The sequence below is a fragment of the Abrus precatorius genome, unplaced genomic scaffold (assembly GCF_003935025.1).
Source record: "Abrus precatorius isolate BTA unplaced genomic scaffold, Abrus_2018 Scaffold4, whole genome shotgun sequence".
NCBI classification, from domain to species: Eukaryota; Viridiplantae; Streptophyta; class Magnoliopsida; order Fabales; family Fabaceae; genus Abrus; species Abrus precatorius.
Genome location: NW_020874384.1, coordinates 9,085,091 through 9,340,185, shown reverse-complemented (window position 1 = coordinate 9,340,185; position 255,095 = coordinate 9,085,091). Strand labels below are relative to the sequence as shown.

Sequence of the window (255,095 nt, the reverse complement as noted above, 5' to 3'; positions counted from 1 at the left end):
AAAATATTCATGTAACCGTGCTCTATGAGTACAAAATAAATACTTGTAATATAACGATAAAATAGAGCTCTCCTTACCTCGAAGACAAGTTCACAGAAAGATATTGAAAATGATCGAAGGTCAACTATGGAAGTTCTCCTGAATAACAAGAGATATCTATAAGAAACAAAAATAGGAAAAACAATCAGAGAAAATCAAGTTTAATTCGAAAAAACTTACTTGAAGTTATTTAGATTCAACATACAAGCTTGGATTTGAAGAGAAATTAGAGTTTCTGGGGCTTTAATCTAGGAAAAAGGAAGAGAGAATTCAGAGAAAACTGAGAGAGGGACGTGAGTTTTGAATGAAATGAAATTTTTATGCTGAAAATTTCTTAAATACCCCTCAGCCCTGTGCGCTCTCGCTTGAGCGAGGAACAGCTCGCTTGATCGACAACATCTTGCCTAAGCGAGATATGCAAACAGTGGTTTTGCCTACTATTTTTTGATATGCTTGCTTGAGCAAGCTTCATCACGCTTGAGCGAGATAACGTCCAAAGAACACGGTTTTTCTCTTGTGAGTCCTCGCCTAAGCGAAATCACTCTCACCTAAACGAGGTGACAGTTGAGCTGTATTTATCCTATTTCGCTTGAGCGAGAAGCATCTTACTTGAGCGGGATAGCCCTGCAACTTTGTATTCCTGCACGCTCAATCTCGCTTGGGCAAAATTTACCTCGCCTGAGCGAGATCTCCTGCACCAGGACCTTCCAAAAATCCTCTATACTTTCTTCTAAATGCACTCTAATACTACTTAATATTAAACAAAACATAAATTACCGAAACATGAAAAAAGGATATTACAACAATCATCCTAAGATGAACAATATAGAAGGTGAAAGAGATCACATAGCCATATTGCAAATTATTGAAAAAAGGGTGTATTAGTCAAGGTAATGTATTTAGATGTATAAAAAAAAATCTGAAAGTATATTTTAATTCCAAATTTGATATTAAAGAATTTAATACAACGTAAATTAAATCTAAATCTCTTACGACTTTTTCGTCAAACAAAGTTGATGTAAATCACATATCAAAATTGCAAAACATTGTATAAAAAATATAGAGAAGTAAATTTAAGCAATCAAATGCTTGGTAATTTTAATTTATTAAAGTTAGAAACATAATTTAAAATTTTAAATATAAAATTTATTATATTTAATGAAAGGATAAATATTTTAAAAAATTATATTCAAATTGAATAGTAAAGATTATTATTTAATTAAGAGAAAATAAAATATCATTTGATAAGTTTGTATTGCTGATACTTAAGGTAACGTTGGTACATACAAGTTTTAACAATTTACAATGCTTAAAGATAGATCCTTACACAATAACATTACAAATAGCTACATTCAAGTAATTCTTAGCTTAATTTAATGAATTAATTGATGATTTGATAATTAAAGAATAATGTCTAAACAACTATATTTTGATTAGTTAAAAAGATTTAGTTATTTAATCAATTAAAATAAAATTATATTAGATTTTATTACATAAAGCTAAGGCAACGTAGGTACACATCGGCTTTATCAATTTATAACATGTAATGATAGAGAAATTACATAATAATATTATAAATTGATGCAAAATAGTATTATTTATTTATTTATTTAAAATAAATTAAAATTGTAATTCACTAACCATGAACTAAGAGAATGTCAAACATGAATATAAAATCAAATTATATCAATATTATGAAATTATATAATATAATAAAAGATAATAATGCCTAAAAAAATAGCATAAATAAATAATTAGAATATAAACAATGAGATAACTTAAAAAATATGATGAAACTAAATATAATAAGATTGAAAGAGCAAAAATTTATATTGTGTACATATTTAATCATCTCTTCTTATTATTATTATTATTATTATTATTATTATTATTATTATTATTATTATTATTATTATTGCTTAGAAAAAATTAATAAATGTAATTAGGAGAACTAAATTTAAAAATAAGAAGTAAAATATTTTTATTTAAGATAATCTAAAATAAATAAAATAATATATGGGTAAAAATAACAAAAATAACTAGGTGAAAATTATAGAATTAGAACAAAGACAAAAATAAAAAAAGATAGGCCCATGTAGGTGAAAATAATAATAAAATTATAAATAAATAATAAATAAGCTTAAGCAGCCAAAATAATAATACAATTATAGAATTAGAACAAAGACAAAAATAAAAAAAAAGACTTAAGAGAAAAAAAAAAAAAGCTTAAGCAGCCAAACAGTAGACATGCCAGACGACCTTAGAAAAAGATAGACCCATGTAGGTGAAAATAAATAAATAATAAACAAAAAAAAAAAAGATAGGTCCAAATAAGTCAAAAATAACAACGAAAAAGGAAAAAAAAACAAATAGGCCCAGATAGCAAAATAAAAATAAAATTATGTGAAGTGACTTAAATGATAAATAAAAGTGCAAGAATGTAGAGATATGCAACACACTTTTTCATCGAGTCAAATTAAACTTAATAAAATAATATTAAATAATAATTATTATTATTTTGAAGAAAGATAGAAAATGTGATTTATAATCTTTCTTGAGTTTCTTGCTTATATTCATTTCTAAGTGTAAGTTTCAAAAAGTAAATTGGAAAGATATGTAGCATACTTTAAGAATATAACAATCAAGGTGATAGAGCGGTTTAAGCAGTGGTTAACATTGTGGTGTCTCTTTTCTTTTAATTTTTGCTTTCTTCTTCTTTTTTTTCTTTTTTTCTTTTTTCTTTTTTTGTATTGTGTTTTCTCCCATTGTTTTTCTTCTTTCTCTTTGTTGTCTAGATCTTTAAAGCTCTCTCCTAAAATTTTTTCCTCTCTTTATTATTTCAAATCTTTTTCTAATAAAAATTTTGCTCGTCTCTTAAAATGTTTATGCTCCCCCTCTAAAAATTTTTGTTGCTTCGTCTTGGATATTTATTTATCTATTTATATTGGTCTCATTTTTTTATTTTTAGAGTTTTATAAGAAGCTAAATTTTTAAATTTTTTTCTCATTGATGCTAAAAGTTGGTTCTTGGTGCTAATTTTGGGTTTACAAGTGCATGTTTTCCATTTCTAGGAGTTAAGTTGATTTCCTAATATTTTTTCTCTCTTTTTTTTTGGTTAAAATATCTTTATTTTTATTATTATTATTTTTAAAATTTGGGAGCACCTTCTCCTAGGAGACCAAAATTGGTGTTCACAAGTGGTAATACATTGTCTAGAGCTACACTAAGTTTTGAATAAGCCTAGGGTGATTTTATGGTCCTCCCTTTCATTGTAAAAGTAGTAGAATTGTAAAAGTAAAGTTGTTGTACAAACAAATTTCAAAAGAATTAAGACCTTTGATTATATAGTATGTTAGATCGATGGCTAGGATTGAAACTGAAAAAGAAGAAAACCAAATAAGTAACATAATTCTATTTAGTCATAAAGGGTTAAAAAGTAAATTGCAAGCTTATATATATGTGGACGGTTGATGAATGAGTAATACGAGTTCTTGTTTCATAGGTAGAGATTCCTTCCAAGCATGGGAGTGTTAATATTGATTATGACATCCTAGAAAATTAACAACCGACATTATTAATCTTGTCATATTTATTGTGCACCATCGGAGAAAATGAAACGTCGTTAGAGAAGATAGAAATTGGAGAAGAAATGGTATGGATAATGCTTATTGATTTGTACTTTGTATGACACCCTAACTCGTTGCGTCATTTTTGTTCTAATTGTGATCATCAATGATTATAATGATAATGAATGGCAAATGATATAATGTAAAAAGCAATGTTTTATGTTGTTAATTGTACATCAAATTTGACCCACAACTGTTGTAGAAAGTGTAGACATATTTAAAAAATACATTGATGTACGTAGAAAGAAGTGAAGTATAACAAGTAATTTTATAAGTCAGTTTTGTGAGTAACCGATGTAAAAAGGTAAAATGAAAAATATAAAACATTATTTGTACATCAGATGTCTCATGAAACCGATGTAGTTAGTAATGACAAATTGTATTTTAAATTCTAAAGTTTGAAGTGGACATAACATTTATTGTTAAAATCAGATTAATACAAACGAACAAGAGGTGAATATGAGGAAGAACTATCGAATGGTAGCATTTGTTAACCGAAAAAGGAAGGAGATTAGGAGGAGGAAGAGGAAGAGGTTGGCCAAGGCAAGTCGAATAATACCCATTGTTAGTCTAAGTTAAAATGGATGTTAGTGGAAATGATGATGTAAACAAAGAGGTTTTTGTGTATGATTTGTGTGTTTAATTGAAAGTTGTTGAATTTGATTCGCATGAAGTAACATCCATACTAATTTTGATTTGTTACAAGTTTTTGTTGATGAATGCAATGTTGAAGAGAAAATTGCAACTTTAGATGAAGTCGATATGCAGAATGATGGGTACAAATATTTGTTTGATTTATCTAAAAGTCAGATGAAGAATATGAAATTTTTTAGTGTAAATGAAGGTTACAAATTTTATAATGAACATAGCAAAATGAATAGGTTTAGTGTGACGAAAAACAAACACGATAAAAATAAGAATGAAGATATTGTGTGGCAGTAATTTGTGTGTTCAAGCTAAGGTTTCTGACGACAAACCAAAGTTTGCTAAATCGACTTAGGGACCACAAAGCAATGACTAGATTTGGTTGTAAGGCTAAGTTGAAGATATGAAAAGATGTAGATAGAGAGTGTTGGATAGTTTCATAATTTTTTGATGATCATAATCATCAGTTAGTTGATGCCAATTATTATGGAATGTTAAGGTCACATTGAAAAATGGATGATGCTGATATTGAACAAATGTGAAGAATGAGGAAAAGTGGTATTCCAACATTGAAAATATATAACTTATTTGTTAACCAGAGAGGAATTTATGAGATGATTGGATTTTGTAAAAAAGATATGTACAATTAGATTGAGAAAGATAGAAAAGGAGAGGATAGGGATGTCAAAGAGGCAAAAAAAATTCTTATTAGAATTGCAGTTTAAGGATTCGAAGTTGTATTAGGGTCATAAGGTAGATTGTAAAGGAAGGTTGTTGCATCTTTTTTGTTGTGATGGTATCAATCAAATTGATTATGCAATATTTGGAGATGTTGTTGCTTTTGATGTTAATGATAGACGATGCCGAGTCGCTATCACAACAACTAAGTTTTCTAAAGGTTTTGTAGTATAAAGCCAAACCTAGATCGATTCATGGAGATACATTTTCAGTCAAATTCAATTTTAGGTTTTGTTTTAAAGAATACAAATAAGGTTTTTTGGGGTTTTAAAAATTGTAAATTAATTAAATTAAATTACAGACAGAATTAAAGTGAGTAAAAATGAATTAAGAAACATCAATCCACAGAATATCAATTGCGTGTAACTTCGACTATCACAGTATCTCAAGATTTAAAATCCGCGTTTGAACAATCACCCAATACAATTAATAATTCAATCGAATACCCTAATTGAATAGAGTTACGAATTAAATCAAATAATTATTTAACATAATCTGCATTAATTATCAAACCAAAGCATCAATCAAGTCCTAATTTGAATTTTAACAATAGAAAAGTTAATTATGATCACAATACATAATTCTGAGATTAGAGAGAAAAGAGAACAAACTCAGAACAATTTAGCGCAGAACTTAAGTCGAAATTATAACATTTGGATTTCACGGATTGAATGAGAGGTTTAACCTTCCATCAAAATGCTTACCACATGCAAGAATGAGAAAAGAACGAGGGAGTTCCAGATAAAGTAAAAACAAAGATTCATATTTCAGTCAAGTCTCAAAATCTCAAAGTATGTAATCACTTCCCCCAAAATTCTAAACTTTATTAGTCTATTTATATATTTTGATTAGGGTAAATTAAGTGACCAAAATGCGGGCCTCAATAATATCTAAAACCCCAAATATAATTATTAAATAACAATGATCCAAATGCAATTTCGCAACAATATTTAACAAATCTGTCTCAACTTTAAAAAATCATAAAAAATCAAAAATAACTTCAAATTCAGCAATCCATGTATGTATTTTGAAGCTCTGGATGTTTAAAATCCAATGCAACTGAATTTAGCTAAAAATAATATTTGTAAAAAAAGTTATGGCGAAAAGAGTAGTTAGAAGTTAGAATAACTGAAAATACGAAATTAAAGCATTTATTTGTAACAAGCTCAATCTATTCAAATAACTAGAAAATGATAAAAACTTTAAAAATAAAGAATATGAAAAGTTTATTAATCAAAATAAAACTATAAATGTAAACCTAAAATATGTCACATCAAATTCTTCCACACTTAAGATTTTTCCCCATAGGGGACCTAAAACAAATTAGGCTATGTACAAAGCCCATCAAGTTCAAATATCATGGCTAGAATGGGAATCAATCCTCACACTTCAAATTGACAAATGAACTTATCAAATTAAGTGAATGAACTATAAGAGATAGAACCCTCACACGATATACTCTCAATGACTCAAGTGTACAAGGTAAAGTGTGTCACTCAAAATGCACAATATGAAGCATGATCATCCATAAGCTTGCCCATTGCTTACTTCTCTACTAGAATTCACACATACACACAAAAATCAAGAGGACTTTTCTAGGTTATAAAGGGGCATAGTGAAGGTGAAAAAATTACAAAGGTAATCAAGCTAAAACTAAAAAAGATATAAGAACAATGGAGAATGAATCCAAAGAAAGTAAGCATGAAAGTAAATCCCCTAAACAAAGATATAAAGTAATACAATCCAAAAACACTCCTCTTTTTCTTTTGAGTAGCTGATTTTTCTTTTCTCTTGAATTTTGTAAAGTATTCACCCCCACACATATTTCTATGATCATTTCCAAAATAATTTCATAGTTTTTATATCCCTTAAGGTTGGGTTATTTTATTGTTTTACACCTTTGGCTTGAAATGAGCTAAGATCATAAGAAATAGGACAATTAGGCTCAAAGGGATTAAACAATAGAAATAATGCAAGGTTGGTTTTTTGGTTAGTAGTTTGCAAGAAAGAAATGATGTCTCTATCATTTTAATGTAAGCATATGGAAATATAGTCTCAAAAAGGCTCAAGGCAAGTTCTAGTGTCATACAACCATGAGTGCAATCATACAATGTAGGAAAGTAAAATGACATGATATTATATCACAAATAATCAAACACACAAGATATCAAAGTTCACTTATCAAACCGAAGAATGATTCAATTAATTCATCAAAGCCATGAAATAATAACTTAATTAGACTATGTACACACCAAAAATATAGTACTCCCCCCACTTGAAATTAACATTGTCCTCGATGAAAAACACAATAAGCATAAGGACAATTCAAACAATCTAATAAGTGAGAGAGAGGTAAGAAAACTCCATATAAATCGGGGTAGGTGGCCAATTCAAAAGTGGCCTCCTCTTGTTTATGTTCCTCCAAGCCTATGAAAAACCTTGAGCCGATGCCCATTCACCTTAAAGCTCCTTTGCGATCTCATATCCTGAAGTTCAATAACATAATAAGGAAAAACATTAATAATAAGAAATGGACTATCCCACCTAGATCTCAATTTACTGGGCATCAACTTAAGCCTACAATTATATAAAAAAACTTTTTCACTAATGTGGAACTCTTTACGCCCTATTAGCTTATCATGAAAAGCCTTGGTACGCTCTTTATAGATGTTGGAGTTCTCATATGCTTCTCTACAAATCTCCTCCAACTCTTGTAATTGAAGCTTTTTATGCGAGCCAACTGCCTCTATATCTAGGTTACATTGTTTGATTGTCCAGAATGCCTTATGCCCCATTTTTACTAGTAGATGACATGCCTTGCCAAAAACAACCCAATAAAGAGACATTCCTATAGGTGTTTTGTAGGCGGTTCTGTAAGCCCACATAGCTTCCTCCAAGCATAGACTTCAATCCTTTCTGTTGAGTTGGACAACCTTCCAAGAATTGCTTTATTTTTTGATTGGATATCTTCGCTTGTCCGTTAGTCTGAGGGTAGTATGGTGTGGAAACTATATGCATAACCCCACACTTCCAAAGTAAGGTAGCCATTGTACGATTGCAAAAGTGTGATCCTTGGTCACTAATTAATACTCTTGGAAATCCAAACCTGCAAAAAATATGTAACTTCACAAAATCTACAACAACAGGAGAATCATCAGTACGAGTGACTTTTGCCTTCACCCACTTGGAGACATAGTCCACAGCTAACAAAGGTATAGCTAAATGAAACAGGAAAGAGAATCATAAAATTTATACCCCATACATCAAATACCTCACAGAAAAGGAGTGGTAGTTGGGGCATTTCATTCTAGCACGAGATGTTCCCAGTCCTTTGACATTGCTCGCGTGTCTTATATAAGTCATGTGCATCCCATAACATGTTAGGCCAATATAATCTAGAATCTAAAATCTTCCAGGCTGTACGTTGAGGTCCAAAATGTCCACCGCAAGTCAAGGAATGGCAAAATCTAAGTACAGACTGGAACTCAAGTTCGAGCACACATCGTTTGATAATCTTGTCACTGCACATCTTCCACAAGTATGGATCATTCCAAATGTAGTATTTGGAATCACTCTTTAGCTTGGCAGCCTAAGCTTTGGAAAAGTATATAGAAATCTCCGTAGCAGCTAAATAATTCACCAAGTCTGCATACCAAGGATCATGCCCTCCAATGTGGTAAAGCTGCTCATCTGGAAAAGTGTCTTTAATAGGGAGATCCTCTAGTGGCTGAATTATGCTCAAATGGTCTATCACTAAGTTTTCTGCACCACTTCTATCTCTGATCTCAATGTCAAACTCTTGTAGAAGAAGCATCCAGCGAATTAGTCTCAGTGTAGAATCTGACTTCTTATGTAAGTACTTCAAAGTTGCATGATCAAAGAAAAAATTACTTTAAAGCCAAGTAAATATGAACAAAATTTATCTAAAGCAAAAACAATAGCTAAAAGTTCTTTTTCTGTAGTGGTGTAGTTTGCTTGTGTTTTATCTAATAACCGAGAAGCATAGGCTATGACATGGGGATGCTTCTCCACCTTTTGACCAAGGACAGAACCAACTGCAAAGTTTGAAGCATCACACATAAGCTCAAACAAAATCTCTCAATCCGGAGGCTGAATGATATGAGTACAAGTGAGGCGCCTTTTTAGTTCATCAAACTGGTTCTTTGTGACTATTATGCCAGTCTTCTTGTATACAACATGGATCAGACTTACACACTCGCTATCAAAGATAGGATATATCATGCCAGCAACTAACAATTTGCTAACTTTTTTCTTCACCACCTCAAACAAGGTGGGATTCAGCCTTCTCTGGGGCTGTCTCACAGGCTTTACATCTTCATCTATTAGAATTCTATGCATACATGTGGAGAGACTAATCCCTAGAATGTTTGCTAAGTTCTACCCAATTACTTGCTTGTGGGCTACTAAAGTTTGCAACAACTTCCCTTCTTGTGCAGCATCCAAATTTGTTGAAATGATCACTGGCAGCTTGTTATCAGCCTCAAAAAATGCATACTTCAAATGCTTGAGCAGAAGCTTTAGTTTGAGTGTAGTTGGCTGCATAATAAAGGAAAGTGTCCTGGTGAAAAAGTCTAATTCTGCAGCATGTATCTGAGCAGGTTCAGGAGTATGTGTACTTATCGTAATCAAGTTAGAACTTCTCAAACCTACTCCTGCATCACATGAAATATCATCAGCTATTAAATATGCATATATTTCAGTACAAACTTTACACAAATCTTTTATAGTGCATGTACAACTAGAAATATCAGAAAAATTAGTACAAAATTTCTCATTTAAAACACCAATAATGTCTATATGAAATGCACTATGCAGTTCTTAACAGCAATGAAGGGTAAGTGTCTTAATTGAGTAATTATTGATGGTGATATTTTAATGAGGAATACCATAAAAAAAGTGTTTCCAAATGTTCATCATCGATTACGTGGGTGGCATTTAATGAGGAATGTGATATCAAATGTTCGTAATGAAAGTTTTAGTAAATTGTTTAAGGGACTATAACTAAGTAGTTGATAGAGAATTCTAGTTATTTGGACACTTAGAAGGATTTACAATCTAAATACTCACTTATTTTTCTTGAATACACTTAGTCATATTTTTTTAGATTTTATTATCATAGAAATCTGTACCTTTTAAATTATTAATTTTTTAGGTCAGCATAATTTATTAACATACTTTCTTTGCTTATATTCGTTAACAATTGGGATAATTAAGGAAGTAAATCTTAGTAACAGTCCCTAAGAATATGACACTAGATACTTTTTTTTTTTTTTGTAATATTACTCTGACAATGGGTGCATTTGCACAATAATCGATTTTTACATATCAATAAAGCAAATGGGTAAAGAGAGTTTGTATGAGTATTAGGAGAGATTCAAGAAGATTTGTGCAAGCTGTTTACATCATCAAATTAATGAGCAGCTTCTTATCCAGTACTTCTATGAGGGTCTTGTATCCATGGATAGGCAGATGATTGATGCAGCCAGCGGAGGAGCTTTGGTAGATAAAACTCCTATTGCAACAAGGTAATTAATTGAGAATATGGCTTTTAATAATCAACAGTTTAGTACTAGAAGTAATCCAGTGACCTTAACTAGAGGAGTTTATAAGATGGAAAATACTCATGTTGCTGATCATAGAAAACTAGAGAACAAGCTAGATGATTTGGCTTTTTTGATCAAACAGTTGGCGTTGTCACAAAAGACTGCAAGGTTGTGTGAGATCTATACTTCACCTGAACACCTCACTGATTCCTATCCTACATTGCATGAGCCTGCAAGTTGAATGAATCATTCGAACCTGAGATGGGAGAATTTTACAAAGCAGTAGCAATATCAACCTCTACCACAAATTGCTGCACCTTTCAAGAGTAAGCCTTCCTTGGAAGAATTGATGAGGGAAATGGTAGTTAATTATATTAATTTCCAGCAAAGAATAGAAGCAACTATTCAAAACCTAGAAAATCAGATTGGATAGTTGCCTTTCACTTTGAATCATTTGCAATCTCAAAGTTCTGGTAATCTATCTAAACAAACAGTAGTCAATCTAGAGAATGTTAGTGCCATCACCTTGAGATCAGGAAAGACCATTCAAGGCTCTCAAGAGCAGCAACCAACAAATGAAGATCTTAATGCTACAATTCCAGGAAGTGATTGCAGCAAAAATAGCAGTTCAACAAGCGCAGATTTTGCTTCCACTCCACATGCTACTTCTACTAATGCAGTAGAAAATTTTGAGCAAATTGTCTCTCATCCATTTCATTCAATTTTCCATATTGATTTATTAAATAATTTAGTGGATGATAATCTGACCGAGTTTTCAGATTATATTGATTATCCTAACTTAGCCAATTATTCTGATTCCTTTACTTGTGATGCATGTACTGATTCTGCAAAATGTAGTTTTTGTGTTGAAATTGATACATATGTGTATGGTGATTTTGATGCAGCTATTGCAGATTCTGAGAAACTAAATCATGATGCACTATCACCTTTAAAAAATTCAAAATATACTAACTTGATTATAACAATTACCTATAAATCTGATTTTATTGAAGTGCAAGTTGCAAATTCAGTTCTATAGAGCATGCTCCTACATCAGAGTTGAAATATTTTTTTGAGCACTTAAAGTATGAAAATTACATCATTGTATATCCAAGAGAGCAGTCAAAGTACAGCAGCAGGACATAATATTTTGCATATCAAGACAATGAAGAGCATGAAGAGAAGCTTATTGAGTTTATGAAGTAGCTAGAAGTCCCTCTACATTTATTTCTTTTAAGTTATCAATTAAATGAAGAGCTAAAAATTTTTTAGAAAAATGAGGAATATCTAAAGATAGAGCTGAAACCATTACCATTAAAAGTATTTCCTAAAGCTGAAGATCATCAGGCGTCAATCTAGTGATGTTAAAAGAGTGTTTTGTGAGAGGTAACTCACATTCTTTTCCTTTCATTTCTTTTCAATTTCTAATTTTCTATTACATTTTTTTGCAATTTTTTTTTTTTTGCATAATCTGAGTTTCTAGTTATAGGTAATCACTTTTGGCATTGAAAGCCTACCTTTGCTCAAGTTCAATTCTTTCTACCTTGATGAGGGAGTTTTTCTTCCTTACTCTTTACTGCTTTGTCTTCTCTTTGCTATTATAGAATTAATTTCATTGAGGACAATGTGTGATTTAAGTGTGGGGGAGGTACTTTTAGTTTAAGAAATTTTGCTTCTGTATGTTACATTTGATTATGCATACTTTCTAAAGGATTTCCTTGTTTGAAAGATAATTTGTGAGCGAAAACTTAATTTTCATCATCGTTAGTTAGAGGTTTCAAAGTTTGATTGGTTTGTTTTTTACATTTGAGTATATTAAGTTTTGCATAAAAATTAGATTATGGATCATTTTTTACAGTGTCCTTGGTGAGGTTTTGAGCCTAATTAAGATTAGATTATTGTATCTCACCACTTCTTTCTTGTGTTATTCATTCATGATTGGAAGACACTCTAGAACTTGACTTAACTTTTTTGAATTTATTAGTTCATTTGTTTGCATTAATGTGATTAAGGCCATCTTTGTCTTTGAAACTACTAGCCACATTAGCCTACCTTGTACATTATCCATTGCTAGCCTTTTTGAGCCTTTATTACTCCCTTATCTTGGTTATTATTAGAACATTATAAGCCAAAAAAGTGAAAAACCATGACTACCTTAGCCTTAGAGACTAAAGAAGCTTTAGAATTGTCTTAGGAATAGGTTTTGAAATAAGTGTGGGAATGTTTTTCTAATTGAGTTCTCATTGTTGTTACACTTTGTTTTCCAAATTGCAAAAATGTTATGTAGTAGAAAATTCTGCAGCAAAAGAAAAAAGCATAAGAAAATTATGCAGAAAACAAAAAAATTCTATAGTAGAAAAAAAAATTATGTAGCAAAAAAATTTATGCAGAAAAATGTTGTAGCAAAAGTGTTATGAAGAAAAGTTTCATGCAGAAAAATATGACAAAAAATAAAATAGGACTTATTCATAGTTTGTGGAATTCTTCCTCTTGCTTGTTTAAGCTTGTTCCTCATTGCTACTTTAGGTTCTTTGGTTTTTAGTCTAAAAATCCATATAGTTTCATCCTCCAGCACCTAAGCCTCATTACAACCTTAATAAAGTCCTTTTGATCTCTGTTTGCATTTGTTCTAAGTGAAGGAATTTAGAGGTTTGTCAAGCCTATAGTAATGCCTGCACTCATGATATGCTTTTTGAGTGTAAACACAAACTTAAACACTTGAGAATTAGAGTGATTTTATCCTTGTAAGATTTCTGTCATTTTTTGTCCATGATTTGGTTTGATTGTGATTCCTATTTTCTTTTATGTTTTGAAATGAATTTTTTATTGCTTTATTTCCTTTACACTTTGGATGTTAGGTTCTATTTTTCTCTTGCTCATGTTGGTACTTTATAGAATCCATTGGAAGGTGTGCATTGTCATGTATGTAACTCTCTTTCTAGGTAATTTTCTTTTCAGAATTTTACTTTTGCTTGGAAGTGCAAAAGCTTAAGTGTGGGGGAGTGATAAGCAATATTTTAAGCCCATGTTTTGAGCTTTTTCTTGGAGTCAATAGATTTTTAATTGTGCTTTAGTAGAAAAATCTCCTTAATTTCACTACTTTGACTATTCTGACCTTTGTTTATTATTCTGTAGTATCTATTCCTAAGGTCAAACTTTTGACAAGATTTCTATTTCAATGGATAGTTGATTGATAGAGTTTTAATTTGATATAACATTTGTGAATTTTGGATTTCAAGCTTGGAAGTTATAAGCATTTAAAGTTGAGGCTGAATTATTATCAAAAAGTGATTACTTTTGGTGCAGAAAGGAAACACTCCATAGCCTGTTTTTGAAGAATATAGCTGCGCGTGGTCACTCTCAGGATTGATAGCGAGTGTTCCAGAACCATTTCCAGGGAGCTTGATGCGCATTATCACTTTCAATGTTCGTAGTGATATATTTTTATCAGAATGCGATTTGTCCAAGTTTTATAACATATATTTTTTATCATAATTTTTAATTGATATAAGACATCTTAACACATATAACCTACATGTAGGGATGGAAACAGGCTATGTAACATAATTATTAGGCCTGAACCTGGCCTGTTACCTGTTAAAGGTCTTAGTTTAGGCCTGGCCTGACCTGTTTAAGTGGTCTGTCTTGACCTGAAGCCTGTTAAAAAAACCTGTTATAAAAAAAATTAATATTAATAAAAATATAAATATTTTATTATCAAATTAGTTTATACATTTTTTTAATTTCTATCTATGTTATTAATAATTATTAAATAATTATAATAATATTTATATAATTTTATAAATAATTTTTAAAATATTATTTAAGTATTAATTATAAATATTTTATATTAATAAAATTTATATTTGTATTTTTTCTAATTTATTTTTTAAAAATTATATAAATAGTAAATATTTTAGTTTTATTTTATAAACATATTTTGTTTATTTAAAGACATCTTATATTCAACAAATAAAATTATAGCAAACACATAAAATTGATAAAAAAAAATTAACATTCACATAATTTATTTAATCAATTAAAATAAAATTATTATGTTTTAAAAAATAAATAAATTTAAACTTAATACAATATATATATATATATATATATATAATGACAATAATAATAACTATTTAATTAAAATATAATTAAAAAATATTTAATTTTATTTATTTCATTAATTTGTTATCTTAAATTAACAAATAAACATAAATTAACTACATTATAACATTAATATAATATAGAAAATATTACTAATACAATAAATTAAAACATATACTTATATATTACATATAAATTGATAAATTAACTAATAATTTAATTAAAATACGTGTAAGTTACAAAAATATATATTATTATATAATTTATTTATAATTCTATTATTTATATTATTTGTTATATGGTCTGATTATATATATATATATATATATATATATTATAATAAATTTTTTATTTTATTTTCTTATCATTTTTATAAACTTTTTCTTTCAAATAAAATATAATTTAAATTTAAGTAATTTCTATTTATTATAAATATAAAAAATTATAACATAATATATTAATATAATAATTAAATATTAATAAAAATAAAATTAAAAACATGAAAAATTTATTAAAAGAATATTAATATTTTATTTTTAAATTTTAATTCATTTAGTTTTGATCATATCTTATTCTTCTTCAGCTTGTTTAAATATAACAAATATAATAATTTATGATTAAATAAATTTATTTTTAAAACACATGTAATCGTGTATAAATATTTTTAATTTTGAATATAATATAGTTTTTATTTATTATAAATAAAAAATTATAACATAATATATTAATATAATAATTAAATAATAATAATAATAAAATTAATAAGATAAAAAATAAATTAATATAATAATATTATTATTTTTTAAATATTATTTTCTTTAATTTCGATTTCGTTTTAATCTTATTTGAAGACTTTGCTGCTCTTCAGCTTATTCAAACAAATATAATAATATATCATATATTTATATTCAAAGTAACTATAGATAATAATAAAACAAGAATAAAAAATAAGTGCGATAGCAGTTTCGACTCAGAGGTATGTGGTTGTGCTATGTTTGTGATTTGTTGTGATGTAATGAATACAATCAATGAAATTTTTTATTATAAATTTTATACTAATAAAGTTACTTAAGAAAAGATAAAAAAATAAAGTAAAATTTGTATAATATTAAAAATTTATAATGATTGTTGTTATTGGATAATATTAATAAAAATATAATTATTTTATTATTAAATTAGTTTACATATATTCAAATTTTTATTTATGTTATTGATAATTATTAAATAATTGTAATAATTTTTATATAATTTTATAAATAATTTTTAGAATATTACTTAAGCATTAATTATAAATATTTTCATATTATAAAATTTTATATTTTTATTTTTCTCAATTTAATTTTATAAAATTATTAAGCTCTTCAGCTTGTTCAAACAAATATAATAATTTACCTTATATTTCTATTCAAAGTAACTATAGATAATAATAAAACAAGAATAAAAAATAAGTGCGATAACAGCTTTGTCTCAAAGGTATGTAGTTGTGTTAGGTTTGTGATTTGTTGTGATATAATGAATACAATCAATAAAAATTTTTATTATAAATTTTATACCAATAAAATTGCTTAAGAAAAGATAAAAAATAAATTAAATATTGTATAATATTACAAATTTATAATGATTGTTGTTATTGGATAATATTAATAAAAGTATAATTATTTTATAATCAAATTATTTTACATATATTCAAATTTTTATTTGTATTATTGATAATTATTAAATAATTGTAATAATTTTTATAAAATTTTATAAATAATTTTTAAAATATTATTTTAAGAATTAATTATAAATATTTTCATATTATAAAATTTTATATTTTTATTTTTCTCAATTTAATTTTATAAAATTACTAAATTATTAAATATTTTAATTATTTTTTATGATTATTATATTTTTTTATATAAAGACATATTATATTCAATAAATAAAATCACAGTAAATACATAAAATTAATAACAAAAAATAACACTTACAAAATTTATTGAATCAGATAAAAAAATTATTATATTTTAAAAAATAAATAAATATCGTCATTATAAAAATTGTAGATAAAAAATATTTATATTATAAAATTTATAGATGCAGAAAAATAAGATATGAGCATAGGAAGAATTATTAAAATTTATATTTAAATTAAAATAAATTATTTCTAAATTTTATCTTAATTAAAAAATATGTGATAAAACTTAATATAAAAATTTAAACTTAATGTACTATATATATAAAAAATGATAATAATAATAATAACTATTAAATTAAAAAAATTAATTACAAAATATTTAATTTTATTTATTTCATTACTTTGTTATTTTAAATTAAGAAATAAATGTAAAATTAGTTACACTATAACATTAATGTAATATAAAAAATATTATTGATACAATAAATTAAAACACATACTTATATATTACATAAAAATTGATAAATTAACTAATAATTTAATTAAAATACGTAGAAGTTACAAAAATATATAATATTATATAATTTATTTATAATTATATTATTTATATCATTTGCTACATGGTCTTATTATATATATATATATATATATATATATATATATAATCATAAATTTTTTATTTTATTTTGTTATAATTTTTTTTATAAATTTTTATTTTTAAATAAAATATATAATTCAGATTTAAGCAATTTCTATTTTTTATAAATAAAAGAAATTATAACATAATATATTAATATAATAATTAAATAATTAAATTAATAATAATAAAATTAAGAGTATAAAAAATATGTTAATATGATTTTATTATTTTATTTTTAACTTTTATTTCGTTTAATTTTTATTACATCTTATTCTTGTTTGAAGACTTAATTATTCTTTAAATTGTTTGAATATAATAAATATAATAATTTATTATTAAATAAATTTATTATTTAAAAAGTGTAATCATGTATAAATATTTTTAATTTTTAATAGAATATAATTTCTATTTATTATAATTATAAATAAATAAAATTATAACATAATTTATTAACTTAATAATAACAGAATTAAGAATATAAAAAATATATTATTAAATAACTTTATTATTTAAATATTTTTTGACAGCTCTATTTTTAAATTATAATATATATATATATATATATATATATATATATATATATATAGGCCGGCCTGTTAGGCTTAACAGACTTTATAAATAGCTTAAGTCTGACTTATTTACTTAAACAAACTTTAAAAAAAGTCTTAGCCTAGTTTGTTTATTAAAAAGGTCAGGTTAGGCTTAAACCAGGTCAAGCCACAGGGCCCTGTCCTGTTTCCATCCCTACCTACATGTGTTAAATTTAGTTTATCTTAAATTTTGAATCAAAGTTTTTTTTCTTAATTTTTTATTTTATTCCAATTTTCAATAACATTTTTTTGGATCATAAAATAATTTATTACAATGAATACAATGACCTGTACCTATAAAAGAAATTTATTACTATAAAACAAACTCATCCAATTAATTTGTATTGCGAATTCTCTCGTCTCCTTAATGAAATTATTGATTTCTAAAATTATTGATTTGATCGAATCTCATCATGTTGTTAATTTATTAACTAATACAAACAATTTGTCGGTAGATTGATCCATGAAAATATGGAACCATTCTTACCCTACTTGATTTTTGAATCTTATTTTGAAGGACATTGGTAGCATACCTCATATTATTGCCCTTGCCTCAAAGGCATTAAAGATATTTTGTTTACAATCATATGATTTTCTTATCTTGGCTTAAAAGAAAAGAAAGTAGGAAAGAAATTGTTCATCCGAGAGTGACTTAGTTTGCTAATACTTTTATTACATTAAAAAGTTTATATTACAAGCATGATTTGCAAGTTTTGGGTGTGAAAAAACACTTTACTAGCCACATGTTAGTAAGGACAATGATAGAAAAAGTTGTATCAGATATAATTTTAGATAGGAATGATTGTTTGATTGTGTCAAAACCTGTAACTCTCCTAATTTGATTACTAAGAATTCTAGATGTTAATGAAAACCCTTTTTTAGATTATCTATACGAACGAATGCATAGGGGGAAAAATGCAATCAATGAGATGTTTAATTAAAAATAAGAAGCATTTGTATAAGCCTTATATATGCCTTATATATAAATCATTAAGGTCAGCGGGATAGACACTTAAAACATAATTTTCATGCAACAACTTATTTTTTAAATTTGTCTTTTTGTTTTGATTAAAATTTAAGTGAATCAAATAGAATAGTGCAAGCACTTCTTAATAGATTTGAGATAAATATTTTTTATACCAACCTGACAAAAGTCATTCATGAAATACAAGTATATCATAAATGACGAAGCAATTTTAGTTGAGGATGTGCTTATAAAGTAGCCAAGATAATATGGTTTGGTAAGTTCAAATTTATAATATTATTATGCATATTTTCTACTATATACCAAAAGATATAATGCTTTTTCATTATTTGTTGTAGACCGATGATGGTTATTATATGTGGATAGCACTTCAATTTTACAAAAGCTTGTAATATGCCTTTGATGATCGCTCAGATTGCATAAAGATTTATCGCCAATCTTCATCAAAATATGCAAAAAAATCTATGTAGTCTAGGATGCAAGTCTAGGTTGCCTCTAATGACTTTGGTTGAAAATGTGCATTAAACTAGTTACAAACATTCACTATGAAAGCAATTAAAAATAATAATAATTTTGTTTGATTTTAAGATTCAATGTAAAAAGCAATCAATGAAATTATCAAATTCAATCAATAAGATGTAGCAATCCTTAGTTCACTCACGTAATTCTATCCATATTCCTCTCAACATTTAACACTCTTCCTCTTCCTTTGAATTAAGTTAATTCAACAAGAGAGAATCAACCTTAAAATCTCATACGAATTTAAGCAAATTCAATAGACTCCAACCCCTTTTTTCAAGATTACGTAACCTCAGAAATTAACTCAGAATTAAGCAACCAAAATTAAGAATATCATAAAAATGAATTAGGGTTAATTAAGCAATGTTCCCCTTATTTAACTATTAATTCAATTTAGAGGATTAGGGAAAAAATTCATGAAGAAAAAGGAATTGTATTAATATTCATAACCCATGAATTCAAGAATTCAAGTGAACTCACTAAGGATTACAAAAGATTTAGCCCTCCATAAGGATGAAAACAACGAGAATTCAATGACATGAATGTAAAATCAAAGAAAAGTAAAGAGAAAATGTGAATCAAACTCTAGGTTGGGTCCTTGGCTGTCACCTAAGACTAACCTAAGTTCTTCAAGTGTTCTCAAAATAGAAAAAATCTAAAAGTGTAAAAAGCTCCCTCACCCTAATTTCCAAAAATTCATTTATAGTGAAGTGGTCGTCGTCCATAAAAGTTACTATGAAAATGATAGTAGCTACGCGCAGCCTTCCAGTCTTGTCATTCATCTCTGGAGTTGTTACTATGGCAGGTAATAGTGGTTACGTGCGCTACGTGTAGCTACTTGGATTTAGCTTGTTATAGTGTTCATTATCACTTCTGAAAGTGACCACTTTCAACTCAAATTTTCTCGAAGGCTAAAAATCCATGGAATAAGTCTAAAAATTCTTGCATAATTATTCAAATGATTAAAATTGCAAATTATATATATATGTAAATTAATCAAAAATTAAGAAACCTATGATAATTGACCTAAATATAATTTTTATCTTATTTACACTTTTTAAGTTTGCTTTTTCTATTAAAGAACACTAAAAAGACTAGTAAAAATTTAAAAAAAATATGAATTCATCAGTCTTTTTAGCCAAACATTTTCCTTTTTAGGGTGTGAAAGAAATTGAAATTTGTTTGAACTTATTTGTATAAAGAGAAGAAATAGACTTGAACATCAAAGATTAAATGATAATATTTATGTTACTTATAATTTGCATTTAAAAAATAGGTATACATTGTTAATTATAAATTACTTCAACTTTAAAATATCATTTTTTAGCAAAATTGTATGATTATTATGGTTTATTTTAGGTTGGAATACAATAAGGGAGTTTATGATCTATTGATTATGAATCTATTGATAAAGTTAATTTTTTTGGATCATTGAAGAAAAGTCATTTTCTCAATTTAATAATATTGAAGAGATTGATAATATTATTTGTTAAGAAAATGCAATTTCACTTGTTAGTGAACTATTAAATAATGAAAGTTAATATTTAATTATGTTTATATATTTTATTTTATAAATTATTATATACCTGAATTTTAATTTTTTTATTTGTTTGTTGCTTAATTAAGTAAAAAAAAATCAAAACTATAAAATAACCAATATTAGAATTAAATGATTTTTTTTAAACTTTGATAGCAATGAAAGCAATAAAGGAACAAGTGAAGAAACTATGATAGATTTAATATTAATAACTGTTATAATATTTATTACTTTAATTTATATTTTAGAGTAACGATATTGTAGTACTCTGTTTAACATATAAATCAAATCAAATATAACATATGTAAGTTAAAGTATATATATATATATATATATATATATATATATATATATATATTATTAATTTAATCATTAAATCTTAAATCATTATCTTAACTGATTTAATAAATGTCATATTCTAATAACTATATTTTGTATTATAATGATTTCAATCACATTTTTTTAATGTTTTAATTTTTTTTTATAACTATTAATGACTTCTATTATATATATATATATATAAAAAGAGAGAGGGTTGAGATCAAATAACACTGGTGTAAATTATACTTACTCGTATATTATTAATAATTTAATAAAGAAATATTTTTATTAATCTAATTATTAAATTATAATTTTATATTACTTAAATTATTTGTGTTAAATTTTATTTAAATTAAACATTTATAAGATTGTTATCAAAGAGTCTTTAATTTTATAAATTTTAATAATATATTATGTTAATTTTAATATATATATATATATATATATATAAAAGATATCAAATAATTTTAAATTCATCTTAAATTTTCATATATAACATGTGATTAAAATTTTTAATCTAACAGTTAATTTTATGACTAAATTATCTAATAATATTAAATGGTGTAAAAGTTTAGTATAACTTAAATCAGTATAATTTAATATCTATATTTATATTTATATATGGAAAGGATTTTCTTATACTAGATCTGAGCCTTTCATTTAATCTTGCCTCTATATATATATATATATAACATCATGCTAAAAGTACTTAGTTTATCTTTTCTAAAACTTCTATTTTGTATCTTAAAATTAATTAGAGAAAAAAAAAATGTCATGTCTTAAACTCTTATACTCAATCTGAACTTTTTATTTAATTCACATCTAACATATTATAATTATTACTTCACTGACTATTAGATATAAATTAAATGAAATATTCGAATCGAGTGTAAGAATTTTTAAATTTACACTAGTGGAAGAAAATCATTCTTCTATATATATAACATCATGCTAAAAGTATTTAGTTCCTTTTTTCTAAATCTCTATTTTGTATCTTAAAATTCACTAGAGAAAAAAAGTAAAATGTCATGTCCTAATTTTTTTTAAAAAGTAATACTTAAAATAAATTATTACAACAATCTTTTAGTTAATTTTTAAAATATAAGTGCAAAAAAAAACTAATTATAGTAAGAATTCAATCACTATTTAAAGAAAAAAAATGTTAACTAATATTTTAAAATTATTTATTAAAATAAAATAAAAATATTTTTTTATTAATGACAATATAAACAATTTCAAATTTTCAATATATTTCAATATAATTTTTAATAAAAAAAATTAATAAAAGAACACCCCTTTAAAAAAAGTCAGAGCCCTAACCGTACACGGCTACAGTTTCATGGAGACAAAATTGATTTGTAAAATTAAGAAGCCAGTTCTCAGCTAACTAAAACAAAAAGAAGCATAAAAACCAAACCTAAAGTGTTACTGTTATCCACTGCACTCTTTATCTCATCTCACAGTCCACAGTTCCGATGGAGGATATCATCTCCTCCCATTCCTTATGGCCTATGCGGTGATTATTTCTTTTTCTTATTTCAATGCTTCTCTATCTTATTCTGTTTTACACGTTTCGTTAGAAACTTCATAACATTTATCGGACTTAGGGTTAGCACCACGTTATTCAACAAATTTTACTTTGATTAATTAGGTTCGTTTATGGTTAGATCTTAATTTCATTACCGATGAATCGTTTTATCTGAATGTCACATGATTGTGATTTCCTTTTTCGTATGCTTCTGTTCAACACTGCTTGCTCTTTGATGCATATCTTATAGCTTGATGCTAACTATTTTCCCAGCTTCGCGGTATTACTTTTACTTTTACATACGATTTCTCGGCAATTCTTCTTGATAACAGAAACCTATTAGAGAGAATGAGATCATCCACTGATGAAGTGATCGATTGTGCAGTGGAGCTACATCCACTGCACATTGCTTAATATAGTGTGCTATTCTGTTTAGAAGATTAGAGTGAAGTTGTCTTGGCTATTGTTTTAAGGGGAAAAAAGTTACATTAATTACAACAAAGCCTTTTTAATTTATATAGATTCTTTATGCCTATGTTGCTGTGGTAACACTGTCTAAGTTGATATTGGATTTCTTTTGTTTTTTTTTTCTTTTTAAAATTTCAAACATTAGTTTACCTGTGTCTCATATCTGCAAGTTTTAGAAAAATTGTTCTCTGGGACTTGAACTTCCCTGATGATTCAGGGATTGATAATGGAATCTCAGAAAACCTTTTTGAAGCCTGAATATTTGGAACAATGTCATTTTTCATAATGAAGCTTCATGGCTGGTATGTGTCATTTGGTTTTATATGTGTGTTTTAAACTTTGCCAGTTTAGTGAGTGGATTACATTGGATTGGCTCTGGCTTGTATATACTCATAACTGTATTCTTTCATTATCTTTAATCTGTGTAGTTAATTGTATTCATATATATCTTGCCTCAATATTCTTGTCATAGCCTTATACACTAAGGAATATAAAATTCATTTAAGTCACCTGGCATTTCACTTTATGCTACTATTTGCTCTATTAGATGTATATTAATGCAGCCTATTGGTCATGAATGTCCTGCTTTGCCAGAAAAGAAACTATATATTTCTCTTTGCTTAGTGTTTTCCTCTTCTAAACTTTTGTGCATAGACATAGTTTCGTTTTCTATTATTCTGGGTTGCTGGAGATATTTTCTTATCAGAAAGTCTTTTGGCATCTTCAGGCCAATCCTCCACAATTGCATTCTAATCTTTAAGTACTCGCACCCTTGGCAAGCTGAAGTCGTCTCAGTTGCTGCATATTATTTCACATATCTTGTGTCAAGCTTGATATTTAATTGTTAATTGACTAGATGTTGCATCCCTTTCAATGGATGACATCAAATTTAAGGAGAACATGCTAGCAGCCAAATTGATCAATGGAGTAGCAAGTGAATCATCCTCATCTAAATGAGCATGGAAGGTGAGTGAGTCACTCCATAAAAGTAAATGTATGACAACTTGAAACTGGAGGTTAGTTTGACCTTGACCTATTTTTAAAGTGTTGTTAGTTGGAGTCACACCATGGAAGGTGATTTATTAGTTGGGAGTTACCAGCTGCCACAATAATCGTCGCAACCTTAGTTTTTCTAGTTGTGGCGCTTGAATCAAATTATTGAGCCCCCACAGGTGCAAAATTACACTAGCTTGGGAAGCTATCGGCTGCCTTTCAAATTCAGAGATAGAAACATTCCGTCATTATCCAATCCAAGGAGCAGAAAATCTACTTCTATTGTTTGGCGATGGCTGGGAATCGGAGCAAGTACAAGTGAACCATCAACCGCACGCACAAGAATGGAAAGAAAATGATCGTACTGTCATCTTAGAAGTAAGTTGAATTTGAATTTAAAACTAATAATTCGAATCATGATTCTATTATTTCATTTTAGTTTCGAAAGAATTGATTAACATGGCATAAGCTACATACAATTGAAATGTATAAGATAATTTTCATGGACCAAGTTGCTTATGAATGCATGAAGCAAGATCGAGCAAATAATAAAGCGGTCACTGTCGATTCATTTTTCTTTGAGCTCGATAAAATCAAGTTATATTGACAAGAGAGCGCAAGCTGTCAAAAACAGGCCTCTAAACAATTGACAACTTCTGGCCCCAGCTGGCATGACATAAAAACCTAGCCGAAGACAAATAAAAGCTATACAGACATAAATACAAAAGCTGTACACTCAACGTACACCAAAATTCACAGATATGTTACAAGCAACTGCTGCACTTGCACAGTCCGTTGCCACTGCTTCATCCCTGCAAGATGTGTTCAAATTACAAGTCTTGTAAGCCTCGTCACCAGAGTCTGGCAGTTTTTTGGTCTCCTCACGGTAAGAGTGGACGCATCTCTCACACACAAACTTCGAAGGCATGCCATCAGAATTCTTAATTCCAGCGCATCTGGTATGCTGCCAAATGCCGCAAGTATCACACGCTAACATTTTTTCTCCATCATCATCCTTAGCCCCGCAAGTGCAATCAACCTTCCATGCCTCTGTTCCTCGTTCCATTCGGAACCGGCTTAGCCCATTTTTGGCTGGGCATTTACCTTGAATTTGGATTGATCCACTAGTTCCAAGCAGAAACTTGACGGTGAGCGAATCACTGATTGACCCATAACCCAGGAGTTCCTCAGCTTGAAACCTTTTATACATTGCATATACCTCTTGAAAAGCACTAGTGACTTCGCTCTTGAGGTCAGCAACGGTGGCATTCAAAGGCAACACAATCAGCTCTGGCGGTGGGGATGGATCATCTTTAGGCTGATCAGAAAGCTCCACATGACACCACAGCCTAATGACTGATGGCTGTTCTACGGCTACTTCATCTGGCTTGTAATCCTTCATAAACTGCTTACAGTCAAGGAGCTTCCTGGCCGAATTAGCCACCCTTTTCCTCATAACCCTAGGTCTGTAGCTCAACATTTTGTCGGGGTGAATAATTGAATCAAATAAGAATTTCAAATCGGAGACCACTTGCTCTTCTGATGGATAACATGAATTTGCACGAACTCCATTAGTCGACGGTCCCAACCTGTAGTTATGGATATAAAACATAATAAGCATTAGTTGTGCAAGTACAGAAGCAATTGATAAAAGTCACGTCTTCAATACTACCTGAATTCGATTGCACTGGAAATGGGATTGCATCGTGAACAAACTACCATTCCATCGGCAGCGGATTTTCCTTGCAAGTTCTTAAGACAGTAGTCCAGAAGCTCTGGAGATGCAACACTCCTGCACACCGCACCCTTGAGGGCACGCCTTGTAACCCATTTGGCCTCATCGCGGGCATCAGATGCAAGCAATACCTTGATCAAAGCCTGCTGCACATCTTCAACTTCCTTTCCCGTCCAAGCACACAATAAAGTGGTGCTGCTGTATTCATGCTGTTTAGAAGTACCTGTGGGAGTGGTCGTGGGCTTACGACATTCGTAAACCAACGTCAACAAAAAGCCGAACAGATCTTCAATTGTTAGAAGTTCAGTATCTGCCAAAGACTGATAAAGAGAAATGACACACTGCAAGCGGCTTCGTGGTCCCCGTCCATGGAATGAAAATGAAGACAAGGGCATGCTCGACAGGGTATTCACTGCTTCCTTGTACGCATCTTGGGTAAGGGCATAGCTGCCTGTTCCAAATTCATAACCCCAATTGCCATACCACGAATGTCCGTTGGTGACTGCATGAAGCAACCGATATTCCAGCCCAAATTTCTTGGACAAATCCATCACGCTAACCTTCCTGCTCAAGTATACATCACAATTTGCTTAAAAACAAAACAGAGGACAAGCTCATCTTTTATCAAAATGTGAAAAAGATGAATGATTCATACCTAACAGAAATCGCAGCACATAGCCTATCCCAGAAACCCATGATAACAGATCCTGAGAGAAGCTTCGAGCCACCTTCTCTTCCATTAAGGGTAAGCAGGTGTCCGTAACCATTGGCGTGGACAACACCATGCAGAAGATGGGTGTTATCTTCTATTTGAAGATACACCCAATCCTCAAGGTCATCCACGGTGATAACAAAGTTACACGATCTACACCTGCCAGGATGTCGAATAATCCAAACCATAATGTATTTAATTTGAATTAAAAAAATCAACAACGGTAAAAGTTTTAATGGAAAATAGAATAAAAACAGCGAACCTTTACCTTGTTTCAGATAATTGGAGGAGATTTCCACATCGTGAACAAGGTCTTTGATATGCTTCGATAGCGTTACTTGCAGCCCTTATTATGAAATGGTACCGCTTTCGACACACAGGATGTGAACTCCATCCTTTATTTATTTTTTTCCAACAAAAAAGTCGAGTATTAGAACGCATCCATATCCCCCAAACCCCTCACTCACGTAAAAATGCTTAATATCCACCCATTTTCACACACACCCACTTAATAATAATAATAATAATAATACAAAAATTTTAGGAAAGACATTATAATGGTCAGTATTAATTTTTAACCAAATTTTAGAGTGCGGGAGAAAATATCTGATGTAGCAGATTGCTTATATTACTAGTCTATAATTCATGACTTAGTGAATTGGCTCACGAATTAATTTTTACAGAGAAAGTTAAACAGAGATTAAAATAGAGAATTCAAAGTAAAATTTTGTTCCTCCGTGATTTTTGTGTCCAAAATTCATTTCAGCCAAACAGAATGCGTGGCTCTACATGGACCGAGTTGCAGACTCGGCGATTGAACTCACCAACGACTCGGCACTGGTCGCAGTAAACAGAAGTACGAGAACGAGTTACGTCCTCCTCGACAATGTCAAGAGTGACCATCGCCGGCGAGAGATCGGGCCCGTGGACGATGTCTCCAACACGGAACAAGATCTGCCACGTCATGAAGGATGGAAAGAGCGAAGGAGGGAAAGTGATGCGCGCGTGGTCGGAGAGGAAGCGCTGAACGGAGTTCCGGAAAGGTCCGTCGGAGGAGGCGTCACCAGCGACGGGGAAAGTGAGAAAATCATAGAGATCAGCTGTGACTCTCCTCTTCATCCTCTTGGCGGGTCTCTCGTTGACCACCATGGTCTGTTTTGCCGGGTTATAAAAACGACGTCGAATCAATTGGGGGGGAAAATAGATCTAATATAGTGTAGAGATAAAGGAGTGAGTGTTTGTTTGTAGAAGCAAAAGCAGAACTGAGACAGAGGAGACGACGGCGTTGTTGTTTAGGGTGGAGTAGAAGGCGCTAGTTGCTAGGGTTAGTTGGACTGTTTTTTGTATATATCCACTTTTGGCGATGGCATTATTGTCATTCAATCACCTTTCTAATGGCGGTTCTCTCTCAACTGCCTTTTTAATTTCCTTACCTTTTTCATTTTTTCCCCTTTTTTCCAATTATTCTTTCATCCTTGCACCAGCTCTCTTCCCTTTTTTTACTTTCTCTCTGGTTCTAAATTAAATAAATGAAGAGGTGCCTCTATGTACTGTAGAGATCATATAAATAAATACTTAGCAACCTGTTCAGTCTCTGAATTGTGATTTTATCTGATATCAATTTCATAAATTTTAAATTTAACAAATTATGGATCATAAACTTATTAAAAGATATTTATTGTCATTATCATTTTGAAAATTATTATTACAAATAAACAGAAATATTAAATGTATATAAAAATTAAATTGTTTTATCCCCTAATATCTGATTAAATATTTGACGTTTATTGTCATGTTATAATTAACATTTATAAAAATTAATTAAAATATTAAATAAATTTTGATGAAAAATTAAATGTGGTGCTGTCATTTACATTACATGAATTTCAAAGGTAACAGATAATTTAATAATTTAATGAATAATGACTCAAATCGAATATAATTCTTAGTCTAAGTTGTATGCATTTAATTTTTTTAAATAAAGCTTCAGTGTGAGATTTTTATATAACAAAAACCCTTACTAATTGATTTTGCCGTGAGTGTTTTTTATTTGAATAATATTATTTTTCGAATACAAATATTTGTGTAATTGAATTAGTAGCACATGAACATGCAAAGTAGGAAAAACTACGTAATTACAATTTAAATTTTAACTGTTATTACTGATGTGAATACCAATTGCTGTCATTACTCTGATTGATTAGCCACGGGATCTGTACAAAACGAGAAATAAATATAGCCCAATCTTATAAAAGAAAATAATAATCTATATAAAATAAATGTTAGTTTTACAAATAATACACAGTAATTAAATCAAATTATCTCCCTACTTGAGTATAACTCAATAAAAACTATTGTTAATATGGTTTATCTATTTTGTGAAAATTTATACAATTAAACTTTATTAAGTATATATTATTAACTAATTTTTTAATAGTTAATTTTCATTTTTTCTTTTTATTTATTATTTTTCCATTAAATTTTTTTTAATTAGTGTAATAAAAGGGAAATGTGAGGGAACAAGGCCAAACTGATGTCCCTATCCAATAGTAACTTTCTTGGAAAAAGTTGAATTGTATTAAAGAAAAGGAAGAAGACCAAAGGCATGAGCGGGGCCCACATTGAACTCCAAACAAGAAACGTAGATAACTAAATTATAAATAATAATAGTATTTTAATTATACAACTATATTTATTTATTGTTACACAGTGGGTACGTGTAATGATAGTAAAATAAACAATTCCCAAGCAGTGGCGGGTGACGATAGAATTGGGAAGGCGGTTCTCCTTGCCTTTTTATAATTTCAATGGGCGCGTCTTATCAATTTTTTGAATTTTCATTTTTTCACTCAAAACCATACACATATTTTTTTTATGTATATAGATATACCAGGCCTAACGTTACATAATTTCATTTCATAAAAATAATTAAATAAATTTGTTACAAATATTATAAAAAGTATAACTTTTTAAAATATCAAATTGAAATGATGACATTCTAAAAGAAATTAAATGACATTCACCAATTAATTCACTTAGTGTATTTAACATTATAATTAAGTTTTGAACAAATCAGCATTTAAATTTAAAATTATTTTTCCTCCTTTTATTATTAAAAAAAATTACAAAAAATTATAAGCATATTGAAAGTTAAAAAAAATTTCACATTCATGTGACAAAAATAAAATCTCAATAGGAAGATTTCAAAATATTGAAAGAGTGTAATCTAATTTTTTTAATCTACTTTGTTAGATATAGGAGTTTTAAATAGAAAGTCTCACTATGAATTAAGATACTATACAACTCTAAAATGTTAAAGTTCATATTTTTATTCTCTTCCATGTAAGCTGTCATTCACTCAACGATACTTTTTAGACTTTATATTCTTTATATGTGGATGTCATAGCTCTTTACTATAGCTCATTTAGTGTCACAATTTCCTCTATAATGCATTTTTGTGTGACCATGGTTGCTAGCTCTTGCTTATAAGACATTACAAAGAGCTTAACTTGAAGTGATTAGCAAGTATAAATTAATTTGGAATTACCCATGTAAAACCTCTCCAATACCTTCTTAATATATTTTTGCTGTGATATTCACAATTTATCATACTTTCTATCTCGAATAATTCTCATTTTGAGAATTTGCTTTTGTGAGTCCCAAAACTTTCATTATAAAGGAATTATTCACCTTGACTTTTTCAATCTTGTTCATGTTATGACCAATAATCAGCATGTCATCCACATAAAGTAAGTGAATTAAAAAAAAAAACTCTTCTGCCCAACACACTCAACTATATATATATATATATATATATATATATATATTCTAAATCTAATGTAAAAAAATAAAAAAAGACAAGGTTAACAAATAAAAAACAAAGTTACATAATTAAATAATATATTTAGCATTACATTACATATTACTTGTTGTCCATTACTTTGTATTAGCATATGACACTTTAAATCTAAACTTTAAAGCGTGATCATTAGAGGGTGCCAATGGTAAAATAAAATAAAAATGATTTGTTAAAAACTAATTAATAACATAAATTATCCCAAAAATAATGTAAAAAAATTAATAACAATTAGAGTTAATGAAGTTAAAATGCCTTATAAAATTAATGACAAAATGCATTTTTTTTAAAAAAATTAGGTTTATACTTGTATTTTTTAATTTTTTTTCAAAGTTAAAGAATGAAATGTCTTAAAGTTAGAGAATTTTGTACATAATGAATTTCAAATACAAAACTTTAAATAAATTGATCACAAATACCTCTAACACACCACTGAAATTTTATACCGTTGCGGTAACCCTTCAAATTATTTTCTAACTTTTTAGATGAAAAACAAATTTGGAAAGAAGAGAATATGGAAAAAAAAATATCAATGTATTCAGTTACAGTATATTAAGTAAGCATGATATATGCACAAAATTACAAGTCATAAATGTTAAAACCTTTGTCCTATAGATTTCCACAATCATAGCGGGAATGCCAATCTGGATCTTTAAACAGAAAGGACAAGATTATAAGGATGATCGATTTGACTATGAATGATCGAGCATCAAGCTTCTTCCCAATGAGGAAACTATGTAAAGAGAGCCACAAGAGTCTCATCCTTCTTTCTTTGACATATTGATCGAGTGCTTCCTCTATTGCTTTTTTCTCTCTTTGATCTGATCTATAAGGATTGTGCATCTTTTGGGCCAGGCTTCTAGCAAGAACAATTGCATCTTCTATTGAGGCTGAGCCACCCTGTGCAATGAATGGGCCTGTTGCATGCATTGCATCACCAGCAATTGTTAGTGTATCTTTCCTGAAGTTGTTAAGAATCAAGTCCCATGGTGGGCGATACTTCAAGTCAGTGAGATGCAAGTGGTTCAACTCGCAATTTTCTATCATGTCCATTGCCCCTACTGGGAAACCATTCATTGATTCCATTAATGATTGTCTAATAAGAACTGGGTCCTTTGAAATCATTGAATCTGCTTTTGTAGGTTCAAACAAAATTAGTTCTTATGTATATATCTCTAAATAAAGGAGAGGATCTCTTAAAGAGAAATCATACAATGTACATTGATAATTAAAATTAAATATTGGATAAGTTCCATGATTACTTTTAAAAATTACTTATATATTTTGATTATTCACATTAAAATTTTATTAAAAAATGTATTATTTAATATGTGGGTTATACAGTGAGAGTTAATTACTAATGACCTTGAGAAGTTCCAAATCTTGTGACAAACCAATAAACGCGTTTATCAGTCATTGGGATTCTTCCGAGTTGGACATGACCTCTGTTCATCATGGCAAACTCACTAGCAAATTGATGACCTTTTGGATAATCTGTGATGCCTCGTGCAACAGATGTAGAGAATAGCAAGAGCTTTGCTCGGTGTAACCCAAATACATTTGCAATGGCAGAATTCACACCATCACATCCAATAACAACCTGATACAGATAAACATGCAGCGTGAGTGAGTAATTGTAGCATTGCATTCCATCCATTTATTTGTTATTAAATTGTTTTTAACAAGCATTTTCAACTCCCAAATTAATGGCTATGTGGACATGTTTTTACAAGAAATAACGTAGAAAAGACACGAGTATACCTTGGCTTGAATGATACTACCATTGCTAAGAAGAAGTTGTGGATACCGTGTTAAAGGATCAAATTCAATGGAAAGCACTTGACAGCGGGTACGTATAGTTCCCTCTGGCAAACTATTGGCCATGGCTTTGATTAGATCAGTACGTTTTATACAACGAAACTCTAAATCAATCCTGTTTATTAGCAAAAACTGTGAGATATATATTTCACTCACACGAATTCTTTTTATATAGAAAAGTGCTATGCAACTCACCCAAATGGTATTTCTTTTGCCTGTGTCTCACTCAGAAATACTAATCTTCCCCTGAAAATGTGAACTCTGTTATTATCAGCTATATGAGATAATGATGCTCTTGATATTTAAGCGTTGTAAAATTAGATTTTTAATCAGGGAGATAACAAAAATGGTTTGTTTTTTTTTTCACAAATAGCTTTTACAAAGACAATAACCAAACTTTAAGTAATATATTTAAGACAACTATTTATCAGCAATACGTAACTTTGTTAGTATTTACACTACCAACTTTCTTCCTCTATCTGTGTTCAATATTTATCATATGTAACATGTAATCTGAAAGTAATAAGAGAAAAAATCAGTAGCGATAATACTCTTTCGTACCAGAAATGATGAAAATATAAATGGTAATATGTTTCATTTCCTCACTTCAACAAAATATTATCGATTTGTAATAAACTCATTTAATTCTCCTTTGGATTAGATTAAAATACAACATAGAAAGATGTTACCCTCGTATTGGAATGGCAGTTTGTCTAAGAGTTGAGCCAACACCGAGTTCATCAAGTGCACGCCAGCCATTTGCATGCACTATTATAGCTGCTCCTGTGGCTCGCAAATCCTCTGATCTTTCTAACACCAAACTTCTAATTCTCTTCCTGCGAGGAAGTTCATGCAAATGGAATTATTTCATATGATTTGAAAAAAACTAAAGCATACATCAAGTCACGATTCATATTGTAAATCATTAAACTATTTTTCGAATTGTAAACTTCAGAAATATAAGGAAAAATAATTTAAAATATAGCTTTAAGTGATGGACATTGTTTGATATAATAACTTTAAACTAGGAATTGATAAAATAAACTAAATAGCGTGCATAGAATAAGCAAATTATGATGCATGCAAAACTTTTATTTTTAAAAAAATTGAATAGACAATAGTGGAATAATCAAATAAGGAACATTCTTTGCTTCTCCAAATTCCTTTCCATTAAAGAAATTCAGCTTATGTAACCTTTTTTAAGATTTGGTAAAAAAATATATAAAAAAAAAAGATTCATTGTTAAATTAAATGATTCATAAAGGAGGTACAAATCGCATCAATTCATTAGTTGTTGAAAATTCAAAATCATCTCTGATTCATCACAGGGTATAAACCGAACATATTGAATCATGTGATTTAAATTGCAAATCATAAGATTTTCACAACTATCAACAAAGTGATGCGTGGAAGAAGGAAACTAGAGAATTTGAAATGCATAATCAACGAAAAAGGAGATAAAACCTGTGAAGGGCAAGGGCTGTTGCGAGGCCGCATATACCTCCTCCCACGATCACAATATCGGCATCCACAGTTCTCTCCATCTTCTTGGCCTCTTCTAGTTAAGAGGTTGAGATAGATTTTTCAAGACAATATGTTTATATGTAGTTACTTTTATAGCACCAAATCTTAAACTTGCAAATGTATCTCGTATTTGTTAACTAAGAATAATATAATTGTCGTAATTATTTAAATTAAAACAGACCAATAACCAGACTTTTCTTAAAAAATATAAAGAAGAAAGAAAGAAGAGAGATCAACAACCGGCGGCAGCATTGTACTTTGCATGATCGTGTTCATGAAACAATAAAAAAGATGTTTTCATTTTTTAATCGATGAATAGTTATATAATTTTTAATTATTATGAAAGTCAATAATTTTCACTAATGTAACAATTCATGATTAGAGGAGTTTAAAATTTTTTACAGTATTAATGCATTTTAATTAAATTATGTTATTCATATATCAATTTCATTAAAGAATATGACAATACATTATAAAACTCTTGTGCAAAACCTTTTATAATCACAGTATACTTCAATTAAAAGCTCACCAAAAATCAAAAAAATCAACTGAATTCATTACATTATATGCATACCCCATCGGACAAAATGACAATGGGCCATTAGTATGTTAATTAATAATTACTTTATAGTACAAAACTTAATTGTATCAACTGTCGCACTTGAATGATAACTACAAATAATTGCGTTAATTCTTTAATCAATTTGATCTCAACAACCAGCAGTGTTCTTTGCGTGCATATTGTTGGACAAATGGAAAATTAAAAAAAAAAGGTTGTTTTCAACCATGTCCATAAACTTCAAAAAGCATTTTATACATTTTGTTAAATTAATAGTTATAATTTTTAATATTTTAAAAATTAAAAGATATTTATTCTTGTTAAGATGAATCTCTAACTCCTATTATCGATTATATTTAATATAAGATTAACGATAATTATTATTTTATATATAAATGATATATAGTATCATCTTAATCTTTAAGGCATTATAAAACTTATTTAAAAAAAAATTATCTTTTAATTACTTTTAGAGTATAATTGACATCAAGTTTAATTATATTTGATATTTATATTATTTTTTTATGAATTCCTATTAAATTTGATTTGCATCACTTAATGTAGAAGCAAATATTGATATGATACTTTAAGAATAAATGTAAGTTAAAAAAAATCTCAAAATAGTTTACAATAAATTTAAATTAACTTTTTATAAAACTTCATTTATCTTCTCCAAAAAATTTAAATGTATAAACTAATTATATATTCTTAATTCATTTTATTTTATTTTCTTATAAACAATATGACAAGACATCTATCTAACTCTTAAAATATAAATATTTTAAAAAGTTATAATTCGTTAAGATCAAACTTAGATACTTATATCACTTAATAACTTATAATATAAAATTATTAAAAAGTGAAGTGTCCAAATTTAACCCTCCAACTTAATATAAGAATCATGAACTCACAATAAGAAAGTTCGTTATATTGTATTTGAAAAATAATGATGCTAGCACTCGTTTTGTTGGCAAAAGGTTCTGCCGCGATTCACCAAAAGTGAACATGATATTTGTCGCTGCACCACTTTCAATTCTCAAAAATAAAGGGAAACTGTTGATATATTCTGAACCACTTTCTTTCTCTATGATTCGCATTTATATATATTTACAGAAATTCCATTCCGCCAAGGAAACATCTACCACCACAAATTATACAATTTCAAATTGCATGCTCAATATAACTATCAGTATCAAACCTCTAATCAAAAGGATCAATTCGTGGATCATGTTCGCTTGCCATGGCCATTCCAGTGCAAAGACACGTAGGACACATAACCTGCAATTAGAATTGAGCACAATTACAAAATAATTCTCAAAAACCACTGTTCCTGTGGACCTAACACGTAAACGAACATGTACCCAATTAGTCTAGGTGTATGTTTGTATGGACATTTGCAAACTTATTTTGAACGATCTTAATTTTGTAAAATTGATTTTGGTTTGAAGTGTTTAACTGAAATGATTTAGGTTTAGAAACTTTAATCTAAAACAAGTCTGTATTAAAACTTAATATAAAATCTTCACTCAACACCAAAGCTACTCATGACTTGCTTCAGGTCTAATGAGTATACATATATCAGGTCTAGACAGCATGTAAAAGGTTACACATGTTATTGTTGTTGGCAATAATTTAAATGTTTCTGAAATGAAAAGCAACAAGCTTTAGTTAAGTAGATTATGAAGGTTCTCTAATAGAATTAATGCAAAGCTAACAGACAATGAAGTTTATACTTCTAAATGACCAACCTTGCCAGATCCAGAGCAATTTGAGCATCTCTCAGTTTTTGGCGGTGATAGAGGCTGATGATCTCCACCATTGAGTGTGGATACTGGTTCAATCAAAACAAGTGATCCTGTGCTTGAACAGCGAGCACATGCAAGATATCCTGAGAGAGCAAAAGTATAAAACGTATGTCAATTTTCTTGCATTAAGCTTCAACAGATAAATCATTAAAATCTCCATTGGCTGACAAAATGCCAAACCCAAACCATGGAGAGTGATAATCTACAAACATTTCCTGGACTCTACACTGTGTTTAACGAGGATGTGAGCTATGTATTCTATGCTAATAAATCTCTGCAACCATGCTATTGCAGAAAGTAGAGGTGTTCCACTTTGACGCTTTACACTGTGAACAACAGATCACAAAGAATCCGAAAGTATAAGGAGATCCAATACTGTGAAGAAAGAAGGATTATTGTGAACAGGGTTTGGTATGATACAAGAACCTGTCCAATCTTCATTTTATTCCGTGACTTATATTTCCCTTTCTAATTGAAACATACATACAGTTTTTTTCCTCTGCCTCCTCCTTTGCAAGCAGAAAGTGGTAAGAATGTGCAATAAGAAAGGGGAAAGGATGCTAAAGGAAGAATGACAAAATCCTTCAGTTCCACCATTTAGAAATTTGACTCCTAAAATGCAGATAAAAGAAGAGGTTTTGAAGTCTTACCAGTACCAAGACAATACTTGCATCTTTTCTGCTCCTGCTGCTTTACATTGTTTATCTCAACAACCATTAATGCTGAAATTACCCCAACTGCTCCTCCAGAAAATGATGCCACTATGGGATCAACCTGACTAGAATATCCAACAGAATTTGGTTAAGATAGAAAATAATACATAAAATGCACTGATATTCATTTTAGCAGCAATGAACTGACATGAATCAAATATTTGTATAAAGACAAATAGCATGCAGCTTCAATTAATAAAACTTCTGTATTATCAGATTTTGGGACTATAGACTATTTCCATTGCTCCTGAGAAGAATAAAGAGGCAACATCAGACCAGGAAACGTGAACTACCTCAACTGCATTGGCAGGTGGACACTTTTAATAAAATCTGCATAAGATGTACCCCCTAGTCCAAGCTTAAGCTCCAACTGAGAAATCAAACAAAAATGAGAGGAGTTGAAAAACTGAAAGTTGATAAGGTAATGGAATTTATATTTACTAAAATCCACAAAAGATGCATAAAGATAGGAAATGTGTAAATCAAATCTCCGTTCCCTTTAATATTAAGCATAACTTTCATTTTGGCACGTTAGAATGATATGCCTGGCATAGTCTTTATTTCAGTCACCTACGTTATGTTAGCAGTAACAAGTTTTGTTGTTCAGTTATCCGTTATTTATACCACAGCCTTCTACAGCTGTACTCAGTTAGAGATTTAGTTATGTGCTTTAGGTATCCTGTACTCCAGTATAAGTGTATACAATCCACTCTCTGCACCAGAGAGAATAATTTGTAATCCTCTCGTTATTAGAATAGATTGTATTCAGATTCTCTATGAGATTTTCTCTCACTCTCTCTTCTCACCTTATCATTTTCTAATAGCGCACATGGTAATAACTCTTTATAACTAAGCATGATACATTAGAAGGAAAATATAAAATAAAGTAAAAAATGAAGTACCCAATTTGCAGTACTTTCTATGCACAGTATTATGAGTGAGAATAATATAATTAAGGATAGATATTGCTTTTGAGTTTAAGTAATTAAAAAAATGCGCCAACATAAATACTTGGGTCAGCTTATTTACTGAACTATTCAGAATAATTAGTGAATATTACAGTTTATGTCTCAGGTCTTCCCTCTCTTTCTCTTTGAGAAGTCTCTTATTTTTCAATAATGATTGACATTCTTCTTCTTTTTTTCTCTTATCAATGAGAAGTGGAGTTGAAGATGTAATAGTACAATTCTTGCACCAGCACAAAAGGGTTAGATTCACACTAAGGATGGTGTTTCATAAAATAAAAGTAAACATAGTCAATTCCTTCCAACTTATTTAATCCAAAGAAAATTGCAAAGGGAACAAACAACAAAGAAATTTCCTTGCTCTAATTTCAAATTTGTGAGCATATGCAAGCTTGAAAACACAGAAATAGTTGCCCAAAAAACTTACACTGGGTGCAAGGAGACCACCAAAAAGAATTATCCCAGCAATTAGAGAAAAACATGTTGCATAATACTGCTTGAGGTTTGCTGAAGTCTGCAAATAATATATGTATTAATTACCATTGGCCAAATTCTTCCAATGAAATGTAAATTTTTCATGCTCATCAAGAACAATGACAACAAATCACTTTGACATGTTATTAAATGCATAATTGATATGATTCAATTACGTCTAACTCCAAGAAACTTACCAAAGGGGGCAAGAATGGAATGAATGATGGGAAGTTAGGAAGTTCATTCTCTTGCTCTTCTTTCAAAATTCCAAGTTCAGCACTCTTGATCCTTTGTTGTATCCTGAGCCTACGAACCTATAAAAATAAGAGAACACTGAGCATGAGGAAAGGGCTTCCCAGAGAGTAAAACGCATAATGGCACTTCAAATTTTGAACAGATTATTTGCATAAAAAATTTGGAAAGTTGATGAAGAAAAAATATTATTTCAACATACTTTTAATGCAGGAAAATAGAAGCATAGCCAATAAGATCACCTCAATATCTTTTATATAGAGCAGAGTAGTTATAAGCAATAAAATATCCAACTGAAGAACACGTTATCCTATAATGTTTCTCAACATAAGACCTCATTTTCAAATGAAAGGATCCTAGAAAAAGCAACAGTATATAAGATATCTATTCTGACAAAGAAAGTTTAAGTCAGTCAAATCACTAAAGACGTCAAGATTCAGAAACACTATACAAATAAAAAGAAAAAGCATCCTATGCTTTCATATTTCAAATTTCCAATAAACCTTCCTTCAATATTAAACGCATTTTTTATGAATTCTAGAACCTTCATCGTTTACTTATTACTTACAGCTATTTGATAAATCAGAGCTCATACAAAACATCATTTTCGTCACGTCACTTAAATATGTTATACACCATCTGATGTGCTACTTAAATCACCTGTCATTTGGCTTCTCCAATAACACCAACCATTATAGATAGAGCTCCTATATGGTTTAGTTGTAGGGGGGAAGATAGCTGATTCCCGTATTGTTATGAATATGAGGACACACCAAAATTGCAGTTTGTTAACCAGGTGCAATAATTCTCTTGCGTTCTTAAAATCATTTTCGCACCTTAATAATCTACCTCAGATATGAAATGTAAACTATTACAGGAAGCCCCACTGATTCCTCAAAATGTGCAGTGACATCCAAATCGAGGAGTTATTTTCAATTCTTTGTGTAAACCTATTACATACTAGTTTTAGTGCCAAAAGCTAGAGCACGAGTATCAGATGCAATTGAGTGTTTCTTTTTAACTTTTTGAAGCAATAATGAATTATTTTTATCGAGAAAATTTGAAAAATAAGTGATTATTTCCTGAAGCACTTGCACGAAAAATTGACCACGACAAATTCATTAGAGCATCGTATGCGGCATTAGCAACATATTTCATTCGACCCATGTATAAAGGCGGTGCATTACTAATCAAGCAGTGTTTGGTAAAATGTAGTAATAGCATAACAAAATGTGATTTGCGACCTCTTCCATATGCAAAAAGATTTTGTTCCTCCGACTTCGAATATTATCCTGAATTTCCTGAAGCTCCATTTTCGCAAAATCTTGTACTGTTTCGGGGCCTTCTATGATGCAAAATCTGCGGTTAAAAGAATAAGAGCAAATCAGTCCCAAAAAAGGAACTAATCAAACAGACTCGTTTAGGGGTAGAGAAAACAAAAAGGAGAATAGAATACCGACCCAGTAGCAGCGTTTTTGTCGGCAGCAGCATCAGAGTCAATAGAGGGTGCAAAAGAAGACTCAGATTCTTGGGCCATCAAGCGCCATCTTGGCCTGTTTACATTTACATGCACCAATCTGTTGTTGCTGTTGTAACTGTGGCCCTTCCAATTCCAACGGGAATCGTACAAATTTATTGAGTAAGAGAGCCCGGCGAGTCGACCCAAACACAGCATCCTCCCAATTCAGGCGAACTTGAAATGATACATAGACAGCACACAGCACTGTCCACTAATGATTAAGAAAAGGGTTGTGGGTTGGGCACTAATCGGAAAGTGGAGTCGGCAATTTGGGAGGAGTTTCGTTTTCACAAATTAATAATATCATACTTGAAAAACCGTATTTTTAGTGGAGTGGATACCGTCCTTTCCCCAAACTCTCTGGATTCCATCCTCGCTAAATCCAAATTCCAACAAAAACAATAAATTTACATATTGACAACGAAAATCAATAAAATAAAACTGGAGAATGGAGTAAATTTTTTATTTATTAAAATAATAACAATGGGGTGGCATTTAGTATTTCGCATATGTTGGTGGGAATCATTTTAATTTTAGTCGGTGGTTGTCGAGGACTGAATTTTAATTGCATTTTGCTATAAAGCTCCAACAGAAGAAATTAATATACTTTTGTGATTTGTCTATTTTTTATTAGATGTTAAGAATTATCTTTTTTTATAAATCTTTAGTACTTATTTATTTGACCTATTTTTAAATGCGTTTTTAAGTGAGACATACAAAATTCTTTTTAAATACATACTTTTGCAGATAAATTAATCTTAGTTGAGACATTTTTAAAAATATTAATTCTAAACATGAGCTTTTGGAAGAAAAGTTTAAAGTTTTTAGCTTTAATGGGAATAAGTAAAGCATATGTAATATAACTTTAGCAAAAGGTAAGATGATGATAGTGTTAACATTTTAGGTATTAAAATTAAAAATGATATCGCATAAGTTTTTAACTTTGATTATAATTGAATTTATGAAATATCGTAGACATAAATGAATATGTCACGCATGAAAATAAGTTAAATAATTAAAATAAATATAATTATTAAGATTTATTTATAATTGTAAAATATTCATTAAATTTAACATTTATTTTTTTTTAAATTACTCTTTTCGTCATTTAACTTTAAGGTAAAATTTACTTTCATTTGTCTAACTTTTTTTTTATTTTAATCTTTTAACTTTTACAAAAGTTTCAAATAGATCTTTCTCAGTTAAAATTTTTTGTCATTTTGTGTCACTTGTATTATGCAACATTGTTCATTGTCTTCTTCCTCATATCACCTACTTCTGTATTTTGACTCTCAAATTCTCTTTAAAATCAATTTCTTGCAATAAAAATATTAATTCATTGCTCTTTGAACTGATCCGTATAAAACAAGCATGTTTTGTACTCACCTCGAATGGTAGCTGTTGATATGTTCTAATAATTCTGGTAATTCACGACCATATTCTTAGAATCATTCTCCCAAATACTGCAACCCTAAAGAAGACAATGCAAAGTTTTGTGTTTTCTAGTGCTAATGACCTCAAAAATAGGCACATAGTGATGGGACATGATGACTCTCTCACTTTCACTATAAATCATAAGGTGCTTTATGTTTTTGCTATGACAGACATATTAACGGAGAGATAGAAAATATGTATTTAGAAAGTTGATTTGTTTATGATATGAGATTTAGGGGTAGGTGCTTGGTGTTAGTGGCAAGAAAATGAAGTTTTGAGTATAAGAAGATGAAGATGAAAGAGAAAAGGAAGAAGAAAAGTCATCAAAAACTAATAAAAGATTTGAGGAAGAAGACGATAAATAGTAACACATAATATAAAATGACAAAACTTTTTAACAGAATTAGGTCTTTAATGAAAAAGAACCTGTTTAAAATTTTTTAAAGGTTAGAAGTCTAAAATGAATTAAAAAATATTTAGAGGACGAAAGTGAATTTTACCCTAAAATTAAAGAATGAAAAAAGTAATTTTACTTTTTTTTTTATAAAAAAAGAAAGAAATATAATTTTTTTATTGTGGTTATTAATTGGACAAGTAAAAATATTAGTTTAAAGTTTAATAATTAAATCATGGTTAAATTGATAATAATTAAATAATATTATATATATGTTTATAATATTCATAATTTTACGTCACACAACCTATAAAACAATTTTGGTATACTTATATTTAATATAGCATAACTTAAGAGAAATTTCTCTATTGTGTGACCAAGAGTTATTACGATTTTTAAATACAAATTTTGAATTATAAGAATTATTTGGTAAAATTTAGAGGAGATTCTAAGGTATCTACCAAAATCCCAAGACCCAGATCCTTAAACTTTTTAATGAATGGATGACCTTATAAGTACAATTGAGATTAGAAGAATCCACAAAAAGGAATTTGACAACAACATAAACAATAAAACACAGTAGATTACTAACTAGAAGCTTCGACAATGTCAGTTGATCGCGAGGATCCTTCTGGATGCTCTTGGGGAGTTTCAGGCATCATACATGTTGGAAATGATTCCACCTAATAGCAGCGTGTCGGGACATAAGAGCAGACACGAGGGCAGAGGTGGTGCATTGTAGAGGAGAAGGGTTGTGAGGGAGCAGCATCGCAAATGTGACCTTTCAAAAAATTTTAAGGTCATTTTGAGGGGAAAGAAAAAGGAACCAAATGACCAAATAGAACTACCAATTTTAGTGGTTTTTTTGGTTCTTCATAGATTCAAACGATTTTTGAACTACCTAGCTTCTCACCTAATCCAAAAATGGGAGATTTAGAGGAAAGATAAATTTTGTAACTATTTAATCGTTTTAACTATATACCAGCACATTTTTTTTATTTTATCTCTCATTTTATTGTGAAGCAAATGAAGTATATCTCCTTTTCATTAAAATATTTTTCTTCCCCTCTGTTAACTTTTCTCTCATTCCTTCGTTTGAATTAAATTGTGCATGTGAGAAATAATGTTATAAAAAATAAATGTATTTGAAAAAAAAAATACTGAAATCACATCTATTAAAAAGAATAAAAAAAATTAATTATAGTGATTTGACATATACAAATAAACTCATTAGAGAAATTAATTAACTCAGTTAATGAAATAATTTTGAATATCATAAAAAGAGAGTGAAGAGTCACTGTTAAAACATTATAAAAAAATTATAATAAATAATATTTTGAAGAATTATATTTGATTGATGGAGTCACATTTGTGATTTATTCAACCGACATTATTTGATAAACTAAAATTTTGTTATTTCTATTTTCATTTTAAAAATAAAGTATTTTATTAGATTTATTTATTTATAAAATTTTACTTTGTTTTTGTAAAGCAAAATAATTACAAAGATTGTATTTTAAAAAAATTAACTATAAAGAACTAAAATTCATATAAACTTCTAAATCTCATACTTTAAATTATAATATCTTGTTGTCTAGCCTCACATGAATCGATTATTTACTATCCTGTATACCCCATCACAAATAAGTATCATATAGACCTTTTGTCTATTTCAAGCTAAAGTGAGTAAGCAATTAAATGGTGTATGAGCGAATTAACGTGTTTAAATTGTTATATATATTTTAAAAAATTAACGATTAAAGTATTATATCTTTATTTAATAATATCAAATTTTATATATTTATAATTTAATCTTCTATTAAAATTTATAAAATTACTCTTTAGACCTTTAAAATTTGTTACTTAAAATCTTTATAGATTTTTTTAAAATTTAAGTGATAATTTTAAGAAATATAATTTTACATGTACTAATATAATTTCAATTTATAATAAAAAATAATTATTGAATTAATAGAATATTAAATATTATTTTAAATTTTTAGAGTTCTTTATAAATTCTTATATATGCAGTTTATAATTTTTAGAATTAAAAATTTTAAATTTACTCTTATAATTTCAATTAATTATAAAAATTAAATTTTGTATTGATAGATTGTTCAATATCATCTTAAATTTTCTACTGCTTTCCTTATTACTATACACTAGCTGTAGCACAGTATCAGTAAAATTTACATAAGCCATTTTAACTTTATTTAAGCAAAATTACAAAAAAAAAATTTATTTAATGAATGTCACCTAAGCGATAATTATTAGCTTAAATAAAATTTACCTAACTTAAATAAGTTGTACAAATAGATAAATCTTACAATTTTAGTTTAACTAAAAAATAATAGCTTAAACAGAATTTGATAAAATTTTGTATGACAATTATTATATAAAATTTAATTTAAGTGAACATTGTATGACTTAAAAAAAATTTATATATAATATTTTTCTTATTTTTTCAGAATTTAACTACATAATTTTAGTTATCATTTCTTATTCTGATTTAACTAAGTTATTTGTCAATAAAAAAAATTAAAATAAATATATAACATTTTTAAATTTAATTATTTTTATCTATTAAAAGTATGATAATATAGAGAGTATGTAATTATTTATATTATTAGATTTAGAAAACATATTTACATATAATAAGAGAAATATTATAGAGAAAATAAAGAATAATTAAAGTAAAATAAACAAAAATTAAACAAAACATCTACAACATTATACCAAAAATTATTTAATTTCGTTTAATTTTTTAAACTTTTAATTTTAAATTTCAATTATAGTCAAAGAATTGATTAAACTAATTGTTGAAAACATAAAAAAATACTTTAGAAAATAAAATGAAAAAAAGTGAATTTAAAAGAACAGAATTAATAAAAATATTTTTTAAATATTTAATATTTTAAAATTCTTAACTTACATATTAAAAAATAAATTTCGTAACTTTTAAAATCTATTATCATATTATTTTACTAATTTTTTTAGTATATAATTCACTTCCTCACTTTAATCATCGCTCTTTCATTCTTATGATTTTTTTAATATTTTAAAACTTTATAAAATAAATATTAAATAAAATTAAAATAATATTTGTAATACACTCTTATTAATTAGTTTAAATTTATTAAAAATTAAAAATAAGAGAAAAATGTATTAATTTAAAAATAAGATTAATTATTTTTATATTTTTAAATAAATTTTAACTCAGAAAAATATAAAATATTTAATAATTACAAAATTATAACACGAAGAGGATTTATAATTATTCCTTTCATGTTTGAATTTTATATAAAAAGATTTGACTTCCGAACTGAAACCAAACCCCTTGAAAACCAAAACCCTAGAATAGAGAAAGACTAAGCAGAAGCAGAAAATTGAAATGGGATTAGAAGTGAGAGAGATAAGCGGAGAGCCAGTCCTTGACAGCGAGAATGGAGAAGAGTTGATGCGTGTGCTACACGGAGTAGACATAGTGCTTGGTAATCTTCCTCGCGAGTCCCATGGCACGCTCTATATCACTACCAAGTACCCTCTCCTTTCCCCATTTCTATTCTTCTTCTGCTATTCGTTCCTTCTGTTCTCACTTTGTTCTTTCAGGCAAGTCATATGGGTAGGCGATGCAGACAAGACTAAAGGATATGCCGTTGATTTTTTATCTATCTCTCTCCATGCTGTCTCTAGAGACCCTGATGCCTACCCTGTTCCTTGTTTATATACCCAGGCACGTTATTCTCTGTTTTGCTTATTTCTTTCTCTTTCCCTTTCATCATTCTCATTCGTTCCGTTTCTTCCTGTAGATTGATACGGAAGCAGATGAGGATCATGATTCCGACAACTCTGATTCGGAATTCAATCATGTACAACAGGATTTATCCAGCATTAGAGAGATGAGGCTTGTTCCTACTGATCCTGCTCAATGTATTTTTTTTTTCTTATCTTCACCACTGTTTGCATTATGCTTGTTTTTGTTACTTCCAGTTTTGTTTATGTGTCACCTTATTGTTTTCCAGTGGACACTCTCTTTGAAATATTTTGTGAGGGTGCAGAGCTTAATCCTGAACCAAATGATGGTGAGTGTTATTTCTTTTTCCCCTCACTGATACCCTTTTCCACACCCTGTTTTTTTCTTTTTCCTGAGTTTTGTTGTTCTCTTAGAGGAAGGAGAAGAACATGATTGGGTTTTCGGCACTGATCAGATGGAAGATGAAGAAGCAGGTATATCTGCGACATTGAACTTGTTTCCTCACATTCATAGCCTTATTCTTATTGTTTTGTTCCACAAACTGTATCATTGTTAAATTAAACCTATTGTCATTTTTATTTTTTTGGTACCCAGAGGAGGAAGGTTACATCCCTCACAATCCAGGCAACTCTATTGGTCACTCAAATGGAGATCATGACATAGCTCGTACGGTGCTTGAGGTAGTGTTCTTCCTTGCAATTCTCTATCTACTTCTGTTTGTGCAGTTTGACACTCTGATGTGTAGTTTAAGTTTCGGTTACTCTGAGAGACCCTGTCCCTTACCATTGCTTTGTACATGTGGATCTTTTCGCTGCTTTATTTCTCTAAATTATTTTTGTGTGCTCTATTTTCGTTTTGGTTGTTTTTTCATTTTATCGATATGCTGTTGAGCTAGAAATGTGTTTTTTTTTTTTGGAAGGGGGGGGGGGGCGCAAGGAAAAGTAGAAGTAGGGAACAAATGTGTAAGTTATTAAGATGCTAGTCACAAATAAAAAACAAGGTAGCTAGGTATCTTCCTCAGGCTTTATTCTAATTGTTAGTGACGGTGTCTTATGCTCGTGTTAATGTAAATGTATTGGAAGTTCTTCAACTTCATTTTTGTTTTCCACTTTCTATAAGAATTTTGTACTTCTCATTTGTGACACTTCAGAGTGACATGGAGGCCATAGGTTCAACTGTAAGCAGTTTCTTGCTGCAAAAAGAATTTGTTTGGATATGATCAAGTTTATGATAATTTCAATATGTTCTGATGGAACATATCATATGCATACTTTTTTTTTTATTGCATTTATTTTTAAACTCTCAATTTCAAGTTTTATGGTAATAAGATAACAAACTGGAATATTATTCTGAGTTAATAAATATATATTTACTGAAAATGATAACAATTTAAAAGCAGTGTATTAACAGGTTGAAGCATATTTTATATTTATACAATATTTTTATCAATGGTTGTTGTTGATGTGAACATTCTTGATGCATTAATGCTTGTACAGACAATGCACAGTACCCCAAACCTTATCTATTCTTGTGACTTGTGAAGTTTGAATGAATTCTTGCCTGGAATTCAATTATTTTGTGCTCATTTGGAGTTGTGCTTTTTTGGGGGTGGGGGGAGCCGATTGGTTTTAGATTGTAGATCAGCTCCGTGCCACCCTTGTACACTGTAAATTAATGGCTCTAGATCAGTAGATCACCTATCTATCACCCTTATTCTTTCTATAGGTGTCACCTTTAGAAGTTGTTTTCCAGTTTGTATTATTTGTTTTCTCTATGCTCCCTTGTTAATACTCAGTTTAATTTATTGCAGCTTCAAATCAATGACCAACGATTTGAGGATGCAGAAGAGATTGAGGATGATGGAGATGGCACCCATCGTTGAGTGCTTGTGTTTTCTTCAAAATTGCATCCTCTAGTGTTTTGCATTAGTCATATCAACTGTATGTTATGTAGTTCAGTTCTATATATGTAAAACTTATTACGAAACATCTGACCAGGGGCTTAGAGTTAAAACATTTTTCTCTTTTTTCTGTAATAGAAGCCAATTAAATACTGATTTTAAAGCTGTAATATCTCTTTATAGAGAAGAAATATAAACCTTGTTCGGATAATCTATGGAAAATTTATTTGCAAATAATTAGTTTGTGTTTTTACCATTAACTTTAGAAATATAAACAAAAACTGTCAGAATAAATTGAGACTACAGGGGATATCTTGTGACTTGGTGATGATAGATTCAAAATTCATGATATAATCTACTACATAGGAGACATGTCATGTAGGGGCACTTGTTTCATGAGAAATGATAATAATAATTTTTGGATTAGAATCAATTACACATTAGTTTTAACTAAAACAAGAATCACAGTACATTGCATCTAACAGAGAACATAATCACTTCTTTCTCCCTTGTTATACACCTTGCCCCCTTGTTATGTGCTTATTGGTTTGCGAAGTTGGTTTAGCCAGTATTTTGATTCATAAGCAATTCCCATTTTCATATTTTGTTTTGCTCTTATTGTCGTTCCCAATAAGACAATTTTCGAATACCTGTATTTTACACATTGGGTTTTACTTTGTCATTTTATAAATGAAATAAACAATGCTGGCAATAGTGAAAGAAATGGCGGTGATGTCCTTTAACCGTTCTCCCTCTTAAGATTCTACATCTCTTCTAACCTCATCTTCTTTGACTCCTCAATGGCCCGACAACTCTTGCTTCATCATTGACCTCTCTTGCGTAAACAAGGTATTATGCTCACTTGTTGGTAAGAGAGGGGAGAAACAAGTGATCATATTCTATGCTATATGAAATTGGGGTCATGTGAATTAAAATGATCCTAGTCGGATTAAAATTGAATCAGGAAATTGAATTAAAATTGATTTCAATCGAATATTCCTAAACCACTTTAAATTGAATTGAAGTTTTAGGTTTTTTACTACAACAAAAGGCATAAATAAATCATAAAAATGCAATAAATATAATAAAAATAAAAGTAATAAATATAACTTACCTTAAATGGTAATATATTATTAATAAAGGTTTTGTTAACTTTTATCTTTAAAGTTGAGTTTAAATATTTATAAATAATTTTTTTAATAAAAAATATGTATTTATTATATTAAATTTATAAAATTATAATGAATATTTTTTAAATAAAATTTTGGTATTTATGGATATTTAAACTCATTTCCAGGAACAAAACCATATTAATAATCATATTTATCATAATACATACAAAATAAGTTTAAATTATGATTTATTAGTAACAATAATATTAAAATGGTAAATAATTGATTTTAAATTTTGATAAAATAATTGATAATTTTAAAATAAAATAAACTAAATTTTAATAATAAATGGCCCTTTTTATCCGTTAGTAATAAAATTTTCATCTTAAAGAGTGCAATATTTTTTGGCGGCCCATTTCTTGGGGTGACGAAAAACTATAAGAAGAATGATATAAACCCTGCTTTCGTCGTCCCCAAACTACACAGCGGCATTTTGCTTCCAGCTTCCAATTCTCAATACCGAAGGTATCTATCAATCAATCATTTTCATCGTCACCCCCCATTCTTCCTCAAATTCTCTATTCCTTCTTATTCCCTTTGTATTGTTAATTTTGTCTGCAGCGGGGACCGTAATTGCTTTGACGAAACAATGCAATACGCAGCAATGAAACCCACTAAGCCTGGTTTGGAGGAGTCTCAGGAGCAGATCCATAAGATTAGGATCACTCTTTCCTCTAAGAACGTCAAAAATCTCGAAAAGGGTATCTAACTCTACTCTTTTCTATCATTCAATACTCATCTTTTCTCCTTCTTCACCCTAATCGTAGCTTTTAATTATTTTAAACCTTTTTATTATTATATTTTCTTACTGATAGTTTGTGCCGACCTGATTCGTGGTGCCAAGGACAAGCATCTCAGGGTCAAGGGACCTGTTAGGATGCCCACCAAAGTTCTTCACATCACCACCAGGAAATCCCCATGCGGTGAAGGTAATTTTAGTTTAAATTGGCTCTTGTATGTGATTTACTTACATGCTAGATCCTAGTCAGAAATATAGTTTCGTAATTTTATTTTGACATTTGATGTATTCTCTGTATTTCTATAAATTAAAAGTTATTTAGTGAGTGCACATTGTGGCTATTTTGCTCTTATGTCTTTCCATCTATACTTTTATGTTTTAAATTTGGTTGCACCTTTATTTTAGTGACAATATTCGATTGTTTCTTGGTGATTTTAGATATATGTCATTAGACTTAACCCTCGTTTTGGAGATTTTAGATATATGTCATTAGACTAAATCCTATTTTAGTCTCTCAGATAATTAGCATCTAGCATTTTAGTATTAAAATTGTCACGTTAATACTTGACTTTTATTTTTGTTGAGCATTTTAGTCTCTAAATTCAGACACGGTAATAGAATGTTGTAAATGACATGTGGGAAGACTTAGTTGGCATATCCGGTCGTTTTATATAGTTTCTCTTTTCTCTCATGTAGAACTCTAAATTTTCTCCAAATCCTAAGTTGGCATCCAAAAGGGCTTCACCCTCAAAGAGTTCACAATCTTCAATCATCTGATAGACACGCTCCTTTTGAGCTTCGACTGAGATATCAATCTTGGTCCATTTATAGAGTTATGTGTCATAGCATTCATCAATCACAAATTTCCACAACCCCTTCACTTTAAATGGTTGTTCTGCTTCAATCACAAGCATCTTTCCAAATGCATACTTGTGGGCCAAATCCATCTGCTGAAGAAATCCATTAACCTTGTTCAATGTCACAAAGGAAACAGTGTTCTCATCATTGTATTTATATAATCACAGAACCAGAGAGCGTATCCCTCAGGATCATGCATGTCCCCAGGGTCATAATAACAATACCTTTAATTGCAACCTGTTTGAAGTTGGTTTTAGTGTTTGAGTAGATTCTTTTCCAATCATCCAATATCATCGTACTTGGAGGGAGAAGATCAAGAGGATTCTTGAGTTTGGGCTTGGGTGCCTATTCATGAGAGAAATTAGGGTTTTTGGGCAAGAAAAGGAGAAACTATGTAAAACGATACACCAACTCAATCTTCTCACTGTTACTGTCTGCTAACAATGTTGGAGTTTAGGGACTAAAATGCTTAATGAATATGGAAGTCAGAGACTAATTTAAATATGCTTAATAAAGTGATATTTTAAATATTTTTTAGAGACTAAAATATTCTATCCTAATTATCTAAGGGACCAAAATGAGGGTTTAATCTATGTTATTGAGGTAACCAACATGCTTATAATATAATAACAATGTTGTTTTGTTTTAGTCTTAGGTATTGTAATTGTCCTGATCTATTCAAGGGCTAGGTGTATTTTGGATTGTTTTCTTCATTTGGATTTAATTGTAACCTGCCTTGTCTTCATATTCTGCTTCTTGTTTTAGGCACCAACACATGGGACACGTTTGAGCTGCGCGTGCACAAGAGAGTCATTGATCTCTACAGTTCCCCCGATGTGGTTAAGCAGATTACTTCAATCACAATTGAACCTGGTGTGGAGGTTGAGGTGACCATTGCAGATGCTTGATTTTGGCCCATATTTTTTTAATTGTGCATGCTAGTTTATTTTGTAATTTATCCTCTGGCTTGGAATATGTGGGTCCCGGTCCAATACAACTAGGGTTAATGTATTTCCTTTTGCAGTTTAAAATTTTGAAGTTGATTATTCTGGTAGGGGTATTCACCTGTGATTATCTTTTCCTTTATGTTTGTTGACATTGATGAATACCATGAGAAATGTCATGCTCAATGCGTTTTAAAATCTCTCCTTAAGTATTTTTAGTTTTGGATAGAAATTGTACATCTCCTTTTTGTTGTATTTGTCGCAAATGTAATGCTCAAGTTGAATCTAGTATTACTAATAAAAAAAAGACACAAGAACAGGCAAAATGTTATTGGCAGTTGCTGTGTAGCTAAAACCTGATAACTATTTAATAATTGTTGCTTTTAGCAAATAAATGGTTAGTAATTTGCCTGCTGCTGAATAATGATCTTACCTATGTAATTTCTGTAATTTAATGCGCAACAAATGTATTACCGATTAATATTATCATTTAAATTGTATATTATGCGATTATATTGGTGCGAGTAATATACTTTTTAACATGTTTTTAATCTTTTATTATTATTTTAAAATTTATTAAAAGAATAGTTCTTATTTCAGTTAACAATTTTTTATATAGATTTTTAATAATTTTGTGTTTATGTATTAAGTTGTATTTGTGTTGAGTTAAAGCCAGTCTTTTATAGCTCTAAAAAAGTTAAAACATGACCCTAGATTTGAATAAATCCAAATGAGAAATAATAGGAGTACTGTGCTGTTTTCTTCTTTTTTTTGAAAAAGTAATTAAGTTATTTAAATTGGGTTTAAGTAATAGGAGACTCATTCAAAGCATTGGTATGTTGCATTTTAAGCATAGCAGGTCCTATTTTGTAAGCTTAATATTGTACAATGTTTTATATATATAAACTCTGAATGTATATGTAATACAATAAGTTGAGCAAATTACAAATATGTATGGCGTTAGGTTTAAGTGGCTTGAAGATTAGTCTGGACTAGTCTATAATCAAAACAAGTTCATTAAATGAAATATTATTTTACTTGTATTTTGGTTAATGAATATTATCTTGCTTGAAGGACAAATGGGTTTATGTCAACTTGTCTCAAAATAGGGTGGGGAGCTGCTTGAGAAAATATTAACACAAGGATTAGCTTACTGCTTTGACATAAACAAAATAAAATTAGGTTACTATAAAATAAAATTAGGTTAATAATTCATAAATGCACAGCCATCAAATTTAGGAATCTTACAGTGATCAGTTAAAGAAAATAGATTGTTTTATTATTATTTTTTTTAATTTGTACAATGTTGCACAGGATAAAAAAATTATATATAACAAATTTTGATTAAAAATTATAGAATTCAATACAATTTAACACATTAACAATATTAAATGCCATAAAGTTTAATGTATATAACTTGGTATCTTGTATAATAACGAGTAAAATAAATATATATTTTAAGCTGCAATAAATGCTTATTGAAAAGTATTGAAGAAAGGTAAATAAATGAATCAAGAATAGAATTTGAGAGCTAAATATTTGGAGTGGAATATAACGTTTAGAAGAGTGTCATTATTCATAGTTCAGTTATAAAAAGCTATTCATCTTCATTTAGATGTTCCATGAAGCAATTTTGGATTCCTGTGTTTGGTTCTTTTTCCGCAAATTAAACATTTTTCTTTCAAGCCAAACACCAGTACAGGATTCTTGAAATAAGATAGAACCGCATGCACTCAAGTAATTAAGGAAATAGTCAGATAAACTTCATATGCATTAGCTAGATAAGTTTATGGATTAACTGCTTTTTCCAGGCATAAAGCTATTGGAACCTTGCATCTGTTCTTCAGCTATGCTAAACTTTTTAAAAGTATCCATCATATAAATTTTAGGTTAACTCTTCCGACCATTATTCAGATTATTCACAAAATATATTCAAATTTTTAATAATAAATGTGAGATAAGATATAAAACATCTTAGAAATTAAAAAAACACTTAACCCACAATTTTATAAATCAGATTGTTGTTAAAATCAATCAATAGTTACTGTATTGACATAATTAAAAAATCATTAAAATATTATAAAATCTCAAACAATATTGACAAACTTGTGTTTTATAACGTATAATTAATTATTAATTATATATTGTATTTTAAGATTGATGTAATCCAAAGAGTTAAAAAAAAGTTAAATAAGATGAAAAATATACAAACTACATAAAAAAAATATAGTTTACAAAATCAAGCATTCCATAAACTTGCTCAATGAATATACACTTTTATATCATTGACTATGCATATTTATTTATAAAGCACATTCGGTTAAAGTTTACTATAAAATCACGTTAAACTAAATGTTGAGGTAAAAATAATAATTTATAAACTTAGAATGAATTTACTTTTAAGTGAATTTGATGTCAAAATCAATACTCCATATATTAAAAATTCAAAAAGTTTAACCTCTAAAAGTTACTTTAAAAAATAAAAATTGTCCAAGTTTTGTAACATATATTTTGACGAGATTCTTAATCAATATAAGACATTTTAATCTGTGTAACGCACTAATAATTTATTACCATGAATACCATTAATTTCAAAGTTTTTTTCCAATTTTTCAAATGTTGAATTCCATTGATTTGGACCCATAAAAATGATTTATTACTATGAATACCATTAATTTTTACCCATTAAAGAAATTTATTACCGCAAAACAAATTCACCCCATTAATTTGTATTAACAATTCTCTCATCCCATTTACGAGAAAAGTTAAAATGGACATTCTTACATATATTTATCTACTTCTATGTAGGCACACACTCATCCTTTCTAGTATAAATAAGCACACCACACTAGAAATATTAGTTAATCATATTTTCTACCATGGCTTCCCTCAGTATCATCATGCAAGTTTTGGTTGCCACTTTCTTTATGTTTATTTCACGTTGTTCATGTAACAAACTATTAGAAGATGCTAAAAATACTGCCTCATTCAATGTAATGGACTACGGTGCTGTTGGAGATAGCTTCACAGATGATTCTCAAGTAAACTATTGTTAAACTTTTTTGTTATTTACTTTTGTATAGAATTGAATAAATTTTATTTTATTTATTTGACTACGAATACTATATTAACTTATCTAATTTCACTATCAAATTTTGCTTCTTGTTACATTTGTATGTGCGGGATGATCATATGCTATACAAGGCTTTTCTGACAGCTTGGAGTAATGTTTGTGGGATGAAAAATGGTGCTCCAACCCTTGAGGTGCCACCCGGGAAAACTTTCAAGTTGAATCCTCTAAAATTTAGTGGCCCCTGCAATTCCTCTCCGATTCATTTTCAGGTAAAACTGTACACGTCTGCATATATGATGAATAGAGATGCAAAAAATACTATCCTCATGCAATTTCTCTTCTGTATATTGAGGATCAACAGGTGAGGCGCATAGATTCAAGGGATAATACTTTCCAATGGTTCTAACTTTTTTTAAATTTCTAATGTACTACAATACATACAGTGACAAAACTTAGCTCACCAATTTATTTAATCCAACAGTTCATGCATAGTATAATTTCGTCCGTAATAGTAGGCAAAAGGATACAAGTTAATAGCATGTTTGGATTTGTATCAAATATGTGATTTAATATGATTTTATTAGCTTGGAAACGTACACTCAACTTATATTCCGGCAGTTTATAAAAATTATCTTAAAACCAAACATTATCAGTGAATACTAATAGATCAATTTATCGTCACACAACTTTTCTCTTAATATTATATAAGCAGGAGTCATTTGATATATGCATTTTCATTGCTAATATATTTGATTTAATTGATATATTTATTTTCATTGCTAATAATCTTTGATTTAATTGATATAAAAGCTTGAAGGAAATATTGTTGCACCAAATAGCACCGAAGCATGGAAGGACAAGGACCCTAGCAGATGGATTGAAATTTCCAACGTGGATGGCCTTCAAATCGATGGAGGTGGACAAATCGACGGCTGGGGTTCTGTTTGGTGGAAAGATTGTAACGTGGGTTTTTTTTTTTCATTGTATTTTTGCATTTAAAAGTCAGAATCTTGGATCATAACTTGAATTTTTAATTTGTATATATATTTATTTTCAGGTGACAAGCTGCCTAAGACCAACTGTAAGATATATATTTACACACGTCTCTTTCTCTTATGCCTGCATGCAATTAGAAAACAGCACACGTGCACTTGGCAGATAGCTTTCTAATTGAGTAAAAGCAGATGAGGGAATTATACTTATTTAGTTCATGATCTTGATCAACCTCAATTCAGCCGAGCACTATATGAAGAACAAAGAACATAAAATATGAATGAGAATCTCTCTTTAAACATCTGTTCTCTTAAGATTTTGTTAAACTCATTCTTTAGAACCAAATTCAAGCATTTAAAAGTAAAAATATATATTATTAAAAAATAACCCATTGATCATATTAAAAGTATAATTAATACTTTTTTTAATAAAAATTGACTATTATTAATTGTTTATTATTAAGATTTTTATTTTTTTAAATACTTTTCAGATTAATCATAATTCAATGCCGTGGCTTTTATTTCTTTGGAAAAAGGGGGAAAAGTGCTACGTCTACAATTTTTGTGGTATATAATGGGCAGGAATTTTTCAGCATAAATCATTTATTTTATTATGCAGGCCCTGCATATTCACAACTGCAACAAACTGCAACTAAAAGGGACTCGTCATCTCAATAGTGCAAGAAATCATATATCCATAAATTATTGCAATTACACAACGCTATTCAATCTCACTATCACTGCACCTAAAGATAGCCCAAACACTGATGGAATTGACATTGCTCAATCAAGCTACACTCTAATCCAGAATTCAATCATTTCAACTGGTAAGAGTCATTGAAAATTAATATGCACACTCATTCTTGACATTCAAGGCCGTATAGTAATGACAATATGTGCCAGTTCATATATTATTCGAAAGCTTTTATTTCCGCAGGTGATGACTGCATTGCCATAAACAATGGTACAACAAATATTAACATTACTGGCGTAACTTGTGGACCAGGTCATGGTATAAGGTATAAAAGCATTATCATCGTGAAAAACTGAGTCAATTGATGGAATTTCTCAATGGTAAAATCTGTCTCATTCTCTCTTTCTTGTGGCTGTATTCAGTGTAGGAAGCCTTGGAGGAAAAGGAGCTTATGATATAGTGGAACAAGTATACGTAAACAATTGCAGTTTCAACGGAGCAGAAAATGGGATGAGAATAAAGACATGGCCGGTACACATCTAAATTGTTTTGAAGATAAAAATTATATACATATTTTTCTGCAAATTTGGGTTTTAAAGTCATATATCTACTCTCACTTATAAATAGTATATCGTTAATTCAGGAATTAATTCCATTTTCACTTCCTGCAGGGTGGATCCGGGTATGCAAGAAACATCACGTTCAAACAAATCATACTTACAAATACCAATAATCCTATAATTATTGACCAGAATTATGAAGATTTAATGAATAAAGACGAAAATCAGGTTACACTTGCTTGTGTCATGGACTCAATAGGCAATATTGCTACTTTGGAATAGGGAGATATTTTAATGTGTATATTTGGAATATGATCACACAGGTGTCAGCAGTTAAAATTAGTGGCGTGAATTTTCGGGATGTCAATGGAACTTCTGGTAGTGAGATTGCCATTACTTTGAATTGCAGCCAGAGCGTATGGTGCACTGACATCTTCATGGATACAATTAACATAACCTCAACTTCATCAGGATCAAACGTTCATGCCTCCTGCCACAATGCTCGTGGAGTCGCTTCTTCTACTTCACCAGATGTTCCTTGCTTGTCCTAGTTACCTTTGTTTTTTTCTTTCATCAACATTTAGGAGTCCATCCAGCTTGACCTTAGCCATCAAACAGCTTCATTGTAATTAACTAGACGATTATTAAGGTTTTTATAACTTTACTTGAAAGATGTTTTAAAATAAACTTAAATCAAATATCTTTGTATTTGTATGTATATATTTTCATATATTACCTTTTCTACATCTTTAAAGTTATTTTAAAAACTTTGAATGAACGACCCCGTACTTAACTTGCTGCACATAAAGTTCAGCTCGTGTTAAATTTTAATATGAGAACTTTTCAACTGTAAAACATTTTAAAGATAAATCTATTAAAAGAATAATTTATATTTTTTTATATATTAATTAATTTTAACTTGAGCAAGAAGTTATATTTATTTTATTTTGTTTTTTATAACCACTTATTAAATAATTGTTTTATTTTTTCAAATTTTTTGGACGACATTTTTTTTTTGTCACCAATATTAAGCTCATCAAGAAATAAGAATGAATTGGCCCAAACGGAACGATTTAGCCCAACCCATGATCCGATCCCTAATCAAGTGCTCATAAATTCTCACATTTGTGTGGTTTCAAACTATCCAATATTCTCTTTTTGCAGTATTTTCATGTGAGTAACTGCAACTGTGCAACACCTTTATTTCATAGAAATTGTATATTAGTAAAAAATATTTTAATAATTTTCCACAACATAAAAATTTTATTCTCCCTGTGTATGCTTGTTTTCTTGCCACCCACAACATAAAATGTGCTTTTTGACAATCTAAAGGTGAAAACTACCAATGGAAAAAATCGTTTACAGCCTTATTCCTTTCGGCTTATGTTCAAATGCACTTTTTTTATAGAAGGATGTCATTCACGAGTAACTGCAAGAAAGTAAAGAGTGTTGTGGAGCTGTTGGAGGCGTAATGTTAGGGTGGGAACAGTAGAGCCCTTGGAAAAATCTCATAGCTTGAACCCATTGTAAAATTGGGATTTCACTAAGATAATGGCTAAAAAAAATCGATAACTACAATGAGGAAATGAAAACAATTGATCTCCCATAATTTTCTAATGATTAAGTATATCACTCGTTTAGAATCATCTTGTGCCATATTAGTACTTAATCACTGTACCAGCTACTTGTTTGTTAATATAAATGGACCAGCTTGAATATGTTCACATTTACATACAGATTTTCGTGCTAAAAATCCTTTAAAAATAAGTTTAATAATTGGACTAGTTTGTGAGTCCGTTCTCAAATCAAAATGACTATTGCTTAGTTTACTTGGAAAATACACACTGAAGTTTAAAAAAAATAATTTTTTGGTATGCTAATTAGTTAACCAATTAATGCACAAGTCCACAGGCCCCAACACATTGAATTCCACAGATTATACGAGTAAAAGTGTGCATAGAATATCAATAAAATAGATCAAAATAGAATTTTGTTCGTTGAAGCCCTTGCAAGTGATTATAAGTTATGTGGACTAGTCTTTGTGTCACGACTCACGGTCCATGCATCTACCTCTACCTGTATTAACATATAACACGGCATATTCAATATTTAATGAAAGATTAGATAATATTTTAATTACTGTTATAAGAAAGTGTACAATCTATTTATTAGACACACTGAATAATAGTGCCATATGTATGTGAGTGTGCGAGGAAAATAGACACCATCTATAATTACACTATTTTTCTGAAGATTAGATTTATGCAAATGTAATATAAATATATGGAGCCCTCAAGTCTCAACTTTTCGTGGTAAGAAAGTGCACAATTTACGGGTTTGCATTAAATGCAGAACCTCTTGAATTTCGTGCCTATTCTCATTATTGTCAAATTCTTTTTGCCTTTATATTTTTCGAAAGGGTCAATATTCATCATATTTATGAATTTCTCACAGCCAGAAAGGAAAAAAGCCTGCAGGTAAGTAAGAGCAAAGATAAGTTTCCTTTGAAACCTTATCCTATTCCCAAAAGCTACGTTGAAGTAAATTCATACCAAGTGGAAGCTTTGAGTTTCATTACATGATTGGGGAATATGAAAAAAGGCCTGGCCACTCACTTTCTTGCCAGAGTCTTCTTGAAACCATTAGACGCAGTAAACATCTACTTACATGTCATTTTTGTTATTTATGATTACGCTTCCCAGTTGCAGGAGTATATCAGAGTGAAATATAACCAATTTTCCTTCTTTCCACAGAAGCATAATAAAAGCACTTATACTAATAATTGAACTGTGGTCTATCCCCTTGAAACATTTTAGTATCTACAACTTTCTTCTTCTTTTTTCACTATTTATGATAACCTTTTTGGCTCAAAACTATTTGTTACATTTGAGCATGCTAAATTACATCCTCCTGCCACCATATCAGTCAAACTATCTGTTAATTCACTATCAAAAACTTTATTCCACCTTGATACTCCACTTTGTGAGGATGCTTAAAAATCCCCTCCAATTAGAAGTCCATGCCTCCAGTCTTACTAGATCTGTATAACAAGATCAGTATTTCAATTATTAATTCATCAGCACTTCAGCAGATAACAACAATCACATGTAACCCCATGCAATCAGTAGAATTGACTTGGTCCCCTTATCAGATTTTGCAATCATAAGCACTCAAGATATTCAGCAACCCAAGGCATAAAATACAATCTCCAGCTCAGAACTAATCAATTCCGTCAGGAGATTAATATGCAATGCCAAAGCAGTTTGTCAAATATGCTTAAGCAAAATCAATTTTGGTCGGAATGTGAAATGCATTCACACACAGGTTGAACTTAACAAGGTTAAACAAATAAAATGACTTCAAATACATAAAATGACCTAAAATCATTCACTAGCAGACTGAACCAGATAACATGAAGAATTTTGGTGGAGTTCCTTCGGTATAGAGAGATGAGTTTGAACTTTGATAATGCACCATCTTTGATATTCTTCCGTGCACATACAAACTCCTAAATTAGTTTGGTCGTTCGCCTACACAATAATTCGAATCTGATTATTTGTACCACAAGATTTGCATAGTCAGGGAAAAAATCTTCAAAATCATGTTTAGTTGACTCAACTTATTTTATGAACCTTGATTAATATTACAGTTCAGTGATTAAAAAAACATATTATTATATCAAGAAGCTGAAAAACTGATAGTAAGTCCATAAAAATAAGAGAATATGCCGTCTTTTTTAGACTTTCTGACTTTGTTTGCCTCTTATCAATTTTTTAAGCTCGAAACTAATGCACCATGGTTTGTTTTTCTTAACCATTTTGTGCACCTGTTCAGTATTGAATTTGGCATAATGTTCAAACTGTTTTTTCAGATAAGTTTTTCAATGTATGTGATTTTGACCCTTAATCCAGAATTAGGACAAACCAGGTTTCTCTGGTTCAGGTGCCTTGAAAAGTCTATAATGATTAATGAATTATAAATGCATCCAGGGTTTCTCCAGACCATCCAGCATTGACAAATTTACTTTTCATCAATATTCGTTATTGTTTATAAAATTTTCTGTGACATCTTGGTTTATCACTTGTGCTGAAATTATACATTTTACTCTTTCTGGACTTCTTTTTCATGTTATCTATACCTTTTCTCGGGAGGGTGATTTGTGAGAAGATGGTAAGAAACTGGGGAGTAGTTGAAAAATTTCTAGCCTTGTAAGAGAACAACATCTGCCTTTGCCTATTGCTTTTATTTTATATTACTTTGGGAGGAGGTGGGAATAGCCTAGTCTATTGAGTTTATTTATTGCCTACGAAACATATTCTTCTGGTTTCATGAAGCTGAAGATGAGTTGAGCCAGCACAATGCGAAGAAACTTATTGATACAAGTCAAAAGGGATTGCGAATTCCCAAGCACTTTCCGTATTTCCACGTTGAATTTGGTCTAAACAAGGGTTTTGTCCATGTTATTGATGATGAAAAGCAATTCAAGAGCAGCCATGGCTTGAATGTAATAAGAGGCATGCTACATTTGGCAGCGGAGGACATGTATAGGCGTCGACGGTATGAGGCAGTGGAGGTACAAAAGCAAGCAGTTGCTAGCTTTTCCAAAGAGTGGGATCTTTTTGGTTGGACAAAACAGCTTCATGGAACATCTTAACGATACATTTTACAGATTAGGCCACTTTGACTTCCCGTGAATTATGATGTTAAATATAGGATAACCTCGCTCATGATCTGTGGCATGCTACAAGTTAATATTCGTTTACTGGAAGAAATGAGTTTTATATGGTAACACCCTCCTTTCAAGAAAAAAAAAACGAAGTGAAACAATATTCACTCATTTCATGTAAAAGGTTTGAGCTCACCGATCAGTTATCACACCCCTGCTCCTTCCATTCATTACAAGAATGGGTGGTAGCTTTCATTTCCTATCAGGTGCAGTGGCTTAATAGTTGGCCAAGAATTTCTGATAATAGGAGTGATTAACATGGATTGCGAGGTATATCACACTCCGGGGAAGATATCCAACAACAAGAATCCCTTTTTCTCTATTTATTGAAAAATGAATAATTGCTATTTATCAATAAAATGCTTGTTTTGAAATCAATTAAATTATGTTTAAAAAGATTTGGAACTATATTCGGGCGGTACAACATTCATGAAATGTTTAGAGTATGCCTCTATGTTTATATAACGCTTCATTTTCCTTTCTTTGAACTAGATCGAAGAGTGCTTGCTATTAAAAGCACTCTCATCTAATGAAGGAAAATAAAATATGCCTTACTATGCAACAGAGCTTACTATACCCTTCACCCCAAACAAGCCAATATTACAATGAAATATGCCAAACAAATTCTTCTGTACAAGTGATTAAAATATTTATTTAAAATAGAAGAAAATTGAATCCATGACCTAACTCATACGTTTTATTTTTTATTTTTTAGATCGTATTTTAACAGCAACAACAGATAATAAATGTCACCAGTTATGCATGCAAGTTTCAAACAATTGGAGCAATTGATGTTTAGGCAACATATCAAGTACTAATATGTTCTAAGTTTCTTCTTTTTTATGCATGACTTTACTCAGTATATGATACTTAAATCACACAATTACACTCACTCACAAATTATCACACTACAAAATGTCTACTTTGTGGAACTTACGTGAACAAAGATGGTATTAATGAAAACACCTAACATGAATATAAGCCTTTCCTTCGGGAGGAACAATATAATTACCACTATCTTGACCGTTACGCAGATTCTGCAAACGTATGTGTCATGCACAAGTTACAACATATGAAATAATACTGCTATTTCAGGCAGCCAAGACTTCATGCAAATAAGGAAAATCCTCCTGCAGCAGGCACCGCTTTGTGTCAAGATAAGATAGTTCTAAGTTGTAGCCTAATTCGTCTCTGACCTTGCCAGGAACACAAGTAACTAATTGACATCTGGTTTCTTCAAGTTCAAACAATTATCTGATGCTTGCCTAAACAGATCCTGAACCTGATTTAATTCCTTCTCTGACATCAAGAACAGAGTGTTAGGCAGTGACATACTTTCTTAACATCCTACAGTCCATAAAAGCATAAATAATTTATAATTTTAAAATTTTTGCATTTTCAGTACGAACAGTAAGTGAACGCACAATACAACTCCCGTTACTTTTAGGAACTTGGTTTCAATATGAATCCATACAGAGCCAGTCACAGATGAATGTCAGCCGTTACCAAATTACTACAGCTGTACAGGCCTACAAAATTGCTTAATACATGAACAAACCCCTTTGGTATTTTCCGATGTTTTTATCAAATTAAACACAATGTTGATATTTGCTACACATGAAAATAATGCACCAGGACATCTTTTTCAAAGTACTGATCCAAGAACTTAACAAAATTTATTTTAGCAATTTAACCCGGATTTACCCTTTCATGTGTTGTAAAGAGAAATCAAGATAGAAGTTCAGACTTCAGAGATAAACAGGAATCTGCACACAGACCTGCAGCTTCCAATTGCTTCTGAAGTTCTTGGCCTACTGCATCATTTTCAGCCTGAAAGGTAGATCCAGAAACAATGTAAAATCATAAACACTATTTGTTACAATTAGACTACTCATTATTAACTACACCAGTCAATCACATATAAAGAATAGTCGGTGAGCTCTAATTTCCATACTTGTAGTTCAGCAATCCTCTTAAGCTGTGCTTCTTCACCTGACTCAGATATTGGAAGCGCTGCAACCAAAGCATCAAACTGCAGAAGAAACCACAGATATATTTTCAATGGGCCACTCATGAGCGAACTAATAAAATTATTAGTTCAATATAGAAGACATAAGGCATGATACATAATGAGGTACAAGTGTGACAAAACAGTAAATATATAGGCTAGACTAATTGTTTAACTTGGTTATATGCATATGGTCAATATTGGTTTAAAATTTCTAAACTGGCACCGTGCATGTTATCCTCTAAAAGAACCATGCAACTGGAATACTGGATACAACACCTTGTTTATTTACAATTGTTAAGATTGGTCATAGAGAAGAAAGATGAGAGAATATGACAGAAAGAATGAAAGAATTCTGTTGTTCTGTGAAAAAACCAAGGTGCTGAATCACCTTCCAAGGGTTCCCCATTTTCAACTGAATTACTCAAAACGTAATAAGCATTAGCACTTCACCACATTTGAGCAGTATTCTTTAAGATATATGAATTCTATATTTCCATATTTGAAACTTCTTAGAAAGTTTCTAAACATATTTATCTTTGATATATTTTCTTATACTTGCTGGGCTGCTAACGATTTTATACTTCATTTTAACAATCCTTAGAATATAATTTTATTTTGCAATATATGTCTAGTGTGTTGTGTTCTTTGAGGCATGGATTGGCTTCATAGTCTGGTAGTAACAAACTACAACCTCTCATCACCGGCGTAAGATAGAACAACTCAGTATCATATACTATACACCTTTTCACTTTTAACTAAAATGCCACATACCTGCTTAGCAGCCTTCACCAAAGCAGCACTCATCTGCTTTGGCTGTTCAGAAAAATTTGCCCCATCCTCCGTTGGATGCGCGGGTGGTTCAGGATAATTTGGCGATAGCCTATTAGGAGGGGCATCCCTTTGCAATGTACCAAGAGTATTAAAAGCTAAATGCGCTGTCAAGTTAACCTGTTCTTGTAACTGAGAGATTATATCCATTACAAGAGCAACTTTCCCAAGGAAATTTTGACCCGCTAAAATTTAACTGCTCATGTATAAGAAACACAAAGGTTATCTGTATGTATATATATGCACGCACGCACGCACAAGTATACATATTCAAAATTGCATTGGCTTTAAAATTCGATTTCAGCATTCAAGAATCAACAAACAATCTTTACAATACATTCTGGAACTCAAATCTAAACTCACGCAGTTATGAGAATGAAGAAACACCAAAGCAGCCTCTTGCGAACAAAACCCCCTGCAATAAAAACAAAAGAAAGTAAAGTATAGCCCAGATAAAATTAATTGAATTTATCATGCTCGAGAAGTAGGTAACAATCACACAAAACCATGCTTTACATGTAGCCCTAAGTGGAAAATACCTCCACTACTATTTCACACAACAAAAACCCAAATACAAGATCCTGGATGATATATATTATAATAAATAAACACAATACATAGCCTCCGCTTTTATTCGGATGTAAATTAAAACAGAAAAAGTTCACTTTCATAGTTCCGGTATTGAAATCGAGAGGTGGTAATAAAACGAAAAGAAGAAAAAAATATTATTTACCAGACTCTTCAGCAAAGCGAGCGAAAAAGAATCTAAACGAATCGAATCGAGGAGAGAAGAAGAAACAATGTTTGGTGGTACAAGTTGAACGAAGAAACAGAAAAAGAGGACGAAAATAATGAATGTGTTAACAGTGGAAAAGAAAACGAAGAATTGTGGAGAAGACCTTACTGTGGAGCAAAAGGGTTGGGATCTTCTCCCAGAAACTGTTCCCCAATTCCAGAGACTGGGCTCTTTATCATCCACCATCTACAAGTCCGTTTCTTCAATTTTAACTGAGTTTTATAATTTATAAATGTTTAGTTAATTTTTTTGAAAATGGACAGCATAAAATTTCTGTTAAAAATTACCCTTTGTTACGCATTTCTCTCTTCACAAAACTACGTTTTTCAATAAAAAGATGCTCACACCTCTATATCTAAACAAATAGCACCTACGAGGTTTGTTTTCTTATAATTTCTACTTGGGACCACTTAAAGTTAGCATTCAATGAGACTGTGAAATACGCAATTTATAACACGGTAACTAATCATTTTTATAATCCATTCTTTTGTTCCTTCAATCACTTGTTAAGCATTTATCAAATTCAAAATATATTTGACCATATAAACGTTTTTATAAGAATATTGAATAGTCACAAGTAAACGATTTTTGAGAGATAAAATTATGAATATAAAAAGTCCATTTTTTATAATGAAAACAATTAAAATGAAGTTGTTAATAATAAATTACTAAAAAAATAGGTAAATAATAGGTAATACGCAATTTATAACACTTTGGTAACTAATATTTTTATAATCTATTTTTTTTTCTTTCAATCACTTATTAATAATTATGTTTTTTTACGAGCTCAAAGTTTCATTATTCTTTCTTTCATTTTAAATTAAGTAATATTTTAGTAAAAGAATTGGATCTGGCTGAAAAGGGTCCTCCATTTCAAAAAAAAATAATAATATATATATATATATATTATAAAAATATTTTTTTAATCAATATTGTAAAGACATACATTTTTCAGTATTGTAAAACAAAAAAATAACAAATACCATGTGTAGTGAATCAAGAAGGCACTAAAATTTAAGAAGAAAGTAAACAACACCAAGAGATGTGATATTCATGCATATTTAGATGCACATTAAAATACTACAAATGACTTTATTTCGTCCTAATGTAATTTCATTAAAAAAAACGATGTTTAAAGAAAATTCAGCACTCTGTTAGAAGTATAAAGAAGATTGAAGATCTGAAATGCATTTTAAAAGTTTTGATAACTAACTTATCATATATCAAAATTCTTTAAATAAATATTAAAATAATAAGAATACCGTGGTCTAAAACTTGAAGGGACCCCCATTATATGGCCTAAAGAACTATATGAAAACTTTTTTTAAAACTATGATGGACAATTTCACATGTTTATTATAGTTAGAAAAATGTCAGTTATTTTTATTATTTATATAAGAAATAGCGAAAATATCTTTTTTATTCTTAATTTTTATATTGGTTTTTAAAAATAAGAAAAAAATAAAAAAACATTTTGTAATTAAAAAAATTTGAAACCTATCGTTGGTGACATCTCTTTTTCATATAAGATTTCAACATTTCATAAAAAAAATACGGAATTAAAAAAAATAATTCCCATTATTAAAAGATGTATCTCTTCATATGTATTAAGGAGACAAAATAAAAATGTAAAAATGTAAAAATCAAATGCCAAAAATTATACAAAAGTAAAATAATATCTAGGAGTATTCAGAAATTAATTTAATTCTATGTAAGTCAAAAAAATAATCAAAAAGTAAAATAAAATAAAAATAATTTTTTTTATCAAATTAGATCATTTTGTTATTGATTTGTTTATTATTTTATATTATCTTTTTTATTTTATTTATTAAAATATTATAACTAAAAACTTAAATCTAACTTTTAGCAAAATAAAATAAAATAATCTAACTCGAATTACTTTTAATTTTGAATCAGAATTAAATTTGGATTCATTCAAACGATAAAAACTTAATAAAATTAAAAACAGAAATATGGAGCATTTTATTGGTTTCAAGAAAAAAGAAATGATAATATTTATTGAATGGAAAGGGGGCGTTTCTGTCTTTCCGAAGAAACGGCTAACGATCTTTCTAACTACTTCCTCGTTGCGTCAAATAGTGAACGCCCCTTTGAAGTATCCATTTCCCGCCAAATCTCGAGCTTCATCAATGGCGTCCACGCTCGCGCTCCTCCTCCTTCTCTCGCTCTTCTTCTCTCTCTGCTTCGCTCTTCCGCACGAAGCCATATTCGACGCCGCCGACATTCTGTCCGATTCAAGCTTCGTTTCCATGGCACTCACACTCGAAATCGTCGCCGAAAACCTTTTCGAACAATCCCCTTCCGCCACCGTCTTCGCTACCTCCGACTCCGCATTCAAGAAATCCAGTCAGCCATCCCTCGACCTCCACCGCTTCAACTTGGGGCCGCTTCCTCTTCCGCCAGCGAGTCTCCGGCTTCTCCCCGCCGGCGCCAGGATCCCGACTATGCTCCCCAGGCAGTCTCTAACCGTCACGACGTCACCTTCCGAGCACGTAGCATCTCTCAACAACATCAAACTCACGGAATCGCCCATTTACGACGATGGTTTTCTGCTAGTCTACGGAACCGAGAGGTTCTTCGACCCTAGTTTTCAGTTCAATAACCAAAGACCTAATCCGGATTCGAATTCGAATTCCTCGTGTTCGGGGAAGAACCACACTCATAAGTTCCTCCGATTCCGTCGACCAAGCCATTGAAACCCTAAGATCCAGGGGATACTCTACCATGGCTTCCTTTCTGGGAATGCAACTGTCCGGCGTGGCGGAGCAGAGTGGAATAACGGTGTTTGCTCCGGCGGATGAAACGGTGGCGAACCGCATCGGCGATTTCAGTGAGTATCCATCGTTCTTCCGTCGGCATGTGGTGCCGTGCAGGCTTCTGTGGAACGATCTGGTGGATTTGGGCGATGGTTTGGAGCTGCGCACTTTCTTGGAGGGCTTCGCCATCAATATCACAAGATCTGACGGCGTTTTGATTCTAAATGGAGTTCCGGTTTTCTTCCCGGACGTGTTCTTCAATGACAAGGTTGTCGTTCATGGCGTCAGGGATGTTCTGGCTGCGCATGACGACACCCTTCGCGTTGACGTGGAAAGAATTGTGTTTGACCCTTCTGAACTTTGAGACTCTGGCTGTGGCAATGGCATTTGTAGCGTAAATTTCAGTTATTTGGTTGTTCTTGTAGACGGAGATTTCATTTTCCATTAATGTCATGTAAAAATTAAAGAGGGTTCTTATTAAGTCATGATTTTCAATTGTCTGCATTTAAATTCTAAAGCTATAAACAAAATAAAATTGCTTTTTCTATATATGGACAAAATGTATATAATACACTGCTTTGGCTATTCTCATCGAACACAAGATGAAGCTTCGCTCCACCTTTGTTTCTTCCCATAATATAGGGTACAGAAAAACAATAGTAGTCTACTTTATCAAATTTTCTATTATACAATCTATACTTCACTATCTGCATTTGACAAGGATAAATATGTGCGGTTTTGGTTATTCTTAAATATGTTTATATTTTCTGGTAAGGATAACTTCTCAAACGCTTCCTCCCTTCGGGGCGGTTTGCATAGAGGATCCAGAGAACAAGACAGAGCAGAACACCAACTGAAACGAGGCCAAGTCCTACATTGATAATCTTAAGGTAATGGTTCAATGGAGGACAGTAACTCAAAGTGATTCTTGTGAATGCATCCCTGACAAAATTGCAATTCTGAAGGCTACGTAAAGGTGGAGTATAATGTTCCAATGCATAGCTTTCGTTCACCGCAGCCACTAACTGTAAGTAAATCTCAGGGGTCACCCTGCCAACTCTGGTGCAAATACCAGATTCAGATACCTCACATTCGTAGTTCTTCCACACCTGAATAGTTTAAACAACAGATTTTTAATGAGATTCTGTGTTATATAGTTGGCAGAAAACACTGGAACATAATACAAAAGATTTAGAACAATTGAAGAGCATAATTTAGAGAGAATTATTTTCATCTGATTTCCTCCTGGCAAAAAATCACAATAGTCACAAGTTATATAAAATATTTTCAGGTATAGGCTATGCTATGGTCATTTGGTATAATACACGTCAAGTCGTCAACCATCTATTTACAGAAATACTAATATCATTGCCCATCAATCAAATGATTTGATATACAGATAGTTCATTGTAGTCTAATCTTGCCACTTTCAGCATTCAACTGAGAATCCAAAACTTAAAAGAGTTAACATTTCTCTGTCACAAACACATACATGAGTTCTTGGTTGGAGGGGAGGGAGGAGAGGAAGGGAAAGAAAGCTAACAAAAGCCAACAAGTGGCAGAGCTCAATAATCAAGTCAAGTGATGAAAAAATTACCATTGAAGCATTGGCAGAAGAAACTTCTTGGGCCATAAATTGGCGCTCTTGAAACTGAGTATCAAAGGGGTAGCACAAAGATGGCATTGAAGGCCCAGACTGATTGTAGTAGTCAAAACTACCTTTTGTTGCATTTATGTTTGCAGTGTTATAGATGAACCGATTGACAACACTTGCAATATTGGTGACCACTTGTTTACTTTGAAAAAGTGTTTTGTTTGTGGTTCTCTGATCAACACATGGAAGGACATTACTAAGAGCAGATTCAATGTGTGGATTTGCTACCCATTCTCCCATGGCCATACAGGTGTCAGAAATTGCACAGTAATAGAAATAATTTACTCATCAGGTTTAGATGATAATGTTAGCTTTTAACAGACAGAAATCTCCATAACATAAAGATAATTGGATTTCATTTGGATATCATCAGTTCCGGTTGCATTTTGTGATGGAATAAGTTACAATTTTGAATTGAAGAAGGCAAAGGAGAGGGGGAGGGGGGATCCGATGCAATGAATGCAGAACACTTTTCCAAGGGTAAATAAATGAATGCCTAAAGGGAGCCAAGAAAGTGAATAGTTCTTGCTAATCTATTAAACTGCGATCTCTTAGATACAATGGCTTACTTATTAAGGATCATGAATACTCCACAAAGAATGAATGTGGTTGCAACCAGTAACCATCCAGTGATAACAAATCTGCAAAACGTTTTAAAATCAGATAAAAGAACATAACAAGAATCCTCCAGCTATGATCAACACACAAGCAAATAGTTCTGGAATGTAACTCACATGAGGATTGCATGTTGATATCCAAGGACAGACAGGAATGCAAAAATACAAGTCAGTTATAACCAAAAAATTAGCTCAATTTATTCAAGATGTTATGATCAACACATACGGAGTCCAATTAGAACCACAAGAAGCATCACTGCTGCCACAACATACAGAGCTAGACGCCTACAAAATGTGCACAGTTTAGTGTTATAGGGGGGAGAGAATAATAAATTCTAGAATGAGGGGTTCTCAGTTTTATGATCACATACCCATCGTTGAATACTCCTCGAATTTTAACTGAATTTTCATTTGTCTTCTCAGAAGGTGTATCTGCTGCAGTATTTAGATCCACGTTCAGCTTGTCAATACCATCCATGACATCAGACGGAAGAAGCATCTGAGTGACATCGATAGTTTTTGCGAGGAGAGGTACTAAGTGACATTTCTTAGAGTCTGCACTATATAATCTGACTGATTGACAAAATAATGGAGGGTATCCAAAGCTTCATCATGGAACTTATCCTGCCCAACAGAAAGGAGGATACATCCAGTCCTGTGTGATTAAGGAAACGAGGCATGTTAGTAACCACGTTTGAAATTTTGACATATAAAACTTGGAGCTAACTCCGAGCATTATACAGAAATTTCACGTGTATAGTGCAAAAACTAATTCTCAAAATTCCACAGCTATTGAATGACATTATTACCAAAATAAAGATTGATCTTTATTCCCTGAAAACTTCTATGTCTATAAACATCCATGACATTAGCTATTTATAATTTTTAATTGAAAATACAGAAGAATATTTGGTAACCAACCACAAAAGATTATTAAAGAACAAACTTTCTGTATCTAAGATAAATAGGAAGAAAAACAAGGAGAATTGTAAGGAAATAATGCATCCCACAAAGAAGTTAAACAAGGGAAACATTAAAATAACAGAGTCTTACGCTGCAGCAACAGTGAACAATACAAGCAGTATAAGACAAATCCTTTGTGAACGATTCGATCCTTTGTCCTTGATGTTAATGCCCCATCCACGGCATAGATGAACAGCAAGCGCCAAGCCGAACGAGGTAAACCATAGGACAGCAAGAATAAAACTAGCCGCACCAGTGAACCCAACTGACTGCAAATAATGGTTAATTGAACTGAGAAAAAGAATAATCTTCTGAAGGTGGAACAACAAAGTAACTAAGCAATAGACTCCAAACTTCAACAAAATATAATTTCAAGGAGAACAAAAAACAAAGGAAATGGAATGAAAATTAGACTTCAAGACAGAAGACAGATTAGGTATAGATGTAATCCGCAGCTGTTAAGTAAACAGAGAGGGCCAATGGGCAATGCCCATCAGGACTTCAATGTGCAAAAGCTAAAAGGTGGTAAATAGGCACATAGTAATGGTGCATTATGGATAAATAACTTAATTAAGAGCTTATCCAATAACTTCTTATTACATGAGAAATTCATAAAATAGAAACTACCTTGTGTCTAGCCTGCCTCCATTTCACCTACATTATTCATCTAAATGTTTAGTGGTAGCCATGTCCAGGAACATCCCGTGCTCCACAACTCCAGCAAGTTGCAAAATGGCATCATTGGCAACCTTCAAATCCCCAATACTCTTCTTGAAATACAAATCGACAATATAGTTCCCATTATCCGTGAGAAAAGGTTCGTCCTTTTCCCCAAAAGTCCTGAGCTTTGCAACACATCCAGATTCCTCAAACAGCTTCTGCAACTTATCAGCAGTGAACTTCCAACAAAACTGTATAACCTCAACAGGCATAGCCAAACCACTGCCCCCCAAAAAGTTCACCAGGTTTGACTCGTCCACGATCACCCCGAACTTCTTACACGCACCCTCCACCATCTTTTCCCTCAAGAGGGAGACACCACGAACCTTCACCAGGTTCAAAAAAGGGTCAACCTCATCGGCACCGTCAATGGCAAGATCAACGACAGGGTGGGAATCGAGATCCGACAAGGGAATCCCAAGCGACAGGGCCTGTTCTTCTGTCCTCTTTGAGGTGGGTACTCCTATGATGTCCTTGAGCTTGCCCTGTCGGAGAAGAGCGCCGATTCGGTCGAAGGCGTGCTTGGCCGTGGAGCCGGTTCCAAGGCCGAGGACCATGCCGGATTCAACGTACTCGACGGCTTTGTAGGCGGCGATCTTCTTCAAATCGTCTTGGGTGAGAATCAGAGAGGGAAAAGAAGGAAGGAGAATACCAGCTTCCATGGCTGCTTTCTCCGAATCAATGAAATGGGGGAAGGGAATTGCCATGTCGGGTCCTCGGAAACCCGGAAAAGAAGGGATTGAAATCAAACCAAGGCAGAGGCTTTCATGGAAATTGGGAAAATCAGAGAGAATGGGAATATTGGAGGGGGGAGAGAGAGAGATTGAAGGTGTCGTTTAAACATGTGGTGGTGAATGAAGACAAGAGAAGAGAAGAGAGGATGGGGTTAAAGTGAAGGAGTAACGAGGAGAAAAGAGATGAAGGCGGGGGTGGGGGTTGTTTGGTTTTGGGGCTATTTATAGGGAAAGGTGGTCGAGAACAACCACCTCGTTTCAAATACTGCTTTTCGTTTTGAAGGAACCAAGATGTGTTTCGCGCGGTTTAGGGAAAGAGAGAGAGAGACATTCCTTCCACCTAGGAACGCAGTCATGCAGCTACCCAGTTTTTTTCATAACAAATAAAACCGTTCTATTATTTTATTTCTAAAGTCAAATTATTTAGGTCAAGTGGATCTATTTCTTGTATTATGATACTATAATATCAAAGTATTCTAAATTTATTAGTTATCTTTTTATATTGACATATCCTTAACTTTCATTTTTTTTTTCAATTCTAAATTTCAGTCACTTGTATTCTCAGTGTTTTATACAGTATTCAAATTTCTTTGAAACTATTTTTTATTAGGTAGATCAAATTCTATTTTTCAAAATTTTGTTTTGAATTTATATTATCTTTAGTTAAACATTCTTTCATATATTGAAATAATATTTTGAAAATTATTTATATTTTTACTTGTCTTTCAAAGTATTTGTGTACAAGAAAAAAAAAAGGTATTTGTGTACATATGCAAGATAGTTATAATATCAATGTCTTGAAAAAAAAAACTAAACAAAATTAAAATTAACCAGTTTTGTGTGTGTGCTGTCAATCTTTCCACATTTAATTTATATCATTTTCAATTAACTATCAATGCTCCTAAAAATCAAACGTTTCTTTTATATTTTGACAACTTCCTATTGGCACTTAGGATTGTGAAGTATATGTATATATTTAGTTTATATTATTTAAAAAACATATAAACGTTCATTTTTATTATTTTTTAGGATTAGACAATTATTTCTCTTAAAAAATTTATAAACAAGTTATATATTTTTTATTTTTAAATATAAAACAAATTTTTCACTTGATTCACGTGTTCAATAAATAATATAATTATAATTTAAAATTTATTTTTATTTTTATTTTTATCTTTAATTAATATCTTCGAATTGATAATTACACTTGTTTTCGTGTATACATTATTATCATAAATTTTACAGTAAAAATATCTTTAAAAATAAGTACTTTAATTATTTTTTATGACTTAACTGTATTTTACGAAATTTACTTTCTTGTTGTTCATAATGATTGGAATAGTTTTGAGTTGAATATCGTATTTAGAAATAATGATTAGATTCAAATTATCGAAAAAAAAAACATAACAAAAAAAAAAGTTATGGACAGGTAAAATTTGGTAGATATGACAAGAAAATGTAATATAATGGTTTATTTTATTTTATTCAGCGTGCATCAAATAAAATAAAAATTTATCTTAATCTTTTATAGTTTTTTATTTCAATGTTTATTTAACTAACTTCATATAATAAATCTATTAAACTTGCTAGTTCTTATATCACAGTGAAAATTTCATCCTTTATAATTTTTTTTAAAAAATCAAACATAATAAAATAAGATATTGTTATATTGTATCTAATTTATTATTTTAATACATGTTAACAATAAAAAAACAATACATCATATTTTTATCTTATTTAATTATCATAGTTTATTGTTGTTTTCATCTTATTATATCAACGACAAGAGCTCTAAAAGAGTTAAGATTCAGGCACTGGTATTCATATGTTGTTTTATTCATTAAATGTAAAATGAAATTAATGTTATGCAAATTATTATCTATCATTAGTTATACTATTTTAAAGGGTACAATGCAAATCACTATATATAATAAAAATTATCCAAATATTATAATGAAAATACGCTTATGTATTTTTATTTTACAAATCACTGTATATAACCGAATCAAGAACAATATATATTATTTTTACATGTACTGAAGTGCTCAAACATTTAACTTATAATTTTACAAACTAGTCATTCGTAAATTTATAATATCAACTTTATCATTATTATTTAATTATTCTAATCGTAGATTTGTGTTGAATTCATAGAAACTTGTTTTTAAAAATTATTTTTGACTTTATCCTTTGGATACCCTAATTTACTCTTTGTTGTTGCAATTATCAGTGATGCAGTGGTAAACAAGGCGTGAGGCTTGCTTTTGCTATATATATGCCGTTTGTTTCTATTAGTTTAGAATAATTTCTTTTTGTTAATGATCGGGTAATATATTTTTTATAAGATTAAAAAGTATTTTATAATAACACTTAAAGAAAAAACTATTCTCAACAACATAAAAAAAAAAAAAAACCAAACACGTTTTAGTCCTTCTTGTTGTGTGAATTTTTTTATTACATTGTTATTTTAAAAAATGCTTAAAATGAAAAGATATCTTAAAAATAAGTTCCTATCGATGTAAATTAAATATCGTAATAAAAAACTATATGTAACTTGTTTTTTAAGTTAGTGAAAAAAAAAGACTAATGTTTATGTCGTTGAATTTCACAATTGTTTCCAAATTAAATTGCACGACAAAAATGTGTTTGAAAAACTGTTTGAATCTTCAAGTCAATTTTACAGAAGAATTGAATTTAAGAACAGTTTTATTTTTTCTGTTAATAAGAACTAACTCTATGAGAAATTTATAAAGAATAAATCAGCATTTCAGAACGTAATTATTTTATCACCTAAATAGAATTATATTTACACATAAATTAATTCTGATAATATCACCTAAATATGTGCAGCATATTATTGCATTCAACTATGATTCATAAGCACTTTCAACATCCATTTAGCATCTTTTGTATCTCTTTTTTCTTATCATATCACTTCGTTTGTCGTATTTATCAATTATTTATTTTGATATAGACACTTTCATAGACGTCTGCGAAACATTTTGCTGTTTCTTATAATATTTGATATAATTATATTTATTTAAACTCAAACTCAAAATTACAAATTAAATTCAAATAAGTCACTCACTCAATAGACGATTTATTTATTTATTTTTTTGAGGTCAGTGATGCTGCTGAATTCATTAAGGGCTTTTGTATCACGTGGGCTCATGCTCTCCAATGTAAGGATGACAATGAGTAGGATATGGGTAGGGTACTATAGTACTTATTTTCATACCTGCATTTTAAAAAAATACTCGTACCCAGCTTCATATCTGCGTGGGTACGAACATTGATTCCTGTACCTGTACCCTCTAGGTATCCGCATACCCATCTTGTACCTATTACTCGCGCTTATTTGAGAAAAAATATGTTTATTTAACTTCACATAAGTAGTATAATAATATAAAAATTCAATAAGTATTTTCCAAACAAGGTATAAATATAGATAAAAAATAAATATTCAAAGATCACAAATACTAAATATCTCTTAATATCACAATTTTCTAAACTAAAATTATTAGAAATAATAAAAGAAATTAAACACACAAATTATTTGTTAGCAATGACCCTATCTTGTGTGAGATCTAATCGTACGGCAACAACAGAGTTACAACGAGATAAATTTGCACAATTAGTAACCTTTTAAGTGGAATTACTTGGTGACCTTTTATGGCAACTAACTCTGATGAATAATGTTTTATAGTTACTAAGTTTTAATGAGACAAATATTGAGAATGAGAGTAGAGTTAAGACAGAGAAATTCAAGTACCAAATGACAATAAAAAGTGGATATATAAAATATTTTTTTAACTTTTGAAGCTGAAATTGTAAAAAAAATAACGGATTTATTTAAAATAATATATATATATATATATATATATATTAATACAAGTATTTTTAATTCATGTACTATAAGAAAGTATTTTGTTAAATATACAAATTTTTGAAAAATTATTTTAATAAATTAAATATTTATAATGTATATAAATTTTAAAAGAAAGAATTTAAATAAAAGATAAATGGTCACAATAAAATTTTATAATAAAGAAATATACATGTATATAAAAAATATATGTTTTTATCCGAAGAAAAATTAACAAATAAGAATTAATAATATTTTTTTTTATATTTTATATCTTTTCAAACACTTTTTTGGTAAATCAAATGGTAAGAATAATATTATTTAGATTTAATGCACATGTTGTATAAGAAAATATTATTTTAAATTAAAATATAAAAAATAAAATTTAAATATTATCAATAAATAATAAGTCTACAGTAATAATAGGTGATTATAAAATTTATAAAATATTTATAATATATTTATTATTTATCATTCACTTTATGATTTAAATATCAATATGATTTTATTAACAAAAATATTTGTGTGAAAAATAATTTATATGCGTATCATATATAAATAATATTTTTTTAAAAAGTCAATCTCATATCAATTGTGTAATAATTAAATTGTATTAGCTTAATTAAACAATATAAAGTAGTAACTGAATCATTCTATTAAAAATATAACATAAAATACATTTTTTGGTTTACTTTATTATTAAATATATTTTTATATTAATATTATATAAATTTATATAAATAATATAATAATACAAAAATTTAATACATAATTGTAGAATAAAATTTATATATATATGCAGGTATGGGGCAGGGTGGATACATAGATACCCATACCCGCACCCATCCCCATTAAAATTTGTAGGTATTTACTCATACCTATACCCATACCCATGTAACGGGTAAATATCCTACCCGTTGTGGGTAAATTTTGCGGGTGCCCATTAGATCCTTTACCTATTGTCATCCCTACTCCAATGGAAGCCAGCTTTGGGCCTCAAAATTGGGCTTCAATTAAGAACATCCTTGTTTTTAAATACACATATTATTAGTTTTTAAAAAGATAAAACTCTTTTAAAAATTAAAGACAAACATATTTAGAATTAGATTCTTGGCTCACAATAAAAGATTGAAAGTAATTAAGCCTTTAATATTATGAGAACGAATACAATGAGTCATTTGGTTATTAGATTGAGTTGAGTTTTAACATTAACAATCCACAACTCAACTTGTACTTAATTGAGTTTGAATATTTTTATCCCAACTTTATCTATTTACTCGATCTAATCTACTAATTTTTAATTAGATTGAGTTGTGTAGATTAGGGTCATTGGCCCTAATAATACTTTTGTAATTTCTTTTCACAATTCCAAAAATTTGTTTGAAAATGCTATTTATATAAAAATTTGTATAATTTTTTTATAACTTAAAAAAATAGGAAGATAAAAAATGATAAATGGATGAACATTATGTTATTATAAAAATGACAAATTTATGGTATAATGAGAAACACAAAAGAGAGGAGTTATAATGAGAAATGATAGGAGATAAGGATACATATGGATAGTATAGAGAGATACCATGAGTGTGAAAAAATGGAAGTAATTTTAAAAATTTAGAAAAAATAAGGGTGACAAATGTTTTTCTTTGATTGTGCAATATTAATAAGAATAAAAACATCACAGGTCTCATACTTATTTACTAACCTATACTTTTGACCATATTTTTGCTAAAAGGGGCCACGTTGGTATACGTTGTATCTGTATTGCTATAGCTAACTAGTAACTATATTATACTAAGAAAGATCTCAAGGGATCATAGGATAATGAATGATTGAAACAAGGACTCGAACATTTTAAAAGTGGCAATAAAATGAAATCATAATATTAATGAACATTATGTGGACATGAAATTGTTATGGAATTTATGTCATTTATGAATTGATTGGTGTGTTACTCATTTATGTATTAGTGAAATTTATTGTTTAATCATGTTTAGTAGTGAGACAAGATGCTCATCCTTACTAAATCTTTCAGGAAAGTAAAATGACCACTCACGAGAGGCTATTTGACTGGTTAGTTAGTAGTATATTAAACTACGTATTTAGGGAATGACAATGTATATGTTATTGTAAATTTGTTATTAACAGTAATAATAATGAATTAGGAGATATTTTTACCTTAGAAATGTCGATGAGGGTATAATATTCCTTTTGATTATCCTGTAAATAATAGGATTCACCACACTCTTTATGTGTGTGTGTGTGTATATATATATATATATATATATAGAGAGAGAGAGAGAGAGATGATAGTCAAAACCCTATTAGCTACAAATTTTGTATACATCTTCCATGATCATGACTACTTTGGAAGACCAACTCAGTTCATCTTGACGAGGCTGATACGAGTGATCTTGACGAGGATGAGGATCTAACCCAAAAGAGTTAGCTGAGATGGAGGGTTGGTTTAGAGACAATGACTCGAATCTCCTTAATATTTTGGTGTGAAAACAAATAACTCATTAGGACTTGAATTATCTTATTTCTCTCGTAAATTGTATACATGAGTCCTAATATATTTTTGAAATTATGATTTGTAATTATCAACTCTTGTAATTAATGAAAGCATATATATGTATATTTTATTTCAATCTTGACGTAAATTTATTTATAAGTTGTAACGAAATTATACATATTCATCTTTTATCATTTTGAATACTTGTACATTTTATAAATTGAATAACAAGGATAAAAGTTTTAAATTTTGTAAAACTTTACACTATAGGTATAAGTAAACTTATTTTATTTTCTCTCTTCAACATAAATTATTTCATAATTTATATAAATAAAATAAAGACGTTACATATGATGTATTTTAATTTAACTTATAATTTCATATGTAAATTTTTATTAGATATTTATTATTTAATATATTATAAATAATTTATTATTTATGATTTTAATTTATATTTATTTTATTTAAAAAGACAGTTGTTATAACAGCAACATTAATTTTAAGGAATGATAATTAATATCATTAATAATAATAAATTTGAGTAATAATATATGAAATATTAATTTAAAGTAATTATTGATTAAATATTTAAAAAATTGTTATAAGAATATTATTTAAAGTAATTTTTAATAGTGATGAATAAATTAATCATTATTTTTAGAATAATAATGACTAATAATTATATCAAATATTATATATATTATTGGCAAATTTTTATCATAATAAATATTTTATTTTAGAATATTGTCACAAATATAATAATAATTTAATTATTAATAATGATAGAATCTCTACATTTATATTTATAAAATTTATTTTCTTACATTATATAAAATGTTAAACAATAAAAATTAAATGTTTTTAATTTAAATTTTATAAACATAGATTAGTTAAACAAAATCAAGTTAGTAGATATTCATTTTAATTTAAAAATAATACTAAAAAGAAATCGTGGAGCTATTAAAAGTAATCTAGTTAACAAAAATAATTCTTTGACATTTAAATTATTTTTTGTACAATTCTACTGTATATGTACTCAAACTTAGAATTAATAATTAAGATAGAATAATTTTATATTAATTGATTTACATGATCAATTATAATAAAAAAATATGTTAAAGAAAAAAAATGAATTAAATTATAAATTAATTAAATTAAAAAATTAAATGTTTGAGGTGAAAAAAAAAACTCACATACAACATTGTTAGAAAAGAAAACAAAATCATAAGTCATTTTATCAACCTTCAAGTAGGTTTTTAAAATTACTATTAAAAATAAATATTTTAAAAATAATTTTTTTTCATCATATCTAGTATTATATATATATATATATATATATATATTATAATTAATACTAATTTTAAAAATTATATTTTATCATTATAGTATATAAAAATTAATTTTCATATTTTATTATAAATAAATACACTTTAAATTTTTAACAAGAAATAATTTATCATTAATCATGTCACTATTGATGACTTGACTTATTAAATAAAACAATCAAACTTAAACTTTTAAACAAATTTAGGTTTATTAAGTTTACTTCTAGTTATTTTAGTTTAACATCCTCGATCTCTTTATTTTAACTATTCACGTTTGATTTCTTTAATTTTTCAAATGTTGAAATTAAGTTTACATCAAAATTAAGATTTTAATTATATTTTATATATTTTTCTTTACTTATTTAATTAATAAAATTTTATACCTCTAATATATTTTTATTAATTATTAGATAAGTTGTAAGATACAAAAATTTAATTTAAAAAATTGAAGAGAGAAAATATTAATAATTAATATTAAAAAAAATTAAAGTTAAACACACGTTAAAATATAGAAACTAAAAAAATAATGAAGTTAAAAATTTATTTTTAAAATTTCAAGTATTAATTTTATATACATTAATAATAAACTTAAAACAAAAAATAAAAATATATATGTAATATATGTCATTAATAAATTATTAATAATTTGCACAAAAATTAAAAATGATTAATGTTTTTATTTTTATTATATTATTACTTAGATATTTTAATATATCACTTACTAATTATCTTTTATCTAAAAAAATATTAATCATTAAAAAATTATAAAAAAAAAGAAGAATAAAAAATTTAACAAAATAAATCATCATATTTTTATAATAAATTTGTACACAAATTTTTTTTATCTTTTTATCCTATCACCAATAATTTTTGTTACCTGTCCAAATTGTAACAAAAATTATACAAAATTATTAAAAAATTATAAAACCGTTTGAAGAGAATCGATGCATGAAGCACAGGTTCAAGCTTCTCAAACTGCTTTGGAAATGGCAAAGTTACTTAACATCCGACTGATTATTAAGAACATGGCTCAAATCTCCATAAAATAAGAAGTTCACGTTAATTCTTGTTTGTTTTGTATTGGTGGTTAATGTTCCATATTTAATATCCTCGTGATTAACCAGAACATCCCATAAAACAAGAAGTTCACGTTAATCCTCCATTATTTGTTTTGCATAGGTGGTTAACAGTCCATACTTAACATCGTGGTGATTAAAAAAAACATGGCTCAAATCCTTATAAAACAAGAAGTTCACATTAATCGTCCATTATTTGTTTTGTATTGGTTGTTCAAGCTGTTCAAGCTGTGTTTTGGAAACTGCAAAGCTCATACTTAACATTCTGCAACTTAATGTGATTAATAAGAACATTGTTCAAATTTCTGTAAAACAAAAAGTTCTCAATATTTCATGTACAACCCTGAATGTCACTCACCACCCTGCATTTCTCCAAGATATCCCATATCGTCTCCATCTTCCACTCTTCCAATGTATCTCTGTAACTATTTACATCATATCCTTTTCCATCTCATACTCTTTCGAGTATATTCACATGTTCACATATGTCATTTTTCATGTTCACACATTATTTTTCATTATATTTCTACATAATTTTTATCATATACATCAAACTATGCCATATTTACAATACACATCATTTTTAAGTGAACCACGATATATTCAAACATGAAGCATCCATCTCTTTGTATATTTCATATCACAAAATCATAAAATCATATCAACCATCCTCAATATACCTTATCATGCACTATTTGAACATAATAACACATTTTCACCATGTGTTCATCATAAAATCACATAAACAACCAATTATTCTCACTTTTCACCGATTATTTTTCATAAAACAAGGATTATTCCTCATATAATCACATATATGACAAGATTTATGAGAATACAAGTAATAACCATAATAAAATGATAAAGTAGAGCCTCCTTACCTCAAAACAGAACTTTTACAAATATTTAAGTTTAGAACGAAGTTTTTTCTAAGAACACCATGAACATCTATAAGAAAAAGAAGAAGAGGAGAAACGAATGGTAAATCTAACTTCAAACTTAGAAAAACTTACTTGAAATCCGTTAGAACGAACGTAGAATCACAGATCTGAAGAGAAAAAGCTGTCAAGAGAGCCGAACTCATCCATGTCATCCTCAGTGGCATGCCCATCTATGTGGGAGATGTTATCAAAAACTTCATCATAGGAATCTTAAACATCAAGAGGGACTCACTTACCTTCCCATCCATCATCACCATGCTCTGCCAGGATGCCAGAGTAGACATTGATGAAAATGTTAAGAGGACAGGTCAAACAAATAGCACTAAGGCAGGAAGCACTGCATGTCGGTCATAAATCAATGTTGAACCTCCTGGAAATCATGATGTTTAACCTAGGAAAGAAGTTAGGCATGACATCAGAACAGATTTATGAAGTCCCTACATTCACTGCACCTTTCCTCAGGCAGCAGGTAACCAGGACCTACCTCTTTTTACAGCCACTACCTCTGCACCTGCAGCTGAAAAAGATAGCAGTTCTAGTTCTCCAAAAGAGGATGAGGATAATGAGGATGCCAATGACAACCTTTCATCCTCCAGCTCAAATGAATACATCATTTAGCTTCACTTTTCCTTATGTCATTTACTTTTCTGCTATTTCTACTTTATTTCCCTGTATATATTAACCACTATTTCTCTGTAATTATCGTACTTTACCGCTCTTACTTTCATCTTCCCCTTTATTTTCCTGCATTATCTCCATGAACAATATTTGACGCTTTCATATATAGCATTCCCAGTTTAGTTTCTATTATGTTACTCTGTGCTGAATCCACTATGCGTCTTTGTGCAGAGAATGCCCTTAGTCTCATCAAGAGAAGAGCATGAATTTGATCTCTAAGTGTGAATCTGTCATTTATGAAAGGGAGTGATCTCTTTGCCTCTATTTCATATATTTTCAATTTGAAATTCCTGCATAGTTAACTACAAAAATACAAAAATATTTTATTATTTTTTCCCTTCTTAAGTGAGTTCAATTTTGTAATTCTAATTTTATGTTCTGATTGCACTTCCCATTAAACTCATGATCATTTTATTTTTTAGAAATAATTGTCATTCTCACCATATTGAACATATTTCTTGTAAGGTGAATTGTACTCACATGTTGCCAAGCAATTATCACCTTTTACCATGGTAGAAAATCGAACCTCCAATTTCTTTTCTGTGTGTACTTTACATGTATTTTTATATTCATCTTCTAGAACTTACCCTGCTTTTTAATTGAATATGCGTTATGCAATATTTCATCTAGATGATTGAGGCCTTCTTTGCACACACCCACATGCCCTAGAACACCCTTGTACCTAATTTTTCTCGTTCCACATTTCCTTCTTTTACCAAACTTAGTCTACAAAAGTAATTTTTTCACCTTATGAGAGGTATTTCTTTTGATTTGCATCAAGAGTGAATGCAAGAAACTAAGTTTTGGGTGCTGATCATGACTGTAGTTGCTCGAGGACAAGCAAAATCTTAAGTTTGGGGTAGTGGACATTATACATGTTAATAATACATGTCAAAAAAATTTTACTTGAATTTGAAGAAGAGAATGATTGCCAAAGTCTATAAAAAATGATGATAAAAGAATGAAAAAAGAAAGAAAGAAAAATATACAGCAAGGGCCTGGAGTTGAAAAAAATCCCACATAAGGCAAAATAATGAAAAACATGGTAAAGGAATGCTTGAACCTCTTAAATTGCATCATTTAATGCATTCGATTCTAGTTGTTGTGTTCATTCATTCAAAAGAACCCCTTTCTCTTGAAAACCCACTTGAGCTTTTGACCCTCCTTGATCAAAGTTGGACTTAACCTAACTCCATTTATGACCAACAAAGTCTTCTTGATATGTGATTCATTGTATCAAGGTAAAGGAGATTGAGAATATGGGCAAGCATATAGTAGGATAAGGCAAAATGCATGAATTGAGGGAAACACTTAGCCTAAAATATTGATGAGTGAAGAGTGAAACATAATCCTGTGAGATAGATAATTTCTTTGCATTATGTGAATTGCATGAAATCTTGTTGAATTTTTGTTTCAGTTTAGTGGGACTTTGCATGAAAAGTAATTGATATGAGTGTGATTTCTTTGTTGAATGAATCCATGATTTTGAAAATGTTGGAAGTGCCAATTAGAGTCTAAGATTGGAATGAAAAATTTTGAGGAAAATTTTTGGATAAATCCAACCCTTTACATTCAATTTTCTTAAGTTTTGATTTGTTTGAGGACAAGTAAAAGTTTAAGTTTGAGGTTGTGATGAATCCATAATTTATAGATATTTTATTTAGCTTTTTATAGATTTTTAATAGAAAAATAGACTTAGAAATTATAAATAGTATAAAAATCTCATTTAGGTCAAATATTATAGCTTTCTTAATTTTTACCTTATTTACACTAATTTTTGTGAATATATTTTACAATTTTGATCATTTGAATAATTGTGTAGGAAATTCCATGGATTTTTTGCTCTTGGAAAAATATGAAGTGAGAGTAATCACTCTTAAGTACCATAGTAATCACTCTAGAGAGACAATTCCAAAGGACTGGTCAGAGTAACTACTATCAAAAGTAATAGTGTTCACTCTCGTGAGTGCTAGTAAACACTCCAGGAAGCCTCAGGTTGAAGGACCTTGCGCGTGATCACTCTTATAAGTGAAAGCGATCACTCTAGTGAAGCCCAGACTAGAGTACTCCGCGCGTGTTCACTCTTATAAGTGAGAGTAACTACGCGCGTCCAAAGTGACTACTGTTATACATGAGAGTAATTACTACAAAAAAGAGGAAATATGAGGAATGTTGCGCGTGTTTACTCTTTCAAACAAGAGTGATCACTATGAAGTAGTGTCAGACTTAGATATATAGATTTTTGAGAATTAGGTTTAAGAGCTTTTTACACTTTTAGATTTTTCATTTTGGGAACACTTGTAGAGCTTAGGTCAGCCTTAGGTGACAGCCAAGGATCCAACCTAGGGTTTGATTCACATTTTCTCTCTACTTTCTTTGGATTTTTACATTTATGTCATTGAATTCTCATTATTGTCATCTTGTATTTGTGAAACTCATCCTTATGGAGGGATAAATCTTTTGTAGTCCTTAGTGAATTCACTTGGATTCTTGAATTCCTAGGTTATGAATGTTAATACAATTCCTTTCTTTCATGATTTTTTTTTTCAATCTTTTGAATTGAATTAATGGTTGAATGAGCGAGACATTGCATAATTAACCCCGATTCATTTTTAAGTAGATTTTAAACTTAGGTTGCTTAATTTTGAGTTTATTTCTAAGGTTGCGTAATCTTGATAAGAGAGATTGGAGTCCATTAAATTTGCTTAAATTCATATGGAGTTTTAAGATTAATTCTCACTTGTTGAATTAACCTAATTCAAAGGAAAAGGAAGAGTATTAAATGTTGAGAAGAATAAGGATAGAATCACGTAAATGAACTAAGTATTGCTAAATCTTATTGATTAAATTTAACAATTTTATTGATTGCTTTTTATATTGAATCTGAAAATCAAATAAACCTCCAATTATTTAATTGCTTTTATATTGAATGTTTGTAACATGTTTAATGCACATTTTCAACAAAAGTCATCGGAGACAATCTAAATTTGCATCCTAGACTACACAAATTTTTTTGCAGACTTTGATGAGGATTGGCGACAAATCTTTATGCAAATATTTCGTTCATCAAAATTTTCCACAACTGAATAAAGAAACTTCAAGAAAGTGATATTAAGGTTAGTTAAATTAAAGTTTTGTTTTTTTATTTTTTTTATTATGAGTTTTAATTATATTTAGTTAAAAAATGTAAAATTTTATATTGGTTGTTATATGAAATTTAAATTTTTTTAATTGGTAGTTAAAATAAAATCGTATTAATATGATAGAAATTTGATTAAGGAAGAAAATAATAATATATAAACAATGTCAAGAACATTTTTTTTACGTATGAATGTAGTAACTTATTATGTATAAATGATTAAAAATTTGTAGATGTTATTTAAAAATTACAAAATTATGGGAACAAATGTAAAAAGATGTAAAATAATTTAATAAAGATATTAAATTTTTTTATAATTTAAAATGTTATAAAAAAAAATATGATATGAGTAAAAAATTATAAACTATATAAATATGATTTCGGCATATAAGGTTATTAATTTCTAATAAAATTTATGGACATTTATATTTGTGTTTTAAATATGAAATAAATATAGTGTTAAAAAAATAAACTATGGTTATAGTTACGTTGGTGAAATGCATAAATGATTTAAATAATTAAATAATGCATATAAAGTTGTTGTGTAATTTATGTTCATATCTAAAAATAACTATACTAATTTTGTTATGTTAAAATTAAAGAAAAAATTTAAAATATCGATTAATGTAGTATTAGTTAATCTTGTATGGTATGGTTTTAATTTATAATTTAATTAAAATAAATTATTATAATTTAATTTGTTGTTAAAAAATTGTACTTATTAAAAAAACTGTTAAATATGTAAAAATAAATATAGTTAAAAAATAATTTAGTTTTATATAAAATAAAGAGTATAAATTATTAAATACATAGTATTTTTGAAAATAGGAAAATGTAAATGAATTTAAAAAATCATGCCATGAAATTTTTTTAATGATCTGTTATGTTTCTAATTTGATGTTGTATGCTTACAAAATACAATTTTGTCATTATATGTTTGGTGTTAAATTTATATAATTTAGAATAAAATTGTTAATTTTGATTGATTTACTTTGTTGTATGTGGATTTAATTTTTTTTATGTAGGGTGACTGATTTTGTGATAATAATATATTAGAATGATTGAATATTCTCAAGTAACAAAGGTGTTATCTTTAAAGAAAATAATAAAATGATTAAAATTGAACATGAAATAAGTTTTGAGACATTGAAAGGAAAGATTCATAAAAAATTGGAATTGTCTACTAATCAGGTTATAATAAATTGATTTTATGATTTTTAGCAAACTCAATTATTAGACAATACTGATGTGACATATTTTAGTTTTATATTTATAGTTTTATTTTAATAAATAAACACTTTTAATATGCTTTGTTTTTAGAGTTTTTACCATTTTCTATTTATTGGAATAAATTGGGTCTGTTACAAATAAATGTTTTAATTTCATATTTTTTGATAATTCTAATCTTTGACTACTTTTTTGGGCATAACTTTTTCTATAAATATCATTTTTGGCTGATTTCAATTGTATTGGATTTTACACATCCAAGGCTTCAAAATGCATATATGGATCACAGGATTTGGAGTTGATTTCAATTTTTTTATAATTTTTTTGAATTTGAGGTAGATTTGTTGAATATCATTGTAAGATTGCATTTGGATCCTTTGTTATTAGATAATTGTTTTTGGACTTGTAGTTATAATTAAGGCCCGAGTTTTGGCCATTTATTTTACCTAATCAAAACTTCTAAATAGACTAATAAGGTTCTGATTTAGGGTATGTGATAAAAATGCTTTAAAATTTTGAAACTTGGCTGAAATAAAAATCTTTGTTTTTACTTTCTCTCAAATTCTCTTGTTCTCTTCTCATTCTCGCGTAAGTTAAGTGCTTTGATGAAAGGCTAAACCTAACATTGAATCCACGAAATCTAAACGTTGTAATTCTGATTTGAGTTCTGAGTCGAATCGCTCTAATTTTGCTCTCTTTTTCTCTAACCTCAAATTTGTATATTACAATCGTGATTAACTTTTTTGTTGTTAGAATTTAAATTAGGATTCAATTGATATTCTAATTTATACTTAATTCAGATTAGGTTAAGTGATAATTTGATTTAATTTGTAATCTAGTTCAATTAGGTTATTCGATTGAATTCGATAAACATTCAAACGCGGATTAAAATCTTTAGATACTATAATAATCGTAGTTACACATTTTTGGTATTTTGTGAATTGATATTTCTTAATTTATTTTTACTCAATTTTAATTTGTTCATAATTTAATTTGATTAATTTGCAATTTTCAAAACCCCAAAAACCTTATTTACGTTTTTTTAAAGAAAACCTAAAATTGAATTTGATTGAAAATGTATCTCTATAAATCGACGTAGGTTTTTCTCTATACTAAAAATATTTTAAAAAGAACTTTGTTGTTTTGAACGTGTAATAAGTTTTGAGACATTGAAAGGAAAGATTCATAAAAAAATTGAAATTGTCTACTAATCAAGTCATATCTAAATTGATTTTATGATTTTTAGTAGACCCAATTGGTAACAATACACAGTTATGGATATATGTGATGATGAAGGTATTGTAGTATGTTAAGTGCTTTTTTACAACAAAATCAGAGGAGTACAATTGAAGTATATGCAGATATTACGTCTAGTGAAAGTTATTATATTCGATCAGAAGATGTAGACTTAAATGCTTCATTTTTACATGACAATACTTGTAACGATGATGAACCTCCATTTGGATTAGGTATAGTAATGTTTTTTGTTTGATGAAAATAGATATTTAATTTGTTATAAGTATCTTTACATAACAACAGATTTTATGGTTATGTAGAAAGTGAATACAAGGATGAGGATGTTGATGACAATGAAAATGAAAATGAATGTGAATTTTCAACAGATAGTTCATCTGATACTAATGTAGACGGTGAATTTAATTCGATATTGAATAGTCATGAAAATGCACAACATGGAGGTATTATATAATGTATAATATAATTTATATATTTCATAAATAAAGTATATTAACTTGATTTGGTTTTAATGCAAGCATGATTGATACTCATTTTTGGAATTCAAGTCCGCATTATATTTATATTAATTAGAAACATGCTAATCAAGAAAAGGAAATTTTAGATGTTCATATAGATGAAGCATGGAGGGAGGGTGATGCATTATATGTTGGGCAAGTGTTTGAGTCTAAAGATAATGTAAAAATGGCTATTAAATATTTTACAATGAAAACACATCAAAGTTATTTTGTGGTGGAATCAAAACTAACAAAGTTGCATGTAAAGTGTCCAAAATCATACAAGTGGACATCCCTAGAGAGTTAGAGCAACATTGGGCAAAAATTACAACAAGTGAAAATCACAAGATGTAGTGGAACACATACATGTGTTAATCCAATTATGTCTCTAGACCATAAAAAATTTGATTCAAACTTCATTTGCTATTGTGTTCCTGGTAAGTTTTACTAAACTAATTGTCGTTTCTTGATTAAATATTGTTATTGAATTTGATATTGTTAATTGTAGGTGTGGTAAAAGAACAATCGTCGGTGCCAATCACATTAATTCAAGAAAGAATTAATAGTCAATTTGGTTATCAAGTTTCTTACAAGAAAGCATGGAAGGCAAAACAAAAAGCCATTGTAATAGTTTTTGGTGATTGGGATGAATCATATGCTACATTAAAAAAGCCATTGTAATAGTTTTTGGTGATTGGAATGAATCATATGCTACATTGCCCAGATAGTTGGAGTACATGCAATTACATGCTCCTAGTTTTGTTTATAAGATTGAAACCAACAATTGTGTAAAGGGTCACCAAGTTGATAATAGATATAAAGTATTTCATCAGTTATTTTGGTCATTCAGACGATAAGTTCTTTCAAATTTTGCAAACCTTTAATATAGGTTGATGGTACATTTTTGTATGGTAAGTACTGATAAACTTTATTGATTTCTACTAGTCAAGATGGAAATAATTGTATGCTTCCAACTGCATTTGCAACTGTAGAAGGAGAAACTTTGTCAACATGGAAATGATTCTTGGCTCTTGCGCTTTGAATTAATGTAAGTGGGTAAGAATTACAATGGCTACCAGAAGAGACGTAGGTAAGAATTACAACGTTTAGATTTTGCGGATTCAACGACAGGTTTAGCATTCCATCAAAGCACTTAACGATAAGAATTACAAAATTAGTTTCTCCTTCACAAGGTATGCTCTTGCGCTTTGAACTATATTTTGGGTGCAATTCTTCTTCTCTATTTTGCTATATTCATGAATCTGAGTGTTTACCTATCTATTCTCTCCATTCTCACTTGTTTTAAAAATTTTCATAGAGTCTTGTACTTTTCATTTGGGGCATTCATTTGTCTCTGTTTTTTTTTTAGCATTCAGTTGCATTTTTTTTTGTTTTAAAATATATATGATGTGCATCATTCATCGTAGTAGGCTATTTTACCCATTCATATATTTTATTATTATTTTTGTTTCTTGTCTTCTTTCTTCATGGATGCGTTTAGTAATAAATTCATAAATTTGTGTGTTTTGTACCCATGTTCACTGCACCTTCTTCGTGCATGAAGTTTGAATATGAATTTGTCTTATCTTTATGTTATTACCCCAGATTTTCATGAAATTGTGCCTGGTGTATGGTACCTCTAAGTGTTTGTGTCTCTGTTCTTTATGCTTTCATTTGTTCTGCAATTTTCATAAAGTTTTGTGTTTTTAATTGGGCATTCAATTACATTTTGGTACTTGCTCTGCAATGTGAATTATTGTTTGCACGAACAACTTTTACTGTTCATTACAAGAATGCTACTTTACTCATTTATTATTATTATTTTATTAGTTCTCTTTGCATTTTTGTCCTTTTCGATCGATGCGCTCAATAAATTCAAAGATCTGGTAGATTTTGCAATCGTTGTTCATTACACATTTTTTCTGGTTCTCTATTCAAAGCATTTTAATGCACTTTGGGATATAATTCATTTTACTGTACATTTTGCTGTTGTGTTTGTTGTGCAAATTTCTGGAAAAAAATTTTGTGGTGCTCCATTCTTATACAGTGTGCAAATTGACTGAAATATTTTGTCCATTCTCAATTTTGGGTGTCAATGGCATTCTTTGTTAAGCAAAAGTTAGGTACTGTGAATTGCAATTTAATTGTCAATATTCTTGTATGCAATTGATTAGTTGCTTTGTTTCACATGGTCAGACTTGCATAGATTGGGTCTCTGTCAAGTGTCCATTTCATGATTATTATATTTTGAGAATGAGGCTAAGCACTGTTGAGTCAAACATGGCCCAAAATTTTGGTGTACACCTTGTTATTGCATTTGGAACGAAAGCAATTTATGAAATTCCTCTTTCTTGACTTGTGCTTTGAATTTATTCTAAATTTTTGTTTGAGTGCAGTTCTCTCAATATTTCTCATTGTTATTAATTTTTGATGTTGTGCTTTACCTTGCCTTGCGAATTTTACATTAGCTTATGCAGTGCTATCAACTTTTTTTTTTTTTTAGTCTTGAATGTTCAAAATTTTGGTTTGTACATAGTGAACATATGCAATCTTTATTCCTTTTACTTTACAAAATTTTATTGATTAAATCTGAACATACTCCTTTGGTCTTCAAATTTGATTCATGCTTGCTGCATTCATTGAATGAACTCTCACTGAACTTGAGAATATAAGCACCTTTGTTATTGATATGATAACTTCATATTGGGATATTTTTCAGTGCTATATTTTTTAATTCTGTGTTGAATGCTTTCTTATGTATTGCATCAATTTTTTTGGCTGAATATGGTGTGCACAGTAATCGTGTTTCATCGCTTTACTGCTTTCATAGTTGAATTCTCATCTAAATTCTTTCATCTACTACATATTTAGTCACATTAAGCATTAATATTCTTTCTTAATGTCAATGGATAATTCCTTTGAGTCAGCCACTATTTTTTCTGTAAACTGAATTGGATGAAATTGATTTTTTTCACACTCATACTTTTACTTGGGTAGTGAACTGCTACTGGTTCCACATGTTTTAAATTGAATTTCTCTGTGGGTTTTGACCAGCTCTAACACACACTTGACGTTACACTAGTTTTCTATATATCGTGGTTTGACAGATATTATGTAATTGAGATATTTTTTGAACTTTTTGGCAAGAGGAGAAGAAAAAATATAGCTAACCGACCCAAGAGAGCCAGAGTGGACCTCTATGATTTTGAGATTGAAGAAACATTACATGAAGGTCCTTTCCACAGCCCTTTCCACGAGGAACATCATAACTCTAACATTAAACTGCGTAAGATTATAGAGGATCATGGTTTCAAGCTAGAAAAATGAGAAGTGGGCCCCATCCAAATTACTATTTAGGTGCGTAACTGGGATTATTTCTGTGGATTAATCGGATAAGGATTTCAATCTTTGGTCCGAGAGTTCTACACCAATGGAAGAGCATACCCTTCAGCTATGAATAACCTTTCCCCATATCACACTGTTGTTGGAGGAATAAAGGTGTCCTTTACATCAGAGGTCATAAACTGGGTGCTACAAATCAAATGCACTATTGTCGGACCACCCAATGATGAATACACTGCTCTCCCAAAGCAAGAACCTGATTATGAAGCCATCATTCGAATCCTATGTAAGCTTGGATCAGAATGGAGGACCACTAGGTGGCCCAGAACCTCGCAGCCTGCCGGTAGATGACTTGCTGCCTATACCTCGAGCTTGGTTTCAGTTTATGATAGGCTCCTTGACCCATGTCCTTCACGATACAACAATGCTCCTATGCCGTGCACAGCTCTTGTACTGTATAGTCATGGGAAAAGAAATTAATGTGTTAATCCATCAAGAAATAAGACAAATTATGGATGATAATCAGAAATCTCTGGTCGTCCCATTCTTGATCAGTCTTTTATGCCAGAATACCAATGTCCCAATGGATCCAAATGATGTCCCAGTCAACAAATTCAAATGGATCACATCTTTTAATATCACAAGTTTTGCTAAGCAATCCCACCACCGTTCAGACAGAGCAGTTTCGACCCCCGCCCCAGCAGTATTTTCATCCAGCACTTTAAACAACAAGCAACAAATGAATCTGGTCCTCACCAATTTATCCTAGCTGCAATAGTCCTTAGATCTCTCCAAGAAAGTACAAGATCGGCATTCGAAGACTACATCGCAGCAGTTGCAGCTTATAATGAAGGGAATGGTCAAATTTGAAGCAAAAATTGATAAAATTGCACAAGACTTACAAGTGCTAGATGATGAAGACGAAGGACCCTCTTGCAGCAACTTGCTCAGCATGATGATAGCCGAAGTGGATCCAGTCACAGTCCTTGATGAAGATGAAGAAACTCCTTGACTTCCTGTTTTTCTTTTCTTGTTTCATGTCTGCTGTTTTATTTTATTTTACTATGATGTACTTTGTTGGCTACTTTCTTTTGTGTGGGCACATGGGTGCCCATTTGACACTATTAACTGTTTCCATTATGCAATTTCAACTGTTACAATTCCTTCTATCTTGTGCAGTTATTTTCAGCGAGTAAGAGAGGAAAGCTCCACACCTCCATTGGCTCTGACCACTCAGGGGAGTCCTTTTTTGCATTTTTCTTTTTCTTTACTGCCACTTATGTACTTATTTTACAATAAGAATTTTCCAATGTAATTAACTTGTAGTTATATTTGTAAACTCCACTGAATTCAGTAAATGCCTCTTTCACTCTTGCACAGTTCACACAGTTAAAAACATCACAAGCAAAATTTGCACATTGCCGAACATCATGTTGAATTAAATTCCATAAATTTTCTGTGTTAGCAATTAAGCCTATTTGTCATTTTTGTGAGCATGCTTGTTGTGATTGTTATTTTTCTTTGCAAGATTTGTCAATTTTCTGCTTTATCTTAAATTGCTTTCATGTTATAAGGTGATTGAGGCTATTTTTTGTTGAACATTCATTTAACTATATTGCCTACCCTTCTTTATCCCTTGTTGAACCCTTTGAGCCTAATTACTTTCTTTCTTGCATAATTTCACCCTTAGCCATATAGAAAAACCAGTTTTTCCTCCTTATATCTTAGAAAGTATGAGCTTCATTTTGGATAACTTAAAAATTCTAAGTTTGAGGTTGTATTATTGATTGCTTGAGGACAAGCATTGTTTTCAAGTTTGGGGTGGTGTATATACCTGAAAAGTAATCAGCTATTATTATTGAAAAGAAGCAAACTCAATTTCTAAAAAAAAAAAATTCAAAAAGAGAAACTTGGGTCTATATTATTGAAAGGGAGAAAATTGAATTACTCAAGGAGGAAGTACACACAAGTATCCACATTCTTAGATATTTTAAGTTATCCCTCATACTTTCTTTGATATAGGGAATAGCTAGCAACCAAAATATTTTCTCACCTGAACCCTGACCATGTTTTAACCCTTATGAAGTCCTCTTGATTATAACTAATTGCATGAATAGATTTGAGCTAGAAATTTGCCAAATCTAGAGCAAAGAGCTAAACACAAGCTGATACATTGAGAGAATGGAGTGAAAATAGATATCCTGATAGGGAGTTTAATTCAATCTTTGGTGTTAAGAAAATTGATGCATGCTTGTGATTTTCAAAAATTTATTTTGCTGTTGCAACAGAGAAAAAGGGAGCAATTTGCTATAATTCAAAATTTCTGTTCATGTGAAAAAGAAAAGAATTTGCTTGAGGATAAGTAAACAATTAAGTTTGGGGTTGTGATGAGTCAGTAACTTATCTAGAAAATTAAAGGTTTTTAAGCATATTTCATTGAATTTAAATTATAAGTTAATGCAATTAATTGAGAAATTCAATGGAATTTTGTATTTGCTGATAAATTCATGAATCACTCATATTCTAATGGCTGGCAATTTTATTTTGAAGGGATTAGAAAGAAATTTTGCAATTGGACTTAAAGACCAAAAGATGAGTGCTGCAGGACTGATTTGTAGGGACACGATGTTGACTGATGTATATAAAAGTGAAATTTTTTTGAAAAGGCGGCATCTTTATCTTTCCTTTTTTAGAACATTCTGGAGCACGGTTTTCTAGGTTTTCATATAGTTTTACGTAGAATAGGGTAACTAGGACAAATTCCTTACATCTTGGTAGAAGGATTCTCATGGGAACTTGGATTTCCTTTCCATCTTCTCTGAATTTGTAATAGAACAGTAATTATTTTATTTTATCATTTTACTGTAAGCTTTTCTATGACTATGAATTTCGTTTCTGTAATATATCTCAGTTTTAATTCATTTCTTTTCCTAATGTCTAGCTAAATTTCCATGGGTTGAGTGAGGATGAACCTATACCTTCACCCTTTGCAATGAACTAACATTGAATATAGCTCAAGACACCTTCTTTCTCTAACATATTAATTTTGAACTTAATGCTTCATTGTTTTACGTGAATGGAGTTGATGAAAAGGGGTTTATTGTTGGGATGTAATAAATTTTCTTGGATAGGGATTAATTTGCTCATTATGAATTATCTAGGAATAAAAATTTATGATGATGTGGTCAATGGGTTTAATTCTTAATGCTGAATGTTGTTAGTTGTATCTAAGGAATTAGGAACTAATTTCATTTTAGAACCAATTACCAAGGAATTTGAGTTGTGTATTTTAGAAAATCTGATCATTAGAGAAGTTGTGTTTTGACTTATAAATAAATTTGTATGCAAAGGGAAAGGAATAAGGGATTTCGAACTCAACCTGTCTTTTAATTGTGTTTAGACCCACTTCCAGTAAATTAGACCTTTACATTCTGCAATTATTTTATTATTCCACTTTTAGTCTCACTGTTTCTGTTTAATATTCCGGCACACTTTCAATTCTGTTTTTAACAATTCTGCACTTAGTAATTTTACATTCTGTTCATATTCTATTTTTGGTAATCCAACTAGTGCTATTCTTGTGGGTTGGTACTTAGCATTAATCCCTGTGGACGATAATCTTTTGTTACTTTAACGATTTGGTGCACACTCCAAAAAGTTCTATCAGCTCTCGTTCATCTTCATGTCACAACCAATTTATCAATTTATGACGATGAAGGAAGGCGTTATGAACATATGACAACCAATTTATCAAAGGCATTTAACAAAATATTTAAAAGAGCGAGCCTATTCACTTTGTAAAGACAACAACATGGTCTCGCTTAATATGCGCAACTCATCGAATGTGAATGATTGTTGGCCATCAGTAGCCAAGTAATATGCCCTCTCATGTGCATCTCCCTACATTTTTAAGCAGATGTAAATGAGTTACATAAAATGTAATTATTTAAAAACATTTGTCATATTGTTTAGATTATTGCAAGGGACATGTAGACAAATATATACCAGAAGTGAAAAAACTATTGCATCTCTCGTCATCTAACGTCTAGTATGAGTGATATATCACCACATGTACTCCGAATTAGAACTCAATAATTCAATTTGAGGGTCATTGTAAAAACTCAATCATTACGCCTCTCCTAAGACGTGGAAACTTATCATTCCAATTATCTCCCATCTTCCCTCAAAGTGTGATGTCATGTTATGCATTATGTTGGTTTAGAGTACGAAGAATATGTTGCACCATTCCAAACCGACGCATTACACAATCCAGTTGATGCCACTCACATATCTGACTGCAAATAAGGGGCACCATTAACCTCCAAATGTTCATCCCTTGCAAGCATATGGGGGCAATGATTCAAGTAACTCCTAACTATAAGGTTGCCACACAATTTGAAAATTAAAAACTAAAAATAATTAAATAACATCAATTTGAATATATATTTCATGAATAAAGCGTTTAAAATTAAAGAATACCTCATCACGTTTAAAACGATCAAGTTTATATCTATAATATGTAATATCCTTCTTCTCCTTTTTGGGCACCTTACTAAGCACGTAAACAATAACAAAGTAAATATAAATACATTAAATTATATATAATAATTTATAAAATTAGAAAATTGGTTCAATTGCATACCTAGCACCATATGGAAGATCATGCCGCAAATGTGGAGGATTAGGAGGAGCCAAACATGGGAACTTATCCCACGCCCACATAACCAGCAATGAAGTCAAACCTCTAATAGTAACTCTGACAATATTTGTCACCATGCATAATTCTCTATATAAGAAACTAAGAGTTGCTCCTCCCAACTATACTACCTTGTGATAGTGAAGTCCTTAAGTAAAGGCAAGTATCTAACAATGACTCAGCTGCTAGAGTAATATGCTAACATAAACCCTCTAATCAATATTATAATATATGTCCTAACAAATCTCGTCAATTGAACCTCGTTTTGATTATGTATAGCAATGTCAGTGAAATATTGGTCTAACCAACTAACTTTTAAGTTGCTCCCCACAAAAGTCTCTGGTGGTGACCTAACACCTGGACTATCCTCAACTATCTGTGGTTGATTACCTCTAGTAGCTGTACATACTAGAAACCCATCACCTCAAAAACCTATTTGTATGGCTATATCTTGAAGCATTATGGTGCACTCTCTTGGCGGCATATGAAACGTGCGTATCTCAAGCCTTCATCTTTCAACCAATGCGATGATCAAATGTCTATCCAATGGAAAGTTGACAAGTTGTGCCACTCCAGTCAAGCCAGGTAGAATCTCCACTAAAACACCGTTTAGGCCGCTGTTATAAGCTGACACTTCCTAACCTTCATCATGAGATACTCTCGATCATCCTAATTTTGTTTAGATACATGTATACTTTAAAAACGCAACAATAGTGGATCATCTGGCCCTAGATTAATCACTAGACCTTATGAAGAAGATGAAGCTATCTAATAATTTAAAATAAATTTTTAGTATTATTAATATTAGTAATCATGACAATAAATTAGTTAATTAATATTTAAATGATTTAAATATACAACTACAAATTTACTTAATCAAGTTACATAATGATATATAAATATGCATAATCATATCTATAATAAAAAATAATATTACAATTACATATTCATACCCAATATTACTTTAATTTCATCTTTCTACAAAATATAAATTTATTAACATTACAAAACTAGTTACTACAAATTAGCATTTTTGTTCAAGTTTGCATAATAAATTGTGTTCATAAATTGTAAAGATAATAAGTATGTCTATTATTTGTTACACTTCTAATAATACACTTTTAATATTATATAACGGATATTTAAAATTTATTATATATTTAGTTATATATATGGATGATATATTGAGGCTGCTGCTTTAAAGGATCCAGGTCTCAATGTTGCAGAGGAGGTTCAGAAGATAGTCAATTTGCTTGACAAGGTGGACAGTCTTTTGAAGGTAACGGAATGAAAATTCCTTTAGCCATGTAGTGGTAATTTATGCTAATAATTTGTTGAAGCATTATTCATAGGATTTTTCTATAGCTTGACATTCTAGCATGGAGAATTCTTTTCATGATAGAAACTGGTAACTTCAAGAAACATTACAGTCTATTCTTTCCTCTCCCCAAGTACCAGCAAGGTTTTTAAAAAGGTTGTTGTCAACTTCCTAGAGGCTGCTGGTTTATATATAATTTATTATGTACAGGGACATGTAAGAGCTAAGCGAATGGCAGTTTTGACATCACCACTGGTTCCTGTTAATGTAAGCACTTTTCTGAGCTATACATTTCCATTGATAGTCCATTTTTAATTTTATGGAGCTTGTGCCTTTACATCTTTATTTCTCACTAATATACTGACTTGATTCATGTCTACCTTCAGGTGCAAGTGAAATCGTCATACAGAGGAGTTACCGTAGATATTCTGTCAGAGGGTCTGAATAGAGCTCTTGCAGTGGAGGGGAAGAAGGTGTTTTTCTTTGTTAAGACTGAGAGTGTCGCTCCCTTGTAAGTCCTCTACTTCTGAAAAGTATTTTTCACTAGTTATACATTTTTCCTCTTTTGAATAGTTCTGTTCCTTTAACTTCACCAAAGAACGTTTAAAATAAAAGGTTAAGTTAAAATTTTAGCCCTTATAGTTTTCATTTATTTTCACTTTAGTCCCTTACACCCTTTTATTGCTCAGGGGAAGCATTGATTGACAGGAAATTATTCTATAATTGTACAAGAATGATTAAACGTTACTTTATTAATGTTAACATTAGTGAACAGTGATAATTTTTGTGCACATATTTGATATTTATCATTGCATTCTGATTCCTATCCTTTTCTTACTGATTCTTGCATATCATACTCTTTTTTGGCAGGATGCTTTTTGATGGCGGATCAATGACAATTCTAAAATGCAATTTTGTTGTTTTCCTATATTGCTGTTGTTGATTATGGGTCAGATGGCAGGGATGTTCAATTCTATTTCTTAGACAAACTTGTCTGAGCATTAGAGGTAATCGATTCTTTACTTCATTCCTGTAGGTCTTATTGTGCAACCTACATTAATTTGTGTGATACGGGCCCATTAATGAATCTAAGGAGTGGGTCAAGAGGGGTGTGTGTGTATATACAAGAAGGGGGAAGGCGACAAATGTGTGAGCGGTTCAGTTGTTATAGAAGGTAGAGAGAGAAAAGAGAGAGTTATGGAAGAATATGATTAGTGGAGACATTTCAATGCCTAGAGTGAGAGTTATGGATGTGGAAATTTATGATCTTTTGTGCATTCTTGGGTCCTCTGAAAATTAATAAATTATAATAGTGTAATTATGATCAAATTATTGAGATTAGTCAATTTATAACCAAGCTTTTAAAATATAGAGCTCAAACTAAAATCAAAGTAAATTATAGGGACCAAAGGTGTATTTGTACCAATTGTGTTGACTCTGACAACGTGTTTATAGTTTCACGATCACGATCTGTGTTTGAGGAATCTGGTTGTGTTGCAAAGCTCAGGACTTCTGGGGAAAAGGACGAACCTTTTCTCACGGATAATGTGAACTATATTGTCGATTTGTATTTCAAGAAGAGTATTGGGGATTTGAAGGCTGCCAGTGATGCCGTTTTGCAACTTGCTGGAGTTGTGGAGCATGGGATGTTCCTGGACATGGCTACCACTATTATTGTTATAGCTTTTATTTCGTCACAATTCCAGAATGTACAATCTAGAAACTCCAAACTTCAAAGAAAAATAGAATGTTTTCCCTGTTATTACTAGTTTTATGATAGCACTCAACATAGGTTGTAATTTTTCCATGTCAAAATAATGACCAATATTTGAATAAATATTATTTCAACACCACCATACTATGTCGCCATAAAGATTTAATTTCTAATTTTATCTATGTAATAACTACTTTTAACATTGATTTTTATGTTTTAAATATGTATAAAATCTTAGATAAAAAACAGATAATAGATTTTATAAGCGTGAAACAAGAGGTTATAATTTATAAGTTGACGACTACAATAATTTCACATAAAACTGGAGATTACATGAAAAACAAAACAAAATAAAACAGAACAGGCCTTCAGCCAAACGTGAAAACAAGAGGACGCATGACACTAATTTTATGACTTAAATTCGTACATTGAATTAAAATAAAATGGAAGAAGAACTTCACCCCAAACATGTGAAAACAAGAGTGATGCATATGAATCCAACTCATCATGCAGCAAAAAGTACTTGCATCATGTGAACTCAAAGCCGCCTAAACTAGACAATAGAAAAGTCAAAAAAATTGGATCGAGATATGATTGTTGTCCCCATTCAATGACACAAGCCTAACCATTCTTGTGCGCCCATCTCTGAGCGAGTGCATGCAAATCAGAAGTTTTCCCAATAGACTGCTGATTATGTCACTTGCCTACTGATACTGATATCAACAATCTCCTAATCCTATTTCATACATGTCTATCATCTATAGTATGTTAAGGTGATAAAATGATTAGTCAGATTTTCACGACCTTACCAATGCTGTGAATGATAGGGAAAAAAAACACGGATAATAATGTGTTTTCTTTTGTTTGGTTGAAGAGAAAAAGGTAAGAAAAGTTGACTTTCAAAAATAAAAATTTAAATTCTACTCTCTTATCTTTTTTTCTTCAATTTGAATTTCAAAATATTTCCTCTCCCCCCATGTGAACATCGTTATTGTTTTTAATTAGATCAAATTCACGTGTAGTCCAATGAAATATCCAAGGCATATCCAGTTTCAAAATAAAAAAGGAGCAAGGAAACAATTAATAAATTTCAGTCATTAACCAAACAAGATGAAAAAAAAGAAGAAGAGAATTTCAGAATATTATTGCTTGTTTAGAAAGTGTCTTAATGATAAAAATAGAAAAAATAGATGTCCAACAAGGATATGTTGAATTCAACTTGATTGACTAAACGGGTCTTCCGAGCCCAAGAATACAAAAGTGCATTAGAAGTGAGGATATACAATAGTTGGCAGATCGTATTTAAAAAATAAATTTAAAACATGTGAAATTCGATTAAAGGATGGGAAAAATAAATTTATTACTTTCAGTGATAGATTATTTTAGCGGGATTTTTACAAAAATAATATTAAAAAAATAAAGATTTACCTGTTTAGACCTGCACCTAATTTATTTACATGGATAGACTGGTTTACTGTACACGTTCGGAATTCGGTTCCCGCGAAACGGAATTCTAAGATAAGTTTAATTTTTTTTATATTTTTATATAATAAAAAAATATTATTTAAATTATATTTATATATTTCTATTTTATTAAAATGAATATTTATAAATATTTTCTTAATTATATAATAAAATAAATTTTATTATTTGAATTATATTTATATTTTTATATTATGTGAAAATAAATAAAAATAATAAATAATATTTATTTTACATATTTACTAGAACATTTTCAGAAACTCAAAAAACATATGAACTTTCCATTTAAATTCCACTAATATCTATGTTGTCAAATTCGAATAATATCAAGAAGACAAATAAATCATTTGAAATAAGGGGTCTTAAAACCCAAAATTTAATGGATTAACAGTGGTAATAATCAATTATCACATATAAAACAACCGTCAACAGGAAAATTAATTATGAAAAGCTGTTCGAAGGAGGTGAAGTAGGATGCGAAACTACTGGTGCTGAAATACCAAAATGATTAAAAAGAGCAGCAAAGTTTGCCTCAACTGTGGACTCCAACCTAGCCAACCGGATAATGCAATCTCTGTGACTGCTCCTCAAGGTCTGCTAGGATGCAATAATTTGCTGCAGCTGATGTTGTACGGAGCTTGGAGTCTCATCAGGTGCAGGGGACTCACCAAGGTGATTATCATTTGCATCATCTTGTACAACAGCAAGTGGTGGTTTAAAGTGCATGGCTTTCATTGTGTCTTGCAAAATAGGCACCATGTTATTAACCAGTGTTAAATTCGATACAGTGTGCAGAATTCCTAAACCCTTAGCCAAACGAGTGACATATGGTCCAGCACAAATGCAACATACACGATCATCATTGGCTTGAGAAAATAAAAACTTTGTCAGACAAATACCAAGATGAATTGGAATCTTCTCAATCATGCTACGCAAGAACTCTAAATCCTTCGTACCCACAACTTCAAAACTGTGACCTCTCCCTGATATAATGTGAGCTAACAATGCATGCACAAACCTCCAAGCTGGTTTTTTCAAAGTGGAAGCCTTGGACCGAGCGGGATTCCAAACTTTATCATCAGCACTAATCTTCTTCCAAAAATCATTACTAGAACAACCCAAAAGAGGAATATGGGACAATCCTTGGTACTCCTCAGTGAGCACAAATTCAGAGCTACATAGCCCCATACGAACTGAAAATTCAAAATAACTCATTTTATACATCTGCTGCATCATACGAAACTGAATAAAGTCTTTAGAATCCCAACCAGAAAATTTCTTTAGAACAACCAAAGTGGTGAGGAATTCTAAGGTTAGCCCTCTATAGGTAGGTTCAACAATGGCAAACAAGTTCTCCCAATTCCCACATCCAACTAATTCTGTCACCTCCTCAAGCAGATTATATTCACGCAGAACATCCTAATCAATGAACTTGCTCTGACCCCAATCCTGATTAATCAGTTTATCATACCTGGTGAGGTGAGCAGGGGCGGTGAAGGTTAGCAGTTGGGATGGGGAAATTCGCGAAGGGGGCTCATGCTGGCGACGAGGTCTCTTTCTCACAGCCTGCTTGTCCTTCCTTGGGGCTCTTGAGGATGACCCATCTGTCATTGTTGATGCAGAGAAAGGAGAAGAAGAATAAGTACACGGTCCTGTACATCTTTTAGGCTTCGAGGGTTTTTACAAAAATAATATTAAAAAATTACCCAAATAAACCTCACCCCTTCTATTTACGGGAATGAACTCATTTACTGTATAAACGTATACCCTTTCAAAATTCGGTTCACTGTATGAACTCATTTTTTATATTTTTATGCAATAAAAAAAATACTCAGGTAACCCTTTCAAGACATTATTGAGCGTATTTGCTATTGATTTATATACTGTACTGGATAAAGATCAACTGGGTCCCACTTGTAGGAAAAGGAAACCGAGTACCTATTCGGCATAATAGGCCGGATACCCCTCGTCAGGATTAAAAGGTAATTAACCCAATTAAGAGTAATAATCAAAATATTATTTAAATTAGGAAAATGGGCCAAAGTATAAATGCTGACTCAACAGGCCCATCAGCCCAATACAATGCCTATAAAAGGAAGGTAGGAAATACAGTAAGTGGTTGACTTCTCATTATTAAATAGCATTTATTGCTCAGAACCGAATTCTGACTTCAGCATCAGAGTGCCTTTTGCAGGTACCCTTCCACATCAGCATCAGTTAGAGAAACGTCAGCACGTCAAAGCAGAGACTTGAAGACCCGTGTTATCCTGACAGGAACATTTTGGCGCCCACCGTGGGGCAGAATTAGCCTCATTTTTCAAAATTAAACATGGTACTAACGAGAAGCCAGCAGGAAGGAACCTCTCAGCAACAAATGGAGGGTGTCACACCAGAGGAACCGATACCTGAAGTACTGATGCAAGGAGGAACAGATGAGAGTATTTTAGTTGTACTAAGGCAGCTTAAGGCAGAAATGACAGAAATGAAGAAGGAGGGAGAGAAGGATGCATTGGAGCTTTCGGCTCTAAGAAGGGAAAATGCTAACCTAAAAGAAGAGATAAGGACACACATCCCCTCCCAAACTACACCCATCATCTGGGATCAGGAGGAGTCCTCGGCGTTGCAAGAAAAGTCAAAACAAGTTTATCAATCGGTAGCCAAAAATGACCGAGATGATCTAGTGAACAGAAGCCCATTCGTTCACCATATTCTGGAAGTTAAGCTGCCTAATAATTGGAGAGGATTGGCAATAGACAAGTATGATGGTACATCTGATCCTGGAGAACATCTGGATGTCTTTATAACCCAAGTCGGTCTGTACACAGAAAACAATGCTTTATGGTGTAGAATTTTTCCCACTTCACTTCGAGGACCTGCACTCAGTTGGTTCACCCAACTCCTCCCTTTATCCATCGACTCTTTTGCAACTCTCACAAGACGTTTCAACTTGCAGTTTGCCACAAGCCGACCTCATCCCTTAACATCCCTGGCCCTAGTCAATATTCGCCAAGAAAAGGGAGAACCACTTAGAACGTTCATGGAACGCTTTGGCAAAGTGACTCTTTCAATCCAAAACTTGGAACCAGCAGTGGCTATGCACCACCTCACAACAGCCTTAAAGCCAGGACCTTTTGTTAATAACATCTACACAAAAAAAAATCCCGTGGACCTAGACAAGTTAAGGAGTCGGGCTGCAAAGTATATGCAGATGGAAGAATTATCCGAATACCGAAACCAGGTACGAATAGACCAGGGGTCCAATTTAAAAAATACAGACAGGAGAGAAGCTTTCAAGGTTAGGCAGGGAAACGAGAGAAGAAATGAACTTGAAAGGCCACCCCGGGGACCTAAGTATTCTTTCTACACTATGCTCAACACTAACCAGTCCAGAGTACTTGATCAGGCATTGGCCATAGAAATATTAAGAATGCCTAGACGCGCCAACACTCCTCCTTGGGCAGATAAAAGTAAGTCTTGCCAATACCATCAAAACAGGGGTAACACTACCAAAGAGTGCAGCGCGCTGAAAGACAAAATTGAAGAATTAATCAAGTAAGGACATTTAAAAGATTTTGTACAGACAAATTCCATGGGACAACCTAACAGAGAAAGAGACCGTTACCCTGAACCACCAAAGAGGTCTGACGACAAAAAATTTGAACGACACAAGAACAGGTCCAGGGAACCCCCAACTAGAAGATATGATGAGCGAGAGAAGTATCCCAAAAGGGTCATTAACACCATAGTTGGAGGGTTTGTCGGTGGAGGACCTACCTATTCGGCCAGAAAGAGGCATCTCAGACATGTTCGTTCTGTTAATAATGTTTCATTGGGCAGCAGAATGGCAGATGGGTCATCCTCAAGAGCCCCAAGGAAGGACAAGCAGGCTGTGAGAAAGAGACCTCGTCGCCAGCATGAGCCCCTTTCGCGAATTTCCCCATCCCAACTGCTAACCTTCACCGCCCCTGCTCACCTCACCAAGTATGATAAACTGATTAATCGAGATTGGGGTCAGAGCATGTTCATTGATTGGGATGTTCTGCGTGAATATAATCTGCTTGAGGAGGTGACAGAATTAGTTAGATGTGGGAATTGGGAGAACTTGTTTGCCATTGTTAAACCTACCTATAGAGAGCTAACCTTAAAATTCCTCACCACTTTGATTGTTCTGAAGAAATTTTCTGGTTAGGATTCTAAAGACTCTATTCAATTTCGTATGATGCATCAGATGTATAAAATGAGTTATTTTGAATTTTCAGTTCGTATGGGGCTATATAGCTCTGAATTTGTACTCAATGAGGAGTACCAGGGATTGTCCCATATTCCTCTTTTGGGTTGTTCTAGTAATGATTTTTGGAAGAAGATTAGTACTAATGATAAAGTTTGGAATCCTGCCCAGTCCAAGGCTTCCACTTTGAAAAAACTAGCTTGGAGGTTTGTGCATGCATTGTTAGCTCACACTATATTAGGGAGAGGTCACAGTTTTGGAGTTGTGGGTACAAAGGATTTAGAGTTCTTGCGTAGCATGATTGAGAAGATTCCAATTCATCTTGGTATTTGCCTGACAAAGTTTTTATTTTCTCAAGCCAATGATGATCGTGTGGGTTGTATTTGTGCTGGACCATATGTCACTCGTTTGGCTAAGGGTTTAGGAATTCTGCACATTGTATCTAATTTAACACTGGTTAATAACATGGTGCCTATTTTGCAAGACACAATGAAAGCCATGCACTTTAAACCACCACTTGCTGTTGTACAAGATGATGCAAATGATAATCACCTTGGTGAGTCCCCTACACCTGATGAGACTCCAAGCTCTGTACAACATTAGCTGCAGCAAATTATTGCATCCCAGCAGACCTTGAGGAGCAGTCACAGAGATTGCGTTATCCGGTTGGCTAGGTTGGAGTCCACAATTAAGGCAAACTTTGCTGCTCTTTTTAATAATTTTGGTATTTCAGCACCAGCAGTTCCGCATCCTACTTCACCTCCTTCGAACAGCTTTTCATAGTTAATTTTCCCGTTGACAGTTGTTTTATATGTGATAATTGATTATTACCAGTGTTAATCCATTAAATTCTAGGTTTTAAGACCCCTTATTTCAAACGATTTATTTGTCTTCTTGATATTATTCGAATTTGACAACATAGATATTAGTCGAATTTAAATGGAAGGTTCATATGTTTTTTGGATTTCTGAAAATGTTCGAGTAAATATATAAAATAAATATTATTTATTATTTTTATTTATTTTCACATAATATAAAAATATAAATATAATTCAAATAATAAAATTTATTTTATTATATAATTAAAAAAATATTTATAAATATTCATTTTAATAAAATAGAAATATATAAATATAATTTAAATAATTTTTTTTATTATATAAAAATATAAAAATAATTGAAAAAAAAATTAAACTTACCTTAGAATTTGATTCCCCGGAACTGAATTCCGAACGTGTAAAGCAAACCGGTCTACCCATATAAATAAATTAGGTGAAGTCTAAAAAGGTAAATTTTTATTTTTTTAATATTATTTTTGTAAAAATCTCTATTTTAGCTCTAGTAACATTATTAAGAACAAAATAATGAAAATATAAACGGATAATCAATACTTTGGAAGCATCATCAACCATCGCTGTCCCAGAGAAAAGATGAGTAAAATAATTCATTTAAGTTTGCACGATGTCTTTTCACCTCAATTGACACACATTCATAAATCATAATAAGACGAAACAATACTTCAAATTCCCAGTTGGTTCCCATAAAGCAGAACACCCAAATTAAACAGATTATAACTTCTCAAGGGTCGTGTGTTCCAAACAACATTTGAAAAACAAATAAATAAAGAATATAATTGAAGTAGCCCTTAAATTATTGATCAACCTATATGTTCAAACCTAGACCTAAAATTGTACAGTTCCTAAACCACCGATGACAATTGTAAATCAGGGGAAATGAATACGTAGACGATCTATGTACAGGACTTACTTTCACTCAGTTGAGTGGTTTCAATTCACGAAGAAGAGAAAAGCAGGAACAATTTGCAAAATCAAACAAACAGAAAAAGAAAAAGAAAAAAGTAATTGAATCGAGTCTACCTTACCAGGCACTAGCAGCACTTTTCTCCGAAGAGGGAGAATAATAATCCATATACCAATCAACAAATGTCTTCAAACCCGTTTCCAAATCAGTGGCGGGCTTGTAGCCGATCTCCTTCCTGGCCAAGCTAATATTGGCATGCGTAAAAACGACGTCGCCGTTTGCAGGTATGGGCAACAGTTTCTTCTTAGAAGGCACCTTGAGCAACTTCTCGAGAATGCTGACAAGCTTGGCGACGGGGACGGGCGAAGTGTTGCCCAGATTGTAAACGCGTAACTGGGCGGGCCCATTCTTCTTGCCCCCACTCCCAGTACTCTTCTTAGCAGTGTCCAAAGCCCCCAAGCAACCCTTCACAATATCATCAATGTAAGTGAAGTCCCTGGCCACGGAACCACCGTGAGGACCCTCGAAGATACCTATCTGTTTCCCTTTCAATATATCTTTAGTGAAGAAGAAATACGCCATATCGGGCCGGCCCCAAGGCCCATAAACGGTGAAGAAGCGCAACCCAGTAATGGAAAGTCCATAAATATGGTTATAAGTGTGCGCAATTTCCTCGCCGGCCTTCTTGGTCGCAGCATACAGGCTGGCCGGCTTGTCCGTCCGGTCCCGCTCCGAGAACGGCACCTTCGAATTGAGGCCGTAAACGGAACTCGAGGAGGCCCACACGATAGCGGGTTGAGGGTTCGCCGACTTGCAGGCCTCGAAAACGCTCACGAGGCCCGCAATGTTGCTGTGAATGTAAGAGGAAGGGTTCTTCATCGCGTAGCGTACCCCAGCCTGGGCCGCCAGGTGCATCACGTGCGTGAATTTCACTAATTTGAAGAGAGACCTCATGAGAGCGCCGTCGTTTATGTCTCCCTCCACCACGAAGACGCCGTGACGCGCGAGAAGCTGCGTCCGTGCACGCTTCAGGGAGGGGTCGTAGTAGCGGTTGTAGTTGTCAATGCCCACGACGCCGTCTCCCCGGAGTTTGAGAGCAATGGAGACGTGGGTCCCAACAAAACCGGCTGCACCGGTGACGAGGACCGTTAGGGGTTTGGATTTAGAGGGAGGACGAGGGGTGGCAGATTCGCGAACGGATGTCTCCCAGTGAGCTCCGCCGCGGAGGGATCGCCGGGAATGGGAATGGGAAGCGGACGACGGAGGAGATCCCAACAATAGCAGGACGATCAAGCTTAGCAACATGAGCGACCAGAAGAGGAGCTTGGTGATCGACAGTGGCAACCGCGTTCGATGAATGCTCATTGGTTTATGGAATCCGTAATAGAGAGAGAAAAAGGGGATGCATAAAATGGTGGTGTCGGTTGCTTCTTTTTCAGTTGAATTATGTGCCGTGAGAAGGGAAAACAAATAAGTGTTTGTGTTAATTTTCACCTGGTCGCTGCGTGTGTAAATTGTGTTGTTTTAGGTAAATTGTTGTAGGTTGGGCACTTATCCATTTATCCAAAGTGAGGGACAGGAGAGCGCGTCTTGAAAACTAGGATAAAATAAAAACGAGGTTTGAAAACGAGAGAGAGAGAGAGAGAGAGAGAGAGAGATTGTAATGGGATGAAGCAAAAACAAAAATGAGGAAGTGCCGTTTTGGGATGCGGGCGATCTAGCTAAGCTAGGATAGGATTGATTGATTGTTGCATATTGTAAATTGGCCTTTGATTCCCTTTCGTTTCGGTTTGTATTTATGTGCAAAACCCACAGCATCATTTTCATCTCAATTCAATCAAATTCTATTTTAAATTTTCGTCCTCACATGACAATTCAAAATGAGGATTTTTATAAAACATGAATTATGAGTTCGCGGACTCTACACCTCAAGTTTGAACTCTTCGGATTGAGAGTTAGTTTAAAAAAGAAAATTAAGATTTATTTGATATTTGATATTTGCTTTTTCTTTAGAACTTATAAAGAAGAGAAAGCAATTTTATAAATCTTTCAAAATTTTTTAATTTATGTTTTTAAATTCTACTTACTGATTTGGAGGATTTTAGATTTTTATTAACTCTCCTCTTTTACTTTTAAAACTTTTTTTTTTAATTCCCAAACATTTGAATTTTTACCAACATTATCAATTGGAAACTTTCGAGTATTTTTTATTAGTATTAAAAAACTCCATCTAATTTTAATTAATTAATTAAAGTATAATATTATAAATGCATTAATAAATGGTTAAAATATTAAAAGTCATATTTAAATAGTATACAGTGTGTTTTTTTAACTGATGCCGAATGAAAAAAATGCCCCTTTAGATGATTGGAAGAGTGAAGAGTAGGGAGATGTTAAGATTGGAGGACAGGAGGCATTTGAAATATTCAATGATGGGTACAAATGTTACATTCCAATAAAAGAATTGAACAAAAACTCGAGAGGGATTTACATATACCGTATCTGAAGTTAATTTTTAAATATTCTAACCATTAAATTAGTTTTTTAATATTTAAAATAGGCATTAGTTTAACTACTTAACATTTATCCTCGGACATTATTTTGATACTAAAATTAATGGTAACTATATATTTGAAAAAAAATAAAAAATAAAAACAGGTATATCCAATATTGAAAATAATTATGTGTTTCCAATCAATTCAATAGAGTTCTTAGGGGCAAAGTCTTGACTGTAATATCAGACCCCAAACCTTTTAAAAAATTAATTCTTAAACAAATAAATATCAGTAGTTTTAGTTTTTGTGCTAAAAAAAATGCTAAGGCGATGTTAGATAAAAATACCTAAATAGTTAACTTTTAGTTGAAATTTGTAAAATTAACTTACTAGATTAAAAATATTTGACAATTTTAACAATCAAACTAGACGATAAATATAAGATGACATAAAATATGTTTGTAAAAAATTTTATTGATCAAAACTTAAGTATAATATCATAGGTAGTGCTGATGTTGTACTTCAGAGTTAATATTTTGTTTCAATAATGTGTGCCAATTTTTAATTTTAGTGTGTTGACCCTTAACGTCATTTTTTATTATATAGATTACTGTGATGAAACTTTTATTCTGATCGAAAAATAACACTAATAATATTCATGATTCTGTACTTATATTTTGTAATTTTTATATTTTTTAGAAAAAATATATTTTCGATAATGATAAATATTTTAAAAACTTAACCATGTAAACTGTGTAATTTCAAATAAATAATATAATATTGAAAGACTACTTTTAAATAAGCCATGTAACATTAAGAAAGACAATAAATGGCTTGAACGAAATAAACGGCTCAAATGAAATCTGCGACTTGGACACCCTTCAAAAACGGCTTGAACGAAAAGTTTCAACTTTGCTTGGGCACTTAGTCATGGGTACACAATTGAAAAGCCGCAAAGCAAAGGTTCCAAATTTGCTTTAGTTTAGGGCTGAGTATACAAAAGTGTGGTACATTTGATTTGAGATTTTTGTTCAACATGGGCCACGTGTTAAAGAAGCCCAAAATATTTCATCAGAAATCCTTGTAGGAAAAGAAAACTAAACACGACCAAACCTTGCAGTATATAGTTCAAGTGGTGACAATACGAGGAAACGCAAGTCAATAAATACATTATTTTATCATTTTTATACTATTTTTAAAATAAAAATAATGTTTATATAGAATATAAAATTTATATAAAAGAATAGGATATAGAATAATACTTTTAAGTCATTAAAAAAAAATACTTATATATTCATGAAAATAATAAAATGTATTTCTAAAAAGAAATAATATGGTAAAAATTAAAAAATAATAATAATAATAAATAGTTAAATATTATATTTATTAATATATAAATTTAAAATAATAAGTAAAGCATTAATTTTATAAATAAAATTATATATATACACGCATAATTGAGTTTACGATTGATTTTTAATATGGAATTCAATCCAATAAAAAAATTTATAATTTTTTTATTTTTAGTAAATTTATTTTTGATTAATTAATTTAGTTATTGCGATTTGTATTGGATTGGATCGGTTGATGAATAGTTCTACTAAAAAGTGATATGGAATTTGGTGTTTAAATGCACATTGTTTCTTATATATAGAAATAAAACCGGATACAACAGTATAGGACTTAAACGCTCGTAGGCCTCTTCTGTTCTAATTGGAATGGTTTAAAGTGATGTGTATAACTATAGAGAAATAAACTGCAGAAATATCAGATATTATTTATGATGTATCAGTGTCATCCATCTATTCCAGTTTCCAAATAAAACTGGAATTATGAGTGTGTCAATATGTGAGCCAGCGGCATGGTCCGTGATGTATCTACGCTTGAATTAGACAATGCAATAACAATATTGTGAATTTGAACTTGGAAACGAATGAAATGGAAATTGTGTATCCAATACGGCTAGTTTTGAATGTACATCATTTTTTCCTGTCAGTTGCCAATGAACCAATTAGCAATTTCGTGATGGAAAAGAGATACCACATTTGTCAGTTCAAATAATTGTTTCGCAAAAAGAACGTCTGAATGAGTATCCAGTACAAAATACTCGAAGAAAGATTTAAGATAAGATGACCACATTGTACTCATTGTAAGCTTTTTTTAGTGAAAAACCCCGACATATCTCGTGTCCTGAGATCAAAGTAGACGAGAACGCACCATTTTCACTTTACCGTAGAGATGTATTGAACGATAATTGGAGAGTGCAGCTGGAAATCTTGACGTTATCTTGCGTGGAGCTTGATTTGTTGCTATGTTCAGTGGTGTTGCCTTGAGGCAAAGGAGGAGTGCTCTGGTTCTCTTTATGGGTCGACAGTGCCAACCTTTGGGGGTGCCTTCAGGGATATCTCGTTTTAAGGATTTGTTCAGAACCTTAATTAAAACGATTATCATTTTTTTAAAATTTTGTTGAAAATCGTAAAACGACAATTATTTTATTTTGAAAGGAATAAAGCGTACAGCTACAAGGTGTTGATTTATCCTCTACTTTATAGATAAAACTCGAAATACTAGTGATATATTTGTGGGGAAATTAACCTGCTTATTGAACTCACCAGGACCATCTATAGAGTAACGACACGGATTGAATACTTCTCTCGGACACCGATTGGGTTATCCATTCATCCTTAACAACCTCGCAAGAATATCCTATTATCTGCATTATAGATATAAAAAATGAGTATCTGAAATTCGAGCCTTTCGGCATAGAAGTGGTACTTATCGGATAAATGGTAGTGAATTTGCAGATTTGTGAAGCTTTACCTGACAATTCATGTAAATTAAAAACAGAGCAAGAGACAAAGCACAAAGCACCGCTATATAATGTATCCTAAAAGACTGGGTGAGTTCAGATAATGCTGGAAGGAATTCATATTTTGTAACTGGTCAGGTAAACAAACTAAGAGCTGATGTGAAGGGTTTCTGACATTCTCCTTCAACCGACCTACACCGTTGCAATAACTTTTCTGTATTGGGATGCCAACTTGAAATTGAAATACAAGTACGTTATCTTATCTGGAGAAATAAAGCAAAACTACTTCCCGAGCCCATCTTCCTTTTTCTTGTTTTCCTCTCAATCTTCAACCTTCACTTTAATCATAATAAAAATTTACCCAGCCTACTTTTCATAAATTTCGCCGCCAACTATTTTGAATAATTTAAATTATTTTTCTTCAAAAATGGGGAATACAGGAAAAGGAAAGCATTTAAAAGCTGAACGAGTTTGTGGTTATTTAAAAATGAAAACATAAAACATCTTAATCACATTAAATAATTTAAAACGAATAGTATTAACGAAAGGGTTGAGTAATGTGGATTAAAGGAAAAAGAGTAAAAGAGGAAAGCAGAAAGGACAGGGAGAGTTATCGACGTGGATGGGAGCATGGATCATCCAACAGGGCAACAGCCAATAGGTGGATCGGACCACAACGCTGTGCGGTCCCCATTTTTCAATTTTTCGAACTCAAACAAAACAGCACGTAGTATATAGTAAGGGTGTTATTTCCTTCAAATTCCCAACATGCCCCTACACTTCATTTTCCCGCGCAAAAGAAGAGGAATTCTCAATTCAGATGACGACAACCACCATCATCATCAATGTAAATGATGCCCTCTCCTCTCTCACTCCCTTGGGCCCCACGCCCCCCTTCACTTTAAGAATCTAACTGTCCTCCATTACCCGCAAATCAATGTCACCAAAAATACAAACTCATGTCTCTCTTTTTTTTTTTTTTTTTCTTTTCTCAGTACATTTTGCCAAATAAATATATATATCATCGCATTCTTAAATTTCATATTGATTTAGTAATTACCGGCAAGTAATTTCGCTAATATGCGCCCTTAAAGTTAATTAGTTCACACTGTTCTTTTACAGATTTCTCCCAATAAATAAATAAATAATTGAAAAGTTTTTGTGTGTATAAAGAAGCTTCACCCACTGATACACCACGATTTGTACTTGGGAGCTCTCAGCTCACTAGCCCCAGCTACTCCCTCACCCCATCCCTCACAAGCCAAAATGTACCAGGGCTGCTACGCCCCGTCGCCGCCGTTCACGGCGCTTTTCTCCTTCACCCTCGTCCTCCTCTCCTTCCTCCTGGCCCTGGGTCCGGTTTCCGGATGGAGGCCATGGCCTCAGAACAACAAAATGAACGTCACCGATTACGCCTTCAGGGACTCCAAGAAATACGAGGGCTCATCGGAGTTCGTTAAACTGAGGTACCACATGGGACCGGTCCTCACCACCAACATCACCGTCCACACCATCTGGTACGGAAGGTGGGAGAAGAACCAGAAGAAGATAATCCGCGAGTTCATCAACTCAATCTCGGCCGCGGGCGCCCCGCACCCCTCCGTGGCCGGGTGGTGGAGAACGGTCCAGCTCTACACGGACCAAACCGGTGCGAACATTTCAAAATCAGTTCGGCTCGGGGAAGAGAAGAACGACCGGTTCTATTCCCACGGGAAATCTTTGACCCGTTTATCAATACAGTCGGTGATTAAGAGCGCCATCACAGCGAGAACTCGGCCATTGCCGATCAACCCGAAGAGTGGGCTTTATCTGTTGCTGACCGCAGATGACGTGTACGTTCAGGATTTCTGCACGTCAGTGTGTGGGTTCCACTACTTCACGTTTCCGTCACTGGTTGGGTACACGCTGCCATATGCTTGGGTGGGTAACTCCGCTAAGTTCTGCCCCGGGCAGTGTGCTTACCCTTTTGCAGTGCCCGCATATATCCCCAACCGGAAACCCTTTAAGTCACCAAACGGTGACGTTGGGGTGGACGGCATGATCAGTGTTATTGGACACGAGATGGCTGAGCTGGCCACGAACCCGTTGGCGAATGCTTGGTATGCAGGTCAGGACCCGTCTTTCCCGGTAGAGATTGCGGATCTGTGTGAGGGTATTTACGGGACTGGCGGCGGTGGCTCCTACACCGGTCAGGTTTTGGACGCTCGTGATGGTGCCACGTATAACATGAATGGTATAAGACGGAGGTTCCTGATTCAGTGGGTGTGGAGCCATGTTCTCAATTACTGTACTGGTCCTAATGCTCTTGATCACTGAATGTAGAATGGGATATTTCTTCTTTTTTTCGTTTTCTTTTTCTTTTTTCCTTTTATGGTTACCTTTGTTTTGGGCTTTTGGTCTTGTGGGCTTGTGGTACTGTGGGAGTCTGGTAATTTTGTTAAGGTAGTTAAGTTTGTTCATTAATGCAAATAATGTAATTTTAATGTTATATCATACTAATATAATTATAAACTTGTTTCTTGAGCCTGTGTTATGGAGGGATTTAGGGTTTGTGAATGAGATTGGTGGAAGAGTGGGAATTAAAGGGAGTAGGTGCTAACAATAATAATGGAATTGAATAGGATTAGGTGTATTTTTGTTCATTTTCTGGAAGGAAGCAGAACGGCGGAAATGAATATTGAATAGGAATTGCTAGATGCTAGTGTGATTGAATGCGAGGGACACTAGCAAGCTTTCGTTGATGTTGCTGTTGCACCCCACTGTCCGAGTCCTTCAAAAACCTACCGAGCTCCTTCTGTCACTTGAAACAAAATAACTGAAATACCAATCATACAATTAGCACACCTATCGGGTAGGGTCTCGCCGCTTGCTATACACTCATCTCATATATTATCGGGACAAATCTTAATATATTTTTAGTTACTAGCTAAATTTTACTAAAAATATATGTTAATTTTACTTATTATTATTAGCATTCTTTCCTCTGTTATAATTTGTACTCCTTTAAACACTTTGAATAATCGTGAAATTTAATTATTTATAAAATGATTATATAATTTTGTTGTCTCAAATAAATAAAAAATGATCTTGTACGACTGACTGCGGAATGACATGTTTATGCCCCATAGATACATGTAGAATTCTTTTCTCATAGTATTAACTCGTTAACCTGCTAATGTGACCCCAATCCTGTCTTGTCTTTGAGTAAATTGTCATTAAATTTGCCTTTCGAATCTTTAAAGTAAAATCGTGTGTCGTGGAGAACTTACATTGGAATCATCAATCATGCTTTACTTACTTTAATTAATTAATCCTTTTGGAGAAAATTAAAGGCATCAATTATTGATATTTATGTAATCCTATTTGACTGTTTACTGATTCATTTCGGCCTAAATTGGTCATTTATTTGCGTACCATATTTGCTCGATTTGGAAGGACACTATTTCATTTCCATACATATTAACAACTTTTTGGTCTAGTTGAAAGCAGTATAGGTAGTATCCCTTCTAACTTCTAAGAATTATCGCAGGACAATTCTTCGTGGAAGACTCTACCAGGAGAGGCTCTAAATGGGATTGTTGGTGATCTAGATTTTTTATTAATTTTAAAGCCCCAACCAAGAGCCCAGGTATTCTCTCTACATCAATAAATAATTAATAATAATAAAATTTTATTAAAAAGTGAAGTATTTATTATATTTTTATAATTTTAATATAATAATTATATTTTTTTCATACTAATTTTTTATTTATAAATGTTTAAATTCAACACTAAAAGTTTAAGTTAATAAAATTTTTATTTTTATTAAATATTTATTGCATACATGTATATTCAAAGTTGATATCAATAACGGTAATAATTACAGGAAAAAATAAGAGTAGAATACCCAAATCCGTTTAATGATAATTCGCAATCAAGAAGCCAATGATGTAGTGGATGATCTAGACTATATAAGAACTTTTTTTTGTAGTTGCAAATACATACTATAAGTTAAGCCATCGTGATTTATGTCTCTACCTATCCTTAAATTAAGCAAAAGATTCCGTTCATGGATCCTGCGCATAAGAACTTCCAAATGTTATTATTCCTTGAAATATATTAGAAGCCGAAATGCTGATTCTCACCCGCTCCCTCAAATACATTGTGCGTACCAAAGTTTATATAATCATGAGGGGTGGGGGTTAATAAGATAAAACAGGTTATATAATAAATAAATTAATCATAAAATATTATCTAAACAATAGAATTTGAAAAATAAAGCTATCGTAATCTAATGACATCTGGACTACAAGCCAATTTAATAATCTAAAGTACAACAGGAACTTCAGTTATCTATTACTCCTGTTTATCCTTAAATTGAGGAAAGATTCTTTTTTTTTAATAAGAGATAAATAAATAACTTACTAAGAGTAATAAAAAAAAGTTATACATTATGTTTAACAAATAATTATATATCATAAATTGATCAAAACAGCAATATGATTTAAAAAATAAAAAAAGCATTTGTAATTGTACCATCGATCTGCAAGAATTCTCCCAAGCTCATAATCTAAAAACATTTCGAACACAAAGCCAAATTTATGTAGAGTACTATAAGAACTTCAGTCATCTATTATTCCTGGTTATCCTTAAATTGGGGAAAGATTCCAATGATTATTATTTCGTTGGGTATCTTTTATAAGAAATCAAAAAATCATAACAGCAATTAAAAAATAATTATATATCCTAAATTTATATTATTTTAACAATATGCATAATATTAAATGACTAGATTATCTATACTAAATTATCATTTTGTATTTTGAAAATTTACTGAATAAAAATATATTTATTTAAAATAAAGATTCTGTCCTTTCTAAAACTTTCTATCCTAACAATTCTGTGATTATTTTATATAAAAAATAATTTGAGAAAATAATAATTCTGAGCTGACGCAAGCATATTAAAATGCATTGAAATACATTTGAAAGAAAAAAAATTGTAGTTGGTCCATTAATCATTTTACGGAAACATAACTAATCGACCCGATTTCAATTGTTTACTCATCTGAATACTGGCTTTAATATTTTTACGTTGGATAAAGATAATTCGAAATAGGCACATAAATGCTGAATAATGTGTAAATTTTGAACGTTCATACCACCTCTTTATTATCGTATTTCAATATTGATGCCAACATATCGGAAATTATAATGTTACCCAGTAGATCGAACATCTAAGAGGAAAATTAACAGTAGCAGAACACGTGAATTTGTACTTAATGGAGTAGCATAGAAGTAGATTTTGATTTTCCAATACCGATACTCTACATACGAAATATGAAAATATCTTAGTCCTCTTAAATATAATCCATATTATGATGATAAAGGCTTTCTCTGTACCCATTTTTATGTTGCAATTCCATACACAATCCATTCAGTAAATGCTTTACGCCTATGTTTGTGATAGATATTTCAGTAGAATTTGAACGAAATGAGGAAAAAGAAAGAACTACTCAAACATAAGCGTACCTCGGCAGATATTTATGCAAGGGGTCTATAGAAGCATGATAGATTGGCATAGATGTACGTATAAATGTGCCTGGAAACCCACAAAAAGCAACAAATGATGAGGCGTGAGCGGGGTCCCCAGGGCCCTACGCTCTGCCTCTTTCTCAAATATTTTTAAGATAACTTTATGGGGATTTGTGAGGCAAGGCTTATGATGTACTCCTTTTCTTTTTTGAAAATCGATCTTGAAAATGCTTTTGGGGATCTCTTTTTCTTAAAAGTGGGCCACGTTTTGTTCTGTACTAAACACGAAAAGCACCCCAGTTGCTCCTTAGAAACCCAACCAGAAAACGAAAAGAGAACCGGTTGCACCTTGGTTTTACCCTGCGATCTCGGTCAGATGACCAATTCCATTTGAATTTGCGTTTTGTAACACAGGAATGCAATTCACCCTTTTCCCCAAAAAGATTTATTAACTTTAATTTTTAGAGTTGAGTTGAAGCACACATTAATTAATTTTTGACAGATTAAATATAACTAGAATGCCGAAGAAAATAATTATCATTATTTTTCAACTAGTTTTTTTCTTTTTTTAACTTTTCGGTGACATGACTCCATGTCATTATTTGCGCTAGTTTCAACACCACCTTGATGAAATGGTTCGTCTTCGTTGCTTAGTTTGAAAAGATTCATAATAAATTTTGATGAAAATAAAATAAGGTTTGATCACCTGAGACATTGTTGAAAACAAACTTTTAGGTTATTATTCAGTTGATTGACTACAAGTGGGTAAGAAAAAAAAGGTGAGTGGCTTGGCGACGAGTGCATTAAATATCGCGGTTGACCCAAAAGTAAGTAAATTTATGAGCCCATTGCTCATCAATTAACGCATTTTCCGGAAACCCAGCTGGATTTCACTTTGGCATTTGACCCCAATCTGAAACAACATATAGACTACGATGGAGTAGGTGGTAGGATGCGACACTGTTTGACATGCCTAACAAATCAATGAATCATGACCTTTCCCAATACATCTTAAATATTTTTTAACATCTTTTATTTCTTAATTATGTTTTAATAGATATTATCAGAATATAAGTCTTTTTTATTAAATTTATATAAATTATAATTAAAAATAAATTATGTATTTAAAACATGTATTGCAGTTTTTTATTAAAGAATACTGAGGAGGGATGTGAATGATTTTTATTAACGTTGGCTATTCCTACAAATTATCTATGATAAGTTAAATATTTAAATGTAAATAAATATTTATAAATAAAACTACTATAAAATCTACGTTTATTTATAGGAATGGAGATATAATTTTAGTTTGGAAAGCGTTGAGATTAAAGTGTCATACGATTTAAAAAGAAACATAGAGTTTACTATTATACTATTTTATATTTATTTAATATTGTATTTATATATAAAGTTAGTATAAAAAAAAGTTGTACTTATAAAGTGAATTGTGAACTTATATCATTAATAGCGGGATCACAATTTTTCTACTAATAAAATATACAATCATCATGTATATTTTTAAAAACTTCGGGATAGCAATAGCATACCTATGCTACCTTTGCCCTTTCTTTTTTATACCTAGCGTTATTTGGTTTAATGAATATTTTTTATGTCATAATAATATTTATGTCTTTTTAGTTAATGAAAAAACAATGAAAAAGATAATATTTCAATTAAATTATAATGTATATGAATATAGAAATTTAGGTAAGGGTACCTTCTTAGTATTGGAAAAGAGTTGCGACTCTTTCGAAAAAAAACATTATCAATTATTAAATATACATGTCAAATTTAACATGAAATACATATTTAAGATTTTTTTATTTTTAGTATTTAGACTTGTAGTCTTCTTATTATAGACTACAAATTAAAACAAAGTTAAAAAAATTGCGAACCACCTATGGTGAGAAGTTATTTTATTATATGGTTACAAAGTTTATTTGTTTCTAGTAATAAGAAAACACTTCAAATATCAAAATGAATAAAATGACCCCGCTCCCCCCTTTTCCTGAAGAAGTAGAATAATTACGAAGTTAGTAATTATGTATATGGTTTTGTTATTTAGTTAGTTAGGATTGGCCACTTTTGATATTCTTCACTTAAATCCGAGTGTTGTTGAAATATCTTAATACACAATCATTTAGATTTATCAAGTTGAAGGGAGCGGTAATTGGAAAAGTGGCGGTAGCGGCGCCTGATTGTTCTTCATCTTTGACCTTAATGTTCCTTTCATACATATAATAATACTCAACTAGCAAGCTACTTAGTCCATACTTTCTGGACTGTCACTTTGTTGCTATTATTAGTATTAGGTAACTGCACTTTAGCTCTGTTTAAGAAATTATAACATTACTTTTTTGCTAACCTTTTTATGATTTTTAATACACTATTTACAAGCTTTTAATAAAAATACGAAATAAAATATTATATACTAAAACATGAAATTTTAAAAATATATAAAAATACGAGAATTTAAATATTATTAAAGGTGATTTTAAAAAAATAAAAATAATTCAAAATTTGTGAATGACTGTTTTTTAATAAAATCAGTTAATTTCTTAGAATTTAAATATCTTTTTTTATAATCTTTTAAACTAATTTATTTTATTCAAATTTTTTTATTAAATTATATTTTTTTTAATTTTTTAAAAATTATATTTTGATATATAATAGTTTTAAATTCATATTTAAATTAATTTGTTGCATTTAGTTCAACGACCATTTTCAGCTATTAGGTTAAAAAGGATTCATTTTATCATTTTATCATATGGAATTTTAACTCTAACTTTTTAAAATATGCAACATAATGTCTAATATTTTTAAAAGTTTATGAAAAAAAAATTCGTTATTCAAATATTTAATTTTACTATTTTTTTATATAAATATATTTCTAAATCTCTAATCTTTTCCTTCTTCCTCTTATTGATACTTTTAGGAATATTTTTATATAAGTAACAGAAAATTTATATTTTTTAATTAAAATAATTTTTTTACACTTTTAAAAATACAAAGGATTCCAGTATGTATTTTTAAAAGTTAAATTATATACTGAATATGACAAAATATACGTGGGTAGAATGGACTTTAGCCTTACATTAATTATGAAAAGGAAAAAAAATATATATAATAAGTGGTATATATCCTGATACTTTACCAGATAAGCTAAAATAAAATCTTAAGCTCCGCTGGTATACCCTGTTATTCACGCCTAGGCATACATAACAAGTTCTAATAATTGAAAATCTTGTTTTGAATATTTGAATTTTGTTAACAAATGTGCTAAATATATTAGTTATAAAAATAATAAATAAAAAATTCTTATTATTAATCACATTAAAATAAAATAAATTTTATAAAAATGAGTATATTTTCACATTTTTTAACAATTTTTTTTAATTTTAATTTCGTATTCCGTACTTTAAGTATACTTATTATCAATTTTCTTAATATGTATTCGACATTTTTAAATTTTATTATATTTGTACATATTCCATTTTAAAAATTATGTCAAAAGTTAAAAATACTGAGACATTCACAATACAAATGTGTCAATATGTGATTATTTAACTCAATTTAAGCTTCATTTGGTCTAACCAGAAATGAATGCTTCATGTTAGACTTACATAATAGTAGTAAATATTCATTTTACGTTTATATTAATTGGATCGGACTAGTCTCAACTTAATCACAAAATTTTTCGAATCAATTGAATTAACAATGTACAAAATTAATTTAGATCTAAATTTTAAATTTTATATTTTAACAAGTTCAATCAAATAAATTCAATTAAACCTAAATGATTGGCACCGTGATTTAAGTTATTATTACGTTTATATCTGTTTGAATTGAGTCACAAATTGTGAAGATTAATTTTGAATCTTTTAAACTTAGAATGTTTCATAATTTTTAACTTTAAAAAAACTAGCTCATATGAACTAGCTTTAATTACGTGTCCTTACATAAAAAAAATACAACACACGTAACACAACCAACATGAGAATTCTAAGTAATTGAGTAGATATAAGAAGAAAGAAATGATATGTATAAAATTTAATGCATACTTTTTTTCTCTACAAGCACCAGTAACTTACCATTTTGTTGATTAACGTTGTATTCATCATTTTATAGTTAGAATATATTTTAATGATTTGTGTAAAATTTATTTAATTTAGTCGTTATTAAAAAAAAAAGTTTAGGAATATATCTTTAGACATATTTAAAAAAAATATTTACTCTTGAATGAATTTTATCCGAGTATTATTAAATATAAAGTAGAACCTGACTGAATGATATTAACAATGTTATATCTTTTTTTACTATTTTAGTTTACAGATCCTTTTACCTATAAATAAGATTTTATGTGTTTTTAAAAATATTAATTAAATTTTCTCTCTTTAAAAGACTTGTGTCACTCTTACGTGAGGAGGATGATTTACAGGTCAAAATAGTAGAAGGATATGATATTTCTATTAAAACAGTATTTAAACCATTTTTTGAAAACCGATATATTTACACATCTTTTTACGTAAAGAAGCGATTAAAAGAAAAGGAAATTGGTAGCGCATGCATGTTGTAGGTCTTTTGCTCCAGAATTTGCTTCTCTTGGAGCTTAGCCAAGAATTTGGTTTTCCGAAGTTGCAGAAAAATATTTAATACCCGTGCTGTCCCAGCTAGCACCAAAACGACCCTGTCGTCTCACTCCCCATGGCTCCATAACAAAGAAGCCGCTTAACATTATGGGCCACATTTAATTTCATTGATGGGGACAACACCCCACTAGCTACTAGTTATTACAGCATAAATACAATGACAACATATTTTGGAAATCCAAGTTTTTCTTTTCTTTACTTTTTTTTATTAAACAATCATTGTCATGATTAAATATACGAATTCTTGATCGCTTTACAATTATTCCAAATGGCTCCAAATCTAATTAAAACGAGGGGGGTCGTGTTAGTTATTAGGATAATAACAAATAATTACGTTAAAAGCATATACAAAATCACAGAAGAATATATTGCCTTTTTTTAAAAATAAGGTATTGGTTAGTATTTACCTTGAAATAAATAGCCTGACTTGGCCAGTTGTAATGCTTAATGTAATTCACATGCATGATATTGATAGGTTTTGAGGGAGAAAGGTAGACATTGGAATCAATTTTATGCACCAAATATGATTGTTGGGTGGTAAATACAAGAAATTTTGAATGATTTAGAAAAGAACGTGGGAGAAGTATGTAAATATCTATCTGTGAATAATACAAGGTAATTAACCTCGTGAATCACATAGCCATGAAGTCATTAGATGGAATAGGTTAAAGAGGGAGGGTACGCTTTTTTGATTGATTTCATTTGATAGATATTCATTATGAAATGGTACATATCACCGGTGAGGTTAAAAGAATGTGGGACCTGTGGAAACTGTGGTTGTAATTAGTATCACCCACCTAAAGTTAGAGACATGAAGAGAGAGTTACTGCGAATATTTTGGCGTGAGTTGGGGAGGAGAAGGAAGAGAGCAATAATTAGAATGGGGATGGGAAGATATGGTTCTTCTGAAACTTCACAGGTATTTGATAGATGGATGGATGGATACACTCTTTAAGTTTTAATGGAATTTGGCATTTCATACATCTGAGCCAGCTGCTATTAAAGCCACCTTAAGACTTGGTGGTCCTCTGTACTGAAGGAAAATACCAATGATCCTACCTCATTACATTTCCTTTTCTTCATATTCTTCCTTTCACAAAGACCTTCAGTACAACCTTTAATTAATTTGAATTTTATTTTGATGGGATTTGTAAAATTTTTCATTTAAAATTTGTTTAAATAATTAATTCATATTATAAATTGATAATAATATCATCACAATAAGTTGAAAGAATTTTATCTTGAAAAGTATCCCAAAGAAACTTGTTAAAATAAGTTTTTTACTATATTTATTAAAATAAATTTCAAAATATAAAAACCATGAACCAATTTCATAAACTTAAATATTATTATGTTATGTAAAATATTATCAATAAAAAAATATTACCAATATATAATTATTTAAAAATATTAAAAATTGGTTAATTATTTCATAAATTTTTCTCAAGGAAAAAAAGTTTACTGGTGTAAAATATAAGGAGAGAGATGAGTAATTTTTAAAATTAAAATTACAAAGAAAAGAATATGAATAAAGCATTTGATGTTAACTTTAAATGTACAGAATGATATAGATATTTCTTTTCAATCATACCCTTACTTTTGTTTAGTTTTATAATTATTTTACAGCATGTCATAAAATCAAATGGTAAGTTGTTGAAAATCATAAGGATTAATCTTGTATAATATAAATGTATTTATATTTTTTTAATATTTAATTTAATTTGTAGATAAAAGTTGTTATTAAAATTTTTATTATTTTATATAAATTTTTAGATTCTTTATGAATATTTATATTTTAAAAATTATTATTATTATTGTATATATATATAAAATTTTAAATTATTTATAAATATATTTGTTTATATAAAATTTATAATAATTAATATATTATTCTAAATAAATTATATTTTAAATATTGAAATTTTATTAAATTTTTATTATAATATATTTATATATAATTATATAATTAAATAAAATAATTTTTTTAAAATCTAAAATTTTAAATAATTTTATCATATATTATATGTATTTTTTAAAATAAAATACTTGTGCATTCCACGTACTATTAATTAGTTTAACTAAAATATATTGATAATTTATAAAAAATTCTTATATTAATAAAAATAATTAATTTAAAAATCTTATATATATTATTATTTTAAGATCACATACTTTTTATTGGAAGATATATATTTTTTCTAATTATGTATAGGTAGCAAAATTTTCTTTTTCATTATTTAATATAATTGTAATCATTGAGATTAATAATATATTTATCTATATATTTTAAATATTTTAATAAATAGTTGATAAATAAAAATAATTGTTTTAATTTTTCATATTATCCATACTGGACGGATTTATGCCGTGACTTGTGGGCAGCTGCCCCCACAAGGTGATATTACATTTATAAGGTGATTATAATCACACAAGTTATTTGAATGTCTAATCTTATTATTTGTTGTCCACAAAATTTAAAATTTATAAAGCTATTTATGTATCTATAGAAGAGAAGAGAAATTTTTGTATGAGACACGATTTAACATTAAATATAAATATTTATTTTAGTATAATTTTAATTATAATCTTTCACTTTGTATAAGATTAACCTTTTATATTAAATTTTTTAAAATAATAATAATAATAATAATAATATATGAACAAAGTTAATTACATGTTGAATGATTAAGGAAGAGACGTATAAAGGGTGCATTATCCAGATACTAAACAAGGACTCCGTATTTGATGAGGACCACACGAATCTTCCCTTACCTACTGGCCGGACGAAAGAGCCTGCATCTCATCGGAGTATAATGGTCTGCCAATGTGTCCTCTGTCCTACTTAGCTTTAGCCACTCAATTTGCAGCTCAGTTTTATCTTTTTTCTTTTTTCTTTTTAATTATTTGATATAGAAATATAAAAAACAATATATAATTTCTTCTAAATGTAATATTCAAAATTAGTTAAACTATACTGATACCTTATAATTTAATTTCAACACATTTATTTTTCAATGTTTTTATTTTAAAATTAATTTTGTGTTATATGACATTAATTTATTTTTTAATCCAAAATTAAAGTAAATTTATTGGGAACAAAAGAAAAAATCAGAAAAAATAAACATTATTTAAACAGACAAAATTACGAAATTATTAGTTCAAAAAGAAAAAGTACTCAAAAAATTATTATAAATATATAATTGGTACAGTTTAATTTAATTTTAATAAAAAAATTAAAGAAGCATAAAATAAAATGATTTTTTTATTTTAAATTTAATCTATTTTTAAAATTTCACATCAATTTAGAGGTTGATAAATATTAATAATATATTTTTTATTATTGGTTAAAGTTTATTAAAAATTAAAAAATGATAAAAATATTAATTTAAGAATAAAAAACAATGAAATGCATTTAATTTGTATAATTTTTAAGTTTTAATATAAAATATATATTACAAATAATATGTACGGAAATGTGTGGATAGGTTTGAAAATTCATTACACACTAACTGCATCTACAATAAGAGGGCAGTTTACTTGATATGAAATTATAATAAAACGTTATTAATACTAAGTTAATAAATCATCTCGAGTTTGACTCACTTTTAATATACATGTATAATACCCAGATAGTTGTTAATAACTGTCGAATCTATCATGCATAAGTAGTGGATAATATTTTCATCAATATTTAACAATTCATATTATAAATCGATGTATACAGTTTTTTTTTTAATATAAATGCTTTTATAAATATTTTATTAAGTCAAGCATTTTCTATTACATAAAATGTTTTATTTATTTCAAATGTTATGGCTTAAATTTAGTTCAAACCAATTTAAATTTGAATTGAATTTTAATGTTTGATAATAAAATTAAAAATATTTAAATAAAACAATAGCATTAAATTATAGTAAGAAATTAGTTTATAATTATATAACATCGTATTATGTTATGTTACTAATTCTAATTTAAACCATTTTAATAATATATACTATTTATATAAAATAAAAGCAGGGACCAAATAACACGTTTAAGTTACACCGCTAATAACTTGATATAGAATCTACAAAATATTTGTAGATAAATTCTATGGTACCTTTAACAATTTTTTCAGTATTATATAAATTTTTTTAATTTAATACTTAAATATATAAATTATATAATAATATATTTTTTATAATTTATCACAAGTTTTTTTTATTGGTATAATTTTTTGAAGTTGTCATCCATATAAAAATTTGGAGGCATCACAGTACATACCTTAGTATATAAAAAGTTTCGTCTAAATTGAAGAATTAAGGAAAATAAAAAAATGTAATTTTAAAGGTACATATTTAATTGAAGGGAATTTTGTGTCACAGTAAAAAAATAACACTTAAATAAAAGAACTATATTTCTAAAAGATTATAATAACTTTAAAAATAAAAAAAATAAAGTATAACACTGGAAAAGCAGGATAAATTAAAACTAAGCTTTGTAATTAATGATTAAATAATGAATTTACTATGATTAAAATATTAGAATAAGATATTAAAATTTAGATAAAAAAATATTTTTAATTTGAGCATAACAATGTCATTACATTACCTAATTTTTATAATGAAAGAAACTTACAAAAATAAGAAGAAGAAAAAAACACTTAAAACAACAACTTTTTCAAGACAAATTCTAATAACTAAGGAAGAAATTGAATTAAAGCAGTATATTAGTGTTTGACGAGGAAACCCACATGAGAATGTTCAAAATCCATATAGCAGCAGGATAGAAAGTAAGTTTCATAGCTAAAAAGTGAATAAAATACAATGTAGACTGTTCAAAAATCCCTGTTACTTGGCCCATACATTGGCATGTGGCATTGTTGCTAAGGATCCAAATTTGATTCTTATTGGACTTTCCACAGTTCACATAGCCTTGTTGTCACATTTTTTGTTCTGATAACAGAGTAGAATAGAATGAAATTGAAGCGAAGAATGATTCAGACTCTGCCACTCATAGTTTTACTCTCGAGGGCATCGGGTTATTTTATATTTTACCTGTCATATTATTTCTGCTCTGTGGTTTTCTCATTCTGCAAATATTTATACACTCCATATCCAACCCCTCCAGCAACAAACAAGAAAACTGTAGGGGTAAACGATGGGTAGAGATACTTGACAAAAAATGTGTCCCACTGTTCTGGTAGGAAGCCTGCAAGAACAGATTAAGAAGTCAGCCACAATATTATAGATATAAAAAAATAGATACTAATTTCCAACTACAAAATATTACAGTTCCTTATATTTTATTATATGAAATAAATGTCATAGAAAGAGGTTTGGTATACTGTATTTAAATTCACATATATCCAGCTTCAAACTTTAGCAACAGACAAAAGCTTTGAGCATCTTAGTCATGGAAATTTCTCAACTTTGTATTTCTGAGAGTTTTGGGACAGATTTAGGAAGGGGTGATACAAAACAGTAGTAAAGAAATAAGAGGAGGTGTTGTAAAATTTTGAAGGGTGTGTGGATGTAATGGGGTAGGGATCCTAGGTCAATGCGGTTTAGCAATGAATAGATAGAACTCTAATGGCCTCCATATTGAGATGATGTGTGGAATTTGGAAATCTCATGATGCCTTGACCACAGATTCTATGCCTTAGTTCTATAAATAGTAAGGTAAAGAAGTTACAGGTATTGATTAAAAATTGTATTGTTAAGATTTACATAACTCCATGATTAGGGTCAATAGGGAAGGGATATAGACTCTACTTTTGTGCAAGTCATTTCATTTCATGGCTTGCGATGCCTCGAGAATATTTCATCCCAAAGCCTGCTAAGTGGCATATTGGGTCAGAATTCAAGAAGGCTTTGTCAATTGTCATGGCTTGGCATCGTCTTCTTATCCTAATTTTGTCTATGATCCCACAGGACCAAAGTTAAGAAGATTGGGGTTTTGGGTGAGTTGAGTTTCCTATGTGGGTTCGTGAGCATGTCTTTGCATTGCACTGATTTTAATGCCGCGGGATTTCCTAATGAAAAGTTAGTATGAGGTAGAGTCACAGGCCACTGCCACTGCTGGGTTGAGTATGCTTGAAAAAGCAACTATTATTGTGGGAGATACGCTAATAATAATAATATACATTTTTTAACACATTTTTTTATTAGTTAATATCGATTAAAAATTTAAAAAAATGTCAACGCTACACTTAATTTAACTAGTCTTGTTATTAATTTTAATTAATACGAAGAACATGTTAAAAAAAGAGTACTAACATTTAAAAATAACACGAGAGTGAAAACCTACCGGATGCTGCAAGACCAATGCCCTGGACGAGAATAACGACGCCGAAACCGAGCCACGCAAGAAGAAAAGCACTTTCATTCTTGCTCTGCTCCTTATCTTGACCAACTTGTTGCTCCGAAACAAATGCGGGTTTTTCAAGTGGTGTTCTCCGAATTATGGAGGCCCTTTCTCTCTGCCCCTTCTGTTTCTGTTTTTGTTTTCTTTTACTGTTTGCAGGAACTGTATCCGACGACCCAAACCCCACCCCGGGCTTTGGGGAAGCAGAATCATCGGGTGAGGATTCAGAAGGCTTTTGGGATCTGATAGTGATAGTGAGTTTGGGTTGGAGTTGGATGGGAGAGAATAAGAGCACACTGTGTCGCACCGATGAGAGGAATTGCGTTTGCAGCACCATTCTCAACTGTGGCTGCAGCTCCACCACATCCTTCGTTTCCGATAAAGTCACTTCTTTTCTTAAAATTTATCTGTACATTATTTACACATGTACAAGTAACTACCAAATTTGTGTCACTGTCCCCTTGTGTTTTGGTGCACATGCTGTCTGTATTATTAAAATTCTCAGATTGTGTTATCATTTTTCTACAAAGCAATTCGTTATATTTTATAAATACTGTTATTATGCAAGTTATCTAGAATTGGATTGGTAAAACATTTAATATCATGTCTATATATCGGGGTCTTAAAACGTTTGTGCAGTCTTTTAAGTTAGTTGATATTTTCTTTTTTCTTAAAATTATTTGTTGACAAACATAATTAATTTTTGAGAAAAAATATGAAAAATTTAATTGGTTGAATGGAGTAATTCAAGATCTACAGTCTATTTGTTATTTTAGAACGAGATAAGTATAATTTTTTATAAATATTTTTAAAATTTTATTTTAAAGTAAGACAATATCTCAAAATTTTTACCCATTAAATAAAGTTAATCAAATGTGAGACTCGCCAAAACTTTAAAAACTCTTTAAAAGGAATTTATTTTTATTATTTAAATTAACTCATTTAAAAATAATATAATTTTAATTCTTCTAAAGGCGTGGTCTCTATAGAAAATATCAATAATTAAGTAGCTAATGGTTTTTTGTTTTTGATCGCCAAGAAGCAAATGGCCGGTATTATAAAAGAATTTGTTGGGCCCTCCTTAGGCGGTAGTATGGTTACTACTTTCCACGCAATAGTTTGGGCTTGGGCTTTCAGTTCCGCAGTCAACCTGTTGAACTCGTTACCGCTCCTCCTTCTATTTTCTTTTCTTCTTCTTCCCTTCCCATGAAATCAACCTAAACGACGACTGCGTTTTCAGCACCCAAAAGCTCTGTACCTTCTTTCTCAACAATGGTAACCTCTTTTCTTAATTCCATTTCCTTTCTTTTTATTCCCTCTTTCATTCGCTTACTCCGATTTTCTCCTTTTCGTATTTTAAATTTAGCTTAGATCGTTGCGAAATTCACAGTACAAATTCCATAATTCACCCTGTGGTTGCGTAAATTTGCGTAGAAAAACCGTAATGTTATTTCGATATTTTGATTTTCGAAAGTTTGGACGAGGATTCAGCTCATGTTATCGTGATCTATAATTTATGAGTGTTATTGTTTTGTTGGTTAAGGTACCGTGTTAGTGGTCTGGGGAATGGGGAGTACTTCTAATTTTTTTTGAATGTTGTTGAATGATTCTGACCTCAACTAATTCGTTTTTCCCGATTTCACAGGTTCTTCTACAGCTAGATCCATTTCTCAATGAGCTCACCAGCATGTTTGAACGCAGCACTGAGAAGGGCTCTGTTTGGGTTACTCTTAAAAGATGTGGGTGTTAATTTGGTCTTCGTGGTTAGGTTGGGTAAAATTTCTTCTTGTGTTTATATTTCTGGAAACTGATCTTTGTTTATGTGCCCCTTGTTGTGCCTCTTTTAGCATCTTTGAAATCTAAAGTGCAAAGGAATAAAATGGTGACTGCTGGTGAAGCAATTGAGTATAGATGCCTTATACGTGCCACTGATGGCAAAAAGACAATTTCTACTTCAGTACGTATCTTAGATATATATTTTGAGTTTGCTATTTTGAAGCTTGCTTTTAATAACATTTTGCTATTCATTGTTTACGGTGTACATATGTCAGGGGTTATCTTCTGATTGGTTAGGTGTTTAGTTCCTAGTCTGATTCCAATGTGCAATTTTTCTATTCTATCTGTAAACTGTAATGGTTAAGAGCTCTTGAATAGAGTAGAGTAATCAAAGGGGAATAAGTGAAAGGGAAAGAATTGAAAACATGCGAGTTGGGTATAGTCATTTGACCTTTTTCTTCCTCCACATTTTCTTTTAGTGACCTTGTTACCTTTATAAGTTACCTTGTCTGATATTATGAATCTATGGGTTGTTTTCCAAATTCTGAAAATAGGGTAGGTAGTTAAAATTTGTGTGGTTTCGAAATCTTGTATGTTTGGTAGTTACTCAAATTTGAAAATCCAGTTCCTATTTGATTGCATTTAACGTCAAAACGAGTTCAAATGTTTCATCTAACAAAATTATGGCTTCAAAGTAATCAACGTATATAAATAACGGTATCCATGTTTCGATCCTCTTTTCATAAACTAATTCTTCAAAATGGATTCACCAAGATACTAAACAATATTTGATGGTAAACTAGTTCTAAAATATATTTTAGACAACATAGATTTATTAAGACCAATTCTATTGTGTACAAGTTTATGAAACTGCAATTAACTTAAGTATTATGTCTCAATTTGTCCAACACCTCCTATCAATCTTTCATGTGTCGGTTCTTTTGAAGATTGCCTGATCTTTGGTTTTTATTATTGGATTGGACAATACAGTTGGAGGTTTAATTATATGGGGGTGGAGGGGATTTCCCCAACTGTGAAACTCTTCTATTCATTGTAGTACAGCTTGCTTGTGCAGTAAACTTTGCAGTTCGCTCAGGTTGTGAAATGTGTTCCCTATTTCGTTCAGATTTCTTACTGTTAGATCTTTTGGTTGTTTGTGCTAAACTCTAAGGGTCACTTACTTTTGGCACTTCTCATGAATGAATCACCCTGTCTGCCCTAGCTGATATTCTACATGGTTGAGGTCATAAAAATTTAATTAATGGAGTTCATTCATGCAAGCTTCCAGATGTATGATTAAGAACGAGTTGCTCTGTAAAATATCAGTGACTTAGTATTACTTTTCATACACTATCAGGATTACTAGTTTTTAGTATTTCAAAACTTATTCTGTCTAAATGAGTACTTTTTGTTAGTATAATTTTTGTAGAAAATTTTGAAGTGGATGTTACCTGAGTTCTCTGAGAACCTTTTGGCTATTTTAGCTTTCGACTTACTTCTGAGTTCATATAAGTTGTTTCTGCTTCTAATAATTTATATTACTGGGTTTTATTCGAAAGGTTGGACCAAAGGATCACCAGCGCTTTCAAGCTTCTTATGCAACTATATTAAAGGCACACATGACTGCACTAAAGAAGAGAGAAAGGAAGGACAAGAAGAAGCCTGCAGAGGCCGATAAAAGAGAAGGGAGTTCAAAGAGACCAAAGAAGTCTTGAAGTAATCTGGTTTTGCTACCTGATCTTCTGCACAAATTTCATTTTCTGTTGACTCTTTTTGTCTGAAGAATGCTAGACCCCTCATTTTTTTTGTTTTCATTAGCAAAGTGAGAAGGGAGAGGAAAGGTGAAAAAAGAAGACAAAAACGATAATTAAAGAATTCTTGCATTTTAAAGCAAGATTAAGGCGTGCAATTTGTCACTTTCATGCCTTTCTTTAGATGAATGTTCATTCAAGTGGCAATCTGTGAAAATTTTCTCGGTTCCCTTGGAGGTTATAAATTGAATTTCGTGGATATTTTATCTTCCTCAATTTACTTATTTCGTGTTAATCATCGGGCCCCTAAAATATTACTGAATTATTTGGTTTATTATTTGTTGCTTCATAGGTGGTGTATAGTTCATCGCTAAAATAGAATGGCACTCTTACGCGAATCATTCTTTTTTGTTAGATGCACTACTTATTGCAATTGCGTCATCTTGCTGCTTTTATTGTGTATCATCCAACGAAGTAGCTACATTAACATTGGCAAGTCTTACAACGCAGTGGATGACCCAACTTGGTAAATTAGGCTTGTGTTTTTGTTAGATGACTCATGATGCCCAACTTGCCGGGCAATCGGGTGATGTTTTTGGTCCACCCAGGTGTTTGTTTTATGATCAAAATCCAAAAGGTCGAGACTGCTGGGTAAGCCCAGAAATTAAAAGAAGGGTTAGCATTTCTGTTGTATTTTGCGACAGCACTGCTATTTTTTAACCCAAAAAACAAGGCACTGCAATTGTAGAAATCCAAGTGCTAATGTTAAAATGGAATGTTAGTTTACTTCCATGCTATAAAACTTGAATTTCAGAGCCGTGACTCTCAAGTTGGTCCGAAGCAAATTTGTAACTCATGTAGTAACAACTCCGGATATAAATGAATGGACTTATCTGTGAAGTATTTGAACTTGACTTGATAAATATTCAACTAAATGTGTTTATTTAATTAAGTAAATTCAAATTTAAAATTAGTCTTGGTTATTTAAAAGAGTTAAGTTTAAGCTTTCAAAGCTTGAACATTAATAATTTATGAATAGTTTATATGTGTGTGTCTATATATATATATATATATATATATATGTATTTACATAATTAGGATTTATTTAGTATATTTATTAAAATTTATATTTTCTTTTTATTATAATTGTGTGCATGTATTATTTATCTAATTTTACTTTATAAGAATTGCATTTTAAACGAGTGAATATAATTTTTTAAAAAGAAATATATTATTTTTATAATATTTTTAATTTTAAGTCATCTTTATGCAGATAAAATTATATTTTATTTTATCTTTTTAGCATAAAAACATTCATAAAGATTAAATTAATAAAAGATATTAAAATTTATTAAAAAATTATAAACAAGCTAATGAGGGAATTCAAGCTTCAAAGTTATTAATTAAGTCAAGTTCAAGCTTAAAATTTGATTCATGTAAATAATTGAATCAAGTTTGAACAATTTTTTTATTAGTGAAACATGAGTTTTAAATATTTGATTTGATTTATTTACACCTAAGTAACAATAATGAAAAAAAAAAGAAAAGAACTTATGTGCTTCCAATTATTTGCAATAATTTTGAGATTGATTGAAAGTGTAAGTATATATAAGCTTTTTAAAAACATTGATGCAACATTAGTGTTATGAACCGAACCTCACCAGCCAATTTGACTAGTGAACTGACTTGATAATTGATCTAGGTTGCTTATTAGAACATTTTTACATGATAATTGATGTGAATTGGCATTAAACTCGCTTTTAACCGGTCTCAAATTTTGCAATTGAATCAGTTTTGAATTTTTTATGTAAACATTATAGTAAAAATTGAACATATAGCTCCTTGAATATTTCAAGTATCAGTAATTAAATGACAATGAGTATATTTTGAATAGAGCATTATAATATCTGTATTTATGATTACAGATTTTTGAATTCTTTGTACTCAAAAACTCATTTGTGTGAGTGAAAAAATTAATCCCCGTATTTTTATTCATTGAATACCTATATACTGTATTTTGACCCATTAGCCATATTTTAGTTAATTTGAATGTTTAATATTAAACAAAAATGATTAACTTAATTTAAAAAGATTCAAATTTTAATTATAAAATATAATAAGTATAGGGTGGGTATGGTATGGATTTAGTTCGCATCCATAGCAAAAATTACATTACAAACGCAAAATCAATTATATTACTAATTATTTTATTTATCAGAAATCTATACATGTATATTTCACCCAAAAAAATTCTATACATGTATATGTATATGATTCAATTAATTCGATCAATGATTTATTGGTTAAACTAATGATCCAATAATTTAGTGCCTCAGCCGAGTGTCTAATCACTGCAATGTATGGTTGGTTTATGCTTATGACAATAGTGTGTACGTATATGGAGGTTTTGTGTTTGGTTCACTCTATTCCAACTCGAGTTCGATAAGATAAGATCCAAAAATTTGAAATTTTATGGTTATTTACGTATAAAACCTTTGGGAGTAGGGACTAGGTAATTTGGATGCGTGTGTGAAAATAGAAGACTTGTGACATGGGAGACGTTGGATCCTTATTCCCACACAAGACACGTAATATTGAATACACTTAGTTCGCGGGAAGCACGTTGATAATGCTTTTCATTCTTTAACGAACTGGGTTTCCTTTCCTTAACTGAAAATCCCGCTTCGTTGTCTCCATTTTCTCGCTTCCATTCCCGCGAGTTTCTCATCCTCTCTCTCTCTCTCTCGATTGATCCTTTCTTGATTCAAACCTCTCTCTCTTCACTCTCTCACACTCACCATGCCATGAAGAAAGAATCCCAAACTCACCATCCATGACGTCCACCCCTACGCCGTCGCATTCTTCGCTGAGATCAGACAACGGAGATCCCTCTCCGGGAACGCCGTCGGCTTTCGGCGGCAGAACTAAGCTCCAGAAAATACCTCCAATTCCAATTCGACGGACTAAGGCATCAACAAACGAAGGCCATGAGGAGAAGGAGGAAGAGGAATGCCATTCTTCCCTCTTGGTCGCGTCGTCTTTAGGGCTGAATCACATTCGCACGCGCTCGTCGTCTTCGCCTCTTCGCTATTCATCCTCGGTTGGCTCTCCTTCGTTCTTGACACAGGATCCCATCACTATCAATGACGCAAGACATGGATCCAAACCTTCCCATACCAAAGACCTAGGTCTACATTTCTTTTACTGCTTCGTCCAGTTTTAGGTTTTCTAATGTGAAAAACTAAATTTAATTATTGGTAATTTATGATTTCCTATATTATTGCTGATATAATTGATATCGTTGTTCTTCTTTGTGGGAAAAAAGCTCATTGGAATCATTCCAAATCGCTGAGAACTCATTCGCAGCTCATTCCTGTGCTAGAGGTGTGATATTATGTGTATTTTTTTACCTAGTTTGTTATTTTTTTTATTTGATAATAACTTTTTCGTGATGGTGTGTGTACTGAATAGTTGGAGAAATGTAGGTAGCTCAGGTTCATTGCATGTGTTTTGTACAGGGTCATCATGCAGCTTTCGCCAAAGAAATGCAGTCCCCTCGTTTTCAGGAAATCCTGCGACTTACGAGTGGCCGCAAAAAGAGACACCCTGATATTAAAAGCTTTTCCCATGAACTCAACTCCAAAGGAGTTAGACCATTTCCAATTTGGAAACATCGTGCCTTTGGGCACGTGGAGGTACTCTTTCTTTAGCTTCTTAAAGTTTTGCATCACTGTTCATTATTTTTAAAAACACACAAATTTCTTGAACACTTGTTTTCTCCCAAAATCAAATATTGCAGGAAGTCATGGCGGAAATTCGAGCTAAGTTTGAAAAATTAAAGGAAGAAGTTGACTCTGACTTGGGTGGTTTTGCTGGAGATTTGGTGGGAATTCTTGAAAAAAATTCAGGACGTGACGAATGGAAAGAGAGGTTGGAGGATCTGTTGGTCGTTGCTCAACAATGTGCAAAGATGTCAGCTACTGAGTTTTGGATCAAATGTGAATCTATTGTTCAAAATCTAGATGACAAACGCCAAGAATTACCAGTGGGGATTCTTAAGCAAGTTCATACGCGTCTACTATTTATTCTCACTCGGTGCACTCGACTAGTGCAATTCCAGAAGGAAAGTGGATATGAACAAGATCACATTCTGGGTCTTCACCAACTCAGCGATCTTGGGGTATATTCTGAGCAAATTTTGAAGGCTGCACAGCAGAATTCTATTCCACCTGGTAGACTTGAGGTGGCTGAGAAGCAGTTAAAAAAGTCACATGGAAAAGAGCAAGACAAACTGATAACAAAACAAAAAGTTGACCAACATGTACGTGGTGTGACTGACAGTGTGGAGGTTGCTACAGCCAAAAGTGTTGAATCTACTCCTGGCAGCTATAGGATGTCTTCTTGGAGAAAGCTTCCATCTGCTGCTGAGAAAAAGCGAAGAGGTCAAGATGCAGTAGATTCCCCATCCAAAGGTGAGCTGGATCGCTTGGAAGCCAAAGAAGAAAATGCTGAAAATTTGGATTTCCTGTCATGTCATCCTGAACCTTCACAGTCATCGTCAAGAGCACGAAAGGTTTCTTGGGGATTCTGGGGAGATCAGCAAAATCTAACATACGAGGATTCAATGATCTGCAGGATTTGTGAGGTTGAAATACCGATTGTACATGTGGAGGAGCATTCTCGAATATGCACCATTGCTGATAGATGTGATCTGAAAGGCTTAACTGTAAATGAACGGCTTGAAAGAGTTTCTGAAACCATTGAAAGAATACTGGAATCCTGGACACCAAAAAGTACACCAAAAAGCACTGATACTCATGGAGAAAGCTTTGAGGTTGTTACAGTGTCAACATCAAATGTACATGAAGAGTTAAATGATTTATCTCTAGAAAGAAATAACCTGACTTGTAGATGCTCTGACGACATGCTTGACTCTACTCAACCCGACAGTACTTTTGTTATGGATGATCTGCACCTTTCACATGAAATATCATGTCCAGCACGCATATCCTTGAAACCTGACCATTGCACAAAGGTATCATCAGCTGGAAGCTTGACACCGAGATCACCACTGGTAACACCACGAACTAGTCAGATAGAAATGTTACTAAGTGGACGAAGAACATTATCTGAACTGGAGAGTTCGGACCAGGTACCCCTACCACTAGTTGTTACTTCATGCACATTATTATGTGCAGAAAAACATTACATTAGATGAAGAGATGTTATCAACTTGTATACATTATAATCTTATGAAATTTTGTCATATTTGCTTCAGATATTTTTGTTTTGTTTTTTTGGGAATTTTTATGATGATATCTAAACTGTCAAATGACAGATAAACAAGCTGGTTGAAATAGCTCGTGCCGTTGCAAATGTGAACAACTGTGACTACAGTGCTCTGGAGTATATGCTTGATCGCTTAGAAGACCTGAAATACGCTATTCAAGACAGAAAAGTAGATGCACTTATTGTGGAGACTTTTGGACGACGAATAGAGAAACTTTTGCAGTGAGCACTTGTAACTTTTCTGCTGTGTTCGAGTACAGCCATGTATTTTTTGTGATTTCAGAAGTATTTATAAGATTTTCCCAGATTTTCTCTAGAACCACTGTTATTGACAGTAAACCAAAAACTTTTGTAATTTATTTTCTTATACTGGCGTAATGCTTAAAACATTAACTTGAATCTGCAACTTCATTTTGCAGGGAGAAATATATATCTCTTTGTGGGCAGATAGAAGATGAAAAGGTAGACTCATCAAATAGCATGGCTGATGAAGAGAGTTCAGTGGAAGATGATGCAGTTCGTAGCCTTCGTGCTAGCCCAATTAATGCTTTTGCTAAGGACCGGATCTCTATCGAAGACTTTGAAATAATAAAACCAATAAGCAGGGGTGCATTTGGACGAGTTTTTCTTGCCCGAAAAAGAGCAACTGGTGATTTATTTGCTATGAAGGTCAGCTTTGCTACCACCTGAAACAATTTCTATGTAGAAAGAAACTTCAAAAAAAAGTTGAGATAAATTCAGGTGAAGAATTCTGCTGTTAAAAGCTGTACTTAGTAATAGCATGTGTACTTAAGTTGTAAAACTGTACAAGCATTCTTCTGTTCAGCAATGCCAATTGACTATTGATGGCAACAGCAACCACTAGAGAGTGTTCTTGCCAAATTAGCCAATTGAGTAATTAGAATGGGTTATAACCATTGATTGATATTTTTTAGGTTCTGAGAAAGGCAGACATGATCCGTAAAAATGCAGTTCAAAGCATTTTGGCAGAGCGAGACATCCTTATATCTGTTCGAAACCCTTTTGTGGTAAGCAGGACTTACAATGTACCGTCCATTTGTGAAGTTGTTGCATATTGATACACTAGCCTAATTTTCATGTAACTTTGATGAACAGGTCCGATTTTTCTACTCTTTCACATGTTGGGAAAATCTTTATCTTGTTATGGAGTATTTGAATGGTGGGGATCTTTATTCTCTGTTGAGAAATCTAGGTTGCTTAGATGAAGATATGGCTCGTGTATATATTGCAGAAGTTGTAAGCATATTAGCCTTTGTATTTTGTTAGTTTTTCACCTGCATACTTGCAAGTTCTCGCCACATCTATGTTTCTGTTCTTTATCTCTTTTTTACTTTTTCTTTTTTCTTGATTGCTATACAGGTTCTTGCCTTGGAGTATTTGCATTCCTTGAATGTGATTCACAGAGACTTGAAGCCAGATAATTTGTTGATAGGTCAGGATGGTCATATTAAGGTCAGCGTTATGGATTCAGATCACCTGTCCTGCCCTTTTCCTTATCCTCCAATTTAAAGTTGACACTTCAACCCAACATTTCTCTCTCTCTCTCTCTCTCTCTTCTAAATGGAAGCATTCTCTCTTAGTTGTTGAAATTTTTACCCATTTATATGGAGTGAAGTCTCTTCATTGTCCCTTCATATTGCAATTTTACCTGAAAGCAAAACTTTAAAGATTCATTTTATTAAGCTCTTAACGATGTGAACAAATTAGTTCATAAATTTGGTATTTATGTGTGCATAACTTTTATTGAAACATCTGCTTTTTAAACTTTAGTCCTTCCTGGAATTTTTTATCTTTTATTATTTTGGAAATTGGAGTGGCCTGGATTAGTAGGATTAAGAATAGACATTGATTAATCGTAAAAGCTAACTAGTTTGGACATCGGGGGTGGCTCAACAACAGGACTAAAGTTGGCTTTGATATCTTATTTAAAATTCAAATGAACTGAGCCTAATTCATCTATCAAAAATAGCTTTGGAGAGATAATGTTCACCTCCCTTGCACCCAAAATGAGTCATGCCGTTCACAAGAATGGATGTTTGCCAGTGGCCTAATGTTAGGACTGAGGTAGACATTGATATTTGAACACAATTTAAATGCTAGCTTACTGGGAGAGGGTTGTTCAAGTCAGTATATATCCAGCTAACATGGGATGTTACAACGTGCCCCCTCATTATTTGGGCTTATAACATACTATTTCGGTTGAATTGAATGAGTAACAAGTTTATAGGCATTGACTTCACTCTTCAAGGGTTATGCTCTGGCCCGTGGGTTAATTAGGAAAGTTAATTTTTTTAGTATCTTTATTCTCGACGCTGTTTCAATCAAACTGCTGCTATGTATTTCTACTAATTATCATAACTCTTCGTACAATCCTACAATGGAAGTATTATTTGTCAGTTCTAATTGTTTAATCCCTGTTATTACAGTTAACAGATTTTGGGCTCTCTAAGGTTGGTCTTATCAACAGCACAGATGATTTATCAGCGCCATCATTTTCCACCAATTGTTTCCTAGGAGATGATGAACCAAAACCTCGACATTCTTCAAAAAGGGAAGACCGTCAAAAACAGTCAGTAGTTGGCACCCCGGATTATTTGGCACCTGAGATACTTCTTGGCATGGGACATGGTTTGCAGTTTATCCGCTGATTAAATAGTACATCTTATGAAAATAAAAATAAAAATTTTAGTTAATAATTTAAGATATATATTTTATTTATTTTTTCTTTTAAAATCTTTTTGTTTGATTTAATTTCTTATACACCATATCTCTACTTGTAGGTGCAACTGCAGATTGGTGGTCCGTGGGTGTCATACTTTATGAGCTTCTTGTGGGTATTCCACCATTTAATGCCGAACATCCACAGGTAGGTTTTTGTGGTACGATTAATAAACATACAAATAGTTTCAACATCCATTTATTATTTTGTTATTCGTTAATAAAATTCTGTTGCGTGTGTTTTTGTTGACCAAGTCTTGTATATAGTTACGATAATATTATTAACAAAATATATGGATGACAGCATTCTCTTCTCTTCTCATTTTCTTTTGCTTTCCGATCATATTTTCCTTCTGTTTAATGCTCTTTATATATTATGTTTTTGTGGATTTTTAATTTCATTAAATATATTATTAAGATGTCCCAAATTTAGGGTTAGAATAGTTCTCCTCGTGTCAGCTAGTTTTTGAGAGTGACTTAAGCCCAAATTTCTTAATATGGTATCGAAGTCTATTCAATTTGAATACTAAACATTGTACATATATTTAGTCTTGCAAATTTCACGCACCAAATGTTCAGGGAGAGGTGTGTTAAAATGTCCCACATTAACATTGACTAAGGATAATCCTCCTCCTATGATCTAGTTTATGGGAGTGGGTTAAGCCCAAGTTTTTTTAATAATATCTCTATGGATTTGTTGAAATCTAAAGTGATCAATAAATTTTTATTATTTGGAAATATGGATGAATATCTGAACACTATTGTGTGAGTGTTTGTTTTGCAGCAAATATTTGATAACATAATTAACAGAGACATACAATGGCCCAAGATTCCTGAGGAGATAAGCTTTGAAGCATATGATTTGATGAATAAGTAAGCATCCTTATCGAAGTAGAGGTGCATTTTAATATTTGCCTCATCAAATACCTGCTCGAGGCATCAAAATCTTAGGGAAACTTGATATATAGAGCAAAAAGATTTTGAAAAGTTATTGGTACTTGCTGGTGCTACTGGTGTATGCTCTGAAAGATTATCAACATAGTAAACGGTGTGTAAATTAATTGTTTTTAAGAGTTTAGCACGTCCACTGTGAAAAAGTTAGTTTTTATGATCTTTTTCTTGGGTATGATGGAGAATTTAAGTGGCTTTCAAAATTTACATAATCTGTCAGGATGAGCAAGATCAATTTGAGCGAACATGCTAATATCAAATAGGATAAACAGTTTTTTCTTATGTTTTTCACTTTTGTGAAACCTCTAAATGATTTTATGTGAATTATGCAATTGGTTGGTAAAAGTTCCGCTTTTAACTTGAATATTAAGATTCCTGTCATGTTGGTTATGGCTGACAGTGTATTCTCTTTTAGATTATTGAACGATAATCCATTCCAAAGATTAGGTGCAACAGGAGCGACTGAAGTGAGTTATTTATTGCTTAGTACTTGCAAACTGTGGTATTTGACAAAAGGTAACAGTAAATATACTTTTTCTGGCAGGTTAAACGCCACCCTTTCTTCAAGGATATTAATTGGGATACCCTAGCAAGGCAGAAGGTTCATTTTAATTTTACTAGATCTTTGATATGTTTGTTCCATATCTTTTGATTTGTCACCTGGAATCTACCTCGATTTTCTGCAGGCTATGTTCATACCAATGGCTGAAGCTCTTGATACAAGTTATTTTATGAGCCGGTACATTTGGAATCCAGAGGATGAACAATGTGCTGGAGGTAGTGATTTTGATGACATTACTGAGACATGCAGCAGTGGTTCAGGCAGCGATTTATTAGATGAAGATGTAAGAATACTACCCATGCACTATAAACTACCTTAAGCTTTTTAGGTGTCATACTACTTACGTCCAGGGATTCCTTGATTTTTAAGTAGCTGACAGTTTCTGTTTAAACATAAAATATTAAAGTATGAATTTTCATTGCATTTAAACTACAAACCAATATTATGCCAAACCAAATAAAAGATTACATACAAAAGAATCAGTTAGCCTGTAAGCCACAAGTCTGTCCACATCACTTGCTATTTTTCCTTTTAAAATAAATTTCTAATTTGGCGAGAAACAATTTTGTCTGATTGTTTTTCTAACAGCCTTGTTTGACCATGATTTTTTTCTGACATATACTTGTGAAGCAGGGTGATGAATGTGGTAGTTTAGCGGACTTCAGCGGTCCAGCTCTTGAAGTGCAGTACTCTTTTAGTAATTTCTCTTTTAAGGTAATACCTGGCATGTCTGATCTTCTCTTTTGTCAATATAATTTGTCACAAATTCATCAACAACATTGCATTTTTTTTCGTATTAAATAGTTGATTAGTTGATTACTCTGCAATACACTTAACCGTTGTAATGTATGAATACATTATGATATGGCTGCCATTATATTTATGTTGTAAGTCAAAATTTATATTTTATCATTGATTTTTACATAACCAATCCACTTGTAAATACAGAGATTCCCCGGAAATGATAACATATTAATATCACACTATAATTTTACAATGTATTGTAGAATCAGTCCACTTTGTTATCCTAAATTGGTCCGCATATTATGTGAAGAAGAAAATGCCTCTTCTGTCCTTTTTCATTCCCCTGCCCTTCATAGTTACTATCCTCACTTTGTTACTGCTAGAAATATAAGGCTTTACCAGTGGATGCTGATTTTGATGGTTAGGAAAAGGAGGTTATTCCTCATTTGCTTTCTTGAATTCAAATTTGCCTGGGAGTAGGGGAAGTGAAAATGCTTATTAATTAGCCAGGTTAAGTATTGAAACTGGTCTAAGCAGGAGAGTGACAGACAATCTCTTTACAAAAATCATATATGTTTCATTCTTAATTTAATATTTTCTGTTTTTATTGCTAAAATAAATATTAATAATATATTAATTAAAAATTATTGAAAACTATAAAAGTATGCTGAGTTTTATTTTTTACTTTTAATTAATAGTTCTTTTTCATAATTTTTAACAAATTTTATTCAACAACCTAAAAAATATTAGAGGAAGTGCTTTAAAAGTACTTTTGGCGGCAAATACTACAATAATGATACCTTTGTCCATTTCCATGCGGACTAAAGAAAGTTCTTTTTTAATTTTTATTACAGAACCTGTCTCAACTAGCATCTATCAATTATGATCTGGTGATTAGGAACTCCAAGGAATCGCCCAATGACTCCAAACCATCTATTTCATGACATTGCTAGAGGGTTCTAAGCTTCTCCAAGCGATTATATATATAAATTCACCAAGGATAAGGCTCAAATAGGTGGATTTCCAGAAGAAAAAAGCAAAGGCATGTTTAATGCTGACACTACAGTCGTGTAACCACTGTATTCATATCGTTTTAGATGCAATGTGATATGGCCCGATAGTTCATTTTCCATTTTTTTTGTCGCCTTTTATTTTAAAATGCCAATTATCCATTCGTTCATTTATTCTAGGATGCGATAGATCGAGACTGTTAGTACTGTTTATCTTTACTCGCGTGCTTTTTGAAACTCTGGCTTTATTAATATTTTTAAAGAAAAAAAATGGAACAATTTTTACGTTTTACAAAAATTCAACAGAGACAGCTATTTCTTGCATAGCACAGTGCCTTTTATCCTTCACCTAAGCTGAGTCTTCATTGTAGAAAGTGCATCTTTTTATGTGTACGTTTTAGATAGATTTTGATTTCTTGTACGCACATAAATATTGTGGTGGGAAACTAGATGAAGGCTATTTTTTCATGTCTCCTCTAATATTGAAAGATTTGAAATTAAGGGAAAATATTTACATTTCTACAGTGTGATGACTGAATTATTTTACTAAGCAAATGTGGCAGAGACCAAAACTTTGGTGGGTTTTCATTTATTTACATTTAGGGTCAAACTTTGGTTGTTTTGAAAGTGTAGTATTTGCACTATATCCAAATCCATTTGTTGAAGAATGATTTTAACACTGGTCAACGGGTTAATTTCAAGAATTTCAGTCCAATTCAACAATGCTGTAGTTGTTCCACTAAAAATAATGAAGTTGTTTCCAAAATTTTTCGTTCTCTTTTTCTAGTACTATTATTTTCGTCTGCTTTATTTTTATTCTTTTCTGTTTCACCAACAACTGATAAAACCATGAGTTGGTTGACGATTGCAATTTGCAAGAGATTTTTCATCTACCGAGAAAGAAAGTCACTGAATCAGCTCTGCAGTTGGTTAAAAGTCAGTACAGTTGAGTTACTTAACAAGTTGTTAGTAAAAGTTAGTTGATAGCTAAGATACGGTTAGATAGCAGCCATATGAAGCTGTTGTATGTGCATGGCCTTGGCTGTGCCTGTTCCATAAATTGATGTTTTATCAGCTTCTTGTTCATTCAACCCAATCACAGTACTTCTCTTTTCTATAGAACTCCTTTGCTTTACTCTTAGTTCTATAATACGGGGTCACATCAAACAAAATGCCGAATATATTCATAGAATTATAAATAAGAGTATATTGGAGCACAGCCCGTCTTCGTAACTTCTAACAAAGGGAAAATTAGCCCTAAAAGGGGAATTAATCAATTTGGAAATCAATTTCTTTCTACCTACCGCCCGAGTGCGCACACTTGCGGTAGATTCACGAAGAAGCAGTTAATCAACCATGATAATCCCAACATTCTTTCCTGAAATAAGAATTTTACATGAAACAGAGCTGGTTTCTTTTCTTTTGGTTCATCCTCTTCTTCTCCCCAAAATAAATGTGTGGAGTTATTTTATTCATGGAAGAGGTCCAGTAGGCTGGCAATGTTTATATTTTTTTGCAATGATCAAAGAGTCATTTGTTGGTAAGTTGAAGGTGTAAGTAATTGTGTTAATACTAAAACCTATCAATTAGCTCTGCCAGCGAGGGAGCTGCTGTCACTGACATCTTCAACACAAAGCACGTCCTTCATGCACGACTTCTCTGCGACGGAGGTGGGTATACGATTATTTAAAATTTAAATATTAGGAAATGCGAAACAATTTTCATTTTATTTTTAATTATTTTTTTTTTAAATTGTAAGGAGCGAAGGTGGGTTTCCCATTATTCCCACGCCTCTCGGGCATGTGGCATATGGCATGTGGCAGTACACTGCACGCTTACAATGCACCGTTTGTTTTGTTTGACGTGAAATTGCAACTGAAATTGTTTCGAGAAAGCCAAAGCCCTCAGATAGAACGAAACAGAAATGTTGAGACGCGCAACCGCTACTTTGAAATCATCCCTTTTCACACGCTTCCTGGTAACATCTTCTTCTTTCTCCCTCTCTTTCTTTCAATCTTTCGATCTTCTCACATTCTCCATTCCAGGAACCTTCTAACGCTTCGCTTTATCAAAGATTTACCACCAGATTGGGATCCTCCTTCCACTTCCAGGTAGTATCAACACTTCTCCTTCTTATATACTCTCTCTAACTGCGTCTTAGATTATCATCTCTTCTAGGGTTCAAACTTTTATACTCTTCATGTTTATTGTTCCGTTCTGAGTCGGTGGATACACTTTTTATTTTGGTATCTTCGTTCACTCTCTGCTCTTTTGGTATTTGCAACGTATACAACCACGAGTTTGTCCATGTATTTCTAACTTTAAATTGGTGATTTGCGCTGAAAATCTTATGTATTCTTTGGGATCACTTCTTCTCTTTGTTCATTTCACTCATCTCAATTTACGAGTCTCAACGATTCATTCTTTATATAACCCGAGGTTACTGGCTTTGAATATTGTTGTCTCAACTATGGCACTTAATGATCTCCTTGTTTCTTCGTTCCCTTTGATGCAGGGAAAGGATGGAATTTGCCCTAAACATACAGCTCCGTTTATAACTTTTGTTTTAGGTAATGATCATGCTTTTGTTATATTGTTGCCAAAGACTCTGTAGGTCTTATGCCGTCAAAATTGTGAAAATATAATTGGTAAACACTAATTTTGTGAATGCCTCGAAGTGAAAGTGCGAGTTCCGTGCTGCTCTCTTCCTGCACATCTCGTGTTTCTATGTTCACAAGTAACGGTAAATATATGGATGGGTCATCTTCATATTTAACGTTGGAAGGTACACAGCTGAAATTGATAAGCCCCTCATTATATGATTATAAGGAATGACCGCAACCTGCCATAGGAGCTAAGCTTATGCTTGTTGATTGTGTAATTGAATTTTACTCTTGTGAAATGAAGGATATTAAAATGTTGGGTTTTGTCTAAGGATAAGAAACTAGTAATAGTAAAATTTTATTAGAAAGAGAAGTATTTATTATATTTTTATAACTTCAATACAATAACTGTATACTTTTTTTATAAAAAATTTCTATTTATGGATACTTAAACTCAGTCTTAAGGTTGAGGTTAACAAAACCTTCAAATGTTTAAACGAGGATAGTTAATGTTGGAGCTGAGACATCTGGGATGCTTAGATGTTTTTCAATTATTTCTCTCTATTATCCTGATAAGCTTATTAATGATATTAATGATGATTTAATAAACAGATAAAATGTATTTAGTGGAAAGAAGGTGCCTAAAGTTATTAATGATGCTATCCATGATTTTTATTTGATTTGCGTTGAATAAGTGAAAATTAAAATTGTTCTTGCGCTCTTAGGAGGCCCTGGTAGTGGAAAAGGTACACAATGTGAAAAAATTGTTGCAACCTATGGATTTAAGCATCTGAGTGCTGGAGATCTTTTGAGAAGGGAGATGGTTTCTGAGAGTGAATTTGGGTGATGTTGTCTTATCCTAATTATTTATTTATTTCTTCTGTGCATCTGTGAGATTTTAACAATAAAAACACCAAAACAGCTCAATGATTCTGAATACAATTAGAGAAGGAAGAATTGTTCCATCAGAAGTGACTGTCAAATTGATTCTAAGAGAGATGGAATCTAGTGACAATAATAAGTTTCTTATTGATGGTTTCCCTAGAAGCGAGGAGAACCGCATAGCTTTCGAACAAATTGTAAGTTTAACTTTGAACCTCTTTTTACTTAAATTTGAGTTGAAGGAAGTCATGTCCCCCCTCTCTGGGCCTTATTTCTTTGATGAATTAATATAGTATTAGTTTTTCTAATGTGAACCCAAAGACACACAATAAAAAATCAATAAATAGTAGACTTTTATAGGAAATTATAGCATTTAATCTATTAATTTTGTGATTTCTGATAAAAATTTACCATACATAGGTTCTTATTGTGAGTCTTTGGGCACACGTTAGAAAAAAACAATATAGTATTGAGTTATTTCTATGTTAGTACCTGTTTTTCTATGTATTTAATTTAATATGAATTTGCCACATATCCTCTGGATTGTACACCTTTGCAAATGACAATATCTATAGATGAACAAAGCAAATTGTCATGGCAGAAAACTGTTTTTGAGGGTATTAAAACAAATGAATAATTTCATGTAAATTCTTTCTTTCATTCTTCAGCTAAATAAATGCACTCTTCATTATGTAGATTGAAGCAGAACCAAATATGGTACTTTTCTTTGATTGCCCTGAAGAAGAGATGGTGAAACGGGTGCTGAGCCGTAATCAGGTTCTCATTGAATTCTTGGAGATTTAATTACAGCTTCTGATAAAAACTTCTGTATGATATATGCTACACGTTTTATTGCAGGGTCGAATTGATGATAACATAGATACAATCAAGAAACGTCTTAAAGTATTTGAGGCACTAAATCTTCCTGTGATTGATTATTATGCTAAGAAAGGGAAACTTTATAGGGTAATTACATTTAGTTTCAATTTCAATTTAATTTGGGTAACTGGCCTTCTTTAGAGAATTAAATGTTGACAACTTCCAAAAGCTGCAATTATTTTTGTTTACCTTGGTTAGAGATTTTTTATTTACTTACCTTCAAAATGTAATGCTACTAATTCTACCAAGTGGCAAAATTCACAAGCTAGTCTTTGTGGTTTGGACGTTAAAATGCCTTGGGATTCAATTGTATGTTCATTGTACTCAATATGTAGATGTGATATATATGCAATGAAATTATTTTAAATAAAATTCAGCTTCTGGTAAAGGTAATTTATGCCTCTTTAGTGTTTAATCCTGTAAGCTACATGAATTATATCTTAATTATATGACAAGTTAATTTCTGCAGATCAATGCAGTGGGAACAGTAGATGAAATATTTGAGCAAGTTCGTCCAGTTTTTGAGGCATGTGAGGTATATATGTATTTCTTGTTATTTCTATAACGTTAGTTACAAATGCTTGAGGCACGATGCTCCATACACAATCAATTGCCTCTTTGTGGTCATGCTTACTGACAGTTCTTAATTGGTAACTGGATTTGATGCCATTTACTAGGTGCATAAATGGCCACAGCCGTTGACACGTGTTTTATTAACCATGAATCTAGTTGATTGAGTTTTAACATTTTAAGTGGGTGAGAAAATGAAACTGCGAAACACTGAATTTGTTGGGTAGATGTAATTCTGAATTTTATGTCCAATGCCCTGGCTTTCCTCCCTCTCTTTATGTGGATTAAAATAATATATTGTGTTATTTAATATCTCTAATGACTTGCATCCTTCCATGCAGCACGATGCTAAGTGAAAGCTTTTTGAATGGGTTGCGAGCATTGTAAAGTTGGCTGAAGTTTGGATTTAGTGGGGACACGATTTATTTCCCAGATGATTATACAAGATCTGATCCAAATTCCTGGCTGTTTTTCTTTGGAATTTGGTATTTCTCTAAAACTCATCCACCGAAGTATTTCAAATTGAGATTTCCATGTCCAACATTCACGGGAGATGGCTCTCGTTTCCTTTTTACTTTCCAACTGATAATGCTCAGCTTGCAATAAACAGCTAATGCCCCCGAGAGAATGGCTAAAGGTGGACCTAAAACTGTCTCTAACAACAAAGGAAAAGGAATTTCTTATCATGCGCTGAATATAATATACGATTCAGTATATGTTTTATAATTTCTTTTACAATAAATTGAATTCTATGTCAGTCCAACCTTTTAGAGGTGTTGGACTTGTATTATCGCCACAGATTTTGCCAGCAAGTTGGTCTCTTGCTAACTGTGTTTCAAAGCATGTTTAAAACCCTATTAATCTGGATTCAACATAAAAATTATAATTAGTAGCGTTATACTTAACGTGAATCCTTCATTTTTATTGTCCATGAATTCCTCATCATTTTAACGTGAAACTAAAACACACATTAAGCCAATAAGACACAATGGGAGAGATGAACACTTTGAGGTGCTGGGCTTGCTTTAGACTTTTATTTATTTCCCATTTCTCGTTATCAGCTTGTCACACCTTCCAACATCGGTGCGACATGGAATGGAGAGCAGGCAAAACTTGGGAGATTAGATTCTTCCATTCGGCGACTTGATGAGGTCGTTGCTGCATGGAAAGCCTTTCTTTCAATCTTGCCAGCAAGCATTCATCGAATTGGAGATCTTGTTGCCCAATATAGTCTTACCCATGACGAGATTATTTTTTACATTTTGTTTAGACTTAAATTCATTTTTGGCTTTCCAGTTATGCAATTTGTGTCCTCTTATTTTCAATTATGTCGTTTTGATCCTTTCCGTTACATTTGCATTTGAAGTTTAACACGATACAATTATGTTAGTAACCTTAAGTTGAGCTAACAAGTAATATGTATACTTTTCAAATATAATTAAACTAAAGAAATGAGAGAATGTATTTTTTTCAACTAATCGAAATTCTAATAGAAGTAAACAAGACAGAAATACAACTTCTGTGTATTGCATGTGACCTTTCTTTACACTAGTAATTTAATTATAAAGAATTTATACAACTTGTTAACTCGTGTTAAGGTTATTGACATCATATTCAGTTAAATTTTAGACAAAGATGTAACAAAAAGGTTAAATTGTTGAATTTAAAACAATTTAAGAACTAAAATTGCACAATTGAAAATAAAATGAATAAAATCAGAGAGTTCGAAAAGCCGAAAGTGTAGTTAAGGTGTTTTTTAGTACAATGATGACATCTAAGGTTTGAATCAATGATTCCAAGTTAATTACTCAAGTCCCTTACCTCTAGTTCAATCATATTGGCAAATGTCAAAATTTGACAGGCTCATACGGACAAACATTTGTTAAAAATACAAGACGGGGAATCATAAATATTTAGTTAAATTGAACAATACTTAGTAAAAAATGTATATATATCCAAATGCCTCAGTTCCTGTCCAAGAAATTAGAATGATAGCCACGCTAAACTTCCCTCCAAATCGTATGAGTTTGTGCTCCGGAAAGAAGAGCACCAACAAAAACAAAAGTAGGAAACATAGTCGGTGGGGAACCAAAGAAAGAAGAAACGCTCTTTCTTTCCCAAAACCCAAATCAACCCCACTCCTCATCCGTCACCGACCTCGTACTCAAACAAAATTCGAAGCACTCGAACAAGTGGTCAAAGATCTTGAAGCCTCTGTCGAGAAGGGCATCAGAATTGACCCTGAAATCTATGCTTCTTTGTTGGAAACATGCTACCACTTGGAAGCCATTCATCACGGTATCCGAGTCCACCGCCTTATCCCATCATCGCTCTTGCATAGAAATGTCGGCATCTCCTCGAAGCTTCTGAGGTTGTATGCCTCGTGTGGGTATATGGACGAGGCCCACGACCTGTTTGATCAAATGGCTAAGAGGGACACATCTGCTTTTCCCTGGAATTCACTTATCTCAGGATATGCCCAAGTGGGCTTCTATGATGATGCCATTGCTCTCTACTTCCAGATGGTGGAAGAGGGTGTTGAACCTGACCTGTTCACCTTTCCCCGTGTTCTCAAAGCTTGTGCGGGAATTGGGTCTGTTCAAGTGGGGGAAGAGGTGCATCGCCATGTGGTTCGTTCTGGCTTTGCCAATGATGGGTTTGTTCTCAATGCTCTTGTTGACATGTATTCTAAGTGTGGTGACATTGTAAAGGCTCGAAAGATCTTCAACAAGATGCCTCATAGAGACTCCGTTTCATGGAATTCAATGCTTGTAGCTTATGTTCATCACGGCCTAGAGGTCGAGACAATGAACATTTTCCGCTTCATGCATTTGGCCGGGTATAAACCTGACTCTATTACCATATCCACCATTCTTACAGGTGTGTCATCACTGTATCTTGGGGTTCAAATTCATGGATGGGTAATCCGGCAGGGACTTGAATGGAACTTGTCCATTGCTAATTCCTTAATCATGATGTACTCCAATCATGGCAGGTTGGATAAGGCATGTTGGATATTCAATCTAATGCCAGAGAGGGATGTTGTTTCGTGGAATTCGATAATATCTGCTTATTGCAAACACCGGGAAGCCCTTGCTTATTTTGAGCGAATGAAGGAAGCTGGTGTGGAGCCTGATAAAATAACATTTGTTTCATTGTTGTCAGCTTGTGCCTATTCAGGTTTGGTGAAGGATGGAGAGAGATTGTTTGCTTTGATGTGTGAAAAATATGAAATAAAACCAATTATGGAACATTATGGTTGTATGGTTAACCTTTATGGAAGAGCTGGACTGATTAAAAAGGCTTATAGCATCATAGTCGAGGGAATGGATTCTGAGGTTGCTGGTCCAACTCTGTGGGGTGCCTTGTTGTATGCATGCTCTTTGCATGGAGATGTAGCTATAGGGGAGATTGCTGCAAGCAAGCTTTTTGATTTAGAGCCTGACAATGAACAAAATTTTGTACTTCTTATGAGGATCTATGAAAATGCAGGCAGATTGGATGACATGGAGAGAGTTAGAATGATGCTGGTTGACAGAGGATTGGATTATTAGACAGCTATACATCCAAAGACTTGCCACACAAGGGAACCAGATATGCTTGATGCATGATTCATTCAGTTTCCAGTTTGTACCACAAATGTGGTTACCATATGGATTCTTTGACGTACAGCATCAGCACATAGCTTCGGAAAATATTTTTTTCACGAAATCTATCTTCACATTACATGCAACTACTACGTTCGGTACTTTGCCGGCTAGAACAGGAGATTAAAAAGAAGAGTCCTTTCATTCATAGCGGCTGATTTTGTATTGTCTGTGAAATTAATGATTTCCAACACCTCAAATACAAAATTATTTGACATTTTCTGTTATTGAGTCAAGGAATTACTTAAGACATGCTTAAACGTAACATCAAACAAAACTGTGTTGAATGTTGATAAACTAACACTTCATCCAATAAAACTGATTCTTGCAGCAACCTGCACATGCAGCAGCCAGTGTGATGTTTGTTAGAAGGGGTGAGATAGGAGATGTACATAGTGATATTTTATCAGGCTCTGCACCACCTTTCTTGTGATGAAAATGGAGATCCTAAATTCATGGCCAAGTTGTATTATAGTTAATTGGAAGTTGTCAAATAATAAAAAAATGTAACTGAAGTCTGAAAAGGCGCATGTGGCCGCAAAGTTTCACACGCCCTTCCCTCAACTCGTCCGTACGCCAAATAAATAGTCCTACTCGCATTTAAGCAACTTATTGCTTTTTCTCTATGTACAACTATACCGTGATCAATTTCTTTCTTTTTTTATTCTTTGTTTTGAAGCCAAGTACCTTTTACCCCTTTTCTATTGTAAGACTTAAGAAAGTATTCAAACGGGGCAGCACAAAACGGTTGGAGTAATGTGGGGACTAAAGCAAACATCGATTTTGTCAACTTCTTATATGCACTTATGGCTTATTTTAGAGCCAAATAAACACAGATTTCGGTGTGTTACAGGGTTTCTTTTGGATTTTGATGCTGCGTAAGGCTGAAGGGATTGTGGCAAGACTTCGAATTTCTTGCCTAATGTCATTTGTCTCCTCCTATTTATTTCATTAATAGAAGTGCAGAATGGGGCTTTCGTAATCAAATAATGGAAAATGATTGTTATACATTGCATTGATGTATACATAGTGAGAGATAGGAAGAGAAAATAGAGACATAAAAGATATGACGTGTAATGTGATAGAAGAGAGTTAAAGAGAAAAATAAGGTCGGAAAGAGTTGGATGACTATAGTAAATAAAAATAAAAACTCTAAGCAATTGTCTAATCAGATTTTGAAGCAATAAGCTCTAATGTGAAACCTAAAATGGCAACGAAATCAAAGAAGGGAATAAAAAGTGTGCAGATTATGCACTGGATGATTCCTGTTCATATTTCATAATCAACTCTATAAATCGTGCAAGATGGGATGGAACATGCCACGTGCTTATTTCTTAGTACTGACTAAATACACATGCTTTCGTGTCGATAAAGGAAATCAAGATGGCGTTGCGTCTACTATAACATCAAAGCTTAGAGAACATTGGGTGAGCACATGATTAAGAAACTCCCACTTTAAGCCACTAGGGTGCATGGAACATTGAAATATGTAACTGCCGGGCACCGGAATCAAGAAAAGAACCAAAATGACAATCATGGGAAAGATATTGTTGACACTGTTATTATTGTCATCAATTTTCTCAATAGCTTCATCAAGAACAAGAAGATCTTCCAGCAACAACATAGATTGGTGGTGCAACCAAACCCCACACCCCGAGCCATGCAAATATTACATGAAACAAAGCCACTACCATCACACGCTTAAACACAAATCCGAATTCCGTGCATATCTAATTCACTTGGCCTTGGAGAGAGCACTCGTCATGCAAAATCAAGCACGTGATTTCGGGCAAAAACGCGTCACCAAGAAGCAGAAACATGTATACCGCGATTGTTTGAAGCTGTATGAGAACACTGTGTTTCATCTAAATCGTACCCTCCAAGGCCTACACGTTAAGAGGAGCTGTTCCCCGTTTGATGCACAAACGTGGCTTAGCACTGCTCGCACAAACCTCGAAACCTGTCTAAACGGAGCGTTAGAACTTGGCGTTCGAGATTTCATCGCTTCAACTTGCACTGAGAGAAGCAACGTGACGGAGATCATAAGCAATAGCTTATTCGTGAACTGGGCTTTCCTGAAACACGAAACGTTTCATTACACAGAAGATAGGGAAGGTGAGTTTCCGAGTTGGTTTTCTGTTCATGAGAGGAAGCTCTTGCAGTCTTCTTCAATAAGGGCACATCTTGTGGTAGCCAAAGATGGTTCTGGCCATTTCAAAAGTGTTCAAGCTGCTATTAATGCGGCATCGAGAAGAAGGTTGAAGACGAGGTTCATTATCCACGTAAAGAGAGGAGTTTATAGGGAGAACATTGAAGTTGACAAGACCAACGACAATATCATGTTGGTTGGTGATGGCATGAGATATACCATAATAACAAGTGCCAGGAGCGTTCAAGATGGCTTTACCACCTACAGTTCCGCTACAGCAGGTACCGGTTTTTGAGGCTTTTCTTATTGGAATATTTAAGGATTCTTTCTTTTTTCTGTCATTTATTTGTTGAATTTGAGGCTTTTCTTATTGGAATATTTAAGGATTCTATTAAAAAGAGGTAAACGAATAATGCTGTGCTTTTGTAACTTTTTTACGAAAAAGAATACGTTGAATTTGTATATAAGTAAACGATGCCTTTGGTATATATTGCATAAATGTATAGTGAATCAGTGATGCGTGTAAGTTTTGGTATATATTGCATAGATTGATTCCCTAAGGTCTAAGAATTAGTTGAATAGTGGTAAATTTCTTCCCATGAAAGAAATAATCTGATGAATTGAAAAATTTCAGGAATCGATGGTCTTCACTTCATTGCACGTGACATTACCTTCAGAAACACGGCCGGTTCTCTTAAGGGTCAAGCAGTGGCACTTCGATCAGCCTCTGACCTCTCCGTTTTTTACCGTTGTGCCATCGAGGGCTACCAAGACACACTCATGGTTCATGCACAGCGACAATTTTACAGAGGATGTTACATCTATGGCACCGTTGACTTCATCTTTGGTAACGCAGCTGTTGTTTTTCAAAACTGTGTGATTCTCGTTAGAAGGCCTTTGAATGGCCAAGCAAACATGATCACGGCCCAAGGTAGAGATGACCCATTTCAAAACACTGGAATTTCAATCCACAATTCTCAAATAAGGGCTGCCCCAGATCTCAAGCCCGTTGTTGCCAACTTCAACACCTTTTTGGGCCGCCCATGGCAACGTTACTCAAGAGTTGTGGTCATGAAATCGTTCTTGGATAGCTTGGTGAGCCCAATGGGCTGGTCTCCTTGGGGGGATACTTCTTTTGCTCTCAACACGCTCTATTATGGAGAGTATAAGAACTTTGGGCCTGGTTCATCCACAAGAAACAGGGTCCGTTGGGCCGGTTTTCATTCTATAACCAGCCCAGCCGAGGCCTCACAGTTCACCGTTGGTACCCTCCTTGCTGGACGCACATGGTTGCCTGCAACTGGTGTGCCTTTCACTTCGGGCCTTTAATCACTGTCTTATATGCTACGCTCAATGAAGTTGATGATATTCAATTGGTTGGAATTAAGTTATATTGTTGTTTGTGTCTACAAACACCACAATATTCTTTTGTACATTTTTCCAAGAGAAAAAAAATAATAAATTATCAGTCTATCCTTTTACTCATTGTTGATCTAAAGGGTACATTTCATTTGCTTGAATTCTAAAGCACCATCCACACAAGATATGTCAGAAAAGCTTATTAATGAAAAAATATAAAGATAACTGAAAATGGTTCAAGCTTTAAAACTGATTACTTAATTGATTGTTCTCATGATTAGCCATATATTATGCCAATGAACATAATTTTGTACTTCTTATGAGGATTTATGAAAATATAGGCAGATGATCACAGGGGACATGGAGAGAGTATAGAAATAGAACGATGCAGGTTGACAGAGGATTGGATTATTAGACAGCTATACATTCAAAGAATTAACACCACACGTACAAACCACGCGTGTCTTTTGCTGAGTCACCAAATATGCTTGATGCATGATCCATTCAATTTTCAGTTTGTCCCACAAATGTGATTACCAAAAGAATTCTTTGATGTAGAGCACCAGCACATAACTTGCTAGATCAATTTCAAACTTCGGCATTGTCTTCCTTCATCTCATGTAGCATTTACACACATGAATTTTTTCCTTAAAATATGCAGGGTCTTTAAAACTTGTCCTTTACATTCAAATTTTTAAATGGTAATCCTTAAAATTAAAACTTTTTAATTATTTTAGTTATTATCGTTATAATAACAAAATAATAATCTGTCACATTAAAATCTTCTAAATCTACAACTTTTTTCATCCCTTACTCTCCCTCAAATTTTTGGTTTCGCTTGCGTTCAAAGACCAATTGGTATCATTGCTGTTGAATAGCTCCCGCCTAGAGTCAATGTCCATGGCCATCAAAAAAATTAAAAGTGCTATAAGCAACAAAAGCTTAGACAAAGAAGCAGCAATGCATGTCACTCTAAATGATGTTGTGGCTAAAGACAAATAAGTGTGGATGTAGTGTTGTAGTGAAGAAGGAAAAGGTTTAGTTGGTAACAAATCTAGATCTTGGGAGATTAAGGAGACAAATAAGTGTCCAAGGAAGATAAACAAGCATATAAAGAAGAAGAAAAGAAGTGAAAAGAATGTTAAAAGCTTAAAAATTTCAACTTAAAGATAAAAATGATTTTTTTAGAGATCATAAAATAATATTATTTTGTATTGACAGTGAACTTCAACCTATTATGTAACATAACAAATAATCTTTTATTATCATATTTTATCATTATTTTACAAGAAGATCAACAATAACTAAAATGATTGACAACTTTTAATCTTGGAGACTAACATTTAAATATTTTAAATAAAAAACTAATTTGAACATCATTACATATTTTAGAGATTAAAGCCATGATTTATTAAAAAAAACTTCAATAAGTTTTCCTATGAAATTTACTTAGACAAACTAAAAAAGCTCTATAATAATAATAATAAAATAGTCTCTTTTAAATACTTCCTATATTATGCATTAACTCTTATGAATGCACTAAAATGTTATCTAATGGCTCTTTATTTTTTTAAGTATGTCTATCCTGTGGCAAAAATATATTGGGCTCTACAACCATTAATTTATTACGATATTCTTGCAATCTATACATTATGTCTTTATTCGAATAGAAAGAAGTACGGAGTAGAAAATCTAAAGAGTCAAAGAAGGCTTGTTAAAGCAATTTCACTGGTTGGATTAAAAAATTAAGGGGAAAAAATGATGTATAACTCATGTTAAAATATTTTCTCGTTGACTGTATACAGGGGAATTTCTTTTTTTTATTATTTTCTCTTCTGTACCCGAACAACTTCAAAGAGTCACTTAGTACCACATGTTTCCTCCAATTGCAGATGAGGCTATCCCCGCTTTATATTAGTTTAATTGCTTCCTTCTATAGAATAATAAGATCAGCCATTAGTTTATTAAGTAATTACTTAAGTGCATGCACCAAAATGCGTATTAAGCGAGTGCATGAGATGTGAAAATAGTTAATATGTAAGCACAATTTAATTTACAATACCCTTAGTATATATAGCCTACGGAACAACGAGCACAAGCACAAGTAAATCCCTATAAGGGAAAAATTACGTACAGTTGTCACATATATAAAAGAAACATTGAAAGAGTATCCTTCACTTAATTAGTAGTAAAGCCTGTTGACAAAAGCCAAGGCATTGCTATTCATCCAAGCAACATTAGCAACACTAGGTTTGATCTTCTTCTGAAGTGAAGGACGCACTTTCATTTCATCAAACTCATCGGTGCATGTAGACTCATCCGTTATGGCAGCACTCATCCATGTCTTAATGGTATCCCATTGAAATTTCTCATCACTAGTAGTGGTACCATTCAAATGAGCCAAGCCATCAACAGATTGCTTAAGTAGATCCAACGTTTCATCGATATTCTCTCTGCAATCTGCAATGACCGACGTTTCACCACGTGTTAGCTTCCCTGTGGAATTGGATAGCTTTTTCAATGTGCTATATGCACTTTTGGCTGCTTTTAGAGCCACATTAACGGACAGTTTGGTGAGTGTTAAAGGGTTATTTTTTACTTTTGATGCGTAAGGGGAGAGAGACTTGTAGCAAACATCAGGGTAAGTGGTTGAATTGCACTCATCTTTTATGAACATTTTGTAGGCTTTGAGGGAATTGGTGGTGGTTGAGGAGCTGGATGTGGATGCTGCATGGATAAGGGTTGAGATGAACAGAAGGGTTAGAAGTATTCTTAAGAGATTATGGGAAGACATTGAACTTCCAACTTGGTTTTGCAATGCCATTTGTCTTTTTTCTATTGCATTGGTTGAAGTGCACAACGGGGCTTTTATAAGCGAAAAAAAAATGTCTAGCCTGTATTTGAAGTAGTAAGCGATAATGTGAAAGCTTAAATGGCAAAGAAATCGGCGAGGGAAATAAAAAATGGTGAGCATATATTAGATAAATCAACTCTGTTCATAAGCAACTCTCTAAACCGTGCAAGATGGAATGGCACATGCACATGCCACATGCCTATTTCGTAGTACTGTCTAAATACACATGGTTTCGTATCGATAAATTAAATCAAGATCGCGTCTCGTCGACTATATAACATCGAAGATTAAGGGAAAAATGAGTCAGCACGTGATTTAAAAATTGACTTTTGAAACAATAATAAGCTAACGCAATTTCGAATGCATTACACTATATAAATTAGACGTTGATAGAGTTGGATTGAATTAAAAATAAACTTGTCCGAATAATTAAGTTAGATTTGCATCAGTCAACAAATTAATTTAACTTGAGATGAATTTAATCAAACTCAGATTATAGGATCATAATTCTCTCTCTTTACCCTCTAACCAGACAATATCACGTTGTGCAAAATTTTAAAATGCTTCGTCTCTTAATTGAAACTCAATGTTTCATTTGTTTCTCATTTTCTCTTGATGGGTCAAAACAGTCATTTCCATTTTGCGCTTTAGTCATTGCACCAGCAGGAAAGATTTGTATTAAGAATTTTTTTAAAAAAATCATTCTCTGTCTTACCGATTGTAGCCTTTTAAATTTACATACAATGAGAAAATGTTAGAAATATAATAATGGTTTAACTCATGACTAACAAGCTGAACAAATAACAGTTACACTAAATAAGATAATTAATTCTGTTTAACTTCCCCTCTCAAACTAGTGGTACTTTAATTATAGTTTGTCTTTCAATTAAGTGAACTTAGTATAAGTCAAAGTTTGGTCAAGTCATCAACTATTTGATCAGAACTAGGAACACATGTTATTATAATTTTATTACTTCTTGATCTCTAATGTAGTGAATATTAAACTTCTATGTGTCTGGACCTTGAATGATATATTGGATTTGATGTTAAATCTTTAGCATTGAGATTATCACAGTGTAAGACTGGTGCTGTTGGAACTGTAATTTTAAGTGCATGTAACAAAGATCTAATCTATGCCACTTCAGCTGCAAGCTCCGTAAGCAACCTATACTTATATTCAATACTCGATCTAGATACAACTATCTATTTCTTTGAAGACCAACTTATCAAGCTTTCTCCAAGAAACACACATTGTCGTGCAGTTGATTTTCTTCATCTACATTTGTGATCCAGTCTGCATTTGAAAAGCCTAAAACATTGAAATTTGCAGAAGATTTAATATGAAGACACTACTCCATAGTTCCTTTTAGATACCTAAGAATATGTTTACCATATTGCCAATGAAGATTTGTCGGTGCTTGCATATACTAACTGAGTTTACTGAGGATATATCTAGTCTTGTATTTGTTAGATACTGTAATGCTTTAATTAATCTCCTAAAGCTTGTGAGATTTTTCATTTACATATCAATAGATCTGCTTACTATATATGTCACTAAATCATATGATTAAAAAAGGACAATAGATAAAATTCAATTTTAGTTTCTCTAATTTGATTTCAATTACACTTTTAACTATTTTCTTAATTTATAGTTCTTATATATTTTTCATGCATTTCATTAGTTAACTCATCTGTATGTGTATAATTTATTTATTTATACAAATAAAAAAATTATTAAAAAAATTATGATTATTAAAAACTCAACCGGATCTACTCTTTCTTTGACGAATTTGAGGAGTTCTATTGAGTTTTTACGTTTTCATTTTGAAGACTCATATAATACGATTACTACAGGGATAAGTCCAATCCAGAGTATGAACCATAAAAAAAATACTAATTAAACTTATGTGTACTTACATTACTTTTGTCTCATGCAAAATATTAATATTAAAAAAGTAATTAATTATATTCTTTTTTATTAATTGCTGACTTTATTAACCAAAATATTTTTTTATATTTCTCTCTTTAATTAGCAAACAAATAATTTACTAATTCATTAAGTAAAATAAAAAATAAATTACCATGTTAAGTGTAGGGATTTGTAACAGTATTGTGTAGCGTCTCTACCTTTATATATTTTAAATTGTTAAGATCTTATACCAACATTACCTTAGGTCTCATGCATTATCAATGTACTTAATGATATTTTATTTTATTTTTTCTTTTTCAGATTTCTAAATTTGATAAATAAAATAACAAAACATTTGATTACTTAATTTTATTTTTTTATTTTATTATACAAATCTCTGCAACATCGATGTGTAATTTACGTTATCTTCGATTATCCAATAAATTATAAGGAATTTACGTATAACTTACGTTATCTTAAATTCTTTTTCAATATGAATATTCAAATTTAAATATAAATTCAAACTTTTTCATTTGCAAATAAAAATATTTTTTATTATTTAAATTATTTTTAACAATTTACAGTATAGTTGTGTGATCTTTCTTCGCTTTTTATATTGTTTATCATAAGATGCATGCATAATTGCATTATCTTGTATCCTAAATATTATAATATTATAAAAATAATTTTAATCTCAAAATAAAATTATTTTACTAAATTTAATTTTAATCAACCAACTTCAGAATTTATGTGATATAACTATAAGACTTTGAGTTTCTCATTGCACATGAAGATACATAGGAGTGAAAATCAGATCAGTCGAGTCAAAATAATTTTTAAAATAATTTTTCTCTTTCAGAATATACTAATTAATATTTCAATAAATAAATTTTCTTCCTTTAAAAATAAAATAGCAACACTTATCGTTTAGGTCCACAAGTTGTTTTTCTTGGATTTTTCGGTGTCAGTATTTGAAATTTCTTGGTTCATTGTATTCCTAATTCAGAGAGGAGTTTATCAAAATTCTTTCAGCCAAAATGGCCAAGAGCTAGTATTTTTAAAAATTCAGAAACAACCATGCACTTATTGTAGAAAATAAAAAAACTTCATATTTTTAAAATTAAGTGTAACGGATTCAAACAAAGTCCAAATCACAATTCGTAAATTTTGTTAGAAAGCTAAGTTCCTAAGGATCAAAATTAGCTTTTAAAAATTTAGTTTTAATGCACAGGAAAGTGCAGAAAAATCAAACATTAGTGTTGTTCATGTAGGTTTATCAACTTTGCACCATTTTTGTAATTCATCTCATAAAGTATTAAAACAAAGTCCAAAATTAACATAAAAATATACGTTAGAAAGCTATTTTCATATAGTTTATGAAAATAAAATTTTTAGGTTAAAACAACTCTGTACAAAGGGCGTAAAAAGTATTTCTTTATACTGTTTCTGCAAAAATAAAACGTAAAAACAAAGGTGCTCATGTATTTCATGCGTTTGAAAGGGCAAATGATGTTGGATTTAAGCTCAAGATATGTCGTTGAAAAGATAATTTTATTAATTATGTAACTCGGCTGAAGACAGGAAGAATGTGCTGGAGGGTGGCTCAATTTTGATAGTATAGGGACAAGAATGCAGAAAGAAAATAATCGCCTTGATGCAGTCTCAGTAATTTCTTAGTGAAAAGTTTGGTAGCTTGAATTATGGTGATGAGATGGACGTGCATTGAATAAAGGAAGCTAAGAGCTTTCAAATCATGAAACTAAATGTAGAGTGACAGGAAGATGTATGTTTATGTATTTTGAGGACTTTAATGGAAGATATTAGTGGAGGGATGCATGAAGAGTTGTTAACTATTATGATAAGGGGTTTTGGAAGTTTTGGTTCATAAAAGTTGGGCAGCCCTTTGTGATACCTTTCTTTTTGTAGAATTAAGGTGCAACAAGGAATTCCTTCTGGACTAATTTTGTAAGTAATCGAATAGAATAAGGTTCCAATTGAATGAAGGGGATGCAGTCAGGTATTGCTTATAAGTGGAAGAAGGTAGTTATAAATTTTAATTTGGTCATACAGTATAATAAAATGCGTATATATGTGATTAGATATCCAAACTAACACCATAAAAATGAAGATGACAAGGAAAATAACTAATTAGATAAAAATTATAATATTTTGAGCAGAAATAACCAAGCACATATATTAAAAGACGCTGGTTAATTCAGGGTAATAATAATAATAATAACAATAATAATATTAAAAATTTGAATTTTTTCTAGAGGAGTCAAGATAGAAATTTTGGGGTAATAAAAATTTTCTCACGCATCTCTTAGATAGAGTTTAAATCAACACATGTACTAAAAGATATTTGCTGAATTAAAATATGAATTTTTAATTTTTTTAAAATTGTAATAAATAAATAAAAATTCTAATAAGTCTTTAAATACTTCCTATATACTTAGAAAGATCAAGCTCATAAAACTAAGGGTTCATAGATACCACTAATTTGTAACACCCCTAAACATGGACTTTAATAGTTTATTTGAGCGCCTCACACCTCCATACGAGGTACATATAATATCTTTAAGTTTGCTTAGATAGGTAAACTACATGCAGTGGATAAGAGAGTTAACATGCAAAACGTATTTTTATTTTATAAAACATCTCGACATTTCTGCATAATCATTTAATACGAAGTAGTATTTTGGTATGTAAAAATCGATTACTGGGTAAGTGCACCCATTATCAGAGTAATATTGCAAAAAATAGAGTATCAAGTGTCATATCCACACTAAGAATTACTTCTTTGATTAACCAATTGTTAATGAATATAAGCAAGAGATTATGTTGATAAAATTGCTGAACTAAGAAAATAACAAATTAAAAGGAACAAATTTCTATGAAAATAAAACTTAGAAAAGTATGACTAAGTGTATTCAAGAGAAATAAGTGAGTATCTAAATTGTAAATCCTCCTAAATGTCCAAATAACTAGAATTATCCTTCAACTACTTAGTTTTACTCCCTTGTTGCTGCAGGAATTCCTGAAATAAACCGCTACCTTTCTCAAGGATAATGGTTCCTAACCTTCGTTTGATTAATCATAATTTCTTTGTTAATTAATTCGCTTAGGTTGCATTAAGTTCATTATGAATTCTATAATTAGGGTTATTCCTAATACAGAAAACTTATGTCTTTCTATCTCTAGAAATACATTTAAGTCCTTTTAATTGAGCAATGGTAAATTCATTCAGGATTTTTACTCAAAATCAAACAAGAAAATAAGATAGGAGACAATTAATACTACTCAATTAAATCCAAGAGAAGAGAACATGAAATAACATTAAGAAGAATTGCAGAAGGTTTGGTCAAATAGGATTCATTACGTCTAGATACTCAAAGAAAAATTAAAACCTAAACATGTTGAAACTACAATTACAAAAGAAAGAAATTAAAGAGCTTGATTCCCTTCTCCAGCTGTCACTGACTCTTTCTTTCCAAAAGAATAGCGTCCCCTAGGTTTCTGTATCAAATTTTCTTTTATATCAGTGATCCCATAGCTTATCTTGTCGCAGAAGTTTAATTCTGACATAAGTTAAAAGTACACGCCCCATGTACACGGCCATGTACTTTGGCCGTGTACATCTTTGGTCTCTAAAAATTACTCTTCACAACTTTTCTGGGAAGTGCACACTCATCTACACAGCCATGTACTTTGATCGTATACATCTTTGGTTTGGATGATGTACTTCAATTGATGCGACCAGCTAGATACACACCCATATACATGGACGTGTACTTACCCGTGTATATCTCTGGTTCTGATTTTGTGCTTGATTGATGCAACCAATGAGTTACACACTCAGATACATAGCCATGTACTTGCTCGTGTATATCTCTGGTTCTATTTTTTGCTTCAATTCCCACTATCCTTTAAAGCTTTCATTTCTTGATCCTTTTCTTTTCTGAAATATGAACAAAATGGACTTAATAATAAATTTTCTCAATAAATAACTCAAAAATCTCAATTATCATTCATAAATTACATTATAAGATCAAGTGTGGAATGACTTTATCATATTCATTTAGATGTAGATAAAACGACTAATACTTATGGTATACAAAGTTCATCTCAAAATAGTTAATAATTCTGTTTAGTGTGGAATGAATTATTTCGCACACATTTGCCTTTTGAATAGTCATGCACACTTTTGGAGTTTCACTCCCTTGATCACAAACACAAGTGGTTGACCAAATTTAAGATTTCACATCATTTCATCAACTATTTAGAACCATATATATAGAGAATTGGCAAGTACTTATACCTGTGCCTCAATGCACTTTCTCTAAGCATTTCAAGCTCACTAGCTTAATCTCTTTTCTTGAATTCCAACAATTACCCAACTAGAGTTACACTACTCATTTATTTTCAAAATAAAGAAAACAAAATTTTCACAAAGGTTTACTTTTAATCATTATATTCAATTATTGAACTCAAGATCGAACCTAAAATTATGACCAAACTCCTTAGAGCATGTATACTTACATACCAATTTACTCTCAGCGTATCATCACACATGTTCCCACCCTCAAAGGACTCAAGTTCACAAATGGTGCCCACTCAACCTGCATATGCCTATATGCATACTTTTAGTGCTTTACACAATCAACGCATGTGCCCAACCATATATTTTCAAAGAGCACAACACACAAGATATCCTATTCAAATACAACAGGTATATTACTCATATTGGACATTTCAATAAAGCATTTCATTTAATTGATATTTGGTTTTCGACAAACTTTGAGTAAATAGTTCACTTAAAATAATTCATAATTTTCACAAAATAACATTTACTCATACATCAAGTGTAAAATAATTCTCAACCAAAGATCGAGATTCGTCAAAATTAAAATATACTCACAATTATATTTTAAAACATCAAAAGTTCCAAGTAAATATTAAAAAATGTCAACATGTAATTTAAACACCACATGTCTCCTAATACATGTGTTCTAGACCTCAGGGTTTAGAGATAACTGTAACACCCTCATTTTATAATTTATTTTTATTACAATTAATGTTAGTTATTTGTGCATGTTATTTAAAATTAGAAGTGTTTAATTGATGTGAATTATAAGATATCTTGCTGTAGCGAAAATGAGGCGGTGAAAATGAAACATTCTGGAGCCCTTTCGCTGTAGCGAGGATGCTCTCGCTGTTGCTAGAATAACAGACAACCAAGGAAAAAAAACTTCTGATTTTTTCGCTGTAGCGAGAAAGTCGCAAGTTTGAGAGATATTTAAAGAACTCTCGTCTTAAAATTTTTATTTTCAACCAAATCATATATCTCTCTCCATCCTCTTCGTTCTCTCCCTCTCCTTTCTCAGAGAAAACCTCCAATAACTCTTGATCTCTTTCAGATTTGAGCTCGAACATTCGTTCTTCTCGGATCTAAGTAAGTTTCTCAGAGCTCAGATCTCTATTTTATCCATTTTCTTCGGTTCTCTTCTTATGTTAAGATCTTTACCTCGAAATACTTAGGAAAATTTATCTTTCATAATATCTCTCCGTGGATATTGTGGAATCTCTCCATAGATCACTCAAAGAACTAGTTGGGAGGAACAGTTACCAGGTAAGGGGAGTATTTCTGAGCTTTAAGTTTGTATATACGTATTTAACGACCCTAGAAAGATGTGAATAACCTATTTTAGTAAAAACCTATGATTTTATGATGAAAGGATATTTTGGGTAAAAGAAAGACTTTGAGTTCTTTAAAGGAAATGAAATCGGATTCTTAGAGAATGTATATGGATTAAGTAATAGAAAATATATAATAATGAACTCTACGTTAGGAGACTACCTTGAGATGGTACGAGTTTGGTTGAGTCCGAAGGTGTCCGACCTTCGGCACATTGTATTGCATGTATGGTGTGACATTGTGTGGTAGTCTCTGTGATAAGTTTGATGTATTGTATTGGTTGCGTGATATGACTTTGTATGACCACTTTATATGCTGAATTGCTATGATGCAATAAGTGTAGGTATAAAGTGATGACTGAAATGTATGCAATATAAGTAGAATTATAGAAATGAATGAAGTGTTGAATGAAAGTGAAAACATGTGATGTATGAATATGAAATGAGAATATGATTGAGAAAGAATATAAGACATGATTATAATGCATGAATCCACGCAAATTGTAAAGTAAGAACGAAATATGATTGTTGTTAGTGTGACCTGTTTGGTACTCCAGATGGAGATTTCTGTGAAGTGTTTGATATGAATGTGTATATGTATACGTATGTGAATAATAGGCTTGCTAACATACGTCTGATCTATTCATTTAAATTAGAAATGATGAGTAGAGATAGATTAGTTGAAGTTACCGCTATAACTCTGGCAAATGTAGCTCAAGTGTTAGAACCCTTAGTGTATGATCAGAATACAGAAGTAGTTAAAAGTCACGGATTACCAACGTTTATGAAACATTGTCTTCCAAAGTTTGAAGAAGAGTTTGACCTGGAAGGAGCTTGGAAATGGATTGCGGATGTGGAACGAGTTTTCAATACAATGGGCTGTCGAGAAGAACATAAAGTTGACTATGCTATGTTTATGCTAATTAGAAAGGCGGGGAATTGGTGGAAAGTCACAAGCGACACGTTACCAAAAGAAGGTGGATTCATGACTTGGGATACGTTTAAGACAAGTTTCTTAGAGAATCATTTCCCAAGAGATCTGAAGAAACAAGAGGAGAAGGAATTCCTTAGATTAAAGCAAGGAGAAAGGTCAGTTAAAAAGTATGTCATAAAATTTCATGAGCTGATGATGTATTGGATCTATTTTCAGCAAGAAAATGATGATTGAGATTGGTGTAAATAGTTTGAAAATGGACTAAGGAGTGACGTTCGTAAAATAGTCAGTATCTTCCAACTAACGGATTTACCAACATTAATAAGTAAGTGTATAATGTTGGAAGATAGTTGGAAAGAGGAGTTAATAAATGATGAAACTGAAAAGTTACTCGAACAAGGAAAGAAGTTTATTAGATTTTAGCAAGAATCTTACTCGAATATCACTAAACAATGGGCAAGGAGAAAGACACCTTATAGTAGCAATACCAAGAATTCCAAGAACTCTCGTAATAAGGTTAGATGTTTTAGATGTAAAGGATCCCACAGAGTACAATATTGCCCACAACCACCTACTAAATATATTTATTGTGGAAGGATGGGGCATACGGAAGATGTGTGTTGGCACGCCTCTCAAAGAAGTGGAAGCATTGGTAAAATGAAGAAATCTACATCTAAAAATAAAGATCCATTAGATTCAATAAAGTATTTTAGATGTGGAGGACCGCATCGGATGAGGAGTTGTACACAAACACCTACAACCTGCAACCATTGTGGAAAGACAAGACATTCCATGGATGTTTGCTGATTTGCATCACGAAAAAATGAAGGTACAAGCGGAGACAACCAACCAGTGTTTAAAAGTCAATTGTCCTCTCAGCTCAAGAAAAGAAAAGCTACAACTATAGAAAATCTCGATTAATGGGGTAAGATACAGAACGAATGGTGTTGTTACATCAAGAGGAGTAGGAATGTGTAATGTAGTCACCACATATATAGCGACCTTATTAGAATCCTATTATTTTGTTGTAACTTTGAATTCTATATATAAACTCCTTCATGGCATAAGAACTTTTGTCTTGTCTGTAACTTGTGGCCATGCATTATCCTTGTAATTATCCTCACCAATAAACCGATTGACTTTGAAACTCCTGCTCAGTTATTCTACATACTTTTAGAATCCTTATTGCTAATTTGGATCGCTTGTACTTTCTATTAAATCGTCAGGTAAAGAATGGATCAGTTTCATTCAATCATGTCTTTTGGTATAAGGATAAATCTTACACTCTGAACACTTATGTATTACTAGTTTGTAAAACTTCTATTGAGAGTTATTCCAAGGGAATATATGAAAGATCGGAATATTTGTAACCTGTTTCTTCTTGAAGATGAAATTCTTCGGAATGGGAATATTCGGATATAAGAGAAGTTTCTAAGATTGTTTTAGAAAAAGTGATGGAGTTATTGTATAAGTATAAATTCAGATTCGTTATGGATTTGATGATGAGATTTAGGCTGATGTTGATCACATAATATCATACTTCAACTATAAAAGCATTCGAGGGAGAAGACATGAGGGACGCATTCTTATGGGAATGATTAATGGTAGTAATGTTCAACATTGGAGTTGCCTCAACTCTTCAGTTAGAATGAATGGAAATATGTCATATCACTTTTTACTGATGAATTGGTCAAAATGTGTTCCAGTAAGGGAATGACATGAATTGAAGTCTCTGTGAAAAAGAAGCTGTCAACATAAACGTTGACTTTGAACTTTACTGGTGTAGAAGAGGAAACTTAAGGCGAACAAGAACTGTTGAGAAGTCATTAAGTATGTTCTGGGTAAACAAGACAACATGAGGAAAACTACTAATGTATAGTTGGAATTCAGCAATAACTAAGTTTGTATCAAGGCATGAGAGGCCTGCACAAGTGAGTTTTGCAAAGTAAGCAGCGTCAATATAGGGTTAGTCTATAACCTCTCCATGAATTCTTGCACCTTAGGATTGAGTGTTGCGATTCACTTCCATCATGGGTGCTGCATTGATAGAAGAAATGATGGAAATCAGAATTATCTCATATAGTAGAATGTAAGTTAGCTATAGGGATTACATTGGAACTAGTTTAAGGTTGACTGTGCCATATAGTGTCACTAATGGAGTTAATTGTGATGAGGAGATCGTGGTAGAAAGTGTCTGTGAAAGTAAGTATAACTTAATGAGAAGTACTTGTAGTTTATTGATAAAGAAGAGGATTATATCATGAGGATGTTTGCAAATCATCATCAACTTTATAGAGTAACTGCTGCTCTAGAAATTTTCTTGATAGATGACATCACTAGTGGAGTTGGCCTAATGAGAATATGATTGAGAAAGAATATGAGGCGTGATTATGATGCATGAGTCAACGCAACTTGAAACGGAGTAATTATAATATAAATTATAGCACATTGAAAGGGTGTGTTATCATATATATTGTAATCCATGAATTTATATAAATTGTGTCTCATGAATCATAACATGCAGATTGATATAAAGAATGTGAAATGAGAAATGTTGATAATGAGAAAGAGAATGAGTATAGATAGTACAACGATACACTGGGGGTATAGAGTTAAGGAGAAGATTTCAGAAATCTTAGAAAAATGAGGATGGTGAATGTTACCAATGAAAATGGTGCACAATAAATTATTGAAAATAAAAATTCACATGCCACACCTTCATCTCCCGATGAAGCTCCTGAATATACCTTTGCTAAAAGGAGCCGGGGCAGCACACGTGTATCCGTGATGTTGCAGTCAACCAGTAGCTATCTATGCTAGAAGTTCTCAAGGGATCTCAAGGGCAATTATGATGAAAAGTGTTATAGATGGGATATGATATAGAATATGTATGATTATTATATATATATATATATATATATATATATATATATATATATCGTAGCAGATCGATTTATGTTGTTATTATACGTGTGTTGTAGTACATCGACGAGTGTCATTGGGATATATGTATTGTGATATATGAATTGAAATGATATGACACATGTATAATAACATACAGGTCAACATATAAATGTGTGTATGATGAGTGAATTGTGGTATATGCTCTAATTGATGATTGTATGATCGTATGTATTTGGATGTGATGAATGTAAATATGGATTGTACCTTGTTAATAATGAATCAGAATAGGATATTAGATTATAACTCTAATTTCTAGTAATTAATTTATATTAAAAGAAACTTAGTGGGGCGGGAAGCACTCACCCTTATTGATTATTTTCAGGTAATGAAAGAGAAGAAACAAAGATGGTTGATCCGTTCTAGGGTCATACTCGGCAGGGATTATAGGAAAGAAACTGCTCAAATAAATTTGATTTAATGTAATAAAATCACTTATGTATTTTATTTATTAACAGTGGAAATCTTCTAAGGAGAAATATTGTAAATTCGTAAAGTTTATTAATTCGTATTTTCATATTGTACCATTTATTTCAAATATACAAGTTTTTATCAATTTTTCCTAATCATGTTTTAACAATATAAGTTATAAATGTAAATTATTTATATATTAAAAGAAGGATGTTACGACAACCCTCTTTGATTTATTTCCTTTCTTACTGTTTACTTGAAATACCTTCTCCCCCTTACCTTGGTGAGTGAGGTAGTTCGCAGGCTCTTTTACCTGGACTTTCTAGTGTTAGAATTTGTGATTTCTTGATTCGTTGCGTTCCTAGTTTAAAGAGGAGTCCCAAAATAAAAAATTTTTAGATTTGCACAATGTTTGTAAAATTAAGTGTAACGGATTCAAACGAAACCCAAATCTCTTAATTAAGTGTAAAATTAAGAGATAACTTCTAGGGTACTTTTGTATCTTTCTTGATTTCCTATCATTGGTCCGACACATGAAGGTGGAATTGCCACCTATGTTTTGCATGCAAGGGTATTATGATCATTTTGCCAAATTTCAGCTTGGCAGGACTTGAACCTAAGTCCTTTAAGGGCAAGAGAAAGGACTAACCTATCCACCACTATACCACCTTTGTTGGTGTGTAAGAAATTTGGAAATTAATTATACTTAAAGGATTATAAATAATTCAAAGTATTAGAAAATCTAATCTTTCAAAAATAAATCAAATATATATTTGAAGACGAATTATTTTAACGAAATAAATACTTTTATCTCAAAACTTCTTTAACCAAAATCTTGAAATTTTGTAAAATACACTGATTACTTTTGAAATAGATAAAATTGTACTAACACACATGAGCATAGAGAGAGTAAAATCAGGATGTTACAGTTTAGGGGTGGAATAAATATCTTTCAAAATTAAAATAAATTTATGCAATTAATATAAGGTAAGTGTTATTTAACAGACTTTGTAGGGTGCTAATATTTTTTCTACACATAAACAACTCTCAAACTCATTTTTTGTTTTAAAGATTATATTATTTTCAAAGTTTTTTTTTTCAAGATTTTCTTAAAATAAACTTTGGTGATAACTTCTTTGATTTCTCAGAAAATATTTTTTATTAATAAAAGATATTTTTCTTAAAATATTTTTACCGTACTATTGTGACCTATGATTGTGACAACTATATTTAGCCTTCAACTATCTCTCACTATAGTTGATATAAAACAAAATATTTAATAAATTAAGATGCAAAGAGAGAGCTAAAGTTTTTTATAGAAAAAATAAATTAAAACTTTTGCTTAGTTTAATTTCTTCTCATTTGCTTTCTATATGTAGATAAATTATTTAAAGAAATGAAAAAATGTTAAGAGAAGGCTTCCTACATCCTTCTTGAGAATGGGATAATGATTTCAATTAAAAAAAAAATAACAGTGTGAAAGAAAGATGATTGAAGAAATGTTTTCATTAATCATATATGAGACTTAAATATACATTCATATTTCTATAATTATGCTGCTAAATTAATATAATTACATAGTAATTAATCATATAAAATCTATTATAATAATACAAAAAATATATTATAATAATAAATCAAATTATGCTCCTTAATATTATGATGTTGAGATCATCAAATATGTTATTTTTTTAACTCCTCTCTTCAAACGAGCGGGTGATAGAACCATACCAAGTTTCTCTATGAGCTAGGTTAATCTTGAATGGGTTGATGCCTTATTTAAACAATATATTCTTTGATCAGAAGATGAAACATAGGCAATGTTAACTTGGTTTTCCAAAACTTGATCTCATGATTTAGCATGAATTATAGGATTAGAAGCTAGTGCCCTTGCATTCAAATTGTTACACCATAGAATTGGTTTCCTTGGTATAGGAAAATTTATTTTTTGTAGTAATGATATAATCCATTTCACTTTAATAGCTAACTCAACAAAGGCTTTATACTCATATTCAATGTTTGACTGTAACACAACTTTTTGCTTCTTTGATGACCAAGTAATAAGTGACTCTCCAAGATAAACATAATGCATAGCCATTGACTTTGTGTCATTTGAAGTGACCTAATTTGCGTTAGAGAATCCTACCACATCGAGATCACATGATGGTTTTATATATAGACAATGATTTGTTGTTCCACAAAGATACCTTAAGATTCTCTTAATAAATTGCCCATGATCTATAGTGGGAGCACTCATAAATTGACTCAACTTATTTACTTGGTATGCAATATCTGGTCTAATATTAGTTAGATATTGAAAGACACTAATAATTTTCCTAAAAATAGTGAGATTCTTTATTGACTGCCCTTTATTAGTGAAAGTTTGGGGTGAGCAAGAAACATTGACCCGACTAAAACTAGCTTATCCAAAGCAATAAAATACTATGTTGAGTAGGTTAGATTGGCTATCAGGTTATTTGATAATAAAAATAAGTTTAAAGTAATTAAATTTGGTTGAACATGGGTTGAAAAAAATTCATGTTGTCGGTATCCAATTTGACTAACAATGGAACATTTCAATTCTCACATTGTGTCTCATCTTTATTTGCTTATGTTATTTACAGCCACTGCAATGTTGCACCTCTTTCACTTTCACATCTAATCACTTACATCTCTAAGAAAGACCAAAGCATATATTTTCACAAAATCATTTTTTACATTTTTATATTTTTTTCTTAAGTTTTAACCCAAATGACACTATGGAAATGTCGCACCCACATCCATCAATGGTAACTTCATGACATGATGTTGTTGTGTTTCTTAACAAGATAAATGGATGAAGTGATCTAATGGTGATTTTAGGGGCATAAATGATGGTTTGATTAATTGAGTTGTGGCTACAACAAGCGAACTATTAGGTAGTGCCATGGTGAGGAAATACACACAATGGTGGAAGATGTAATGATAAGACTCAAAACTATATCAACCAACCATACCAACCCATAAATATGATTTAAAATTTTTGAACCCGCAACCAATCAGTGTCTAGACCTAGTGAAAGTTTTTCCTGTGACCATTAGTATTGTATAGGTAAAAGCTTGATCTAACTTGAATTTCTTTAAGATATCTCTAATGTATTTACCTTGGTTAAGATATATGCCCTTAAGTCACAGTGAACTTTGACTCTAAGGAAGTAGTGAAACTTTCCAAGGTCTTTTAAAGCAAAAACTACATTAAGCTACATAATAAAATCCTTCAGAAAATTTGAATTACTCTTTGTCACAATTATATCACCTACATAAATTAAAAGAAAGATAATGTAATTTTGGTTTTTAAGGAAAAAGAGAGGTAAGTCACTCTTTGTGTTATGAAATCTCTAGTCTAGTAAACCCATTTTAAGTCTATCATATCATGCTCTTGGTGCCTATTGGAGTCCATATATTGCCTTGGCAAGCTTGCAAACATGATGAGACTTGTTAGGATCAACAAATCACTCTAGATAGTGCATAAACATTGTTTCCTTTAAGTAACCATTAAGAAAGACATTATTAATGTCTAGTTGTTGTATATCTCAATTGAAATTAACAACAATTTTTAGAATGATCCTCATAATGCTACATTTGAACACAAAACTAAAGATTTCTTCAAAATCTAAACCAACAGTTTATTGGTATCCTTTAGTAACCAATCTTGCCTTCTTTCTTTCCACTACTCCATCCATTATAAATTTAGTTTTTAAGACCTATTGAGTCAATGATATTTTCTTCTTCTTGATAAGGAACCAAGGTCCAAGTTCCATTAGAAATTAATGCCTTGAACTTTGAATTCATTACCTCTTTCCACTTGGGCCTGTCGAGAGCTTCTTATGTTGTTTCTGGTTTTTTCTCATCTTCTTGCTTCTTAACTGTTCCAATGTAAGAAAGTTTGAGTTTATGAGCCTTGCTTATGTTGCACATTGTGTGAGTGTTTGCAGCTGCAATTGGATTGACATCTATTGTTGTGTGTTGGCTCTTACAATGCTTGTTCCTTGTGTGTTTCCTTCAACTTTTGTCTTAATTAATGTGTTTGTTGATTTTGCTTCAATTTGTTGATCATAGATTACGTTTGAGCTCTCAACATGGCCTTGTGAGCTGTTTATGATACTAACTTCCATTATGTTTTGAGTTGTGGTGTAAATTGTCTAAAATGGTTGTTCTATAACTATCTGATTTAGGTTCTTAATTAGTGTTACTTGTAGAGACAAAGGAATAAAAAAAATGAAGCAATTTTAGTACATGTTTCTACTTATTTTTTTGTGTTAAGGAAGGTCTCATATAAGAAAAATTTATTCTCGTTAAAATTATATATTTGAAGATAAATATCTTTCCATGTAAGTTTATGCACTTAAATCTTTTGTGAGAGTTTCTATATCAAAGAAAAACACATTTTATAGTATAAAATTCCAACTTATGTTTATTGTATGGCTTAAGATATGCATAACAAGTGCAACAAAAGGCCTTAAATTGTTGTAGCTTGTTTCCTTGTTAAATAGAAGTGAATAGAGACTTTTGTTCTGAATTGGCGGTGTAGGCAATCTATTTATTAGGAACATAGAGGTGGAAAATGCTTCCCACCAAAAGTGTAGTGGCATCTTGGCTTGTGCCAACAAAGTCAAATCAAGTTCAACAACATATTTATGTTTCCTTTTAACTTTATCATTTTGTTATAAGTATAAGGATTGGAAATCTCAATTTAAAACCTAATTTAAGATTTTTTTTAAACACTTAAATTCACCTCCACCATCACATTGAACATCTTTGAACTTTCTATTGAATTGATTTTCAATTAGCCTTTTGAAATGAACAAAAGCTTGTATAGTTTCAAATTTTTATTTCAAAAGATACAACCAAGTGAAACAACTAAATTGTCAATAAATAAGACATGATATTTGAAAACAGAACAAGATTTTATTGTTGTAGGACCCCAAATATCAATGTGAATTAACCCAAGAGGTTCCTGAGCATGAGACAGAAGACTTGAAAGGTAAAAAAATGTGATTTTTCAAATTGGCAAGCCTTATTAAAATTAAAATTATCATTCTTAAAAATTTTTACATTACAACTCTTTAAGACACAATTTAGATCTTTCTTGTTGGGATAGTGAAGTCTCTTATGCCAATTTTCCTTGATTGAAATGTAGGTTGAGAATTAACACTAGAGCTTATACAAATCATTATTAATTTTTCCTTCTAGTAGAATTTGACTTATTCCCTTGTTCTTCACAAAATAATTATTAGCTTTAAATTTAATTGTAGTATCATTATCAAAAGTTTGGAGACACTCAATAAGTTCTTAGTAATTTTCGACACATAAAAGACATCGTGCACATTAAGTGATCTTTTATAAGTGTCTAAGGTTGCACTATTGGAGGCTTGTATCTTTAATCTCTCATTGTTACTAATAACTAAAGATGTTATACCATTATGTTATGAAACTACTTCAAATTGAGTAAGATAATTGGAAAGATGATTAATAGTTTTATGTCACAATTGTGCGGTTGCAACAGTACGGCAAAAACATGTTTAAGAAAAACATCTTTTAGGAAAAAATGTTTTCTAAAAAATAAGAGGAGTCGCCACCAAAGTTTATTAAAGAAAATCTTGGAAAAATATTGAAAAATAGTTTGTAAAATCAAAATGAGTTCGGAAGTCATTTATGTGTAGAAAATGTATTAGTATCCTACAACGTCCGTTTAAATAACAGTTACCTTCAATTAATTGTGTAAATTTATTTTAATTTTAAAAATATTTATTTAACTCGAAAACAGTAAATATTGCTATCTTAATTTATAAAAATTAAATTTATTTATTGAAATATTGTTTGGTTTCTTAGCAAAGAAAAAAATTATTTTAAAAATTGTTTTAACTCGATGAGTCTGATTCTCGCTCTTATGTATCCCGAGATGCAATGGAGAACTCAAATTCACGTAGTTTTACCTAAAAATTTTGAAGTTGGTTGATTAGAATTAAATTTAATAAAAGAAAGTTTAATTTGAGATCAAAATTATTTTCATAAGATTATAATATTTAGGATAAAAGATAAAGCGGTTATACATGTATCCTACAAGAAATAACACAAAAGGTGAAGGAAAATCATACAACTATATTGTAAATCATTAAAAAAATATTTTTATTTGTAAATGAAATATTTGAATTTTATATTTAAATTATGATTCACGTTGAAAGAAAATTTAAGATAGCGTAAGATATACATAAATATCTTACAATTTATTGGACAATCGAAAACAATGTAAACCATATATCGATGTTGCAAAAATTTGTATAATAAAATAAATAAATAATTGGTTATTTAATTTATCAAAGTTATAAATATGACTTAAGAAAATTTAAAATATAAAATTAATTCAATTTAATGAAATAAATAAATATACTTGAATTGATTAAAGAAAATATTTATTTAATAAAAGGATTAAAACTTCATTTGATAAATTTATATTGCATAGGACTTAAGGTAACATTGGTATACAAAAAAGTCTCAATGATTTATAATGTATAAAAGTAGAGACACTTCACAATAACACTATAAATCATTACATTAATATGATGAAAATGTTTTAATTTAATTAAATAAATAAATTATTTTTTTTACAGTAGAAAATAGAGAAATTTTTTTAATTAGATGATTCATTTTAGTTAAATAAAAATAATCATGGAATTGATTAATTTTAGAAGTTAGATTTAATTTTTATATAATTTGATGGTGTAAAAAACCTAAGATAACGTTGGTACACGTAGGTTTTGACAATTTATAACGCATAAAAGTAGAATTGCTACACTTAGCATTATGAATTATTGCATTAATAAAATAATTTTGATGTAAATTAATTGATTAATAAAATAGTAATTATAGGAAAATACATATTAATTTATTATTATGATAATAATCTAATTAATTAAAAATAACATATAATATATTAAAATTAAATAAAGTCTAGGTAATGTCGATACACATAGATTTCATCAATTTATAACACATGACAGTAGAGAAACTACACGTTAATGTTATAAATCAATGCAAATATTTATTATTTATTCATTTATCATAAAATGAATTTAAAGTGTAATTTATATCTATAAAACAATAAAAATGAAAATATAAATATAAAATTAAATTACATTCTAAATTTGCACAAAATAGTAAAAGGGAATAATGCTAAAAAATAAAGCCAAAAATAAATAAATGAAATTGATACAAGCAAAAAATCTAAGAATTATTGTGTAAAGTTTATAGATACGAATAAAGTTTTAGAATTATTCTCTTTTACTCTACTTATTTTTCATTATTTTTAGTGAGAAAGAGATAAATTTTATAACTAAAAATAAAAGTCAGATATAATAAAAATAAATATTAATGATGTATTTTGCTAAAAAATAGTTAAGAATAGATAAATAAATAAGTAGATAAAAAAAATTAAATAATAAAAATGAAGTTTAACTCTAAAAAAAAGAAACTTTTTTTAACTTTAAAATTATCATATTTTGCTTGATCTGTAAATGAGCTACGTAAGCTCGAAGGTTTTAAAAAAATAAAATAAAAATAATAAATAAATAATAATGATTAAAAAAATAGAAATAATAAATAAATAATAATAATTAAAAAAATGGAATTCCTAAATTGTGAAGGCAAGAATGCTACTAAAATTACGCTGATTTACTATTTAATCACGTAGCATTCTCATTTCATATGTATAATAGTAAAAGTATTAATATATTATACATATGAAAATGAAAAAGCTGAAACATTGATTTAAGATCTTTGGCACTTCATTTTTATCAAATCATTTAGATCTTTTCTTTCTTTTATTTTAATAATAAAATAACACATTAAAAGATAAATAAATAAGAAATTAAAAAAAACTTAGTTAACTAAATACTCTCTACTTTACATTACTTGTTTAACAGAATTCAAAACATAGTGCAGAGCAATATCTATACCTTAAAAAGTTAAGGAACATTTCATATTTGAGGGATAATAAAGGATGATGGGTCTCTACTCTTTTCTTTTCTTTTGGTATTTTTTTTATATTCTAGTTCTTCATTTTTTTTTGCTTAATTCTCTTTTTTTTTTCTCAGTTTTTCTTTAAAAAATGCTTTTTTGATTTTTTGTCTCCCTCTCAAAACTTGTTCTCTCCTCTTCAAAATTTTTATTAGCTTCCTTTCTCAAAAAAAAAAAAAAAAACTCTTCTTTTGAATTTCTTACTTGAGTTTTTATATCCGTCTTCAATCTCACATTTTAAAGTTTCATAAAATATTAAATGTTTGAGTTTTTTATTTATTTATAAAATCAATTTTAAAATTGGAGTATAAGTCTGCCTATTACAGGGCTTCTATTTTAAGGAACTAGTCTCTCTCTTCTTTTTTTGTTTTAAATTTTTTTTCCATTTTATGTAAAATAATTTTATTTTATATATATATATATATATATATATATATATAATTTTATTTTTTTAATTTGGAGGCAATTCCCTGGATGGAAAAAATTGTTTTCACACTCTACTATCCAAGTACCATTCAGGATCCCTGGTTGAATGGGTGATGCTAAGAAGGCGTTATGTTTTTCTTACTTTTCATAAAAAGGTTAGCCTATATATGATTTCACAAACCTATAAAAACAATGAATGATAATGTGACCAGCCATATACTTGACGTATTTATTCTATCTTCAGACATCCTTGTCTTTTACTACCTCTTAAACTTTTATGATAGTTTCCTTTTCAGCTTTCACAGAGGGAATTAATTTTCTTTGTGATATGTCCTGATATGCTAGGTTTGAGAAGTTATTTAGTTGTTCAAGTAAGTTTTCAAATACTAGAAGTTGTGCCTATTAATCAACCAAAGTCAAATTATTTTTAATGGATAATTGCACCACTATGGAATTGTAGTCAACATCCAAGCTTGCAACAGTTTGAATGATCATATCAGTAGTAGAAATTGGACTTCCAGCAAGTTGAGATTGTCAACTAGTGATTTCATTTTAATATAGTATTCCTCCATTTTGATTAACATTTTCGTCATGTTGTGAGACTCATTTTTGAGTAATGTAACTCGAGATTTTGTGGGAGGCCCAATTAGACTTTAAGCATCTTCTCAAAGTTCTTTAGATGTGTCATAGTGTAGGAGTCGAGTAGCAACATCTTCTATCATGAAATTAAATAACTAACCTAATAGTTGTTAATCATTAGTTATCCATTATTCAAAGCCAAAATTTGATGTTTTATTTCCTCCTTCAATGATAAACTGCAAATGACAATCCTTTGTTCCTAAAGATATAACCATAAAGCTTGCTTTCTTTGATTAAAGAAAGCATGGAGTATTTTCATAGTAGATAGTTATTTCTATTCAACTTAACATAACAAAGGAGGTGAGGATATTTTTGGTAACAAATTATTGCTTTCAGAGCTTAACTCTTTGATGCCAAGTTAGAAAAAAATTAACAAAGAGAGTGAGAGAAAGATGACTGAAGAGATATTTTTTCATTGAATATGAGACTTAGATATACATACAGATTCTTATAAATGTATAGCAATTAATTATAGCTATGCTACTAAATTACTATAATTATATAGCAATTAATCGTATAAAATTTACTATAATAATACAACAAATCTATTATAATACTAAATTAAATTATGCTCTTTAATATTAGGATGTTGAGGTCATCAAATTTGTTATTCTTTAACTATTTATACCGCAATAATATTTAATCTGAATGTAAGTGCTATCAATGTGCCAAACAAAAATAATTAGGTGATGTGGTGGACAAACTTCTTAAGAGTGACAAGTTGATTATGTAGAATTGATCACAAATGATTGTAGTTTGTATAAATAACAAAATTTATGTTAAAATTAGTATAAAGGAAACTTAGAGATGTTTTGACCCAAAAAAAGAGAAATAAAGTTAAATGAAGCAGTTAGTTTGAGTTAAAATAATAAAATAAATAAAAGTTAAATGAAACAGTTGAGTTAAATTAAGAGACTAGAATTACGATAATAAATTTTTTTATATATCTAGGTCATAATTCTAAATTACTTATTAGATAAGTAAGTTATTCAAGTTTGTAGCTCAATAAATTATTTTTACTATTAAATTATAGACTTACGTTCAAAATCTTAAAATGGTACGAGAATTCAAATCCAATACAAACTTAATTACTCTCTTATTTAAGGTATTTTAGATAAGTAAGTTAGTTAAACTTGTAGTCTAATTACTAAATCTCATTATTAAATTGTTGAGTCTACTTCTAAAATCTTAATATGATATCAGAGTTCAGATAAAAAAATTGAAAGACTGATAAATAAAATAAAATAAAATAACTAAAATAGAGACCTAAATTTAAGGCATAAGTAGAAGTCCAATTACTCGGTAAAACTTAAATTTAAAGTAGAAGTCCAATTACTCTCTTGAATTACTAAGCTCACTTTCAAAATCTTAACATTTATATCATGCATTTTTAATAGCAGGTGAGTTTTAAATAGCACAAATTGTGTGAACACGAGATTACCCTCCTAGTAAGAAAAACTAAATGATTTTGATATCAAATTGGACCATTTTGTTCCATCTCTCCGTGTCTCTGTAGCTATCTTTTTATACCTATTTATTTATAATTAAATTTCATGCATAATATGCATGCAATTATAATATAAGTAATATTTTATCATTATTCATAATTTATTAATGATAATATTTATAAATAGATTATTTTAACTTACTTAAAAATTACATATATTGATATATATATATATATATATATATATATATATATATATATATATATATATATATATATATTCGTTGTTCTTTTCGAATTAGTTGCGAGTGGTTTGCCTACTTACCCTGCATTATTAATATTTATTTATATGACAGCAACTTCAAGATCTTTATATAAACACAGCCACTTCACTTAATAACAATTATACAAGTGATCCACCTAAAGGAAAAAAACAATATAAGTGCTTAATTCGCAGCACAAGAATCTGTCCACCCGCTAGCTGGCATGAGACATTAACACTAGCAGTGACATAAATCTCAACTAATTGCTACATATTTACAGTATTCATTTCCCTCACATTTAATTGGGTTGAACACCGACACGATATGCTGTCTTGAAGAGAATCTAAACAAGCTCAAGAAACTGATCACATACCTTGAGACAAGAATATGATGTTCTATATTGCTGCAATTTTTGGCAGCTATGTATTATATAGCAAGAGAGATGAGTAACCAATTTCAAAGTTGAACGACTACTTAACCATGGGAGTTGGCTAGCTGATTGATCAAAGCCAAAGCATTGCTAGTCAATTGGGCTACTACCACAATTCGCCCTCTCACTGTGGTCTTAACATCTGCACTATCAGCAGAAGTAGCAATAGCACTCTCTTGGAAGCCATCGGTGCAAGTGCTCTCATCTGTCAAAGCAGCACTAACCCATGTTTGTACATCACTCATTATTAGCTCAAAATTAGAGGGCCCAAGACGGCCCATTTCACCAATAGATCTTCGGAGTTCATCCACTGAATCACTCAGCTCCTCCACGCAGTCCTTCATAGCTGCAACCTCTCTTGGCTTCAACCCACGACTCTTTGCCAGCGCTGATATCATTGCAGAGGTCATTTTGGCAGATGCAAGAGTCACATTCAGGGCTGTGCCAGTTAAAAGCACACGATTCGTTTGGATCAAGTCTGCATGCTTCACCAGGGAGCTATAGCAGAGTCTTGGATAAGTTGTGGAATTACAAGATGTTCTAATGAACACAGTGCTGGCTTCTTGGTATGGGGTTTCAGTGCCATTGGCATTGTTAGCAGAGTGTGCGGTGAAACTAGAGGCAAGAATTAAGAGAAGGGATGTGATAAGGTGCTTAGAAGAAATCGCCTCCATTTTTTTTTAATCTCAATTAGGATTTGGTTGAGTGAGGATAAATGGGAAGGAAGGTACGAAACCTATATATAGGACTCAAAATTCTATCTTGTGCAATATTACTTTTAGCCTTCACATATCATAAAATGAAGTAACAGTTAGGAAGAAGATATTTTAGAGAAAAATAATTATATTAAAAACGTGGCCTTCTAAGAAATCCGGTTTTTATGAAGAAGTCGTCATTGGTGAAGGACATGATTTATGTATCATGAAATAAGCACGCTCCAATAATTGGGACCGGTGGGGTTTGGACTTAAAAGTTAGAACAACGAATATCATGTGAGTAGGGTCTATTTCTGAGCCCAAATGAGTGTAACACCACATATTCAAGTGGAGCGTATGATTCTTTTATTTGTAAGATTGGTGTGCCCCCACTTGGATGCAGTTCATCCATGGAGTCCCGATAGGTCCAGTATAAACAGGTAAGTTTCAAATTCGACATAAAATCACTCCGTACATAAAATAGACCAAGTTAATTATGGCTGCACCCGTCTCCTTCTTATAGACCTCTCTTCTCTGAGGTTGTAAGCACATGTTCTAACGTGGGGACACTCGGTTAGTGATAATTATCGACCTTCTGGTCATTATCATCAATATTTGCTGTTGCTTAATATATTACCTTCGGTTGATTATTTGTTTATATATGTACGTACATAAGCTCTTACAGTAATTTCTCTCTTCGTATTAACTCACTAGCAGAACTATAATAACGACAATTAATCATTGCATGGGAAAGATTCGAGAACTGCACAAGATATTTTTTGCAGATACGATGAGACTGAAATTATCTTGTACATAATTGATGTGGCCTACATCACTTTGCTTCTCACCATTTTTTAACGTCACATTTATAATTAGTACGGTCCCATATGCTAGAATGCCAACTTGCTGTTCAATTTGAGAAAGAAAGAAACAAAGATGACCTTAAGATGATAAGGTCCAATTATTTTGCTTGGATTAAGTAGGATATCTATTCTCGTTAGCCTCATCTAGACACACATAATCGAGAGACAGGAGTAGTTCAAAGATTCACGTGCCTTTGAGTTTTTTAATTTCTTTATTCTAAGGATATGTATCAAAGGAAAAAACCGAAGTGAAGCATCATGGATATTATGTGCTATTTTTTAATTAAAATTAAATTTTTGTAATAATGATCTTTATTACAAAAGTTATTAAAAATAAAATTAAAAAATAATACCAAAAAGAATTGTATCAAATATGAAGGGTATCTTCTCCCGTCCCCCCTTGTCTCCGTTTCAGGCACCCGCCACTGTCAAGTTGGCAATATGCATTTGTGCCATATCAACATCATCAATTTTGTTAGAACGTACGACGAACATGAACATTTTCAGTAGTTTCTTTTTCTTTTCTTTTGTCTTTTTTTGGCTGCTCGAGTGTCGAGTGAGGACCCCAAAGCTGAAATTGAGTACGGCAGAAAGCATCATCCTGCGAAGGAAGACCACGGTCAGCTGAAATTGATGAGGGAGTTAAATAGTCAATTGTCAAGCACACCAAACGAACTATGCATTCTGGTAACATGCGAATGATGGGATCAACTATCCAAATTGTTAACTCGTCAAAACTTTCGATAAATTGATACTTCTTATGACTTCCAATTTTTCTACTGAAATAATAATTTTTAGTACGTTTATAAATATTTTTTATATATCTTAATGTTAAATAAAAAATTATCAATTGTTAAATTTGGATTTAATTATCAATTTTTAGTCCAAATTCTTGTTGAAGTATAAAGGAAATGCGCACCATTTTTTGTTAATGGATCGGAGGTGCCATTGCCAATAATCTCATCTAGAGAAATGCTATGGAGGCAGAAGGAGTTGGCATCTTTGGTTGAATTTCCATGTCATATATCACACCATTTTTGTACGCTCAATACTTTTTCTCCCATCTCATAAACTCGTCTTTTCTCTGTCAAATGTAAACCACAAGTTGTTTCTTTAATGCCTCGTTAAATTTTTCATATATTACTGGGAAATATATCGTGCAACTTGCTTATATTTTTTATTAAATTATTTTATTTTAAAATAATAAAAAAATTACAATTTAAATATAAAAAGTATGCAATAATAAAAATTTATTATATTGAATAATATCAAATATAATTCTATTAAAAATAATAAAATACTTTCTTATATATAATTTTTTGGTATATTTATATATTTTTCATATTTTTTAATAACAAAGATTTTAAGTTTTTTTTTTGACATTATTATAGATAATATAACGTACAAATAACACTGACTAAATACATGTTTGACAAATATAATTCAATGATTATCTTTAACTTTTATTTATTATCATTGCATAAAATATTTTTATTAAAAATTATATACTTTTTAAAGAAAAGAGCACATAGAGTTATTTTTATTTCAATTATTCATTTTACTAGATGCATGATAAGGATTTTTGTTATATTATACATTCTTAATGGAAGATTGATGTTCTTTAATAATACAAGCTATGGTGAAAAAATTATTAAAATTTGAAGTATTTAAAAATTCTACTAGATATATAAACTCTTGTTAAATGATTTTATCAATTGTTTTATCAATCTCATCTAGTAAATGTATAATTTTATAGACTTCAAAGTTTTAAAAAATATAGTAAATATGATTTTAATATAAATACATACATATGCTAATGTTTACAAGTGAAATTATATTAATTTTTTATTTTTATAAAAAATTAGTTTACAAAAATATCATAAATAAAAACTAATTACAATATAATATGCATTCTTAAGTTTTAAATTTAATTATTGATTAACAGATAAAAATATTTTAAAAATAAATAATTGAGTATTTCTTTAAAAAATCAACTAAATTATTATATATTATTTAATAACTTAATAGAATTAGTTCTGTTTAACATTATAAATAAATAAATTTTATCAAATAGATAATTAAATATAACAAAGTTATGTAGTGTGGATCATAAAATTTTCAAATTTAAATAATAAACTTATTAATTTTTCTGATGCATTTCTTTAAATTTTAAAAATAAACTAATATGTTTTACCAATCATTTATCATTTTAACTAAATATAAATCATAAAAAATGTAACTATATAGTAATTAAATGATATAATAATATTTTTCAAAATTAATTACAATAATAATACTTAATTTAAAATATAATATAATAATATAATTTAAAGTATTAGGTTAAAACGAACATGTAAGTTAAAATAAGTAAATGAAATGTATATTATTTTATTATGTCCATAATTTAAAAAATAATAATAAATATAAATTTAAAATAAATGCATTAAAAAATATTCATTCATAAGTGTAAATAAAGTATATTAATTTTTATTATTATTATTATAAAAACAATTAATTTACAAAACTTACATATAAATTGATAATAATATAACGCATACTCTTAATTTTTAAGTTTAGAACTTTATCAATATGTAAACATAAAAAATACATTTTTGAAAAAGCTGATTGAAGGAAAGGAGAAAGTAAAAAAATAAAAAGTATATAATTTTATTATTGTCATTAAATATTTTAAAAAATAATTATAATATAAATATATAAAAAAAGAATACATTAATGGGTAGAAATATAACAAAAAATATTTTTTTAATAAAAATGAGGTTTAGTATAATAATACAAATGTGAAATATACTAAAATAAGATCTATATGAATGAAGTTTAAATTTTATTTATCAAATAAATTGAAGTAAATATTATCATAAATTTATTTAACAGATTATATATAAAATTATTGACTTATAATTTTTAAAAGATATTTAAACTTGACTTATAATATTGTTGTAATAAATAAATTTATACTAATAATTAGTTATTCTAATTTAAAATACTTTTTAACTTCAAAATAAGTATTAATTTTAAAATTTATGATATAATAAATAACTATATCAATAAAAAATATATATTTATTTTTATTTATTTTGTATGTATAATTTGATTTATAACTTGAAAATAATCTGTAGTGCATAACATAACGAAGCATTATTCTTTACATTTATATTTAAATGTTCTTAGAAAAAATTAAAATACATTCAAACTTCAATTTCAATATAATTTTTTAATAATCATATATTTAAAATATAAAATATTAATAAATAAATATTAGTTTAAAATATTAAAATATTATTTTTACAACATTTTAAAAACTAATTCATGTCTTTCTTTAAAACAAATTATATATTAAAAAAGTAACAATAACATCCAACTTAATTCAAATTTAAAATGTTAGTATAAGATTTTAATAATAAATTTTATTCATTTGTTTTCTAAATATATTAGTATTTTATTATTGTGATATTTAGTAGTATTTTAATTATTATAATTAATTACTTTTAATTTAAGAATTTTTAATTTACAATTATTATTATGACATTTAAAAAAAAATAAAACATTACAACAGACTCATTAAATATTAATTATTAGTAATTATTTTTTAATTTAAATTTGTCATCTTAATTATAATTATAACATTAAATATTTTTAAAATGTTATCTATATTAATAGATTATACATAATTATAATATATCAATTATAAATCTATTATTGTTTTTTGTTCAACGTAGTTTAGGATTTAGGGTTTATAATATATTATAAATTTATAATTTTTATATTAATTTTTATTGAATTTAGAATTTTTATAGTTAAAAATTCGCTTAAAAAATTAATTGTTTTTAAGTTACTTTCTTTTATTTTTATACTTATTTTGTTTAAAGTCTTTTCTTTTTCAACTTGCAAATTTGGAATAATAAAAAAAAATTTCCTCTTCATATTATAATTTTTTGAAATGAAAATAGTAAAATTGCAATATTATATTATTTATTATCTTTATTATTGATTTATTTGTTGTAAACTTTTGTCTTTCATAATTTTTAAAGTAAATACTCATTCTTACTTAAAAAATATATGAAGTGCATGCAATATTTCAAAGTTGTGGAAATAATTTGAAAACTTCACCCTCACCTTATAAAAAAATTATACATTTACAATTTTAATGGTTGTACTGTCCTTTAATTACACTTGTGCTAATTATTCAATAACTTTAAAAATAGAATAAATATAATTAATCAGTTGAATAACATTAAACTCAAGATGAAACCTGTAGTGAGTATAAATTAAAGTAACATTTATAATTCAATAAATTTTAGTATTAGAATACATAGCATTATATCTATATTAACAAATTAATTATTTTGTTATTAGGTACTCAACATATTTATAGCAAACTTCGCATTTAAAACTTGTAAATGTGAAAGAAATATTTTTCTTATAATAGAGAAAGAAATATAATATTAATTATTTTTTAGCAATACATCATTTATAATTACAGTACAATAAACAACATTACTCTAAAATTTAATTAAAAATATAAGAATGAGATATAAGAAGAAACAATTTATTAAAAAACTTAAATTACTATCATTATTCAATTTCATATAATTTTTCTAAATCATTGGCTTAGAATGTCTTTGTGATTGGGTCTCACCTAAAGTCAAAGTTGTTGTACATAAGTGTTGATATATTGTTATATTGTTTCTTAAACTATTTTATTTTATTCAAGTAATGATTATACATTTTAAGGAATTTAATTTTAGCATTGAGACGATGAATGATGACTCTCTCCATATTTAGTTTGCTAATTAACCCATTAACATCACGCAATTCACTTTTTATAGTATCTATTATCAACTGTAACAATTCATCCAAATCTTCCTTAGTCCAAGCTTCATAGTTTTCTTTCTTTTTTTTCCTTTCCTTTATTATTTCCTTGTGAATTTCCCATTTGAATTACTAAAATAACATAGGTTGAAAACTAGTTATATAAATAATTATAGATAAGAATACTTATTAAATTTATATCTCACCTAATAAGTACTTATATAATTAAAAACAATACTATAGCCCCGTAAGAGGCTTAACTGCTATATATATATATATATATAGGATATACATTATTATTTTTATATTTTATATATTTAAACATCCATTTATTCAATTAAAAAAAATGCTATATGGTATAGACAAATATCTCAAACTTAACAGTTAAAGGTACTAGTTAACTATTTGAAGATCTACAGTTGATTATAGAGATTATGATATTAATTTTAGCTTTCACCTTTTCCTTCTCTTGACGAGTGTTATAAAAAAATTACTACTTAAAAGTTGAAATTTTAAGTATTTTGTGTTATATCTGAAGAATAAACTATAGCAAAATAGAGCAATGACACTGTTATTTACATTTTTACCAAATAGGATAATGGAATGAGAACTATACTACAATATTATATATGAACAATAGTGCAGTATTATTATCAAAGAAAAAATGAAAAAGACAGGAACATAGAAAAAAAAAGAGATAAAAAACTCATCTGAAAATTCTTGAAGCACTTGAAAAGTTACTTCAAACAATCTTCCAAAATTCTAATGGGTTTCGATGAGATTGTTTTATGAATTTGGTATTTATAGATACCACTAAAATGTCCTTCAAAATTTCTCTAATACAACAATCCTTTAAAATTCTTATATTTTTTTTAATACCAATGAATTGTTTTTAAGTTGTAAAAAGTCTGAAATAAATACTAATGAATTTTAATAGACTCTTTAAAAAATCTTGAAAATCCAGATTGAATACCACTAAATTTTTTGAAATGACATAAAATCTTGATTAAATACCAACAAACTTTTTTACTTAAAATAAGTCTTTTAAAATCCTATACCAATACATCCTTTTTAGTTTTAAAAAAGTAAAGTATTATCAATAATTATCATAACAGAAAAAATTCATACAATTTCTACACCCAAATTTTTGTTGATTTTAAAAATAAAAATATCACCTATTATACATACTTGACAGAAATTTAATCCAATAAAAAATATTTAATATATGATACCACTTAAAAATAATACAGTTTTATATTTACTCAACCTAAAAATATATATATACTTACTTGAATAAATGAGACTTCAGAATTAACATTATTGCAAAACATAAAATGTTTGGTAATATATCTAAAGATGCAAAATTAATGTAATAAATGTTATCTTTTCATCTGTATTATAATTTATTTGTCTATTCATCAAAAAATTAATTTAATAATATGCAATACAAAACTATAATTTTGTAAGTTTGTGTAGTTTTTTATTTTTAATATATTTAAATTTTTAATACACACTTTTAGTAAAGAACTAGTTCATTAAAGAAAGTGCGTGAAAGAACTCCTTTCAATCATTTTAATAGTGTAAATTAAAGTTTTCATTTTTCTTCCTTTTCTTCAACTATTTTACCCGAGGGAGAAGGGAGGGGCAGGGATAGGGATGTGGGGGCTCAATTTGGGATTGAGCTCTACTATTCTTACAAGGCAAATATTCTTTTTGCTTTTTCACCTAAGATTGGGGGACCATGATTATGGTGAATCCTTTGGATTTGGGGATGGCCTGTGCTCTCAAGATGCGGAGTTCGATCCTGCCATCCTTTTAATCATGTTAGTAATAGAAATGGCTTCTATGACAGGACTTAGCCAGATTAGGTGAGTTTGTGTATAAAAATAATATAAAAAATAAAAATAACATTAATAAAAAATAGAAAAATTATATTTAAAAAATTTAAATGTGAATAACTTCTAAAAAGAAAAAAAAATGTCAATTTTATTTACGAAATGAGTTTTATTTATTGTGTATATATATATTTTTAATAAAAACTTATCTACAAGCTAACTCAAAGTAAGTTGTAACACTTCCTCCCTAGTGTCCCTGTTCTGGCTCCTTTATTTGTTTTTGTGACTAATTAGTAGGAGTGCATAACAAATAGTAATAACACATTAAATTGGGCTGGTTTTCTGAACAGCTCTCGCTTCTCATGAAAGGGTGAGCTACAGTCCGTCTTTTTTTTTTTTTGGTATTATAGGAGAGATGCTGCATTGCGTAGTTAAGCTGGTGCCTGTAGTAGACAATGAAGGACATGAAACATTAGTTAAGCAAGAACCTCAAGCAATTGCTAATTCACTAACTGCTGAAAAAGAGTTCAAAGGAATTAATTAGAAGGCGAGAATGCAATGAATCAAAAAATAACACTGCTCTCAAGTTGCTAACGTGGCCGGCTAAAAGGGAAATGAGCAATTGAAGCAGCTAACATAAAAATATAAGGTGTCCCAAGAAGAGACGACATGGAACCTGAAGAGTGTTTAGAAACTAAAATGGCTGATTTTGCGATTCTACCTCCCGCTTCAGCTTTTTCATAATAAAAAACAAATCTAACCTTTTGGAGATTCAGATATGTTTGGATGCACATCAAATTCTCAGAATCACGTCTATTTCACTCTAATGTGATTTTGTAAAAATAATTGATGTTTAAATGCTCTGAATCAAATTTGATTGTCTTCAAACTCAAGTTTGAACCAATGTAGTGAATTATAACTTTTGCAATAAGTTAAAAAAATCATATTAGTTTAACACAAATTTACTTTTAAGAAAAAAAATTTCATACATAAATCACGCTATTTTAAAATATCTTTTAAACCAAATCAGTTCTATGTGATTATCAAAGTTTATTCCAACTCAAGTTTTCAAACGCTATTTTACAGTTGGCAGAAATAGATTATTTAAAAGATGCCTACCAAAATATACCACGCGTATTACCTCAGATTGCTACCAAGAAGAAAAAAAACAATTTGATTATCCTCAACACTCCATTTTGTTTGTGGTGACGGTTCAACACGATCCTATAAATAACATCATTCAACACTCCACTTAGACCTCCCTATACTAAAACAATTTTTATTTTTAAAAGAATCCTATAAATAACATAATTCTTAAAGGTTTTGCAAAAACCAAAAAAAAAAAAAATACACGAAATTCCTCAAAATTAATAAAAAAAGAAAGAAAAAGATCAAATCATACAGATCAACCTGTTGTACATAGATCAACGAGGAATAAAATTTGGATTTGTACCCAGAAATTGATGAGCGGCTAAGAGGCTTTCTTGGGAGGTGACATGTTAAAAAGAAGGGAAACAACTGTTTTGATGGTACAAATTTTTAACAACGATAAGGTGAGTATGTATACCAGCAAACCTGCAAGAGGTAAAACCCGATTAATACTACATATTATCCAGTTTTGACACCAATTTGCATAAAATGAACAAACTAATTAAAATTTGAAAAATTGGAAGCAAAACTAACCAGTGTGAAATCCAGGAAGACCATTAACATCAAACTTCCTTGATCCCCAAAAATTAAAATCCAAGATAGCCTACAGAGGAGTTTCAAGATTACAAGGGCATTTCGAAAGAAAACAGTTAATACTTTTATGCATATAAGTCTTGGTTCTACAAATGGAGAGATACCATAATAAAACCTGTGAATGACCTATAATATTTTCATAACTTATCTTGTACAATCATATGCTAGGCCAATACATTCATTGTATTGATGTACTCCTCTGCCACACAGTTGCAAGTTGGTGCTACAATTTCTGTTAACCCTTTGTGGGATTTGGATTCTCCATAGTGCAAGGTTCACTTTATGGAGTAAAGAGAAGCATGAGGAAGAAAAAGAAATAATACAAAAAGGCAGACAAAGAAAAACTAAAACCATTGATCTTAGAAATGTCCTATACAAGGAAGCTTCATGGCAAGGAGGTACCAACACTTGCTTTTTGTCTCTGGTGGAGAACTATAATAAGATGCTAAGGCAGAAGAAAAGCAAGAGCAGGCGCAAAGAAGGAAGAAAACACATATAGATATATTAAAACAAATCTAAACTGAACATTGAAGCACATAAGACCAATTTGAGTGGGTATATCTTCGTAGACAAATTTAAAAAGTAGTGTAGATACCAGGTATACTATGAAGTCAATAAAAAAAAAATTTCAAAGTACTAATAGAGCACAATTGGAATAAATTCTAGGGCAATGATCAACATGACTGATATTATATGGGAATAAGAATCGTAATGTACTAAAAATAAGTATAAGAAATAGAAAGCCCGCATAAATTCATGATTTCAAAGAATCACCTAGAAATTAGTTTCACATGTTTAGTTCTTACTTGCCATAAACTCTTGAAAGTTTATGGAGTTTTTTCTTATTAATCTCCTGTTATACACCAACATCTTTACCTTCAGCAGGGAATATTGCTTTGAGAGAGAAGCAATAAAGAGAACCATTGCTATCGATGATACAATGGCGTATAATCTCAACAAACTGGACTTGCTTCGTCTTTGACCTTTTCACAAAATTAACAAAGACAGGTTAATTTAATGTTTGAATAAAAAAACTCAACAAAATGACAAAGGAAAGCAAAGAACTTTAGGTTTAGGCAATTAGAAACCTATATTCGCAATGATCAGCAGAATGATACTAACAATAACAGAAGAAAGGGCAATTGTATTTGGAGTATCCGCTTCTATCCCTGGTAAAAATGCAAATATCACTCCTATTAATAGAAACAAAGCCTGCAAGGCACAATTCAAAATTTTAATTCATTATCAGACAAAATTAAAGATGGCAGAATTTAGAGAATAAAAATTCAATTTCTATCTTCACAAACTCTCAGATAAAAACAATCATACTATTACACGGCTATGAACATCAAACAATAAAAAAGACAACAGCATTGAGATAGTTAAGAATATCACACGACAGAAGTACTAATGGGTTGCGCCACTAGTAAGAACGTTCTTTAACTATTGTCATAACAGAAGTCACTGTCAAATTCAGCATGAAAAGCAGCCCAAAATAGTCAACCAGATTGAACTACAAATATTAATTAATAACTATTATCAATCAATGAAAATAACCAATTAACCATCAACTATTGAAGTTTATCCAATAAATTCTATCTGTTCTAGGCAAAAATGTCGAGCGTAATCCAGTTCAGAAAAAAACAATGTTTTTTAGAGTTGAATTGCAAGAACTTTTACATGGCCAGGCCAACTTCATTTTCTTTTTTAACAGAAAGAACATAATCAACAAATAGAGAGAGACCTGCCCTGTGCAGAAATATCAGTTAGAAGGCTTTCTAAATTAAAAAAAGATGTCTATACATACACAATGACTACCCAAGTCTCCAATCTGTATTTACTACTCTGAAACTGATTAATACTGATAAAACATTTCTACATTACATTAACGCTAAAAATTGTTTGAAGTATTCCATTTATTAATCCTCAACAAATGTAGTAGAGAAACACAGAACATCGAATGCCCATTATATAGAAATTCAATAATAAATATAAAAAGGAAAAAGCAAATAATGCAGGGTACCTCGATGATAAATAGCAGAGAGAGGCGTTTCTTCCCCTTTGCAACCAGTTGATACCCTAAATGGTTTAACATCAAAACGACAAGACCAGAACAAAGTTATAAAAATATAAGTAAATAAAGCGTAACTGTTATTAAAAATATATCAAAATGAAAATGGAAAATGGTTGAAGATTGGAGCTGACTTGAATCAACTACCATACGGTAGGAATAATCAGAGCCATCGGTTCCAGAGGGCCTTCCCGACGTCAAATTTCTGTGTTGCATCTTCTTCTCACCCTTTACCTCCTAACAGTCGCAGATCAAACGCTGGGCAAATTGGCAGTGGCAGCGTAACGACGTCGTCTTTGGATGCCAGGGTCCAGTGAATGTGCCTGAAGAATTCCAATGAAGATTTTCTGTGTTCGGTCAAGATCTTCAGTTGGGCTTATCATATTGGGCTTGGGCTCGAGGGAGCTTTTATCTTTGAATTGCTTTTTCCTTACAGTTAAAATATTTTTCATATTTAAATTGACATAACCCTGACGATCAAAAGAACAAATTGATATAATCTTCATTAATTATTTTTTAATGAAAAATATCAGACACTTGGTAATGAAAAAACTAAGTTAATATATTTAAAAATAAAGTGGTGAAAATAAATGAAAATGAAAAAGAAAAAAATAATTTTTAATATCATTAATATGTTAAATTTTATAATTTTTTTATTAAAAATTATTATATAAAATTTTATTGCATCTCACTAAATATATATTAAAATAATTGATAAAAAATATTATGAAATTTATTGTTTGTGAATTATTTTCAAATGAACAATAAATACTATAATGACTATAGTCCATAGTGGCATAGTTAAGTTTGCATTTATAATTTTTTGGTTCCAATATTCAGTAAATATCATATAAATTGTCCTAATATTTTAATTTTGAACAAAATATAAAAGAAAAATTAAGATATAACTGTTTTTTGAGATATTTAAAATTATAAAAAATATATATTAAATTATAATCCAATGAAATATGAAATAATATTCAAAATAAAAAAAAAACCTGATGAAATTTTTAGCAAATTTCTTTCTAACCTTTGGATTGATTAAATAATATAACCACTTTACTTAGAATTTATATGTGAACAAAATAATATTTATTTAAAATTTTACATCGATAGACAATGAAAATGCATTTTTTCTTGTATCTTTATTCTTCGAACATATAATAAGCAAAAACAAGATAAAATAAAATTTACAAGAAGGTGTTATTAGCATGTTTTTTATTGAAGTAAGCCAAAACACCAACAAAAGGAGCATTGATGTATGTGGTTGGCTCCGATTGGCCAACATTATAGCGCGAGTCCTCAAAAGAATCGTCTTCCGCAGGGCCTCCAACCACAGCCCCTGTTAAGATGTTAGGATTAGGCTTTGTTGTTGCGAAATAATGGTCTCCATCACGACACCCAAGGTGTTGTGGGTGCGCACTCAAAGAAGGCAATGTTGAGCCACGATGGTGTATCTTCTGAGGAAACTTCGCCCCATATCCCACCATGTATGACATCCCTAGTGGGTTCTTTCCTAATATGTAATCCACCTACAACAATATAGAATTTACAAAACCAATAATTTCGGAACCACATCGTACTTTGATGTACCATGTATTGCAAGCTTGTAATAGTATTTGTTCTTCAATTATATTCTTCAAAATAACCAAGACATATGAAGTTTGTTAACGACCAATTATCATGTTGCATGCATACCTGACTTTTTGCAAGATTTATGAGCCTGGGTGGGTCTGCAGCTTCATTTCCACAGGTTATTACTTTTTTCGCAGCATGCATGTAGCGTGCATAAACAACTACAAGAAAAGACAATGCTGTTGTGTGTTGTAGGTTACTTGATCCAAGTTTGAATAGAAGCCCACCTAATCACCACCCAGTTCAATTAAGCCTTACATTTCAACATGATCAAAGAAATGAGATGCATATAAATCAAGAACAAAGTTATATATTGTGAAATAATTTTAAATAAACATAATATATGCAACAAATGTTATATTTTTAATAAAAAATTTCTATTTTTAAATACTTAAACCCAGTGTTTAGAAGTTAATAAATTGTTTAATTAAATAAATTTTAGTGTATAGATAAAAGAATCTCTATCATATATATATATGGTAAATATACCTTTAGAGTACCAAACTGATTTGAATGGTGAATTCGGCAACAAAGAGCATATAAATCTATCTGCATTGGGAACGAAAGGACTCGCATCGCGTGGATCAGCCAGCACCCACTGCCAAAATTAGAAGGATTAAATGAGAGTGGGGAAAGATCATAAGCTAACACAGTTGTTTGTCTTGCCAAGAAGGCCTTTGCTATATTTTATTTAATGATTTTTTTTTCTATTTTATAAGGTAAGTATTAAATAAAAAGTGTATATATTTATTATTTTAAAAATAAAAAGTATTTAATTTTTTATTTAGTAATTAACAATATTTATAAGAATAAAAGATAGATCTTTAGTTCTGAAAATGAAAAAGATGTGTTAAAATAAATTACATTAGACTTAAGAATATGATAAAAATACTCTTTATAAAACTAGTAGAATCTTAATTTTATGAGTTAATTTTAAGATTTAATAACATATAATATTTTAATAATATCACACATGTAGGTATGCAAATACATGTATCTAAAAAATGTAAATAAATTAAAAAAAAAAACTTTTGAAGAGATGACAAAAATAGACTAACTTGCGAAACAAGCACATTTATGCCAGCGTTCTTGGAGTCCCATCCAAATTCAGCAAAACTACCGCTCAGGGATTGGATGTTTTCTTTTACAAAATTCCAATAGTTTGATACACCGGTCGCTTTATACAACCATGCTGCTCCCCAAATCAAGTCGTCCTGAATTTAGTGGATCCAATGTAAAAAATATTATATTAATTAATGATAAGATATTTTCGACAACACAAATTATTAAAGAAATTATGATTTATAACCATGAAAATCATACCATGTAGCCATCGAAATCACAGTAGAACGGGCATGCTGCCTCACCTATGCTATCATTGTAAGATCCACGATATTTATTTGCAAAGTTAAACACCTAAATATCATGGAGACATCAAAGTTAGCCAGCAACAAAAGGTTTAATAAGGAAAATACAAAGAAAAAAAAAATCCAAATCCAAACCCAATATGTTTTAAAAAATAAAAAGGATGTTAATTTATGGTGTTTCTGGAAGGATCTTAATCTAAGTGTCCTGTAAATAAATTTTGAATATACCACTCATTTATCTATCTTAAAACAATTTTTCTATAATGTAGAACATTGCCAAAAGATAAAAATTTATATATAATAAATTTTTAATAAAAATTTAATATAATAAAATACATTGATTCTACTGAAAGTTATAAATTTTAATAAAAAATTTACTATATATATTTTCTTATGATGTGTAATGTTAGATATATTAAAAAAAAATCCTATAAATAGTTTAGTCATAAAATGATATACAATAGGTTCACCATTATTGAGCAACAAAAGTAGTTATTAAAAGACATTAAGTTGGATGCAAAATTAAAATACATATATACCTGCACAGCCCTATTGAGAAGCAACTTGGAGTAGGTGGAATCAGTTGTCCTAAATGCGATGGAAGATGCTGCAAGTGCTGCTGCAACCTCAGATGAGACTTCTGAACCTGGCTTTGTTGGAGAGATGACATATGAGGTTCGAGGAGTGTCCATGTCTTCTGGCCTCTCCCAACAGCCATGATCACCAATAGGATTGCCAACTTGTGCTACAATTCTATTAGGCTTTTCTGTGGCTTTAAGGAAATAATCAGTTCCCCACCGGATTGCTTCCAATGCATGTTGCAGCTCTAAATCCATGAGATCTCCAAATTCTACCACACTCCAAGCTAGCATGGTCGTTGTGAATGCCATAGGGAAATGGAATTTGACATTGTCGCCAGCGTCATAGTATCCACCTACCATGTTTATCTGAGTTTGGAATAACAAATTTTTCCAGTTAGAAAGTGTACTTTTGAGTGATATAGTCTGTAATTGAAATGAAGGGAATACGCACACAATGGGTGTATTGGTTATGGATAAGGTATTAGATTTTTACCTCATATGAGATAAACAACACTGATAATACTTTTAGCATGATTTATGATAAAAACATTTTACTTTTTATTTTTAATTAACGCATATATACCTCTTGTGACATTTATAAACAAAACCCAAATATTAATTGCATAAAAAAAAACACACGCATTGAGAGAATTTAATTACCTGAATATCGGAGCCATCACGAAGTGCAGAGTCTTTCCGCCATGTCATGCGTTGAGAAGGTGGCAACTTGCCAGACCTCTGGCCTTCAAAAAACAAAATGCTCTTTGTTAAGGCTTCTGCATAGTTAAGCGAAACTCCCCTAACCGTTGAAGCGATCACCATCATTGTCGTTATTATGAACAATGATAGTTTTGACTTAGCTACGTTGTTTTCTCTCATGTTTGCAGTAGTAACGTGGCTTTTCAAATTATACGTATGCTATTGGGTGGTAGAGTGTAATATACCCCTATAAATAAGCAAATACGTCTTGTTTTGCTATCTGAAATTTGATCATTAATTAGAATATATAGAAATCATCTACACTTTTTTGCACGATTACATTAATTAGTTTGCCTTTGTTATTAGCTCTTATATGTTGTGGATCAAGTACAGTTATTGTTTTTTAAGAGGATTTTTTCTTTTAGAATTTAAGTTACTATTTTCATTTTTAATTATTTAAAAAGATAATATAAATTAATAAATATAACCAATATTCTCTCTTTTATATTTAATTTTTCTCCATTTTCTCGATATAACTTTCATGTATATAAAGTATTTAAGAATTAAAAAAATTGAAATTGTAATAATTAATAATATCTTGAAATTCAAAATAAACAGACAAATAAAATAAAATTCTTTGAAAAATAAAAAGAGCAAAAATAATATTTAAAAGATGAAATACTTTATAAATTTTTTTAAAAATTACTTATTTTTTTTTATAAAATAATATTGGATCGGACTTCAATGTGTTTACTTTTTATTTAATACTTTCTATAGACAATTATAAGAAAAAGGAGAATCAATGATGCAATATGACTAAAATTAAGAAGTTTTACTTGTTGTAAAAATAATACTTGTCATATTAAATATCATAATTATCATTAAGATAATCTTGTGTCGATATTTTAAATCATTACTATAACTCAAGTAATTGTTATATTAATGCCAATTTTGAGACAGCACTAAAATAATTAATATTTAATAATGTCAAAATAATAATTACTAAGACAATAATAATGATATGTTCATCACTGATTAATAAATTTTCAACTTTTTGAAAAAAAAACTATTAATTCTTAAGTATACATGAACATATTTATTTATTTTATCTTATTTAAATTATGACACATTTTAATTAATTAAGATATTATATGGAACTATTTGTTTATTAATTAATATTGTCAGGTCACTAATTTAATCATATGCTTATTAATATTTATTTTTTGGCTTTTTATCTGTCACTTTAGAAGTTAAAAACAATAATTAATACTTTTTTTTATTATACTCTTACTTTTAACAAACTTGTAATTATTATTTTTTGGCTAATTAAAGGAGCTAGAAGCCCAGAAAAAAGATACTTAGAGGACTCTCTTAGGAGTCCAAAAACTAAAGTAATTAATATCTAGATAGGGATATAAGAAGAGAGAGATATCCTCCAAAATGAAAAAAAGAACCAATTCTTTTAAGCCTTTTTTGACTAACCTATCAGCACATTGGTTAAAAACAATAATTAATTTTTTTTTATTATACTCTTACTTTTAACAAACTTTTAATTATTTTAAACATATATCCATAATATGAATAATTAATTATTATAAAATCTAAAAATAATGAGATCAAATCACAAATCTCTTTGTAAATTACCTGCACAAATTGATATTAGGCAAAAAGTACAAAAATAAGATTAATAAATATTAATTAATAAATTAATTAGAGCAAAAAAGGATACAATCAAAGATTTGATAGTAATTTTAATATAAGCTAGAATATTAACTTTTTTAAACTATGTCAAATAAAGTGATCCATAAAAAGAAAAGAAGTTTAAAAATTAAGTTATTAGTCATTTATTTGTTACATAAGGTTATTATCCACAGTTTTAAAATATAATTAATGTTCTAGTTTGTATAAAAATTATTATCTAATTCATAATTTTATTCTTTTTTAAAATTAATTAATTTTTTGTTGCCTTATGTTCACATGTTACCAAATTTTTTTAATTAATTTTAGTTTTATTTATTAATTTTACTCATTTTTAATTTTATCTCTAATTAATTAACTCAGTTTTATTTATTAATTTTACTTTAGGTAAGTTACGAAAAGATTTGTGACTTGGTCTCATTAATTTTTGGATTTTACAGTAATTAATTATTTATATTATGGTAAATGTGTAAAATAACTAATAATTTTGTAAATGGTAAAGGTATAATATAAAAATAACAACAATATTTTCTTAAACTTCTAAAGTGATAGATAAAATTTAAAAAAAATTAAAAAATAGAAAAAAATAGGAGTCATTTTTTAAAAATCAGTTTTCGACCTATATTCTTGCTATTTTCTAACAGTAGTACTGTAAATCTTGAAAGGTATGTAATCAATAGCATTTTTTTTCATAATCCTTTCATTCTTTTTTATTTGTCACCATTTAAAAAAATCTTTAAAAATATAGAGATATTATTGAATAATTTAATTTAAATATATTGATAGTGTAAAAATCTTTTATACTGTCAATTATAAATTATGATATTAATAAAAAAAAATTCAGTTTTATAATAATTAATATAAAAATTATGGATGGCATATTAATAAAATTTTTAATATAATTTTTAAATTACTATCTTAATAATATTATTATTGATTAACATTTATAGGTATGCAATTAATTTTTAACTAATATTTATTCATTAAAAAAATTAATTAATAAATTATTAAGTATTCTTTAAAACTGTATGATATTTTGTTCAGTTAGTCTATTTAATATAAATGACCAATTCAACAATTGAATTAATAAATTTAAAACATATAAAAAGCTATTGAGTAAAATAAATTTATAAAATTAATACTTAAAAAAAGTGAATCTTTCCCCAACCATTTTGGTCTAACAATTTATATATTTATCCTCATATTGTAATAATTATCGTTAAATTTTAATTTTTTATAAATTATCTCCTCTAACACAAACATCCTAGATCGACTACTGAATTATTATGTACAAGAAAAAAAATACAATAATTATTCCAATCAGCATGTCCTATGTATCAATATTCTAGCTGGTTTCTGTATTTTGGCAATAAAACTAGCTTTATGCTATAGCGAACAGACAAGGCTTTTACTTCAGGATGGATGAGATTTGAAGTAAGCTAAAAGACCCACAAGAGGTGCATTGATGTATGTTGTAGGTTCAGAGTGTACAAAATCTGCTCGAGAATCTGCGAATGAATCCTTGATATCAGGTCCCCCCACAACAGCTCCTAAAAGCAAGTTGGGATTTGGATTTTGGGTTTCAAAATAAGGGGATCCTTCTTTGCAATCGATGTGCTTAGGGTGCTGAACCATGGAAGGCAATGACGACGCACGATGATGAATTCTCTGAGGAAATTTTGGTCCGTATCCTACCATGTATGACATATTCAACGGGTTTCTTCCTAGTATGTAATCTACCTGCATGCACCTACATTAGTTCAACTGGTTGCTTCCTAGTATTTTATCAACTTATTTAGATAAAATAGCTAACAACTTTGTAAAAGGCATTATGCTCCATAGTGCGAAGAAAGAAAGAACAACCAATTTTGTAGAAACAGAGAATTTCTGTTTATTGATCTGAGAAGAAATATAATTACTAGAAAAACCTATTTATACAAGTATATTATTAACTAGAATTAGCTAACGAGAGTTAATTTGTTGTTGGGTTGGCTATCCAGCGTGTGTTAACATGAATAAATTTAATTAGCTTCATACCTTGATTCAAAATCTTACACGTCGTTAATTCTATCGTTCTTAATTTCACCTGTCCTTACTCTATTCATTCCATTACTGTATCTAAAATTTGATAATCTAAAATTTCGATACCTGGCCTCTTGCTACTTGTCTGAGTCGCCTTGGAGAAGCAAAAACTTCACCGCCACAGTCAATTTCTTTATTTGCCTTTTTCAAATAGCCAGCATAAACCAGAAACAGAAATGAGAATGTTGTTGCGTGCTGCAAGTTACTCCCCCCAGGCTTGAATAGAAGCCCACCTAATTTCTCAATGTACTTTACATCAAATCATCTTGCCATTCAATAATCATACGATCGAACGTACTTAATGTTAATTATATACTTTCGGATTATGAGTCATTATTTTACCTGGAGAATAGGAGACTGATACTGAAGGTGATTCAGGTAGAACAGCACAAACAAACTTGTCCGCATTGAGTATGAAAGGCTTAGAATTAGATCTACTATTAATCAGAAGCTGCTATTATAATTAGGAAAGATAAATCATCAGCCAGAACATAAACGTTACACTGGCGTAAAATATTAACAAAAAGAAATAAATAATAATGTTAAAAGAAGAAAATTACGCTTAAATATACCTTAGAAACGAGCACGTTGATGCCAGCATCTTTTGAGTCCCACCCAAATTCACCAAAGTTTTCAAGATTATGAATGTTTTGGTTAATGTAATCCAAGTAATAAGGGAGCTTAGTAGCCTTGAACAACCATGCTGCTCCCCAGACCAATTCATCCTATTATTAACAAGTTACTTTCAGTAATTATTTTTCTAATATCATTGGGTCAGAAACATAAAATTTGACAATACAATGTTTATAAAACAAAAAACAACTCTAAGCACCATTTTTAGTCCTACCTGGTAGCCACCAAAATCACAATAGAATGGGCATACCCACCGTCCGAGACTGTCATTATATGATCCTCTGTATCTATCTGCAAAATCAAAAACCTAATTCCATAGTGAAAAAAGAAGTCTATAAAAGCTGGTATATGGTGCCAAATTAAATGTGACAACAATTAAGAAAAGACATACGGTTATATACCAACCATTATAGCCCTTTGGAGTAGTCTTGAAGAATAACCAACATGATATTTTCTATATACAATTGAAGAGGCTGCAAGTGCTGCTGCTATCTCTGCCGAAACTTCAGAGCCAGGGTACTCCTTGCTTACAGCATAGGCTATTCTGGGGGTGTCCATGTCTTCTGGTCTCTCCCAACAATTATGATCAGCATATGGGTCACCAACTTGTGCAAACACAAACCCAGGAATGGCTGTGGCTTTAAGGAAATAATCTGTGGCCCAACGGATAGCGTCTAGTGCATGATTAAGGTCTGGGCCCATGAATTTTCCGAACTCTATTACGCTCCAGGCCAGCATGGTTGTTGAGAATGCCATTGGAAAGTTGAATTTCACGTTGTCACCAGCATCGTAGTAACCACCAACCAAGTCAACCTGTGTTTGTAGATGGGTCATTGGGAAATCGTGTTCTTCAATAAATTATAAGGAAATTATCGAAAACAGAATTTCGAAAGCAAATTAAGAGCATTTTCATATTCCATATTTGTTTGTTAAAAATTTTTCCTAAAACTAGCCCCTTGTCTTATGAGACATCAAAGAGCCATTACTTCGAAATGCCCCAAGTCACTCAATTAAGTCAATTGTAGTTTTATAGTTTATTTTTTATTATCCGATACATAAAAATATATAGTATTACTAGTAACACATATGATGTCACGTGCCATTGAAAAATGAATTATTATAATGACGTGCCTTTTCCTTGGTACGTAAAAGACAACATTGAAAATCTGAACAGAGAAAACTTTATACAAGTTGTTGAGTACATGTAAAGACCCTTCGATTTGTTTTAAAAGGTTGGATTTGCTTAATATTTTTGCTCCCAACTTTTGCTTTTCTCTTAAACATCTTACATTACTAGTTACTACTCCTAAAGTATAGTTATACATATTTTCTGAATTCAAAATGAACGAAACCATTCCAATACGATATCAAGACAATGCTCAATTTGGCTAAATCTAGTTAAAACGTAAACGAAAATATGCACGAAAAATTAGATAAAGAGCAGGAAAATTGAAGACAAGTTATTAACTACTTTATGATAGAAATGAGAGACAGAAGTATTAGGAACTAGAAAGCCATCTTGAAGCGCTGAATCCTTCCTCCAAGTCATTCTCTGTGTTGGTGGCAACTTCCCTGACCTCTGTCCTTCAAAGAACAAGATGCTCTTTGACAATGCATCTCCATAGTTATGCTGCCATGTACCCGTGCCTCTATCCGTTACAATCAATATGGTACCGACCAATATCATCAGTAACCTTTGCGTGAAACCCATATCCTCTTTCTCCACCAAATCAAGCCTAAACTTCTCTTTATCCACAAAGTACTTTGCTTGGAAGAGGAGGAGAGGGTTATATTATATATTTATGAAAAGGATAAGGAAATGAAGCGTAAGTATCATGTTTCTCTTAAAAAGCAAGCACTTGCGTAAGAGAAAGGGACAAGGAGGATAGAAAAAGAGAGAGAATGTTCATACAGAAATGGAGGAGGGAAGCACTTGCGGATCATGTGTATGAAGTGGGTGAATGTTAGTTCGAAAGCATATGAATGGTTGTCATTGTACTCAATTCTAATGGTGACTCTCATTACTTAAATAGTGTTTTACTTTGCCTGCACTTCATTTTTTACCAATCCCAAACGCCCCAATTCCATGTTTTTCTTTTGGCCCTTCCCCCATTGCATGGTTGAGCTCAATGCAAGTACCTTCTTTCCAAGAGAAACATGGAAACGTTATTTAAAAGAGACGGCTTTCTTTTTAAAAAATTCAAAAGCTATTAACCAAGCCTCATCGTTTAGTTTTAGTTTTTTGTGGGTGCTAATTAATCCTGCTTAGATTAATTCTACAACTTTATATATAACAGTAGTAATGATATAAGGAAGACATAAAACGTGTACATCAATATATGGAAGTGCAGACTCAACTCAATATCAATTTTAGGTAAACATCACCTTCGTCGTGTAACGGTCTACTTTAAAACGTAAAGTCGAGAAGTCAATTTTCTGTAAATATTGTCATGAGGATATATATCCTAATTATTATGATTTAGTCATTATCATAAATTTTGTAATTATTTTATCATTATCTATATGATTATTAAAATATAATCTAAGATATTATCTTATGTAAATATTAAGATTAGACTTCTGTATATACATGCATATTATACAGTACAATTCAGAATTTCAAGTTGGTATCAAAGACTTTGATTTTAAAGTCTCTATACAAACCTTAATTACCTTTATCACAACACCTAAACCCTAGTAATCAGTCTTTATTACGGCATACATCTTCATCTTTATTGTACTTAGACGACTTTTACCTTTATTACCGACAGACCCAAATCAACTTTAGAAACTACACCATCCACAACATGTTAGGACTAGAGTACCAGTATAATAACACACAACTAAAATAAGAGATGAAAAATAAGAGCCAATAATTTCTAAAATTATCACAGAAGAAAAATTACACTACTCCTCACTCTAAAATTTACTCCTCAAAATAGGAGACTATTACTACCGAGTACAAGATCTCAGTGTAATACAAAGATAAGAGGAAATAAGATTTTGGAATGATTAGATTAGTAAGACCCCTTGCCTTTTTATAAGCAAAGGAGGGGTCATAACCCCTTTACTCCCACCGATGTGGGACTTACAATTCTCCCACTTGAAGATTATGATTAAGTTAATTATATCTTCACACATTCCTAATATATTACAATTATATATTGCTTATATTCCTAATAGGCCATACAAGGATCGACACCATGTAAACTTGTCATTGTTCACTGGCTTTGTCATTATGTCTGCTATGTTGTCTTTGGTGTGAATCTTTTGCATATCCACTCTACCTTCCTCTACTACTTCACGAACAAAGTGGTATTGTATACCTATGTGTTTTGTTCTGGAATGAAAAGCTGGATTCTTTACAATATGCAAAGCACTTTGACTGTCACAATACACAGTAGTAGTCTGCTATTTGTGCCTAAGTTTCTCCAATAGCCTTTGAATCCAGATTGCTTCCTTGCATGCCTCAGTAGCTGCCATGTATTCAGCTTCTGTAGTAGACAAAGCCACAACAGTCTGCAACTTAGATAACCAGCTTACTGTCCCTCCAGCAAGTGTAAACACATAACCAGTAGTAGATATCCTTTTATCCAGATCTCCTGCAAAATCTGAATCAACATAGCCTTTCACAATAAATTCTGATCCTTCAAAACATAATGCAACATTAGAGGTTCCTTTTATGTATCTAAGAATCCTCTTTACAACATTCCAATGCTCTCTACCAAGATCTGCCATGTACCTACTGACTGCTCCCACTGCTTGTGCAATGTCTGGTCTAGTACAAATCATGGCATACATAAGGTTTCCCACCGCTGATGCATACGGTACTCGAGACATTTCCATCCTCTCTGCTTCATTGCTAGGACACATACTTGAGGATAATTTATAACTGACAGGAAGTGGGGTAGAGATTGGCTTACAGTCTTGCATATTGAAGCGCCGCAAGACTTTACGAAGATAATTCTTTTGAGAGAGCCAAATCTTCCTATCTTTTCTGTCTCGGTGTATTTGCATCCCTAAAATCTTGTTTGCTGGCCCCAAGTCCTTCATATCAAACTCCCTAACTAATTGTGCCTTCAATTCTTGGATTCGATCTTTGCTGGGGCCTACCACTAGCATGTCATCCACATACAATAACAAAATGATGAAATCATTATCACCAAACCTCTTGTAATACGTACAATGGTCTGAACTCAGTCTGTTGTATCTGAGGCTAATAATGAAGGAATCAAATCTCTTGTACCAACACCTTGGCGCCTGTTTTAAACCGTACAGAGATTTGGTCAACCTGCAAACTAAGTCTTCCTTTCCTTGTTCTTCAAAACCTTCTGGTTGGAGCATATATATCTCCTCTTCAAGATCTCAATGTAGAAAAGCAGTCTTTACATCAAGTTGCTCAAGATGTAAATCAAATGCAGCACACATTGCTAGAACAATTCTGATTGTGGTAAGTCTAACCACTGGAGAAAATATTTCATTGAAATCAATGCCTTCTTTCTGAGCAAATCCTTTAATCACTAGTCTTGCACGATATCGCTCCACTTGATCATTGCCATCACGTTTGATCTTGTAAACCCATTTGTTTCCAATGTTCTTTTCGACCTTCTGGAAGTGTTACAAGTTTCCATGTCTTGTTTCTATGTAAGGCTTCCATTTCTTCCTGCATTGCTGCCATCCACAGAGAAGCATCTGAACTGCTCACAGCCTCTTGAAAGGTTGATGGTTCTCCTTCATCTGTTAGAAGACAATATGCATCGTGGCTTGTCATCACATAGTCTGAGTGTCAGGATGGTCTTCTTATCTCACGTCATGTTTGTTGAGTTTCTCCATCATTGGCATCATTTGGTTCTTGTTCTCCGTGCTCTTCTTCTGCTTCAGAGTTGTCATCTTCTTTAGCCTTCCTTTCTATCACTACTGAAGTAGTGTCTTTGGTAGTACTGTCATCTTTCTGCTCCTTTTGCAGTTCATTTTCTGCAAAGACTACATCTCTGCTAACAACAACCTTGCAGGCAGTGGGATCCCACAAGCGATACCCCTTAACATTGTCAGCATAACCCAAGAATATACATTTCCTGAATTTTGGATCCAGTTTTGTTCTTTCTTGGGAATTGTACATCACGTACACAGGACATCCAAACACATGTAATGAAGAATAATTAGGTGGCTTTCCATTCCATATCTCCATTGGTGTCTTCAAACCAATTGTTGTTGATGGTGATCGGTTTATTACATAACAGGCAGTTTTCACTGCTTCTGCCCAGAAAGATTTAGCCACTCCTGCTGTTTTTAGCATAGCTCTTGTTCTTTCTAGAAAAGTTCTGTTCATCCGCTCTGCTACACCATTCTGCTGAGGTGTATAAGGCACTGTGAATTGCCTTGAAATACTCTCTTGCTTGCAAAATGCCAGAAAATCACCATCTACATATTCTCCTCCATTGTCTGTCCTTAAGCACTTAATTCTTTTCCCAGTTTCAAGTTCTACTAGTGCTTTGAATTCTTTGAACACTGGAAACACATCTGACTTCTTCTTGATTGGGTACACTCATAATCTCCTTGAATGATCATCAATAAATGATACAAAATATTTTGCTCCTCCAATAGATACTTTCGATGATTTCCATACATCAGAATGAATCAAGTTCAGTATGTGTCTACTTCTTGTAGTCACGTTGCCAAACTTCAATCTATGCTGCTTACTTGTCACACAGTGCTCACAAAATGGTAAGGTTACCATTTTGAGCCCGGGCAAGAGATTACGTTCTGCTAGAATTTTCAGGCCTCGTTCTGACATATGACCAAGTCTACGATGCCACATCATTGTTTCTTCTTCTTGACTAATTGCAACTGATGCATCTGCTTCTTTCAACGTATCTCCCAAAAGCATGTATAAATTAGTTGTGATCTTTTCTGCTTTCATCACCACCAAGTTGCCTTTAACCACTTTCAAAATTCCACCTTCAATGTGGATCTTGCAATTGAGGTCATCCAATTGCCCAACGGACAATAAATTCTTTTTCAAGCCCTTCACATGTCGTACCCCTTGAATTGTTCGAACAGTACCATTATGCATTTTCAATTTGACAGTACCAATTCCAGCAATTTCTAGTGCATGATCATTTCCCATGAACACGGATCCTCCCGAGATAGGTTCATAATTGTAAAATTAGTCTCGACATGGAGTCATGTGCCAGGTTGCACCTGAATCCACTATCCAACATTCATGAAGTTGTCTTCCACCTCTAGATTTTACTGCTTCACTATATAAGATTTCACCATCATCTGAGGTACTTGCAACACAACCTTGAGAGGTTGATGCTTCAATATTCTTCCCTCCTCCACTCTTCTTGTTCCAACAATCTTTCTTTACGTGCCCTCTCTTGCCACAGTTGTAGCATTTGAGGTTCTTCCTTCTCTGAGATTTTGATCTACCATGATTCTGGCTCCCACTAGAACCACGTTCCATTGATCTTCCTCTCATCATCGTCAATGCTTCTGCCTGTTTAGAATTTTCCAGTCTATCTTCCTTATTCTTTCTCCTGGATTCTTCTTCAAGAACTACTCCAACAACATTATCAAAGGATAGACGACCGATAATGTTGTTGTTTGTTATATTGATGATGAGTTGATCATATGAATCTGGTAAACTCTGGAGTAGAAGCTCCGCACGTTCATTTTCTACTATGTTGAAATCTGTGGCTGTAAGCTGAGCAAACAACGTATTCAAATTGTTGATGTAGTCCGTTACTGATGTGGACTCACTCATTCGAAGAGTGTAGAGTTTTCTCTTCAAGAATATTCTGGTGTGAAGTGACTTGACCTCGTACAACTTGATCAGTGTGTCCCAAATCTCCTTTGCAGTCTTCTTCTCTGCAACACTGGATAACACTGAATCAGCCAATGCTAAGTGCAAATTGGCAACAACATTGTTATCTATTTCTCTCCATTTTTCTTCTGAAATATCTGCACGTCTGCCTTCAATTGCATCAAGACAATTGTCTTTTCTCAAAATTGCTCTTATCTTCAATTTCCACAAGGAGAAATTATTCCCATGAAATTTCTCTATCTCATATTTTGCTGCCATAATTTCTCTCTTAATTATACTGACTTATGTAACTTTCACTGTAAATAGTACTACCTACTGGAACAATAATAATGGTAGACTGTGAATAAGTACATACTATATATGCACTTTTACACTACCAAAAAATTGTATACCCAGTAACAGGAATAATTCTTTTCTGATGTGGCAGATCAGACAATACTGCAACCACAGAGCATACTAAGAATTTTCTAGCACTATACCAATGTACACTACAGCGGAATAATATAAACAACCTAGTTGCTCTGATACCACTGTTAGGACCAGAGTACCAGTATAATAACACACAACTAAAATAAGAGATGAAAAATAAGAGCCAATAATTTCTAAAATTATCACAGAAGAAAAATTACACTATTCCTCACTCTAAAATTTACTCCTCAAAATAGGAAACTATTACTACCGAGTACAAGATCTCAGTGTAATACAAAGATGAGAGGAAAGAAGATTTTGGAATGATTAGATTAGTAAGACCCCTTGCCTTTTTATAAGCAAAGGAGGGGTCCTAACCCTTTTACTCCCACCGATGTGGGACTTACACAACACACAATCAAGATTGGCTAAACCCCAAAATTTCGCCTCTGATGGAGCCTTCACACATTGCCTTTTTTCCTGTCATTTGCTTCGCCCAAAACGTTGTTCTATTTGTCAAGAGCTCTTCTGTCGGTTTTGATCCTTCTTGCTCAAACCGTATTATTTGGATTATTGCTTTTTCAATTTTTACATGTTCTCCGTTAAAACACAAGTGTTTCTAAACATGGATGACCCATTGGCATCTCTTACATGACCCATAAGAATTCTAGTTTATCTTCTTTTAATACCTCATGTTCTGTACTTAAGAATATTTAGATAATTAACTCCAGTACTTTTGATCAAACGACTCTCAACCTTTTTTCTTTTACTTCTTATTTTACTTTATTCAATACATATCACATTATAGTTACTAATGGTTCACAAATTTCTATTCTTAGTTGTGGTAATATTCAATTTATTACTTTTCTTTGGTTGTATTGCATTTATTCATGTTCACAATTAACATCACGGTAAATTTAATCATATTAAGCTTTTTTTTTTTTAATGAGTCACTTTTTTTTCTTTGTCTAAATTAAAGGAAAGAAGAGTTAATTTATGTAAATGACAAAGGTTAAGAAAAAATAAAAGACAAAAGTTCATGAGACCAAGTTCAACTTTATAATAACTCAATTTCTTCAATATATTTATGCATATGAAAAACCAGAATTCTTACTAGTGGCACTGTAAATAATGATAGCCAATGACCTTTTACCACCTCATTCTTTTCTAGTAAAGAAATCATTTCAATGATAAACCTTGTAGAAGCATCACGTAGGGCTATCCGGCTATGGTCGAACATGCTAGTGTGTCCAAAATTGCCAAACATGGTTACTTGTTAAAAGATTGAAAATCTCATCTCTTATGCTTTCGAATGTTTAGACTTTCAATTTTCTATCTAGTATGCATTGAGAAAAGTAATCAGTTTTAACTACTGTTGCATAAACTTATACTATAAATTATGAATTTATTAAAATTTATGTTTCTTATTATCGATTTATAGTTCAAATGCCTTTTCTAATTTTGAAGTCTGTTCTTAAGATTAAAAAATATATATTTAAATGCACACAAAAAATTATTATTTTAAAAGTTATGTAATATTATAAATATTATAAATAAAAATTTACTATTTAAACGATGAAATATCAATAAAATTATTCTCCAATACAAGTTGTCACATGTATAATTTAAGATTAAAATTGTATGAATTACATCCTCTTTTATTATTATTTTTTATTCACTTGTTTATTAATTTTGATCTAAATTTTAGAAATTAAAACAATTACTTAAAAATTTTCTTATTATCAGATAGAAATTTTTATATTTATAAAATTATCTTAATTTTCTTTTTTCTATTCTTTCAAATTTATAATTTACTTTTAAGAATGTTATATGTCTTAAATTTATAATTATTAATATATATCGATTATTAATATTTAATTAAAAATTTGTTTACACTATTTTGATAAATATATTTTTAAAATTTATATTTTAAATTTATTTAATTTTATGAAATACTTATTATTTTGATACATATAAAATTGTGTGAAAATAAATTTTTTAAAACTTTCTTTAAAATAATTTATTATATATAATTATTTTAAAATATAATTTCTTCTTTAATTATTAATATATATATATATATATATTCTAAAATAAAACATCTATCCAATACACACACGGTAGTAAACTACAATTATATATGAATTGTCGGTGGAAAACGAGAAAATCAAGAAATAAAAAGTTAATGATCCTCAAATTGTCTCTCCGAAACTTTTTTCCAAACAGACTAATCAGATGAGTTAATTCAATAATAACGTTTATCCAATAAATTAGTTTATAATAAATTTCAAGTATTTGATTTAGCCTAAAATTAAGGATCGTAAAATGGACCAAATTATCTTGGGCTATTAAAAATTGGCTGGTCCGGCTCAACATAATTTTAAAAATGAACTAGAACGAGCTGGACCAATGGCCACCAAAAAGAAAAACTAAAAGTTCCCCAGTTAATTTGCTAAAAATAATTGTTAAAAATGAATTTGGACTACTCACGATTAATTAATAAATATATTTTATTTTTCTGAAATTAGATAAGATGAATGAGTTGATAAATGTAAAAATAATAAAAATATTATTTTTGGTAGGTTAAAGAAACTTACTCGTAAATCATTTTATCATTGATATCTAAAATTATTAATGTTTATAAGCGTAACTAATCCATAAGAATACTTTAAGATATCAAAGGAGATCCTTACCCTTCTCCCCTTTAAAATAATAATAAAATTGATAGTTGTTGAATAAAAAAAAAAAAAAAGAGTCTTTGTGAGTTATTTAAAAAAGGAAAAATTATTATTTTTTCCTTTAATTTAAGAGTAAAAATTATTTTTATTTATTTATTTATTTATTCAATTTGTTTTAGAAGTTTTTTTTTTCTATATTAGTTATTTTCGTTAACTCTATTATGTAACTTAATAAACATGTTCTATGTGGCACTAAAATAGCCTTAACACCATTTATTTAATCCTACCTAGACCCTAAAAACAAAAGTCTTGAATTGGAAATCATTGTTACACGTGAGGATAGTAGTTACTTAAAACACATTTAATGGAGAGAAATTGTCACTGTATTTTAGAAGAAATTTGAGAGATTAAAAGCAAAAAAATTGTTCATAAAGTAAAATATTTTGTGCTATACGAGGTCTTTTTTTAGTAAAAGTTTAAAAATTTGAAGTAGAATCAAACATTAAAGTTATAAAGTATGTTTTTATTTTTGAAATTTATTCTCTATATGTGTTGGATATATTATTTTATTTGTGTTTTGTGGAGTTGTAAGAATGATGACATTGTTAAATATTTGAAAGAGTTCATCTTTATAAAATTTAAGTTTTTTTATTATTAACTTTTTTGGGTTATAGGAGATGGATAAATTCTACATAAAAGTTAAAAGTTCACCATTGTGACAAATTTGAAAAGTCACAAAAAATAGTATGTTAGAGGTGAGACAAGCATATGAGACAGTGCAAAAGATTTTTGGAGTTATTTTGAATGTTTGGATGGAGTACGTAAATTGGAATGTGATATGGTTGATAGTATGTAGTACAAAATAGGTGAAAAAAGTCTTGATGTTGAATTAAAAGAACTAAAAGATGACAAAGGAGCTATGGAGATGGCCATAGCGTCCAATGTCCAAGTGTTATAAAAAAGTGAAGTTGTATGTAGTGCATGCAATTTCATAAGGTTAAATATATAGAGATATTCCATTACTTGAATATCCCATGAATGTGAATCGGGTGCAAGTTGAGAAGATTTGTGTTGAAGGAGGAGTAGCACAAGAAAATATTGAAGTGGATTATGAAGTTGAAGTGGAATAGGGAGATGTTGAAGTGTAACAAGGAGATAAGGATCAAACAAGGAATGTTGATAGTAGTAAGAGAGAGAAAATATTTTGCAAAAAGGAAAAAAAAAGTGTAAAAAAAGGGGGAAAAAAACAGAGAAGGAAACAACAAAAAATCAAGAACAAGTGAGAGAAAAACAAATAAAATAGCAAGAACAAGTGAGAAAAAAGGGAAAATAACAACTTCTGTTGACTTTCATATTGATTCCAATTCTGATGAAGATTTTGAAGTTGAATCTTAATTGAGGTTAGTGCTAGTTCTGCTAATTTAAGGACATTTGCTATAAACAATGATTCTTTTGATCTTGATAAAGATTACAGTAGCGAGGGATTGAAAACTGATATATAGTCTAATGTGGAGGAAGATAGGAACAACTTTATTTTATTTAAAATGCTATAAAAAATAACTGATTATAAATGAGAGTTAGGCACATTATTTGCATTAGAAGAATATTTTAAAGAGGTTATGAAGACATATGTTATTCACTCTAGTAGGGACTTTAAAATTCAAAAGAATGATAATGAAAGAGTGAGAGTATTATGTAAAGATGAATGCAAGTGGATGACATTTTATGTCAAGTTATCGAGAGAAGATATTTGGCAATTGAAGAAAATTATTGATGAACACACTTGCAGCAGAGAGTATAAGGCAAAGTTTTCAGGTTTAGCTTTGTTGAGTAAAAAATTACATGATGTAAGAGAAAATCTCAACATAAAGATTAATGACATTAAAGAAAAAGTACAAAGAAAATGGAATATTGGAGTAAGTCAAAAGCGTAGAGAGTTAGGAGATGAGAGTTTTAAAGAGCAAAATAAAATATTGTATGATTATTGCCATGAGATTTGAGGTCAAATCTTAGTTGAACTATAAATTTGACAGTTCAACAACTCAGTCATGCTGTTGGAGAAAGTGAAAATCTCTCAAGATAACTTTTTCTTATTTTTCATAAATTATATGTTTGTTTTCATGCTTGCAAGGAGAGTTTTTTAAAGTATAAACCCATCATAGGATTGAATAGGAATAAAGATGCAGCTGAGAAGGTTGTTGAGGAAAATAAATTGATTAGGAAAGAAATGACAGTTAAATGCAACAAATGTAGAGTAAATAATCATGACAAAGCTACTTGCAAAAGAAAAATGTGTACTCAAAGGTGTCAACATAGTTAAATGTATTTTGTTAAAAGGGCAATGTATTATTTTGATTTATGTTTTGTGCTTTTGGTTTGAAGACATTCTTTAATGCTTGTATTTTGCTCCTATTATTTTGTTATTATCATAACAGTATATTTTCATCAATATTTTTATTTTCATTGTACTTTTTTATTCTTACATCTATATTTCAATATAATATGTATGCTGAAAATATTATTTTATTAAAGATAAAACATCCATATAAAGCAATAGCACAATAGCAAGACTATTACTTAATCAAAGTGCAGGACCATGACTTAATCAAAACATTTTTTCATAGTGCATTTACAAAAATTACATCCCTAAAAAACATTGTTTTTCTATAAAACAACATGAAAAACAACATCATTACTAATGCATTAATAACCACAATAATACTTAAAAAATAACTTAAAATCTTAATCTTTTTTTTTGGTTAATTTTGAGTGAGTTCTAAAAATGCAAAATTCTTCTCCTTTGTCTCAGTATAACAATTTTATTATCTTCAACTTCATTATTTTTTCTTCACTTGAAAAACTTACAACTCTCACCAAACTAAAAAATGATATAATAAATTAGTAAAACAAATTGATTGAACTTATTTATACAAAAGAATAAAATTCAATTACAAGATAATCTTACAAAAATACCTCATAGTTTCTACATCCTCAAACACTTCTTCTCATATTTGTTGTCATTGTCGCATGCAATAAATACTCTTCACACTACAAATTCTACAATAACAAAATGGATGACCAACTTCTCTACGAGCATACATCATCGTTGAAGATTATGAGTTCATGAAAATTTTACCCTTTACTTTGCTATTTCAAATAGATAAAGAACCCTAATTTCATATGTCGTAACTCATAAGAAAGGAAAAACTCATAATATAATATTTTTTTAATTATTTTTTAAATCAAAAAGTTTAGGTAAGATTAAATAAATAGCGTTAAAGCCACTTTAACGCCATATAAGAGATCTGTTAAGTTAGGTGCATCAATCTGATATATAGTAAGAATACGTTTGTTAAAAAGTTTTTAGAGGAAAGGATATATATTTTTATTTTAAATTAAAAGAATTATATACTATTTATGATGACAAATACATTATTAATATATTTTTTATTAATATATTAATTTTAAATATAAATTTATACTCTCTCCTTCCTTTTCTTCTCTTCCCCTCCTCCAAAAACCCCCTTTCCAAACAATACCAAAGAAAAAAGTTTATCTTCATCAATATATCTCTTCAACTTGAAACCCACTAATAATAGTTAATAGTTAGAAACAAATCCCAAGTGTCATGCCATAGTTAAATAGTTTAAAGCTTAGAGTAAAATAATTTGATTAAATTTGAATCCTTTAATACCAAAAAAAGTGAATAAAGTGAGAACGTAAAAATATATAACTAGTTAAAATTAATATATACTATAAACATAAACTATTTCAAATAAAGGATAGATAGTCTCTTAATTTTTTTCACTTTGTACACTTTTTCACTTTAATTTGAGGCTATTAATTAAATTAAATTTAACTCCTTTAAAATAAAAAAAGTGTGCAAAATAATTTTGACTTAAAATAATTTTGGTCATGTATTTTATTGCGAGAGCATGACATAATGGAGAGCTCACCCTATACACATGGTTTTCTGTGAGAGAAAATAAACAAATAAAATAAAATAAAAGTGGTATGTTATTAAGTACCCTACAATGAAGCAGTTTATAGCATAACTGCGAGCCACTAGAAAGTTGCAGAATATGATTCCAAAAGACACTTCTAATCCTTTGTATATCTTATTCACATTATTATGGTTATAATTGGTATTATCATTTTTAAGGTGGCATAAACCAACATCTAATCATGTACATTTCCCTGTTCTGTTATCATCTAACTTTAGGTATTAACCATTTCGTGAAAACAAGGTGATGACACATTGGAAACTAGAAAAATAACACAATTATTAAAATGATGAAACCCAGAGGCCATTCTTTTTCCTTTTAACATGTCTCATGTTTTTGTGATCTCACTTTGATTTTAGGCTTATTTCAAAATTGTACGTATTTTATAAAAAATATTATTTAATTTAAATAAACTCTATGTGTACTCAAATTTGAAATCACATATTTAACTCAAATAATTTTAATCAATTGATTCACATGTTTGATGATGTACTATATCAAATTTAAATCATTATACTATGAATAATTATTTTAGAATTTTTTTTTTAATATTACAGTTTGTTATTACATTTATTTTTATGTACGATAATTAAATTACTTTTCTATAAGTAAAATTTAAGAGAGTTAAGTAAATTATATGATATTTAAATTTTAAAAATATTTTTAAAATATAAATTTTATTCAAATATATATTTTTAATAGAGTAATTATAAAATTTTAATATATGATAAAATATATTATTGTATTGTTAGTTAATGAAATATTTTATTGTATTATATTAAAATTAAAATTTTTATGTTATAAATAATTATTTTTAATATTATAATTTTATAGCAGCGTTATGATAATTATATTTAATTTTATGTATGATAATTGAATGATAAATTCATCTTTTCTCATTTTTATTTTATAATATTAAAGAAAAAGTAAAAATGTGTTAATTTTAAATCAAAGATAAAAATTTACTTACGTATATAATAAATTATTTACTTTTCAATTTTATACAACATCTAATAATTATTGTGTATTTTAAGTAATAGACAATGTAAATGAAGGTATAATTTTTTAAACGATTAATTATTCTAAAATAACCATTACATGGCATTCTTTCCCTTTTCTCATTCATATGGAGAATAGATCTTCATGTAAATAACCATCGACCAATGTACTACTTTCTTTGTGTACTTTGAAGGAAAGTGTGTGAGAGGAGTTTTGAAGGGAGAACGGAAGGAAAGTTTTGACCTTCTTTTTAATTCTTATTAATTAAATTATTAAAAATAATAACATAATTAAAAATATTAAAATTGATATTTTATTTTATTATTTTTATCTTCTTTTGTTTCTCATCTAAATAAGCAATTTTTAAGAAAGATTACATGCTACATTTTCATAACACATTTACCATACTCATCTTAGGTATACTGTACTCTTGAGATGTATATTCCCATTTTATCCTCGCTCAAGTTGGAAGTAGAACCAGACGATGACGAGAGTGCAAAGGGTAACATTGTCTCTGTGAAGTATAAAAAGTGTAGAGGATAAGCAACCAAACCAAAACAAAAACCAACATTCATCATGTTAATGAGATAGTGATATCAGAGGTGGGGCGCGATGTGCATTTGAGAAGCCGCATCCCCATTGGTAAGCCATGCCACGTCAGACTCTAATGATGATTCATCGGTGGGGTCTACTTCATAGGATCAGAGACCCACATCGTAAGGTCAACTCAGCTTTCTAGCTTTTGCCATTTATTTTATTTTGAAATAATAAAAATTAAGTGGGGGATTCCGTGAATCTGGATTATTGTGAGGTGCAAATAATACCCACGCTCACACAAAACCCAATTATATGATAACCTTTTCCACAAGAGTTGTTTCCAAATCCATTTTCATTTGTATTAAAATAAAAGATTTAACCTTTTGTGCTTACAATAGAGACATTTATATTACAACCAATATTTTCTCGATATAAAGACAAAGTAATATTTTGGTTGAAGAAAACAGCCACAATAATAATTAGGTTGTGAGTAATAAGCTTGTGTTGTTATTATGAGTTGCACTGCCCACTCGGGTAAAATTGCACGTGTTGTTGCGCTTCATATCGAAAAGAAAGATAAAAGTGTGGGAGATGAATATCCAAATTCCCAAACAACATGGGCCCTTGCTTTGGGCCCGCACACCATAGTGGGCTCCTCACAACTCAGCCCAACTTGCAATTCTAATCATACTGGCTAGCTCACGCCGGACCACAAGCCGCTACGTACACTCAGCCATCAAACAACCATGGGTCCCGCATTCCACCACACTGGTCAGTGGTCATTCATTGACTGGGTTGTTATATCTAGCCGGCTAGCTTAGAAGGCTTAGCCGCCGAGCAAAAACTCATGAAATGGACCCAATGATTTTACTTTTAAAGACAAGAGTGCTGTTCTACTCTTCAGGGTTTGGCCCCATCTCTCGTACTCTTCTGTATGCATACTCTTTTGCCAATAAGGACTCTCTAAGTAGGTTTATTTTTCATTTTAAAAACAGTTTTATTTATATTATTTTTTAGAAAACTATTTTTTAAAAGAGTAATAATTCTAGATCTTCAGAATACCTGCAAAATGGGTACCGCAACATATTTTAGTTTTTAGTATGTTACAGGTTTACATTTATGATAACGAATAATAGGCGTAATTATATATTTTTTATCCCTTTAATTTACTGTACGTGTGCTTTTAATTTTCTTTTCAGTTCTTTTGAGTTAAACTACGCATCTTTGCATAATTTTATTTATTTTATTCTTTTTTAATAAATTGAAACATTTATTTTCTCAAAAACAGAAATCCAAATATCAAATTGTAGTCAAAATATTAAAAGAGTAAAATTTTGCTTTTTAAAATCTTATTAAAATTTTAATCATTTTTTACTTTTAGATATTAAAAAAACATTTCATGCAATAGATTTATCATAAACTCCTTAAATATTTGGACGGAAAATAATAATGTGAAATTTACTTATCTCATCAACCACTAATCTGGTTATTATAATCCATTCAATAACCTAATGTACTTTCTAAAATATATATTATTTGATGATATACAAGACCCCCCCCCCCCCCAATTGAATATAATATTAAACAAAACTATTTTCTTATACATACATTAAAACAAAAAGTTACTACGTACACGTTATGTTCAGCCAATTAGTTTCAATGTAGCCATTGATGAAACATGTGATGGGAGCTCTGAGAACGGGACGGAATTATTTCGATCCGAGCTGTTGGGACGAGGACTGAGTTCCGTAATGAGTCCACCACCCTGTGACAGTGAGACGTGCAAATATAGATGTAGCATCAATTATGACCCTCGACAGTGTGATGGAAACGCATTGCTCACCACAAATTTTGTTACATCCCAATTAAATAAACAAATCATGCCATAACAATGTGAGAATATTGATTATACATTAATATATTGGGAGTTTTTTTAATGCTAAACATCATTCTGTCTTTACATGTAAATAATATTAGTGTTGTTGAATAAAATTTTCATTGAGATGCAAAAGTGATGTACATTTATATTTTTATTGTTGTACCAAACATCCCAAACCCTCTATTTTCTTTTCGACTTTCCTTGTAATTACATAGCATAATCATTTATATCTTCGCAGTTAAGAAGAAAAAGCAATAATAAGTACACAACTATGATACTTACTATAGAGTAATAATTTCGGTTGTTTAAATTTTTTATTAATAATAAATTCATAAATAGACTTCAATAATTTTCCCTAATAAATGCTTGTGGATTTTCCAATTATATTAAGGATAGAAGATATATTTCTAGTTTTTTTGGATATTTCTTGCACGATATTCACATCACAACACCCCTAACATGAAGATAATTAATTTCGTTTTGTTTTGCTAGTATGCAATACGACGTTTCCGTCTACTACTATTTCTATTGTTTCCTCTGCTGTAAATGAAGTATCATTTTAGCATTAAAATTATATATTGAGTTATGTCTTCAGATTTTAATAAAAAATTACTTTTTAGTCTAAATTTGTCCTCAAATAAATAATAAGTATAGTCAGTTTAACAGTAAATAAAGAGAACATATAATAAAGACAATTCAATAGAAGTATTTTATTAATCAAGATATTGATTATTTATTTGCATATTTCATGTGAAAAACCTTAAGCATCAAAAAATTTAAAGTGAAGGAAGCATGTTCCTTACAAAGAATGATAATAATAAAGAACTACGACATTATATTTATGGAAAATATTTAATTTGTATACCATTTGAGGAATACTAAGTATAAGTAAAGCTATCCTATTTATAGTTTAAACACAATTTTTAGATGCATATACGCAGAAAAATAAAATTAAACAAAAAAATATATAAAATTAATTTTTAGTAATTTATATAACAAAACTGTATATTTATAGATTGATGCACTAGCAGAGCCATACCTAAGAGGGAAATCCTGAGGAGATAAATTCCAAGGGCTTTTTGTTAGCCTTAAATAAAAACAACTTAACTCGCTGGCAGGTGACAGGTGTTTGAAACCATTTTTTGAGAGATGAATTATCCATAAAGAGGAGTACTTGTCAAATGGGAAACATAAGAAATGCATCGTCTCATTCAGGTCCCTTCAACAATACCCAGATTAATGTTTCAAGCCTGCATTTGCAACTATAGTTTAGATATAGAATACACTTCATAGATTTTAATTTTATTTTTTTTTCCAAATTGATTTCGCAAGTTTTACATTTATTTTGAGTGATTCAATCTCTTGGCTTAAATAGTGGCAAACCGATGCAGGAATAATAGTATGTATATGAAGTATTTCTTTTATAAAGTTGAATCACAAGAAATATATATTAGTTATTATGATGATAAGTAAAAGTATAAGTTTTTATTCACTTCATAACAAACAGAAAATGTTTGCTGAAATAAAAATTTTATTGTTTTCTTTTGTATCGCTTAAGACAAATGAAATAATTATCACTTTAAAGACATTAACTTTTCCACATTTACTCTCAGACAATTATTAGAGGTACACTCATCCTAGCCTATTGTAGTGAGTAAACATTGGGATTAATGAGGTGAATGAATACATATGTTGGAACTAGTATGGTTAAATTGAGATTAGTGCAAGGCCTGCAAGAATTGTATCATTAGGCTAATTATAAGCTAAAACAACCATCACTAGTGATGTAGAATTAATAAGAAAGGGACAAGGAGAGAAGCTAGCTAGCCATGAGCGAGGTTTTCAAGATTTGGCATATATCTGGGCCAAATGTCCCGTAGAACATCCATGAGATCCAGTGTCACTTCGGAGATCATCATAACAATTTAATTACAGTTGAGAATCGAAGATGGTGGAAATGGTAGGGACTAAGAATGGAGGTGGGGGCCAAAAGGGTCCACAATGCCTCATTTGTGTGTGAGGGTATACCTTTTTTGTAAAAGGGAGAGGGGTGGCTGTTCCATTACGTCACCACCAATGCCTCTTTGAAATTTGTTTACTCTTTTTAGTGCTTTATGCACCCCTTTAAGATTGCTGATTGGCCTGTGCTGTTAGTTCCTCTCTAACTTCACCGTTTAGTTTGCTTTCTTCTCTCTCTCTCTCTCTCTCTCTCTACATTGATCTTTCTCTAGGCTAGCTAGAGCTAGCTCATATATGCAAAGCTTGAAGATAGATAGATAGAAAGAGACCCTTTTGAGAGAAAAATCTGGCAGTGGCACTCACCAGTTGTTGGCTGGGTCTCTATCAGTTGTGGGTAGAGGTGGCAGCCATATTTCCTTGCCTTTACCTCTGCCCTTTTTCCGCCACCTTTTGTCGCGCTCTCTCACTCCAAAACCTTTCCCACCAATTCAGCTCAACCGACAGCGAGACCTAGCTCATCATACATCGTATAGCATATAGTGTTTGCGAGAAACCAAAGAGAAGTATCATTAGGGTTTTATTTTTTCTTCTTATTTAACTTCCTTTTTGTTCTTCCCGTTCCAGCTTTGATCATCAGAGTTTGCCGCTTCCTGTTCCTTCTAACCTTTTTCCTCGGGATCCGATCCCACAAGTAGAACACAGGTTGTGACTTGTGAGAGAACAAAAAATAGACAAAAAAGTTGAAGGGGGTTCTATTCCCGAGGACTTATGTTTGTTACTGTTTGAGCCTTTTCTTAGTACTTTTATTGTTGTTGAAACTCTTTGTCTGATTTAATTAGGAGCTTCCTCTATATATTTTGGAGTGAAGTTGAGAGATACCACTTTCTTCTCAGTTGTAAACACCAACTCATTTTTGCAAGCAGAATATTTGTGACTGCACCACCGCAACCAGATCTGTGAAGACTCTCGTTGCTTGATCTGTGAGCTCTCTTGCACTTTCACTCTAATTTGTTATTGTATTTTTATTTCCTCCTTTTTCTCCATCTCCTTTCTTCTAAGATATACAAGTAGAGACTTCTCACTTTTCGGATCTTAAACGCAAGAAACCCTTAAAGTGATCGAATTTAAAGGTTTTTTTATTTTTATTTTTTCAATCAATTTGCATCCCCAGGCGGCTGTCTATATGATCTTGGTTATGCTTAGTTTAAGCATGCTGTTAGACATTATAAGAAGGTTCATGAATTTTATTCTTTAAAAGCATGGGTCATAAATTAGCTAGTGGGAATCACAATGAGTGACAATCACTTGTATGTACATCCAGTACTAGTAAGCGTTGTGCATGTCTACTATCGCATGTGTTGACTATGTGAACATTTCACACGCATAATCATCATGATCATGCTTTTTCTCATAGTATATATATATATATATATATATATATATATATTCCAAGGAACAAATATTGAATAGTAACTTTTATTCTTCTTTTCCAATATATACATTATTTGACAACTTCTAATATTATCAGCGCATTGTATGTACGCATTTTGATGAGATGTAGGGTCATTTATACGATTTATTCTGCTTCCACCTTTCCTTGATGAATATATTAGGTTTCAAATTTGTCCCTCACTATCAAAACTTGGGTCACAACAAGTTTTTAAATTTGGAATTGGAATAAATCCTGACGTTTATGATGATTGGATTTTTCTTCCGAAGAAAGTACTTCGTAGCCCGGTTATGCAAAAATTTTGGGGATATATGTCTTTACTGGAACCTCATCCCATATTTTTTTAGAAGTTCCCATTAAATGTTAAAACTTACTGGCGCAAAACAACTTTTAACTCCCTCTAATCATGGTTACGATCAACACGTACAGGGAAAACATAATTAAACAAAAAGAAAGAAAAAGAAATAGAATTACCACATTATGTTTTTTAATTATTCGTGAAGGGTGAATATCAACTCAATATAATGACCAAATTGGCCTTATGAAAGTGAAAGACAACAGTTAATTCTCTGTCAATCGGAAATAGCTCAAGTGATCGGGTAGGCAGATATTTGGCAAAGGCCATTTAATAGTAAATCCTGAAATTAAAAAGAAAATAGGCATTTCTCCCCATGTGTTGGAAGTTTTGCAATTCTGATCTTCAATTTCATTTAATCCTTTCACCTAGGTTGAAAATGAAATTAATTTTATGAGCATAACAATATCTGCAAAATCAATTGGCTTAACTTCCAGGCTATAGGTTCCCTGTTGGTTGTTTATTTCCTTAATATTACAAATTTTTTGTTTGTATGCTGTGTACTGGCACGATAACTTGTTGGAAAATCATGATAAAAAGCCAAGTTTACTCGATCATATTAATATCCTGTTAAACAATATTTACATTTGGCCAAGCTACAGTACATTACAAAAGATGGAAGTAACTTATTTGATCCAATTTTGCAGGACTCAAAAGAGGGAGAACATGAATACTTTCTCTCATGTGCCCCCCGGTTTTAGGTTCCATCCCACAGACGAAGAACTTGTTGATTACTATCTTAGGAAGAAAGTTGCATCAAGGAGGATTGACCTAGATGTCATAAAAGATGTAGACCTCTACAAAATTGAGCCCTGGGATCTTCAAGGTAGTACCGAGTTCATAGCTTTTGAATTCGAGAAGAGGAACAATTTTATTGGTGAAAGATATATTATTGCTAATTTCTGCATTTTATTAAAGAGATTTGCAGGATAGGAACAGAAGAGCAAAATGAATGGTACTTCTTTAGCCATAAAGATAAGAAGTATCCAACTGGAACTCGCACAAATAGAGCAACTGCAGCAGGATTTTGGAAAGCAACAGGAAGAGACAAGGCAATCTATTCCAAGCATGACCTGATAGGGATGAGGAAAACCTTAGTCTTTTATAAGGGTCGAGCTCCAAATGGACAAAAGTCAGATTGGATAATGCACGAGTATCGGCTCGAAACAGATGAACATGGCACACCACAGGCAAGTCAATTTCTAAAATCATAATTAAGGTTTAGTAAAAAACATAAATATAAACTGTTTCCTACTCAATCTATATTATATGTTAAGTCAAAATTAATTTACGATGCACCTAAATTAATTTACTTAGCTTATAAGTGGTTGTATTGGATGAGAGAGATCGGATTTTGCCTTAAAGTCTCAGTTGACATATCTGTTGTCTATAGAGAGAGGTGGGGGGGAGGGGTCAACGTTGTGACTTGTTATCCAAAGTTCTAACACCAAGTATGAAAATGCTTTCGTTGTCGCTGCTGTAACGTAGTTATTCTCTCCTTTAAGACAAAACAAATATTTGGTTCACATTTTTTTGTTGTACACTCCTTATTGTACCAAATTGTTTGACAGAAGAGTAAGAAGAGAAAGAAATAGAAAGTGCGACTTATAGTCGGTGTAAAAGAAAATGCAGTAAAAATTAATTTGAAAAATATGCAGAATATTTAAAATATACACAACCCTTTTATAAATATTTTCAAGTTTGAATTACCGTTGAAAACTAAAGAGAGACGTTGAGTTCATTTTAAACTTATCTAGTCAAAGTCACAAGCTCCTCTATGATGAAACACCATTGGGAAGCTATAATATGCAATAACATACAGTTCATTTTCTTTTTTGACAAACATCTATTAACTTTTGTAATTACTTGGCTATATACAAATTTTTTATTTTGGTAAATTTCTCAGTACATCCCCTTGAACTAACGATTGTTTTATCCTTCACGTGGACCCATTTAATTTTGTATGGCTGAATTAAGCAGGAAGAAGGATGGGTGGTGTGTAGAGTATTCAAGAAGAGAGTAACAACCATGCGTAAAGTGAGTGAACACGACTCCCCCTGTTGGTATGATGAGCAAGTCTCTTTCATGCAAGACTTGGACTCGCCAAAGCAAACCTCTCAATCTAATTTGGTCTACCAGCTACCATATCCTTGCAAGAAAGAGCTAGATTTGCCATACCAATTGCCTCGAGACCACTATCTTCAGCTTCCACTTTTAGAGAGCCCAAAACTGCTTCAATCTGCTTCTACCATAACCTCTAATCCAATGGCAGCATATGGTCTTGATGTAATAAGCCAGGCTTCTACTCTCTTTCCCTCATCACTCCTACAAGAACAAGAAGTTGGTCGCCAAAACTTTCAGCCACCGTATTGCAACAACAATTCCACTGAACAAGGCGTTGATCAAGTAACTGATTGGCGAGTGCTTGACAAGTTTGTTGCTTCACAGCTTAGTCAAGATACTTCCAAAGACAACAGCTATTCCAACGCAGGCAATATCTTTCACGGCACGGACAATGGCAATGTAGAGTTCAGACATTTGGACAAACAAGAAATAGTGGTGCCTGAAAATGTCTCAACATCCATCTCCAGCTGTCCAATCGATTTGTGGAAATAGTGGCTACTTATAAATTGGTTTTGGGTACATACTAATTATAGGGTACTTAGCTAAAACATCACTTGCAAGCACTGCTTAAATGCCTGTACATAATAAACGTAATGGGCGAAACTTTAACTGTATTGTGGAGCTTCTGCCTCCAGTACTTCTAGCTAGCCTCTAGCATTCAATTAAAAAAAAAAAAAGCTTAATGAAACAGTCCAATGTTTAGTAAGAAGGCATATATATTTCCCTGAAGATGGAAAGCTTTGCAGTTGAAAGTTGCATTGTTTGCTATGCATGCAATATATATAGCACTACTATGTAAGCCATGGTACGGTCTAACAGCCACATCCGCTGTTTCTATTAGATTGACCGGGTGGTCGATATATATTCATATATCTATGTCTGTATGTTACTATTAAATGAAATAGTTATAGAATAAATTGTTCCTTTTTCTTTTTGTTTGTCAATTTTGAACGTCTGTTTCACTAGTTTGTTTTCTTAATCGATTTGTATAAGGCTTTTGTGTCTTTGCAGTAGAGAATAAATACTTTTTTTTCTAATTTCTTTAATCATGAATTTTTAACAAAATAGAGATGAAAATGGATAATCTCGATAGATAATTGATTATAGATCGTAATCCATAAGTACTCTTGATGCTCAACTTCAAATAGCCTTATATTAATAATGTTCTCTTTCCGTGGAAAGAAAGATTAGAAGTATATGACTCGTGATGATCCATCTAGCATCAAGCTTATATTCTAAGACAAATGAAGGTTTAATTAATTAAGGACCTTAATTTTAAAAGATAGAAATCTAAAATGTCGAATTTTTACCCCACACCCGGGCCTGATCTTGATTTGGCTTGTGCGATAATATTTGATGATGAAACAACAAAAAGAAAAAGGAAACAGTACTTAACACGCACAACACAATGAATGGTACCACATATTCTTAGCTCCTACGTCTCGCAATATATGTATCCCGCATATGCATTGAAGTCTATCTGAGGTTTAGAAGGCAAGCAAAAGATAGACCTATATATAGCCTAGACTTGAAATTGGGAATACCCGAAGTTAGCTCTTTAGTTACTCCAAGTGGCACCATATCATGCAAGCAAATTATTATAGTCATGATAGGGATCACAAGTGCCATATCATATACGTAACTCCAACGCCTAGTAGAAGATTTGAAATTGAACTTTATTTTAAACAAAGGCCAAAATGAGATATACCACTATGCTAATAATAGCAATCAAACATGCACAAAGTGTAATATGGGTTTAAAGTAATAGAATAAATAAATAGCATATATTGAAACTTAACGTTTCACATTAATCAAGTGCATAGGAAACAAGTAGTTTAAGGACCGATCAATAAAGAAACTAAAAAATGTTTATATTCTCATTTTCCTAAAGGAAGGTTATATCTTTGTTTTGGAAATGTCAAATATTTCTTGGATCGGTTACCTGCGACTTTAAACACCTGTCAACCATGTTAGCAATAGTTAAAGTAGCAAAGAAAGTGGCAACTCGGCTACCTGTGTCTATAAACTAAAAAACAAAATGAAGTAGAGAATTGCATTACAATCTTAGGAAGCTTCAAAAAACTGAAGAAAGCCTTCGCAACAAATTCAGAGTGTATGATGATGAATTAAGTTTGGGAGGAAAATATCAAATGAAACAAGAGAGTAAGAGCAATGCTCACAAATAAAAAAAAGAAAGTGAGGTAATTTAAAAACTGATAAACGGATAAAGTTTGAAAGGCATGAATGCCATAGAAAGCACACACAGAGAAGCTTGAAACCATTTTTTGTTTTCGTGTGGGCATGGAACAGAAATAATTCTGATAGTGGTATACCTACCACAAGAACATTGGCCTAGTAGAGTGAGTGCAAAACATAACGAAGCTAGCTAGCTCAAAAGAACGAAGAGAAAAATATAAGATAGTCTACTAGAGTACAACAAGCTATAGCATGCATGATATATATAGCAACCTATGGGGTTTAATATATCCACAGGAGAAGAAGCACAATGAGAACTGCAGAGGTGAGAAGTGTTAGATTTATTGATTACTTAAATATACGTGACGATGGGATTTACTTCTTGTGAAGTCAAGCTTGGTCGTCTTCTCTTTTAAGCAATTATGTTCTCAGACGACACACTCATGAACCATGTTACAGGTGGAGGGAGATAAAGATGCATAAAAATGGAGGCAGTGATTAAGTTGTGGATTCCAAGGTAATAAAAGATGTTCAAAGTGAGAGCTATTTTCTGACTAAACTTGGCGCGTGTCCATTTCCTTGGTGTTATTAAGCTGTGACAGAGAAAGAAAGCATGTGCATGCGTTTCAAAATTAGCCACCAACAACGGCATGCCATAACAATATCAGGGCGCACAAGAGTGGATGAATAATTAAGGGTATACAGTGTGACATTATGTATTTTTTAGTGTATGTTATTTGTAATGGAAGGAATCATAAAATATCATTCATTCACACCTAGGAACATCTCCATGTGACTGCTATTATGTTCGCTCTTCCACTACATACACAAATGTCCCACTTTGCATGAATACAAAAGCAACTCCCACTCGGCATGGTATATATATGTAGTGTTTCATAGGATAAATTATTAGCCATTTTCTACGAGGAGGAAGGAATGCAGAGCCATTAGGAATGTTTTGTTTGAGCGTAAAATTAATGTGCTTTGCACTGAACATTAATTTCGTACTTCATTAATTAACGTCAAATTGAGGTTCACCCTATTAGCATCGGTTGTATTTTTTTAGCCGACAAATGCAACACATGATGTTGGGGCTTTCGACTCCCTAAATGTACTTTCATGATTAGTTTCCTGTATCATACATTGCCAAGGGACAAATCAATTCAAGTTGTTGCCTTATTTAGGGCTCTCTCTCTCTCTCTCTCTCTCTCTCTCTCTCTCTATGTGTGTGTATATATATATATATATGTGTCATCGTCAATTGCTATATTTTTTACTTTTGCCAAGAAAAATGTATTTATACTCTGTGTGTACGCGTGTGCGTGCAAGAAACAGAGGCAACAGAAGTTACAGACAGAATACACTAAAAAAATTATATATTTTAATTCTAAAAACATTTACGTACCAAACAATCTAAGATTTGTGATCGGATTTTTCTTTTCTTTTTAAGTTTATTCAACCCGTACATACTCGTAACATTAAACAATTTTTGTTATTCGGAGCTTAAAATTAAAGATATATTAAACGATGTAATTGATTTGTGTATCGATTACAGGAGTGAAAAATATCTTTAATAATAACTTGGAGATTTTTTTAATTAGCTTTTAAGATTAAATTAAGTGAGCTTATTCTAGCTAATTTTAATAGTGAATCATTCACGTATACTGCGTATCGGTTAAGAAATCTGAGTACAATGTGATAGGATATTAATTATTTTAATAACAGAAATGTTTAATTAATGTATAATTTTGAGACAATATGTTTCAGTATAAATTTAGAATATATGTATAATGAATATTAATTTATGCCCGACACAATCATATTTGTAATATCTAATATTTCATCGCCATTCTGCATCAACTTTTGTGAATTTAAGGACACAACACTGACGTCATTTTGGAATCTTAAGTTTTACACATTCATTATTTCGATTAATTATTTTGTCAGTTCTTCACTAGACACGGATTTTCTGAACATAAATATGGTTATTTATCGGCTGGCATTGTGTTTCTCTATTATTTTGAAATCTTCCTCCATTCAAAAAAGTAAGGCACAAAATCTTCATCCGATCATCATTGTCAATATAAAGGAAAAAGTGGGATAATGTATAAAATTATAAATTAAGAATATTTAAAATGAATTATATGACAAACTATTTTAATTTAAATTAATGAAATATTTTATTTTTTTCTTTACATATTAACATATATCCATCAATATTAATATTTAGGAAGTATTTTTTTATTAAAAAAGTATTATATATAAAATATAAAAAATCATTTGAGACTAATTTTTTAATTAATATAAAGTATATTTAATATTTTTATTTCAAATGCTTACAAAAACAATGAACACTGTGAAAATCCATTCATACATTTTGTTGGGGTCAAATACAATGTGAAACAAATACAAAAGCAATGATATAAATAAAATTTTGTGCTCAAACTTGATATGTGGTAATGATAATATGAGGCATCTAATGCGCATGGAAAGGGCGTTGACACAAGCACAAAAGGGTGCATGGGCTTCCACTATGGAGACAATCATGTCGCTAGATCATAAGTGCCTTACCCGTTGTTTATTAATAATTTCAGATCAATCAAATGTAAAATATAAATTTAGAATCAATAAAATAATAAAATGCACGAGGTATACGTATGACAGATACGAAATAAGGACAATAATTAACATGTATATGTGATTATTTAGACAAATTGTCAAATAATCTAACTATATTATAACATATTTCTTCTATAATAAGATAAGTGTCATTTTATTAATTTGTATTTTCAATTTCTCTCATTTAATATTATTAAAAAATTCCAACTTTGTTATTTCTGGGTTTTTTGCCTTTTTGTGGTTAATTTGAAAACAAAATAGCAAAATAGGCATGCATGCAAAGAAATTCCCTGTCTGGGGTTCGTTGGCCACGTGGCAGTGAAGTCGTCCAGTTAAGGGACGACACTCAAAGGATAAAACGTCCAATTACCAGACGACATAGGTGAAGTCGTTTAGAAGAGGGACGACACACGTCTGACGTGTCCAACTATGACAGTGTCTTCCCTGTTTGAGCTGACACTAACGTGATGCTGACACTTGTCGTCTCAGGAACTTATGTCGATATATATTAGACGATTTTAATGTCGTCCACAACAGAGACGATTTTAATTTCGATACACTCCTTTGTCCAAGTTATAATGTGTATATAAATACAAGGACGAAGCTCGAGAAGAAATGCAAGTAGCCGAGAAGGAAGTGTGGAGCTGGACAAGAAATAATAACTATTGAGCAATCAGGTTAGATTTTAAGTATTATGAATATATAATTTATTTTTAATAGTTATGTAGAAATTTTATTTTGAATAATAATATTTAATTTATATTTTTAATGGCTTTTAAGTATTAATGTTGTAATTTAATTTATAAATAAGCTTGGCTTATTTTAAATGCAGGATGAATGAAATTGTTATTATATTATATTCAAATGGTAAAATATATGAAGGAAATGAAGATATAATTTTTGAAGGGCAAAAAAAGATGATTAAAATAGAACATCAGATCACACTTGAGATGTTTAAACGGAAGATCCATACAAAACTGAAATTGTCAAGTTGTCACATAATTTCTAGATTAATTTATCGAATTTTAGTTGGGACAAATGGTCGATATCATACAACTCTAGATGTATGTGACGATGAAGACATAGATTGCATGATAAGTGCGTATCAACAACCACATCATAGGAATGTAGTTGAGATATATGTGGATGTTGCGGTAGGTGAAACATCTTCTGTTGTGGCACGTCCATTAGAGGTGAATTTATCACTCTCACAAGTTCATGGAAGTGATGATGATGATGATGATGATGATTATGCACAAAGAGAAGGTAATATGAATTTAATAATTTTTAAATTTGTAAAATTGATGCTGCAAATGCTATTAATAATATAAGTTTACAATATACAGATGAAGATGATGAATACGAAAATGAAGAAGATATTTCATTAAATGATTTTTCTGATACTGAGACAGATGATGATTGTGATTCAATGATCAATATGGAGGGTATTGTAAAAGTTAGTTTATCGCAACAACAACATGGAAGTATGATTTTTTTAGAACTTATATTTGTAGTAATATATAAATTGTCATGGTATAAATTTGACGAATGAATTGTTGTAATGCAGAAACTACATTGCGCTTTTGGAATATAATCCCACATTACAGTCATATTAATTGGGAACACCCTGATGAAGAATTAGATTTTCTTGGAAAGAATGAGCGCAATCATGGAAGGAAGGAGATGCATTATATGTTGGACAGTTATTTGATACTAAAGAAGATGTAAGAATGGCTTTAAAACATTATGCCATGAGAAAACATCAAACTTTTATTGTGGTGGAGTCAAAAGCAACAACATATGTTGTGAAGTGTGTCAATCACAATAGTAGATGTCCGTGGAGAGTTCGAGCATCGTTGCCAAAAAATGCAGACAGGTGGAAAATTATAAAGTGGGGAGGTGCCCATACGTGCATAAATGCTTCAATCTCTTAAGACCACCAAAAGTTGGATTCCAAATTTATTTGCTCATGCAGTCTTGGTATGTTAAATTTGATATTAAATTTGAGAAATTTGAAATAGAAAAAATTTACTAATTTTCATCCTATTACATCCCAACAAATTTAAAAAATCGCTCTTAATATATGACATGCAGGTATGGTGAAAGAAGAACCATCTGTGCCTATTTCGTTAATTCAAGAGAGAATTACTGGTCAATTTGGATATTCAATTTCGTACAAGAAGGCATGGAAAGAAAAAAAAAAGCATTTGTTACTGTATTTGGTGATTGGGACGAATTTTATGCTGCATTGCCAAGGTAGCTAGAGTACATGCAATTACATGCTCCTGGATCTGTATACAAAATTGAAACAAATGATTATGTTGAAGGTCACACCATGGATAATAGATATCGAGTTTTTCATCAGTTGTATTGGTCGTTCAAACAATGTCATGAAGCTTTCAACTTTTGTAAGCCTATAATACAGGTAGATGGAACATTTTTGTACGGTAAGTACCGATAAACTTTGCTAATTGCTACGACTCAAGATGAAAACAATTGTGTGCTTCCCATTGCGTTTGCCATTGTCGAAGGAGAAACCTTATCTGCATGGGAATGGTTTTTAGCCATGATTCGTATACATGTGACAAATAAGGCAGGGTTATGTTTGATCTCAGATTGACATCAAAGTATAAAAGGTGCAGTCTCTAACCCACATCTAGGTTGGCAACCTCCAAATGCTTATCATGTTTATTGCATTCGTCACATTGCAAGTAATTTCAATCGACGATTCAAAAATACCATGTTGAAGAAAAAACTAATTCAATTAGGTACGTATTCTTCCTATTTGATTCATTTAACTTTTAATATATTTTGAATATTTAACCTATGCATTCAAACTTTTTCTGTTAAATGCAGGATATACACCATCAAAACATATTTTTGAATCTAAGCTTAATACTTTTCGATCACAATCACCTAAAATTCAGACTTAGATAGATAATATATCAAAGGAAAAGTGAAGCTTGGCTTATGATGATGAAGGACGTTGTTATGGCCACATGACAACAAATTTGTCTGAGTTTGTAAATAAAGTTTTGAAAGGGGAAAGAAACCTTCCTATTACTGCGTTGGTCAAAGCTACGTATGCATGATTGATAGAATATTTTGTGAAGCGTGGTAAAACCGCAATGCATGAGGTTAACAATGGAAGAAGATACTGTCAGAAATTAATGAGAGCTATTGAAAAAAATCAACATGAAGCATCTTCACATCAAGTTCAATGGTATGACATACAAAGAACAAGGTTTGAAGTTGAGGAGGCATTTAATTCAGTGACACAAAGGGGTGGTCATAAGTGAACAATCATATTGTCCACACGTTATTGTCAATGCGGAAAATTTAAGGCATTCTGATATCCATGCTCACATGTCATAGCTGTTTGTGCTCATATGAGTATAGATTTTTGGCAATATGTGGATCCTGTTTATACTTTACAGTATGTTGTGAACGCATATTCATCTTAGTGGTAGCCTCTTGAAAATGAAAGTAATATTTTACATAATAATGAGTGGAAGTTAGTACCAGATGTAGAAAGAGCACAAGGTAAAGGAAGACCAAAGGCTACCCGAATTAGGAATGAAATGGATTGGGTTGAGTCACAACCACGACAAAGATGTAGATTGTGTCGACAACATGGTCATAACCAACGTCATTGTCCTCAGCATCATGATCGTAATCAGCAGTAGATGTAAAAAGATGTTAGTTTTCAAGACAAATTGTTGTTGTTAATGTGGATAATGTATGAACGTCTCATATTGTTAATGTTAGCAGATGTATTAATGTACTTTGTTGTTAATATCAATAAGGGTGTAACGCGTATTTCTTTGTTAATGTTTTAAATAACTTCTTATGGTATAGGGTAATATAGCAACATCTCTTATATATAGAGAACATGTTCCAGTAATATTAATAAAAAGTGTAACATTAAGTTAGAACTTATACATAAATAAGAACCCATCAATCTGAATCCAAGGATTGGTCTGCATGCCCGGCCTCATGAGGTGTGAGTATGCACTGTCGACAACGATCTCGTGCTTCACGATGAGGGTTGCGACGCACATCTTGTACGTCTGCATCAGCAGCAACAATAAAATTTGTATTAAGATTAATGCCATGGTCCAAACCTACTTGGAATGATGAGGTTTCCCAACCATGCCCACTCTGATGACCTCCTATAGCCGGTGCATCAGGTGTAAAGAAAGATGGCTCATATGGAGAAGGTGTCATATAGCGGCTACCCTCGGCGACATAATATTGACCACCGCTAAATGGAGATGGAGGAGGGTGTGAAGTGACCTGTGATGCGTGAAAATAAGATGTCTAAGTGGCTTGGGAAGGGTTGAAGGGAAACTGCGGTGGGACATAATAGATGTCGTCTCTGCGTTCTGGCAAAGGGGGAAGTGACCACTCTGTCGCCTACATAATTGTACCATGAGGAACATGTAATGCAAATAAGTACAACATTGTAATATGTTTCAAATAAATTTTCTCCTGTATTACCTTCACTTTTGTTCGATGACGTTGCAAACCTTTTCCTTCCTTACGATCTGTCGATTGACCAATTTCAATGGCTGAATCAGCCGGATTTCCACTCTGAATGGGAGGGTCAAACGATGAAGCAGGCTCTAATATGCGCTCTTGCTCATTCTGTAGTGAGAGCATGGTCTCACATAATTCGTTCATCTCCTCAAATGAAAATAAGTCTTTACCATCATTACACAAGTAATATGCTCTTTCATGAGCATCTCCCTGCAATGACACAATATAAACCTTTAACAAATAAGAAATAAAAATCACAATCAAATAGTGTGTAATTGTTATTCATATTACTTACAAGTAATGCAAATACAGCTATATCTCTGGTCAATCATCGTTTGGTGTGAGTAATATACCATCGCATATATTCAGAGTTAGAAATTAACAACCCAAACTGAGGATCATTAGTCACTACCCAAGCCTGACGCATGTCCCATAGCTCCACTATGCCTCTGAACTTAGCCGACCAATTCTCCCCAGTCTTCCCTCTTAAAGTAAGATCATATAGCTGGTTAGGTTGGTATGGAACACGAGATATCTGTTGAACCATGCCAAATTGCCGCATTACACGGTCAAGTTGGTGCCACTCACAAATTTGAAAAGATATAAGTGGCACAACTGACCTCCAAATATTCGATGCTTCAGTGCATATGGCAAACAAGAATTCATCAACTCTATACTATACGGTTGTCATACAATCTGCATTTTCAAAGTAGTGCAAAATTGTAAATTAGTTGTGAATATTAAATAACCCATTAGTAGATGTTGTATCAATGTTTATTAACAAAATACCTCATCACGCTTCAGATGATCGAACTTATATCTGTAGTAAGCGAGATCTCTCTTTCCTCTATTATAACTCCGACTCACTAAACACCTGAAAGACACACTTATAAATTAAAATCATGGTGACACAAGTTTCAAAAGTAATTCATAAATTACACATACAAAAAATCAAAACATATCGTGCACCGTAAGGAAGATCCAGTCATGTGTGCTGAGGATTATTAGGCTGTAAAAATGGAAACTTATCCCATGCCCACATCATAAGTAGTGGGGTTAATCCTCCAATAACAGAACGCTCAATATTGGTCGACATGCATAACTCCCGATATAAAAAGGCCAATACTGCCGCTCCTCAACTGTACTCTCCTGTGATAGTAAAATCCTCAAGCAATGGAAGGTACCTAACTGGACCCTACTAGAGGAATGATCAGCCAACATGAAACCACCTATTAATCTCAGAATATAAGCTCTAGCAAAGCGAGTAAGCTGAAGTTCATTATGATTATGCATTGCAACATGAGTAAAGTGTTGGTCCAACCAACTCAACTTCAAACTGCACCCTGCAAATGCATCATCAGGTGGCCTAATATCAAGCAAGTCCTCCATAATTTGTGCCTTATTACCTCCAACAGCTGCAATGACTACCTTTCCATCTATACGAAGCCCTATTTGAATAGTAATGTCCTGAAGAGTTATAGTACACTCTTCAGGAGGCATGTAGAAGGTATGAGTCTTTGGCCTCCATCTTTCTACTAAGGCTGTAATAAGATATTGGTCTATAGCATGCCAACTGAGCTACCCCAGCAAATCCAGCTAAGGTAAGATGAGGAAGAATCTCCCTTGGAACCCCTTCCATGCCAGCCGGTATGAAATAACTCCTTCTCACCTGCAGAATTGGGTACTCACGTTCATCCCAAATATGCTTCGATACGTGAACAGACTGATACCTCAATAATGAACCATCCTCCGGCTCAGGATTTAAAACCCTACTCCGCGATGAAGATGATGTCATCTGATATGAAATTGGTCAACTTAAACTTAAATTATGTACTTAAAATTAATAATATAAAAATTCTATGGTTTTTAGTACATGGGTTTTATTACAATTATTTAACTCTAACAATTTCAAAATTTAAAATTAACTCTAAAATTTATTTCATTTAATTATTATATTGTTAATTTTTATTAACATTATAAAAAAATTTAAATTTTATTTTACAATTATAATTTGTAGCAATAAATACAATTACATGCACTCTTTTAAATATTATATATAATTTCTTATTTACTTTGAATTATAAACAAAGCATACTTTCATGCACTAAGTTCACTTTGTGTATCAAATTTTACAATTACAACAAATAAACAAATACATAATTTTAAATATTATATATAATTTTTAATATACTTTTTTTTTTTGTAATTCAACCACAAAATCATTATTTTCTTAATTTCATTAAAGTGTTCCCTCACAATACTTAAAGTTTATTTCTATTTAAAGTTTAATTTTATTATTATATTAATTATTGAAAAATTTAAACGGTTCAATAATTACCATGGATTTATATATAAAAAAAAACATTGTTTCTAAAAATTTGTACAAGTTTTTGTGTTAAGGGTTGGCAAAAAAAAAACATTCAAAGATGTTTTATTTGTTAGATTATAAAGAATACTAGTTTTGACGATAGTTCTTACAAGTTATCAAGTAATATATAGTATTTTTTTTCTCTTAATTTATCAATTAATTAAAATAGAAATTTTTTTATATAATAATTAATACATATTATGGATTCCTATAATTTTTATTTATTATATTTTTAAACAGCTAATTATAAATAATAACACATATATTATATAATTTGTAATAATAAAACTTTTGTTATGTTAATTTTCATAAAATCATTATTATCTTGATTTATTATAATTATTCAATAATTATCTTATTTCTTAATAATTATATTATATTTACTATATCTAATATTTTTAATTTCACTAATTTTTTTATATATCAATCTACTATCAAATACTTAAAATTAATTATTTCTTCTACACTAATTATTTAATATTTTCACTGCATTCTATATATATTTTTCATGTTCATTTTTTCAAAACTATATTTTAATATATAGTATTCTTTCCTCTCTTAATTTATCAAGTTATTCAGAATTTTTTTAATTTAATAATTAATACATATTATGGATGACTATAATTTTTATTTATTACATTTTTAACAAATGGTTATAAATAATAACACATACATTATATAATTTTTAATTTCATTCATATCTAAAATATTTTTTGTTTAAGAATATAATGCATTTTAAAACCAATTTTATACCTTATTTATAAAATCCTTTCAACGAAATTAGATAAATTATAAAATTTGTAAAAAATAATAATGTATTATTTTTTACCAAATTAAATGCTACATTCTTACTAATAATAAAACTTTTGTTATGTTAATTTTCATAAAATCATTATTATCTTGATTTATTATAATTATTCAATAATTATCTTGTTTCTTAATAATTATATTGTATTTACGATATCTAATAATTTTTATTTCACTAATTTTTTTATATATCAATCTACTATCAAATAATTAAAATTTATTATTTCTTCTACGTTAATTATTCAATATTTTCACTGCATTTTATATATATTTTTTCATGTTCATGTTTTTTATTTTTTTCTAAACAATATATTTATATATATTATTCTTTTCTCCTAATTTATCAAGTTATTAAAATAGAATTTTATTTTAAATTTTATAATTAATACATTTTATGGATTACTATAATTTTTATTTATTACATTTTTGAACAACTAATTATAAATAATAACATATATATTATATATTTTATAATATAATTTATCTAATATATTATTTGTTACAGAATAAATAAATTAATTTATAAAATATTTAAAAATTAAAATTAATTTGTGCACCTCCGCAGCTTTGATTTGAATTTGAAGGAACCCTCTTCTTCACCAGCACCACTCACTCACGAGCATTCATCCATAATTTTACCTGCATCACAGATTCAATATTACATACATGCAATTTTATTTTAAAAAGTAAAATATATTCAAAATATTAATCTCGTTACTTTTTAATAATTTTTTGCTAAAAAACCTTAATACCAGAACCTAACAAAATGCTAAGAAACATTGTTGCTGGTTTTTTTTGGGGCAACCACACAACCTCTGCATGCGAAATGGAGAAGATGGAGGAGAAAGGGAAGAAAGGAGAAGCACGCGCCCAAACGGTCAAAATACTCTACCACGTGGATCAATAAAAGGAGTGTTGTCCCTGACCTAGACGACTACTCTGAATCGTCCCTGACCCCATTGACACTGACATCAGCTCTGACTCAGACGAATCTGTAAGATTTTTACACATGGCTTCGTTCATCCCTAGTCGTCCATTCCGTTTTAATAATTTCTAATTTTTTTCATTTTTTTACGTGTCCCACAAAGACTGGTGTTATTTGGTAATTGGACGTTTTTATTTTTTGGTGTCGTCCCTGTGCTGGACGACTTCATTGTCACGTGGCCAACAAACCCTACACAGAGAATTTCTTTGCATGCATGCTTATTTTGGTATTTTGTTTTCAAATTAACCACAAAAGGACAAAAAACTCGTTATTTCCCCCATAATCTGGTTCTTTATAACTATTGTTTAAATTTTAAAATTATTTAAACAACAACTATTTTGAATAAGGTGTTTGTTGCTATCCTAAAAGCGCTAGTTAATAATATCTTTTTATTCCAAAATTATAATAAAAATATGCTAATAGTTTGTTTCAAAACTATTATAATAAAAGCGCTAGTTTATTTTAATTTTTTAATCAGCATTCTCAAAATACTGATTAACATTTAACTTTTGTCTAACGAAATAACGTATTTTGAGAATAAAAGAATTAATAGAGTCTTCTTTTTTATATATTTTTGTTTCAAAAAATAGTCCTTTTGTTAAGATAATTGTGAAGCTATGTTATTTTTTCACTTACAATAATAATAATAATAATAATATATTTGTAAAAAAATGATAATTCACATTTTTTAATTCAAAATATTTATAATATTCATAATATGTATACAACATTCTAAAGTAACACTTTTGTGGGAGTAGTTTATTTAAAAAAAATAAGAAAATATTAATTTAAATATTAATTTTTATTTTTTAACGAATAAAATAGTATTTTACATGCAGTAATATTCCGTTGAACAATATTATATTATAATAATATATATTTTATGTGTTAAAAGTATAAGTTATTATTTTTAAAAGAAAATACTTCGATAAGTTTTTTTATTATATTATATGATCTTTTTATATTAAATATTTTTAAAGTTTTTTATAATTTTTAATTTTTAAAAATAATATTTTTACTATTAAAATATTACTTATTATATATTTTAATTTAGTAATGCTTGTATTTTATAAATTAAATTATAATGTAGAGAAGGAGGAGGGGCTGAAAGGCAGAACAGCCAAAAAAAAAAAAAAAAAACTCTATTCTTATTTAAATAAATCTATATTCGCTTAAAAAAAAGGTTCAACTGTCAAATTTTCGCATGAACTATTTATATTTTAAAGGGTAAGGAGTGTCATATCATCAACAACGATGATGAAAACTGAGTCCAGAACTTTACTGTGATCGCCAACTCAGTGATTCAAATGGGCTAAGTGATCCAATAATAATGTTTCCCTTTGGATTTTGTGCCCTCGGCCCTTTGATTATTTTGTAAGATTAAAATAAAATAAATGATTTTGGTCCTCTTTTTAGACAAAACAAAAAGGCCTTTTTTTAGTTTTAATATATATTTTTAGGAGGTTTTACTCGGAAAATATTTTACATTACTGTGAATGACGTGGGAAAAAATTAGTAGCAAATTATTACCACACTTTTCTTACATTATAACATTATAAAAACTTATCCTGAAAGTATCAGAATAACACAATTAATGTTACAACTTATTGCGAAGCTTGCACACCATTTGCCAAGTAACCAAAATACATCGTTCATCAATGTTATACAACACAAGACGATCTTTCCTTTATTGAAGTATATATGCAAAGTGTTGAATAACCAACTCATTTAATAGAGCTGAAAAGCCCCATCTTGTATAATTAGTGGGTACGAAGTGTCAGTAGCAAATGGAGTGAAGGTAGTAAGTGCAGTATTCTCCACCATCTATAAAATACAATGTATAGCATATTACAATATGCTTCTAAAGAAAATGTGTACTTAACAAACCGAAACGAGTTATTACCTTATCGTGGAGATATTTATTTGTCGCTTTAAGTGTTCCCTCCTGATTCCAAAAGGTAAAAAGTTGATTCAGTCATTAAGGCCAAATCATATCTAAAAGGATCCAACTACAACTTGATTAATGCAAATCGAAAAGGCAACATATTGTAAATGAAAATGAAAATAGAATTCCCATTAGAAAAAGGTTTACAACTATAATTTAATATATAATTATTTTTGTTGCTATAGTTTAATTTCTCTTCACTTTATATAATGATAAAAAATTTTACAGTATAAATGCGATTTATAAATTTACAAACGAGGAGAAACTGACATGTAAAATATTTTAAAACATAAATATAAATTTAATAATAACTTTATGCTAACCTTATCTCTCAGTGCTTGAATTTCTTGCAACAAGATGTTCATCTGCTTCAACATATGCATACCAGTTATTCATTCGTATCCATCATATAAAAACAACCATAACGGAGTTTGTCAGTACCTTCATCGAGCGAATATGATATATCCAAACCTCGAGATTCTTCTCCAGCACTTGTAATTCGTCTATTGTCATTGTGCCATTGCCTCCTTCAAATAAATACCTAAAACCAAGATCAAAATACTGTCATTTAGTTTTCCACGTTATTTTTTTATGACTCATACAAGTTACAATCATATTTAAATAGTGATTGATTTCTTCTAAACTACTATAAACATAATACAATTACAACTATGTTTAGGAGACATCTTGATCTGAAAAACAAAAAGTGCCTTGCTATCTCATGGCGAGCTTTTGGTCTCTCTCTCTCTTTTGATCTTGTAACTTGCATTTCTATACTTCGAGAAAACTAACCATGGTCTTGTCATGATGTAAAAGCCTAGCTAAAAAAGGGTTGAAATAGGTCATATACTTCTTTCGATAACTGGCTTTTACTTAAAAAAATAAAATAACATTGTCATATTTTAATTTGTTAGAAGATATATAACTAAAGAATATATGATACCTGATACCCTTTTGCAATGTTTCAATTTCTTGTTTTAGCACATTGGTTTCCTCTTTTGCATCCTAGACAACGATTACAAGATGAAATGAGAAGGATTCTTGATAAAATAATATCATCATAATAGAACAGAGTAATAAATTGTTAATAATAATTAATAATGACAACAGAAAATTAGATACATGATAGGATATAATTGTAAAAGTGCTGGCATATGCATCTACGTACAACACATTGCAGTATCAAGCATCAACGTTTCACATATAACAGTAATTTTACATGCACTCAATTTATACTTTCATTATAAAACATCATTTTTTTTCACTTTTTTCTTTCTTTTTTGTTCTTTCTCTAATGATCTATTATTTTACGTAAGAAACGTAGAAGAGTATAAGAAAGTGTTGTTAAAGCAATATTTTTCTTAAAGTAAATATATCGATAGAGCATGTTTAGAGTTTTTATTCTAAAATTCGCCATTAATGTAAATTATTCGACTCTATATCAGGGAAGTTGTTATTGTACTCGTATTCAAAGGTTTTCTGCCGGCACGAGTTGCAGAATACTCATAAGTATTTAATAAGTTATTAAATATTTCTCAACAAGTAACCATTATCTTGACAAGGATGGGCATCGCCATAAGTTATACTCTTAAAAATTTTAGAAGCTTATCAACATAATTCATTTATTGTCTTAGTAGAACATGTCTCAAGTTTTAAACCTCCACATTATATATATATATAATACGAGTTACATTTTCTTTGCATGCAAAAACTAAAAATTAATGCTATATTTTTTTATTAATTCTCCTAATGGGCGTGGATATGACATTAATACATGATCTCAACCCCCCAAACCCGATCTCTGTCAGTACGTAAATTTTTTCAAACTAGGGATGATACATATAATCTCAATCAAATGGTGTAGGACCCGCTCAGTTTCAACTCACTATTTGTTAAACATGTGAATGTATTACACTTAAACCCCTCTTAACTTAATCTGTAAGCGAGTAGTCATGCTAAATCTTTTAAGCACGATATACTTTATATCTTACAGAATCTAACCCTATATGTGTCAAAATGCAGTGGGAAGAGAACAAAACATTCAGTGATTATATAATTTATTTGGCATACTATTATCGTCATTCTCTACTTAAATTTATTATTTTATTGTTCAATATTCATTGATGATAATGCATCATGCAAGCAGCATCGAATACCACTCATCCTTTTACATATTATAATAATAAGGATAATTATTCCACTTTACTTTGACAGCAAATAAGCTTGCTTTATTGGCTTAGCTTTTTTCTTATATATTTTCCTAGGGTTCTTGGAATTGCACACTTGGCAAAAAGAGAGAGACATAGATGAGTGCTAGCGTACCAGAGGATCTGCTTCAGTAGTGACTGCTTCAGGCTGGGGCCCCCCTGTGAACTTCATGTACCTCTCAATGAGCCCTTGCATGGTCCTTTTTCATGCATATAAATGAACGATGCATGCAGAAAAAGTCAAAGTGAAAAGCATCAGAGACCATAATATATACATGTTTATTTGTTTGAGTGTATATGTGTGTGTATAGAAAAAGAGAGAGTGAGAGAAAAACCCTTTGGTGGCAAGTTCATAGAGCTTTCCATGGGCGGAGAAAATGACAAGGCCAATTTCAGCATCGCACAGCACAGAGAGCTCCTTAGCCTTTTTGAGAAGCCCTGCTCGGCGCTTGCAGAAGGTAACTTGTCTGTGCACTGGGTTCTCAATTCGCTTCAGCTGAACCTTTCCGCGAGCCATTGATGATCAATGATGGATCGTTGTGATGAGTATTGAGTTTGAGTTTTTAGTTTTTTTGTGCGCTTCTATGCACACAACCTCCCACTAGTTTGAACTAGCTTCGAGGTTGCTGCAGGCAGGTACGTGGTACCCTTTGTCAGAGTTTCTACCAATTTTGCTTCTATTTGTGGGATTGAAGGCCTTATATAACTGTTGTAACATTTAGCCTTCCACCAAGGGAATCGCCGCTTATTAAAATATAATAATAACAATAACCTTAATGACATGCATGTAATTAATTATAAGAAATTTATGCAGCAACTTTACACCTCACTAAGTTTTGTTTACTCTCTTATATTCATGATCATTTTGTAGTGTATGGGTTCCACTTAATTTGATGATAAATCAAATCAAAGCATGTGATACTAAAGGTGATCTGGTCATTTCAGCCTTAGAATATGGTTCATTTTACTAAAATATTTCCTCACAGGCTTTATTCTTGTATACTATAGGGCTACATAGGTGGAAATTCTACATATTTTATCTTTGGTGAATGGAGCAAACTATTATATGCCATGCTACTCTGTTATGCACTTAATAGCGACTGCTTTTTGCATGCTTTCATCCATTAGATTAACACGGGAATGGCTTCCCTTGTGGATGCTAACTTATACTGAACAGTTTTGGAATAAAACCAGGAATCAAGTAAAGTTGAAGAATGTTAGTCATAAAACGGTCTTGAGCTAAACTATTATTAAATCACATCAAATCTAACAACTATTCCGCTGATAGGTTGATATCTGTTTTCGTTATCATAGTGCACTCTGCACTGAACTACAGAACGAGGAATCATATCATATTAATATCATTACATATAGTCAAAACAAAATCCGAATTTTATTGCCTAGCAATGCGGTCCAATCATTCAAACTAAATAATACAATAGGGGGGAATTGGGGAAATAGCTTAAATTAAAACGGAGCAAAGAATGCTTCTAAAGAAAGCTGAGTGCCACTAGGTATAATGTAATTGACGACATATCTTTTTAAACTCTTGCCATTGGCTCTTGCTTCTTGGTTTATAAATTAAAAAAAAAGCATTAAGTTAAATCACCATAAATTAAATTAACGCTAAAGAAACAATCGTCAGGATAGTGTTATTTTCAAGACTAGAATATCTGCTGATATGAAATATAGTAATAGCAGAAAATGGATAAATATGAATCTAGGGGTTGCATTAATAACAGGGGAACCTTTTACACTGGCAACTCCCAAATAATATGAATATTCATGACATGGGTATGCCTACTATAGCTGTAAGGATAACTGGAGCTAAAACTTATCAACTTTATACATGGTTGTTGCCCAGAGACTTTGTATTTTTTTTCCTCCTGTCATCTGTGGGACAATAAGAATTCCCGATTCCCTGAAAATAGGATGCAAGATAAAGATTGCATCCATGTATATAGCTTTCACTTTTCAAAAACTTTGGTCAAAAGGAAAGGGGCGTATAAAAGCGGAATTCAATTGCCAAATCTTGAGCGAGGCCTTGATGTTTATGTCTGTTGCATTATTGAACAGAAACAATCTTGCAGCTCCATATATTGCTTCTGTTGGATAAACTCTAGATGTAATCACAGTTCTCCCTCCCTGGGCAAAGCTCTCAATTATTGAATGGTCAACCTGATCCATCATATTGCAAAATTATTCGTCACAACAACCAACATATCAATATCAACACAAGAAGAAAAATTAAGGGGTTTACCCCTTCAAATTTGGTTTTTATTTCAAAATCGTCTTCTAACTTTTTTTTTTTTTCAATTCAATCTATGTATGTGTTAGACTGTTAGTATTTTCTTATGCGAAAACTAAATTTAAGCGTAAACTCTTGGATTTATTCTTAAAATTATATGCCTCAAATATTTTAGTTTATAATTTTATAAAAAAAATATTAGTCTTTAGCTTTTGTAAACAGCATTTACTTAATAAATGACAGTAATTAAAAAATAATAGCTGGCCTATAATAAAGTTAAAAGACTAATAAAAGAAATAAATTTAAAGAATAAAATTCCTCACCACACAACCTCGTTTATTCCTAAATTTAGTGACAGAAAATAAAAGCAACAACGAGTGGCTGATGTATGAAGAGGTAGCTGTTAGATAACATATGCTGACACAAAAGAATGTTATTAACACATACCAATACCCTCGTTGATAGCTTTTCATCGCTGAGAACTGGAACTTTGCTTCCAAAAACGAGCTTTGAAACATCCGGAGCCTTTGATGACCTACATTATCCAATTACTTCATTACATGTGCATGTAATATAATCACAGTCAGCATGAGATTTCACAGTTTCAGCCTTCGGTCTTTTCTTCTAAAAAAGAAAGAGACAAATGAAAATCAGTACCTAGTTTCATCAACACAGAAGGAAGTGGTCAAACTGCCATTGCTAGTAGTGCTAGAAAGACGGAAATAAACTGGTGTTAGCTCAGAAAGTTGGTCATCTGCTATAGCCAGAATGCCAAAAGGTCCCAAAGCACTTCTTTCAACAGCTCCATCTCCACACCCTACATTGTCCTCGCCAATCTCTTCAGATGCCAAGAATTCAATCTCAAATTCCGCAAATATATCCAACTGAAAATTTTCAAGAAATGGGTGATGAGTCTGTAGAATTGAAAACCCGATAGAGGAGAAAAAATTGTATGTATATTTCTCACACATTTATCAAATAATACAATGATCAATTTATAAGATAAAAGATTTAAATTCTATTAATAGCCATAAACTACAATCAAAACTCATTATAGCTATTTATCAAAAATATAACTGCTGACTCTTGGCCTTTTATTCTAACAAAAAAACTGATGAATTAAAATCATTAAAACCGACATTTAAGTTTATTTAACAAAACTCCTCCGTAAACTTAAATGCTTCTGCCATCCTTCATGCCGATCAATTTCTTGCAGTTGTCAAAAAGTACTGTCGGTAGCAGTTTCGTAAAAATATATGCGTCTTGATCTCGACTTGCCACGTGCACTAATTCCACATTTCCTTCTTTTACATGATCTCAGATGAAATGAAAGCGAATGTCAATGTGTTTGCTTCTCTCATGATTCACTGGGTTCTTTGCAAATTCAATTGCTGATTTTTTGTCAACTCGTATCACAGTCGCACCGATTTGTTGTTGCTCCAATTTGCTCAACAGATTTCTGAGCCATATTGCATGACATACACACCCAGATGCTGCCACATATTCAGCTTCACATGTTGAGTGCGTCACGATTGGTTGCTTCTTTGAAAGTCAAGTAAAAGCCGTGTTACTCATAAATAACACATACCCTGATGTACTTTTCCGATCGTCTAAGTCTCCGCACCAGTCACTGTCAGAGTACCCAATTAACTTGTAATCTTTCGCTTTCGAATAAAATAACTCTAGTGATACCCGTTCCTTGGATATACCTTAAAATCCGCTTCAACGCCTTCTAATGTGAATAAACTGGCTCCTCCATGAACTGACTTACAATGCCAACACTTAACGAAAGGTCTGGTCTGGTGCATGTGAGATAGCGAAGGCTTCCCACCAAACTTCGATATTTGCTCGCATCAACTTGTTCTCCTCCATTGAATTTAGAGAGTTTTGCACCCGGTTCCATTGGTGTTGATACAGGATTGCAATGTGTCATCTTGTATTTTTTTCAAAATCTCCTTCACACATATTTCCTGTGACACAAAAATATCCGTCTCTTCTTGTCTTATCTCCAAACCAAGGAAAAACTTCATCAAGCCCAAATCTGTCATCTCGAATTCTCGTGCCATTGTGCTCTTAAACTCTTGTATCATTTCACCATTGTTCCCCATAAAAATGAGGTCATCAACATAAAGAGCAACAAATAACATATTACCTCCACTCTTCTTCACGTAAAGGGCATGTTTATAGGGACATTGCTCAAACCCGTTCTCCATGAAGTATGTATCAAAGCGAGAATTCCATGCCCGCGGTGCTTGCTTCAACCCGTAAAGTGCCTTTTTCAATTTCAGCACCTTCTTCTCTTCTCCACTTTTCATGTACCCGGGTGGTTTTTCGATGTAGATTTCTTCTTCGAGCACTCCATTCAAGAATGCCGACTTGACATCCATTTGGAATGAGCAATCGGATTGTCTCCATTCTTGTAACGGGAGCAAATACCTCATCATAGTCAATTCCCTCCTTTTGCTTGTATCCCTTTACAACAAGCTGCGCCTTGTACCGTTCTATCTTGCCTTGAGCATTCATCTTTCTCTTGAACACCCACTTCACACCAATGGGCTGACTCCCTTTCGGCAACTCTGTTAACTCCCATGTGTTGTTGCGGTCAATTGCTCTAATCTCCTCATCCATGACAATTTGCCACTTCTTGTCTCGCACCGCCTCTTCAAAGCTTATATTCTCGGAATCTGCCAAAAGACATACAATGTGTACCTCATTTGTCGAATCATACAAATCTTGCAAACTTCGCATTTTGGGTTGTTGCGGTTCATCTTCATCACTAGTAGTTTCAGGATTTGTCGGTATGATTGTTGGTATAGCGGTTAATGATTCTCCATCTTCGTTGATAACTTTCATTGAGTTACTCCAATCCCACTCGCTTGCTTCATTAACTTGTACATCACGACTCACCACAACCTGCTTGCTTATTGGGTCTAGTAGCTTGTATCCTTTTGTTTTGTTGTCATACCCAATAAAAACATACCTTTTGCTTTTTGTCTTCAAGTTTCGTTTTACGCTGATTCGGCACGTATGCATAGGCCACACTACCAAATACTTTGAGATGAGAAACTATTGGTTTTTGTCGCTCCATGCCTCTTGTGGTGTTTGATCATCTAGCTTCGCATGTGGACACTGATTTTGCACATAGATAGCGCATTGTACGGCTTCTGCCCAAAATTCTTTCGGCATCTTCTTGCTCTTGAGCATTGATTTAACCATATCAAAAATAGTCTGGTTCTTCCTCTCGGCCACACCGTTTTGTTGGGATGAGTACGGTGCAGTTAAAAATCGCCTTATGCCTTGTGCCTCACAATACTCCATGAAAGTCATCGAAGTATACACGCCACCTCTATCGGATCGTACTGATTTGATGTGTCTACCGATTGCTTTTTCCACCACCACTTTGAACTTTTTGAACCCCTCAAATGCATCAAATTTTTCTTTCAAAAAATAAACCCAAGTTTTTCGTGAGAAATCATCAATAAAGGAAATAAAATATCTCTTACCGCTAAAAGATTCAGGAGTGATTGGTCCACATATGTCGGTATGAATCAATTGGAGAGGTTCCTTAGCATGATATTCTGCCTTCTTTTGAAATGAAGTTCTCGCATGCTTGCTGAGCACACATTCTTCACAAAATTTGTTCTCATAGTCCATGTCCGGTAGTCTGTGCACCATGTTCATCTCTGCCAACTTGTTTAGACCACCATGATGTAGGTGACCAAAACGGAAATGCCACAGCAACGCCTTGTCTTCTACGTTGACTCGTAAACATTTTTCTCGAACGCTTCTCAAATTCAACTTAAACATGTGATTTCTCCCCATTTCAACTCGAGCAACCAAATGCTCGTATTTATCTTTCAAGTGTAATATCCGGTCTTTCATAAATGCCGAATATCCTTTCTCTATGAGTTGTCCCATACTCAAAATGTTCTTTTGAGAGCTGGTACGTAATATACATCTTGGATTAATCCAACTAAGCCATCCTTTTGTAAATAACAAATTGTACCTTGGCCTTTGACTTCAACCTTCGATGCATCTCCAAATGACACATGTCCAGTTTCAACCTTTTGCATCTCTTTGAATAAGTGCTTGTGCCCGCACATATGATTGCTTGCGCCCGTGTCAAGGTATCACACCGTGTTATTATTGGTGTTGACTTCATTGTGTGCCATCAAGAGAAAACCTTCTTTTGCTTCCACATCTTCCGTGACTAAATTGGTTGTCTCTTCCACCTTTTTCTCCACGCGACATTCTTTCGCAAAATGCCCCACCTTGCCACAATTGTAACACTTATCGGAGTTACAATCCTTTGCATAGTGACCATATTTGGCACACTTGTAGCACTCGATGTTGGAATAATTCGATCGACTGCCTCTCCAACGACCACGTCCTCTTCCACGCCAATTTTGCTGGTTTGAATGTTCTTTCTCCTCATAATATTCTTCTTGACTGCGACCTCTACCACCGCGACCATTTCCTCGACTTCCATGACCACGCCCTCTACCTCGAATGTTTTGAGAATATAGTGCCTTTTCATCTTTGATTGATGCCTTGGTTTGAAGTGCTTGCTCAAGTATCTCCTCCTCCTTCTTCTTCTTACGTTGTTCGTGTGCCTCGAGAGAACCAGCGAGCTCGTCGACCGTGAGTATTGTTAGGTGTTTTGACTCTTCTATAGTACATACGACATTTTCAAAGCTGTCGGTTAACGACCTCAAAATCTTCTCCACAACTCGTGCATCAGTTAAAACTTCTTCGTTTCGGTTGAGTTGGTTCACCACGGTTTGAACACGCGTGATGTAGTCAGAGACCCCTTCCGACTCTTTCATTTTCATGCTTTCCAACTCACCACGAAGAGTTTGAAGGCGGACTTGTTTAACCCGGTCAGCTCCTTTGTACACATTCACCAAAATGTCCCACGCTTCTTTTGAAGTTGTTGCATTTGCAATCTTCTCAAAGCCTGACTTGTCAACAGCTCGAAACAACAAGTACAAAGCTGCCTTATCTTTTGATCGCGTCTCTTTCAACGCCTTGTGTTGAGCCGCCGAATATCCTGTGGTAGTTTCTAGTTCTTTGAAACCTTCTTCGACCACCTCTCAACCATCTTGTGATCCAAGAAGAGCTTTCATTTGGATGCTCCAATTCTCGTAGTTCGCCTTCGTTAGTCGAGGCAGCGGCACATTATTGGTCACACTCGCCATAGGCTCTTGATACCAAATTGTAGAATTGAAAATCCGATAGAGGAGAAAAAATTGTATGTATATTTCTCACACATTTATCAAATAATACAATGATCAATTTATAAGATAAAAGATTTAAATTCTATTAATAGCCATAAACTACAATCAAAACTCATTATAACTATTTATAAAAAATATAACTGCTAACTCTTGGCTTTTTATTCTAACAAAAAAACTGATGAATTAAAACTATTAAAATCGACATTTAAGTTTATTCAACTGAGTCCACTATTTGCAACTTATAATGCAACAAATACTAAGTGCGTGTTTGGAAAAATCTTACAACACTTATAAACATGAATTTAACGCATAAATTATAACTAGTATAATTGAAGTAAACGCATATCTGTTATGTAAACGTGTCTACGTTTATTAGGTGCAACTTTTTCCTTAGATGCATGTTTATAAGTTGTTTTATCGTGTTTCCAAGCACACGCTATAAGTGAATAGCTTATTGCTATCATTAGCAAACCTGTGTGGCTGGGCCTATGTCCAGTGGCACAACTGAGCCTGGTTTGACCACAACATCTTCAAATTCAGAACTGCTTAGTCTTAAGCTCTCTACTTCTTCCACTGGCCACTGAACCACATTACTTCTCGTCTTCTTGTCAAACACAACTGTTCTTGGAATTGTCTGATTTCCAAAAATAAAATAAAAAAAATTGTGGGTCAGAAGTCATACAACCTTAATTAAATCACCATGTATGAAATTTTATAATTGACTCTTTCAGCACTGTAAAATTGATATTTTCGTCAAATTAATACTACGTGTGTAAAAAAATGCAAAGTTGAATGCTAATGTGCGAGACAGAGTCGCCTTCAAGTGTTCGACAAACTCTTGTTTAGACTTAACCCCTCTAATTTGGATGCACTTAGCAACTGTTTACTTCGGGCTTGAGCTCAGTATGCATATTTACTACATTCACAATTTTTGAACTCACGATATTATCAAAAAGGAATTCATTTTCTTGAGACTCGGACTAATACTTCCTTATTTAATTGCATTGCATAAAAAAATTCATTAAGTGGTACAAGGAGTGTAATCCCCTTTAATAAGATTTGGTGGTCTTGTCAATGGAAAAAATACAAGACCACCAAACTTGATTGTTTCTTAAATGAGTTCACTTAAGATGATGATAATCAAAATCACCAAGTGATACCGAGAATTTCAGGCAAAAAGAAGCAAGGACACTAAGGTTTATAAAATAATTTCTCGTAACGTTATTGGTTATATACTGGGGGCAAAAATATTCCGTACCTGAAGCGATGCCCAACCTTTTTTCAAGTCAGAACTTTCGGAATCCGATTCATTAATCCAACCCCACAGGACCCTTCTTTGTTTGAGTTGGTCATAAAAAGTCTTAGAAGCATAGTATCTGCCATAGTCCAATCTCAACCCAATACCCACATCCTCGTACGGGTTATCGGGCACCCACGTGTCATTTTCAGTGAAGTAAGTCCCAATCGCATAATGATCCTCTTTTGTATCATCCAAACTAGCCTTCAACACGTGTTTCACTTCAGGGCCATTTACAGAGGTATCCAAACCTTGAGACCCGTTTATTGAAACCGGGTAAAAGTCCACGCACTCCCACATACCCGTACCCGGTACATGATGCAAATAGTGATCGTTGAGCTGATAGTGGATGAAATCATGGGTTTTATAGAGCAATGAAAGACCTGTTTTGTTGAGCTTTGAACCAATGGCGATCCTCCATTTGTGATCAGGGCCAATCCACGCAGTTGTGGGGTCACGAAAATCCTTTGAACCAATGCCGGGTGGGGGCAGCAACACGGGATTATTGGCATATTTGACCCAACCTAGGAGGAGGGGATCAGATAGGTTGGCGGGGTAGGCAAGATTTTGGACTTGCACATATTGATCGGTATCACCCGTGTAGAGCATCACGATTTTGCCATCTGGCAAAACGGTGGCGGATCCTGACCATACACCGTTGATATCAAACCAGGTATCTGGAAGCAAGGCAATGGGAAGGTAGAGCCAGTGAATCAAGTCCCTCGATACAGCGTGGCCCCATGTTATGTTGCCCCACACCGCTGAGTCAGGATTGTATTGGTAAAATAGATGGTACCACTCCATGTGAAACAATGGACCTGCAAGTTTAAACAGATGAGCACGAGAGAAACATGAAGCATCCCAGGGATGGTAGGTAAGCATCTTACAGTTTCCCATTTTGATGGTAATAAGTGAATATACTAGTATACACTAGTATAATGATTTAAGTATTTAAAATAATATTTTTACAAATTTATCTATTGCATTAAATTTATACAAAGTATAATTAAAATACTACAAAATTTCCATCCAATAAAACTTTCCACAGCTGCTGAATTCTTTAACTATCTAATTTCTATTTATGGAAATCAATTTGCAGTGTAAAATATGTCATTTGTAAACAAATAAACAAAAATATAAAATATAAAGAGTACAATTCCCAAATTATAAGACATACCGTTAGGATCTGAAGCAGATTCAACCAAACACATACGAACCGCATTCCCAATATGGCAAGAAGGCATTCTTAGTTAGTCTCTTCATCATAATTTACACCAATAAAAAAAAGAATAAGGAAAAATGGAATAATTAGACTCCAATTTTTTAAAAATGACATTTTAAAATTATTTTACGTATATAATTTATTTTTTAATTATTACATATTATAATAAATAATTTTTCTAAATTAGAAACTAAAAATGTATTAATTTTATGAAAAATTATATAGATTGAAAGTAACTAAAATTTAAATATAAATTGAAAAGAAAAAAGAGATATATTCTTTGAATGAAAACTATGTCTAAGCCAAAAATATATTAAAGATGACAAAAGTTAGACACCTCCCAAAAAGTTGGAGAGGAAAAAAAGCACACAAATTAATGAAAATAGACATTTGAGTGATTCTTAGTAAAACGCAGTAGTGTAACGTAATCACATAAAATAATGACAATTACCGTTCATCCAGTTCTTTTGAGGTTGAAAATGGAAAGCTGATCTTTGCCAAGATAACATGGCATTTGTCCAATTATATGGAACTATGTGTGAAAGATATGGGTTTGACTTGGCAGAAACCCCCTCAGCAACCCCTCTCGTCTTTAATGGCAGCTGAGACATGGTTTCCGCTGTGAAAGCCTTCATCATAGTATTGTTTTGCTGCTTTTGTAAATTATGCTCATCACTATTGTTTATGATGAGTGCAAACAATGACATTAGGAAAACCATGGAACCAATGATCACAAGGGTACCCTTTTGTGCTCTCCACCCACTTTCCCTTGTTACAGAAGAATTAGGAGGACTCTTCAGCAAGGGAATGCGTGGAGCATTCTCAATATCAGAGTTTATGGCCTCCATCTTCTTGTGTTAGTGCTCACAAATTAACAAAATGAAACATAAATATAGAGACAGAACAAGAAAGAAAAAACAAGTGTATTGAAATATGGATCACCAATAATTATTATCATAGTATGGGAAGTTGGATTGGTAGCTCAAATCTAAGTGGAGGGCAGAAGACGGAGAAAGATAAAAAGGGCATGGACAGGTAGGCTTCTTTAATGCATGTATATACAATAATAATGCAGAAAAATTAATACACTTCTTTTAATTATTTGTTAAAATTTATTAAAAATTATAAATTTAACGTGAATTATTTTTTATTATTTTTAATAAATTTTAATCAAAATTTGGTTGGAGAATGTTGTTCATGTATT

At 30.9% G+C, this 255,095-nt stretch overlaps 26 protein-coding genes and 1 pseudogene across 40 annotated transcripts; 12 read left to right on the top strand and 15 right to left on the bottom strand.

The window, feature by feature from the left end:
- Nucleotides 1-24,745: 24,745 nt before the first annotated feature.
- LOC113864332 (PHD finger protein At1g33420-like) lies at nt 24,746-27,955 on the bottom strand. 2 transcript variants are annotated; one of them, XM_027497934.1, is made up of 5 exons: nt 27,469-27,955; nt 26,913-27,039; nt 26,588-26,803; nt 25,870-26,496; nt 24,746-25,786 (listed from the first exon to the last, which is right to left on the bottom strand). In XM_027497934.1, exons 1-5 carry the CDS (start codon nt 27,791-27,793, stop codon nt 24,934-24,936), a joined length of 2,148 nt encoding a protein of 715 aa, XP_027353735.1. In that variant the 5' UTR covers nt 27,794-27,955; the 3' UTR covers nt 24,746-24,933. The 2 variants fall into 2 exon arrangements, with proteins under 2 accessions (XP_027353735.1, XP_027353736.1); XM_027497935.1 differs by having other exon boundaries at nt 26,588-26,797.
- Nucleotides 27,956-31,109: 3,154 nt separating this feature from the next.
- On the bottom strand, nt 31,110-33,862 carry LOC113866088 (monooxygenase 1-like). Its single transcript, XM_027500978.1, has 6 exons — nt 33,783-33,862; nt 33,008-33,154; nt 32,514-32,564; nt 32,262-32,433; nt 31,866-32,100; nt 31,110-31,630 (listed from the first exon to the last, which is right to left on the bottom strand). Exons 1-6 carry the CDS (start codon nt 33,860-33,862, stop codon nt 31,110-31,112), a joined length of 1,206 nt encoding a protein of 401 aa, XP_027356779.1.
- A 1,435-nt stretch (nt 33,863-35,297) lies between these two features.
- LOC113864333 (protein ORANGE, chloroplastic) lies at nt 35,298-40,523 on the bottom strand. 2 transcript variants are annotated; one of them, XM_027497936.1, is made up of 8 exons: nt 40,071-40,523; nt 39,855-39,969; nt 38,556-38,672; nt 38,312-38,398; nt 37,213-37,289; nt 36,857-36,984; nt 36,150-36,289; nt 35,298-35,679 (listed from the first exon to the last, which is right to left on the bottom strand). In XM_027497936.1, the coding sequence occupies exons 1-8, from the start codon at nt 40,283-40,285 to the stop codon at nt 35,602-35,604; spliced, it is 957 nt and encodes a 318-aa protein (XP_027353737.1). In that variant the 5' UTR covers nt 40,286-40,523; the 3' UTR covers nt 35,298-35,601. The 2 variants fall into 2 exon arrangements, with proteins under 2 accessions (XP_027353737.1, XP_027353738.1); XM_027497937.1 differs by lacking the exon at nt 38,312-38,398 and having other exon boundaries at nt 35,461-35,679; nt 40,071-40,473.
- Nucleotides 40,524-45,274: 4,751 nt separating this feature from the next.
- Nucleotides 45,275-47,845, top strand: LOC113864334 (chloride conductance regulatory protein ICln). Of its 2 annotated transcripts, XM_027497938.1 has the most exons (8): nt 45,275-45,494; nt 45,567-45,690; nt 45,767-45,887; nt 45,980-46,039; nt 46,125-46,184; nt 46,306-46,391; nt 47,522-47,663; nt 47,709-47,845. In XM_027497938.1, the coding sequence occupies exons 1-7, from the start codon at nt 45,349-45,351 to the stop codon at nt 47,591-47,593; spliced, it is 669 nt and encodes a 222-aa protein (XP_027353739.1). In that variant the 5' UTR covers nt 45,275-45,348; the 3' UTR covers nt 47,594-47,663; nt 47,709-47,845. The 2 variants fall into 2 exon arrangements, with proteins under 2 accessions (XP_027353739.1, XP_027353740.1); XM_027497939.1 differs by lacking the exon at nt 47,709-47,845 and having other exon boundaries at nt 46,125-46,192; nt 47,522-47,650.
- A 1,354-nt stretch (nt 47,846-49,199) lies between these two features.
- On the top strand, nt 49,200-51,664 carry LOC113864336 (40S ribosomal protein S20-2-like). Its single transcript, XM_027497940.1, has 4 exons — nt 49,200-49,248; nt 49,345-49,484; nt 49,599-49,712; nt 51,146-51,664. The coding sequence occupies exons 2-4, from the start codon at nt 49,373-49,375 to the stop codon at nt 51,286-51,288; spliced, it is 369 nt and encodes a 122-aa protein (XP_027353741.1). The 5' UTR covers nt 49,200-49,248; nt 49,345-49,372; the 3' UTR covers nt 51,289-51,664.
- Nucleotides 51,665-54,320: 2,656 nt separating this feature from the next.
- On the top strand, nt 54,321-61,297 carry LOC113866087 (probable polygalacturonase At3g15720). The gene is made up of 10 exons (XM_027500977.1): nt 54,321-54,365; nt 54,529-54,666; nt 55,208-55,360; nt 56,009-56,216; nt 56,327-56,408; nt 56,506-56,614; nt 56,755-56,854; nt 56,965-57,176; nt 60,561-60,585; nt 60,978-61,297. Exons 1-10 carry the CDS (start codon nt 54,321-54,323, stop codon nt 61,295-61,297), a joined length of 1,392 nt encoding a protein of 463 aa, XP_027356778.1.
- An 870-nt stretch (nt 61,298-62,167) lies between these two features.
- On the bottom strand, nt 62,168-65,323 carry LOC113865679 (mediator of RNA polymerase II transcription subunit 21-like). Of its 4 annotated transcripts, none has more exons than XM_027500389.1 (6): nt 65,113-65,323; nt 64,572-64,623; nt 64,152-64,404; nt 63,324-63,401; nt 63,148-63,199; nt 62,168-62,668 (listed from the first exon to the last, which is right to left on the bottom strand). In XM_027500389.1, the coding sequence occupies exons 3-6, from the start codon at nt 64,356-64,358 to the stop codon at nt 62,586-62,588; spliced, it is 420 nt and encodes a 139-aa protein (XP_027356190.1). In that variant the 5' UTR covers nt 64,359-64,404; nt 64,572-64,623; nt 65,113-65,323; the 3' UTR covers nt 62,168-62,585. The 4 variants fall into 4 exon arrangements, with proteins under 4 accessions (XP_027356190.1, XP_027356191.1, XP_027356192.1 ...); XM_027500390.1 differs by having other exon boundaries at nt 62,302-62,668; nt 63,074-63,199; nt 64,942-65,153; XM_027500391.1 differs by lacking the exons at nt 64,572-64,623; nt 65,113-65,323 and having other exon boundaries at nt 62,302-62,663; nt 64,152-64,365.
- A 1,654-nt stretch (nt 65,324-66,977) lies between these two features.
- LOC113866086 lies at nt 66,978-68,145 on the top strand (annotated as a pseudogene).
- A 162-nt stretch (nt 68,146-68,307) lies between these two features.
- LOC113865588 (probable ribose-5-phosphate isomerase 2) lies at nt 68,308-72,442 on the bottom strand. Its single transcript, XM_027500259.1, has 6 exons — nt 71,643-72,442; nt 71,106-71,284; nt 70,424-70,707; nt 70,170-70,337; nt 69,379-70,076; nt 68,308-68,890 (listed from the first exon to the last, which is right to left on the bottom strand). Exon 1 carries the CDS (start codon nt 72,440-72,442, stop codon nt 71,675-71,677), a length of 768 nt encoding a protein of 255 aa, XP_027356060.1. The 3' UTR covers nt 68,308-68,890; nt 69,379-70,076; nt 70,170-70,337; nt 70,424-70,707; nt 71,106-71,284; nt 71,643-71,674.
- On the bottom strand, nt 68,540-71,664 carry LOC113866085. The gene is given in 9 exon segments (XM_027500976.1): nt 68,540-68,890; nt 69,379-69,700; nt 70,005-70,076; nt 70,170-70,206; nt 70,279-70,337; nt 70,424-70,580; nt 70,583-70,707; nt 71,106-71,326; nt 71,659-71,664. Coding segments are annotated over 9 exon segments (1,350 nt in total).
- Nucleotides 72,443-97,551: 25,109 nt separating the features above from the next.
- On the top strand, nt 97,552-100,111 carry LOC113866084 (ribose-5-phosphate isomerase A-like). The gene is made up of 6 exons (XM_027500975.1): nt 97,552-97,609; nt 98,236-98,303; nt 98,553-98,609; nt 98,729-98,853; nt 99,297-99,349; nt 99,798-100,111. Exons 1-6 carry the CDS (start codon nt 97,552-97,554, stop codon nt 100,109-100,111), a joined length of 675 nt encoding a protein of 224 aa, XP_027356776.1.
- A 7,155-nt stretch (nt 100,112-107,266) lies between these two features.
- On the bottom strand, nt 107,267-109,294 carry LOC113864932 (UDP-glucuronate 4-epimerase 4-like). The gene has a single exon (XM_027499181.1). It carries the CDS (start codon nt 108,890-108,892, stop codon nt 107,645-107,647), a length of 1,248 nt encoding a protein of 415 aa, XP_027354982.1. The 5' UTR covers nt 108,893-109,294; the 3' UTR covers nt 107,267-107,644.
- Nucleotides 109,295-114,031: 4,737 nt separating this feature from the next.
- LOC113865730 (protein EXORDIUM-like 3) lies at nt 114,032-115,342 on the top strand. The gene has a single exon (XM_027500457.1). It carries the CDS (start codon nt 114,097-114,099, stop codon nt 115,144-115,146), a length of 1,050 nt encoding a protein of 349 aa, XP_027356258.1. The 5' UTR covers nt 114,032-114,096; the 3' UTR covers nt 115,147-115,342.
- Nucleotides 115,343-127,559: 12,217 nt separating this feature from the next.
- Nucleotides 127,560-129,721, bottom strand: LOC113865611 (protein LOW PSII ACCUMULATION 2, chloroplastic). The gene is made up of 2 exons (XM_027500295.1): nt 129,281-129,721; nt 127,560-128,182 (listed from the first exon to the last, which is right to left on the bottom strand). Exons 1-2 carry the CDS (start codon nt 129,672-129,674, stop codon nt 128,037-128,039), a joined length of 540 nt encoding a protein of 179 aa, XP_027356096.1. The 5' UTR covers nt 129,675-129,721; the 3' UTR covers nt 127,560-128,036.
- Nucleotides 129,722-130,480: 759 nt separating this feature from the next.
- On the top strand, nt 130,481-133,073 carry LOC113865765 (signal recognition particle 14 kDa protein). The gene is made up of 4 exons (XM_027500506.1): nt 130,481-130,612; nt 130,983-131,076; nt 131,185-131,294; nt 132,673-133,073. Exons 1-4 carry the CDS (start codon nt 130,610-130,612, stop codon nt 132,826-132,828), a joined length of 363 nt encoding a protein of 120 aa, XP_027356307.1. The 5' UTR covers nt 130,481-130,609; the 3' UTR covers nt 132,829-133,073.
- A 2,391-nt stretch (nt 133,074-135,464) lies between these two features.
- LOC113865632 (probable serine/threonine protein kinase IRE) lies at nt 135,465-143,325 on the top strand. The gene is made up of 16 exons (XM_027500325.1): nt 135,465-136,052; nt 136,190-136,248; nt 136,383-136,559; nt 136,664-138,016; nt 138,203-138,375; nt 138,573-138,822; nt 139,089-139,181; nt 139,270-139,410; nt 139,534-139,626; nt 140,601-140,802; nt 140,955-141,040; nt 141,677-141,765; nt 142,259-142,310; nt 142,388-142,444; nt 142,530-142,688; nt 143,039-143,325. The coding sequence occupies exons 1-16, from the start codon at nt 135,698-135,700 to the stop codon at nt 143,207-143,209; spliced, it is 3,510 nt and encodes a 1,169-aa protein (XP_027356126.1). The 5' UTR covers nt 135,465-135,697; the 3' UTR covers nt 143,210-143,325.
- A 2,404-nt stretch (nt 143,326-145,729) lies between these two features.
- LOC113865019 (UMP-CMP kinase) lies at nt 145,730-150,414 on the top strand. 7 transcript variants are annotated; one of them, XR_003504951.1, is made up of 10 exons: nt 145,730-146,137; nt 146,205-146,270; nt 146,675-146,729; nt 147,488-147,605; nt 147,685-147,841; nt 148,341-148,421; nt 148,503-148,610; nt 148,993-149,049; nt 149,435-149,578; nt 150,155-150,383. XR_003504951.1 is itself a non-coding variant. In XM_027499331.1 (9 exons), the coding sequence occupies exons 1-9, from the start codon at nt 146,084-146,086 to the stop codon at nt 149,447-149,449; spliced, it is 720 nt and encodes a 239-aa protein (XP_027355132.1). In that variant the 5' UTR covers nt 145,730-146,083; the 3' UTR covers nt 149,450-150,414. The 7 variants fall into 7 exon arrangements, 3 of the variants coding, with proteins under 3 accessions (XP_027355132.1, XP_027355130.1, XP_027355133.1); XR_003504950.1 differs by having other exon boundaries at nt 148,993-149,058; XR_003504953.1 differs by lacking the exon at nt 148,503-148,610.
- A 511-nt stretch (nt 150,415-150,925) lies between these two features.
- Nucleotides 150,926-152,856, top strand: LOC113865552 (pentatricopeptide repeat-containing protein At4g25270, chloroplastic). Its single transcript, XM_027500197.1, has one exon. The coding sequence runs from the start codon at nt 151,037-151,039 to the stop codon at nt 152,645-152,647; it is 1,611 nt and encodes a 536-aa protein (XP_027355998.1). The 5' UTR covers nt 150,926-151,036; the 3' UTR covers nt 152,648-152,856.
- Nucleotides 152,857-154,266: 1,410 nt separating this feature from the next.
- LOC113865586 (probable pectinesterase/pectinesterase inhibitor 33) lies at nt 154,267-156,218 on the top strand. The gene is made up of 2 exons (XM_027500257.1): nt 154,267-155,170; nt 155,524-156,218. The coding sequence occupies exons 1-2, from the start codon at nt 154,267-154,269 to the stop codon at nt 156,216-156,218; spliced, it is 1,599 nt and encodes a 532-aa protein (XP_027356058.1).
- Nucleotides 156,219-158,430: 2,212 nt separating this feature from the next.
- Nucleotides 158,431-159,072, bottom strand: LOC113866083 (pectinesterase inhibitor 4-like). Its single transcript, XM_027500974.1, has one exon. It carries the CDS (start codon nt 159,070-159,072, stop codon nt 158,431-158,433), a length of 642 nt encoding a protein of 213 aa, XP_027356775.1.
- A 22,855-nt stretch (nt 159,073-181,927) lies between these two features.
- LOC113864947 (21 kDa protein-like) lies at nt 181,928-183,028 on the bottom strand. The gene has a single exon (XM_027499210.1). The coding sequence runs from the start codon at nt 182,942-182,944 to the stop codon at nt 182,315-182,317; it is 630 nt and encodes a 209-aa protein (XP_027355011.1). The 5' UTR covers nt 182,945-183,028; the 3' UTR covers nt 181,928-182,314.
- An 8,825-nt stretch (nt 183,029-191,853) lies between these two features.
- On the bottom strand, nt 191,854-194,604 carry LOC113865725. Of its 2 annotated transcripts, none has more exons than XM_027500451.1 (6): nt 194,442-194,604; nt 194,260-194,315; nt 193,325-193,448; nt 193,113-193,219; nt 192,177-192,246; nt 191,854-192,068 (listed from the first exon to the last, which is right to left on the bottom strand). In XM_027500451.1, the coding sequence occupies exons 1-6, from the start codon at nt 194,521-194,523 to the stop codon at nt 191,965-191,967; spliced, it is 543 nt and encodes a 180-aa protein (XP_027356252.1). In that variant the 5' UTR covers nt 194,524-194,604; the 3' UTR covers nt 191,854-191,964. The 2 variants fall into 2 exon arrangements, with proteins under 2 accessions (XP_027356252.1, XP_027356253.1); XM_027500452.1 differs by having other exon boundaries at nt 194,460-194,604.
- An 893-nt stretch (nt 194,605-195,497) lies between these two features.
- LOC113866082 (endoglucanase 8-like) lies at nt 195,498-198,715 on the bottom strand. Its single transcript, XM_027500972.1, has 7 exons — nt 198,551-198,715; nt 197,849-198,256; nt 197,266-197,358; nt 197,001-197,156; nt 196,432-196,540; nt 196,006-196,169; nt 195,498-195,839 (listed from the first exon to the last, which is right to left on the bottom strand). The coding sequence occupies exons 1-7, from the start codon at nt 198,713-198,715 to the stop codon at nt 195,498-195,500; spliced, it is 1,437 nt and encodes a 478-aa protein (XP_027356773.1).
- Nucleotides 198,716-201,700: 2,985 nt separating this feature from the next.
- On the bottom strand, nt 201,701-204,713 carry LOC113865102 (endoglucanase 8-like). Of its 2 annotated transcripts, none has more exons than XM_027499467.1 (7): nt 204,495-204,713; nt 203,408-203,815; nt 203,217-203,309; nt 202,942-203,094; nt 202,712-202,820; nt 202,436-202,602; nt 201,701-202,027 (listed from the first exon to the last, which is right to left on the bottom strand). In XM_027499467.1, exons 1-7 carry the CDS (start codon nt 204,711-204,713, stop codon nt 201,701-201,703), a joined length of 1,476 nt encoding a protein of 491 aa, XP_027355268.1. The 2 variants fall into 2 exon arrangements, with proteins under 2 accessions (XP_027355268.1, XP_027355269.1); XM_027499468.1 differs by having other exon boundaries at nt 202,712-202,823; nt 204,510-204,626.
- An 18,275-nt stretch (nt 204,714-222,988) lies between these two features.
- On the top strand, nt 222,989-226,713 carry LOC113865575 (NAC domain-containing protein 7-like). The gene is made up of 4 exons (XM_027500243.1): nt 222,989-223,272; nt 224,745-224,923; nt 225,016-225,287; nt 226,078-226,713. The coding sequence occupies exons 2-4, from the start codon at nt 224,764-224,766 to the stop codon at nt 226,711-226,713; spliced, it is 1,068 nt and encodes a 355-aa protein (XP_027356044.1). The 5' UTR covers nt 222,989-223,272; nt 224,745-224,763.
- A 14,750-nt stretch (nt 226,714-241,463) lies between these two features.
- On the bottom strand, nt 241,464-244,404 carry LOC113865732 (agamous-like MADS-box protein AGL12). Its single transcript, XM_027500459.1, has 7 exons — nt 244,223-244,404; nt 244,003-244,087; nt 242,624-242,685; nt 242,122-242,221; nt 242,004-242,045; nt 241,639-241,680; nt 241,464-241,559 (listed from the first exon to the last, which is right to left on the bottom strand). Exons 1-7 carry the CDS (start codon nt 244,402-244,404, stop codon nt 241,464-241,466), a joined length of 609 nt encoding a protein of 202 aa, XP_027356260.1.
- A 1,208-nt stretch (nt 244,405-245,612) lies between these two features.
- On the bottom strand, nt 245,613-254,736 carry LOC113864828 (beta-fructofuranosidase, soluble isoenzyme I-like). Its single transcript, XM_027498990.1, has 7 exons — nt 254,343-254,736; nt 253,847-253,855; nt 252,631-253,487; nt 251,845-252,006; nt 246,793-247,019; nt 246,583-246,670; nt 245,613-246,065 (listed from the first exon to the last, which is right to left on the bottom strand). Exons 1-7 carry the CDS (start codon nt 254,608-254,610, stop codon nt 245,862-245,864), a joined length of 1,815 nt encoding a protein of 604 aa, XP_027354791.1. The 5' UTR covers nt 254,611-254,736; the 3' UTR covers nt 245,613-245,861.
- Nucleotides 254,737-255,095: the final 359 nt, after the last annotated feature.

What these genes read in the sequence shown, in the direction of transcription:
- LOC113864332 (XM_027497934.1), bottom strand. Translation starts at nt 27,793, where the DNA reads ATGGTGGTCAACGAGAGACCCGCCAAGAGGATGAAGAGGAGAGTCACA. An exon ending in TGTGCTGCGATTTCTGTTAG is followed by an intron (nt 26,497 to 26,587) that starts GTATGAATCATT and finishes ATACTTGAGCAG; the next exon opens with GAAGGTTAGCGTGATGGATT. An exon ending in TCCAGTGCAATCGAATTCAG is followed by an intron (nt 25,787 to 25,869) that starts GTAGTATTGAAG and finishes CCATAACTACAG; the next exon opens with GTTGGGACCGTCGACTAATG.
- LOC113866088 (XM_027500978.1), bottom strand. Translation starts at nt 33,862, where the DNA reads ATGGAGAGAACTGTGGATGCCGATATTGTGATCGTGGGAGGAGGTATA. An exon ending in ACAGCCCTTGCCCTTCACAG is followed by an intron (nt 33,155 to 33,782) that starts GTTTTATCTCCT and finishes ACTTCCTCGCAG; the next exon opens with GAAGAGAATTAGAAGTTTGG. An exon ending in GCAAAAGAAATACCATTTGG is followed by an intron (nt 32,434 to 32,513) that starts GTGAGTTGCATA and finishes GCTAATAAACAG; the next exon opens with GATTGATTTAGAGTTTCGTT.
- LOC113864333 (XM_027497936.1), bottom strand. Translation starts at nt 40,285, where the DNA reads ATGCTGTGTTTGGGTCGACTCGCCGGGCTCTCTTACTCAATAAATTTG. An exon ending in GACAAAAACGCTGCTACTGG is followed by an intron (nt 39,970 to 40,070) that starts GTCGGTATTCTA and finishes TTTTAACCGCAG; the next exon opens with ATTTTGCATCATAGAAGGCC. An exon ending in CACCTGCCAATGCAGTTGAG is followed by an intron (nt 36,985 to 37,212) that starts GTAGTTCACGTT and finishes TGGATATTCTAG; the next exon opens with TCAGGTTGATCCCATAGTGG.
- LOC113864334 (XM_027497938.1), top strand. Translation starts at nt 45,349, where the DNA reads ATGGGATTAGAAGTGAGAGAGATAAGCGGAGAGCCAGTCCTTGACAGC. An exon ending in ACGCTCTATATCACTACCAA is followed by an intron (nt 45,495 to 45,566) that starts GTACCCTCTCCT and finishes TTGTTCTTTCAG; the next exon opens with GCAAGTCATATGGGTAGGCG. An exon ending in TAATCCTGAACCAAATGATG is followed by an intron (nt 46,040 to 46,124) that starts GTGAGTGTTATT and finishes TTGTTCTCTTAG; the next exon opens with AGGAAGGAGAAGAACATGAT.
- LOC113864336 (XM_027497940.1), top strand. Translation starts at nt 49,373, where the DNA reads ATGCAATACGCAGCAATGAAACCCACTAAGCCTGGTTTGGAGGAGTCT. An exon ending in CGTCAAAAATCTCGAAAAGG is followed by an intron (nt 49,485 to 49,598) that starts GTATCTAACTCT and finishes TCTTACTGATAG; the next exon opens with TTTGTGCCGACCTGATTCGT. An exon ending in GAAATCCCCATGCGGTGAAG is followed by an intron (nt 49,713 to 51,145) that starts GTAATTTTAGTT and finishes TTCTTGTTTTAG; the next exon opens with GCACCAACACATGGGACACG.
- LOC113866087 (XM_027500977.1), top strand. Translation starts at nt 54,321, where the DNA reads ATGGACTACGGTGCTGTTGGAGATAGCTTCACAGATGATTCTCAA. An exon ending in TGAGAATAAAGACATGGCCG is followed by an intron (nt 56,615 to 56,754) that starts GTACACATCTAA and finishes CACTTCCTGCAG; the next exon opens with GGTGGATCCGGGTATGCAAG. An exon ending in GAATTATGAAGATTTAATGA is followed by an intron (nt 56,855 to 56,964) that starts ATAAAGACGAAA and finishes ATATGATCACAC; the next exon opens with AGGTGTCAGCAGTTAAAATT.
- LOC113865679 (XM_027500389.1), bottom strand. Translation starts at nt 64,358, where the DNA reads ATGGATATAATCTCTCAGTTACAAGAACAGGTTAACTTGACAGCGCAT. An exon ending in TGGTGAAGGCTGCTAAGCAG is followed by an intron (nt 63,402 to 64,151) that starts GTATGTGGCATT and finishes TTTCTTCTGCAG; the next exon opens with TTTGATGCTTTGGTTGCAGC. An exon ending in GAAGCAATTGGAAGCTGCAG is followed by an intron (nt 62,669 to 63,147) that starts GTCTGTGTGCAG and finishes TCTTGATGTCAG; the next exon opens with AGAAGGAATTAAATCAGGTT.
- LOC113865588 (XM_027500259.1), bottom strand. Translation starts at nt 72,442, where the DNA reads ATGGCAATTCCCTTCCCCCATTTCATTGATTCGGAGAAAGCAGCCATG.
- LOC113866084 (XM_027500975.1), top strand. Translation starts at nt 97,552, where the DNA reads ATGATCAAATGTCTATCCAATGGAAAGTTGACAAGTTGTGCCACTCCA. An exon ending in AGGTGGACAGTCTTTTGAAG is followed by an intron (nt 98,304 to 98,552) that starts GTAACGGAATGA and finishes TATTATGTACAG; the next exon opens with GGACATGTAAGAGCTAAGCG. An exon ending in AACTTGTCTGAGCATTAGAG is followed by an intron (nt 99,350 to 99,797) that starts GTAATCGATTCT and finishes ACGTGTTTATAG; the next exon opens with TTTCACGATCACGATCTGTG.
- LOC113864932 (XM_027499181.1), bottom strand. Translation starts at nt 108,892, where the DNA reads ATGAGCATTCATCGAACGCGGTTGCCACTGTCGATCACCAAGCTCCTC.
- LOC113865730 (XM_027500457.1), top strand. Translation starts at nt 114,097, where the DNA reads ATGTACCAGGGCTGCTACGCCCCGTCGCCGCCGTTCACGGCGCTTTTC.
- LOC113865611 (XM_027500295.1), bottom strand. Translation starts at nt 129,674, where the DNA reads ATGGTGCTGCAAACGCAATTCCTCTCATCGGTGCGACACAGTGTGCTC. An exon ending in CATTGGTCTTGCAGCATCCG is followed by an intron (nt 128,183 to 129,280) that starts GTAGGTTTTCAC and finishes CTGTTCTTGCAG; the next exon opens with GCTTCCTACCAGAACAGTGG.
- LOC113865765 (XM_027500506.1), top strand. An exon ending in TTGGGTTACTCTTAAAAGAT is followed by an intron (nt 131,077 to 131,184) that starts GTGGGTGTTAAT and finishes TGCCTCTTTTAG; the next exon opens with CATCTTTGAAATCTAAAGTG. An exon ending in AAAAGACAATTTCTACTTCA is followed by an intron (nt 131,295 to 132,672) that starts GTACGTATCTTA and finishes TTTATTCGAAAG; the next exon opens with GTTGGACCAAAGGATCACCA.
- LOC113865632 (XM_027500325.1), top strand. Translation starts at nt 135,698, where the DNA reads ATGACGTCCACCCCTACGCCGTCGCATTCTTCGCTGAGATCAGACAAC. An exon ending in CGAATAGAGAAACTTTTGCA is followed by an intron (nt 138,376 to 138,572) that starts GTGAGCACTTGT and finishes TTCATTTTGCAG; the next exon opens with GGAGAAATATATATCTCTTT. An exon ending in GTGCAACAGGAGCGACTGAA is followed by an intron (nt 142,311 to 142,387) that starts GTGAGTTATTTA and finishes TTTTTCTGGCAG; the next exon opens with GTTAAACGCCACCCTTTCTT.
- LOC113865019 (XM_027499329.1), top strand. Translation starts at nt 146,084, where the DNA reads ATGTTGAGACGCGCAACCGCTACTTTGAAATCATCCCTTTTCACACGC. An exon ending in CCCTTTTCACACGCTTCCTG is followed by an intron (nt 146,138 to 146,204) that starts GTAACATCTTCT and finishes TCTCCATTCCAG; the next exon opens with GAACCTTCTAACGCTTCGCT. An exon ending in GTTTCTGAGAGTGAATTTGG is followed by an intron (nt 147,606 to 147,684) that starts GTGATGTTGTCT and finishes ACACCAAAACAG; the next exon opens with CTCAATGATTCTGAATACAA.
- LOC113865552 (XM_027500197.1), top strand. Translation starts at nt 151,037, where the DNA reads ATGTATATATATCCAAATGCCTCAGTTCCTGTCCAAGAAATTAGAATG.
- LOC113865586 (XM_027500257.1), top strand. Translation starts at nt 154,267, where the DNA reads ATGACAATCATGGGAAAGATATTGTTGACACTGTTATTATTGTCATCA. An exon ending in CTACAGTTCCGCTACAGCAG is followed by an intron (nt 155,171 to 155,523) that starts GTACCGGTTTTT and finishes GAAAAATTTCAG; the next exon opens with GAATCGATGGTCTTCACTTC.
- LOC113866083 (XM_027500974.1), bottom strand. Translation starts at nt 159,072, where the DNA reads ATGGCATTGCAAAACCAAGTTGGAAGTTCAATGTCTTCCCATAATCTC.
- LOC113864947 (XM_027499210.1), bottom strand. Translation starts at nt 182,944, where the DNA reads ATGGAGGCGATTTCTTCTAAGCACCTTATCACATCCCTTCTCTTAATT.
- LOC113865725 (XM_027500451.1), bottom strand. Translation starts at nt 194,523, where the DNA reads ATGCAACACAGAAATTTGACGTCGGGAAGGCCCTCTGGAACCGATGGC. An exon ending in AGCAATATTCCCTGCTGAAG is followed by an intron (nt 192,247 to 193,112) that starts GTAAAGATGTTG and finishes ACTCCTCTGTAG; the next exon opens with GCTATCTTGGATTTTAATTT. An exon ending in TCTTCCTGGATTTCACACTG is followed by an intron (nt 192,069 to 192,176) that starts GTTAGTTTTGCT and finishes TACCTCTTGCAG; the next exon opens with GTTTGCTGGTATACATACTC.
- LOC113866082 (XM_027500972.1), bottom strand. Translation starts at nt 198,715, where the DNA reads ATGATGGTGATCGCTTCAACGGTTAGGGGAGTTTCGCTTAACTATGCA. An exon ending in TAAATGTGCTTGTTTCGCAA is followed by an intron (nt 196,541 to 197,000) that starts GTTAGTCTATTT and finishes TAATTTTGGCAG; the next exon opens with TGGGTGCTGGCTGATCCACG. An exon ending in TAAATCTTGCAAAAAGTCAG is followed by an intron (nt 195,840 to 196,005) that starts GTATGCATGCAA and finishes ATATTGTTGTAG; the next exon opens with GTGGATTACATATTAGGAAA.
- LOC113865102 (XM_027499467.1), bottom strand. Translation starts at nt 204,713, where the DNA reads ATGGGTTTCACGCAAAGGTTACTGATGATATTGGTCGGTACCATATTG. An exon ending in TACTCCAAAGGGCTATAATG is followed by an intron (nt 203,310 to 203,407) that starts GTTGGTATATAA and finishes CTATGGAATTAG; the next exon opens with GTTTTTGATTTTGCAGATAG. An exon ending in GACAAGTAGCAAGAGGCCAG is followed by an intron (nt 202,028 to 202,435) that starts GTATCGAAATTT and finishes AGGTGCATGCAG; the next exon opens with GTAGATTACATACTAGGAAG.
- LOC113865575 (XM_027500243.1), top strand. Translation starts at nt 224,764, where the DNA reads ATGAATACTTTCTCTCATGTGCCCCCCGGTTTTAGGTTCCATCCCACA. An exon ending in TGAGCCCTGGGATCTTCAAG is followed by an intron (nt 224,924 to 225,015) that starts GTAGTACCGAGT and finishes ATTTTATTAAAG; the next exon opens with AGATTTGCAGGATAGGAACA. An exon ending in ATGAACATGGCACACCACAG is followed by an intron (nt 225,288 to 226,077) that starts GCAAGTCAATTT and finishes TGAATTAAGCAG; the next exon opens with GAAGAAGGATGGGTGGTGTG.
- LOC113865732 (XM_027500459.1), bottom strand. Translation starts at nt 244,404, where the DNA reads ATGGCTCGCGGAAAGGTTCAGCTGAAGCGAATTGAGAACCCAGTGCAC. An exon ending in ACATTGCAAAAGGGTATCAG is followed by an intron (nt 242,222 to 242,623) that starts GTATCATATATT and finishes TCTTGGTTTTAG; the next exon opens with GTATTTATTTGAAGGAGGCA. An exon ending in TTCAAGCACTGAGAGATAAG is followed by an intron (nt 241,681 to 242,003) that starts GTTAGCATAAAG and finishes TTTTGGAATCAG; the next exon opens with GAGGGAACACTTAAAGCGAC.
- LOC113864828 (XM_027498990.1), bottom strand. Translation starts at nt 254,610, where the DNA reads ATGGTTTTCCTAATGTCATTGTTTGCACTCATCATAAACAATAGTGAT. An exon ending in ACATAGGCCCAGCCACACAG is followed by an intron (nt 247,020 to 251,844) that starts GTTTGCTAATGA and finishes GAAAATTTTCAG; the next exon opens with TTGGATATATTTGCGGAATT. An exon ending in AGCTATCAACGAGGGTATTG is followed by an intron (nt 246,066 to 246,582) that starts GTATGTGTTAAT and finishes ATGATGGATCAG; the next exon opens with GTTGACCATTCAATAATTGA.